Source organism: Necator americanus, chromosome V, assembly GCF_031761385.1.
Source record: "Necator americanus strain Aroian chromosome V, whole genome shotgun sequence".
In the NCBI taxonomy this organism is placed as follows: domain Eukaryota; kingdom Metazoa; phylum Nematoda; class Chromadorea; order Rhabditida; family Ancylostomatidae; genus Necator; species Necator americanus.
This window is the reverse complement of record NC_087375.1, coordinates 13,376,161-13,628,813: the sequence shown is the minus strand read 5'-3', so window position 1 is coordinate 13,628,813 and position 252,653 is coordinate 13,376,161. Positions and strand designations below refer to the sequence as shown.

General features: G+C 39.8%; 18 protein-coding genes across 32 annotated transcripts; 7 read left to right on the top strand and 11 right to left on the bottom strand.

Moving 5' to 3' along the window:
* Nucleotides 1-4,757: 4,757 nt before the first annotated feature.
* RB195_013778 (uncharacterized protein) lies at nt 4,758-5,027 on the top strand (the record flags this gene model as incomplete). Its single annotated transcript, XM_064203764.1, has 1 exon — nt 4,758-5,027. One exon carries the CDS (start codon nt 4,758-4,760, stop codon nt 5,025-5,027), a length of 270 nt encoding a protein of 89 aa, XP_064059645.1.
* Nucleotides 5,028-16,842: 11,815 nt separating this feature from the next.
* On the top strand, nt 16,843-18,044 carry RB195_013777 (uncharacterized protein; the record flags this gene model as incomplete). The annotated part of the gene is made up of 3 exons (XM_064203763.1): nt 16,843-16,963; nt 17,702-17,826; nt 17,925-18,044. The coding sequence occupies 3 exons, from the start codon at nt 16,843-16,845 to the stop codon at nt 18,042-18,044; spliced, it is 366 nt and encodes a 121-aa protein (XP_064059644.1).
* A 1,911-nt stretch (nt 18,045-19,955) lies between these two features.
* Nucleotides 19,956-35,661, bottom strand: RB195_013776 (uncharacterized protein; the record flags this gene model as incomplete). Of its 4 annotated transcripts, none has more annotated exons than XM_064203761.1 (12): nt 19,956-20,102; nt 22,202-22,266; nt 22,369-22,429; nt 23,641-23,682; nt 24,090-24,168; nt 24,234-24,307; nt 29,858-30,024; nt 30,267-30,411; nt 30,470-30,607; nt 30,809-30,946; nt 32,839-32,919; nt 34,031-34,159. In XM_064203761.1, the coding sequence occupies 12 exons, from the start codon at nt 34,157-34,159 to the stop codon at nt 19,956-19,958; spliced, it is 1,266 nt and encodes a 421-aa protein (XP_064059643.1). The 4 variants fall into 4 exon arrangements, with proteins under 4 accessions (XP_064059643.1, XP_064059642.1, XP_013306565.2 ...); XM_064203760.1 differs by lacking the exon at nt 19,956-20,102 and adding an exon at nt 35,509-35,661 and having other exon boundaries at nt 22,076-22,266; nt 34,022-34,159; XM_064203762.1 differs by lacking the exon at nt 23,641-23,682 and having other exon boundaries at nt 34,022-34,159.
* Nucleotides 35,662-75,128: 39,467 nt separating this feature from the next.
* On the top strand, nt 75,129-78,608 carry RB195_013775 (uncharacterized protein; the record flags this gene model as incomplete). Its single annotated transcript, XM_064203759.1, has 3 exons — nt 75,129-75,310; nt 77,297-77,462; nt 78,489-78,608. 3 exons carry the CDS (start codon nt 75,129-75,131, stop codon nt 78,606-78,608), a joined length of 468 nt encoding a protein of 155 aa, XP_064059640.1.
* Nucleotides 78,609-83,962: 5,354 nt separating this feature from the next.
* Nucleotides 83,963-84,169, bottom strand: RB195_013774 (uncharacterized protein; the record flags this gene model as incomplete). Its single annotated transcript, XM_064203758.1, has 1 exon — nt 83,963-84,169. One exon carries the CDS (start codon nt 84,167-84,169, stop codon nt 83,963-83,965), a length of 207 nt encoding a protein of 68 aa, XP_064059639.1.
* Nucleotides 84,170-107,165: 22,996 nt separating this feature from the next.
* RB195_013773 (uncharacterized protein) lies at nt 107,166-151,369 on the bottom strand (the record flags this gene model as incomplete). The annotated part of the gene is made up of 22 exons (XM_013451113.2): nt 107,166-107,220; nt 107,745-107,872; nt 107,966-108,068; nt 108,134-108,247; nt 108,343-108,477; nt 108,559-108,685; nt 109,821-112,291; nt 112,345-112,493; nt 112,642-112,746; nt 113,064-113,226; nt 113,627-113,769; nt 114,626-114,725; nt 114,782-114,975; nt 115,036-115,263; nt 115,634-115,779; nt 115,841-116,000; nt 116,055-116,213; nt 116,272-116,451; nt 116,527-116,625; nt 116,825-116,944; nt 117,051-117,149; nt 151,334-151,369. 22 exons carry the CDS (start codon nt 151,367-151,369, stop codon nt 107,166-107,168), a joined length of 5,214 nt encoding a protein of 1,737 aa, XP_013306567.2.
* An 8,144-nt stretch (nt 151,370-159,513) lies between these two features.
* Nucleotides 159,514-181,948, bottom strand: RB195_013771 (uncharacterized protein; the record flags this gene model as incomplete). 3 transcript variants are annotated; one of them, XM_064203754.1, is made up of 12 exons in its annotated part: nt 159,514-159,625; nt 162,133-162,213; nt 164,915-165,058; nt 165,165-165,275; nt 171,660-171,738; nt 175,357-175,514; nt 178,562-179,314; nt 179,927-180,079; nt 180,797-180,931; nt 181,030-181,172; nt 181,315-181,427; nt 181,882-181,948. In XM_064203754.1, 12 exons carry the CDS (start codon nt 181,946-181,948, stop codon nt 159,514-159,516), a joined length of 2,049 nt encoding a protein of 682 aa, XP_064059635.1. The 3 variants fall into 3 exon arrangements, with proteins under 3 accessions (XP_064059635.1, XP_064059638.1, XP_064059636.1); XM_064203756.1 differs by lacking the exons at nt 162,133-162,213; nt 171,660-171,738; nt 175,357-175,514; ... (4 more) ...; nt 181,315-181,427; nt 181,882-181,948 and adding exons at nt 159,747-159,834; nt 160,016-160,091; nt 161,154-161,244 and having other exon boundaries at nt 159,543-159,615; nt 165,165-165,226; XM_064203755.1 differs by lacking the exons at nt 159,514-159,625; nt 162,133-162,213; nt 164,915-165,058; ... (6 more) ...; nt 181,315-181,427; nt 181,882-181,948 and having other exon boundaries at nt 178,558-179,145.
* On the bottom strand, nt 176,846-177,366 carry RB195_013772 (uncharacterized protein; the record flags this gene model as incomplete). The annotated part of the gene is made up of 2 exons (XM_064203757.1): nt 176,846-177,206; nt 177,272-177,366. 2 exons carry the CDS (start codon nt 177,364-177,366, stop codon nt 176,846-176,848), a joined length of 456 nt encoding a protein of 151 aa, XP_064059637.1.
* A 2,026-nt stretch (nt 181,949-183,974) lies between the features above and the next one.
* On the bottom strand, nt 183,975-189,393 carry RB195_013770 (uncharacterized protein; the record flags this gene model as incomplete). 2 transcript variants are annotated; one of them, XM_064203753.1, is made up of 9 exons in its annotated part: nt 183,975-184,120; nt 184,844-185,001; nt 185,571-185,720; nt 185,858-185,986; nt 186,087-186,229; nt 187,258-187,370; nt 188,781-188,883; nt 188,945-189,095; nt 189,194-189,393. In XM_064203753.1, 9 exons carry the CDS (start codon nt 189,391-189,393, stop codon nt 183,975-183,977), a joined length of 1,293 nt encoding a protein of 430 aa, XP_064059633.1. The 2 variants fall into 2 exon arrangements, with proteins under 2 accessions (XP_064059633.1, XP_064059634.1); XM_064203752.1 differs by having other exon boundaries at nt 185,891-185,986.
* Nucleotides 189,394-189,495: 102 nt separating this feature from the next.
* Nucleotides 189,496-189,999, bottom strand: RB195_013769 (uncharacterized protein; the record flags this gene model as incomplete). Its single annotated transcript, XM_064203751.1, has 1 exon — nt 189,496-189,999. One exon carries the CDS (start codon nt 189,997-189,999, stop codon nt 189,496-189,498), a length of 504 nt encoding a protein of 167 aa, XP_064059632.1.
* Nucleotides 190,000-190,065: 66 nt separating this feature from the next.
* RB195_013768 (uncharacterized protein) lies at nt 190,066-194,068 on the bottom strand (the record flags this gene model as incomplete). Of its 3 annotated transcripts, XM_064203750.1 has the most annotated exons (4): nt 190,066-191,337; nt 191,386-191,947; nt 193,839-193,918; nt 194,009-194,068. In XM_064203750.1, the coding sequence occupies 4 exons, from the start codon at nt 194,066-194,068 to the stop codon at nt 190,066-190,068; spliced, it is 1,974 nt and encodes a 657-aa protein (XP_064059629.1). The 3 variants fall into 3 exon arrangements, with proteins under 3 accessions (XP_064059629.1, XP_064059631.1, XP_064059630.1); XM_064203748.1 differs by lacking the exon at nt 190,066-191,337 and having other exon boundaries at nt 191,341-191,947; XM_064203749.1 differs by lacking the exons at nt 191,386-191,947; nt 193,839-193,918; nt 194,009-194,068 and having other exon boundaries at nt 190,066-191,157.
* Nucleotides 194,069-196,965: 2,897 nt separating this feature from the next.
* RB195_013767 (uncharacterized protein) lies at nt 196,966-197,481 on the top strand (the record flags this gene model as incomplete). Its single annotated transcript, XM_064203747.1, has 2 exons — nt 196,966-197,090; nt 197,160-197,481. 2 exons carry the CDS (start codon nt 196,966-196,968, stop codon nt 197,479-197,481), a joined length of 447 nt encoding a protein of 148 aa, XP_064059628.1.
* Nucleotides 197,482-201,278: 3,797 nt separating this feature from the next.
* On the bottom strand, nt 201,279-201,638 carry RB195_013766 (uncharacterized protein; the record flags this gene model as incomplete). Of its 2 annotated transcripts, none has more annotated exons than XM_064203745.1 (2): nt 201,279-201,444; nt 201,514-201,638. In XM_064203745.1, 2 exons carry the CDS (start codon nt 201,636-201,638, stop codon nt 201,279-201,281), a joined length of 291 nt encoding a protein of 96 aa, XP_064059626.1. The 2 variants fall into 2 exon arrangements, with proteins under 2 accessions (XP_064059626.1, XP_064059627.1); XM_064203746.1 differs by having other exon boundaries at nt 201,514-201,581.
* A 1,889-nt stretch (nt 201,639-203,527) lies between these two features.
* Nucleotides 203,528-226,387, bottom strand: RB195_013764 (uncharacterized protein; the record flags this gene model as incomplete). 4 transcript variants are annotated; one of them, XM_064203743.1, is made up of 43 exons in its annotated part: nt 203,528-203,618; nt 203,674-203,819; nt 204,097-204,184; nt 207,605-207,735; nt 207,905-208,011; nt 208,608-208,726; nt 208,841-208,977; nt 209,078-209,191; nt 209,405-209,500; nt 209,563-209,706; nt 210,394-210,438; nt 211,636-211,704; nt 213,183-213,260; nt 213,320-213,382; nt 214,122-214,147; nt 216,497-216,611; nt 216,666-216,781; nt 216,910-217,086; nt 217,189-217,324; nt 217,382-217,448; nt 217,545-217,734; nt 217,796-217,910; nt 217,972-218,056; nt 218,109-218,278; nt 218,465-218,605; nt 218,859-218,954; nt 219,005-219,154; nt 219,476-219,640; nt 219,718-219,876; nt 219,941-220,031; nt 221,361-221,431; nt 221,942-222,001; nt 222,092-222,222; nt 222,454-222,560; nt 222,686-222,777; nt 223,122-223,190; nt 223,251-223,327; nt 223,681-223,814; nt 224,881-225,003; nt 225,062-225,155; nt 225,320-225,425; nt 225,480-225,539; nt 226,265-226,372. In XM_064203743.1, the coding sequence occupies 43 exons, from the start codon at nt 226,370-226,372 to the stop codon at nt 203,528-203,530; spliced, it is 4,659 nt and encodes a 1,552-aa protein (XP_064059622.1). The 4 variants fall into 4 exon arrangements, with proteins under 4 accessions (XP_064059622.1, XP_064059625.1, XP_064059623.1 ...); XM_064203741.1 differs by lacking the exons at nt 203,528-203,618; nt 203,674-203,819; nt 204,097-204,184; ... (23 more) ...; nt 225,480-225,539; nt 226,265-226,372 and adding exons at nt 220,152-220,258; nt 220,768-220,860 and having other exon boundaries at nt 216,489-216,611; XM_064203740.1 differs by lacking the exons at nt 203,528-203,618; nt 203,674-203,819; nt 204,097-204,184; ... (25 more) ...; nt 219,718-219,876; nt 219,941-220,031 and having other exon boundaries at nt 221,297-221,431; nt 226,265-226,387.
* On the top strand, nt 214,871-215,390 carry RB195_013765 (uncharacterized protein; the record flags this gene model as incomplete). The annotated part of the gene is made up of 2 exons (XM_064203744.1): nt 214,871-215,212; nt 215,343-215,390. The coding sequence occupies 2 exons, from the start codon at nt 214,871-214,873 to the stop codon at nt 215,388-215,390; spliced, it is 390 nt and encodes a 129-aa protein (XP_064059624.1).
* A 304-nt stretch (nt 226,388-226,691) lies between the features above and the next one.
* Nucleotides 226,692-237,804, top strand: RB195_013763 (uncharacterized protein; the record flags this gene model as incomplete). 2 transcript variants are annotated; one of them, XM_064203738.1, is made up of 38 exons in its annotated part: nt 226,692-226,737; nt 227,921-228,000; nt 228,114-228,251; nt 228,493-228,606; nt 228,743-228,877; nt 229,588-229,689; nt 229,865-230,024; nt 230,091-230,169; nt 230,233-230,404; nt 230,466-230,527; nt 230,580-230,663; nt 230,777-230,885; nt 231,048-231,168; nt 231,264-231,356; nt 231,511-231,641; nt 231,797-231,896; nt 232,099-232,199; nt 232,254-232,323; nt 232,553-232,665; nt 232,777-232,946; nt 233,071-233,199; nt 233,263-233,416; nt 233,504-233,708; nt 233,918-234,012; nt 234,093-234,176; nt 234,238-234,351; nt 234,438-234,569; nt 234,618-234,770; nt 234,946-235,133; nt 235,948-236,023; nt 236,189-236,284; nt 236,354-236,455; nt 236,531-236,599; nt 236,670-236,755; nt 236,892-237,003; nt 237,221-237,283; nt 237,348-237,494; nt 237,640-237,804. In XM_064203738.1, 38 exons carry the CDS (start codon nt 226,692-226,694, stop codon nt 237,802-237,804), a joined length of 4,350 nt encoding a protein of 1,449 aa, XP_064059619.1. The 2 variants fall into 2 exon arrangements, with proteins under 2 accessions (XP_064059619.1, XP_064059620.1); XM_064203739.1 differs by lacking the exon at nt 226,692-226,737 and having other exon boundaries at nt 227,923-228,000.
* Nucleotides 237,805-238,560: 756 nt separating this feature from the next.
* Nucleotides 238,561-240,345, bottom strand: RB195_013762 (uncharacterized protein; the record flags this gene model as incomplete). Of its 2 annotated transcripts, XM_064203736.1 has the most annotated exons (7): nt 238,561-238,665; nt 239,165-239,267; nt 239,328-239,485; nt 239,555-239,630; nt 239,760-239,835; nt 240,087-240,163; nt 240,233-240,345. In XM_064203736.1, the coding sequence occupies 7 exons, from the start codon at nt 240,343-240,345 to the stop codon at nt 238,561-238,563; spliced, it is 708 nt and encodes a 235-aa protein (XP_064059617.1). The 2 variants fall into 2 exon arrangements, with proteins under 2 accessions (XP_064059617.1, XP_064059618.1); XM_064203737.1 differs by lacking the exon at nt 239,555-239,630 and having other exon boundaries at nt 239,165-239,261; nt 240,107-240,163.
* A 2,418-nt stretch (nt 240,346-242,763) lies between these two features.
* On the top strand, nt 242,764-246,869 carry RB195_013761 (uncharacterized protein; the record flags this gene model as incomplete). Its single annotated transcript, XM_013451127.2, has 11 exons — nt 242,764-242,823; nt 242,957-243,041; nt 243,184-243,292; nt 243,386-243,545; nt 243,604-243,746; nt 245,075-245,174; nt 245,248-245,355; nt 245,920-246,012; nt 246,122-246,202; nt 246,352-246,492; nt 246,711-246,869. 11 exons carry the CDS (start codon nt 242,764-242,766, stop codon nt 246,867-246,869), a joined length of 1,239 nt encoding a protein of 412 aa, XP_013306581.2.
* Between the last annotated feature and the right edge of the window lie 5,784 nt (nt 246,870-252,653).

The following is a 252,653-nucleotide window of genomic DNA, read 5'->3' as shown; positions in this document are numbered from 1 at the left end:
ATGGATAATGCGAAGAATATATGAAGATACTTATGAGCACGAGACATTCTCGCAGCGCTTTGATATGAGTCTAAAAACGGAACAATCAAAACGATGACATAAACCACTTTATTACAATTAAATTTCTTAAATTTTTTCTCTCAATAGAAGAAAGGTGGTTCTTTCTTACAAACTAATTATTACAAACTAATGAAAGAACCAGGAACAAAAACCGGAAGTTCTCTGTACGAAAGATTTTTGTTCAAGGGAGCTCCCAAATTCTCAGAGGAAAAAAATTCACACCAGCGGAAGCATCACCAGAACTGAATAAAACTTGAAAACTTCATGTTTCGAGAACGGAAGTCAAATTTTTCTCAGCAAATTCTTTCAAACGGTTGGTACAGAAAAGGTGTTGATAGTGGTGTTTTTTTTCCTCTTTTTAATTCTCTGAAAATAGCATGTTTCATTGCAACTCTGTGATTTTTACCTAAAAGAAATTATGATTGAATAAAATTGCATTTGATATCGAAGCCATGAACTAACTGTTCTATCTTCTTTCTCTAATTAAACACCAAAGTTGCCGTGACAAGATTTCACACAGCCCTGTCGCTTCCCCACTTCTGCAACAATTCATCTGAGATATCTACACAAAGTTAGGTAGTAACCAGTCTGCGTGTATACATGTACAGGAATTATCATCTGAACATTCGTTTTCCCTCTTATTTCTTATACTACTGTGCTCATGCAATTTCTATATCTGTGTGCTTCTTTCCAAAGAGCGCCTAGGGAATATTCTAGATTTTCTGCTCTCAACTGGGAGTTCAAATTATTTCAAGTGCAGATAAGCAAACTGACATATTGAGTGGTAAATATCTTACGCCCAGATACATAGCATCGTTATTGTTACTGTTTATACATGCAATGGGATATCCAAACAAACATTTCTTGTTATCACTACGCAGGCAGAACTTCGGTTAGTCTGTATGCGGGAGTCTGAAGTGGTGCACATAACGTCTAATTATTTCTTTGATTCTCCATGAAAATGGAGTTGTGTATGGTGAAGGACTGATAACAGATGGGCGGTTAGAAATTGGTTTGTCAAATTCCGTTTTGGAGGTGGGACCTTGAAATACGAAACGGAAGGGAGGTTCGCCATTCAGACTTCGAAAACGATTTTTTGAATCGATACTGAAACAAAATCCACCTTAAACAACGAGATGGTTACCAGCGAAGCTTTGTACCTCTCAGTCAGCCATTTGCCCTCACCTAAAGAAATTTACTGAAAAAAGCGGAGGTTGTTACTCACTCAACCTAATATGTGGTCTACTGAAAAGTCGTCCATCTTACCCTCATCTGTGTTCCCCGGGAGCCGTATTGTTCCCGAACACCAAATTTAGATCTATTCAACAATTGAAGTAATTTTAATTGTCTTGTAATTCTCTGACTCAGTTCTTGCTCTTCCCTCGTGTACAAAAGAAGCATGTGTTTTTATTACGTGTTCAGAAAATACATTCCGTACGTTTTTACCCTCCAAAGCCATGAGGGAATTCATTTCGTTAGTCGAAATGAAGTGTCGTTGACATACGTTGCTTTTGTGCTATTCACTTGAGGTTAAGAGAAAGCAATCGTAAATTGAGATTATCTCCGTTCACAACACCTTCGTTACCCATCCTTCTATTGAAAGCATTTTATTGCTCGTCTTTTTTTTTTTGTTCCCGATAGATTTCGTTCTCATTTTCCCGCATACACCGCCGTTTTGAACTTACGTCTGTCTGCGTTAGAAAAACGTTGAGCCACGTAGCTGAAGCTCTTCTTTTTTGTTAACCCATTGACGACAGAGCGCTTTTTGGGACACCTGCTGCATGGGTCAAACCATTAGACTTTTACGACCTATATTTGCATCATATCGGAAGATAATGAACCCGTTGGCTGTAAAAACTGTGAAAAATTAGATAATAACACGCGAACAAAAAGAAAAGCGCGGTTAGCCGTTGAACGATGTCGTCAAAGAGTCAAATATTTTTTGGAATACAAAAAATGGCCGAGTAAACGTTCGACTTCGTCAGTCACACACAAAGCGAGCACATAAACAAATATTTCGCAACTTCTATCAAAGAAGCACCCTACGAATCTGAGGTGGTGCAGATTTCAGGTGGAGTATTGTTATAAGGGATAGTAGATTATGGAGAGGAGGGTGATTTTGTCCATTTTTTTGTAATTGCCGTAAAAAACGGTCCGGAAGATTCGGCGCCGCACAATGCTGGCGCGCTCCAGTCGATCTCCTTGTAGAAAATAGTGCGCCAGAACGGGCGGAGGTCCTACCTTCCGGGTCGTTTTTACGGCAATTAAGAAGAAGTCACTCCCCTCTCCATAATCTACGATCCCGTATACGAATACTCCACCTGAAACCCCCACCATCCCAGATCCGTGGAGTGATGCCTTCAAATGAGACTGCGTACGCCACAGATATCCCATTTTTTCATATTTCTTATGAATAAACACTGGAATAGACGCATATTTGTCACCTAATCCCAAAAATGTACTTGAATTTACATGAGCTCAATTGCGACTCACTTTGTGCTTAAATAAGCACCAGATGGCAACGCGCTCTAATAATAAACTTTTTTTGGAAAAAAATTTGAGATAAATATTTTTTGCAGACTTTGTTTTGAAAATTTTACACATCTCGTTCCATGCTCTTTCAGCCTGCATTACATAGGAAAAAAAAGTCCTACTCGTTTTCCTTGTCACAGTATTTTCAAGTAGTTCATTTAGAAAAGATTGATTTTGGTGTGATCAGCAAATACGAATAGCTAAATTTTAATACCAATTAGGAGTTTCTAAAACACAAAATTAAGTAGGAATTAGAAATGAACAAATAAAAGGGATGGGCACTTTACGGCTCCTAGAAAATGGTTTTATTGACGACCTTTGTCTGTTTACGAGCTGAGCTCTTTTCTCGTACTTAAAATAAAGCAAAAAAAATCACGACCACTGACTGTGGTGCAAGGAAAAGAGCGCTTTCCTGCGTGTGTCCTGCAACAACGAACGTATTGTAACGTCGGAGTATAACATTCTGCGTAGCTAACGTGATTGCTTATTTTATGGCATTTTTCACACATTTGAGTACAATTCAGCGCATTGATTTCCTTACTATTCAGATCCTCAAAAGGCTGCTGATTGTTGAATTCTGAGAATGCGCTCACTCCAACCGCCCTTACTTTACATTTACGCTCTAAAGAGGTGCGAAGGATTTCAGAGCTTCAACGCTGGGAAAACGTCCGGTTGTTGCTTCTGATCCATATTCCTGGCCTAATATCTGATTTGATTCTTAATCAGAATTCATCATCCGAGACTTTGCATTCGCTCCTATTATTTCTGATATACAATATTTCTAATTTACTCGTTGTATTTTATTTTTGTTCAATTATTGGTGTTTTGTAATTTATTCCTGTATATGTTAGAATTTCGAGAACTAAACACTAAGTGGGGAGGCTAGGAATTTTCTGTTCATCGAAGTGAAAAGGAAATTGTGCCGCTTGAAGGATTACTGAACAATTCGCAGTGGCCTGTATTTCACTGGATACCCGCGCTGCGCTTTTAAAAGCGTAGAAAGTTCGAGATGAGCTTCAAGATTCCTCTTTCAAAGTTTTTTTTTTCCAAATCAAGTATATATAATACATAATATAATATATATAATATATAATAATCAAGCACGTACATATAATATATACATGTAAATATAAGAAGTATGAAATCTATATAGTAATTTCCGAAGATTTTTTGATCCTCACACTTCGAGATTTTAGTAGAATAACGTTCTCCACAGATTTCATGAGCACCTTTCGGAAGCGATTTCGGTAGTGATCCTCTGGTTGCCAAACCAGCGATTGTTTTGAGTGTAGATGGCAAGTTTTACACAGAAACACATAACTTTTTAGATCAAAAAGTGCTGGTTACTGTATTTAAGTTGAATCAATACGGTAAAGTTACACATGTGCTCACAAGCCTTCACACACAACAGACGAACTTATTCCGCGCACGAGGTCTTCTTCACCTGGACAATGAATGACTCATGATAAATTCGACTCAGTTAAGTAGCTTCCACAAGATTGTTCCCGGGATTCTTCTGCTATCGTTGGCAGCCAGACAACCTATCACTCAGTGGATGTGCGATGGAAAAATAGGTCCCATTTAGACGGGGAGGATGTGTAAAGCACCACGTGTTTCTGACTAGGAATAAACACGTCATGGCAGTTGGCCTCGCGCGAACAACTAGCGCTGAACTTTTGTCTTAGGTGTCAACCTATAAATATCCACAATTAGGTCGCACAACGGTTAAGGTTACTGGATTGTCCGCAAAGTGATGAGACACATTTGTCACTTTCAATTTCGTTTACTTATTTTTTACAGAAGCAAGTTAATTCGACAATTTATTCTCAACATTTACCACTCGCGCATATCGTTTAAGGAGGAAACGGATACCCTTCGCTCAAAAATTAAAGGACAGCTATTCAAGCTAAGATTTGAGTTCATCAAAGTTCTAGTATCATTCTCCTCTTATGAAGTTTTTCAGAGCTCGGAAATATGTAATACGGAAGTATGAAGAAAATGCTGATCAGAGGGGGCTCTATCAGTCGTATAAGGTGGGAGGGATAGAGTCTCCCAGCCATGCGAGTTGTCGTAGCCATGTGAGCACCTTGTCGTGAAGGGTGGCAACTTGAGTCCTTCGCCGCTGATTTTCCTGGATAGAGTCGAGCAGCTTGTGGAGCTGACGCATGAAGATGACGGCCTTGACCCTTGATCTTTTCCTGACAGCAGCTCGTAGTAGAACTCTGCCAAGACGATCGGCAAAGGCGATCCTGAACTTTCAGGATCGTATCTTTCGAGGCGAAGCGAGTGAACCAGCGGGATACAGTGGAATGGCTATTGGTGACCGGATCCAGTGCAGTGGCGTTGTTGGCCACCTCGCATGTGATGAGAGCTTCCAAGTGCTCGTACAAGATGATCTTTCGAATTCCCGTCTTTCGAATTCTCCTCCTTTTTGATCACAGTTTTTTTCTACGCAGAACACGATCTCCCTTTTAAACATTGGTCATGGAAAGTTCCGGCATATTCTCCCAGAATAGTTCAACTCAAAGCTCGCGTATTTTACAGAAAACTGGTGATTTTTGGCAATGTCTCATTACTTTCATTATTTTATTACAACCCAATATATTGTCTTCATACTAGTACATAATACAATAGCACTGGATTTGCGCTGCCATTTCAGTGAAGACAGTTTCTCTCGTTATTTATTTATTCATTCATTCACCTGGTACACCACAAGGTATGCGATTTGCTCTGATAGCTTGAACAGAACTGTGTGTAGAAGGATAAACTCCTATAAAGAAAATTTTGAAATTGTCGATATCTGAAATTTAGTTCGTGTTTAACGTCTATCTACAATTTTTATGTTTTCCTTTTCCAGAGTGTTTCAAACTCTATGTAGAAAAATGATCTCGTAGCGAACGTATTTCAAATAAACGATTTCATAGCCGGACAAACAGGAAAGGTTTGGTTCTCATAATTTGAGTTGCACCTGACTATAAATGAAAATAGTGTGAATACTCCTGCATGTTATCTAGCATGTATCTGAGTTGAAAAAATCGTATACATTAAAAATGCTAAGGTCACTACTACGTAATAATTATGTACAGTGCAACTGCCGATTAACCCTCTGATTTAACAGGCAGCATGAAGCAAACTACCGTCACTTATGAGTCTTGGCAAGGAAATGTGTGATGAAGCATTTGAAATGGAGAAAATTTTCAGTGACTTCGAAGAAGTTCAGTTTTCCGGGATGGTCCCGTAGAAGTTTCGCGGATTATTCTTTGAGATAAAATTTTACAATATTGCGCAGGAAATGGACAACATTTTTACACCAAACTGAGCACAGAATTAGAGGCTCATTTTTCTCAATGATACCACAGTTAATTGTGTGGCAGGGCTTTTTCTCGGGAAGATTCTATTCTTAGGATTTCAAAGAGAACATTTCTCTAGTCTCCTGCATGCTCAAAGCGTTATTTTCTATTATAATTGTCCCATTTTTTCGTTTCTATTCCCGTCGATCAGAAATCGCTGTTCCTTCGTTCCAATCCGTTAGTTCGCTTACGCAATCATCGCCGCCCTTGGAAATCCCTTAACGGCCTCAAAGAAGAGGACGTTCTCGTGATTGAATACAAATTCTATATTTTCCTCGAATAATAATATATAGAGACGTAAAACGAAATTCCTTCGAGAACTGTTGTACTCACGTGGTTATTCATTTACGCGCATACGGAATTCCACGTAAACAGTGATGTTTTCGGGTGCATATGGACTTAAAATCCGCTAAAAGATGAGTTCATATTTTACGATTCATGTCTGTTTCTAAGAACTTTATGCTAAACACCATAAATACTACGCTAGAAAAATACAGAATCCAGAACGGATTATTAATTCTTGAATAGAACTAGATAGAAATTCCTGTAGGAATTGAAACGAGGAAAAAATTAAAAACTGGTTAGCAGCATAGAAAGGTAGCAAAAATTTGTAAAACATGAAAGTAAGAAAAAGAACTTTTTTATAGTTTTTTTCGTGTGGTTTAAGAGTTAAGTTTTGTTCATAACTTTATCGGAAATTACAAAATTAGAACCGATGCCAAAATTTTGAGATTAGAATATTATTGCGAGAAATGATCCCGAGAAGTCCCAGAGCCTGGAATAGCTCGGACTGTCTTGTTGTATGATGTCCGGTTGTGTCTGGTTGTATGATGATTGGGCTCTCAACTGCTCAAAACAATAAGAAAGTAGATATAAAATAGGTTTTTACAAAATGTAAAAAATCTATCCCTTTATTTCCTTTTTGTTTTTGAATATGAAGTAAAATGTCGGTTGCAGGGAAAATACTCCGTACTTTCTTCTAAGAAGTATATGAACTTTCTCCTTGGAGAGAAATAAAAACTGCGGAATAAGAATAGAAATAGAAATAAAAAAGTAGGAAATAGGAAAATAGAAAAGTAGAGAATGTTCAAAAAGTAGGATCATTTCAACAATGTTGTCTGTTCATGAAAAGATTTGTCTAAGAATTAGAGGAGAGAGTAACGCAGTCAGTAGGAGAATCCGCTGCGACTGCACAATCCATCGATGGTTCGAAACCGCCTTCGTGCTAAGCTAAGACGCCATGTGCAGCGCTTTTTTTAACGCTTGACACGCTTACGTAAACTTCACACGATGATTTAAATTAAAATCGAAATTTAAAAAAAGTGCAATAAAGGGACAAAAAATAAATTCGATTTTGAATTGAAGTGAACATGATGGCGAGTCCTGAGCGGATTGATTAACGCGGTGCACTTTATCCTTTATCCATTATTTAGAAAAGAAACATGCTATTTCGCATAGAACTAAAATTTATCGGATTTGTTGAGAGGAAACGTTGTTTTCCATAGGCTTATGATTCGTCACGGAACTCTGGTGTTTGTTCATTTTCCAGAACTTGCTCGAGTAATCGAGTAAGTAAGTAATAATTCTCCGTCTAAAATTGCAATAAAAATTACGCGTTGATCCTTTCGTTTCACTTCAACACGACGTATCAGTTCAAGTGCAGCGTTTCCTCGACAGCTGAACTAATACTCGCGGATAATCCCGCTAGATTAAGGTCTCTCAAACATTTATTACTGTTTGCTCGGTATTTTAAGCTTCTCATTAATTTTCGTGAGCCTTTTAGAGGATGCTACACATTTTTTAAGAAGGCTATATAGCTTATACGGATTATGTAGCTCGTACGTATGCTAATGCGTACACTCGAACGCTGCCTTGCGTACCTGCTGCTATTTTCTCACCTTGTGAAGGACCTAGAACATTCTTTGGTTCCCTAATCCTCTCTAAAAGCATTAGCTAATCTGCACCACTTACCCCCTTTAGCATAATTAGCGTGTTCGCCCTCTAGGTGGGTTTCGCGAGAGGATAGTGCATTTTATTCAGTCAAGAAACGAAAAAGGTGCAGTTGAATCTGAATAAGCTTGAGGATAAATGGGATAGGATTTTTGTGTGTTTGTTCTAGCAAGAAAAATATTTAGCTCGGGTAGTTTCATAGCCTGTGGAATAAAGTTTTACAGTTTTTAGTTTTTAGTCTCTACACTTGAGATTCTAAGAAACGTCTTAAACATCTGCACTTGTATTTCTTAAGGAATTTTCCTAATTTGTTTATCCATAGAATGTAAAGCAATTTTAAGAAGAATACGCTTAGATGTGTTCAGCTCTTTCCACAGTAATCTGAGGACGCACTTCGTCGTAAGTGATTCCCACTTCTAATAATATTTCTTACTGAGACGGATAGAGTCACTGACGTATCAATCCGCCAGGAATGCGCCGACACGTTTCACTGCAAAACCCTCGCATAGCCTATGCTATGACTCGCGGGGATCAGCCGATGTGTCAAGTCAGCGTTTTTTTTTACCTCCCAGACGAGTCTAGTACCAATTCATCGACTCCGTATGAATGAACGGCTCGGTTGGCACTAAGGGCAGTTTCGAAACATCGACCTTGTGGCCACAGCGGACCTCGTACCGAGTGCGCCCCACCCGCCAATTTTTTAAAAATAACTATTCTATTTCACAAATTTGACGTCTCTTTATCTGGTGAGAACTCAAGGTTAAGAATTGGAGTTTCCAAGGGTAGGCTCATACTGAGAATGTAGAGGAAAACGAGACCAGGAGTAACGCGCTACATTTCTGGATTTGTGCTAAATTGTAGTTGTTATGTCAAAAACAACTCATCATTGTGAGCCCTCATGGACTCCTGATCTTTGTTCTCGGAAAGTTTTAGCGGAAGTGGGAGGGAATTTCGCGGTCACAATAACTTACTTGTGAATGAACCAACCCAAGTCTGTGATGCATCCGGATGGTCATGCTAACTTCCGTATACTTAATTTTTCTTCTCGACTTTCTTTTTATAGTTTTTTCCTCAATTTTCTTTTTACTGGTTACTTCCCTTACATCTGCCTCCCCACCCTGCATGTGTGTGTTTTAAACTTTTAATTTCTTCGCCTGTGCTGCATGGATATGTGGTCGTGTTTTCCCTTCTCTTATTTTTTTCATTTTTTAAATTATTTTTGCTTTTTTGACCACATTCCTATGCTTAATCAGTTAGAGCTACTACAGATATTTTCTATTCCCATACGATTGTTCCGTTCTTCTTCCTTTTTACTTTACCTCCTCGCCTTTCTTTTGTGCTTCTTTTCACTTCTTCTCTTTTGTGAATTCTGTTATTTATTCATTTATTCACTACACTCCACGGCTTGCCAAAATAAACCAAAAATGAAAAGAGGATACATAAACAGAAATAAGAAAGGCAGGAAGGCCAGGCGTTGCATTCGTGTTCAACTGACGTATTCATATTCGGATTTTTTCCCTTTTTACCGATAACTCATCTAGGTAATAGTTTTTTTTCCTTCATTCGCATTCATAACTTCAATTCATTTTTTCATTCTACCATGCACACTTTTTTCTTCACTTCTATTCCGTGAAACTATTTCTTTTGCGACAGGACAAGAATAGAACATCTATTCTCTCAAAGTTCAAGTGCTCAGCGCTTTTTCCAGGATTTCACTCTTCCGCTGTTCGCTTCACAGCCAGCTGTTCTCATGCAACAAACCATATGTCCTCGTCTCGTATCGCATCATTTTTCGTTCACGTTCGCATTCGCACGTAGCTGATCCTGAAAACAAACTTTCTCAACCTGAAAATAAGCACGCAATTTTATGGCTGTCACACATCTTCAGTAATTCGTTTTCTCCGCTCACATGTCAATCGTGTCACCGTTATTTGTTTGTCCAACATCGTAAATAGGTTTTTTTTTCTTTTAAAAGAAATCTAGCTGCGGTTGTACAATTTGGATTTGGACATTGAGGATTAGTTATCTATACGTAACGTTATATTCCAGTAACTCTATATTTTCTCACGGTATATTTTTCCCTTTTTTGGGTTCCTTCTTTTTCTACTGTGAAATCTGAACAATGGTGTTCCATTATCTGAGAACTTTCCCATGAGTGCAGCTTAAATGTTCTTACTGACTGATTCTCTTTGTGAATCAAAGTAGTAGAATTTGCCAATCTAGCGGCTTACGATTATTCGAAAACCTTAAGCTGCTTCGTAAGGCACTATTTTCTAACATGTTTTGATATGACTTTTCTTACTAATTTTAGGTAATAAATATTGACCTTACCATGGTGGAAAGTTTTTCTGTTCTTTTCTCTGTTTGTGCGAAAAATGAGTACGCTTATGAAGGGAAGAATGGCGAAAAGTGAACCAATCAGGAAATGCAAAATAATATTAAAAATGAAAATTCCAAAAATGTGAAGCGTTACATACTAGTCATTCAAAATACGGCAAATGATCAGCAAATGTTTGACGGCAAATCTTTTTTTCGTTGTTATTTTATACTGTTTGGAGTAACTTATAGACCTATTTGCATTTAAAAAAAAAGACCACATATGAAAAAAACCCACATAGACTTTTACACAATCCCACCAATTCACAAAAATCACACTAAAAATGATCTATAGATAGTCGTTAAAGCTTAAGTGTTCTCAAACGAATCAAACTAAATCATAGAGTCTTTTCCATGGAACGAACAGAAAACGAACAAACCTCAATTCTTCTCGTCTCGCAGCCGTTCTGCCTCATTTTTCTGGCTTTTGTTAGAAAAGTTTTGATATATTGTGACGCGCTTAGTCTGTGTGAGTGTGTGTGTATGTATGTGTGTGTCACGAAAATACTCCATAATGATGTAAAACTCTGCGCTAGTGAGGCGTCGAACCATCGCCATGCACCTGATAGGCGAGCACTCTACCTTTTCACCATTGCCCGAAGGTTTATAGTATGTATGTTGACCTTGATAAGGCAAGTTAGTTCCCGTCATATCGAGGGTAGATAAACTTTTATGTGAATGTATGCTTCCACATTTGCAAACTAACATTCTATATAATAACAAGCTTATTCTGTCTTGCGTGTGCGCCTGTGTATGTGTGTCTCACTCAGGAAATTCCGAAAAGAGAGGCAGACGGATACCCAGGCGTCCCTTTGGTGCGCAGGAGCCTCAACGAGGTAAAATTGGGTGAGACGGGTCCTACGCCGTCGAATTCGTGCCCCGGAGCCAGACAGTTGTAAAATGGCGTGAGACGGGTCCCACGGGGTCGGAATGGTGCTCCGACGTCGGAAAGCTATAGAGTGGGGAGTGACGGGGGGTTCCACTGCGCCGCATTGGTGCGCGGGAGCCCCAATGCGGTAGAATGAGTTTCTACGGCTCCTTCGCATGTCTATTTCCCAGCATGTCATCTATGATGCTGCTAACATCCTTCAAAAGAGGGGACACACGTGCGAGCGGCTGATCAAATACAATAGTAGCCAACAGTTTACGCGATCTGACGTAGGACGTTATTTTTATCCCTACGATAGTGATATTCACGTCATTTCATGCTAGCACATCAATTCTTTGCTAGTAGTTGAAAACGGAGGAAACTCATACTTTGAATAATGTTTTCAAATTGTAGAGGTTTGAAAGAAACATAGATGTAAAATCAAGTTTGATTGTTCTCCAAATATAGAACTGGCGCGTTTAGGGAAAACCGTAAAATCTTTCATATATGCTTGAATTTTCGGGTAAAAAAATGGAAGAAAGCGTCGATACAAATAAGCAATTCTACAAATAAATATTACAAATAATGTCGCTACTGTTATTTCCTATCTTTTGCATATTTCTGTCATTTTGTTTCTCTGAGTACTACCGTAGCAGTAGGATTTGATTCAGTAGGGGCAGTCGCTCTTGTTTTGTACCATATCTGTACATTTCTCAAAATTGGGGAACTCGGAAGTCAACATTTGCCAAAGTAATTTAAGAATGTGCTAGAAGATTGTACGATGAGCGAGGTGAGAAAAAAATAATAAAATAATAAAAATATCTCATCTCTCTAGAAGACTTTATATTAACGCGAACGATGAAGATTGGTGGTTTTGTCAATGCCAGTGATCATGAATTTTCCGCCATCGGATTTTTTTTTAGATAGAAAAGAAAATTGTTATGTATTCGGCTAGTCACTCGATTTACTGAACGTGGGATCACAGCAAAAATAGGTACGAACGAACATTACAGTACTTTTTGCTGTTGAATTGCACTAATCTTAAGATTTTCCCGCCATAAACTCTCTGAAGTGATCTCTTGTTCGTCTATTTAAAACACTTCTTTCCTCTTTTTTCTATTTGCCATAAATTTTTTTATCACTATTATTTCGTTGCTCTTTTATTTACTTTTTTTTTGTTTTCAAACACATGAATGAGACAAAAACATTCACTTTTTGTATTTTTTATGGTGGATTAAATTTAGACCACAAAGGTGCAAACGAGCGATCAATACATGTTAACCATTTTGAAGGAAGAAATTCTGCTGAAAACTTTATCAGGGAAATTTTCGAATCATAACTTTTTCACATTTCAACAGACACAAAATAAAAAATAAGCATATAGAATTGGTAGGTGAGCGGAAATCACAGAAAAGAACGCTAACGGGCTCAATTCCATACTTTACTTTTGTTGGTGTGCATATTTTAATTAGTTGAAGTTATTATTACAACTTATATTTTGTTTTCGTTATTCCGTTATATCATCGCGTTAATTTTCAAAATTTTGCTTATCAATTTTTAAACAGCTTAAAAGAGTAAATGTAAAAAGTTCAACTTAAAAAAAAGAAGATTCAGACATCTTAATCACAGCATGATGTTTGGAATTGGAACAAAAAACAATTCGCTCGAGCTATTTAAAGTATTACGGCACCATTATAGGATTATACGAGAGATAATGGATTACAGATTTATGTCCACATTCGTTCTAAACTTCCCATAACTCTTAATGCATAAAAATTCTGTTTCTGCACATTAACACCAAGTAGTGAGGACCTAGTTGAAGCGATTATAGTGTAAGTTGGCCTCGTAAGATTATAACGGTACTAACGTGAGGTACACAGACAGTCACAGAATCCCTAGATTCACTTGTACTTACTTTACCGTTTCGCTTACCTACGGAATTTTTACCTTGGATGAGTTTCACTCTATTTTCATTTTTCATTTTTATTCGAAATTTTTCGTCTAGGATTTTTTTTTGAAGAAATAAGCATTGGAGAAGGCACGTTAGAGGTGCTTTTGAAATTCTAGGCTTTCTGAGACAAAAGCAATGATCGATGAGTAGACCGCTGTGAGAGGATCTAAACAATTTGAACCCCTCAGACTTCTTGGGCCACATGATTTAAGGAAATTTTACTCACATTGGTGTTTACCAGCGAGAGATAGATAGCTCAACTCTATGACGTAATTTGTAATAGCACGTGGGCCGACCGTGTTGTAACCGACGACAGCGCTTACGTCATTTTTTTCGTCGCAAAATAAACTCAGACGAGTTTGCGCGAGTTTTCTGTAGGAAGCAGAGGAGTACAAACTTCCTCTCGTGAGATTTTGGACATATGATCCTATGCTCGCGGTATTTAAAGTCTATTGCACTTCCTCGTCTCAGATATCGTCTTTCCTTCATACTTCTCCAGTTCTTTGAACCATTCACGTTATCCTCCAGTCCTTTCAGTTCAGCTGAATTCTGCGAATTCTTACAGTAGTTTCTGGATATATATTTTCAATTATCTTTGTTGGTGCTAATCCACCGTATACTGTGATACTTGTTTTGAAATCGTTCTCGAGGAAATCCCGAAGAAATTAGGGCGCGCTCCTCTACTATGGTTGCGAGAAATGGTCCCAGCAGAAATATGCTGAGTGAATGCTTTGGGTATCTGTCTTGTTCTTACCATACCAAATAGTGCATCATTAGATTCCAAGCGATTCATCGTTTTTCAGGGGTTGATTGAAGCTTTAAGTAAGGAAGTAACATACCAATTCTCTGTCATATCAAGAAGAAATAAAGCTCTAGCGATGTGTTTGACGAATTCTACTGTTTTCTATTCTTCTTGATCACCCGAATCAATCCTAACAACTATCTTTCTTGTTTGAAGAATCCAGAACGACGCACTGTCACACGTGGGAGCAGCTTGTTCTTCATCATACGTTGTTGTTTACGTAGTATTGATATCAGGGATGCTAAACTCGTGACAAATGGCTAGTGGATACAGTAACCAATGTTATATCTACGTATCACATATCGTTGGTTCCTTCTCTGCTATTACATAATGCAGTTGCTTGAAATTTCTGGAAAGAGAGAAGTCACAAGAAACTAACATCATTAATAGCAACGTTTCAAAGGAATGCATGTTTCCGAATAGGTATTTTTTTGGACGGAAACGCTTTTAAACAACATAGAATTTTTTCCTTTGGTACGCTTTCGGTGGAAGGAATCAGTACGGTCCAAGTCCATATTGTTGTAGTCGAAATGTCACGCGCTAAGTATTCGATGTTGTTCTACAGAACTACAGGATATCGTTGTAGGACACTGGTGAAGAAGAAAGAAGAAAGAGAAAGAAAAGTGACCCCTAGAAAAAGTGACCTGAACGCCTGTTTGGTGCACTGAAACGTGCCAATGGGGCAAAAGCCGCTATTCTCATTGGTTTTTTTTTTCTATTTGAATGTTACACGATTACATTTCAAAGACAAATGTCGTGCACGATCTCTTATGACCTACCACTTGTTCCCGCTTCCTTCCTACGACCTCCTGTTTAAGAGAGTCCCAACGCACGCTGGACATTGGCCATAGATCTCCTTAACTTGATGACCAACTAAATTCGACGCATCCGCCTAGAAGATCACATCAGGAGAATCGTGCTGGGATCTCTCTCGAATCACAGAGTTCCTATGCCAGAATATATCCTTGGAAGCAGAAAATGGCGTTCTTTTTTCGCAGCCACCGCAGTCTGTTATTTTAGGGATTACTGACGAATTCCACGTTGGAATTTAAGCCATGCTTTGAGTGATGGACGGAATCGCGTTAAAAACTTCGGACTCATTCTTAGCTCATCTCAAAGCGATTATATACGTATTAGTTGACATCGGAATCTGATTCATCTTCGTTTGCGCAATAGGCGGACTCCATCTATGCAGAATCATAACGAATTGACATTGTTCCTATGAAATATTTACTTCAAGCTATGATATACTGTAAATATATTTACTTTTATCTACTCTTTTATTCTTTGCATATAAATCAGTCACCATTAGTGGAATCTTGAGGCCGAGTTCACGAGGCTAATACTCACCTTTTAAATTCCGATGATCCAAGGAGTTAAAGTATTAGTTTCAAGAATCTTCACAGGATTGATGAAAAATGTGTAATTGCATTGCAAATGTTATTATGTATTATTTATTACAAATTGCATTGCAATTTGCGAATACTGTAGGCTCGCATGATAATTACGCTCGCACCGTGGTATCCTGCATGGATGAATTGCAAGATTTACACAGCCGAAATGTTGCGGAAGTTTAAGGCCCTTGGAAGAACTAGAACAGAGAACGCTTTCCTGTATGAGTGTGTCGTGGACAAATTTCCCAGAGAAGAGATCGATAGTCATTTAAAATGCTAATTGTTTTGAATAGTTTGAAAGCCGACTGAACATAAATCCAGAATTCAAAAAATATCTGTCTGCACTAAATCCACCTTCCATAAATAAATGCTTATTTGCGTAAGCAGCGTTGGAGCAAAGATTGTAGAGGATGGGTTTATTCCGGCGATTATCCCGGGCAATTTCAGGAAGGTTTTCGTTCCGTTCATACATGAAGTTTGGATTGGTTTGCTATTTCTGAACTATAAAGAACCTATTGCATGCAGTCTATTTCAGAAGTATAAATCTTTGAATAAATAATAGTGTTAGCCATCTTCTAATTTTTCACGTCTGCAGTATAATTATTGAAATGAACCCCTTTGGATTTCAACTCTAAGGCTTCTTCGAGTTATTCAGTAAAAATCATCTTCAAACTGGGATTACTATGATTGATTAGGACGATCGCTTTCAAAATGGACGACTAGAAGATCTAGCGTCCGTCATATCTTTCCTCAGCGGTGAGGGAATCTCGGATAACTTTAAGAAACACTTGCGATGAACTTTTCAAAGCTATTTTTCTTAATTGCAGGAGGAAATAAACTTGCATACTTTTTGTATCAACGGCAGATTTAGCCACGAATTCACCACAAAAGAAGCACTTTTTACTTCACCATTGTTAGTTTCTGGAAGCACCGCAACACTTCTAGTTATAAAACTTTTCATCCTTTATTTCATAGCTTTCATTCTTCTTTTTTTTTCCAGAACGAATGCCCTTCTTTCCATTATTGGTGACTGTTATTTCTTTTTGTGAATGAACTTTCTAGCAACGCATTAAGAAAAGTGTACTAATAACTTAAAATGAGAGCTATTTCTTGCTTATTGTGTCTGGATGGGCCCTTAAAGGTCGTTCACGCTTTTCAATTTCTTTTCTCGTCTTCGTAAGACGTAGTACAGTCTTCGATCGAAAAATGAACTTATTTCCACTTTGTGCTACTTTCATAATGAACATTGCTTTCTTGCCAGGACCATCGTTTTTTGTTGTCTCAACATGGCTGTTTATTCGCATTTTCTATATTCTAGAGTAGAATATTAGAATTTTTCCACATCTTTATACTTCTTCGCCTGCATCGAGTAGGGTTCCATACTTAATTTTCTTCGAATCTCGTATCCATCGATTTCTTATTAGCATATTTTATGTACTTTGTTTTTATGACAACCACTTTTCCGCATAGGATTCATCCAGCATTCTCCTGAGTTCTCATATGTAATTTCTTTTTCTGTTCTTCTGAAGAAATCTGCAACTGTGTTGGATTTCAGGTCGATGTCATCGTTATCGTTTCTTTTCGTACTCCTACTAGTGTATACTATATCAGCTGACGCTGTCAACGAAATCCAAGGAACCAATGAAGACGAGAACGCAATAGATATCAACGAGGAAAAACGTAAGGGATTCTGAATTCGTGATGGAAATCCATATAATGACAGAGAATTCCTTTAAAAAGATAAATCCCGGGAAAAAAACAGTTACTTTCAATGTCACGACCTAAAAAGTGGACGCACGAGCAGTTTCGGCGATCATTTTCGGGGGAAACATCCTGCATAGTCCCGTGCGGAAATCTTTGGATGTAGAACTAGACGGTTTTTGGTTCATTCTGTTCATATGTAGATCCACAATCAAAATCAGAATATCTATTGGGAAGTTAGATATATTCAAAGGTTGGGATGAATAATGGGAATATGAATGTTTTCAAGTTCAACTTTCCGGAATAATCGACGTAGTTCAATTTTAATACTAGGAATTAATATTCCTAAAACTACGTTTTACCAGCTACAATTCTAGCAGCTGGCTTTTTTTGTGAGATCCCTATTCTAATTCCGATTAACGTCCTGATTCGTTTCTTTTGCTATTCACAAGTTAATTCTGTAATATTTCTGTGAACTATTATACTTCCAGGGAAAACAATATGAAAGGGAATCAACATCGTTGAATTGCCATATTCTTGGAAGTATTTGCATCTAAACATTAATATTTCATTTCCTTAGATAAAATTTCAAAAATTTTTGAATTAATTTCTTCTTTGTTTCCCAGCTAGAAGACGTACCCATCTTTTAAAATTTCAAAAATTTTTGAATTAATTTCTTCTTTGTTTCCCAGCTAGAAGACGTACCCATCTTTTCAGGAGTGCATTCTAGAAATCCCTACTCATGGATGAGTCAAGAGAAACGTGCACGAAATCCCTACTCCTGGATGGTCAGTGAAGGGAAAAGATCACGAAATCCATACAGTTGGATGGCTATGGAAAAGGTACTGTTGTTATTTTCCGTAACCATTGTTGTTTGTTGTGGGGTATTTTTTTTTTGAAATTAAGGAAAAATACTATCTGAACTATCGACTCCTTTCAGGACAAACGTGCGCTTCATTTTTCCGATGACGTGTATCGTCAACCAAGAAATCCATATTCATGGCTGTACACAATGTTCGACAAACGTGCACGTAATCCATACAGTTGGATGAACGTATGAATGAATGAATAAATGAGCGTTTCTCATACATCTCTTCTTCTTTTCATGTGCTCTCATAACATTGTCCAGTTAAGATCTCATTCTTTTTTTTTTTGTTTTCGATTTTTCGGAAGATCTCATGAGAGTGCTGGAAAATCTCTAACATTTTCACTCTATTAGCGATTTGCTAGTACAATATGTATGAGACGAATTTCAAGCGATGATCTCTATGCTCTGCAAATGTGCAGAGCACTTTTTTCTAGAAGAAGGGAACACATGGTCTCTGATGCGTCAATAAATGTTTCATTGTTGTTTTGTTGTGAATTTTTAGAAAACTAAAGCTTGAAAGGGAGTTTTTCTAATGAATAGTAGTGAGAAAGGATACTTCTTTCTTGCTCCAGGTACTATTCTTAGAAGACTTTTGGTGGTAGTAATTTATTCGAGTGATTAAAAGGAGATTCTTCGGCTAAACATTAATCAGCGTGATAGATGTCCATGATTTACCATGAACGGGGGCGAAGGTATTTAGATTATTTAGAAGAAAAAAATAAAATTTAAAAGGAAAGACTTAAAAGGTACAGGTGAAAGGAGATCCGAACAAAGGAACTAGGTTTTTCCACACAAAACTGAACTGATGGAAATCATTTCGGAAAAACTCAAAAGAAAGCTAACGAAAATGGTCGACTAAAATTTTTGTGTGAATATGTAATGTTATATATATAATATAACATTATATATGTATTATATATGAATATATAATATCAATATTTGTAGTAAAAAGGAACAGGAGATTAGTGTCATGTTTCGGAAACGTCTTAATTTATGAGGTGCGAAAATATTCATGTTGGACTTGTTTTGGGCACAAGCAGGAGACGATCACTACCCAACTTTTCCGAACCTTCGTTTCTGTGAAGGCGCCTAGACTTGACAGACCAAAAAACGCGGACAGAATTGTCGGCCAGCGCTTGACACATTCATTTTACGGAATGAAACTGAGTGACATCCATTGTGATGCGCTACGCGACTCAATGAGTTTAATGTCACGTCATACAAACTTTACGTCAGAATGAAGCAGGGATGTTGTTAGAAGAAATCTTTAAAAATGAGAAGTCGTAGTTGAGAACCCGCTGCCGCTGACCTTAATGATACGAAACTTTTTCTTTGTTGTGGCGTGTTTGTTCACAACTATTCAGAAAACAATTAGGAAATCTTCTTTTTTGGGGTGCTGGCAGTTCCAGGTTTTTAAAACGCATTCTAACTCCTTTAGAGATTTATGTGAAGTAAATAAGATTCGTCGAGCCATTTTGATTAAGTTCTGGCGGTCCGGCTCAGTTTTAGTCGCACCACGTTTTTTTTCCTTTGAGATACTAATTTCTATTTGCTCTTTTCGACTGATTTGGTTTGAATAATGGGAAAAACTAATAAAGTGTTTGTAAAATAGATCAACATTAGGACACCAAAATTGAAGCACAAATTATGGCTCGCTTTCCAATGATTTTGGATGATGGAGAGAAACAGAAGATCACAAGAATTCTTCGAAAAATACAATCAGAAATAGATGATTAACTTCTTTTCATTGTGTAAATATACAACTGCTGTTATGACGTTTTTAGGAGTGAACAGATCTTCGGAGTAGAAGTAAGAGATGAAAGAAATATGTAGAACTGGAAAACTACATTCAGCTTGAGCAAAAACCTTACCATTGTGTCATTTTTAGACGGTGTTTGAAAAAGGAACACATACTTGCAAATCCACAGATCTCTCTTATTAGAGGGATCACAGTCAATTAGCCACCAGGCTACGTTCCATGGCGGCAGATAAGGGCTAATGGCGGAGCAAGGACGTCCTTTTCCCTGCCCTGAGATGTAGAGGACTCAGAGGATGGACTCGTTCTTTCGGCTGTACTAGGACTGACACATGACATTGTATCCCTCACTTCGGTCCGGCCAAAAGCATCCAGTCGAATGAGTTGGAGAAGCAGGGAAGGCGAATGAAGTAATAAGAAGGAATCTTTTGTGGCAGCGCAAGGACAACGTTGCAAGAGTCATCTAGGCTACCGATACGGAAAGGATGACGTACCTAAAACTAGCATAGGCTTGCATCCGAAGCGGCCACTGAAGATCTCATGATGCAAGCTAGGATGATTAAGCAGATCGGACTGACCGAGATGAGACAACGCCACCCACTGAAAGCCGTATATGAAATTGAAGAAGAACTGTTCTTAAAAACATGCGACAGAAGAGGATATGGTGTTTGCGTTAACAGCAATAAACAACGACCCTTTCGAATAATCTTGCGACTAGAATCGAACGTTTACGGATGAGAAAAACGCCAGCTTTGACTCTTTTCGTCTTTAACGCTCCAGAACTATGCTGAGAAGAGGAAGACATCGAAGCTTTCTATATGGACCCAAAGAACTTCTACAGAGGAGAAAATACCTTCTACAAGTTCATAGTTGGCTATTTCCGTGCCAAAATAGGCCACAGAACAACCCCTGAGAACTTCACATCGAAGCTCTCAGCCTTCAATGGAATGAACAGAGAGATGGGCTTTCCGAGTGTATCATGACGATTAAGACCATCCATAGGATTTCGCATTTCCAGGAGCCCTTCTCTCTATGCTGGACGTGGGAGTCACCCCGTGCAGCCTATCATAATGAAGTTGAACAGATCATCGTCAGTAAAAGGTTTTGCCTAACGGATGTCACCGTTATACCAAACGTATGGGATCGGACCATCGCTTTCTTTGACTAAGATTTTCTTTCACACGGAGAGGACAGGAAACCGCGTAAATTGCAAAGCGAACTTCCAGAGTTATCATCTACTGGGAGCTCTTCGCTTCGCTTGTTGGCATTTGGGAAGATACCCTGAAGCCGGGTGTAGAGCAGATAGGTAGAGGTTCCTCTGCCTTGACGATCGACCGGATGTTCGGATCAGCCCTAGTCTTGACCTTTCATCCCTCCGTGGTCAAATTGGCATCAGACTTGTCTGCGAGGATAAAAACAAGTAAAGGGCGATTGCACGTTCGCGAACCTTAAACCATTCTGAATCAAAGTGAACGTGGTGGAGTTTGATTCAATGCGGATTGATTAATGCGAGATACTTTATCTTTTATCCTTTACATAGTCATGGACAACATCGACGAGGAATATGATCGGCTTGTAAAACATCTTCACGACTTATGAGGAAAGCGGAGAGTTTCAAAACCATCAAGGGACCCTTCTTTCTAGAAAGATTACGGCTAATACGTCAGCGTAAAGCTGCACGAGCTGCAGCCAACCACAAACCCGTGTACGAGCGTTGTGGAAAAGCGACAAAAAAAGATCACAAACAGGGAAAAGCAGCAGTATTGATCGGAGCAGCAGAGGCTGCATAGAAAAAGGAGATGCAAGAGGTCATTCACGACTTCTACTCGGGTCTCTTCGACAGTGACGTCCCCTTGCCTCTTCACAACCTGAGGAACGATGGACATGTCATTACAGCGGTTCTCTCTCAGTATGTCCGACATGCCATCATGTCGGTGAAGAATCGTACTTTATTTGGTCCCGACAGAATCAAGTCAGAACATGTGAAGAACCTACCGCAATCTCCTCACTGTCTGTCATCTACAAATCAAATTATCATCTTTTCACAAGAGTAATTCTAAACAAGAAAGAAAGAGCATTAGTTGAAGGACAGCTATGCGACAGCTACACCGTTTCAAAACTCATAGAAGTGTCGCGATAGAACAGAATTCCGCCGTGTCTCACTTTTATAGTACTGAAAGAAGTTTCCGATTCAGTCGAGAATGGAACGGCCAAAGAGGTCTCTATGAATGGAGTAGGGACAACCAAGGCGTCCCTACTCCATTCATAGAGATACTTCGTGAGTCACATAGCAACTTCACGGCAAAAATCTCCCCACCCTACAATAATGCCACAATCGATATGAAGAGAGAGGTTCGTCACTTAACCTTATCTTCAACGTTTCTTGATGAATAGACGATTTGCTACGTTTTCTGATGTAAAGACATCTAATTCTAACCATTTGCATGAAAAATGCATGTGGAATGTTTTACACAAGAATTAAAAAATATAGATTTATGGCACAAGGGCAAAAATCCACAATATAAGATATGAACGAAAGGCGTGAGACATGGTGTGTTGTGTATGTGTGACGTCTCTCCATCTCTCTGAGCACGTTATGTGCAACTGGTCTCGTTCGATCAATATATCGATCTCCGCACAGTCTCGCAACGCTCATCGCTTAAATGTCCGTACAGTTATACTGCACTTGTGTGTTCATTAACGGCTTCGCACTATCGTGTCGCATAAGCGACGGCGAGGATCGTTCGCTCTCTCGAATACCTCGTTGAGTGACGCTCATTCGGCAGCTGCCACGAGTTGTCATTTGATCAGTTAGCAGAACCTGAAATAAAAAAGTTTCTAGAAAATTTTGTTCTATCAATTGGGATACTTTAGAGAGATTTCGTGAGCTAACTCGATTAAAAATGATCAAACACTCATTCCATGGCTAACAGTTCTGGGTTTCTGGACTGTATGAGATTTCGTAAATGTGGTTCCTATCAATACGATGCCAATCACAAGACCGCACTATGTTGAGCACTAGAAATTATTAAATACATAAAATATGAACAGCAAAGTTATAAGCGACAGTGAGCATACCCTTACGTCTACGCGTGACAATTAAACCTCCTAGAAGTTTAGAATCTGTCGACAAATGCATACTTTCAGAAGAAGAAAAATCACATTTCAAAATATGCGCCACCGGTACCACCGGTACCTCTCAAAGGTCAGAAGTTGCTGATGCACATGGGAGCCAATCCGTCATCAAATCAATTTCAAAACAACTACCATTCATCTCATTACTAAGGAACATTTACGATTTAAAATTTTTTTAAAAATTTCAAATTTTAAAATTTTAAAACTAGGAACTTCTACTCCTAGCTTTATGAGCTCAGCATCCGCCGAAAGGATTACAATAACCGCCTCGCTTTCACAACTCTCTTAGAGTAACGTTGAAACATTAAATTCCTACAAACACTCAAGCGGAACCGAAAAAAAATCAATAGTACAAAGATTGTTTTATTTGTTTGTTCATTGCTTCGTTTTTTCCCTAGAAGCATAAAAGATACCACTCCTTCCAAAAGAGCAGCAGTTGTATGCCGTAAAATAGCAGATATGTCGTTGCTACCTTTGATTACATTCATACTTCGTCGCAAAGCGACCACGCGCACCCTGGCGTAGAGTGTCAGGTGATCTCACAACGTGCAAAATGAGTTGTTCGCCGCCGCATAACTTTGAACTAATATTAAAGTAATAGTTCAAAGATTACCATCGCATTTTCAATGCGACTGTCCATTGATAAAAACGGACACCGTCGAGCTCTCTTCTGTGACAGTGAGCGTTTTCTCGTGCAGTGCTGTCGCAACGGAGTATGAACACAACATATGCAAAGTTTTAATTTTTACAGTGAACGGTACAAATATTTCCATCCGCAACTGAGAACTGAACTTAAGTCAGTCATTATAAGCAGGAATGGCAGAATGTAAGGAACATGTAAAGCAACTGAGGAAAACCACTACAAGTCACAAAAGCGTATGGGAAATTTGAACCTACAGGGTGAAATTTGTCGCAAGAGTGAAGACCGTTGATGTGAGGCTGCAGCAAAAGAAAAAATTATTAGGACATCATCATAATGTTCAGAATTAAACCACAGTAGAATTATATGTGATGAGAGTGCATATAAGCGTCGGTACCTATGCCCACTCGTACTACCCCGCTTCGCATTCGATTGCGACAAAACAAACACTTGAGATGGTGTGGGTCAGGCAGGGAGACTGGGCGAGTTACTGCGGACGCAACGCGGTTACGAGAGCAAACATTGGTAGCACGAGTAGGAAACGTTATGAACTATATGTAGCTCTCACATTCCAGTTAATTTGATAGCGTGAAAGCCATTATAACTGAGAGGTTCATAAGAAATCTTTAAGAGCGCTATTAGTGAAACATTGATAAGATATTGCCGAAAGATCCACAAGCGTTCATAATCTAACACAAAAAATCACCTTGTGTTTGCTTTTCTCAGCATATCCGGGGCAAAGTATCCTCTTCCACGCTATGACAGCTGTTTTTCGAAAGTTCGCACTAAAAACACAATCTTTTGCTCATGAACTTTCAGGACTTACTAGTTAATGAAAACTGATGCTTACCTTGAGAAGGCATAAACCACGACATCTATCGCTGTGTTAATATAGTAAAGGTAGTGAGCCGTGTTGTAGAGCAGCTGAAATATTCTGAGATTAGTCACCTATCGTTAACATCTATAGCTTCCATGATATGTTAGATGAATTCTATCTAAATGTAAATTCGGCTTTAAGGGACCCTGTCTTTTGGACCAATGCTAAGGCGCTGCGAAACTCATTTCTCCTGCTATTGACGGTAAAACAAAAGCGAGTGTTCTACTACTGCATCAGAATACGCTTGAAACTGTAGGTATGGTCGGAATAAGATGAGAACGGCAAGGAACATCCAACGGTGTTAAAAAAAAGAGCGCCTTGACACTAGAGGGATCGATTGTTATTGTTGCAGGATCCATGCTGTTGTTGTTGATGTTGTTTTCTATTGTTAATTGTTATTTTAACTGGGATGAAACCCCTCAGGTGCACTGTCCTCCATCATCAATGCAACTGATTCCTTCGTCGCACTCTTTATGGTGGCGTCTAAACGACCTCAAGCTCGTTGTAGTTACCGAAGTGGCTGCAGTCGAAGCAGCGCGATGGAGCAAGCGGCCGGCGTCGGCGTGGAACCATCTTCACTGGAACTGTGGCGACGAGTGGTGTCAACGAGGGTCCCCAGCAGCTACGCTCCACTCTACCGTTTCGAGTGCAGCCACTACAGTATGTAGTCGGGCCAAACATTAATCGCCCATTTGAGGCTCTGAAGAAGGCGATATTTCCGAAACGTTAGCCAATAAATTTATTTAACAACCTCGTGTATAGCTTATAAAGTTCGATACTATTAGGTTGAGTCGAAAGTTCTCGGACAAACTGACACTATTTTTGTTACCTTAGCAATTTTCAAACGATAACTGTAAATCATTTGAAGTATGCCCCATTGGCATCGATTGTCTTCTGCCAACGTCTAGGCAGATCGTAGATGCCTTTGCTCCAGAACGCTGGGGATTCTTCCTTGAAGAACTGCTCGAGTGCCTTTTTGATGTCGTCGCGGGTTTGAAAGTCTTGACCATCCAGATGACGTTGGAGATAGGGAAAAAGGTGGTAATCCGATGGAGGCAGATCTGGGGAATACGGTAGGTGTGGTGAAATGGTCCAGAAGAACTTCTTCAGTTCAACCTTGGTCATTTTTCCAATGTGTGACTGAGTGTTGTTGTGCTGGAAGTAGACTTCGCGCTGCTGCGGGCGTGCATTTTTGAGAATTGTCTTCAAATTCCTCACTTGCTCAACGTAGATGTCACTGTACATCTCTGAACGAGCAGTTCCTAGTATTCGACTCTGTGTACGCTCTACCATATGTTGAGCATAACCTTTTCGCCGTGTACTTGAGTTTAGGAACGTCTTCTGCATCCGCACCTTTGTCAACCCATTGAGCACGAAGGTGTATGTTTGAATAGGGAATCCACTTCTCATCCCCGATGACTAGGTGCTCAAGCCACGTACGGTGCGCTTTGGGAGGGTGCCGTATCAGTGCATCAGTCCATCTCATACTGCGTCAGAGCATGTGGTACCCATCGACCTAGTTTTCGCACTTTGCCGATTGACTTCAATCCGCGATGAGCGACTGCCAGTTCGCGAGTGGTTTGATACGGGTCGGCTTCCTCCTGTCTCCGTAGCAAGTCCAAATTCAACTCCATCGGGCGTCCCGAACGGTCGTCATCTTCGATGGAATAGTCGCCCGACGCGAACTTCGAGTGCCACTTGTAGACTGTACTTCTAGCGGGGGCATGCTCCAACCTAAACTTTGAAGAGAATTTCACGCTCTATCAAACGGTAGCTAACACATCCATTTTTGTCAGCTCTTTGCTGAGTGATGATCTCTAGAAGTCATCACTACCATTGTCGGAGAACTTTCGACTCAACCTAATACATTCAACTGTGCCGAGGTTCATTGAAAGTCGAACTTTTCAAGTCTCGAGTAGGTTATTTCAATATGGCTACGCTCATAGACAGCCTTGGTATTGTATCCCAATAAATGAACTACATGTATCCTGGAAAATTTAGAAGAGAAAAAAATGCAAAGTTATTCGATGTCTGCGTAGCTGATGATATCTATATCTAATCCGTTAATCGGTCTTTTTTCAAAAGAACCCTAGGGTTACTATCTTACCTTAGTGAGATATCTTATCTTAGTGCTGCAAGTACCATTTTCAGGTCGGATTTCTCGCAATTCTCTTAGCAAAACATTCTATCCACTGCATGCGCTAATGTAGCTGCGTCTCTTAGAACAAAGATGAGAATGTAACAAACAACTAAGCTCCTAGAATTACGATGGTCACACTAAATTTCCGTGCTTTAGTGGCTTCCTTCTTGCATTCATCAGTTATTCAGATGTTCTCCTTTTTGGTTCTATGGTCATTCATTCGTGAAAGATCATTCATACAGCACTCATTGTACAGGTTTATAGAAGCCTACTTCTCTGAACCTGCGCAAAAAATGGACAGCAGTGCCATCTTACAGCCAGCATACCAGGAAATCAACGAGGTGTTGGAAGTTCTACGTATAGATCACACTCGGAACTCCATATTGTCAATTTCGTAGTACGCTTCCACTAAAGGCATCACCCCACAAACTTGAGGTGGTCCAGATTTCAGGTGGAGTATTCGTATACGGAATAGATTATTTATTTTTTTTAGATTATGTATAGGAGGGTGATTCCGTTCATTTCTCCCTAATTGCCGTAAAAAACGGCCCGGAAGATACGGCTTCGGGCGTTCCTGCGCGCTATTTTCTACAAGAAGTTCGATTGGAGCGCGCCAGCCTCTTCCGGACCGTTTTTTACGGGAATTAGGAAGGAATGGACGGAATTACCCCCTCTCTACAATCTACTCCCGTATAAGAATACTCCACCTGAAATCTGTACCACATCAGATTCGTGGGGTGATGCCTTTAAAGGCATCACCCCACGAATCTGAGGTGGTGCAGATTTCAGGTGGAGTATTCGTATACAGGATGGGAGACTACGGAGAGGGGGGTGATTAGGTCCATTTTTTCCTAATTGCCGTAAAAAACGGCCCGGAAGATACGGCTTCGGGCGTTCCTGCGCGCTATTTTCTACAAGAAGTTCGATTGGAGCGCGCCAGCCTCTTCCGGACCGTTTTTTACGGGAATTAGGAAGGAATGGACGGAATTACCCCCTCTCTACAATCTACTCCCGTATAAGAATACTCCACCTGAAATCTGTACCACATCAGATTCGTGGGGTGATGCCTTTAAAGGCATCACCCCACGAATCTGAGGTGGTGCAGATTTCAGGTGGAGTATTCGTATACAGGATGGGAGACTACGGAGAGGGGGTGATTAGGTCCATTTTTTCCTAATTGCCGTAAAAAACGGCCCGGAAGATACGGCTTCGGGCGTTCCTGCGCGCTATTTTCTACAAGAAGTTCGATTGGAGCGCGCCAGCCTCTTCCGGACCGTTTTTTACGGGAATTAGGAAGGAATGGACGGAATTACCCCCTCTCTACAATCTACTCCCGTATAAGAATACTCCACCTGAAATCTGTACCACATCAGATTCGTGGGGTGATGCCTTTAAAGGCATCACCCCACGAATCTGAGGTGGTGCAGATTTCAGGTGGAGTATTCGTATACAGGATGGGAGACTACGGAGAGGGGGGTGATTAGGTCCATTTTTTCCTAATTGCCGTAAAAAAACGGCCCGGAAGATACGGCTTCGGGCGTTCCTGCGCGCTATTTTCTACAAGAAGTTCGATTGGAGCGCGCCAGCCTCTTCCGGACCGTTTTTTACGGGAATTAGGAAGGAATGGACGGAATTACCCCCTCTCTACAATCTACTCCCGTATAAGAATACTCCACCTGAAATCTGTACCACATCAGATTCGTGGGGTGATGCCTTTAAAGGCATCACCCCACGAATCTGAGGTGGTGCAGATTTCAGGTGGAGTATTCGTATACAGGATGGGAGACTACGGAGAGGGGGGTGATTAGGTCCATTTTTTCCTAATTGCCGTAAAAAACGGCCCGGAAGATACGGCTTCGGGCGTTCCTGCGCGCTATTTTCTACAAGAAGTTCGATTGGAGCGCGCCAGCCTCTTCCGGACCGTTTTTTACGGGAATTAGGAAGGAATGGACGGAATTACCCCCTCTCTACAATCTACTCCCGTATAAGAATACTCCACCTGAAATCTGTACCACATCAGATTCAGATTCGTGGGGTGATGCCTTTAAAGGCATCACCCCACGAATCTGAGGTGGTGCAGATTTCAGGTGGAGTATTCGTATACAGGATGGGAGACTACGGAGAGGGGGGTGATTAGGTCCATTTTTTCCTAATTGCCGTAAAAAACGGCCCGGAAGATACGGCTTCGGGCGTTCCTGCGCGCTATTTTCTACAAGAAGTTCGATTGGAGCGCGCCAGCCTCTTCCGGACCGTTTTTTACGGGAATTAGGAAGGAATGGACGGAATTACCCCCTCTCTACAATCTACTCCCGTATAAGAATACTCCACCTGAAATCTGTACCACATCAGATTCGTGGGGTGATGCCTTTAAAGGCATCACCCCACGAATCTGAGGTGGTGCAGATTTCAGGTGGAGTATTCGTATACAGGATGGGAGACTACGGAGAGGGGGGTGATTAGGTCCATTTTTTCCTAATTGCCGTAAAAAACGGCCCGGAAGATACGGCTTCGGGCGTTCCTGCGCGCTATTTTCTACAAGAAGTTCGATTGGAGCGCGCCAGCCTCTTCCGGACCGTTTTTTACGGGAATTAGGAAGGAATGGACGGAATTACCCCCTCTCTACAATCTACTCCCGTATAAGAATACTCCACCTGAAATCTGTACCACATCAGATTCGTGGGGTGATGCCTTTAAAGGCATCACCCCACGAATCTGAGGTGGTGCAGATTTCAGGTGGAGTATTCGTATACAGGATGGGAGACTACGGAGAGGGGGGTGATTAGGTCCATTTTTTCCTAATTGCCGTAAAAAACGGCCCGGAAGATACGGCTTCGGGCGTTCCTGCGCGCTATTTTCTACAAGAAGTTCGATTGGAGCGCGCCAGCCTCTTCCGGACCGTTTTTTACGGGAATTAGGAAGGAATGGACGGAATTACCCCCTCTCTACAATCTACTCCCGTATAAGAATACTCCACCTGAAATCTGTACCACATCAGATTCGTGGGGTGATGCCTTTAAAGGCATCACCCCACGAATCTGAGGTGGTGCAGATTTCAGGTGGAGTATTCGTATACAGGATGGGAGACTACGGAGAGGGGGGTGATTAGGTCCATTTTTTCCTAATTGCCGTAAAAAACGGCCCGGAAGATACGGCTTCATTTGTTTTGGCGCACCATTTTGTACAAGAGGTTCGATTGGAGCGCGCCAGTCTTGTGCGGCGCCGCAACTTCCGGGCCGTTTTTTACGGCAATTAGCAAGGAATGGACGGAATCACCTCCCTCTCCGTAGTCTCCCATCCCGTATACGAATACTCCACCTGAAATCTGCACCACCCCAGATTCGTGGGGTGATGCCTTTAAGTATCCCGCTAGCACTGATTAGCACGTTAGTCTAAGGGGTCGCAGCCGACTGCAACTTTAGTCCAACTTGTTCGATGAATAAAGACAGCATGGTCTCACCACGAAAGCCTGAGATCGATGGGTGAATTCAGGTGGAGAATGGTAGACGACTTGCCAGAACACTTCAATCATCATAATTACATAGAATGGTGTATTCAGCACGACGAACACCAACGGCATGACCCATAAAATTCGCGTCCAAGCTCCTGATTGAGCCGCATGACCACCTGTAAATAACGAACACTTGTGCGTTGTTATTGTTGGACTACCGGTACTCTAAATTCTAGTCTCAACCCACAAATAATGCGGTTTTTTCAATTCCACTAAAAGAATATTTTTTCACGGAGAAGAGAATTTTGGGAAAAGGCCGTTGAATATGTGCCGTATTTCTCAATTTTAAAAAATGAAGGAATTACTGAATTATTTATGGGATCCGACATAATGCTGCGTAAGGAACATTACACCTCACCTCCCTGACGTCTTGAAGTTTGTTGCTTGGTGCTATCAAGAAATGCTGATTTTCTAATTTTTAACCCCACCAAAATGTTCAAAATCACAATAGTCAGACAAGGCATGAGGTAACAAAGAACCGTGTCGACTGCTTGAGCAAGAATCTAAAAGTGTGCATTGTCCTAGTGTAGAATTTCATCAAATATCTTCAAAAAAATTTACCTGATAATTTGCTTCCTTCAGTGCACATTTTCTATCGTTACCATCGACTGGTTTTAATGAAATGAACTGGAATAGCTGAAGAACAAATGGTATAGGCACCCAGTAGGCGATCATACGCACGCGATCCACATGTCCGTACTGAATGTGATTAAATTTAGTCATTTAAAAACACCCATTGAAAAATCGAAATTAGAGTCGGACTACGATCGATCCTGGGGCTCATAATCATGAGGAGGGGCAGAACTCCTTTAAGAGTTTTCGTTGCCATGGATTTCAGGGAACTGGAGAGAAAATCATCTCCTACCTCTTCCAGCAACGAAAAAGATTTTATCCACTTACCCTAACATGTCTAAGCGGGTGAGCAATGGCCAGATATCGTTCGATGGTCAGTGCCGCTGTTGACCAACTACTGATATATGACGCGGTCATAAGCACGTACTCCAACCCAACACAGTACTCATACGCAATAAAATCCACCTAAAGGAGGAATTAGAAGAAAAGATTAGCCGCCACCTTGTTAAACAATAATATAATTATTGTTAAATGCAGCGTGTAACGAAGTTGACGTGGTACGGAAAACCCAGAGGAAATATTCTCATAGAAGAGTTCGGGTTTTTAGATTACGGAATCGAGAGTCGAACCGCACAATTTCCTCTAATTGTCCTACAATCCGTTTTCGCCATTCTTCAGTTTTACTAGAGTTGGAGACCACATTGATCTTCGATCGCTAGCACGTGCATGCGGCGCGTGCACGTGCACAAAGGTATCGCGTTGCAACTGGTTTCGTAGGAAAGAACGACGAATTTCACGACGTTTTTTGGGACGACTAGCGGATGTTGTGCGACGGCAAGTTGGTTTCCGTAAACTGCCACCTGAACTCCACGCTCTTCCAGGGGTATCCATATCACCTCAATTTCATTATACGTTGTTTTTAAGTGCAGATATGAATTAGAAGTTACCTAGGAGTTTCTATGTTTGGTATAAAAATTTTGCAAGAAGCCTGAGTTATACTTCGGAGCTGTTCCTTTACTTTTGACTAGAAATCCCTTGCTAACATTTAAAATCAATGGAAAATTCTTCAAAACTCTCCTCCAATCTCGATTGGCAAACACGGTATTGAACTAGTCCTAGTATAATCTTTCTAAGAACGCTGGAAACATTATAAACGAAATCAATAAGCATCAGAGAACAATTATGAGCCACAGCTAAATTCGGAATCGTTTGTACGGCGCCGTCTATGCAAAACCAAACTGCATCGTCTGTTCCATAAGCAAATCAAGAGATTGTTTGTTATTTAAACCAACTGATATCTTACACAAGCTATAGGAAGAATTTGTTGAGAAGAAAGAGAGGTCGTTGTGTGTGAGTGGCAGTGATAAATCTACCCCCGTTAGGACATTGCGATAAGAAAGAAGAAGGCATAGAGGAACAAATTTTAAAATCAGCGCTAAAATCGCAGGAATTGCCGGAAAGTTAGGAAACCTTCAAAATATTTCACATGCGCGCTTAAACGAATTGTTTGCTTGGTAAATCTTTGCTACGAGGGGAATCGCACGCTTTCCGGAATGGCACTTCTGATTTGACCGGTCAATAGTGAAATTACTTCAAATTAAGAAGATTATTTGGTCTGATGGTTGAGTTATCCATCGAAAATGAACTTGAAGCCACGCTTTTTTAGTTGTGGGGAGATTTGGTCGAATAAGTTAGACCTCTCAAAAACTCATACCTCATTTACGGCTTATTAAAAATCAGTAAACTGTGCGACTATGAGGTACTCGACACAGAGCATTCCGTTTGACCAAATTCTTTAGTTAATTTCCATGTACTCTCTTCTTTTCACATTTTCAAAAGCAAAAGTGTTTGAATTTTTCATCTATTTACTAGAGGAGGGTTATTTCAAAGGCATTCTCAATCTCTTGCTTACGGGTCGCGAGTTTGTTTACGCAAAACGTCCGCCGTAAGTCCAGGAATCAGGATCATTAACAGTACGGCAGGAACCTATTCAACCAACGAGGCAACTTGTTACACCTCCATAATTCGATTAGTAGTAGGAAACCATTGAAGATGATGAAGTTATTAGTCAGAGCATGCTCTTACGCTCATCCGAGAATAAAAATTCCATTCAATTTGTTGAAATGTCATTCTATCAGTTCTTTCAGTATAATGATCTTAAAATTCCACGAACAAAATGATCTAATTCCCGAATTCGTTATGGTTTATCGTTGTGTTATTTACAAACTACACTTTGAGTCTCATCTACAGATCACAACATCCCTAATAATAATTTCTCTAAACGCTTGCATGTACACCAAAGCTACGCTGCAGAGTTCATTTGTATGTGAATGTACGAGGCAAACAAAAGGACTCACCTTGAAGCAAACCAGTAGAATCCCGAATAAGAACACACTATCCGCACTAGTGAGCACGATCAAATACACATTGGCGTTCACCTGAGATATTATTTTATTAAACAACACTATTACTATTACTGAACTAGGGAATGCGTGACATCTTCAAAAAAGTTTGAATCGAATTGTGCTTCATTTCTAGGTAGCAAATTTGTTTGTGTGTTCCTTTGAACAAAAGATAATCATTTTTTAGATGAATGCTAAACCATGGATATCATTGCACTAGAGGAACTTGAGTTGCCGCTGTTTCCTTTGTCTTTTTGGGCAAGTGTAGCGCAGTAAGTTAGAGGTTCCGCTGCTTGCACGATCGATCGGAGGTTCGAATCCGCCCTAGTGCTCAGCAAGCCTTTCATCCCTCCAGGGTCGATAAATTGGTACCGGACTTGTCTGGGAGGATAAAAATACTGACTTCACACATCGGCTACCCACCGCAAGTCATTGTATAGGCCAGTTACACGTTCGGAAAGCTCTGAATTGAAGTGAACGTGCGGCCGCATCCCAAGCGGATTGATTAACGCCAGAAACTTTATCCTTTATCCTTTTATTTGTATGTATTCTTCTATTCAGCTTTACTGTAGCGCTCACAAGTGCATCCTTTTGTAGTTGAGGAAATGAGTAAAAATTCGGATAGAATTCTTTCTTTTGTGATAAGAGTATTTTAAAAAACCTAATAATTTCACATTAACATGACTTATGCAAAAGTAAACTTGATATCCATGCTTTCTTAGTCTGAATTCATTAATATCTACCAATTACAGCTTTGAGCGTTTGCATGGCTAGACTTTGAAAAAACCCATAAGACTTCCAAATAACTGAGGGCAATTTCGAGAAATTGCAAAAAAAAACTAACCATGAAGCCCAATTATTAGCTTTCTCAGACATAAATCTAAGAAATAATTGAATGTGGGTTGGTATAAAAAATTCTGCGATGGGTATTTTCTTACGAAATGTAGCGTCCGTCAGGAAGCTCCTGAATTTTGTCGGCTTTCCATTGATTTTGAAATGATGCAGAGTTATTACATGAAGAATGTGAATTTCATTACATGGTGATCGATTTGTAAAGTTTTTTTTCCAGAAAAAGAAATGAAGCTGCACCAAGAAGTAACTCTACTCCTGTGTAGAAGTAAGGAACAACGCAACTTACACTACTTACATGTCTGAGTCTTGAGTGAAAAATTGTGACGAGACTGATAACATTGCCGCTAAGCCCGAGTATGACAATGATCGGGAGAATATAGACATATTCGTCCGGTTGTGACTCTTCAAAGTCAGTAGCGTTCATCTGAAATTGGGGGAATAATTCTCCACATCAACCTACGTACTGCACAAGATACGGTAAACGTATAGACACGGAATTACAAAGGTATAAACCGAAAAAGTCGGTCGTTGAGGACAAATTATTGAGTCAATAGCGTTGCCGAATTATGGATTTATTGCGAGAAGATTCTGAGATGTAAAGATGTGAGATGAGATTCTGAGATGGGTTAGGATTAGGGAAGAAGTCAACCTTAGTTGTCTCAAGATACAAAATGAGTTCAACTCGGGGCTAGCGGACCTAAGGAAATCCGAAATCACAATTTTGGATCTATGTAACAGCGGCGTCCTTATTTATTTTGGAATACGACTATTTATGTGGTGAACCATGGTTGGCTATGGTGTTCATGCGTGACATTCGCCTTTGTGAGACGAAAAATTTGACAGAAGAAAGAAGAACCGAATTTTTGCGAATTTCATCTCATGAGGAGAAATATTTCCTTCTAGATTCTAAAGCCCTCAAGTCTTCAATGAAGTCTTCAAGCATGGAACTTAATTAGTAATGTAACTAGTAGTTTAATAGTAATTTTCAGCCATCTGGGTGAGACGGGATTGTCGAAGAGTGAGGTTATAAATAAAGTTTTGTCCAAATCTCGTTAGCAAAATAAAAAGGCTCAAATTTAGCGTAGAAGTTCTGAAATTTCGACAACAGAGGACTTGGAGTCCGTTGTGTTGCCTACGGTCACTGGAATTTCGTTTCGTTCGCGATGGATGGTCGCATCAGAAGAAGACAGTTTGTTACATCAAAGATTACTGTATACATTGAAAAAGTATGGAGAAGTAAGGTACGTCCATACGATATGATTGGATGATGAGAATCAAAGATGGGAAGAAGGGAAAGTTAAGAGGTAATCAAAAACAACGCTAGCTGCACTTGTTGGTGTAGTGCAACAGTCTCGTACTCGTTACAATTTGCGCTTGGACATACAAAACTCAAAACGCACGACGACGAACATAGAATGACGGCTGAAACAGGTTTTAAACACCTTCAAACGCACAAGTTTAGCAGAAAAATTCGAACATGTGAAATGTGCAAACTTCAAATTTCAATTGGACGTAGATTTGCAATGTGAACTTTGATTTTTATTTATCAGGATCGGTTCTGGTTTTTCTTCCCCAATTCGCAACTGTTACATGGGGATTTAAATACAAATGAGACAGATCATTTAAACGGAAATCAAAAATACATGATGATTACATTGGCCAAGACAAAATCAAAAGCATTCACAGTGAGTTGCTCCTGGGAGGAGCTCGTTGACGGATTCTTCTTTTTAAGGATCAGAAGAGCTTAATGGGATCTACAGGTTAGTTACTTACGTCAAGAATTACTTCAAAACAAGTGTGAGGAATCGTGATGACAGACAGATTTTGCAGTGCAAGATGAAAAATGCGATGAGAACTTGAGATATTCGGAGGTAAAGGATTAAGAGAGGCTGGTTGATGTTTCGAAGCGGCTACCAAGCCTCCCATCCCTTCGACGTCGACAAACCGACACCAGACTTGTTTGCGAGGATAAAAACACTGTTTTGATAGATCACAAAGCCTCATCGCTTCATAGGGCAGACGTCAGTTCTTAAACGTTTAGGGGTTCTGGTTTGAAGTCGAACATGAACGCGTTCATTGACCACAGGCGACCTATGCTTTGTCGTTTATTTAACCGAAGAATTGGAAAATACTGAAGCTTTTAAAAACTTATAGATCTCTCAAACTTACACATGTATGGGGCCAGAAAAACATTTCGATTGTTGACAATTGAGGATTTACGAAGAGGAGGGTGAAGGAGCATGAAGATTTTATGAAATGAATGATAGAAACGAAAAATAAAATCATGAAATATCAGGAATCAAAAGGAATTTCCTTGTCTTAATAGCACTCAAGTTTTTATAAGATTGGATATATAATAAAGGCGAAGTTATATAAGTATTGGACGTCAGTTACGTGAGCACAATCGCAAGAAATTATCACTTTAGAAAACGAAGTGAGGGATTTCAACGCCACAATAAACGCAATACATGCATACTTCTACTTTAATGACTTCCTGAAATTCTTATCTTTTTATAAGAAGTGAAGGTGAATGAAGTTAATAGTACTAGGTACTTATAAAAATTAATAACAACGATTCATGAAGTGTCTGAAAATACTGGAAAGATGGATTATCAAAAATTCAAGGACAGATCTAAATACTGTAATGCTGATGTTGATTCACTGTGAGGGGGAGTGAACAGAAAGATTCTCTTTCGTTAACGAAAAAAAATTATTTGGGATGTAAAGGAACCGTTTTTTTTTCTTTCTTTTCATTTCATTAACGGAACACAACACCTCGAAACACCTCGAAACACCTCGAAAGTGCTCGAAGTCTAAAGTTAGAACTGTTTAAACTGCTAAATATTAGAAGCAAGCAACCACAGAGAATTGATATACATCCATAGAAAATTTCTGGATGCGTGCAGTTTGTCGCTTACAGGATAGAGTACAAAAATTTATTTTGGAATAAGCTAATTAGAAAAAAGCAACGAAATATGAAGGCTTCGCTGCAGGAAGGGCAGAAAGGTCCAAAACAGAAACGAAAAAACAAAAAAAGTCAAGCATGATCCTTTCAAAAACAACCATCCTTCCTTCTCCTCCTATTCTCTTTAGTATAGCACTCATGTAGCAGCTGACAATGAACGATAATGTATAAAATTTTGGAAATTTTTTTTGTAGAATAAATAAATTAATTAAAGCAAATAACACAAAACTAAAATTAAAATAAATATAGGCAAATAAAGATAAATTCACAACATTTATTTGCGATTTTGGAAGTGATTTTAGTTATGAAAATTGGTCATAAAAAATTTAAAAAATTGGAAATAAGTGCAGGCCTGGTGTGGATTTTGGTAGGTTGAATTAAAAATTTATAACTTGGTGGAAAAGAAAACTAGAATGTAAAGCAAATGTGCGTTTAATAGAGAAAGGTTTGCGCTGTAAACTGCTGAACTACTGTTTTTAGAGGGATTTCGGTTTTTTTTGAAAGTTGGTCGAGAAAAAGTTGTGAATTCTAATAAATTTCTTAATATTTCCCAACTAATTTTGAAGAGACGGAAAGAAATGTGAGAAATGTAAAAGAACACTAAACTATAAAAACTCTTCCCTTATAAAAAACATCAAAAATGAGTAAATTTTTATGAGGCATGAGCAGACTCACTGGACTCTATTCGAAATCACACACATTTTGACGCGTAGCCAAATTTTTGCGTTCTTCCTCGATGCGCGACTACGGTAGTTTGATTGTAGCGTCCGCCGCTGTACTTTGATAGGGCATCAAGGAAAGCCTAACCGCAAATTTTTAGCTCTATTGTCATTTTGGTTCTTTCTAAATCTAATTGGGAAAATCCTAGAAAAATATAGGAGAGAAAGTTTACCATTTCTTTTAGCTAGGCTTCAAAAAAGCTAGGAAAGATGGAAACATCAAGTTTTGCAGAAATATGAACATATCTCTACAAAACAAATAATACAAAATAATAATAATACATACAATACAATGCACAACAATAATAATGCAACACAAGGATTAAAATAAATATACAAACAAGCCTGCAAACTCTACAAACCTCAACCTGCAGTCTACAAACCTGCGAAATTGTTCTGCATGGAATTTCATCTGAGCGTTGTTGTTCAGCAACTGCTGCGCTTTACTTTGCAGCAGTTTTTCTCCTATTTCCATTAGTAGATATCATCTTTCGCATATGAACGCCGTGGAAAATCGTGCTTTTCGGTGATAATCAAGCGTCATCCTCGTACGAGAAATATGCTCACTAAAATCTCCTACGCTGAATGCAAAAACCTCGTTTCTTTCAGGGACTGCTTTCTGAGCGTTTCAATAAAAGTGAAACTACACCGCATGAAGTCGTACACATAAACCGGAGGTTCACTTCTAAACAGAGTTCAAAACAGCATAATTTATAGTTTTATCATTTGTTAATGAATAGACGGATCTTCAATACAAGGCGTCCGTAACGTCATGGTGCATTTCTGACCGGTCACAGGAAACGAGCAAAACAAGAAAGAAATGTGGAATCTGCTTCACCAAATAAGAGGAAAACCACCTAAGTTTCGGTAGCGCAAGCGCATGACGATGCAACAACACGAACTGTGCAGTAGCGGATCACCCCACGCCTACGTTGGTCGAGATGTGGACGGTACAGAAGAATGTTCAGTGTTCAGAATGTTTGTTACTTGCTAAGTTCGAATCCGTAGCGGAAGCACAACATGAATATCGTCGTGTACTTAGCGAAGCGTCACCACTTAGGAATAAAATTAATCGTTCTTATGAGCAGTGGAAGGATAATCAAACCAATGGCGCAGCCCGATCCCCGGATCTGACGCCCTTAGATTTTTACTTGGGGGGGGATTATGTGAAGCAATATGAGTACAGTAAAAGTGTCAACAACATTAATAAATTTAAAGAGAGAATGACAGAAGTTATTCACTCTATCACATCAGACTTCCTTAAAGGCATCGCTCCACGAATCTGACGTGGTACGGAATTCAGGTGGAGTATTCGCATATGGCATGGTAGATTATGGGGAGGGGGTGATTCCGTCCATTTCTTCCTAATTGCCGTAAAAAACGGCCCGGAAGATACGGCTTCGTGCGTTCTGGCGCACGTTTTTCTACAAGGAGTTCGACTGGAGCGCGCCAGCACTGTGCGGCGCCGCATCTTCCGGGGCACTTTTTACGGCAATTAGGAAGAAATGGACGGAATCACCCTCTCTCCATAATCCACTATGTCGTATACGAATACTCCACCTGAAATCCGTACCAACTCAGATTCGTGCGTTGATGCCTTTAACCGTGTGCGGGAAGAACATGGTTATCGTTGAGACGTGTGTAGGGCGACAAATGGAAACCACATCGTTGCACTGAGTAGTTATTTATTTATTTATTTATTACGCTCGAAGGCGTGCCAAGAGGAAGAGGCAAGGAATGAATACAAATAAACAATAGTTAATTAGAGTTAGGGCAGTTAAGGAAATAAAAGAAGTTTTCCTTCCGTTCAGTGAAGATTTCACATTTCTGTTCTGCATTATTGCTTTCCTTTCTGAAAAGTGAACTTGCCGTAATGGCGGAGTACGGGAGCAAAGCAAAACTATCAAGAAAATGAGGTTTGTTTACTAAGTCTTTTAGTACTCGCTAAGAAGTTAAATCTTATTAGTTCCATTCTGCTTACGTTGAATGATTGCATAGAAAATTGCAATACTTAGATTTCATAACTGTGGTTGTGAATTAATTTTTTAAAGGATTAAATTTTTTGGTTAGTTACGTTCATTGAACGACTTTAGTTTCGCTTCATTACCTCGACGACTTCAATTAAATGTAATATCGTATTTATTCAAGTAATCGACAGTTTCTCCTCATATTGATAATTGGGTGGAAATACCGTATGCGATTCTGAATTATTTCACACGGCGACGTGTACGCGACGTCATCAAGCATAGTTTACAGCAACAAGAAAACGTCATCTCGCCCATCATCAAGATTGGCTCAGGGAGTGCGCTAGTTCCATTCCCAGAAGTATAAAAATTGAATCTTTTTGTCATCTTCTAGCTTGGTGACGTCATCTTAGGTAAACTATTTTCGTTCCCCAAGTTTCGAGCCTTCCTCAAATATTACACGATTTTACCCCGAAGAAAAATATCAAATGCGATCCTTCCAGCCAGTCACCTGCTGCTCCCACTCTCTTTTACCACCCCCATGTTAGGAAAATCCCAACACAGCCTGGAGTCTGGGTGTCCCTGCCGCTGAAGAGCTGATCCATAAAATTAGAAAAAAACGTTTAGATATGAGTTTCATTGGGACCGACAAAAACAAAAAGTTAAAAATAAGCTAGTCGAACAGGTCATATGTGTGATAGCTGGGATCAAATATATTAGCTTCAAGTAAGGTGGGTGAGTTTACGGTAGGGTCACTTCACCAGTTGCGCCCGCTAATACATACGTAGACAAATATTTTACGCCAATAATCGCTAAGCTGTAGTCCAGCAAACTCAGATATTGAGCTGAGCTCACGTATTTTACTTTGGAAATGCGGAGCTCTACCGACATGCAAATTATGTATGAGAGGTAACTTTACGCCTCGAGGATACAGAACAGTATTGTCCAAATCCGTGATAATCAACTTGAAGACGCTGGTTTTCTATGTCAGCAGAAAAGAAGATGGCGAACATGTCTCAGCGAGAACGTCAGAGGATGACAGCATCCCTCTTCCGTCGGGAGGCTGATTTAAGGCAAAGTTTTGCTTTGAAATGTATCAGCTGATTTGTTTCGTTATTTTAGGGGGGAGGCAGGGGAAAGGTGTAGAGTATCATCGGGTATTTTCCGTGAGTCGTTATATGATCTGTCACATGTTTCTAACTATCAAACGGTTCCGAACTGAAGTCGCGTCGACGCATCATAGGCGGTTTAATTGGCACCAAACACGTTACCCTTTATCCGCTTCACTAGCCGCTCCTAAAAAATATCAGCGGTGCCTGAAGGTTGTGTTTGTCGAACAACCAACCAACGCGAAACTCTCTACCGCTTGTCCACCCCTGATGCATTCGTTACTTTTGCGCCCCCTCCTCCTTCAATTCAAAGTGTGTCGCCGCAGTCCGAGTGGACTTTGACATATAAAATAAATTTATGATCACGGTTTTATCTTGAACCATCTATTGAACTTCCTATTACTGGGGTTTTATCTTGGGCCAAGTTTTTCTTCCTTGTTTCTCTAACAACATCAGATCATATTTACACAGACTTATTTCTAAGCTGAAAAAACTCGCGAGGAAAAAAACATAACAGACATCTTCACCTTTGATCATGTCACGTGAGCGACCGATATATTGATCAGCGCATCGGAAAAAGTTGGGAAGAGAGTTGTGCCGAGACGAGTAGAGTTGTGCTGAGGATTGAGAAACAGAAGTATTCCTGCTACATAACATTTTCTGCTGGACTAATATAGTTACTGCTAAGACATCTGATCGGAATTCGAAGTAATATAAAAAAGGAAAACGACTCACCCATACCATTTACGTAAGTTTATTTATGTTAAGGAAAATATTTGTGGAGCTATTGTGTCCTGTCGTCGGATAAAAGCAATGAGAGAATAAAAAGCGCTAGGAGAATGTCCTACTGCAAGTCCGAATAGGTCGACATTCGAGTTGTCCAGAGCTGGCAAATCCGATCCCGAGAAAAAGGAAAGGCCGGCGGCGAGAGCGGATATATGCGAGTGCATCTCTTAGAAATGTAATGTCATACATCGACAGATACACAATTCAAGTACATTCTAATAATTAGAGTACATTTGTTTTTTTCCAGAATTTTTGTCGAATTCAGTCGAAATTGTCGAAGTTACCACAAGAATTCTACAGAAGCTTACGAAGAACGGAATAGCGGCGGCGCAGTCGGTTAGAGGTCCGTTGTAGCCACACGGTCGAGGGTTCGAAACCGCCCTAGTGCAAACCAAGCCTTTCATCCCTCCGGGGTCGATAAATTGGTACCAGACTTGTCTGGGAGGATAAAAGCACTGACTTGATCATCGGCTGGCCCCCGCAAGTCATTGTATAGGACGGTTACACGTTTGTAAACATCAAACGATTACGAATTCCAGTAAAACGCGTTGGCGCATCCCAAGTGGATTGAGACGCCAGTGACTTTATCCTTATCTTTTATTTTTATCTAACTTTGCAGCTTAGAGCAGATTTTTTCATGAGGTTAGGTTAGCTTGTTATAGGTTTCAAAGGTGATAATATCTTTTTAAATTGCTCTTGAACGAAAAAAATGAAAACTCGATATTTGTAGAGAAAACAAGGATAAAAAATTTTAAAAAAAACTAGAAAAAATCACCAAGATTATGAATAAGAAAGACAGGAAGAAAGGAAAGAAGTAAAAGAAGGGGTAAAAAAGTTGCCCGTGAAAAGGACACCCAAGAAACCTCTAAAAATCAAAGGGAAAGAAATAAAATAAAATGAAAACGAAAATCTTAAATAATTTATCGAAGGAAAGAGGAAGACAGACGTCTGTTGAACTACTGTAGATTTTTTAAAAACATTTCTTGTCAAACTCGATCGATTTCAAAACGACAAAAGTGAAAAATCCGAGGGATTCGTCCAAGATTTCGGTAAAGAGAAGAAAAAAATTTTACTGCTTAAAGACCACAAAAACCGTTATTTTAGTGAAAAAAACCAAATCTTAGATAAATAACACTGACAGTAAGAATGATCCGTGAATTACAGAGTACTCTTTTGATTGTTGTTTTGAACCAATAATAAACAAAAGTAGAATAATTTTTTATAAGAACAACAACAAAGACTGCTAGTGATCTCCGGAAAAATGACCCTTCTAACTGTTAAAGATTTATGGACGACGAAGATTAATGAATTCAGCATCTAACATTAAACACATACTATTAGAGAAAAACTCCAAACCTGGAGTTTATCTCCAAGCGACTATGATGTATAAGAAGTACCGTTTCCCAGGCTTATGAAGCTATAATTTAAAATAAATAAGAGGTAGATGAAAGCATGGTCTATAGAAATGAATGATTTAAGGGCAAAACATCGCCAACACCAGCAATTCACATTAAGTTCAGATGCAATGCGGTAAAAATAAAACGAATTGAAGGATATACTGAGGATACATGAAAAGTACCGTGGAAATTTCACACATAACACATTTTCTTCGAATTTCTAAACGAAAACGTCCAAGTGTAATTAGGCTTTCATAATTCCAGTGAAATTTGGGTGGAATTTTAATTTTGCTTTCAGCCACAGAAAAAAAAACATTGGAAGTGTTGTTATAGTCACAGAAATTAGAAGAAATACAAGAGAGAAAATGAGCAGCGAAGAAAAGAGGAAATGGAAGAAAATGAAAGGCCTAAAATAAAACTGCATACTGTCTTTTCATGCGAGGAAGACGAAGATTATTTGAATTCCGTTTTTCTAAGCGACACAGACGAAATCATAGTAGTAAAACGCGAAGAAAATCTACAAGAGAATTTTTATTTTCTTGTAAAATTTCTCGCAACGAAAACTCACGACTCCTTCAAAACCATATATTTAGCATTTAAATAAAAATTGGAATTTTCTTGAATTATTATTTTAGGCCAGTAACTATTGATCACGTTCGATTATGCATAAAGAGATATTCAGCACCACCCTACAAACATTCGCCGCTGCCCAGGAATAGCATCAATGTCGATCGGAAACGACAGCTATGTGGTTCTGGAAGATTCCATGAAATCATCGGTGCCACTGCTAGAAACGCACGCAATATCAGTCTGGGATTTCAGGGTGGACCCAGTTAGAGTAGCAAACATCGACCACACGAACCCATTAGCGATTTCTAGAATTTTCTAGTCGTTCTCCATGAGAATAGAAATTATGTCGAGACTAACTGATGCCAAAAAGAGACTGTTGATGGTGTAGGTGTGTTGCTCTGACAAGAATACACGACATCTACAGTAAACTTCGCATGATGAATGTCTTTCGTGTTCGTTTCTGAGAACGAATCCCTCTATTTTATGAAAAATATGTTAATTTTAGTAGGTTAGAAGTTTACTCGGGTACAAGTACAAATATCATTATGAATAATTCACCATTCAATTGTATGGGCAAACGCTAACGAAACAAAAAACTTATCGTAAGCTAAAAATGGTGCTTCGAATTTGCTGAATATTTCTTAAGTACACTCTTGAGAGTCGAATTTTCGTACTTAGTGTTCTCAGTGCAGTGGTAGTTAATGCTTAGGAGAAAATTCTGATAAATTAATGCGAGAAAAAAGGAAGAAAGTTCTAGAATTGTGATAAGAACACGATGTGGGCCTTGTACTAATGAAACCAGACTAGACGTACCCGAGCGGATGTTCCACAGTCTTCCATTTGTTTAAAAGAAAATTTCATTACCGCTAATATTGTTTTCTTTCAAAGAACTCTATGACTTCACCGAACATAACGATGAAGCATTTGAGACAGCTTCGAGAAGATTTTAATGACCAGATGTGAGCGGTGTTTTCCGCAACTGAAACCGATTCCGACACGAAATCAATCGCAAAGCGTAATGAATTCAAACTCTTGCTCATCTCGGGGATTAAAATAGGAAGGAAAAATTCTACAGATTCATGGATAACACTAGAGAATAAATGGTTCGATAACAAACTATGTGTAGCGCTCAGAAACATGATAAATCGAAGAGAATTCCCCGTAGGAAAAGAAGGAAATACTCCTACAATTTCATGAAGTTGAGATATAAAGAAAGTGAAGAAAAATAGGTAATAAGTAATGAAGGCAGTAATTGATCACCGTGATTCATACTATTCTTCTTAATCATATAACATATCACCGTATTATTACGATATATACATATATAAATGATGCAAACAATATATATATATATATATATATATTGTTTTCATCATTTGTGTTCACTGTTCATTACAAATTGAAATTAAATTAAAAAACTTCTAACGTCAGCATTTCCGTTACCAGACTAAGCGAAAGAAATGGAATGATACGGTAATACTTCAATGACAGACTGGAATTCGAACTTTGATGGTTTAGCGCTGAATGTTTCGAATAAATCCGCAATTTTCAAACACGAGTTTGGTTAGTAGGTTTTTATTATCTTTTAAAGAAGCAAAATAAAACTAAACAGGAACGATTAGAGCGAATTCAGTGTGGTTCAGCGCTCAAACACACCAATATTCACCACTCGACGAAGTCAGCTGACGCAGAATCCTAACGCTAAGCCAAATCTCATCCGCTAGTCTCCAGCTTTTTTCCCAAGAAACTCATCGACTATCACTAATGAAAGGGCTGTTTTTCTAAGGTTTTATCATCTATCGGACAAAAATCTCCGTGATTCTTTCACGGAAAAATAAGACAGCTCCATTCAGAGATCCGAACTGACAGAGCAGAAGCGAGGGGAGCTCTCCTCGTACATCGTGGATAATTTGAAGTGTAATTGTAATAAAATGATACCTCAATGAATATATTGAATTACAATAGAATTGAATACGTAGCTTTTGATTGATCTGCTTGAGCTGTAGCTGGAATTAGCATTGATCTTCCTTGACTAACTAACAGCGTATATTTCAGCGTTATCGCCTTCGTCAGAGCCACAATACCACGTACCATACGATTTAAGTGTTCAAAAATAATATTCTTTCGTTTTTCATAAGACGCTGGGTTAAAAATTGAGTTGGAAGTCTCCGTGCCCATTATCCTTCTTAACATCAACTCTTTAGAGGGTAGTTATAAGAAAAAAAATGAACATGCTCATGTTCTCTGTAAATTAGGGTGCTTATTTCTGTAAGTCCAAGAAATCGGGCACTTGGTTCCCTACCTTAGAAGCGTTTGAAGATGTAAACCAGTTTAATTCATTAAAGGTCTCATGTAGAACGTTCCATGACATTTAACATCCCTTATGGAAGAGAACATTAAGGCTACCAGAAAAACGGACGAACTCAGCCGAGAAGTAGCAGCAGCGTTGATCACCTGACTTTTTTTGTTCCGGGAAATTTCTGCAAAACTCCACAAAATCAAATTTGAAAATTTGGAGACAACATTAGGTGAATAGTTAAGAGTGTACTGTTTTTGGTTCATCGAAAAGCACATCTAAAAGCCGAAATGCGATCTAATTAAAATTCAGGAGTAAACATTTGCAACAAAATCAGAGGATTAAAAACTTTGTATTTTCGCTCACACCAGTTTTGATGTGTTTCTCATTTTATGTGATCGATGCGGTTCCCAGAAGTTCGTGGAAAAAAGAATCCCGAACGTGATCAGCACTAATTCTTCTCGACATCTTTTTTGTTGATCTCGATTCTTAAAGGCATTATTTGTGCTTCATTAACTTTGAATTACACAAAGCACGAGAAAAAAGCATTTGCAAAAAGCAGAGATCTTAATCTCGCAAATGAATGGAAAATGAGAAAGAATTGATAGACCTAATCTGGCACCATAAATCACCATAAATCGAGTGATCTCTGAGGACAGAGTAAATGGCAGGAGATTCTACTCATCGACAGCATCCATGCTTGTCCGTAAACAATCCCCATTCATGGCACTTTTACACGTGGAATTACAAAATTCTCTATCACTGAGTTAGACGAACGACCAACGAGATATCGTAGAATGTTTAGAAAGTAAATCAAGACCCCTGGTCCCTAAGTAAGGGTCCCGTTGAACGTCGTCATCGCTTGCGTAGCTCATGACCCTATATAGCCAATAAACTCCCTATAAGCCATCTATCGCAACAGAACAGTTTCGTTGTTTGGTTAGTTGATCCCTTCGGGATTTTCAATCCGATAAAAGCTCCAACACTGACGTTCATCTGATGATCGCATTTTCGCGTCGGATGCAAATTGAATCAAAAGAATCCATTTATTTTCAATTACGAAGTTGCACCTCAAATAAGGGTGACGAAAAATTGGATGAAATTTCATTAACGTTATCGAAAAGGATTTTATGGCTTCGGATGCATTCGATATAAATCCGTGCGTTTTGAAGTGACGCAAATCCAGGGAAATGCTCTTAATGTATTGCACCTACTTGTAGGATAAAATGTATTACGTATGAATGAATAATAAAGAGATAAAAGGACTTGTTAGAGAATGTAGGTGAGTAAAAAAATATCTAAATAGTCGACTAATCTATGGTTTCCAAAAAGCGCGAAACATTTTTTGTGGCTTCTAAAACATGACGAAGAAATCCTCTGACAGCATTTGCAGGGTCTTAAACTTCCGCGTTTTTCATCCCTTTTTTAAAGCGTTTTCTACACTTTTTCCCTTTGAAACCCTTACCTATTTTCTTTCTTGGAGTTTTTTTCTTCTTAGCACTGAAATCCTCGTAAGAATCCCTTCTACTGAATACTTTACGAGACTTATGAGCGACTGGCTTTTGTGGATTTTTGGAAAAGGACATATGAAAAAATGCGTGCAAGAACTACATAATCCAAGGAGTTAGACTTTAAAAAATCAGGAAAAAGTATACAAGTACCTTCAGTAACGATGAGTTAGATACTTTAACGCAAGAGACTTGGAAGTCAACTCGAAGAAACCACTGACTTGTGACGAGGTGACGAACCTACTGCTTTGATTTTATTTTTCTCAATATCAGGAGATTTTAAAGAAGGGAGTAAAATCCAAAGACAATTTCAAATTCAAAGAAAAAGTGCCAGATTAGAGATCTTTAGAGATTTCGAATAGAAGAATTGTGCCTGAACTGCTTGATCGAAAAAAGTCATTCGTTAATTAATCGTCACCGCCTGAATCACGTGCATGTTACCGTCTCAACCTAGCACATACCGTATTAAGAATCATCACCTTACGTGATGTCGGAGATGAACTGTACTAGCAAGGTGAACCATTTTCGAGCGTGAATCTTGGATGTTAGCACCTTTTGGCAGATCCAGACAGATGTAAATAGTCGCTTTGTCAGGTTTTACATAATTGCAGACTATATATGCTTTTAGGCGCACATGCTCTTTGTTCAGCAACGGCTCCACGTGATTGCTTCGACATCGTCAACACTTATACCTCATCCATGCAAAACGTATTGGCGGTGAAGCGAAAATCTAAGGCCTTAGAGAAAAAATTCATAGAAAACAAAAATCCAGGTAACCAACCTTCAGGAACATAAGAATCGGCTCGAAAATAAAACTCAATTCCAAACCTTTCGAATGAACATTGAAAATATGTCAACACAGTTACAGGAAAACTTATATTTTTATATTTTACACTACCACAATGGCAATGCTATGTTCATCTCGAAATTTCTCTTTCAAGTAATAAATAAATGATTAAAAATGCGAATAAGCATAAAATGAATTGACGTCTGAGGTATATTTTCCTTGAGAAAAACTTCTACAGCTTCTGATGACATATATTCTCCGGAATTCTCGGTGAACAACGTTTTTCGGTCATCACAAACAAGTAATCGAGCGCGAGCGGATAATACGGTCCTCATCTCCTCATCCAGCAAATTCCTAGTTGTCTCGCTAATTATAAGCAGCTATTGCAACGAGAACATGTATTGATAAAATTTGACATTAAAAAGGTAAAAGTAGGGTGAAATAATTGCAGGAATAGGGGGCCAGTTGAACATCTCCACAACACCCCTTCAAACATCCGTATCTTCTCCAGCACATGGATTTAGAATAGGAGTTATCCGTAGGTGGCTCAAAATCATTCACAATGGATTCAAAACTACTGGTGCGCGAGAAATTGCATAAAAAAGGTGAATAGCGAAGAGAATATTGGATACTACAGCAATTCCCATTTCAGAGATCACATTCGCAAGCAATGCAAAGACAGCAATATTTTAAAAAGTAATATCGAAAAACTTGTCTATGTACTTTATTTACTGACGTCCCCAGCTACGATCAAAACAAGGAGGTTGAACGCTACAACTTACTAGTTTTCCTACTTTGTAGGCAAATGAAAATAATAAACATCGAGAGATACGTAGCGCTATCGGCAAATCAATGGATGAAATCAGGGAAATCCGGGATTATGATCATGATTATTATCGGTTTTGCTTTCACATTCACTTAATGAGTGCGTCCCTCCGTACAGCGGTTGTAAATTTCCGAAAAATTCACTATGCAATTCCATTTTTAAGGGGATTCTCATACTACTCTCCAGATCGGTTTTTTTTTCTGTTTCTGCATCCCTGGAATGAATAATAGCTACGGAAATATTGCCCATGGATTACCATTAAATTTCCAGTTAAGGCCGAATTCGCTCGAATAGTTCTCCTTTAGGTTTACTATTCAAAGAGCTTACTCCAGAAGTCCCTTAAATTCGGAAAGTTACAACAAATAAATCGTAGAATAAATTTCGAAGTAGCCACATTCGTTGTTTTTGAATAAATTATTAGAATTCCTAAATTTCTAGTTATTCCCTATTTGTTTCGCTGGCATTTCCTGGTAGGGTGTATTTTCTATTTTGGAGACGGTAAAAAAGAAGATAGATTTCTGGCGAACTTTCGTGGACGCCACATTTTATTTTTGATCGTCTATTGTTATTCGCTTATTTTATTATTTGTTTTGTTTTGTTTTTTATTATTTTTTTTTCATTAGGGCTGCAACGATCTTCTCGTTCCCTTTTCACAAGTGCCTGACATGTCAGACGATCCCAAGAAATGTAGGTTATAAACACGAGAAAAAAAGAAAAACAAAGAAAAAATTAAAGTTAGCGCGCAAGAGGCCGATAGTGAGAGGGAAACTCGTCGGCAGTGACGCAAAAGTGCACCATTTCATCGGCACCGCCCAAATCCCTATTGTTCAGCTGAAGCCAACTGCTTAGCAGAAAGTTCACCGCTGCAAAGTTATAAACGTTCGACGTCATCACTCAGAAAAAACCTCCAAGAAAAAAAAAAACCACTTCAGAACAAAGGCCTGGGAGGCACGCAATAACAGAAAAATTACCGAAAACGAGGTAAGAATCCGTTATGGAAATTCTTCGAGAAAATTCAGAAATTTTTCTTCTCGTAGAAGAATTAATGATTTAGGACAATCCAGAGGGAACATAATAAATGTTTTGTGGAATAGAAGCGCGCACGTACGGGACTTGAATTATTATTTTGAAAAAAAGTCGAACGTTCTATACGAGTTTGAGATGAACGTAATTTTGGGACTCTATTTGATTTCGGGACAAATTTGTGTCTGTCGCCGGGATTCACGAAAATCTCATTTATGCTGAACAACGTTTAAAAACCATCAGATATTGTTCGCTATAGCAGTATTCAATTTGATTTCGTAGTTAACGCGATTTTTTGTGCTTTCAATCAAATTGTATCCGAACAGAGGTTCAAAAAAGAAGGTAAAATGAACTTTTTGTCATCAATAAAATGAAAACTCCTCAGCTTCTGCCTCTTGTACTGCGAAATTGAATATACATAGGTAATTTCTGGAAGGATACAAAACTTAAATGATCCTCAACGTTCCCTTGACTGAAGGACTTTATCAAAGAGACAAAAAAAACTAGTTTAACGAGCGATTTTGAGGACCAGCTGTCGCTTTGAGGACGAGTTATAGATCAAATAAAAATAATAGACAATAATATTGAAATAAAGCGCTTTCAATTTAGAAAAAGACTCTGCTGAAGCGTCGCTGAAGATGTCGTGATAGAAGACAGATGTATTCGGATCCGGAAAATCCTTTGCCAAAACACGGAAATTCTTCAGAAAATCCTTGAAATATGTGACATCCTCCTGAAAACGGACATGACATGGCAAAATAGGCGAGAAGCGCAGCATGAAAAAACGAACATAAGTATCTGCTGTGAATGTGGTTAAGCATATTCTCACGAGCTTTCACATGACGTTTAATCAAATGCAGCCGAAATAAGCAGACCATGGAATCAAAAGAATATTTTTTCCGGTTCATGGCCACAACAGTATCCGGTCAGTGTTGACGTGATAAACATGCAAGGAAGGAAATATCAAAATTCTCGAAATTCCAAGGGCTTCGTATTCGTGGAAACTCCTTTGAACCACTTCTTTCGCTGCAATTGCTGTCGTTGTTGACGTTGGCGTATGGGAATAGGCAGAAAAAAGAAGAGAAGAAAAATGTTTTAGGAGTTGTGAAGCAAAACCAGGTTGGATTACCATGAAAGGAGAGCAGGATGAATGAAAGAAGTTCGTCTTCGGTGCTCGAGAAAGTTCTCTTCCGTATAGGGATACGCGGAGCAACGTTGCAACACAACAACACCCACGTTCAGAGAGGAAAGTCTGGAGAAAGTGGAATGTCGTTACGTTGTTGTCAGTGATTTGACTTGAGAAGTAATTTATTCTGGGAATTGTCTTCTGGAAGAAATGAACAGAAATGAAAAAAATCGTCTAGAGATGAACAGAGAAGTGTTCACGTTTAGCTTTCACATGGATTTCTTGTATGAAGAATAGTTTAAGATTATCGGTCACTCAAGGATCTGAGTGCTACTTAAGAGTTGTCGCTAGTTACTTGTCATGATATTTAAATGTACAAAAAAATGTGCATAAATGAGAAAAAATGAGATTTAAAAGATTCTGTTGATTCAGAGTTAAGTGGAAACTATGTTGAGTACTTCCATTAGTTGACAAATTTCTAAAATTAAATCAATAACTATTCTAAGTCACAGTAGAGTATGGAAAATGACCACTGTTTAAAAAATTTTTCCATAGAAATGGAATGTCTCCCCTCGATGGAACACCATCGCATCAATTAGCATCGGCTAACTTGGAGATCCTGCGGAATGCAGACGTTCCACACTAATAGCACTTAAAGTACATAAGTACATTGCAAGTAATTGCTGAACGTTTTCTGTATCGGAAATACCTTTATACGGGAAAAAATAATTGGATATTCTGATTAAAAACTAACGGAAGCTGCTAACTATCTAATTAAAGTCAAAAGTAACGAGAAGAGAAATCCCTTGGGGAACAACATACGATCGCCGTACATCTCTCGCCGACGCTCATGACATACCTCATTAAAAGCCATCCATAGGAAATTTAATGACACTTTTTTCATCAACAATGGCACTTTTTCTAAGTCATGCAAACATACGTATCGAACCAAAATATATGACCTAATGAAGCGACATTTTTATTACGTTAAAGATTGCACACGATGATGGGGTGGAGTCTCTCGCGAAAAGGTACGATTTAGGGGTATGGGCGCAGATAGCTCACACCCTTCTTATCCCCTCCGTTCTCAAAAAAAAGGAAAAAAAAACGGCCTTGGCGAAATTTTGCTCGCGTACGTCTGCGCTTCCACATGTGATACGTTGCTAAGTGCATTGTAGGGGAATTTGATCGACATATTTGTTTTGCACTCCCTTTTCAAAAGACTAGGGAGAATTGAGTGTGGTGACGCTCACACTTGCGATCTGCACCTGATTAGTGGAGAAATCCCAAGTTTGTGATAAGAAAAACTTTGACTACAAAGCAGCGAACTTTTTGGCGTCCATTTCTGATTCCATGCACTATTGTTGCTTGTTTTTATGGCTAAAGAGACCCTGAATAAATGTTTCAAAGCACTAACAGTTATTTTTCACGTATGGCTCTTTCAAATCTCGTTAAAACTTTGCTGACATTCCATCTTCAAACAATTACGTCATATGGGACCACTACAATTTTTCGCCAGTTTTTAAAGTCATGCTTCTCAGTATTGATCAACTCTACAATATCTCATGAATTATTATATAAGAGCACGTCAACGACGGCGATAATTTTAAATCCAACTACGATTTTCATCACTGACGTGGAAATAATGAGGTAAATCGCAAATAAATAATGCACTCCTGTCTAGTGAGGAAATCATTATGGGGATATTTTCACGATACCTGTTGGAAATTCCCATTGAATCTGCAACAAATATCCTGAAAAAAGAAAGTGTCGTGTAAAGTGCTCTAATACATTTACACAATAATCGCTGATATACGGTGTAATTAAAAAAGATCACTTATGGTGCAATATCACGTAAACAGTTGCGTCGGAAGTGCGCGGTTGTCAATCGATTGCAGTGGCGCGCAGTGTTTCGATTCAATTCGTGACGTGTGAGGTCCCACCACGCAGACATTCACTCTACATTCTGCAGAGCTATTCTCTTATTCATTTTTAATATTTGAGGAGTAGGGAAGCGGAAATGGAAAGAAAATGCTTCGCTTACATGCCAGCCAAGCGCCATAATTGTCCGTTCAGACAAAGGACATTAAATTTTTCCTAACGCTTGGTTGGATTTGTATGATTAATTCGACCTATGCGGCAATAAACTATTATTCGAAGTCATCGAACAGTATGCTAACATAAAATTTCAACCGCAAAAGCAAAATCGTGATTCTCTGCACGAGTGCACAACGAAATAACAACTTGTTGCTTGACTTGCTTAAGTCTATCATGGGAGAGATTTTTGAGGTACTTTTTTTTGCAAAATGGAAAGAGCTATTGAAGCGAAAATGTAAGGGACTATAAATATATTAAATATCTAGAAAACAGACAAATTTTCTTTAAAAAATAGAACTTTACACAATTGGTGCAACTAGGTAACTGATTAATTAGTCAATTAATTCAATTTCTGTGTACTCATCCAGATTCGAAGACAGTCTTCTCACACTAAAAAAATGTTGTTAAGATCAACTACTAGTTATTGTTTTCAATAAACGAGTAAACAAACAGAAAAAAAAATAGAGAGAAGGTCGAAGGTTAAGAGGTTTTTCTAAACGAGGAGAAAACTTGAGGTTTCAAGGGATTTAAGGGGAGAAAAAGGATATTGAATAGAAATGTCACTGAAAGCTGAATGAAATGCTCACATTCACGAGTACGTATCCAAGCGAAACGTAGAAAATAGGTTTATACTTCAGTGAACCATAGATAGTGCGAGCTTTCGAAGACAAGCGAGTAGAGCTTGACGCTCCGCCACATTCCGCTCCTACATTCATCGACGCTTACGGAAGTTAATAGCGTCTCAGTGAAATTACTGTAGATCAAGAAATTTGCTCATGAAATAGCAATCTATAAGAAAAACGCTATTTAAACGTTTTTCTTTTGTCGCTGGATCAATTTCATTTCCTGGCAGGAATTCAAAGCTTTGAGAGATGAATGGAAAAAATGGTAAGATGAAAAGCAAACATTTTCATTCATTCAAGTCCGGACAGCCAATGTTTATTGAAATAATAGTAGTATGATAATGATTAAATTATAATCATGAAATTATGATAAATTATAGACAAAATAAAATCAGAGCACATTCTCTTCAATTATCAAATAATTAGGAAGGAGAGAGAGTGAGCATTTCTCGAGATTGATCTAATCGAAGTATTCCTCAATGTTACGAAGTTCTGAGTGAACCACGAAATTCTAGATTTTTTCGGAAAATTATAAATAAGTCACATCGTCCCCAAACAAATTACATTTTGTAAAATTATGTGGACGATCCATCTCAAATACATATACTTTATTCCATTATTTGATAATTATTTTGTGTAATCAAGAGAACAATCGAAGTCAGTAAGTGGCAAAGCAAATATGAAACAATGTAAATCTGAAGGAAAATGTATTTATATATTGATATAGCGTAGAAGAGGCTATTCTGTTTGGCCGTGGATCACAACAGAAAATCTCCCCATCGGAAAATGGCAATTATGTCATTTTCCCATTCAGAATAGGTTTTGGATCTGCACCTTCCGTTAGTCGTGGCTCACATTCTCACTTTTGACCATCTAGATTACAAAGAAGTTTTTTGCTTTCATGGATGAACAAAATTCCATATTTGTAAGTTGTAAAGGAGAAAAACAAGAGTTTCTGAGCATTCAAGCATAATGTCTCGTCTAATCGGCGGCGTTCCTGCTGGACAAAGCGCAGTTCCTGGCATGACATTAGTTCTCTACAAAGTAACTATTATTACCAGCTAATTCCCATGCAGCTCTTTGCCGTTTAATCTTTGCTTGAGGCGGTTATGGATGAAAAGAAGAAAACCTTTCAAGTTTTTTCTTCTAAAGATCGTCAATTTAAAAGTTGAAACTTCATGACACGGAAACCCATGCGTCTATTTTATTATTCGCTTCATGCAATAAAACACATAACACATTTATTTATTATTTTAATTCTGTTATTATTCATTTATGTATTTGATTTCTATAATAGTACAATATAACAATATTTTACAAATTTTATGTTCTTAATAAGCAATGAAATATAATAACAAATAAAAATAGGATGGTGTGATCAACATAGCTTTAGCTACCACAACATATGTACCTGTTTGAAGGCAAATTGAAGGATGGTTCAGGAATGAATCGACGACGAACACGCCCCATTCATTTCCCATTTGCTTTTTCTCACTCTGTTCATGAATATTGTATAATTTTCTGTGCAATTAATGGTGTTTCAAAATCATATCCACACATTTCTATCCTTTGTTTTTTTAATAGTCTTGAATTATGAGAATTAGGCCCGCGTGGAGTATTATTTTTAACACTTACTTTGAATTTAAAATCTAGGATAATTAGAGTTACAAAAATTACATGGCAGTTTGGTTGGCGTTCCATATGTCATTTTTTTTCTCTAAAGGCCATGTCAGAGTATGAATTAGTTGCAGAAAATAGTCATAGAAAAACAGGTGCAAAAAAAAAATAATCAGGAAATACCATCTAATAACAATAGAAATGTCAAGATGGCTGTGGCGCGCAAACTGGAAATCCAGGAAAACGTTACCTTTACCAGTCAACTGCTAGACTAGTAAAGGCACTCTTGCTACATATAAACAGACTTATTCTGTTACGTGTGTGTGTTCCAAAAAGAGATGGAGACGAGTCCCACAGTGCCTGTGCCGCAAAGCGGTAAAATGGGTTGGAAGGGTCCAGTGAGTGTGATAGATGTGCCATTGTTCAGTAGTATCACGCAACTATATCATGTGGATTTGGCAAAAGTAAGAGTTTGTGAACCGTTTCATGTCCATGGCCTCTGCACGTGTTGCGTTTCACCTCTGCGGCTCCTTCACATGCCTCTTAGGTTGCTGCAAAAATAATGCGCGTTTTCATGCAAAAGTTTTCATGTTTTCATGCATTCATTGAAATAAGGGCCATTACAATGCACGCAAACTTGCCAACGAGGCACAAGTTTGATCATTTCGCTGCGTAAAAGTCTGAGCTTTTGGAGTCCACGAACTTCCTGAAGTCCTTTTCGGCATCACGTTGGTTATGAATAATCTTACCTCTTAAGCAGTTGTCCCGATGTTTGAAAAAGTGGTAGTCGGTTGGCGAAAGGTCTGGCGGATATGGTAGGTGGGGCAGACTCTCGTAGTCCAACTCGTTCAACTTTAGTAGCGTCATCTTTGAAATATGTGGCTGGACATTTTCGTGTGGGAGAATCGAGCTTTCTGTTCACTAACGGGGGCGAAGGAGTTTGAGTCTCCGGTACATTCCGTCCAGATCTTCGCAGTACTACTCTACGGTAATGGTCTCGCCAGGTTTCATGAAGCTGCAGTGGATCACACCTAGGCACACCACCACACAGTCACTATGGTCTTCTTCGGGTGCATGTTCGGCATCGCAGAGTGCTTAGAAGCTTCATCCTTCTCCATCATTGAGCAGGATGCTCCAGGCTGTCGCAGGCAACAATGCGATTGAGAAATGGATCGTTCTTGTTGGGTAACAGAAGCGTTGAGCAGCTCTCAAAGTGGCTGTTTCGTTGGGACTCGGTCAGTTCATGCGACACCCACTTGTTCAACTTTTTCACTTTTGCAATGTTCTTCCGAATGGCGAACGACTGTTGAATGGTCAGCGCCTATTTATTGAGCAACCTTTCGTGTTGTTTCAAGCGGATCATCTTCGACAATAACCTTCAACAGGTGGTCGTCAACTTTAGAAGGCGGCCGCAACTTCTCTACCTTCGAGGGTCATATCGCCACAACGAAACCTTCGGAACCAACACCTTACTGTGGATTCGGTGGTGCTTCCATCATCCCAAACAGCGTTGGAATTTTGCTGTTGTCACGCTTCAGACCTGTCAAGCTTGAACTCGTAGAAGAAGATGAAGTGGAAATCTTACCTGCACATATTATCTTCTAAGTCTTGATATTAACCAAATACTGATTTTCGTTTCAAAAGCACTTCATCAATAATAACCATAACGAAATGCGGTACAAAGTGCTATACGGCTTCCATTATTAAAGGTGAGTACATCCAGAAAAAATTTGTTGTGAATATAAGGCAACGAAAGACGCGCGTTATTTTTGCACCAACCTAATATCTCCCTTCACATTTCCTTCATGTGGTTGGTAACACCCTTTTTTCAGAATGTGGAAACACGCATGCAAATGCTGCTTAAATAGTAGCCAGCAATTTTCGTGATCTAACGTAGAACGTTATCTTTATCTTTATTAGTACGATGATGTCGTTCACGTCATTTCTTCTTAACAAATCATTCTGTTCTAAGTGTTGGAGAAAACCAGGAGGAAAACCCATACTTTGAGTAATGCTTTCAATTTGCGTCTATATTACATTGGTATCAAAAGAGTCTAGGTAGAAAATCAAGTTTGAGTGTTCTCCAAATGTAGAACTGACGCATTTAGAAAAAAAGCAACCTTTCAGCTAAATTTGTTTTGAAAAAAAAGAAAGCATTGTTAGAAAAATCAAAATTCTACTTCTACAAGTTTTGGCCCCAATTTAAAAAAAGATGACTGCTGCTTTCTTAAAAAGCTTTTTGCCCTCCCTCAGTGTCGTTCACCTTCATAAAAATGCAAAAAATCTTTTGGAAAAGATAACAACAGATGTTTGGCTTGCAAATTCGCATCGGTAGTTCAATAGAAGTCTTCCGCTATTCCTGTGACGATATCAGGGAGAGGGAAAACGCACAAATAACAGTGGAATTGAATGAAATATAGTTCAACGAGAGAAACGGCAACAGAAACTTTAAAAATTGCAAGTTTTGCAATATAAACAGACACTGAAAGAAAGATTGCACCGGAAATAGAAACAAAAAATAAAATTGAAAAAAAAAATTCTGGGTCACCACTCAAAAGCTGTTACTTTAGCTACCTTTTTATTTTTTACGTTTTCGTTACACATTTCTCTGTGTAAAGAAAATAATCCAAAGTTACCGCCTCGAAAAAAGCTAAGCGACACTCCATTTACTTTATTTTAAAAGCTAATATAAACAGATAAGTCACGAAAACCTAATTCGGTCTGATTTTCCGGCAGAAAACGCTCAGAAAGGTCTGCAAATTGCGTAAGATGTATGTGCATACATTGCTGTCACTGCGTCACTGAATAGATTCACCTTTATGTGTTCCGTTCTGCTCATCACGACACTCAATGGAACCTGGTTACGAAGATTCTATTAGTTTTTTTCCGCACTTTTTTTTCTGGAAGCACCACAAAACAGTGTTCCCTTTGCAAAGGCTTGCAGTTCATTTCGTTTTTCAGTTGGAATAGAATGTCTGGATTAAGTTGTGCAGAGTCAGGACTTTGCGGATGGGGAAAAGGGAGGCGGAGAGGAAAAAAAGGAAGAAGAAGACGAAGAAGAAGGGGGTGACGGTGAGGATGAAGAGGCTGAACTAAATGCTCAGCGACGAGAAAATCGTTGTTTGCATTATTAGAAAATTATTTGGAACGAATGGAAAATCGATGGGCAAAAAACATTGAAATCGGGATGATTTGCTGCTTTAATCAGAGCAAATTTTTATTCACCACAACCCCCTAAAGGATTGTCATCGACGAATGACAAATAGATATTTCATCGTCGACTTAATAAATGCGGAAAGAAAATGCGACAAGGACACGGCATGCTGAAGGGGAACATATGCCTTTAAGGAAACCTCAAAGGAGTTGCAGTAGCATTTTCACAAAAATCCTGGTTTGTAGTTGGTTTATGTAATCGTTCAATTCACGACATTCAACAACAGTTAGTTTGTAGGAATAGATATATTTGCATATCTGAGGAAATTGTCATTTTCGAGTTTTCAAGAACCTCAAAACAATGGAGTAACAGTTTATCCCTCTGATTCAAACATACACAACATCGATAACGTTTGAATCCGCGCAATCTTTGGTTTCAGGAAAATCACCGTCATCACAGCCGGTAAAAAATGGAATCGACCATGTTATGTTCAATCAGATGCTCTGCGTGCACTAGAAAAGGGACTCTACATCCATTTTTGAGGCCCCAAAAAATTTTTAATTTTTAGCAACTACGTCCACGACTGCCAAGTACGGGAACTACTACATAAATACGCAAATAATTCCACTGCATAAATAATAGGTTGGTTCTGACACACAGGCAATTTTCTAAGTGCGCAATTGGAACGAGTTGCACTCACCTCGGATCTATAATGGGCCGTTTTGATTCTGCTCTTCTAGAAAAGGTTTTTAAAATTTCTTTCTGAAGTGTTTTTGACTCTTTCCAGCGAACACGAAATTTGCAAAGGTTATAAAAGGTGAAATCAACGCACTTCATGACGGTGGTCTTTGGAATGAAGGCGAAAAATTGCACATGACTTCAGAATGCCGTTGCAAAAAAAAAGAGCTACAAATAGATTAACATTTCCAGGTGAATAACAATCAACCTCGTTACAGAAGAATTTGAAATTATCACTATAGACTACATTTATAAAGTCTCCAAAAAACCATTTTCTCTCGATTTGAAAGAGCGAAAATAGAATCCCCGCAGGAAATATTAAAACAACTGCATAAAGTCGCCGAATTTCTCGGGAAAATTCTCTTGAAGATTCAGACGAACTTCTCCTTTTTCATCAAATCACTATCAATAAAATGTGATCGTAAACTATAGAATGTAGAAAAAAATGTATTTACTAGGAATTCTGTCTTTTTTTACTACAAGAATAATAATGTTGTCTTAGAAGTAGTCAGCAAGTTAGAACGAAAACAACAGAAAAAAAACAGCAACGAATATCGGTATAATTATCAACCATGGCTAGAATAAACTCTTTGCAGAAGTATGCGCCTTATTAAATGTATTTCTCTCATTTAAAATGAAATTTTCCGAGTTGTCAATCGTGCAGGGTCATTCAGGACTCTACAACTACTTCTAGTCCTTACGTTAGCATGAAATTTTTTTTTTTTTTTGAAGAAGAAGAAGAAGATGAAGGCACGCAAATTTGTTTATTTAAAAACTATCAAAGACAAATCACTGGCTACTCATCATCGCTGGGAAGAACAAGATAAAAACCGGAAAAAATATTCTTTTGGTTCCATGGTCTGCTTATTTCGGTTGCATTTGATTAAAAGTCATATAAAAGCCCATGAGAATATGGTTAACCACATTCACAGCAGATACTTATGTTCGTTTTTTTTTTTCATTCGGCGCTTCCTGCCTATTTTGCCATGTCACGCTCTATTTCAGGAGCATGTCACATGTTTCGAGGAGGGATCACAGCCCTTAGTCAGAATTCTTGGAATTCACAATCCAATTTGATTTATAAAGCAACGCAAATTTTCGATGTACAGGCAATCCACGGGTGTTTATGACATCCATTCAAATCAGTCAGCGAAATGTCCTTTTTAAATCGAAGTTTTTGAGAGCAACTTTTCGGGAAACGTGTGTACTATTCTCGTTCAATGGATACGCGGAGCTTGAAGCAGTAACATTTTAGTTTTGCTTGAAGACAAATTAGTAAGAGGCGCCACTTTCGCCAAAGTGTTAGGAAGAAGACCTTGAGATAACAACGCTCTCCGTCGATCAATAAAGGTTCGAAAGTAACTTGTTTGATTTAACCCTTGTTTGATTTGACGACAGTGCACGTTTTTGCATGTCTGGCACGTGGGACAGGCTTGTTTTAGCACACCGTGCAACCACGGCTCAAAGTTGAGCCGCGTTGTCCCACGGTTACCACTTTTTCCTGTGTACAAATGTCTGCATTTTACATAATTTATCTTGTATTTGTTGCTTATCTCGTTGTTATAAGACTTTTTTAGTTCCATTCACTCTGCTTACGTACACCTAATTGAGCTTTGGCACCCAAAGATGGACGAATCTGAGTTCGACGATTTGAAGAGTACTTTTGAAAGACTACCCGATGAATCGAAGAAACTACGGAAAATGGTTCTGCCTTCAATTATGTGTTAATGCTGCTTGCGGATAAGGAGTCTGATTCGAGAAGTATTGAGAAATTGTCGGTGTCAGATAGTGAGAGCGAACAGACGAATCGTTAAAGGCATCACCCCACGAATCTGGGGTGGTACTGGATTTAGGTGGGTTATGCCTGACGGAGTCGTAGATTATGGAGAAGGGGGTGATTCCGTCTATTTCTTCCTAGTTGCCGTAAAAAAACGGCCTTGAAGATACGACGTCGAGCGTGGCGGCGCGCTGTTTTCTACGAGTTCGATTGGAGCGCGCCAGCCCTGTGTAGGCCCCGCATTTTCCAGGGTGTTAGGAATTAAAAAGAAATATACGGAACCACCCTCCGGGAGTCTCCCATCCCGTATACGAATACTCAGCCTGAAATCCGTACCACCTCAGATTCGTGGGGTGATGTCTTTAAGCAACGGAGAAACTCATGATGACTGGAAATTTCCTTAACAATTTGGTCCACATGATCAGTCACGTAGCTGTACACAAACCAATCTATTTTTACAAGCTCTATCTGGACAAGGAAATGTTCTGAGTAATTGTCGAAAAAACGAGTGAGCAGAGCAAGGAAAAGAATCCTAAATTTAATGACAGATATGCCGCTGAGATCAAAAACTTTACTGGATTATTTGTAGTGAATGAAAAAGCCAATTTTGCATTGGATGTTTTTAAAGAATGTACAAAAAGTATGATTTGCAATTAACGCTTGAACTTGTTTCTTATTTTAAAAAGATAGGAACCTTTTTCTATGCCCATGTTGTGTCTGATATTATTCGAAGATAATTAACCAATTGAGCACAAAAAACTTTCAAAGAATTGGGAAGTCACGGAAAGTAGCTGTTTTGAAGCCGTGCGGATCAACGTTGAGCGGCATTGTCCCACACGAACTTGCGTTAGCTAGAAGATGTGTCAAGTCGGTGTTTCTTTTCTATCTTGCGGATGTGTCTGGTACCAATATATCGCCTGTGAAGGGGTGAAAAGGTGGTTGGCTCTAGCCCGGTCTTGAACCATGGAAAGATCGTGCAGACACGGCAGGACTTCTTACCCACTGAGCACCGCGCGCACAAATTTTCTAACACTAATTACTAGTACCAAATTAGTGAAGAGCGAAAACAGCTTAAACCTGTAACGGTTGTCATCAGTTCGTCACAATAATTAAAGTTAAGGTGCATAGAGTTTTGTAGTGCAGAATAGTCCACCGATTCTTGAACGGGGAAAATTACAGAATAAAAGAACTGTCAGGTGCTGTTTAGCCCAAATCCTGACATTTCGCTGAATTATCTGGAAAAAAAAGACAATTGTTCGATAGTCAACGCATTATAAATTGCGACGGAGACATATTGTCAGTTTAACAATTTGCAGTCATGTAAAATAAGCACAGTTCGCGAGAAAAAAGAATTTTATGGCACTTGACAGTAGTTAATGTAATCCCAGCATGGCAATAGGATGGCAGTATGGTTAAGATAACTACAAAACGCCATAACGGGACAAGAAGAACATGCATTTCTCCCAATTACCGGTGTCTGTGAGGTGTAGGTTCTGAAGCTTTACGAATAAGGAAGAAACTCAACTTACCATGGAGGCTGCACGTATTTGTGACAACGCATAACCTATTTTGGGTGCTGCCAATTGTGAAAAGGATGGAACTCCAACGAATTTAATGGATTTTGTAACTAGATTTTCGTAAAGCATCAAAGAACTGTGACGATATCGGAAATTTCAACAATGTTTTGCAAAAATATAATGAAGAGGGGTTTTAGTTTTTGAAGAGGTGTTGGCTTCAACTTGTGTTCGTCAGACATCTTGCCACCTAATGAAATTTCACCTACTGAAAATGAGAAAATTCCTTGAAGAGAATCACAAAAAGTATTGAAGACGACGTGCGAGAAGCTATACAACCTCGTTTACAAGAGAATCCTATAAAACATAGGCATAATTCCTAGAATCATTAAATAGATTCGAAAAGAACACACAACTAATTCAACGAATTTAACGAATAAATTTAACGACCTTTACAGTATCGTGTCTAGATTTAGCGGATGTTTCTAGGCGGTCATAAGTGCTATTGTCCTTGATCTGCATGAAAGGACGTGTTAACGAAGCTAATCTGAATCTGAAGCCGTAACTATTTTTTAGAATTAAGGCCAAATCGTAGAGGAAGAGAAATCAAAATCTCTTCATATATCCAGAAATAGGTATGGGAATGTGTATTCACCCAGTCGTTAGTACTTTAATGGTCCCAGTTGATGATTGAAATGTTCGCCGAGATAAGTAGCTATTCAAATAAACAAGCGAAATCAGAAATGGGACCCTTAAACTCTCAGCGCCAGACGCAACAACATTTTTAATCAAATATTACTTTATAGATGGAACAGCTGTTAACCTAATGAAGCTACGTCAACCACTTGTGACTACAAAAAATCATCGGTCGTGAGAAGGTGTCGAAGATATTTCAGGCGCTACATCTATCCTAGTGGAGTTTCTTCCTTCTTTCGAAGAAAATGCAAACAGGAGTTTGTAGACTTGTGAAGCTCCTCATGCATAAATGGAAAAAAGAGTAGTGAGTGAGTAATCAGTCTAATAATTACTCCAAATCAAATGCGCAATGCTGATGGTTGGAGATAAATGAACAACTGAAGGAGGAGGAAGGCGAATAAGTACAAACTTGATCACTATAAGGGTTTTTGAACTTAGAAAAAAGATAAATTGATTGGAGACTTGATTTCCAGAATATCTGGGAACGTTGGATTGATGTGTTAATATTTGACGAGCTGCACCCGAGGGTGCTAGTTTACTATATTGGATAACGTTTGAGATTTCCACAGATCCAGAAGGGAAAGTGTGCGACGATGATCAACCGCTTTCTAATGTGAGCTGATCCAACGCGTGTTTCCAGTACATCATAGAGGTTCAGGATGCATTTACGGTCTATCTAATGATTCGCAGAGTAAAGCGATGCTTCAGGCAAATGCCTTTATCCTCCCAGACAAGTGTGCCACTAATTTGTCGGTCCCATTACGCTTGGCTTGCGGTTAACGTCGATTTCAAACTGTTGACCACACAGACCTCAAGGTGACGTCCTACAAAAACAGTTAATTCCAACCTTCTTTCGAGGTACTGAGCCGAAATTGGTAGGAGTTCAAACCTCTCTTTACTCTCATCGCTCAATGAGAACGCGGCACGCACGCACCTTCGTTCATTGAATTATCCGTGATTGTAGTGGGAAATATTTTGTAACGGAGCAATTTTTCTCGAACAAACTACAAAAGAACAAATGAATAGAAGTAAGAAGTCCTCAATATATAGGTTGAATCAATTCTCTAGCTGAAATGTCAAGGAAATGCAGCAGTGAGCAGTGCATAGGGCATCAACACCAATACAGGTCATGGAAATAGTACAGGAAATCCACTCATCTAGAACACTGCGGCAAATAATTGCGAGATTACCCACCAAGATCCGGTTGAATGATTAAACGTAAGCGGAACAGCAACTTCTGGTCATGGGACGATGGTTGAGGCTCGGACTCACGATGCCAGAATTAAAAGATGCTCCCAGCACGGTGCTGACAAGGTTGTGCGAACGAACGTGCGCGGATGGGTTTGCGTGTATTGTAGCCATCTTGTCGACACGACAAAAAGCGTACAGTCAAGGAGTAGTGGTGCAAAAAACATGGCTAGCAATAGCAATCAAAGATTCTGATCCCCTTGTTGACTCCGGGAGGGCAAAGACTACTTATTCGTTAGCTTATTTAGTCGCCTTAAGGTCCATTCGTGGGTTCTCTCGCACTATTCACTAAATAAAAGATAAATTCACTGGCGTATCAATCCACTTGGGATGCGCCAACGCATTTTACTGCAATTCGTAATCGTTGAGGGTTTGGAACTCGTGTTGGCCTATACAATGACTTTTGGGCTCCAGCCGATAATTAAATCAGTGTTTTTATCCTCACAGACAAGTCTGGTGTCAATTTATCGGCTCAGGAGGGGTGAGGGGCTTGATTTCCGTAAATTCCGAAGATTGATCGTGCGTCCAAAGTGGACCTCTAACCGACAGCGCCACACCCGCCCCATTCACTAGAAACAGAGAATATTAACCGATTCGATGCGTAAATGTCGTTAAAGGCGAGGTTGCAAGAGTTGTACAGGTTGTCGAGAAAGATGCCGTTAAAACACAATGTATGTGCATGGACGTACGCTGGGATCAGCAGCGATTATCGAAGATTTGACGATGCAAAAGGATCAAGTACAACGTCGTCGGAGTAGACGACAACTTCTCAAAAATATGAATACACTATCATCTTTTCGATAGTATGAAGAGTTCCAAGAAATCGAAAGTCACCAAAAGAGATCTGTGTCCGCAAGCTAAGCTCTCACTACTGATGGATTGACGCCGGCCCTCATAAGCTGGACCTCTTTCCCAGAAATGAGGGTCTGCACAGTGACTGCACGCCCCTGAACAGGACCGAAAGAACAGTTCAGAAAATGAAGGATAAGATATGCTCAAGGTTGATTAGTCCCATTGAGGATGCGCTGACGCGTTCGTCTTCAATTCAGAATCGTAGCAGTTAATGAACGGGGGTGCAGCCCACATAATGACTTGCAGAGGCGAGTCGATGTGTCAAATTTGTGTCTTTATCCTCTTAGAAAAGTCCGCTACCAAACGGTCGACCTAGAGGGGTGAAAGGATTAGTTGGCTGCAGGACGGTTTGGAACCATCGACCCATCGTGATATCACAGCTGAACCTCTTACGACTGTGCTACATCGTTACAAGATGTCGCAGTGCCTCACTTCCAACGATTTAAAGAAAGGTTTAGATATATATATATATATATATATATATATATACTGATACTGATAGATATTCAATATATTGGTATATATTGAAGCTATTAAGTGCAAAGAAGAGTACAGGCGCAAATGATCCGACTAACACTGCGTGTCAATGAAGTAATGATAGAAAGTGTTGACCACTTCCGCTGATAAAAAAAGATAAATCTAGCAGGATGGAAGTGTAGGGAGGCTTCAGCAGCTCAAAAGCTCTTTTAGGTGCAGCTTTCGGCGTCGTATATATGCTATGCATATGTAAAGGCATAAAGCTGGATTAATGGGCGCCAGTAGTGTGCACGCACACTTAACAAATGGAGGGAAAATATTTTAAAAAAAAACGATGGTGAGTGCAAATAAGTCCACAAACGATCTATTAACACGTTCAAATTCACTAAAAAAAGTAATGAGAGCATTTTTGAAGTGTGCATGTTCGAACCAAAATCTAGGATGAAATGGTGTTACATGATTTTTTTTCTTTGCAGAACTTTTTTTCCTCCTTTTTGCCTCTTTCTCACGAAAATAATCTTCTGCTCCCTACGGTCTCACATCTCCACCCTGCTACTCATTCTAAATGTTTAAAAAATGTTTTACGAGTAACAACCTCCGAGGAATAGCAATCACATGACATAAGTAGAAAGAAAAAAAAACTTCACACTAGCTGTTTTCTAGGAAAAACGAGCATGCTTCAGCATCTACGGTAATAAATTTTGTATTTCTTTGGAATGGACAGGTAATGTATGAAACAGGGATTGCTACAAGTAGTAATGTTATTACATATAAATACTATATATATATATATATATATATATATATATATATATACGTATTGCTCTACATATCCACTATTACATATGCATACGCATCAGCAGCATGAAATCAAGTTTCGGAGCTTGTTTAAGGGCATCACCCCACAAATCTGAGGTGGTACGGATTTTAGATGGAGTATTCGTATACGGGATCGTAGATTATGGAGAGAAGGGTGACTCCTTCCATTTCTCCATAGTTGCCGTAAAAACGGCTCGGAAGGTGCGGCGCGTGCGCAGGGCTGGCGCGCTCCAATCGAATTCCTTGCAGAAAATAGCGCACCGGAGCGCTCGAAGCCGTATCTTCCGGACCTTTTTTACGGCAATTAGGAAGAAATGGACGGAATCACCCCCTTCTCCATAATCTACTATCCCGTATAAGAAATAAGAATAGTTCACCTGGAATAAGAAGAAGAATATATATAAGAATAAGAAGAATATATATATATATATATATATATATATATAAAAGAATAGTCCACCTGAAATCCGTACCACCCGAGATTCGTGGAATGATGCCTTTAACCAGCGATGATCACATACCCTATTAGGATCATGTCCCACCTTTTGCAACGTCCAGAGAAACATCATAAAGCGCGGTGACTTTAATGTAATTTTCGTTGAATAGAAATGCCATTTCTCTCTCACTGCGTATTTCTTCCAATTACCTTTTGTACTATACTGTAGCACTTCTTTCTATGCATGCTCCAAGTTATTCATCGAGCTATGTTAACTGGGAGTGACACATCATGCGAACGTTGCTTTCGTGCTTAAGTTTCGCACACCAGTGTGTATAAGGTTTGGCTGACTACTGACTTTAGTACGAAAGCAACAGAAATAGTAGCAGTAGCAATTAGCCGGTCAAATACTACAAGAAACGGTGGGCTGTTAAAATCTCATGTGGTGGTCATTTGAGTGGCGAACACATTTCATGAGTACGCAGGTCCACAGTCACTTACCGACTCATTTATAAGGAACCAGCTGCCAACCTGCAGCTCAATACAACAAAATATCATCATCGAAGCCTGAATGGCGACCTCTCTCTGGCTCGTCTTTCAGAGTTACACTTCCAGAACGGAATTTGACAGCCCAATTTCTAACTCCCCAATCGGTTATCACTCCTCCGCTACATGTACTTTATAACTTTTGAGCCCTGGTCGCAGCACTGTTGCCTTGTTTAAAGGCATCACCCCACGAATCTGAGGTGGTACGGATTTCAGGCGGAGTATTCGTATACGGGATCGTAGATTATGGAGAGAAGGGTGACTCCGTCCATTTCTTCCTAATTTCCGTAAAAAAGCGGCCCGGAAAATACGGCTTCGGGCATTCTGGCACACTATTTCCTACAAGGAGTTCGATTGGAGCGCGCCAGCCTTGTGCACGCGCCGCATTTTCCGGACCGTTTTTTTTACGGCAATTAGAAAGAAATGGACGAAATCACCCTCTCTCCATAATCTCCCATCCCGTATACGAATACTCCACCTGAAATCCTTACCACCTCAGAATCGTGGGGTAATTCTTTTAATTCGCAAAGCATCACATCCCGTAGATGTATTTTGTGATTCTCCATTTTCAAGGTGAAAAAATTAATCGTGACATGTACACTACACACTAAAATGCTGTATAAAGACTAACCGAATTTCTGCCTGCCTCGTGATAACAGGGGTAACCTACTGCGTAAACAATAACAATAAGCAACACGTACCTAGGCGGATTATTTATGGCTCAACTTAATTCAATACTAAATGATTTAGTGCATTGTGGAAATGACGGAAAACACTTTTAAAGAGGATATGGTGCGAGATTAGAGGGTATGCTGCAGTAATGCATTTCTGCTCATTCATTCTGCCAGGAACGTAGGGAGATCTCTCGGCAATACGCGTTTGAAGAACAAAATTTTTCAAAAATTAAAAAAAAACACGAGAAGTGCAGTTTTATAGGCGGTTTTCTTCTGTTGTTAAAGTTGAAAAAAACGTGCAGTTGAAATATTTTCAAACGAACCTAATATTAGCATTTGAAGCCTATAATTATTTGTTCAACCCTTTGTTCGGCATTGCGTAAGGTGGGAGTGGCAGATAGCGGGGAAATGCACAGAGAGAAGCATGCGAGCATCCTTACCTACCAGTAACATCAGAGTCAGTGATTCTCCTGATTTTCCAATAGCAGTGCTTATCATCCCAAAATTTTCCTTCCTGTTCCCGACTCTTCCATCATTGTTGTGAGTTCGAATGTGTATCGAAGCGGCTAGGATACTAATAGGTTTCCAGGGGGTCCCAGGCGCTGAGTGACTGGCGTTCCGCCAAATACACACAAAAACTTCAAAGTTGCAATTGACGGATCGAAAAAAAAGCGCCAACGGTAGTGTTTATCAAGCGAACAGTGGTAGGATGAGACAAGCTTATTTCTTGGAGTGGACCTAAATTCAATTTCGGGGATAGTAGCAGAAAGAGTGGAGGACAAACAAACAGCGGTTCTGCACTAGCACTATCTGAACGCTCATTAGAATAGCAGCGCGGAGGATGACAGTAAGACATGCTCGACAGGAACAGAAAATAGGGAGGAAGTGGGGTAGAGCAGAAATTATGCTACCTTTCATCATATATATATATATATATATATATATATATATATATATATATAGATAGATAAGCTGCAAAGGAAGTCCACTGAGATATAAATTATTCAATTCCATTGAACGGAAAAGTAAAGTAAATTTAAAAAATAAAAAAGTTTCCCTGTGTTTGAACCACGAGAATATTTATCACGAAGAGGAAAACTACATTCAACCCTTTTTGTTATTTAGAAATAAATATACCAATGAATTGAGGAGATGCGGATCTATTATACTTCTGGTTAATAAACTAACATCTGAGGAGCAAAATTTTTGTTTTTTCCGTGTTTTTCGAAACAATTTTTTCACACTTTACAAAGGTACCTACATGTAAAAATTAGATTCCAAAAAACACATGAATTAATTCTTTAAAAGTTCCTATATGAGGTAAGACCTTTCGCAGCCATAAAAACTATTCCAGTAACCTTTGTTTAGTCTTAAAATATCGAGATTAGTTAATAAAGTTTGTAATTTTTAACAATTGTAGCTGGAAAATACACATTAATGGTGAAAAGTGAAAGATTGGTTCCGTGAAATAGGTATAAAGAATTCTACATAGCGAAAAACGTAGTTGAGGGTGCGCAGAACTTAAATTCAGTTTCATTGAACCCGAATAGATGAAAGTCGTCTTTTCAGTCACTATTCGAGTAAAAACTCCCACGAACAATCAGAATTTCTACAGTCCTAAGCTGGGAGACAACTACACATAGCAATTTGTAATCTTTTTAACAGAAAGCCGTGTCAATAACAGATTTTTCTTTGGGTACATATTTTATGCATTCTGTAACGAGGTAATACAATCACATTGGATAAATAAAGATATGAATGGTAAAAAAAGTTCCAGGATAGTGTACATATGGCTCAACAACAGATCAAATAAACGTGATCTACTTCGGAAAAATCTGTCCCAACTTTTCCAACTAACTTTACATGTATTCCGGACACAAAATAGCTGAGGAAATGCCTTCAGCCCTCGACGAGAGCACATTAGTCCTTTTTTTTGAATAAAAATCCTAGAAGTCAACAGGCACTTTTCGGCAAACCTCATCATTCAAACTATTGACTCAATTTTTTATCCCAGAGGAAGAAATCTTACGATGGTGCTATGTTCAGTGAAGGCATTAGCGTAGAAGATTTCTAGGAACACCTTTTCCATTTCTTTGAAATTTTTAGTAATTTATATACATTATCTCTTACAAAATACCAGAATCTCTATTAGGTAACAATACTTATACAGATCTTTTCAAACATAGCGCATAGATGATATATAAAAGATCAGAAAATGTAAAATATAACATATGATAAAAGGGTCCATAAAATTCGGTACATACATAGTTGTGGTGGAAATCCCATATGGTTCGAACCAGGACGCAGTTTGAGGGCAAAAGTAGGAACTACATAGTGGTAAGGGTAGTTGTCCTCGTACAAATTTAGCTTTCAACACTTTTTTCTGATTTTGTCAAGCCCCACAAATAACTAAGCATAGATTTTGGTCTCTTCTGAACGCAACACTCTGCATTTCGAATTGAACCGTGTCCTTTCACATGTCTCTATATGTTTGCAAAGCGAGTATCTATATTAAATGACCTGCTGGGAAAATTATGCAGCAGAAAAAGGTCAGAACAGAAAAACTATAACTTCCACCCTTTGAGCTGTATAGTGAGGATGTGCAGAAGTTTAAAATGGAGAGAAACGAATGCTAAGTTTACATTTTAAAGATATTTTCTTCAAAAAGACGGGATCCATATTACCGCAACAGGAAGGGTATTCAAAAGAGCAGCGAGCGTCTACAGAAAACTCTCAGTTGACTCATGAAAACCGTAGCCAATCATGCTTTCATTAGAAAGACTCTAAGAGAGTTCACAGTGCATAAATAAACAATACAGAGCAACCACACTTCTACTTGTAGCTATGAGGCCCTACATCAGACTTAAAATTTTCTTTGTTGGGTGAATAGGGTGTCTGATCGGATAAATCAGGTTCGGTTGCACCCTTTCGGGCTCTGAGGAAGGCGATTTCGTTGGAATGTTAGCCAGAAATGAAGGATTGTGTCCGGCTCAATTTGAGAAAACAAATACTGCATCACCATTATGCCGATGTTTCTTTTTTAAAGCTATGAAGAATACAAAAACACTTGGAGATGCTTCTTTGTTTATGTTCAACTACGAAGAAAACCACAAAGAGATACAATACAATACTAGGAGATTCATGTGGAAACGATTTGTTTATAGAGTAAACAAGGGGAAATACTCTCGAAATTCAGCACACATTTCCCGGGAACTACGGCCATACGCGGATCACGTAACGTCATGTTGGGAATTCATGTTGAATTTTGGCCTCGAGCAGCCAGAACCAACCATGCATGAACATATGAGCTGTTTGTGGCTGGCACCCATTTCTCTACCACAAAAAATATGTTGGGGAGCTCTACATGGGTCCCGAGGGCAGAGCATGATCGAATACGTACACGATCGGATATTCTCGACCTTATATAATGCGGTGAAGTGCAACTGTCATCGCCATCGCAATTTGTATTCGTCGGGAAAGTGCATAGCAAATGATGAGTCGAGAATAACACCTCAATTTGTGGTCGAGCGTGTGTGTGAGGAATACAAAAAAGTTTCGCATTTATAGCTGAAATCGCTAACGTCATCAATTAAAGTCAGCTACAATGTGAAATTTTCAAAGTACATCTGTGTCAACAACCGTGATATTATTCAACCACTCGGCGGGGAGCTGACAATTTTGCACGAACAATACGCAATTACATAGCGTGACGACAGATAATTTTTTTTAAGAATTTCGATCGCCATCTTTTTGTTCATCATTTGACAGGTTCGAGAAGAAGAGGAGAAGGTGGACAGACAATCCAAGAAAAAAATCGCTCTGCTTATCACAGGCGAAGAGACAAAGACGTAGAAATTCCGAGGTCGTAATCTTTGCAAATCAACGCCAAGCTGGACTTAAATATCTCCGAACTAGTAAATATTCTGCTGCAAAATCTGCTTAAGAAACATTTCTAAAAATCGTTGCTACTAGCTGAAAGGTTCAATGTTGACCCAAAAAGAAAAAATCAAAGAACGTCCACTTACGAAATTGGGTATAGGTATACAGCGACAAAGTCGACGGGGCGTGTGGTCTAAGAAAAAAACAAACCGAGACTGAGTTCACATGTGCCAGTAGATGAACACAAAGATAATGAATAGCAGCTGGTTGTATGCGATGACCATTCAGATAACGCTGGCAAGACTTTAATGCTTTAAAGGCATCGTATTAGGAAACAGACAGTTGGAAAACCTGCGATTAGGTATAGAGTTAGAGGTGTATGTAGTAAGGTCACACTCACTCTTCTTTGATCGTCGTAAAAAACGGCGTCTGATCCTTCGAGGTACGCGAAAATGCGCCACAGTGGTGCACGCGCCGCATCCACGACCGAGCGGTCATAAATCAATGAGGTCTCCTCAACAGCTTGTTCCAGTGAAACCAATGAATAGAGTGCTGAGGGAACCTGAGTGAACAGGGGACACGTTCTACGGTACCTCGTACGAAACAAGGCGGCTCCCACGCCGTTTTTCAGAAAGAGTTGAGTTGAGAGTGAGCGGGACCACTCTTACATTCCTTGTATGCACCTCGAACGCCGTAGGTCCCCACAGGTTTCTGAACGATGTCATTTTCGTGATGCGCTGCCTTCAACGACAGGATGTACGTATTGACGTTCGATATCGTTTGACACTTTCGACTATGTGCAAATTTAATTTTGAGAGTTGATCTATTATTCGATTTCTTATTATTTTATTATTTTGATTTATTAACTTCTTTAATTTTATCCATTTTATTTTGAAGTAAAAATTAGCGACACATCAAATATTTACAGAAAATGCTACTTCTCGAAGCACGACCAACGAATTGGTTATATGGTCATCAAATTTTTGAATCGGATTTTTTTGAGTTAAGTTAAATTTTTGAATTTATGGGCTCACGTTAAAGTTAGAGTTGTTAGAAGTGTGTGATACGACGGTGAGTCACGCAATCGGCATGTTGTGTAGACTCAGATAATGAGTAATGAGAATTATAGAAGAATATGAGAAGTAGAAGTAGAAGAGAGCTTCAGTCTGTAACTCACACAAAAGGTGATATGAAAAATTCAAAAAATAAAAAAGATTTACATTCATATGAAAATTGACTCGTTGATGTCAAGGGCATTGCGCTAAGATCACGTTGGACTCTCGACTTCAATTCGCTAGGCAAACATGAAAACACGGATTCCCATCGTAGAAGACGCCGAGTCGGAAGTTGTACTAAGCTCGATGTTTACACGACGTTTTTGTGTACATTTCGAAAACCTCACATATTTTTCAAATAAAATAATAAAGCTCACAAGATTTAGCAACAGATCTTGCGACTTTAACCCGAAGTCCTTCTCTCGGGTAGCAAAATTTCATTCAAAAAAGATGAGGTCACAGCAGTTAGATCTCAACACTGCAATAACAAAAGACCCTTAAGGAATCTTCCGTACTCTCTGATGCGGAATAGGGAATCGCCAATTTACGAAACGTATTGACGACAGTAGTCCAGAAAAACAATAGAAAAAAATGTCATGAAAAAGATTACGTTGAATAAAAGCAATAAGAGTAGAACCAAAAGGAAAGAAGAGAAAAGAAAAAAAAAGTCGACAATAACTCCGCCTTTCCTGACATTTTCATGGTATTCTGAATTTTGTATTATTAACGGATAAGTGCGGGATTTTTAAGCCGTCAGAGCAAACATAAAAATATTCAAATTATTTTGAAAACAATGATGTGATATTAACGTCATTTTTTGGTTTGAGCTTATTTAGTACATCCTCATGAATGCAAGAGAATGGTTCTGAAACAATGGGCTAAAATGTGGATGTTGAGTGACGCCTCACTCCATCAACTTAGCCGCGTAAGAATGAATTAAACGAGCGAGTGCTTCGTTTAATCCCATTCTCATTTCATCGCAAATAACTGGGTTGTCAGCCTGAAAATAAATACTTTCCATATGGAATGGCGGATAGTTTAATGAGAGGGAGGATGTGCGGCCGAACTGAGGCGATTAATGAGTTCAGATGTCTCAATATACAAACAATAGCTATAAAAGGAATGAAAATAACAGTAAGACTTTCCAAATCACCCCGAAATCTCAGGAAAAAATGTTAGAGTATCCCCCTTGCGGATGAAACTGTTTGAGGCTAGGCTTATGTAAAGCGCCAGTTCTCTTCTTGCTATCTGACGCCTTAATGTGACGCCAAGAAATCCACCTCTTTCACAAAACCCACTGTAGTGAATAATCATGAGTCCAAAGAGGAATCTACGGAGGAAACATGGAAATGTGAAGCAGAAAACTAAGAAATATGAGGCAAGGAAACAAAAAAAAAAGAAAAAATAATGACATCGCCGTTCACATTCAGTTGAACCTTAAAAACAAATCCAAATAGACAGACATATGTAACAACTAAGCTATCATCAAAATTCCTTCTCCATCCCGCATTCCTTAGTAACTGCAGTCTATCCGTACGTAGCGTTACTCTTTCTGCATGAAAGTCAACTTTTTCGAACGCAAAACCTTCACTATAAGGGAAACTGCAACCAAAATTCCGTAAAATTTCATTTTTTTCTTTCCCTTTTTGTTTTTCCTAGGATTTTTTGCCTAAAAAAATTTAAAAAATGTGTTTTTAAAGATACATAGAAAGGAAGGATTATATGTTCTAAGATATAAGAACGAGCTCATGTCATCCTTACTGTCCTTGTTTAAACTTTTAAAAAACGCTTTAAAATATTTCGAATGCCTATCGCATGATGGAAATGGCTGTGAATCAGTAATGAGGAAATTCCTGGAGAAAGTTGCTGGGCCGAACGAAATGATTTGAGACTATGACGTGATGTGATCTACCTGAATTTTCTTTGCGTCATTTCTGTCGACGAATATGCTGGTCAAACTGCCCGAACGCTGTACAAGGATCACGCGAACGTCACGAATATGTCACGCCAGTCACTAACGAACAAATGAAGCATAACGGAGCCAGTCTTGAAATAAGAACAGAAATCTTAGCGCAGTGTCGCCTGAAAAGTGCTGGGTGCACAGAAAACTCCAAGATGAATCGCAAGGAAAAGCGTCCCGCCGATAACGCGGAAAATCGCGCCATGAACACAGATGGCTTTTCTGATCCGGATGAAACATCCGAATCATCCGTCTTCGCGATCGATCAGCCAGCGATCATTAACGTTCAGTCGTTCAGGCTTTTCCGCCAAAGCGAGCAGTCACGGAAAGTGGAAAGGTATATAGGTTTAGAGCCTGCCTAGTTGTGGAGAGATTTGATCATTTAGATTCTGAATTGAACCACCCATGCCAGCCCCTGAAGAAAGCAATTTGTTGAGACGGCAGCCAATAAACACAGCTCATCAAAAATCAATACTGCACTATTTGAGCCTTTAATTTAGGAAACAAATTATTCAGAAAGTAAATCATTTATGCAACAAAATAAATTAAACCATAATAGATTCATCTGTGAGACATTTGTAGTGAGGGAAGAGGTCAGAAAATACCTTCTTACTATCGCACGTATACGAATCTGACTGTTATCTGCTCGCGGTGACCCTACTTATAATAAACGCGTTCAGGCATTTAAGTACACGCCCTGGGCACGGTTGAACCGTATGACTTGCACAGTTATATGGTGAATGTTATCCAGATATTGCAGAAAGGTGCTGTTATTCAGTGTACCGCCGAAACGCAACCCATCTGGGTCAAATACCTACAGGGAGAGTCGAATCTTTACTAACAGCCCTCAGTTTCGTTGAAAGCATCACTCCACGAATCTGAGGAGGTACGGATTTCAGGTGGAGTATTCGTAAACGGGATGGGAGACTATGGAGAGGGAGCGATTCCGTCCATTTCTTCCTAATTGCCGTAAAAAACGGCCCGGAAGAAACGGCTTCAGGCGTTCTGGCGCACTATTTTCTACAAGAGGTTCGATTGGAGCGCGCCAGCCTTCGCGGCGCCGCTTATTCCGGGCTGTTTTTTTACGGCAATTAGGAATAAATGGACGGAACCACCACCCTCTCCATAGTCTCCCATCCCGTATACAAATACTCCACCTGAAATCTGCACCACCTCAGATTCGTGATGTGATGCCTTTAAGCTGAACTGTCGGACAGTGTAGACCTGGTGTACTCGGCTAACTTGCCAATAGACAGTTCACGCGAGACGTCGCTTTTCGCAGGATATAGAACAGTAAGGAATAGTTGGATTCTGTAAGAGCTCATGCGGTAGATCAACAATGTTGGGCGGAAGTACGTCCAAAGACGACGCGCCTCGGTGAACATGAGGGACCGCGTCAGGCGATAATATCAGCCCGCCGAATAACTCAAGTCAAGTAAGTGATCATTGCACGGAATGCGCATCATATGTTCCGCAGTATCCATTACGCTGCCCTATGTTCTTTTGGGGAAAAAAGATGTCATTGGCGTCGCAGCAAACCTCTTGCTACTTTACTTCGTCAAAGGCAACCATTACTGAGTTTATAAAAGTAATATCATTATGATTGTGATAATAGAGCAGGATACACAATATGTGCTAAGTTTCAAATTATCATTATTTATCGCATAGATATAAAAACAAGATCGAGAATAAAAAATGAGTAACTGAAGTGGAATAGAAATATTAAAATTAAAAGTGGGAACACTTTCGTTTTTAATAGCATCTTGAGAAAATAGATAAAATAATAAATAAAACGCATAAATAATCTTATAAATACAACAATTTAGCATAAGCATAATTAGCATAATTACGCATAAATGAATAATCAAAACAAGAGTAGTTAGAAGGTTGGGATCATTCAGTAATGAAATAACCACATATACGTTTCTCTCCTACACAACCTTTCTTGCGTTTTTGCTCTTCTTTCGCGTTTAATTTTTCCTCTCAAAACTCTCTAAGTTTTACACCAACTTGAATACTCGGATAAGTACATAGGTTGAATCAGGTTACTAAGTGCAAATAAATAGATAAGCATAAAAATCGCGAGAGCGCCGATTGAAATGGCGGCAGATGTTGGGCGTTGGCTACGCTTCATTAGGTGTTGTTGTTTAGAGGCAGTGTTGACAAGGGATGCTAAATCCTGTGACAAATGGTCGATTAATGGATACTTTCTCCAGAGCTATAATAACATGAAGTAGACAAGAGTCCTTGTGGGACTGTCAAATCCCTCCAGGATCCTTGAAAGCGTTCGTGAATGCCATGATAGATATGTAGAATGATATAGTGACACGAAGCATGCAAATGCGGCTATCATAGAGGGACCATTTGTTATTTTCATTGTGATCACTGCGAGTTCATCACACCTTGTGCTCAACATGGATAAACAATTCCTTTTATGCACTCGAAAACAGGAAAGGAAGCTGCCACCAAATAATGAGCCTCAAGAGCAGGTTCGTTGCCGTAAACACAGAGGACTCCCAGGATTACTTTCAAAAGAATCATCATCCATTCAACACAACCCATTAACGACCACTACTTTCTGTAGAGATCAAGATCGATGATGCGTGGTTGACGAGTTTTTATCCAACTCTTTAAGTTGTCACAATAATTCTGCCAAATTCGAACTAGCCGGCTTTAACCGATGTATCGAGCCGGCGTTTTTACCCGCAGAAACAATTCTGGTACAAAATCATCGGCCTCAGAGTATAAGCTGTCAAAGTATTTTTTTGTTAGCGGAACTGTCTCGAACCACGTCGTTAGAAAAAAAAAATATCTCGCTGGTTGAGCGTCTTTTCCTTCTTTTCCCAGGTTTCAAACCAGTTGAACGCCTTCTCAAAGTACATGTCAAACAGGCTCGAGTTACGTATGAGAAAGCAAAAACAAAGTTCAAAACAAAACAACAAAAACAAAACAAGAAAATGCTGTTTGGTGACAATTATAAGCAGACCTGGAATCAATGGTTGATTTCCGACAAAATGCACTGTTCGCTTTCTGCAGTATTTTGCTTGTGCACTGTGAAAAACTAGCTTAACTAAACTAGTTTTTCTATTCTTTTCCTGAATGGAATATGGATCAGATCAGAAAAACGTAGTACAAAAAACAAAAATGTATGGTGGACTCGAACTCTTTCTTTTTACAATTCCCACCTGAATAAGTATATGTGTAAGATGTAAATGTAAAATTATAGTATGATTGGAAGACATGGAGCTAATCTCACGATGGGAATTTCATTCAAATCTACGTGCTGCGCTATTACCAGCAGCACATTTATCTAATCTTGTTAACAATAGAACACTCTGCATTGCCATTTTTCCAGAAAAATCTGCTTTCTGGTCTCCTCAATCATCATCGTCACTGTCGTAACTTTAGTTTAAAAATAATTCCAGAACTTTCCCTAAAACATCAAATCTACAAACAAATTACATGTTTCTTCTTGCTTAAAATTGCTCACTTTAAGATTGTCAAAATTGTTTTAGTCCAGCTCATGTGGTGAACCACGTGAAGTTAACTGTGTGGGCTTTGCAAAGCTGATTGATACTTCCACGAAGATCATCAAAGAAAAGACCGCTAGCAGAGGATTTGTCTCCAGTGACTGAGTCCGTTGGCCTACCCACAGATTCTAGTGCAGTTTTTTCCAACGTTAGGAGACACTAACGCTGAAACAGTCAGTAGCAGCGGTTTTTACCGACTCAATTGGGGCTCTGTTGTCATCACCTGACGCGGCTACCCGTCGAGGCCTGTCGTCTAAAAGTATAGTTGCCTTAAGGTACGCCCAACCTTTTCGAACTACAGCTTGCACCGAAATTCATCCACTTGATGCTGCTCCACAACTCGCGAGACATGATGTCTCGGAGAGGACTACACGTATGCCTGTCGACAGCGGGCTATCTGAGCCCTCACAATGTCCGACAGTTCAGCTTCAGTTCACAAACGAAGTATTGTTATCAAAGATTCCAGTCTTCCTCTAGGTATTTGGATTATTTTGGTTGTGCGTTGGCAGAGTGTTGGACGAAAGCGCCTTTTTGCAGTACCTTTTGTAACTCCGCGTATAAGTGTGCAAGTTATATAGCTCCTGACCTTCGTAAAGTTCGTGGCTGCGATTCGTGCCCAGAGCGTGTACTCAAACGTTTGGTGCAAGCGGAGCCACTGCAAGCAGGTAGCAATCAGTGGCCGCGCACAACAGTAGCAAGTACTAGTTACAGTAGTGCCTTGTGGAGTATCAAGGTGTCTCTGCTTCCACTTCATGCTTAGTATCCCCACCGACCACAAAAGCGGCCGAATTCGTACTGGCACGGACTCAAAGTGTCTAGCTATAAGAGAAGAGATAAATGGCCTAAGCGGTCGTCTACTGTCTCTGATTCCTGCCCAGCTTTCTAGATGTTAAGTCGAAGGATTCCAAATAAGAGCGGGTAAATGGCGGAAGTGACTACTAGACTATCTATTGAGGTAGCCGTATAGCTCGTCAGCCAACTACTGACGCACATTAATGGATTAACGAGATTCTCACTCTCCCTGACCACTATCTATCTAAATTAAATTCATCATCTTTCTGACTCGTTTACGTAAATTGGACTCAGCGGAGCGTCGAATCTGCATCGTCCCATTGTCATATGTTGTCAACACATTGCGCATTGTCAAAACGAAGTGCTGACGCTTCCGTGTTACTGTCCTACGCCTGAAACTTCATAAGATATTTTGTAATGTATGTATTTATTTACATACATTACAAAATATCTTATCAAGTATCATTTATCTACATACATTACAAAATAAAATATGGGCGGTGTAGTGTAGCGGTTAGAGGTCCCGGTCAGGTTCTGCCTGATCGATCCTCCCGATCAAGTTTCGAATCCGCCCCAGTGGTCACCAAGACTTTCATCCTTCCGCGTCGATAAATTGGTACCAGACTTGTATGGGAGGATAAGAGCACTGACTTGACACATCGGCTTTTCCCCGCAAGTCACTGTATAGGCCAGTTACACGCTAGTAAACCCCAAACGATTCTGAAATGAAGTGAACGCGGGGGCGCATCCTAAACGGATTGATTAACTCCAGAGACTTCATCTTTTATCCTTTAATGTGATTACTTAGCGCTGCGTAATATTTTGTTCTGGTTATCGTGCTATCCTCCGTTCACTACTGCCCACTGCACACTCCTTTGCGACCCTTTTCCCCTGTAACTCTGCATTTACCACCTCCCGATGGGAAAATATCATCACATCTTTGACACTGACTCTATGAAGACCTTCCAGAGTTTGACACCAGCATGACACTGTGAAGAGTCACGAAAGCCGAACCGTGTGTGGAAGACTCTCCCCAACGAAATACCACTGCTTCGTCGACTTTTCATTTATTCTTGGCTTTTTTTACTTATTCACAAATATTGATTACCTATTTCTACTCTTAAACTGGGCATTGTAACTGGAATTTGGATTTTGTCCGGCTTCCAAACATTCATAGATAAGAGTCTAGATTCGTAGCAAATGCTAACGAGCATTACGCATACATTCATTGGTGCTATAAGCATGTTGGTGGCATATTCATTCATTACTCTCCCCTTTCATTTCCTCTACTCATTTTGCTTTATCTTGAGATTCAACCGTTACTGTTGCATTCGATTGCGTTGAGCATTCGTCTACTTCTTGTCTTATGGAAGATTTTTTCACTTGATTGAAGTGCTTCACCATGTGGTATGAGGTATTTAGTGGATGAACCGGCTTAACTACCAGAATTTACGACCAAAACAGCCGGATGCAAATATTTAATATTTTAACGCCTAACAAATCAAACAGAAAAAAATAATCTTAAGTCAAAGATTCAGAAAATAGTATGAAGTTCGAAGAGACTAATGTTTCTCTATTATCACTTCTATCTTTCTTAGTGTCTGGAGAATTTTCTGCAGCAGACAGAAAGTGCAGCATTCCAAAGATAAAAATGTTGTGTCCCTGAAGGCCGAAACGAAACGCAATAGGTAATGTAATTGTCCAGTAAATAACGAGCACTGTAGGTAGCGAGGGAAATCTCCTCTTTTTGAGCGTGAGTATTGCAAGTTCGCGTTTAAATAGCTCTAAGGAGGCAAGGGAGGATTTTTCTTGCAACTTGGGAGATTGAAGCGGAAATGAGCTGCAGAAGAGCGCTTGAAAAAGAAAAAAATATAAAGTTCCAGTAGTGATATCTGATAAGAAAGTGAGTAAGTTCTGATAAGAAGTTTTTTCATGGTAGCCGACACAGATTAAATAGTGAGTGAAAATAGATTAGGTTTAAGCAAACTACAAACTTGTAAAGAAATATAATTTCAGAAATTAGAAGCCTAGAAGTTTCGAGCTCTCCAAAATTATTTTTCGCCCGCATGAGGAGCATATCCACGAGCAATTGGAGCACAGGTGATACAATATAAATTCATATATATACTGCACATTTCGTTGCGGTAGTCCGCAAATTCAGAAAACAGAACGAACTCATTGACAAAGTGTGAATAGTTAAAAAATAAAGATTCATGCTTTATATCTGAATCCACTGTTGCATGAAAATTTCACATGGAAAAATAAATACACGTTCTACGACGTGGGTGCTGTAGACGCACGTGCATGGCTTATGCACCACGTTACAAGCACCATTCACAATCAGCAACGAATACACGTATTTTCCAGTATGTTTATGTATTTTCCATGCGCTTTGTCGTCTCAAAATCAACAAAGGATTATGCCCAGCGATCCGCTTATATGTATAGATAAAGTCTCGGTTACACACAAAGGACTAGTGATCGTTTAGGATAGTAATACTAACCGACTAGAGATTTGGGTTACAATCCCGTCACCTATCCCACACCCTCTACTCCTTTGTTTATTTTTATTTTTTTTCCTTGATCCATATAACAAGTACAAATTCCCTCCAAGTTACAATTTTTGTAACTTGGGCAATAATTTCGCGTGTTGACCTATGCAATGAGTTGGGAGGGTGAGGGGCAACTGTTGATCAAGTTAGTGTTTTTATCCATCCAGACAAGTCTGGTACCAATTTATCGACCCCTGAGGGATGAAAAGCTTGGTTTGCACTAGAGCGGTCTCGAATAATAGTGCTTCCATTATTTGTTTGAGTCGTAGCCAAGAGTAGTGGTATAACGCTAACGTCTCGGCGTCTCTACCTACGGCGAATTTCCAAAGGCTAGGGATCGTAAAGGATTTATATTCTCCGCCTCGTTACCCTACAGAATGTATTGAGTAGGTTCACACTAATGAACAACACATCAATTGATGCTTACCTCATGCATTAAAAGTGTAGCAGATCACCTTCTAACACAATTATAAATCACAAAGGTTTCACCATCAGGAAACCTCAAGGCACCATTAGTGCCTAATCATGGGTACTGCAAATTCCAACAATTTCTAACTGCGTGGTTTCCCTAGAGATAGAATTACGGGTACCGATTAAAGGCATCACCCCACGAATCTGAGGTGGTACGGATTTCAGGTGGAGTATTCGTATACGGCATAGTAGATTATGGAGGAGGTGATACCGTACCACATCAGATTCGTGGGGTGATGTCTTTAAAGGTATGAGTCTGACCACGCTTCTTCCTGATCGTCCTGAAACGGTGTGGAAAAGACCTGTTTGTACTATTTTTTCCAGGAGTATCTGATGACGTCACCTTTGCATGCGCGCCGATTTCCACAGCAGTATGATCATTGGTTTTAAGTGAATAGACCACAATAGAATAGAATAGAATAGAATAGAATAGAATAGAATAGGGAAATCCTATTGATTGCTCGATTATTTCGTTCGCTCGCTAACTTGCAGACCTGACGGATGTGCAGCGTTAACGCGTCGTAAGGCGCCTCGTTGGAAAATTCGTAAAGAAGGGCCGCTACGTTCATCAAAACGATTGGCGAGAATGGAGCGTAATCACGCTCATGCTCGTAATCTAGACTACTAACCCTACCTTTCCTTGGAGAGATCCCAACGTCATTAATTTCGTAGTATGCTTCTTTCAAATGAGCAGAGTGATTCAAAGTTGAGTTATTGCAGACCGGCTGATTACATCGTTTCACAAGTCGAGCCGTCTTTCCACTGCCCTTGCGGGTTGCAGCAAAATTTGTAAAAGCTCCGAAATAACGGTTGAGGTTACGATCTTGTCCTTCGAGAGTTCAGCATCATAGCACGTAAAATATTAGAGGTTTGAGGGATTGAAGAACTACTCAACGTTGAAAAATGAGTGCATCGCAATCATGAAGGAACAACCCGTAAGAATACTGTTGTGGGTCCCATTTACGAAGCGGTCCGCTAGCCTTCGTTAAAGAAACTTTTGTGATTCGTGTGGTACAAAGTGGTGTGCTACGTTACCAGTTCTATCAAAAAAGTTAAGCGCTAGCTGATATCTTCTCTTTTTATGCGAAGTGTTTGAGTGATTTCTGCAGGGTGATGAGATGTTTAAAGGCATCATCCCACGAATCTGTGGTGCTGCAGATTTCAGGTGGAGTATTCTTATGAGGGATAGTAGATTATGGAGAGGAGGGTGATTCTGTCTATTTCTTGCTAATTGGCGTAAAAAACGGAAGATGCGGCGCGCTCCAATCGAACTCCTTGTAGAAAATATCGCGAAACCGTATCTTCCGGGCCGTTTTTTTACGGCAATTGGGAAGAAATGGACGGAATTACCCATCTCTCCATAATCTACGATCCAGTATACAAATACTCCAATGAAATCCGTACCATCTCAGAGTCGTGCGGTGATGCCTTTAAGAGGAAAAGTCACTTTGCTCTGATTTGTTATGTTCTGTCGAAGGCAAACTTCGAAACGTCTAGCTACTAGTGTATATTAATGCCCATTTTAGCTACAAATAAATTGGAAACTTAGTCAAAACTATGTATTCAATATAAAAGAATTCAAGACTAGATAGAAATGAACACTGTACAATAATAATTTGTTTTGGAACTTTTCACTTACTACTACTTAGATACTTAGATGACCCGCCTTCACAGGACGTAGCACCTCTTCAACTCGTTTCGTTCCCTCGCTATTGTCATCCAAGGTGTTCTCAAGTTTGGTGAGTGATGTTGACGAGGTCCTTGAGCCATATCCAGCTGAGCTCTTAGCTGGTCCATGCAGCGAACATCTCACTCTACCTATTTGACGGTCTCTCTTGATGGCGTCTAGCATCTCTTGAATCTACTCCAGCGATCTTCTATCATCGACTCTTCTCATGTATCCGGCCCATCAGTGCTTTACTTTCGATGTATATTCCGCTGGGTCACGAAGACGGACATTGCTCGTAAGTCGAAGCTGCGAAGAATGGCTACGACGTCTCCGCTGCGTAACAGAACGCTGGAAGAACTGTCAAATCAAACAGAGGGGCATGGAGATCTTGGTCCGTCAGTTGGTTTAAAGCTTCCTTGACGAGAGCGAATGCTGCCCACGCTGCTGTCATCCTTCTATTCAGTTCTTCTTTCTAGTCGTTTTCCATATTCATGAAGCGTCCTAAGTACTGTCCATGTTCGACTGTCTTTGTTAGTCGTTGTTTAATAAAGGCGATCAATAACAATCTTGGCTACAGCTCAGGAAAATCAATTTAAAACTACGTCCTAAGTACGTATGACGAAGCTTTCACGATTTGGGACCCTTCAAGTTGTACTCCCACAGTAGGCGTTCTTTATGGACTGTGTCATCTTTCTGTTTATTCGCAGTTCTATTCTCTTCCCTGCACCGTTCAATTCGTTGAGCATCGTTTCTGCTTCACTGGTACTTCTGTGGACGATGTCGTCTGCAGAACGAAGGTTGGAGAGGGCTCCTCCATCAACACGTATGCCCCTTTCTTCCCAAGAAAGTAATTTAATTATCTATTGCAGTGAACAGCTTCGGCGATATAGTATCGCCTTGTCGTACCCCTTTCCAATGGTGATAGTGAGGGGGGTGGAAAAGCTGTATAATGGTAATGCAATGATCTTAAGTATGAACTACGATCTATGACGGATGCTGCGATCAACTTTTCACTACTGAGAATAAAAAATCAAGAGGCATTCACAACCAGCGGAGTTAAAAAAAAAACCGTAAAATTTAAGGGGAGGAACCGAATGAATGGAAATGAGAGAAGCCAAAAAACACTTTATTTTAGGAAACTCTAGGAAAGGAAAGGTGAAACATTCCAATCAGTTTTGCATAAATTTTACAGATTCATCAAAATTCAAAATGCATCTAAATTCCATTTCGCATGCACAGAATTGATTTTTTTCTGTTCAGTGGAAGAAAAACTGAATAGAGCACATCAGTCTTGCGTCGCATTGCTGCTAAGGCCACCGTCTAGAAAGATGTACAATGAAATAAGCACTATTTTATCTGAATGGGTGATCTGGAAACAGTCGAACAGCAAAGGGAAGTGGACAGTAATTGGAGCCATGGAGAGCACAAGCGCAATGAAAACATACATTTAGTGTATGTATTCTGAGTAGAGAAGTTTTGCGATCAAAACAGGACTGTGCGACGTGTGCCGGTTATCAATGTGAAGCAAGAGGCAAAATTGTTAAGACTCTTTATTACGGCTAACACGTCAAATTTGTCGCCTTGGTCGGAGCCTGGGAAGTCAGAACATTTGTAACAAATTCTCTCAAATGCCTCATTAAGAACTATTCATTATCCCATGAGATATGACACCCGAAACCAAGAACCAAACGAGCCCAAGTTGTTGTGTTTACCTAAGCAGCCGCGTAGCCGCGGTGTCAGCGGACCTTCGCGTGATAGAATCGCTCCGAAAATACTAATTAGGATGCGACCCATATGATCCCGCAGATCAAAACTCGCAAAGGTCTCGATACAGAACCAGCTCGTCTGTCATGGATATGCATCTTTATTACGGCTAACTGCATGCTATGCAAGTAGCGTAAACAGTCACGGCTCTCATTTTACATTGATACTCGACAAGTTGCAGTAATTATGCCAAGGTTCAAGGAAGTTCAAACTTTAACGCTTCTAGTAGCGTTTGTTTCTCAAAGTGTTGAAAAAGCTGATGGCAAAAAGAAAAACTGATGGTATCACATCAACGAAAGACTCCAATACGAGGTCAATGAAGGTGTTACCCCTCCTATCTTCTAGGCAGTTTTGACTATCACAGTATTGGTCTTCCATGCGTAAAGTGCCTCTTTGCTTTTCAGCGCGGGAGCCGACGATGAACATGACATGACGCAGTGTAACTCTTTTGCTCCAACTCTTCAGAATTCTCAGCATCCAGAACTGTTAGAGGATATCAAGCAGCGCCTACAGTCTGCATGTGCCTCATACAGGTTGCGAACTGAAATAGGAAAAACTCGCAGGAATTCTCCATTTTTTGAAATAAGGATGATCTTCCAGGAAAATATTTGAATTTGTCGATAACTCCCATGTTAACCTTCTGCTATTTTAATTACTGTTTTTCTTTTGTCATCTCACGTACGGGTTATGTATCATCGCGTGAATTCTAGCGTCATTTTTGAAATATCTCGTTCCTGATGGAGTTTCAAAGAAAAAGTTCAGCTGCTGTCCTCATGGTAGCTATTGTGACTACTACAAAATTATGAAATACGCAGAATAAAGGCCAGCTTACCAAATTCAAAGGAAGAAACCTCGTCAAGCTTCCAAAACGTCGGGACGACTCTCAAGAGAATTAAGAGTCGGAATAAGGAAAAGGAAATAGGGAGGAAGAAGAAAATTAAGTGCTGCTCTAAGATCTGGCACGATTTGGTTTTTGGTTGCTCCTTTGGGATATGTGAATAAAGAAATGAACGAATTTAGATCCGACCAGTAGTTCCACTTTGGTGTACATGAACGATGAAGTCACATGAGTAAAATCAAGTTCAGATTTCAAGAAAAAAAATTTCGCCTGAGCAGCATCTGAGTGGCAACACAAAGTGCTTTTCAATTCACTTTTTTTAAAGGGTTTTCTCACAAGTATATTTTTCATAAATGTGGATCTGCTTAAATCGAGACGGTTGTGTTATCGAATTCCAGAGCATTGAGAGCTAAGAAAAGGTCAATCGGAAAAAGAAGTCCACTTCTATATGGTATATTTCAGTGGGAAAACGGAATTATATGAAAGAGAATACCAGTAATGGTAAAATAATAAAATCAAGCATAATCTGGAACGACGCCTAAGAAAGATCCAGCTAAAAGAAGAAACTGCGACCTGAATCAGATTTTGAAAACTTTGATTTAGAAAAACATAAATAAGAGATGTTCAAAAGACATATCTGAATGAAGAGAATTTAATACTCTTTCAGTAAAATTAGTGGAAATAAAAATAACGCTGGTTAAACTATTCTAAAAAGGCATGTTACTCTCGTCAGTAGCTTCAAAATTCCAACTTAAAGGCATCACCCCACGATTCTGAGGTGGTACTGATTTCAGGTGGAGTATTCGTATACGGGACAGGAGATTATGGAGAGGGGTGTGATTCCTTCCATTTCTTCCTAATTGCCGTAAAAAACAGTCCGGAAGATGCGGCGTGTGCACACGGCTGGCGCGCTCCAATCAAACTCATTGTAGAAAATAGTGCGCCAGAGCGCCCTTCCGGGCCGTTTTTTACGGCAATTAGGAAGAAATGAACGGAATCATCCTTCTATCAATAATCTACGATCCTGTATACGAATACTCAACCTGAAATCGGCACCACCTCAGATTCGTGGTATGCTGCCTTTAAATCAAATATAGAAAAGAGCACATATGTTAGCCCTACGATCCCAGTAGCTGAGCGATTTCGACCACACCAAAGCACAGGACGGAGGTATTAGGTACAAAACGGGAAAATGGTCGCGTTGCGAAAGACGCGTTGCGGTCATGCTTGGAAGTATAATTATCGGCGACCATATCGCGCCGTTCAGAGAATTAAACCATCTTAGGTGTTCCAAGCAGAAAAAAATACCAATTTTTTTCCTACTTTTGCACGTTTACTTATTGTTTATAATTATATAATTTATAACTATAATATAATTATAAGTATAGCAGTGATATAAACATATGAATAAGAGAAATTTCAGGACCGGACAAAGTACCAATTAATTCGTCGTTCGGGTGTAGCAGAGTCGGTAAGGTTTTCGGTGGCGGATCCACGGTCCACTGTCGGAAACTGTTTCAGAGTCAGACAAAGTTTTCGTAACACCGCCATCGATAAGTTGCTACCGTCCACCTGCTACTTGTCTGAGAGGATAAAAACACTGATCTGACACAAAGGCAGCCCGCCGCTGGTTACTGTAGGTGTGTACACGCATTTATGAACTTAAAACAATTTTGAATAGAAGTCGAATGGGCACGCGGATGCGTCACAAAGGGATTAATCAACGTCGTTCCGTGAATTTTTCATCTTTTTTTTTTGTTCTGAGGCAGATCGTCAAGCACAGTAAATATGTAAGTGTGTAAGTAACTAGATAATGAGCAGCCACGCAGATGGATATTTTCAATAGCAGTAACACCGAGGATTTGCGTCAAAGAGAAAAATGAAAAACTCATCTATAGAGCTGTGATTATCAGGGAATAAATTAAGGACAATGGGAAAAGGACAAATATATAAAAACTTGCAAAAAAATGTGTCTAGATGTCTAGAACGAATACCGTGAATATATCAACGTGAGGTGTGTCAACCCTAATGAGAGCCACACGTAACAACACAAACGCATCATCATCGACAACATCAGAAGCCTTTCGATAGGATTTATTACGAATATTAGAGGATTCAGAACCAGTTCCGAACACAAAATCACACGTTCTGGCAGCACATGCTCTGACAACAGGATGAGAGCGCTTTTGGTCTGATTTAACGAGCACCGATGGCATTGATTGATAGAAGTTTGATTTCACTTCAATTTGACCTGTAGGTCATACTCTGGAGTGGGAAACTGTGCAGCGGTGCAGAACAAGTGCAGCAACTGTACAAATGAGAGCTTGATTAATATTTTTTAATCAATTCTTCAACAACTGTGAGTCACTCCTACTGTTTGTAAGCCGAGAAGAGAGAGTAAAACTCAATAATGCAGCTGACACTAAGATTCTATTCTACCAATTCCAAGCTCTGGTTGTTAACATTACCGTAATCAGTGGAACGAAGTTGATTTGATATTTAAAAGTAAACCGCAACTGGTTAATCCTTAAAAGCATCACCCCACGAATCTGGGGTGATACGGATTTCAGAGTATTCGTATACAGGATAGTAGATTATGGAGAGGAAGGTGATTCCGCCCATTTCTTCCTAATTGCCGTAAAAACGGCCCGGAAGATGCGGCGCATGCACGCGGCTGGCGAGCTCCAATCGAACTCCTTGTAGAAAATAATGTACCGGAACGCCGGAATCCGTATCTTCCGGGCCGCTATTTACGGCAATTGGGAAGAAATGGACGGGATCACCCTCCTCTCCATAATCTACTATCCCGTATACGAGTACTCCACCTGAAATCCGTACCACCTCAGATTCGTGGGGTGATGCCTTTAAGTTCAACTCAGTCAAACTTTCTCCGTCGTGGTCTATGCGCGAATTTGCGAACAACCAATCAGTTGCATTAGATCAACTTGAAAAGGAAACAGAAGAAATTAAATTGAGAGAACGACAACAAGAAAAAATTCTAAGGATGCGTTCATTTTAGGAAAACTTTTTCTCTATGTTTTCAACGAATAAAATGAGCATCACCTATAATCCATCATTCCTCTTCCTTATGTGACACCCGTAACGAAGTCAAAATGTATGAAACCAACATTATTCCGCAATAACACCACAAGTAGAATGTATACTCGTCTTCATTTATGTTTACTCGTTCGACCGCTGCGCATCCGCAGCAACTCACAGATTCTCCCTGCTCAGTGCTCGCTTCCTCTCTGCCTTCTCAACTGCATCTAGTACGCACCGCGTTCAAAGATTAATTAATTTACCACAGGAAAATTCAATACATTCATGGAAATGATGGAAAAGATCAAGTCATCGTTACTATAATTGTGAAGAATTGAAGATTGCAATAAACTTAAATTATAAATGTTAAAGTAGGGGCTAATCTTCAGTCCATGTTTTTCACTTTCCTCAGTATTCTTCGTGTCTACTACATATACAAGAAAACAAATATGTAGAGCCTAAAAAACTATCTTTATGAAATGTAAAAAGAGAACAGCTCAACGAAAAATCGGTCACCCTCACAGGTTTTCATATGAAACAAAATTCTGAGGGCGTTTTCATTTTTACAGTTCCGTTCACAATAGGTAGCGCACAATATTGCATATTGTGATACATTCAGCGTAGATGTATTTTGTCATATTTTGGGGAAATTGAACCATTCAGAACATGAGATCCATAAAAATAAAAACTAGACTACGAACGACAACAAGCGATCGAACATTAGTGAGCAGTGCCATAGAAAATATATTCACAGATCCAGTCGAGCACGATTTTTTTTCTCTCATATGATCAATGATCAACAAATGAACTGATGATTATCTATTGAAGCATCTCCAACCCGAGGCATTTGAAAACTTGTTTGAATCACACGATCGATTACTCGTTTTTTTTTTCTATTTTTCTGTTAACTGACAATTCGAGCAGCAAAAGAATGCAACATTGAAAATTTCATAAAAGAAATCCCTTCAATGATGCTTCCTAAAAAGCAAAAATTAGTCCGGATTTTTCCTGAGATTCAAATGTAAGACAAAACAAGGCAGGTAAGATAGTATAGGCATATCTTCGTTTGTGACCTTGAAGTTTTTTGGAGCAGTGCACAACGAGAGCATGGCGCTGACAGTAAAGCAAAAGTGTTTAGCTTGAAATAAAGGAAACCCTTTTTCTTCTGAAAGAATTAGAAATAAACATTTAACGGAAGGATGAAGCAACTGTGTTATTAAAATAAACAATTAAAACGTATACACGTACACAAATGTTTCAGAAGCATAGGAAAATCCAGGAGAAAATCTTTTGACATTTCTGTGAGCAAATGGACTATTGCTCTCTTTAATTTATCAAATATACTCTAGAGTTCACTTTTTCATTTTCTTGTTGGTATTATTTTGGTATTTTTACTGTCAAACCCCTGCCACTATATACTTTCACAATTTCGATCATTTTACTTATTATTAGCCAGCGTCGTCCGTCTGAACGTCCGGCTAAAGCCCGACATGAGACTTTCTGTGGTGTTCGCTCCCGCTCGACATCACTGATTAATGAACATCATGATATATAATAACGGGCTTATTCTGTCACACGTGTGTGTGTGTGTGTGTGTGTGTGTGTGTGTGTGTGTGTGTGTGTGTGTGTGTGTGTGTGTGTGTGTGTGTGTGTGTGTGTGTGTGTGTGTGTGTGTGTGTGTGTGTGTGTGTGTGTGTGTGTGTGTGTGTGTGTGTGTGTGTGTGTGTGTGTGTGTGTGTGTGTGTGTGTGTGTGTGTGTGTGTGTGTGTGTGTGTGTGTGTGTGTGTGTGTGTGTGTGTGTGTGTGTGTGTGTGTGTGTGTGTGTGTGTGTGTGTGTGTGTGTGTGTGTGTGTGTGTGTGTGTGTGTGTGTGTGTGTGTGTGTGTGTGTGTGTGTGTGTGTGTGTGTGTGTGTGTGTGAGTCACGAAATTCAAAAAGGGGGTGCGACGGGTCCACCGGCGTCGCAATGGTGCTCCGGAGCCAGATACCTATAGAAGGGGTTGCGTCGGGTCCACCGGCGTCGGAATGGTTCTCCGGCGCCGTTTCATAGCCGTGGCCACTAGGCTCTTTGTTTTTCACCTTTATTACTCCTCCTCATGCATGCAAACGGCTGCTTAAATAGTAGCAAGATGTTTATGTGATCTGACGTAGAACGTTGTCTTTATCAGTAGGATGATGTCTTTCACGTCATTTCATGCCAAAACATCATTCTTTGATGACTGTTTATAGAAAACAGCAGGAAAACCCATATTTAGCGTGATACTTTTAAATTTTGTCGGCAATGTATTGATAAGGAGTGTTTGAAGCTGAAGTTCGAATGTTCTCCAAATGTAGAAATGACGCGTTTAGAAAGAACACTATGAAATCTTTTGCTTTTAGTTACAATATAAAAAAGGAAAAAAGACTGTTGGAGATACACAAGTCTGATTTCACAGAAAAAGGCATTAATGTTGATTTTCATTGATCAGTGAAGGCGAGCGAAGCAAACACCACAGAAAGTCTGAAGTCTGGCTTTAGCCGAACGCTCAGACTGGTAAATCAATAATAGTGACATTTTCGGTAAATTGTGATTTTCTAACAACGTTTTCTTCTTTTCCTTAAAGGAAATTTAGGCTAAAGATTCATAGTTTTCCTTGTAAACGCGCCAGTTCTACATTTGGAGAACATACAAACTTCACCTTTAAGCACTCTTTCGATACCAATGTAATATAGACACGACTTGGAATCATTACTCAAAGTATAGGATTCCCCCTTGTTTCCCCAACAGTTATCACAGAATGATGTTTCACATAAAATGAAGTGAAGGACATTATCGCACTGATAAAAATAGCGTTCCACATCAGATGTAAACAGTTGGCTACTATATAAGCAGCAGTTGGCATTCAGATTTCCATTTTCTGAAGAACGGAGGTGTCGTAGAGGTAAAAAGCAACGCGGAAAGTGGATACGACTATGAAACGTTTGCAAACTCCAATTTACCTTTCGCGACATGCGCACGAAGTTACTGTGCGATATTTCAGCACCACGACACAGGAATTCGACGCTGTGCGACCCGTCGTACCCCATTTTATGGATATCCGGGGCCGGGGCACCAATCCGATGCCAGTGAACCCGTCGCACCCCCCTTTTCGAATTTCGTAACACATACACATACACACACATACACACATACACACACACACAAACACATACACATACACACACATACACACATACACACACACACAAACACACACACATACACACACACGTGACAGAATAAGCTATTATATATCATGATCATGATATTGAGCTCATAGCAGATAACGGAATTCCAGCACGTGTTAGCAATTTGATCCCTGGAAAATCCTCGCAGGATCCTATGGAATTTGCTATAATATTGGTCTAAAGATAACAAAAATTAAATCAGCATAAAAATCAAAAGTGTAGAGAAAGAAATGCTCTCTTAAACAGCATATTACATGACGCCAAACTCCCTTTTTTGCGCGCGCGAGTTTAATTTGAAAAAAAAAAAACAGTTTTCGATTCAGAATTAAAAGGTTACTTCCGCATCCACCTAATGGAATATTGAGCAGAAGAAAGAGGGAGCGAGTGAAGCATTGAGCGCTTAGCGTGAGAATATTAGGAGGAAAGTTTTGACACTAATAACGTTTGCACCCCTCAGATTAACCTCAAGGTAAGCCCTTCTCAGACATTCGTGCGGTTACCCTTACGATGAATTCCGGACATGCAACGAGGAATAAAATCTGCCCTCCAAAGTCGGATCCAGAGCCCGTATCCAATGCATTTGTCCTTGGGAGGGTAAGTACGATGGGAACGAAATCGTCAGCACCTTCTTTCTCCAATTACGCTATCCAATTTTGTTTGATTACTGCGCTGGCGCAAGCTTGATGCAACCGTATTTCGCTGTGGGTCCCAGTCGTTAGCTGCTGAAACATTTCCAGTGCTAAAACGAGTGGAAATGTATTTCCGCTGAATGATGCATTTGTCCAAGGAAAACTTGTTACAGGATATCAATGTATCTAACCAAAGCACATTTTTCCACTACAGTGTGTCTATACAATTGGGAAGATTTCATTGGATACAAGCTCAGGAGTCGACCGTGTCAGTGAGTGAGATCGAGAACTTATCGAGTAACCTCTCGAGGAGGTTAACAATTAATAGTAGCCAGAAGTTCTTCGAAAATTTAAGTCCACTTCACTTCCACTATGCTTAATCTTCCGCTCAACAGATCCTATGAAAAAAAAAACTGCTCTGTTTACAAATACGCACAACGAAGAGGTGTAAAGCGGCAGAGCAAAAGGAGGCGGGTGAACTGCGAAGAATGAAAGAGTTCATAGAAGAGGAGGGTTCTGAAAGAGGTGATAGAACTAAGGGCGGGTCACCCTCTCATTTGGCGTGGCTCTTTTCTATTGACATAAACCAGTGGTTAATACAGTAGACAAGGAGCTAGTTCTCATTATTCCCTCTGGACGAGGAAAAATCCGCTCATTTTAAGTTTTCGCAGGAGAGGAGGAGTGAGGCGAAAACTTATACTCGAGTAAACTCTTCGTAACCTATTAATCACTAATTACCAAGATTTCTCCAGAAGTCTAAGTCCCACTCCTCTTCCGCTACAATTAATTTTACTTACACCACTGGTCTCAGTGTTCAGAAAACAATAAAAAACAGAACGTTAATATTTTAGGCCGAAAAGTGAAGTGCTATTCGTCACTTTACATCAATCCATTTCAGCTGTAACATGTTTCTGGGGAAAAGAAATGTTTTCAGTTAATCTTTTCGCATAACAGTGGGGCTCATTTCTTTTTGCACTAGAGCGAGCATTCTTTTTATTGTAAGGAGACCTTCGTTAAACTTGTTCAACTGCCTGCTTTATCAGACGCGTTAATCCTCAACTCTTGAACGACCTTCAAGCGCTTAGCACTTGACCGAACGCACCGGACAGGTGCCTTTTCACTTTGATTTTTCGTTCTGATGATTTCGATAAGATGTAGGATCATTTTTTATTTGAAGAGAAAAGTTGGCACATGCTTCACCTAGAACTCAAGCAAGAAAAAATCCCAGAACCCAAATTCTGAAATTCACAAACCAGTTGGGAATGGACGGAAATTTTGTAGATAGTCTCCTTAATCTTTCTGCCTCTTCAGTAGAGTTAGATTTTCAAAGAGAGAGAAGGAAAAGGAGAATTTTGAATCACAAATTACTGTTTACAAAAAATCACAATGCATGAGTTTTTGCCAATTAAGTGAAACGTTGTTTTTATAAGAGTGGTCGAAAACCTCGGTTCTCGCCAACGGATTCATTCGTTGCAATGAACGCAAATCCTTTACACACAGAGGTTCAGCCACAGTTTAGTTCAGTCACATAATTCCATAGCTCCAGACAATAAATAACGAAGCTCTTCGGCGGCCACAGATTTATTTCTACTCAACATAAACAGAAAAGAGAAAAAAAAAGAGAAAAAGGGAATTTTCCGTGTTCCAAAGAAATTCCCTAGACCAAGGAAGACATTACATATCTTTTAATCAGCGTTAAAATGATTTTCCGCATAAATGATGGAGTCCGTGAAATTTCTTAGCTACGTAGTGCGAAGCTTCAGCAGATCTCTCAAAGAAATTAGATAAAGTTGAGGGATCGGCTTACTAAACAGTTGGATATTAATCCTATCCATAATAGTATAAAGTATTTGTATTTGTGTTGTCACTTATTCATGGAATATAAAATAATTAATTTTCAAAAAATCTGAGCACTTGTTTAGTCGACACTTGTCATACGTTGTTACTCAGAGCTTCAAATGCAAGACTGACTGAGATCGCAGTGTACTGTATGAAATTTTCCGCTGCCTAGAAACATACATTGCCTGTAGATGCAAAATGTTTCAAGATAATCAACTAACACTGGTTGCTTGATGTTCTGCAAGAATTTCACTAAACACTGTTACTTTGGTTTTAGGAAGTTTTTTTTTTGGGGAGGGGGAAGCGAACGCGACAACGAATTCCTCCACACAAATTTCGTTGGGATAAAAAGAAACTAAATTATGACTGAATAAGTTGCATCAAACACAGCCGCAGTCAATAGGAAAACATTCGTCTCGTTTTTCAAACCCCTGAAATCGAGTTTGAATGGGAATGGGCGTGGGACAAGTCGTAAAGTAATGGACCTCAAACTGAGATTGAATAAATCTAGAATTAATTTTTTCCAGACACTCGGCACAATAGAAATTTCTCTTGTGGAGAAAAGATGGATCGTGTTAGAGAGGATGGATCTGCACTCGCAACAATGCAATCAAAACATCTTGTTCCTTGTTTCTGGAATTTTTTTTTTTCAAATCAAAGTTTTGGCAGCGAAGAACGTCCGATTTCAACAAAAAATTCGCATTCAAATACACAATTGTAGGGCGCATTCAATTTATAAGGAACGTTTGAATGTATCAAGAAAAGAAAAGAAGATAAAACTAAGACAACGGGGAAGGAAAACAATGAAAAAGAAAAAAGAGGCATTTGTCAGAAAAGTGCACTTCACCAAAAACACGAAAAAATACGGTAAAGGGCGGGGGAGATGGGATGGGTGAGACTTCGCGGATGTGCGAAGTGTTTGGATGATCCACACTCATGAATAATCACTATTTGCCCAGCGTAATGAATAAAGGAAAAGGATGAATTGAGATTTCTTTCGTTATTTTTCTTCACATTTTCTCATTGTAATATGATCTTCCAAGAAGACAACGTAGCCTCGAAAAGTGTGCAGAGGAGTACAGGATGGGTCTGAAAGATAAAAAAAACGCCCACAACCTGTTGTCTTAAGGGCTTGTGCTTCTTGTAACTATTTCTTTTCAACATCAAACAACTACAAGAAGTTAACGATTACCTTAATTGGTCTCTGATTTGAGGACATTTTAGTCTTTTCTCCTTTTTCCATTATATCGCCCAAATTATCCTAAAAGCAAAGAAACTAGCCCTTATTTTGAGCAAAAAATCAGTAGAGGTAGATTGTCATTTAATTATTTTACAGTCGAAACTAGGAAAGTCTGCACATTCTTGCCGTAAAAAAGTAACCATGAAATGAGGGAAAAGCTCGGATTGGCCTGTAGATTACCTTATAAACCCGAAAGTACATAGCACTGAAAAACTATCAAATTACATGTACATATATCACAAACCGATTTATACAATCTACTCCTAGAAAATTCTCTCAACGCTGCAGTTTTTCATTATGTTCACTCTTTCTACTTTTCTTTTAACGTTAAGAAGTAAAAATTCTCCATTAGGATCTCTCGAAATTGGTAAAGCCCTTCATTTGTGCACAGGATTTTCAGGAATACGAGTGGAATCTTTTTTCCCATAGTTTTTTCTTTGTTTGATGCTCACAAATGCTAACGCAGACAAATTTCAAAAGATGTTCAATGTGATATAAATAAATAATATGAAGTAATAATAACATAATAATATTAACCAGCGGTATGGAGGCTTGACAGCACTTACAGGACACTTCCTGACAATGTATATTTCGAAATAACACCCTGCTCCAGTGGAGATTTTATTCTGATCTGTGATATTCTAGGGTATTTTTCCTCTAGAGGAAGCAGCAATAACATCCACAGAAAAGATTATAATTCCATAAATATAAGCCACTTATCTTTCGAGGTAGGGAGGATAAATAAATGTGACAAATTGGTTAGGAACGCTGTCGAATGTGACAACATGGATACATAGCAGTTGACGGTTGTCGACTACGATCAACAATATGTATATGTAACGCCGCATACGCATGTATACATAAGCAAATAAATAAACCGCTTTGGAATATGAGAAGTCGGTTCTAAAGTGGTTAATTGAGCCGTTAGCTGAGAACAAATAACGTTGAAGCCGTCAGCTTCCATCGAAAAAAGAAACGAGATGTTTGGAATTGCTCGAAAAAAAAAGCCGCCGACTCCTCTAACAAAGATGAACCGAACTTTTCTTAAATTTCCAGTATAGAGCGGAGAAATTTAGGGTAGGATTTCCTAGTTCTAAAAGAGTAATGCGAACACTTATAAATTCCATCATATTTGCGAAGAGACTACTGCAGAATTCCAAGATAACGGGACAACTAAACAAAATTGTGTGTTACCATTTACGACATTATTTTTATTTAATTCAGTTAGTTGAATGGAGTGCATTTCAAAAGTATGTATTCGTCCTGAATTTGACGATTTTACGTTTTTCGCTCACCTCTACTCAACCGAATTAGTCTCGTTAGATCCTCGTGAAAATAGTTAGCTACTTGTTCTCGGAAAAAAGTTTTCTTCTCAGACGAGAGTGGGACTTTTCTTGAAAAAAAAATCTGTTGGTTTCAAAAGTATGTATCCACCAGGAGATTTTGATCAATTCGAAGTCTCTCTCTGGAAGGTGTGCATTTTTGGCGGAAAATCATATATAATCAGCTTACAACCACCATACCGATTTGCGGAACTGTGCTCTCCACCGAGAAGCCAGCTCAAAAAGCTAAAATCCGAGCCCTTAAGGTATGCGGGTGAACAAACCGAGCCACTGCTTGTCAGATCGGTCGTTCGCACGGATACTTCAATCGTTACCTCCAGAATCCTCATGGCTACCGATCTGCATTTGTTTCTGCTCGTACTCATGTTCTTTCGAGTAAGGATCAATGAATGATTGTGCGCATTTCATTGAACGGGAACTGTCTCAAGGACAACAATTTGGCGGCCCATTCGGTCAAACCAGAACATCAACGGACAGGCTATGCCCCACATCTTACCGAATTCCGTAAGCAGGCGAAATTAGAATTTGCGCGCAATATGGAACACAGTGGGACAAGGCGGGTTTCTCTGGTAACATCGACGACGTGGGTTCTAGTAGCTAATATTTTCAGATTATCTTTACAGGCGAGGAAAAGTTCAATCTTGAAGGTCCGGATGGTTATAGACACTATTGGAGAGGTCTGCGTAAAGCGTCCATGGCTTTTTCTTGCGCCGGAAATTCGGAGGCGGTTCATTGATGACATGGGACGGCTTCTGCAGTAGCGGTAAGTTGAAGCTTGCCTTTCCGTCTTACCGTATGGATAGTCTGCAGTGTCAAGGTGCATCCATAGTCCAGTCTTCTTCCCTTTTTGAAAGTTAGAAAACGGCTGGCACACTTTCTGCAGCGAGACAACGTTGCAGTTCATGAGCCTAGGTCCCCCAAGCATTGGTTTCAGCGACTGCACATTCAAGCAATAGACTCTCCGGCGTATTCTCCTGACTGTGACCCTATGGAGAACATGTGGGAGATAGTGGTTCGACTCGTCTACTCGAACAACCGACAGTCCTGTAGAGCCGAAGGCAGCGACACCAAATGCATGGGAAAGCATCTACTACAACGTGATCAAAACCTTGTCGACAGTATGCATAATGACCTGTCTGATCTGATAAGAAATAATTTTAGCACAATTGACTATTAAAGTTCAATAGAAGTTTATTTTCTTCTTACTGAATACATACTTTGAAACAAACAAGTTTTGAGAAATGTGAAATCGTCAGATTCAGGGTGGATACATACTTTTGGAGCGCCTTCTAGTATAATTTTAAAAAGAAACTAAAAATTATTGGTGAGTGTTGCAAATTAAAATTAAAATTGTAAACAATTGTTGGAAAATCACTTTCATTTGAAGGAAAAAGTTTGTAGAGTCACAAGAAAAAAATGAAGTGAGAAGCTGAGCTTGCCCCTGAAAATTAAATCCACGAGCCCACATCCAGTATGTCTGGAGAAGAAGCGAAAAGTTCTCGGAAACGAAGCTATCGGCGATTTCTTTCTCCAACCGCACTATCCAACATTATTTATTGGTTGGTTTGGTCGCTTCGACAGAACTTCGCTGCCGGACTTAATCGTTTGCTGTAGAAATATTTCCAGTGTTAAAACGAATGGAAACAAATTTTCCCCGCATGATGCTTTGCTACGCGAACAGTTTCTGCTAGATAGCAATCTATCCAGCCAAGATGCATTTTTCCGTTCGAGTGTGTTTGTGCAACTGAAGAATTTCATCGGATGGGGGATCAGAAACTTTTAAAAGATTGGAAAAAAAATGTAAGAAAGCAGCGTTAGGTCAGCAGTGAAAAGAACCCGCATAGTTGAAACGTGAGGCACACTGTGGTTACTCTCAACTCGACAAAAATGAGTGAAACGCCGGTGCGTCATGCAGTCATGTGGAAACTTGGTGCTGATTATTTTTGAACGAAGTGAAAGGATAGCATGAATTCGCGAATGTGCTATAGATTCAAAATCTCAAAATCTAGAAGCGGAGCCGATGGGATATTCGAAGCGATGAGGAGCTTCTAAGACCAGCAGAACAGGACCAACCTTGGAAAACAGAAAATGTCGTCAAAGTCTTCTCCACAAACTTTTGGAGAGAAGAGTATCCATTGGCTGCCGCACTGAATCATCCAGAGAATGGATTTCTTTGTAATGCTAATTATGATCACACAGAGACACGCATCGTCAATGATTCACTCAGATGACCAGGGACAAATGAAAAATGGCTGGAATTCAAAGAGTTCAACGCGTGCATCATAGCTGGAAAGAGGAGGAAAGCGGCTTTAGATTCCTCGCGGCCCTTGCGCTCACAAAACTTCTACCCAGAAAATCCCATTCTAATAGAGTTCCGCAGCGGGAAAAACTGCTCGTCCTCGCTGTAAGATCTTCTAAGAGCTTAATGGTAATGCTCGACGGAGATGAAAATAGTTGAATGAAAGAGGATGAAAAGAGCTGCACCACCTTGAGAATGGGGAAACGAAAGCAATGAAAAAAACGAAAGCTGAACATCGCCCATCCGCGATTCCTGCACAGACCCATAGAAGGCACCTCCAGCACTCCTCTTCGCTGTGTTTCTACTGTGACTTTCGTAAAGAATAAGTAACTGTCAACAAATGAATTATTACAATATTTTTAAATTGCACTTGACTAAGGAGAAGGGGAAGGTGATTCCGCCCATTTTTCCTAATTGCCGTGAAAAACGGCCGGAAGATACGGCTTCGAGCATTCCGGCGCGCTATTTTCCACAACGAGTTCGATTGGAGCGCGCCAGCCGTGTGCACGCGCCCTATCTCCCGGGTCATTTTTACGCCAATTAGCAAGAAATGGACGGAATCACCCCACTTTCAATAGTCTCCCACTCCGTATACGAATACTCCACCTGAAATCCGTACCACCTCGGAATCGTGGAGTGATGCCTTTAAGAGAACTTTAAGAGAGAGGAAGTTTCTTCTCAGGAATACAAATAGTTGCTCTCAGCTGGAATCTAAATTTTCAAAATAGAACAAAATCGAGTTTATTCGATTGAAGAAGTAGGTAATTGCCTCCAAAACGTACTATTACAGCTTGAAATAAAAGAAAAATACTTCATTTAGTGGAGTTCTAGCAAATAGATTCCAGCGAGAACGTTTATTTCTGGATAACGACGACATGCTCAGTGCAACAGCTGACCGATCAGGTAAGATTGTGATCATGCGAGATTCCAAGGTACAAAATAGCACTAGTGACGGGAACGAATGAATAATTTCCAAAGTATCTGAGAACACGACAGTTCGTTTACGAGAAAACCGAAAGAATTCTAGAATTATTGATCAATGAACATATCGCTTAAACACAACAGTAAACACTTCAAACGATAGCAGATGTGAATGACATTCTGTTAAAGTTGGCGGCGCAAAATAATTCGAAAAAACGTATCATGTCAAAACAAAAAGTCGGAGCAAAATCACGGAGTAAATTTTACGGGACGAAAAGATTCTGAACGCAAAACCGCTTTCTCACACGCATAGTTCAGAGAAGCGCCGTTTTTTCAGAAAAGAAAAAAGCAGGAAAAAATCGACTGAGAAACAGATTACCTTCAGTCCAATCGATAAGGATGCCCATACTCAACGAGAACGAATATTCCCGTAATAATAGTCCGCAACCGAGTGATCCACCAACGAGTCAGGGATTTCTTGTCCATAGTTGATTCCGTGACTGGCTATCCAAAAGATCATGCTGCAACCTGTGATGTCTTCTCCAGAGAGCATTGCATTTTTCCGTTAAAAATTAAAAGATTAAAAACTAAAACAAAATAAAACAGTACATGCAGAGAGAATGAAGAATGAGCGGAAAAGCAGAGTTGTTGTCTTTAATAACTTTATTCCGCTTAATTTATCCTCGATAGTGTGAAATGCGAATTTAGTATGCGGCGTTAACTGTAAAGTAAGAAAAAATTACCGAGAAAAAATTGTCATTACAGTGCTAGATGCACATACGTATGAAGGATAAAGGATAAAGTTTTTGGCGTTAATCAATCCGCTTGGGATGCGCCCCCACGTTCACTTCAATTCAGAATATACGTATGTATGAATACTTATTTATTGTGTCTCAGCTATGAAAACGCCGAGGCTAAAATCTTTGGATGCCATGAAGCCTGGAGGACGATAAGATTATCACACTTTGATTAATTTATGTGCATACTAATCAGTTTCTGGAACGAGATGGAGAGGTGAAGGCGAAGCTCGTCGCAGAAGGGCTTCGAGGAGCAAATCGACATCAGATTGCTCGGCCGTTCCATAATGACACAATCAAGGCTAGAAATTCAAAGAAATTCATGTTTCACGTGGGACACTCACATTTTTCGGCTACGAAAAAAATTCCGCTCCGCTATTCAGAAGAAATTTGCACACACCTATACAAAAAACGAGCTCCTCTATAATGGATTGTGTCAAAATATATCGTAAAGAGATATTCGGGTAAATTTCTGGATCTAAAAAATCACAAAACTATTAAAGCAGGTGCAAAAAGGAATACAAAAAAAGAGCAAGACTTCTTAAACAGAGAAATCACTTTTCCGTTAATGCACCTGGAAAACTTCTAAAAAATCAACTTCATCTACTCATCTCAATGTATCCTATAGGTTCCTATTTCTAAACAATCCAGAAGATAAGAAAATATTTTTCAACAAATCGTTCTCTTCTCTTTTTACACAATTTAGAAATGTTAGATGAACTTGAACAGTTATCAAATCTGAGTGAGGAGACTTAACTGAGACATCCTAGAACCTTCCTTGAGATTACAGGGAAAAATTCAGCTCATCTTTTCTTGAACTCACTTGAACATAGAATGAAGCGTGTTTGACCGCCCGAGTTCGAATTTCGTCCGTGAACGGAGTCGATTGGGGAGCTGCTGCCAACAAAACGACCGCCTATAATAAATTAACGTCGGCTCAGCCCAATCTTTTCGAGTAATATTTCAAAAATCATAAAAAAAAGGCTTCGATTAGTTTTTGTCACTTCAAAGTTGTGGTGTAATTAGAGGAAAAAAGAACAAAAGAAATAATCAACACACACCGAAAGGTGAGAAAACATTCGTCCAAAATAAGGCTCTAGAACAGACGAAAGTAAAAATTGTTTGTCCTTCGTCAAAAGGAAATTCAAGGTAAATTGAAATGTTTTTGTGAGCTGGGTTGTTCACTTTTTAAAAAGTGAAAAAATACATAAAAATGTGATGAATGTACAAACTTATGACAAACGAAACCTTTTGAGATAATCTCCATTAGGTCGTAGTGAAATGATCACTCATGATCACATTCTTAGAAATCGGCAACTTGAAGAATAATTCAGGAAAAGAGGACCAAGACAGTGAGAAAAGCTAGAGACAAGGATGGCCAAGCTTTTCATTGATCAAAAGAACTGAATCCAACTTTGATACTTTTTGAACGAGGCATAACATCCCCAGGTAAACACACTAGTGTTGAAGTTCTTCAGAACTGCAAAAAAAATTTACAAGCACTCCTTTCTGATTTATGATTTGAAGAAACGAATACTGACTTGCTTGGATACTTAGATAGCTCATCTTCACTGAACACGCGCACTCAGCATCTTCACCACTCGTTCCCTCCTCTCCCCATCGTTATTCAAGATGTCCTCAAGTTTCTCAAGCCTCCTGAGTGACGGTGAAGAGCCTTATTCAGCGAAGCGCTCACCTGGTCCTTTCATTTTTTGCAGCGAACACATCGGTCGATCTCGTCAAAGGTGCTTAATATCTTTTGGAACCTACTCAATGTACGTTAGGCTGGGTGTCGAAGACGGGTATTTTCTCTTAAGTCAGAGCTACGAAGACAGGCTTAGTGTTGTGTGTCCAGGTAAAACATCAGAAAACATCTATCAAGGGCTCTATGAATAGTAAGTAGCCTCCTAGACGCGATAGAGATGCCTGCAAAACAAAGGCTTGAGAGGGATCTTTCATCAACGTGCCCTTTGTTTCTTTCTTTTTTTTTAAGGAACTTCATTATCTGTCGTAATGCAAACAGGTTCGAGGGCACAGTATCGCCGTGTCGTACACCTTTTTCAGTGGGAATGCGAGGGATTGAAAAGCTGCATCAAATTGGTACATTACATCAAATTGGTACATTACATTACCCACAGAAATTGGTTAATACCCTCACATATGCGCTGTCAAAGTCTCACAATTGACGAGAGTTGGGACAAGACAGGGTAGGCGATTTTCCCGACACATTCCCTTCATGACCAAAAAAGTGTTGGTTGGGTCTATTCAACACGATCTGTACGTGATCCACGCAGCTGAGCCCTGGCGGAATCTAGCTCATTCTTGAGGTTTGGCTTTACCCAGCCGTCTAGATACGCGCATGAAGAGGATCTTCGTGAACACGTTGTATAAGACCCTCAGCAGCACGCAGTTCCTAAGGCCCACATTCGGTTTCGGTTACATTTATCTTGGATACGAACAGTTCGTGATGTCTTCACGTGTTCAGAGATCCTTTCTTCCAAAAGATGGGACGATTTCTTGAGGATTCTCGGGATTCGATCGAAGTTTTTGTTGCGGAGTTTAGAAAGTTCAACAGAGGCTCTCTATCCTCTCGTGGTCCGAGGAGACTTCCTTCTTTTTAGCCGACAACAGGTGTGCTTTTCCACGTTGTGCTTGTGTCGTATTTTGCGCACGAATATCGCACGAACATCAGAACCACTACAAAAGGACAACACTACTGAGACTTCAGGTAGACCCACCTCAGGTCAGTGAATTTATGATTAATTTCTGCACGGATCGTGCCATTAAACCCATGATCCCAATGTCCACCGAATATATTCTTTTTTCATGAAATTCCCATTAAAAAAAAGGGCGAGTAGAAGGTAACAGCCTGGCGAGGTGATTGCCGTTTTCATTGCGGTAATCTAGGCCAAATCTTCGGACCCTGCATTCCTCTTCGGTATCCTTTCCCAGTTTTGCGCTGGAGTCTAGAACAACGAATTTGTAGAGAAACACTTCGGTGCTCATCAGTCCCTTCAGCTCCTCATAAAACCCGTCCAGTTCGGATTCATCAGCTACTGATGTTGGTGAGTAGCAGTTGATGATGCTGATGGGTTTTTGGCGCAGAATGCTAATGCGAAGAATGACCAGAGTGACAAGATATCGTAGAATCGACGAGGTAGGTGGGTGCTCTACAAAACAAACACCTTCTACGTGATCTACAAACACTTCCTTTGTAGCCCTGAACAAGTGCACATTAGAGAGGAAAATTACTTTTAAATAATTGACTTCGGTGCTTTGGGATAGGCTCCACAAACTAGCGCTGAATCAAGAGAAAAAAACTCGATTCGGACGACTTATATTTGATATGATATCAGATAACTTTTTTTCTTTTGTGTGATTGTTATAACACTTCTTTTACAATTTTTCTTGGACTATTACCGATGAAAAACTGGAGAAACTCGAAAACACCAAGAAAACTCTTTCGTCCAGCCAGTAAGAAGATCTGCTGAAATTATACGATCGATAGGAAGTTCGAATCCCCCCAGTGCAAACCAACTCCTTCATCTCTTCGTGGTCGATGCATTGGTAACATAATTGTATATTAAGATGAAAACACTGACTTAACACATCGCCTAACAACCGTAGGTCATTGTAAAGCTGCACGAACCTTCAAAAACCTCAAACGAGGTCCTGCTTGAATGCGAACGCGTAGGCCTAGACCCCATAGGGATTGATCAACACTTGTACTTCATCATTTTATTTCGTATTGATCACTCCAATGTTTAGAATGCGACTGTTCGATTTGTTGGTTCTATGACGAATATTGCACATCACTTCGGCAAAGTTTTTATTTTAGTCCGAGTGCTCTCATCATCCCTGTCCGCCACTCCCATCTCCGGTGTGCGTTTGATTGCGTTCTCAAAATCTCTTCACACTCAAAACCCTCTTATGGACAGAATTACGTTTGCCGCGGGTTTTGCTGCACTATTTATTCCATATAGTCGGGTCAAAACGACATGAAGCACGGACAGTTGCGCACCGCGCAGCTTGGAACGCAGCCGCTTACGCAACCGTCCGTGCTTCATGTCGTATTGACCAAACTGTATTTATATAGTTCCCTTTATTACACAAAAACTGTTTAAAAAGGAGGGTAATGCGTCAGCAAGCGCCAGGAGGAAAATCTGATACTCAGCATGGTTACAAATACAGGATTGTACGCCCAATTTAGCCGTGGCTGGGACAACTAGGACAAATCAAACTCGATCAACATTTTACTCTACTTTACTCAACTTAACTTCTAGCTTTAACTTCTAGCTTTAACTATTCAAATTTTTCTCTTTGGTACCTTCAAGTGCGCGATACATGCAGAAGCCTTGGTGCGGCGTCTCAATGTACCTTAAAAACCGTAATGAATTGCGTATGCACATTGGAACAAGCGTTTAAATTTGTTTTATTGTCATAACCCGTAGCATAACAATAACAACCAATCAATTAGACGTATGTACAGAAAATAAAACGAGTTGTGAAAAGGCAACTTGTTTTTAACGATCACAAAATGACTGAAAACTGACTGGCAGTCAACTTGTAGACGTTATGCCAAAGAAATGAGCAATATTCATGCCGCAGTTATCCACAAACACAAAGGATCTTGGACTCTGTAAACAAGCATCCATGCAACAGCTACGGGACAACCGCTCCAGCATGAACGATCCGAACAGCGTCGATCGCGTCGATCGATACATCGATTGAGTGTCGAGTCAATCCATCGACATATAGGTGAGTTTAAGCATTAGTTGTCATGCTTGTGAGTATTAGCCGGTCACTTATATTGGATTAGTATCGATGGAGACCTACGTATGTACATGGTAAATAGTTAAGCGTAGGCACCGATACCTATTTTTGCCTGGGAGGTGCGGATACGCCTTCAATTGAAGCATTAGAGACGGAGAAAACTGCGCAAACGGAGCCGAAAAATCGCATGCGTTGCGTCAACGCGTCGCGATCACACAGGCAAACATAAGTGACGGCGACTAAATATAATGACGATAGTGATGTAGAATAATCACAAATTAACGTATGTATAAGTACCAGATGTAAAGATCATTATAGGAGTTCCTGATACAAATTCAGAGCACTTTCAACACTACGACTGCTTCTCGAAACTTTAAATGCAGTCATTAAACGCCGAGGATAACCATGCCATTGGACGATGGTACATCCACGATGATTCTTGATGTTACGACAAAGTTCAGATCATCTTCGCTAGGTGTTAGGTGTTATCGTTAGATTACCACTGCTTTTCGTGGACTTCGGAATGATCCTCGAGGAATACGAGACCTAAAGTGAAAAAAAATTAGATCATCTTTAAGTTTATACAACGCTCAGGTTCATAGGAGTCCTGAAATGATTGTGCTCGTTGGCAACTCGTTCTATTTTGACGAGTTTTGTTGATGCAGCCGGTGAAATGACAACCTGCTTCTAACAAGCAAATTATAGAACCCTGACAGTTTCTTATTGAAAACAGAGGCGTTCGAACACAGACGTCACGCCTTTTCCCTCTTATAAACGATGAAATTCACCTTATACTATATAGTTGAAGTGTTACCCTATTATCGTACGTTTCTCCCCTCATCTTTATTTCTTTCTTCTTTCTTTATTGGTTCTTTATTGGTTCTTTATTGATTCTTTATTGGTTCTTTATTGGCTCAGTACGTAAAAAAGCTTTCTTTACGGCCTTTTTCAGTTTGATTCCCTCTTTTTCCTGGCTACTATCGTTGCATACAAAGCATTTCCTATAATTTGTTACCCAATCGGTAACTGCAAAGCTCCCAAAAGTGGTGTCTTTTTCTTCAGGAGCATACCTCTGGAATGGACTCGCAGCGAAATGCATTGGCGAACCGATTTCACCTGCCGCTGAGAAGTCCAATGACACCAGTGACGTCTCACTTCCAAAAGAACGGAGGTCGAGATTAGAAAGGGTAGCTTTTACCTAAAATTTGGTCAGAGTGAATGAACAAAACTGAGGATACTCTCATAACAAATAAATAAAGAAAGAAAAACGTCTTGCAAACCCATCTCCTACCTGCATTCTCTTCATAACCAAATCATTTGAGGACGGGATTCTTGTGATTGGGAATTGTGGTCGCGGTCGTGGTGGCTGTGAGGTGAACACACGCTGCCGTAACCTGTAAAAAAAAATCCAAGTTGAATCTACGGACTTCCTCAACCAAAGGGGGCGATCTGGCCTCACCGTGCCAGTTGAATTCTCTCGTCACGGCAGATAATGTAGTCAGTCCTTACGAGACCGTCCTCACTATCCTCAATCTCTTGCTCCAAAAGTTCGAATTCAGCCAGTTCTTCTTGCCTGAATTAGGATACAGCACGGATACACGGTGCAATTACATGAACTGTGGGATAACGGGATGAAAATCCACGAAGCCTGGATCAAATGCAACCCACTCCAGCAATGATGCGTTCAGCTCTTCAACCGTCACATCGCTAACCACTAGATTCTCCAGCTTCTCTTCAATAATATCGAAATGATTGTCCGCAAACAAACTACAATTGTGCACCTCAGGCGATGATCGAGGTGACCTGAAAATGGCGATGCCAGGGCACGGAGCTGATTGAGCGATAGAGATGGGTCATGTGATATGTGATGTCATGTGATGATACCTGGATCGATCCAGCTCCTCACTTGACGATCTGCTAACGTATCCGACATCGGTGTCGGATGATCCTCTCGATTCTTTTCCATACTTTGTCGACTTGAATTGGACTAAACCCTCATACAGAGAACTGCCTGAAAATTAAATCCATTTCCGTATAGATTTATGTGTGATAATAGTTGCATTCAGTGGTTCTAAAATAAGGATTTTTGATTGTTGTTCGATGATGAAATGTGTTGAAAGATAAGATAACAACTAATACAAGTTTTAGTTTAATCGTAAATTTTTTGAAACTCTCCCAGCTTTTCATAAACTGAAAATGTTTTTTTGCTGTGATTAATGGCACTTTTATTATTGTAAGATAAGTGAATTACGTCGTAGACCTCGCTATTTGAGTGAATATAAACAGAAAACATGGGTCCCGGCATGGAGGATGTAGGAACCACTTATTCGATATTAAAAACAACGAAACAGTTCGGGAACTATTTGAAACATGGAGTTCGGAGTATGCACTGCGAGTATGAGCCCCACTCAATTCTATCCAATCGTCTTTGAAAACGCCCTGGGACTCCGTCTGCTCCTGCGAGGAACGTTCAAATACGGGGCACATCGTGCACACTGCGGTCCCCTCACTAGCCCACTCAATGCTTTCACTTGAATAGGCCGATAAGGAGACCTCTTTGATTTTTGAGCGCTCGCCCACGGACGATTTTAATGATGATTGGAGGGGATTGACTGAGGCAACGTCATCTACACCCTAAATTGCATATTCTCCTACAGGTTTCTCAGAAACGTCAAAACTATTTGAAATATGGAGTTCGGAGTATGCACTGCGAGTATGAGCGAGTTACCTTTAAGTTGTCCTACGACCGTTACACTTCCGCTTCAGTAATTCACGCTCTACTTCTGACACGTACTCTCTTAGCCAATGCGTTACCTCAACCGAACGCCCGTTTTGGTTCTCAGGGGAACGTAACGTACCAGCAGTGACAAATGTCTTGATCAATCTGATCCATCATCCCTAGTAATTTAGCAAGGGCTACGACTCCAGGATGCTATGCACCTAACTATCTCATTTCTTGCCTTATAAAATCGAAATGCGAACCTGTATGAAAATTTTTCGCTACCGCACACCACTGAAAATTCGCAAGGAGACAAATCTCAATAAAACTTAAAAGGAAGAATAGCTACAAATAATAAATGTTGGACATAATTAATAGATTCAAGAAAGATATTTTCATGAGAAAGGAAAAAAAACCTTTAACCAACCGTGACTCTTCTTCCTTTTCTTCCCATTCTCATCGCTTTTCTCCGTCGTCGATACGGCGAAGGCGGATCGTCCACTGTAGATCAGCGCCACCAAATCGGCAGTGTTGAACAGGCTAACAGGGCTGCTATCGAATCGTTGAGTCATTTTGCACAACTCCTCGTAGATCACATTCTCCGTATCCAACTCGACCTTAGTTACGTTAAGATCGCTGAGATATTTTAAGCCGACAATCACTTCATCGACATCGATAGTTGGACTACTGAAGCGATCCTTCATCATTGCTGCCGTGTCCTTCCAGTTATTCGATTGAGTAGGCGTTAATTTCGGTCTGTAGACCATTTCTTCGAAGATCAGCCAGAGATAATTAGTGCCCGTTAATTGTAGATCCTGATTTGTACATAAAAATAACGAATTTATCTCCAGTTTATTAGAAGAAAGTGTCGCGGACGATTGTGCTGCAATCACAAATGGTGCAGTAACGCTTAGCACATCCGCACTGACATTACCATTCACTAATGTCACGCCTAGTGTGGTAATTTGCATTCGCGTTACACAGCAAGATCCAGAACAGTGTACGGACCAAGCGGTGAGCTTCACATCAACACAATTCTCGAGGTGCGAGTGGTTATTTATCCACTTCGCATCCACCTCAACATCTCGTACACCTTGGATCGTGCCTCTGAGCACTGCTGCTCGTCTGCAGGCGAAAGCGAGTTTGTTGATATTCTTCACGTCCATGCTTGACTGCAGGGAACTGCAGCAAATCGAGAGCACTCCACTCAAACCCGAACTTGTACACGAGCCCGACAAATTGGCGGCGTCAGCCTTTGCCAAAAATTCGCCGCACGATTCGAGGTCACCGTTCACCACCAGCTCCGAGCAATCAATCGCCACAGTTTTTATGTTCTTCACCTTTGCCATAGAGAAATGCATAGTGTCGCGGGCATAAATTTCCAAAAGTTTCAAATTTGCCACTTGTCCAGAAATGGAAACTCGTGTACTCTCAATGCTTACTTCACTCTCAGGAGCCGTTCCTATAATTGGACCACGAATTTGAAGATCACATGTGTCAGATTTTTTAGAAACCAATAGAAGCTTGTTCTCGACGAAAACTGTTCCCTCGATGAGCATCTTTTCGCAAGAGACCGCAGTGACGTCATGATCTTCGCATGGTTTCAGTCTCAGCAAAGAATCTTTCTCCACAATCACGTTACGACAAAATATCTCATTTGTACGGAAAATTTGGTAGACATTGAAGCAAAGATTTGAGCCGTCCGCTGATATCAGGCGACTGTCCAAGCTGCCTTGTCCTGCTACAGTAACTCGTTTGAATGTTTCGGCGACCCTTATCCGACTACATCTCAGTAGTCCGTCCAAAACGATCAGTAAATGATTGGCAGCTCCGTTTACGACAAGCGTATTTATGTTAATATCGGCCTTATCCGTGACTTTGAACACTACCGTGCCAGGATTGGTGTGATCACCACCGAGTAGAACCTCGAGACGATCTAATTCCATTGCCGCATTGATTGCGACAGAATTCTGAGCAGCACAACCGACGGCAAACTCTTTGACTTCGTCGCAAATGTTAGTGGATATGATGAGATCGCTTCTTGCCGAAAATGAGAGTTTCTTCTCGTTGATGAGCTTATGGACATCGTTCAGAGCCATGTCCAACTTATTCGCATAAAGATCGAATCCTTTCTTTGCTTTGATGGATCCGCTAAGTTTCGTCCATTCCTTCGTGGCCGACAACAGTTTTATGGAATTTTTCGACTCCATAAGTCCATCATCATTATGGAAGTTATCCAAACGTATATCCATCGTGTCTACGGCAAAAATTCTGTTCCTATTTTCCAGCACACCGTCTCCAGTAATGTTCAGCACATTACAGGCTAATGTACCCTCATTCAGGAACACTTCCTCGACGACAATGTGACAATTTTTCACGTGATTCTGTTTATGCTCGCAATTTGTCAGTCTACCCTTATGAACCAGTGCTCCGGCTAAAATATGCACGTCTTCGGCTTGGAATCGGATTTGACCTTGATGGTAGAATGTGGACGCACAGATGATTCCTTCCGCTCTCGGATCGCTGCCCATCGATAGCAACGAGCAGTTCTTTCCTGTTGTCAGTGCGCCAGCCGATACGAGAATATTAAAGTCAACCGCTGGTGTCGCCGAAACTATGCCGCGTAGTCTCACCAAGGAATCCGGTGAGAATTCTACAGCTAGGAATGGTGCGATGATCGCGTGCGCATTTAGGCGCCCGTCGAGTATGAACGCTGGGAATGAATGAGGTGTGGTTGGTGTTGTGTTAAAGAAAGAGCTATTTCCTTTAAGTGTCAACGGTGATACTAGGATATCCATCTGACCAGTGACGATTAGTTGTGATTCATCCATGTATGGCAGATACACTTCAACTTCGTTAGCTTTTAGGTAACCATCGTATTGACAACGTCGAAGGCATCTGAATCGGGTAGCGGAGTGAAATGGCGGGGGTGCTCGCGTAATTTCACGTACCTCATGTCCAGCTTACTGCAAACGATTCGTCCGGCAAAACAACCCACAGAATCACGATGGATATGCATTTCAAGCGTTTGCTTCACGAACAACGTACCATCTTCAGACTGTTCCATGCATCCCACAATGATGTGACAGTCCTTTTCAACCTGAAACGAAAATGCTGCTGGTAAACATTAGATAAAGTTCTATTCCGGCACTTTTATTAGACCTAGAAGAGTATTCGTCCAAGTTTGAGACCCAGAAATTCGTCTATTGTTTATTTTAAAAAGCAACAGAGAAATATTTGCAGCTAACCTGCCACAAGGCATCATTTCGGAAGGAGCCCACCGTTAGGTTGGCGCTAGTGAATACGGCCGCCTTTCCGGTGGAGGTCGTGATGAGGTCGTGACGTACGTAAATCTAAAAATTGCATAGGTTAATCACCTCTCCTTAGTTTAGACAGAATCGAATCGAGTCAGTCCCCTAATAAAGTGAAAATACATTCTAATACCGCATTCTAATACCGCATACTTGAAAAACAAAATCAAAAATCTAAAAAAAAAGGAAATTCCCTGGTCTAAACAGAAATTTCCCTGATCTAAATACTGTTTGTACAGAAAACGCTAATCTGGAGTAGTGAACTTGAGTAAGTTCAAATCTGTATCCGAAAAAACCGAATACTCGTTCGTTCAACTTATCGACTACTCAGAAACTCTTGAACCAAATCCATAACTCACATTCATGCTGTCGGCAATCCAGGTTCCACCTAAGGTGCAATGCAATTCACACGCCAACTTCAGTGTATGGCATTCAAGTTTGGAACAATGAAAGAAATGGGCGGAGTCTTTCAGTTGAAGATCACAGGTCTCGGTGATATTACAGAATCCATGACACATTAGCCTGGAATAGTGATTAAAGGCATCACCCCACGAATCTGAGGTGGTGCAGATTTCAGGTGGAGTATTCGTGTACGGGATGGGAGACTATGGAGAGGGGGGTAATTCCGTCCATATCTTCCTAATTGCCGTAAAAAACGGCCCCGAAGATGCGGCGCCGCGCAAGACTGGCGCGCTCCACTCGAACTCCCTGTGGAAAATAGTGCGCCAAAACACTTGAAGCCGTATCTTCCGGGCCGTTTTTTACAGCAATTAGGATGAAATGGACAGAATCACCCACCTCTCCGTAGTCTCCCATCCCGTATACAAACACTTCACCTTAAATCCGTACCACCTCAGATTCGTGGACTGATGCCTTTAACAGAGCACTGGGGTAATTGGTCCAAAAAAGAATAACGCCTTACCCTAATGCTCCTATTGTAGCCGATTCTTCAATGAAAAGTTTAGCCGTGGCACCTATAGTCAATTTGGATTCGACCAGCGCCCAACAAGTGCCAATCTGCCATGATCCGTCAACTACGCAAGCGCATCCGGATACCATTTCCATCTAGATGATTATTGTTTTGAGAGGCAGAAGGCATGCAGGAGAGAAGTATTTCTGGCGAATCTACACTCCACAGTGTTATGTGGAAAAGATAGGGGTCTCGGCAACCTCCTATTGGGTATAGCTGCATTGGCCCCACCTGACAAACATTACATCCCTTAAAGGCAACGTATCACGGAATAGACGTGGTGAAGGAACCTCAGGGAGAATATAGAGTTCGGGTTGAAGATTGCGGAAACGAGCCTAGGTCCGCTCATCCCCCTACTCCTCGTAAAAAAAAAACAACTTAAAAGACGGGTTCTTTCCTAAGAAATCAGTTCCCACGCGCCACCTTTGTCCAGTCGAGTCAAAACGATATGAATCACGAGCGTAGTTGTAGTGCATTTGCGTACGTGCTCAAAAAGGCGCTACGGGGGTGGCAGTTGGGACCGAGGTGGGACCGTCGGTGGACTGCAGCGATAGGAGGTGCCAGCAAGGGTTTCACCGCGCTTCTAACCGCTACGCCCCACCGAGGGCGTCCACGAGCGAGCGGTCGAGAAGCAATCAGGTCTCCTCAATCGTCTCTTCAAGTAAAACTAAATGAGTAGACTGCTGAGTGGATCGTAGCCTGCGCAAAGTTGCGCCTTCTAACGTACTTCGTAGGAACTAAATGCGGTTTTTAGGATTGCTGTGGGGGTTTAACGGAGCCACGCTCGTTTCCATGATCCACCACATGCACTCTGCGTTTTCCCTGAGGTTCCCGTACCAATTTCGTGGTACGCTGCCTTTAACAGCATGAAAAACCGCTGTGCGCACAAGATGAATAGTCGTTTCCTTGTCCGCACACCGCTTCATACTCGATGCAACCCGTACAGCTCACCTTTTCCGTCTCAACGTACGAATGTGATCCAAACTGGACATCTTCGCGTGCATCCAGCACAAAATTCTCTCCAACTGTCCATATTCCATCGCAAGAATATCTGAGCGGGCAATTGTGACAGTTTTATCCACGATACCACTGGCAACGTGAACTAACCTTCCACAGTTCAGTCGTCCAAACAGCTCTAAAGCTACTATCGCATCCGCCGTGGTAGTCACCGCCATTCCAGCGGTTAGAACTAAGGACGTGAACTTCACCTGACCGCAGATCGTGACCGCGGCCAAAGCGTCCAGCTCCACATACGTGCTACTCCAGATCGAATCTGCTTCCACCGTCGCCGATCCGCCCACCTGTGAAAGAATCGAATTAGGCGGAAAACTCGTCCAAAAGCAACATACTGCATTGTTAACCTTAATGTGCAACTCTCTGGCGTTGAATTGAGCGCAGTCGTCACAGTTCTTGTTGATTATGGCACGGATGGCCTTCGCCTGGATTGATCCACGTCGCCAATCGTGGACAGCGAGTAGAGCGTTAATTAGGGTGATCCTTTCACGAACACGATTCAGGGTAGACTGTTCACGTTTTTCACGGTATTGTTTGATGGCGGCTTGTCGTAGCGTGAGAGTATTTGAGCGGACCTTTAAGAAAGACCTCAACAATATGGATTACATGCAGCAACAGAAAACTGAAATCTTCAAGACGTTCTTGCAAAAGGAAATGACTGCGACGCATTCTTGCAAAAGGAAATTCTGGAATTGTTTACGAGATCAACAATTACTACATTTATCCTTGTGATAGATCAGAAGATCTGTGTGGAATTTAAATTTCTCTCCAATCAATTCCTAATTTAAATGCTAACAGCAAAGAGCTGAATTTTGTGAGTAATTTTCTTCCATGGAGAAGATACCCCAAACCATAAAGGTAATGAGAGGAGAAGAAAGTTATGATTGTTTTTTTTCCTTCCTCTCCTGGAAACAGCTGCACTCGCGGAGCAGAGAACCCACTAACCTTATCATTTACATCGACGCCTTTTTCTATCAGATTGGCGACGGCGTCCGCGTTTTGTGAGCTGATCGCGGAGTGCAGGCTATTTGAGCTCGGTGAGCATTCAACTTGATTTCGGACTCCACGGATCTGTTTTAGTGCATCATATCCTGAAATCCAGGCGATTCTCTGCATCATTATCGATGGATGAACTTGGTGAGGTGAGCTCACCTCTTCCTGCGCTGTCTAAGGTGCCGTCTGAGAGCGAGAGCAGGTGCTCGCCGACAATAAGTTCAATTCTGTCTAAGGCTAAAATCTTGCCATAGTTCGCCAGAGAGCCGGTCACGGTCAGATTAAGGCTCTCAGCCGAGATTTGTGCCTGGGGCACACGCTAAAGAAACGGGTTGGGAATCTCCATGGTTAGGCATATGTCTACTTTCCAAACCTTGGATGTCTTGATTGTGTCCTTATCGTTGGATTCTCCAATACAGCCATCCACGCCAACATGTACCAGGCTACAATCCAATCGAACTGTCATTCTTCGATTTTCCGATGTCTCATTCGGGAAACATCTTCCATCCAGTTGTAGTTTACGGCCAATAACCTATGTACAGCATCGGTACTTTTCATCTTCCCGTCTATTTTTACTTCTTTCAGCTTACCGTAAACCGATCCGTACTGATAAGCGCTTCAGGCGCTACGACAATGTTTTGACCATGTAACGACAGCCGATCTGCCATTATTTTCGCATTCACGTGCATCGTTCCGACTGTGGCCTCCAGAGTTAGTCGAGCTACTCGGAGCGCTCCAAAAACATCCAGATTTGGACCAGCGATTCCAATCTGAACATTTCTTTTCTCAATCCAGAGCTGCTACGATGTACCGTAGACAATTATGTGCAGTTCGAAAAAATTTACCTGATGAATCCTTGTGTTCATTTCTTTCACTTGCGTTTTGATGTCCTTCTCATGGGAGAGTGCAGATGCATAAACCACGAATTCTGGTTTTCGTTCATGCTGAAAAAACTGGAAAAGAATTGAGAGAAATTTGCTTGTACAATTGCTAGATATAGTGAAAAATATTCCTTTTAAAGAAAGATTAAAGCTTGCGATTTTTTACAATCAGCGTAGAAAAATTCTGAAAATAAAGAAAACCCCCAAAAAAAGCAATTTCAAGAAAATGACACTACAGAAGACGCAAAAATGCACAACAAACCCCATGCTGTACGATAATTTTGTATTGTTGCTGTAGACGTTGTAGTACTAGGTAGTACCCGCCGTGAAGTTCGACACGTTGCAACGGATAGTTCACGAATGTGTCAAGCGGTACAGCAACCTGAAATCGATGGTAGCAGAAGAATAATCTTATAGAAATCATGAAAAATCCTCTTTTATTTCCGTTTTTTTCTCTTCTGGAACTACAGATGATGTCCTACACTTACCTGCACATTCCGTTTGTCCTCGCTCAGTTTTAGCCTTGGTTTAGCTCCTTTTTCTATGCGAATGTTTAGTGAATCTTCTTTAGACGATGACCACATCATCTGAAACAACACGAGTGTAGAGACTTTTTAAGTTTCGGTTAACTAGACTAAGACCAAGAGAAAAAAGGATGGAGAAGGAGAGGAAAGAAAGAGGAAATGGGTCGTAAAATTCAGAACCTAATGGTTTATTTCCAAGCATCAAGCAAGTCCTGCTTCAAATAAATAATAAATTGGAAAATTGGAAAATCGGGAAGATATTTTCCCCGTCGATATGCCTTTTTAAACTTCAACTCGGTACAATTGGTCCTTATTCTTTCTTAGTGGTTTTGGTTAGCCGTTCAAGGAAAGCAAAGGATACAGCAGATCCCTTTAACGGGGAGAGGGGACGGAGTTGTCCAGAGTTCAAGACGGACTCGTCCGTTCTGCGCTAAGGTGATCGCCCAAGCCCCGGTAACCGCTGTTCTACTGTAGCGTCCTGGGTTTGGGAAAGGTTTCCGCCTGAGGATCTCTCGCCTCTGCAGCAGAGGAATCACCTGTCAACAAGCAAGACAATTTGCTAAAAGGACCAACATAACTGTATAAAATTTGGGCAAAATTTTAGTGAGCTCTATTTTTTCTGGTTTCTGTTTTATGGAAAACCTACGGTAGTTCTCAAATAAGTAGATGAATAAATGAATATCCTTGTTTTTTGGATACTATCACAGGTCTAGGAGAAGGTTGAAGAAACTGAACATGTGAGATTCAAAATGCAGACTTTTCGATAGCGTCGTGTAATTGTGTTTGTCAACTTCTAAAATTGGATAATTATGGCGCCTGCGAGAACAAGAAAATACATTGAGAAAAAGTAGTGAATATGTTATTGAAAAGTTAAAAATGCCTCGGTTCCTAGTGATGTAAACAGTACTATACCTACATCCAGTTCTTTACGGGTTACAGTCTAAGAGAATAGAGGAAACTTTTTTCCAGCTCAGCTGCAACCGTGCAGAGGACGATTATAGCGGCGATAGAAATATCGTGGATATTGTGAAATTCCAAGCGATTTATTAGGAACACGAACATTAAAAAATCCGATAACCACCGTCTTATAGCATTAGTCACGGTCGTCGGATGAATTTCCTACGACGTCTGGACAATACTCGGAAACGTTCGACCTACTTTTTTTTTACAATACCCACAGATTCAAGAAACACAATGTATGAGAATACATTAGAAATCACATGCCAAAATTCGTTGGAAAGAAAATCTATGCTTTCTGAGCAACTCCTTCTTTGAAACAAGAAGTCAACACGAGGGAAGTTGGTGAATAGCCGACTGTAAAAAGCAGAATTCTCCCAACCGGTTATAGTTGGCAGTTTCTTACAAGTGGTTGCAAAAAAATTACCAGAACAAAATATTAGTTGGATTCCGAGTTATTTGAAGAGGGCACAAAGTCAGAAGAAGCATGTTTCTACTTTTCCTTCTACTTTTCCTTTAGTTCCAGTGCAAAGAAGTTTGCACCACTGATTTAAAAATTCGTCATTTGAAATGAAAACATTTCAAATGACGAATTTTTAAATCACACAATTCCCAAGATTTTTTTTGCGCTTTCAAATGGATCTTTGGACAGTACACAGTTCCCCGGAGAAAATATTGCTTTTTTTGAGTCTCTCTTACAAAAAAAAAATGCGGTGAAAGAATTAGAAAGCAAACAAACGCTTATCTTCTGTAATAATCATGTCGTACGAAACTTCAAGCACGATTTTATGCAAATAAAACACACTGTAGAGCCAGTGTTTTTGATCGAACGAAGATTTTCACTGGATTCCTTTTTAAACTGCTAGATATTATATCCGAGATAAAATACAGTAGCCACGGTAAGAGGAGAGTACAAATGATAGTGTTAATCAAGGAATTAAAGAAGAATGATATAAAAAAAAAGGAGTCATGCACCTAAATTATGAACTGTTCCTTGATTATTTTTTTAAAGAGTTACAGAGGAACGGAGAACCACTATCAACACTAATGAAATGTTTTGAAGAAACTGTGGAAAATGATGGGTGTGACTGAAAAACGAAGAACAGGTGATAGGTAGCGCCAGTGAAAACTTCAAAGCGGAATAAGTGCACTTGAATTGCCATAAATTTTACGCATTCGAAAATTCTCAAATAGAAATTTGCAGAAGAAAAGGGATATAAAAGAGCAGAAAAGAATCTATAAAGCTAAGGAACTGACTAAACTTAAGCAACATTCCTGATGTTTATAAAATTGGAGGAAATGTGGACGTGCTGCGTTGAATTAGAAAAAGGGCGCCTAAGACCTGACAGTTTCTTACGTGGAAGTTTTGCATGAAAAATAAAGCATACAGGTTGTAAATAAAAATGGAGAACACATTATAGATTGACTTGACCTTCATTTTTTACTTGTTTGTGTGAAAATCTAAGCTAAAAAAAACAAAAGAACTTATAGGCTAAGTCATAGAAAAAGAGAAAAGAGAAGAAAGAAAGTGGAGGACAAATTTTAGAAAAGTCTCGCCTAGTAAGTTATAGGCACGATCTATGTATTTTAAAAAGGCATCACCCCACGAATCTGGGGTGGTACGGATTTCAGGTGGAGTATTCGTATACGGGATAGTAGATTATGGATAGAAGGGTGATCCCGTCCATTTCTTCCTAACTGCTGTAAAAAACGGCCCGGAAGATACGGCGCGTGCACAAGGCTGGCGAGCTCCAGTCGAACTTGTAGAAAATAGAGCACCAGAACGCCCGAAGCAGCATCTTCCGGAACGTTTTTTACGGCAGTTAGGAAGAAATGGACCGCATAAACCCCTTTCCATAATCTACGATCCCGTATACGAATACTCCACCTGAAATCCGAAACAATAGGTAGCACTGCTGACATTGAGAGACTCTCATAATTCCATGCGTATAGGACGGTTCACATGAAGTATTACCTCAGACTGGCGAGAGCATAAGCATTTTGATCACATCCGCGTTGCCCATTTTACTGAATATTAGAAGGATAAAAAGTTCCTAGCGTTAATCAATCCGCTTGGGATGCGCCACCTCGTTCACTTCAATTCAGAATCGTTTGAGGTTTACGGACGTGTAACTGGCCTATACAATGACTTGCGGTGGTTAACCGATGTGTCACGTCAGTGTTTTTATCCTCCCAGACAAGCCTGGTACCAATTTATTGACCCCGAAAGGAACAAGGGCTTGGTGAGGACTAGGGCGGATTCGAACCTCCAATCGATACTGAATATTAAGTCCTTCAATATTAATATATCTTAATAATAGTATTAGTATTATCAATATTTTGTCAGTAATAATAGTATTTCATTATCGCTTATACACTGAATTTTAAGCACCCAATATCAAGTAATTAAGAAGAAAGTGTCTCAGTGGGGTCAGAAAAGTATCCAGAATCCATCCAAGCGAAGGAAAAGAAAAGAACCATAAACTCGACTCTGACTCTACGTAGAATATGTAAAGAAAATGTTGAGAAAATTTTCAGTAGTTCCACCATTTTCTGGAATTAGAAACATTCTCAGAAATACATGAAAAAAAAACATACAAAATTAGAGACTCAGTTGAATAATACTTACTATTACTAAAAATATTTAAATGTTAAATGACAGCAAAATTTTTATAATATCAGTTTTTCGCTGGATACCTATAGCGTTGTGGTAAGAGGACAGCACTATGTCTATGCGATCGCTAATTCGACCCCGTCCTCAGTCCATCAGAACATTCGTCCCTCTAGGACCGATAAACTATAATTAGATCCATCTGGTTCGATAAAGAGATTGTTTTGCTACATCGGTCAAATCCCGAAAGTCACTGTACAAGCCCTATAATCCCTGAATGATTCTAAAATGAAATCGGACGTATTAGCCCACCCCAGCCGAAGTGATCGACGCTCATCGCTTTATTCTTTGTTTTTTAGTTTTTTTATCAGACCACTCGACTGGATTCTAGATAGAAAAGGAGGATATTAAGAAGGATATTAATAGTTAATTTGGAATAGTTCAGTTAGAAGATTCAAAACGTTATTCATTCCATTATTTTGTTTTATTTTACCCACATACATCAATGACGCACGGAAAAAATGAAAGAAAAAGAAGAACATACTCTGTCCAAGTCAGAACAGAAGAGAAACACAAAAAATTCTGGATCCAATTTTTTTTAGACAACGGAGCTTGGGGCCGTCCTTCTAGTGGTGTCATCTCAAACATTTAATAAAAGAGTTTAATGAAGCGAAAACAGTGGGGAGAAAAAAGGTGTGAATACCTCAACGAAAAAACACCCACGACCTAAAATAAACAACAGTTGTTGATTGTTTTCATAACATGTGCAGGACCTGCACACACATACACACGCGTACGCCACCCGTACCAAACAACACAACACAATCGGGAGATGAATGAGTCAAAACCAGTCCCCCGGGTGTTGTTTCAGCGGAACACCATGAATGTCCTCACATCTGCACGAGCCACAATTGTTTTTAGTTGCCACTGATAAGTGATGAAAGGAGCGATATGGTCAGCTGGTGAGGTTTTTCAGCCCTTGAAAATTTCACAACGTTGCTTCCAGATCACGACGTGGGAAAATCGATTTTTCTCCACGACAACACCAATTCTTTCAACTGATCCCAAATAAATTTTTTTCTTCTACCGTGGAGAGCAAAATTTCAATTTACGTCGAGAAATCCGCAAATTGATAGTTCCTCAGAACTTAAAATTGAATAGAATTAGAATTAGAGTTTAAATTTGAATTGAATAACAATTACAATCACAATTATTAATTACAAATTAGTTAGAATAATGATAGTAAACATTTATTTTTACTTTTTTACTTTACTCAACAAATACTCTGAATGTGTACCAAAATTAACAACAATCGCTCTGAGACAGTTAAACTTTCTTAATTTGCTCGTTTTGTTTTTCTCGAATTTACGACTACTTTCGGAATTGTACGAGCACATTGTTTTTATAAAATGCAATAAACGAAGTAAAGTGTGAACAAATGGTGAAAACTGCAGAAACGGAGAGGTATGACCGACCCCACGCAAAAAAGTCCGAGACACATTTGACTATGCTACCGAAAAGTAGTATGATCCATTAATTATTCTGACCATATAAGAGAATAGAGGAAATTTTAAGTTATTCAAGGCGTAAAAGATCGAAAAGGTATTATGACTAATTAATTCATTAATAATTTAGCTTTTTAACCTCTTTCCTAATAAGAGTTTTTTTGCTCGACCAGCACTGAGGCTCTTCTTATCTTCTCTTTTTTGAAAATACTGAATCCTTGTGACCAGAAGAGATTTGGTGAAGAAATTATATATTTAAAGGATTCTTTAATTCCTTCCTATATTTTTCGAAAATCGACATGTTACCAAAACATTTTTTTTGCAAAATGTTGTAATTCTAAGTCACCTGTGCTCCTGTTGTTCGACGATTTGGTAAGACGAGCCAATTTCAAAAATTAATATATATTACCACAAATATAGTATGTAATTTACCCCCCCCCCCCCTCCTTTCTCTTTCGCTTACCTTGAAACGCTGTTTATCCACTCGTGAACGAAAGAATTGAAATTTAGCAGGCATAATACAACGTACAGAAGCACCAGTGAGCGTCTAGACCGGGGCGCAGAGAACTCTCCGAAGTCCGCAACTACACAAACCAGCATCATTGCTCTTTTCGATTTGCACGAAATCATCACGAACAGAGCGTGCAAAGAGAGGAATTTTCTTGCGAAACAGGAAAATTGCCCGATAAAACACTGGGATTTTCCCCACGCTAATCGTTCCACGACCAGTTCATTTATCCGTAAAGAAAATACGCAGATCAAGGGAAAAAGTGCAATTAGTCAAACATCACTTGAAGAGCGCAAACTTGTAGAATTGTGATCTTGTTTTATTGATTGATTGGTTGATTGCTGGCTCAGCAGTGCTATTGTGTGCCTCACCGGAACCGATATTCGCATAGTTTTCGTAGTGATTTATATGAATGACCGCTAGTTTTCTCCTCTACATCTCTGACATTTGAGATCTAATTTGACACGTGAGCCACGCATATCTTTCAATTGTAGTGGATATCGTTTGTTTTACAATAAAGCGATGAATATGGAAAATAAATAGGGATAATTTTTTTATAAATCGTAGTAATAGGTAAATGGAAGTATTTAAACACAAATATTACTATAGATACGAACCGTATTTAGATTCAAATGTTAATAAATTACTGTATACTACCATATTTTCCATTTATTCATGCGACATTTTCTTTTTTTGTTCATTATTTATACTAAATGTTCATGCAACACTTCATATTTATACTCCACATATAATTGAGGATCACATCAAAAAATCTTGAATAGCTTATGAAATAGTTTTGTCGGTTTACTGTGCTAGTAATTATTAGTATTTTTATTAATTAGTAGTATGTGCACTACGATACATTATAAATTCGTAAATGAGCTAAATTCATTTCATATTCATATTTCGAAATCGGTTTTAGTCATTTTTTTATTTTTTTTTTGCAGTTCAAATCCATGAGTTCAACCGCAATAAAGGTTACAATAGTTAGTTGCTATGAGAAAAATAAAGTGAAATAAAATAAATCAGTAAAATAAAATAAAGCAGAACTTTTTAATCTCGAGAAATCCTACACGGTCGGGAAAAGAAAATGGACGAAGTCAGGGATCGAGGATCACCGCATTCGTAGTATTCCAATAATTAGGGTAAGTTAACACGAGGCTTTGAAAATACAATTTAGATACACAGTAAAACTGTCTGCTAAATTTCCAAGTACCCAAGGCTGGACGATGGCGAGGCGCCAACAAGAAAGTCACAGACTTCTCAGGAAATTGAGATGTAACCGGTGAGTTCAGGATAACCAAAAAGTTGACAAATAAGTCGACTTAAAATATAATTTAATAATCTAATAAATGTTATAATGAAGCAAATGAAGTTGTTGACAATTGCAAAAATTTCAGGTTAAACAGAATCAAGGGAGCTGAACACGTACCACTAAGCCTGGGATTGCGCCTAGGCTCCCAAGGAGGTTACGTAACTGAGAACCTACCATATGGCGGGCGTGGATTAATAAGCTTAGCGCGCAATAACGGATTCTGATCGAGGAGTTCTTGCTGGATAAGCGTCAAAAAATCCCAGAGCCGACTTTGTCACAAAGAACAGGGGTTGTAAATCATAGGGACAAAGATCAGGGCGAGACAAGAAGTTCGCCGCGCTTAACTACCGTATCAGCTTAACTGATGAAGAGTTGAATCAGTCCCTTGGCTACTCCAAACCACTGTAGTACATACGCTGGCAATATGCCAAGCCTCGAAGATCGCTCTACGTCCCTGATCGTCTTAGTCATCGCAAAACAAAGCGACGAAGTTCGATGGGAAGCGTTGCGGTCAACGAGGAGGCTGTTGGAGCCGACAGGACGGCCGTGAAAGTAATGGATGAGGCGCTGACAACAACATGAAAGGGGAGGGTGGTGTGAGATCATGCGAACGATACGAATGTGCATGAGAATCGGCTGGCAATTTCTTCCCGCAGCAACTCTGGGAAGAATTACTCCTGTCTTCTTGTTTATCCACCTGTTTACCAGTTCATCTTCTAACCTTATCATGCAGAAATTGTCGAACTCTAATTAAGACATTAGACCATTAGACAATGGTGAAATGGATCCAGTTGAAAAAAGATACATGAGGAGAGCAAATAATTCTAAATACAAGTGCAGTCACATAATTACGGCATACCAGCCACTGGTCCCTCGCCGAGCTCTTAATAAGGAAACACAAGCGTTTTTTAGAAGATTTTGGAATTTTGTTGGATTTTTGCTTCTTTTTGTTGAATTACCATTTTTAGGTAGAAGCTATCAAGGAACTTTTGGCTGTATTTTTCCTCTATTTGTGACACGCATTTGAATGGTGCAGTGCAGCACAGTCGGTGAATGATTGGGATGTGACTGCATAATCGGTGGTTCGAAATTCCCCCAGAACCAACCAAGTCTTTCATGCGGCTGCAGGCTTCAATAAATTGGTACCGGATATGTTTAAGAGAATGAGGAATAACGGCTGAATACGAAAAAATAAAATCATTGTTTGGTTGGCGTACACGAGCCATTGTAAGGGCGCACATAAGTTCACAAGTTTTGAAATGAAATCGAGTGTATCCCTATGGGCATTGATCAATGTGAGGCACTTTTTTCTCTACTTTATCATTTATTCACTTGTGTCGTAAAAAATATTTAAGTATAAAATGATAAAGGATAAGGTTTCTGGCGTTAATCAATCCGCTTGGGATGCGCCTCCACGTTCAAATCAGAATAGTTTGGCGTTTACTAACGCTTGTCTTGCCTATACAATGACTTGCGGTGGCTAGCCGATGGGTCAAGCCAGTGTTTTTATCCTCCCAAGGAAGTCTGGTACCAATTTGCCGACTTCGGATGGATCAAAGGCTTGGTGAGCACTAGGGTGGATTCGAACCTCCGATCGATCGTGCAGGAAGCGGAACCTCTAACCGCTACACCACACCCGCCCCTATTTAAATATATTCCATGATAATTGTCGAACTAATTTTAAATACAATAAGTACAGGCAATGAAGAATAGTAACGGGACTAACGAGAAGTTGTTAATAGTTAAGTTATTAGCTGTCAATTATGCATACCGAAAACTGCTTTTAATTTGAAAAATTTTAAAAAATTCCAAAATCATAATATTTGGCTTTTCGAATCCTACTAACTTTATTTTTCTAATAATAGAAATTTCGGGAAAATAATTGAAAACAATACGGGCCTACTAGAATTGAACTCCGCTCAACATTTTATTGTAGATGATTCACGCGAGATTTTTCAATTTTGTATTTTTTTTCGCAACTTCCTGCCGAATGACCTTAGAAATTCCTATTTTTTCCACGCACTAATTAACCGTACACTACAAGGTTAATGTGATTTACGCTGAGCACATTAAGAAAGTTCATTACGATAGGGTGAAGAAAAGACACAAGAAGAACTAGTTTGTACTTGAGGAAAACTAGAAAATTTTGCAGAAACCAAGAGAAAACTACGGATTTTTTTGCTCTGTCAACTCAGAAGAATTCAATTTGTTCAAAAATTCGAATCTGAATAGTACTCTTGATAAAGGGCGAATAACAATGCGTGTGTTTGCATGAAAACTTCCAAATTTTCCTTTAGTTTGAAAGAAAAACGAATTAAACTCGATATTATGTTGCAAAACTTTGATTTCTAGAACTTTTTATATGAGAAGAAAAGCAGTCTTTTCGTAATCTTGAGAAACTAATGACTATGATTTAGGTCAGAGACAGGTAAGATCCAAACCGTTGTGCCTAGCAGTGCTCTTCTTACTTTTAATTGTTCTCTCATAACCAATTAAACTACTACATTTTTCGATGGCATTATTACATGTGACAGGAGTTCAAAAAATCTCTTTTTTCAATGAAAAAAATTCACACCGAGGAAAAAAAAAGAAATTTTCTGAGACAGAAAAACTAATCCAGCAACACAGCACTGGACTTTTCAGGATCGCTGCTGCAGATAGGCTCAAATGAGTGTGGAATAACGGAGCGAATCGACCAACTAATCAGATTTGACTCCAAAGCTGAGTCTAAAGACCGTTTGACGACGTAACGGAAGTTCTACACATAGAACCCAGTAGTCACATATGTTTTATTTGAAAATTCATGTTTGAAACATTCCTGCATCACACAAAAATCAACAAAACGCCAGAGGAATGCTTTGAATCCTCTAAGATTTTTTTTGTTTAAGAAATTAAAATTGAAAAATAAAACAAATAAAAACTTTTTATTCAGAGAAGAACTTTGTGTTGTAAATGAATGGATGTCAAATGCAAATGTTCATTGCTTGAGATTTTCTTTCAAAAAAAGGAATGAGGCCCAGCTGTATGTCAAGAGGTTCGAGAAGCAGACAAATGGAAAAATTTACTTGATTGGCTATATTTGTGAAGAAGAAAAGTAAAATAAAATTTATGATTGTTCGAAGAGGCAGCATATTTCACAAAATTAGTTAAATAATATATAAAAAGTAAATAGTAAGAGTCAATCAGTAAAAAGTATGGGCACCAGTTTTAGCCCTATTTAAGATGTTTTCCAAAAGAACCGAAATACCATGCTGTAATATTCAAATCCGTCACGAAGCTAATAGACTTGACCGTACGCAAAAATGCACAATGTGTCAGAGACATTGTCACTTGGCCACGACCCGCCCCCGTCACGACATCTGGCTTTTCATATTTAGACGCGCGTATTTTTCAAGTGTGGATCGTTTACTACTGCGCAGATGTGTGTCCTTCGTGAGAAAAAACCCACTGGGACGACATTTCTCCGCCAAATGTTGTATACAGAAGAACATAAAAAGTATACAACAAAGGTTTTCCGACCTAGGACCTTTTCTGGCACATATGTTGAGGAAATAATGTAAGGATCGCCGGAAAACAGCAGAAAAACTACAACAAAGTGCAGGATGCAAGGTGGACTGGCGTAGATGGCCGTTGCAAAGTTGTGCGTCTGACGTAATTACGGACGACGCACACCACAGTGTGACAAAGAGGTCTGATAGATGAATCCACGCGCAGATGTATGCGAATCGAAAAAGAAAGCGACAATGTCAAGGACAATGTACACCGATTAGTGAAAGCTATTTTTGACCACACTCATAGAAGGGTATTACACGAAATGCTACAGTAATCAAATTAATTTGCTCTTTAACTACAGTATTCGTCCAAAGTAAAAGGAAGAAAAGCAAAAAGTATTATAGCAAGTTACGTTGGAAATTGAAAAAATAAAGCTAAAATGCAATAATCAACAGAGTATTCGCGGGATAAAAATTTTAGAGAAATTTGTTCTGGAACAATAAACGATGCAGTCATAAGAATATGCAAAAATTCAAGACGCGAACGTCAACGTATCCCATTTTGGCAAAAACTTCACTGAAAAAAAAAAAAACAAAACAGCATTCAGGATATTCAGCACGACTAAAAATATTTCCACCAATAAATTAATTCTTTTTGTTTTACTACGTTTTTCTTCAGTAGGATAATCATACTGTCACTAAATTTACGGCACTGCTGTCGCCGAAGAAAGTTCAAGATTGTTGAAAATTTGAAGGGTACTAGTTATGATATTTCTGTTTCCGCATATTCTGAGAACAGCTGAGGAATTACAAAGGCAAGGCATCTATCCATAATCCAGTAGTCTGCAACGAGTCCCATTAACTATTTACTTACATTTTCGGACCGTTTTATTGCCCTCGTCGGCGCCAACACCGTTCACATTCGTTTCTTCACCTAATAATCGTCATCCAAAAAGTTGTTTTCGGAACATTTCTCATTGTTGACGTCGAGAATCCCATTGCATGGAGAAATTTTATTTTCTAAGTCTTTATAGAGGAGAAATAAATGGAAAAAATAAAAATGAGATATTTGCGCTGTAATAATCGCAATCAACAGAGAAAAATCCTAGTAGTTTCGCTGACGCTCCGCGAAGCTGTAAAGACTATTTCTTAATTTCCAATGAAATTAAATAAATTTTAAGGTGCTACTAGACTAATTACTAATTAATACTAAACTAATTTAGAGCTTTCACTTTGTACCCTTCACTACTATTTATTATTTACAGCTCTACATAATTACTGCTACTAAATATTCTTCTATTCACCATTTATTTATCCGTTTTTGTGAAAAAAATGCAGTCATGAAAAAAGATTCGCAAACGAAACAGATTCGTTTTCTTCAGAGTTTCTTCATCCAGCGAACGTCAACGGAAACAGCCAGAGGGAGACAGCATTGATCATCATCACACATTATTCTTATCAGTTCGGGCCATCACTTCTTTAATCGCGGCTCCTTTGAGCGAACTGACTTAAAGTCGTACGAGTTCTCATGATTTCAGTTCGTATAATATTCGCGGAAGTTCTCCACGTTTTCGAGACGAGACGTTGAGATTTGCGTTGTAACTTTTCGTACATGTCGCTACGCACGTCCATACAACGAACGGCGCTCGTCAATCTGCGGCGCTTTGCAAGCGCGGTCGCCGCCGACGCGGACAGCAGAGAAATGAAGCGAAAAAGCTCGTGGCGTGGACGAGATGGTCAGCGCCGTTTGACATGCGCTGACATCTGAAGCGCTCCGCGTTAGCTAATAAATCCACTAGAACGGGTTCACAACGCGTTCCTCTTCCTGCTTCCGAAGAAACCGTTGGTTTTCCCAGAGGAGACTTCTCCCGTCCCAACTGTCCCGCATGGAGAGAGTAGAGCGTGACTCCCGTGACTAACGTATATTGAACTCTAAGAACAGGAAGAGCGACGTGGTGCGAACGATTCCCGATTTGTTGGCGTATCTCGAAAAATGTGTGGAAGGATCAGTTTGAAACTGAAAGTGAAGAAACGATGTTTATGGAGAAGACATGCGTTCCGAACATCCATCAGTGACCATTAAATGATAGTGAAATCACTGAGATCACAAAATTAAAGTTAGAGAAATAGACTGCTACATCCGAAAAAATAATATTTTAATAATTTGTACGAAAAAAAACAATCTAAGCGTTTCTCGCAGTCTATTCTTCTGATTGTTCTTTTTATAGTTTAGTTTTATTTAGTTCCAATCGCAGCTTTAACACCTCTATCATCTGTTTAGGTTTTTAACGTGACAATGGCGTATATTATAGGCAAATAAAACAAACAATAGAAAAAATGGCGCGATTTCAAATTTTCAAACCATCTCCCTCCCCCCTCCCCCATTGCGAATGCAAAGCTTTCAACCATGAAATTTATAACCGCGCCTGCACGCGATGATAGTTTACGAAACTCGTTTATATATGGGTTTTTACGAGAGAATTCAAAAGAAAAAAGTGAAGCAGCGTAGTCGATACGGTAGTAGTAGACCTTTAATAAAAAGTAGGGAAAAATAAAATAGGAGTGGGTAGAACAAACTCGTCGATTGCGATATAGTGGGATCAACGGATGAAAATCGATTCGTAAGGGAAATCAAAAAAAAACAGCAGTTTTTACAGTGATATATTATTTGAAGAAGAAAAATCAGGGATTCTGACACTTTATGTAAAAATCCCCGTAATTTAGATAGCACAAGCAGAACGATAACGATTTCTCTCTGAAAACGTAATAATAATTTCTCCAAAAGTGGAACTGATAACAAGAAGGCATAAAAACACTCTCATTATGATTCGTTTGCGTTTTCGAAAGAAAAAGGTTGCAGAAGACAGGTGGTGAAAATAGATAAATAGGTGGCGCACATAAAGCGGCCATACGCGGGCAGAAAGCCAAACCGGGAGGGACCTTTAAGGATGGGAAGGGGGTATCCGAAACGGAGCGCAGCTGCGTGAGAATGAGACTAGAAGACCACCTACTTTGATAGATTCCATATAGCACTGCTTCAGGTCCTGTTTTACCCTCCATGGACTCATTTTCTTTGAAATAAATTTGAGAACTTTAAATTTCCCCACCTTTTTAAGAAAATGCGCTTTTTCCAAATATTCTGTTAGCCTATTCTTATAAGTTTTGATGCATAAAAATAGAGGAGAGATGATTATTTTTATAAATAAAGCAGAAAAACGCAACACGAAAGCCAAGACATGGGGATCAAATGGAAGAGGATTGATCCACAAAAGAAACCAAGAAAAAGTTGATCAAAATGAGCAAATCTGAAGAAAATAAGAAAAATAATGCTAGTGAAAACTCTTGCAGCAAACTGAATATAAATAAAATAAATAATTAAACAGAAAAACAACGCAGTTCTCATATCGAAAAAAAAAACTTGTATGGATATTTGGAGAAAAAAAAACAAATACGACTTAATGTGATTCTCAGTAGAGTTAGGAAATTTCTACCAACACAAAAACACCTCCAGAAAACTAGCCTCTTCTGTAAGACTGGTTCTGATTTTATGACTTAATCGTTTGCAGCATCCAGTAATTAGGCAAAAGAACACAAATCAAAGAGTAGGATGACTCATACAGTACAGTATGCAGAGCCGACTTCTGGAACTCTGGAACTAGAAGAAATGGAATGGATTGAAAGATTTAATGGGCGATACGGATCTCCGATTTTTGAACTACTGAAAGAAGACTTAAATACGATCTACATATCTTTTGTAGAATTAAATTATTTTTGTGTAATCATATTTCACGAAGCAACAGCTGATCGCCTACCGATATCACTCTCTTAAAACGACGTATTTATAGTGAAATCCGATCTGGAGTCTTTTAAATATTTTCGTTTTCGTATCTGAATAGCCTTAAAATTTGGGAATCCTTACTTATTCTAGAGTATCCAGTTTCTGCATTCAAATCCTACTCTAGTGCATATCTAATAATTCTAAATAAAATAAAATAAAATAAATAAAATTGAAAACAATAATGATGATATAATAATATTCGTAATAATATTTATTTATTCATTCATCTGAATTATCCCCGTTCTTTTTTTGTACTCTTCATTTACTTACATTTTTAGGCACTCAGACATTTCCCACTCCATCTTCTCGTCACTTCCTTTGATTCATCTTCTGACTTTCATCCTTACATTTATAATAATAATATAATTAATAGGAATGAATGTAAATGAAAATATAAGTAAATGAATGAAAATGAGGAAATCCTTACAACGAGTCGGACATGCAAAATCAAGAAGATGCACGGAGATTGAGAATTCCCTCCATTTCGTTACCCGTTAGATCTTGCGACAAGCCGAGTTTCTAACTAAGCACAGCTGAACATGGTATAAAACCTTCAAAGATTAGTAAATTGCTCGTTCGTTTGATGATTTTCTAAGCTAGATGTTTCTCAGTGATCCACAAATTACATATTTCTAACAAAATCGCTGGAAATTTGCTTTAAAAAAACTTTAAAATCCCTTTCTTTGCATCTTAAGAATCTTCCAGACCTTCGAGAAGCCCTCGAAAAAAGAGATAAACTTAAGCATGGTGGAGTACATCAATCAGAGCGTAATATGTGCGTAAAGAAACTTTTTCTCGTCTAAACCCATGTCAACAATCTCACCTACTTTACAAAGACATTCATCGTCGGAAAAAAAATTGGAGAGGAAGAAAAAAATGAAAAAAACGCTAAACAAAATGGTATTTTGTCTTCTCTTTTCTCTTCTCTTCCCTCCCACTAACAACAGCTGTTCATTCACGGCGAGAAAAAAGGTCGTAAAAAAGGTGCATTCTTCTGCTGGTTTTTCTATTGAACACATTACGGACAACACTAATGAATTCACGACATCGCGAGGAATGCGCAGTTGTCAGTCGAAAAATTGCTGCCGGCCGGGAAGCAACGCATTATTTTATGAATCTTTCTGTTAACAAGTAGTAATTCTCTTCAAAAATGATGTCTGACTGGTTTCAGAGTCATTTATGCCGTGGTGAGTTCAAATGAAGAAGTGAACCGAGGGTGTGGTTCATTCAAATGACATCTCTATTTCAGCCATTGCGAATTTCGACGATTTTTGCTTCGTGTAGAGATTAGCGCTAAATCTACTAAATGGACGAGAAATTGGCGGCAGTGGTAGTTTTTTGCGCTTTTTCCATGTTCTGATGTCAGACTAAATTCAGAAAAAATCTAACACAAACTTACGTGGCTGGATTTAGTAAGGCAATAATGAATGAATAAAGAAAAATCCTAGATGATCTTTTCACTTCCTCTAGAACTTCGAGAAATAAACGGGGATTTTTCGCGGATGGCGGAGCAAATTCAACTACGAATTCCGTTGGTCCTGGAGCGGCCACCAGGAAACACCTCCGTTTGTTTCGCTGGCCTCATACAACATGAGTCACCGATTCCGTGAACAGAATCCGTAAAACACATTAACGATCAACAGGAATGGAAAAAGAACAAAAAATGTCATACGTGAATTTTGGAAAAATTCCAAGAAAAACTTGTGTTCTTTGCTTATCTTCAAAAAGAAAAAAAAACATTCATTGGTTACATAAAGGGCAGACCATCTGTTTAACCACATGTAAATAAAGATATCCGAGCTATTAATTTCGCTCCACAAAAACTTCTGCCCTTTTTGCTTATCGAAAAGAAACAATGCAGGGTTGCTAGCCAGTCCTATCGGCGCTTTTCCTTCGACCGCTGAAAATGGTTGCCCTTTGGAGATGGAAAAAGAACTACATGCTACATTTACGACGCCTTTTTAGCGTAGTCATCTGAGTTTCCGTAATCGTTGCTGATAATCTTTTTGTTCAAAAAACATAACTGATAAGGTCCACTCATATTCTCTGGGAGCTAATTTTGAGGGAAAAAAAACGTCTAGAAAAAACCTTTCAAGCAGGTGTAGACACCTTCACTATGAGGAATTCGTGCGTAAGAGGTCCGGCTGCTTTGAACGAAAGCGACTGAGGCAGAACAACGGTATAAATGTAGTGTTGCTGAGTCATTAGCGAGGAGAAATTGCTCACGATGTGGTGCGAACGGGAAAAAAAGAAGGAAAAAACGAAGACGATGAAAGAGAAGCAGCAATTACCACGAAGGGTAGCGGGGAACAGAACTACGAAAAGTGGTGTAGCTAAAAAGAAACGAAAAACAACTCTGTTTTCAGGATTTTTTAAAAAAACAAATTAAATTCCACAATTAAAATTCCCATAGAATTTGCCTCCAAATATTCTTGGTGGTGGATCCACAAAACAGAAAAATTAAATTAAATTTTCAAGGGCATGCATGCAATTTTGCTCACTTGTATCAGAAAATACCAGAGGTTTGCACGTGAGAACAATGACTGCAAGAAAGGGGAAAAGTGAGGGGAAAATTTAAAACTCTCCACTTTTTTTTTATACCACTAAAGAGCGCCTCGACTTGAAAAAATACGAAAATTTCCAAAAAAAAAATCCCGATTACACTAAGGACAGATGATACTGTCGATAAATTAAAGTAAGAATAAAAGTAAGAGAATCCAGCGATCAAACAGAAAAGGCTTTCCATTACTTTAATATGGGATCATGTGAAACAAAGCGTAGAGACTCCTTTACAAGAGGTGATCAGATAGCTAGCCCCACTATTTTGTTAAATTTGTGGAATTTCTGTAAAGTGAAGTTTTGTAATTTGTAATGCAAGCGCAACATTTAAATTGCAATTCTACTTTGCGAATTTTCGTCAAATTGTGGAAAGATAATAAAAATAACGGAAATAACTAAAGAAAAGCTAATTCGATTAATTGATGTTGTCGAGCTGATAGAAGTAGAAGTAGAAGATAGAAGAAGTAAAAACGCAAATCCTAGAAATTTTACAAAAGAATATTTGAATGTATGACCAAGTACATAAAAAAAAGTGCATTTTTGATTCTCAATCGAGCGAAGCGAAAAGAAATTGAGAGGAAAAAACAACAAAAAACGAGAAGGATTCCCTCTTATTAAATTAGTGTAGAAAAATTAAATTTGGAAATTTTTTCGATTTTGATTCGTTTGATTTTTCCGCGCAATGATGGAGAAAACTTTGAAAATTACGCGAATGAAAATTAAAAACTGGAAACCAGTATTTTTGCGCCTCAATTAAATTCAAAGAGTTTTTTCGAAGCAAAATATTCCCTCAATCTGTTCGAAACGAACTCCAAGCAATCCAAAATACATGCATTTTTTAGTCAAAAGTCATTCGAACACCACAAACTTTAGAGTTTTCAGATTTTTTCCATTTGAAAGCAGAACAACGAAAGTGAAATGCCTTTTCACTCCACCTCGTAAGAAAACCCCACTAATCAAAGAAAACCATCAGAATTAGCATTTGTTTTGCGTGAGAGAGCCGATTTGTACGCTCATGCAAAAATAGATGAGAAAACTTGACCGATTGAATGCGGTTAACGACACACATTATCGTGATTAATGTCGTCGAGCGGTGAACAGTTGATTGTGGTGAGAAAATGCTCGAAAGCGGTCAGCAACTTTCGAGAAAAATCCGGCAGAAGATGAAAAATATTCTTCTAAATTTTAACTCGTATAATAGGATATACAATATTTCGTACTACATACATTAAAATGTCATCCTGATCAGGAAGAAAGTGAAGCAAAAAAGTCGATAGAAGAAAATGTTTGGAAAGAAGTAGTTGATCCGAAAAGACATTCTACGGTGCGGTTTCCTTCTACAAGTTAATTTATGCAAAAAATCAAGTGTTTTCGCAACTTTCCTCACATTATAGGCGTAGAATTATAGTTCCATAGAGATCATGGATAACCTTAACAAATGCTTGATGAAGACCTTGAGGATTTCAACTACATCTCAAAAAAGAAAACACAGCAGCCATTCGTTCGTTCCTACATCGATCCCTACCGTAATGTTCTCGAATTCAAAATACTCCTGAAAAACCGAGTGCTCATTATTCATACATTCATGCACCAGACCTCCTCTCATTACCATAACTCTAGCCACCGCATTTTTGAATCGGACACCGCCCCAGAGACCAGCAATATTTGCCGATAGGGAATCAGAAAAACAAATTGCAAAACAGATTGCATCGAGGCGGAGAAAAGGATGAAAGTCAGAGGAAAAAGAGTCAAAGAAAGTGACAAGATGATGGAGTGGGAATTGATTGAGTGGCCAAAAAATAAGTAAATGAAGTGTTCCAAGAAAGGATGAGTATTTGATGTTAGATGAATGAATGAATGGAACGAATGAATGGACGAATGCATGAGGAGGTGTGTGAAGAAAGAAAGGTAATCTGGGATTAGGATAAGGCAACAAGTGTGGGGAGTGAATGTGGAGGAAAGAGATGAAAGAGGTAAGTAGAAAGAATGAACGAATAATGAAAGAAGAGGAGTCCAGAACGAACAAGAAAGTGGACAAAAAAGTAGATGGAAGCGTAGGAACAGCCGGAAGCTCACGACTAGCGAGTTTGAATGGAGAAGTTTTCAGAAATGTGTCTACAATCAGTAAGTTATAGATAGTAGTAAACAGAGCGTAGGAAGAGTAAAGCGCAAGAATATCTCCAAAAAAGAAACCGTAGAATGACAAGCTGATTGACAGACATACAAGCTGACAATCAAATAGTCGAGTGGAGAGCAGACGGCGAAACGCGAACGATGCAAAAACCCCGTAAGATATGTGTGCATGAACATTACACTGGACCACTTCGATAGCATTCTAAGATGGTCTAAGAAATCGTTCCCCTATCGATTGAATAGTTGCGACCGGACTATTGACTGGAGAGATTTATGTGCATCGTTGAGTCATAAATTATCGAGAATTTTTCGCCGAAAAAATGGTCCCTATGTGGAGAAATTGATAATTCAGTGAGTGCGTCTAAAGTAGAAGTCATGGAAGGGGGACTTCATGAACTTCGAGATCAGCGGGAGAAGTGGGCGAGAAATAAATGGATTTTCTGTATAGTAGTCATCAGTGTAGTTGTTCTACGCGCTGGGTTGCATGTAAACAAGTAAACAACCGTGAACGTGCCGCCCTCGAACCCAATTTGATGCTGGGTGCTGCTTTGTTGTTCAATGCGTGGTAGCACAGTTTCAACGCGGCCGCCGACTGGTCACTCAGGGTCGAGGGAATTCGTAAAATGGCGCGAGTTTTGAACGATTCGAAATGTGACGCGGTCTGGCGCTCGGTTGTAAACGACGGGTCGAAGCAGCGCCTGCACGGCTGCAACAGGTGCAACTATACAAAAACATTCACGAAACAAGCAAGAAATGATTCTCAAAGCATGACCTGCGACCTCCGCTATTTTCAACCTATTCCGATCCACGAATTTCGTGTATATCATCTGTTCGATTGTTTAATGTGCCAACGACAAGGTTAGGTAGCGTTAACTGCGTTTCGCTACGTCACAAAAAAATGTTAGCGCAATTGTACATACGGTCGAAGTAATACGAACGGACAAAGTAGTGCGTAAACGACTGTATTCGAGGAATTAATAGGATTCTGTTCCATTACTGTACAGTAAAATGTGATGATGTGTTCGTGCTTTCGCACGAGCTAATTCGATTAGATAAAACGGAACGACGACGCTGATTCTTAGCACGAAATGCGCATGTGGTGTGCCGTAAAAACACATCGAAAACGGATTAACTCAGATAAAACACCAACCATTCAGATGATCTTAAAATTAGGAATCAAATCTCTTCAGGAAAATTTTAAGAAGACTCTGGGAATGATCATTGGAAGATTAGTCGATGAATCGTTTCCCATTTCTATGAAAAATAAATTTTCTCACAATTAACTGTGATAAAACCATCTCCCTGAAAACCTCGTAGGGTATCTTATAAAATACTAATTTCCAAAAACAATAATAGGTAATCGATTTAGTGTTTACTTTATAATACACACTGCATGAATGCAGAAAAAATCACGATCAATCAAAAAAATCAAAATCAATTTAAGGGGTGACCCACCGGTGAATCACAGAATCCTTTATGGCCAAATATGCATAACCTATCGGTAGATTACGTAGTTATCAACGACATGAAAAATTCTTAAGGTGAAAGAAGAATTTAGGAAATTTTCACCGAAAAATTCTCATACTGTAATTACCAAATTCACCCGTTTAGCACTCGAAAACTATTTAATCCCTCTACACTTTTGCTTTTTCTGAGAATTTTGAGTTTACTTTTCTTGAAGTAAAATAATAAGCGGTTTTTCCTCTTTCTTTGTAGCTTACTGAAATAAAAGGAGAATTCTTCTGGCTACATTTCAATAGTTCTCGAAACTATGGCCAATTTCATCCGGTATTTAAGTATTAGTTAGTAATTAGCCAATATTTGAGTTAATTCTTGTCAATCACTATCATCTCCAATTTATTTTCTTAGCATTATCTGATTTTCTCCCCTTCCCCTTCAAAGATTTATTTTATAGTGCTGGAACCCACCTATAATTGATTTCCATTGGAAGAAGAACGAAATAAACAAACCACTGCAAACCACTGGCTCAGATTTCCGTGATGATAAAGCACTTCAAAGTACAACTCGAGAACATCTATACAATTCAAAAATAAGAAGGTGAGAAAAGTTGGAAATAGTTTAAAACTTTGGCGCAAAGAAAAATGTGACACTATGTACGAGTCATTTCACCCCGTTCTTCATTTTCTTTCTTTTCAAGTTTTAAACATTACAATTTTATAACTAACATCGCTTCAATTTCTACGGGATATACCTTAAGCAGAGATTTATAAAAGAACAACCGATTCTAACCACTTTAGCAAGTCGTTTTTCCCAATCTGCACCATCCAACATCCAGTAATCCCTAGTGCTCAATAACATGATAAAAAGCGATTACAAAACATTAGTTAGAGTCGTTAACGTCGTTAGCGAACTCCAGCATAGGTGTAACTAAATAAAGAACACAATTCTACCGCTACGCACATATTAAATGTGAAAAAATGATCTCCTACATTCGCCACTGCCATGACTGCTTCTTATGTTATTCCTAGCTCCTAACACAAATTCCCGTTGCGATTTTTTTTGCATTATTGAAGACATGGACGAGTCCATGAAAGATTTGGACGAGTTCACCCATAAAACATCCGCATAAGTTCAGTCATGTAAGATTAGGACGAGTTCGCTCTGCTTCGAAATAGACACACTTCTGGACTTTACTTGGGAAAATCGGTGTGTCAGATTTCCGTGCAAGACCTCTATTCCAAAACTATGACTCCGCGACATTTGCGTCCCTGTCGATGGATCGCTAGCCGCATCTTGTCCGCTACGAAAGAACGGTATATATGGGGTTTTATAGTCCCTATTGGTGTCATATCTCGCACCCAGATTTCTTCTCCAAAATGAAATACTTTTACGAGAAAGGAAAGAAGAACGGAAAGAAGTAGCTCACGTTTATAAGGTGACAGGTGTGATGCATGTGAATTAGCAAAGTCGTCCATATTCGTCACCATTTTTCCAGTGCAAAGCAGAGCGATTTTTTTCTCTCGCACAAGGTCAACGCATATCTCCACAAAAGTACACCATTACCCGAGCAGGAATATGCCGTTCTCATTGCGCTTATTTTGCCGACGAAAAAAAAACTGTGCAAAGACTCATCAGCAACGACCTTGCTCTGATCGTCTATGTCTATTTCTGTTACTTCAAACGTTGCATCAAAAAAAAACGATGAAGAGTTTACTCTTCACGTTTCTTTTTTCTCTCGAAAATGGCTACGGTTGCCAAGAAGTTGTGTAAAAGTGCGGGTAGGATCACAGAGAAGTCGGCGAGTTTTGTGCTGATAGTGCAAGATTTACTGCTTTATTTGTACGAATTTACGACTGATTTTGCTGCGCATACGCGGTGTAAAGCGCGCAAAGAAGGCGCTGAAATGAAATTAACAGAAGATCTGAAGACGAGCCAGCATACTCTAGAAACAATGACATATTCCTTTTGGGGAGTAGGTCTTAAGTGTAGGCTTTCCAGGATAAGAGGATTTTTAGGGTAGAGGTTAGGGTTTAGAATAAATTCAAAATCTGAGGATGAATAAGATCCATTGTTATCGGTATAACTTTATAAATCCAACATTTCATTATATACCCGTAGGAACATTTGAAGAATTCTCATTACTTGATGCTGTTAGGATTTTTGTAAAATATTTTTGCTACGCATATAAACGTTTGTCGTTCTCGTGACTCACTTGCCTAAATCTGCAACGTCTTTTAAGAACAAAAAAATAAAAATAAATTAATTAACTAAAAGCAATCTATGCTAATTGAGCTGTGATAAATGGTAACTGCAGTAAAAATAAAAGTTTTAAATCAAATTAATTTTAATTAAATTTTTCCAAACATGCTTTTAAACAATTAAATAAATTATAGTAAATAAATAGACGAAAACTGTCTCAAAAAAACAATAATAACATTTGAATGAACCAACCAAGCACTTTAAAAAATATTCAAATATTTAGATTGAGATATGCCATTGTGAATGTTTCACCCATTAGGATTGTGATTTTCAACTCATCTTTTGTTTTAATGTATGATGCTATAAAAAAGAATGTACTACAAGTTCTCTACGACTTCTTGCACTGCTTCAAAACCAGGAAGAATTGAGCGGAAGATTAGATGAGCCGAACTGATTGGACAGAATCCTGGATTGTTCTATTTGCTAAAATTCCATTCATTAAGCTCCGACATCACAAGTGGCCGCCGCGTTCAAGTGGTCAGACGTGATCAAAGGGTTGAGTGAATCTTATGTGAATGCGTTGCTTTCGATCAATCAAACAATCACCATGATCAACTGGTCCAGATAAGATTTTCACGGAAAAAATAGTTCGGAAAATTCGAAACGCAACTTTTAGTCCAGCTACGTCCGGATAAATGTTCAGCCTAGTCCTAAACACTGATTTTCCGAAAATTGGGCAGTTCCCAGGACCAATTTCAATAATTCAGACCACCAATGAACGCTGGAATTTCGCCAAGTCACACACGTACACACCATGACGGCTAGATTAACAGCTAGATGGGGCTGTGCACGTTTTCGTCTGCAATAAATCTCCAAACGTTGACGAGTATCGAAGTTGAAAAGGTCTCCATCGGGCTCCATACGTTGTAATACGCAGAAAAACTTCGGAGGTACAGATAGGAAAAAGTAAGCCTTGGCACATTTTCAAAACCAGTAATTTGCAACGACGTCGACCTGGCTGGACAGAGGTTTCGGGAACTTGCGGTCGAGATAGGGGAGTAATGGAACAGCGGCAGAGTAAGAAAAACAGAAACAACATGTCCCATCAACGAAAAATGAATGAAGGAAGAGAAGAAAATGCGAGCTGAGAGGATCTAATGCAAAATGCAGTGAGTCTGATTAAAAAAAATGGATCGAAGAACAGGGAAACGGAGAAAAAATCGATTCAAACGATTGAGTGCGAAGGACAAAAATCAAAAGAGGAATGGTCGAGTCGATGAGCTAATGGGTAAACAGATCCGACGGAGAGAAAGTGATTGGCCGAATAAGTGAGTGAATGAATGAATGAATGAATGAATGGATGAATGAATGAATGAATGAATGAATGAATGAATGAATGAATGAATGAATGAATGAATGAATGAATGAATGAATGAATGAATGAATGAATGAATGAATGAATGAATGAATGAATGAATGAATGAATGAATGAATGAATGAATGAATGAATGAATGAATGAATGAATGGATGAATGAATGAATGAATGAATGAATGAATGAATGAATGAATGAATGAATGAATGAATGAATGAATGAATGAATGAATGAATGAATGAATGAATGAATGAATGAATGAATGAATGAATGAATGAATGAATGAATGAATGAATGAATGAATGAATGAATGAATGAATGAATGAATGAATGAATGAATGAATGAATGAATGAATGAATGAATGAATGAATGAATGAATGAATGAATGAATGAATGAATGAATGAATGAATGAATGAATGAATGAATGAATGAATGAATGAATGAATGAATGAATGAATGAATGAATGAATGAATGAATGAATGAATGAATGAATGAATGAATGAATGAATGAATGAATGAATGAATGAATGAATGAATGAATGAATGAATGAATGAATGAATGAATGAATGAATGAATGAATGAATGAATGAGTATCAGTTAGAAGGCCACAGTTAGGAGGAAAAGCTACAGAGGTAAGGAACAGACTGAGGTAGAAAATGAAGGAGAAAAGGCAAAAACGTAAACATGCCTGCGAAATTTAACTGTTCTCAGGATATTGGATTTGCATAGACATGTGATCTCTCCTATTTGTTCATACAGACCGTCAACAAGAATACGTCATGCGAAACCAGAAGTTGAAATTCAAGAAATATGACTACATCCGGAAAAACGGAAGAAAATGCGCAATACCTCTCAATTTCATTAAGTTTCGCTGACGAATTTTAAAGGCACCACCCCACGAATCTGAGGTGGTACGGATTTCAGGTGGAGTATTCGTATACGGGATCGTAGGTTATGGAGAGAATGGTGATTCCGTCCATTTCCTCCTAGTTGCCGTAGAAAACGGCCCGGAAGATACGCTCGTTGTAAAAAAAATAGCGCTCCGGTGCTCTATTTTCTACAACGAGTTCGATTCGAGCGCGCCAGCCTTGTGCACGTGCCGCATCTTCCGGACAGTTTTTTTTAGGAAGAAATGGACGGAATCACTACTCTCTCCATAATCTACGATCCTGTATACGAATTCTCCACCTGAAATCCATACCACCTCAGATTCGTGGGGTGTTGCCTTTAAATTCGGTCCATAAATGCGTGCGCAGAAAATTGGCGGATATGAGACTGACTCTGTCCCCTTAAATTCTTCGAGTATGAAAGAAAAAAAGTAGGAATTACATTAATGGATAGGATGAGTGGATGCGGACAATAATAGTCTTTGGAGAATATCAGAGAGAATTTGAGACATTCCAATAGAAAACAGACGGAAGGCAAAACTAATGGACGATTGAATGGCAGAGCGAATGGAAATGATTGGTTGGAATGAATGGATACGTAGACTAACGAGTGAATGGATGAATGATTGGGTGAATGAACGAGTCTGGGGAGGAATATGCAGATGGAAAAATAAATGGTGGGATAGGAGAATACTGACTGGATGAATGGATAGATGAAAGATGAGTGGAAGAATGAGTAGTTGAAAGGAAGAAAGAAAGAAAGAAAGAAAGAAAGGATGAATGAGTGAATGAATGAATGAATGAATGAATGAATGAATGAGTCAAGGTAGAAGTGACGAATGAAACAATCATTCATGTGTTTGTTGGACTACGTAGACTAACGAGTGAGTGAATGAATGATGCTATACTCTCACAAGCTGTTCCGCCTTTCCTAACCTCCATACCGTATCCTAAAATTAGAGATCTGCGTTTGACAGTGGAGCTAATCTGCCAAAGGAATTTCTGTTCCCTCTCACCTCCCACTCTTACCACGTAGCTGTCCCCGTTTTCTTCCACTTCCTTCGTCATCGCCGCGAACATCTTAAGCACATAGTAAACAGCGTAGAGACTGTTCACGTGGTAGTAACACTCAAAATGTGGACATTTTTAGCTCAGCGGAAATGTGGGGATGCAACGAATACGGTACCTTGTCCACGGAATTGTGCAAATAAAAATCCAGGAAATTTTCTTCTCTAAACAGGGAACACATCAGGTTTGCGAGCAAAGAAGCACGGCTGTAGAATCGCTAGGTGCAATAAAACGGTCGTCTTTATGTCGTCATGTCTCGTAAATGAGCAGGAGACGGTAATTTGATGTTTTATAGAGTGGACCACGTTCGCCGTGCTTCTTAGGAAAATGATGGCAGAAAAAACGAACTAACGAAGTGCAATGAGTGTCGAGGAAGGGAAGGAGGAGGAACGTAAAAATTCCACTGAGGTCTTTAGTCGATTATCCAGGGCGTTTGCTACCGAACAAGCGGCAAAAACAGAACATTCGCGATGGGATCGTGGACGAGTTCACTTTTCTGCGGGGAAAATATGATAGAGAAGGAAATAAGGGAATGTATGGAATTGGCCTCTTTTCCTTTTGATTTCATGCAGGAATCAAAAGAAAATTACATGAAAAGAAGTAATTCCGGTAGAAAAAAATCTACACCTCCCTCCACAACGTGATTGCTTTCTGATCTCATCTTACTCTTGATGATGATGACAATTAGTTTTGTTGCGATTTTTTTGTCACACGAGTTAATATTCACCTACTGACCTACTTCAATGCATAAATTAAGGAAAAACTGCGGATACACTGCATACTTGTAGATAAAATCACATTTCGGAGGTGATTCACCGCTGAGTTTTTGGTAGCCAGAAATGGATGTTCAGCCGGTGCGTCACGCGATCGACCACTCCCAGTCGACTATGAATATGAACTCGAATATGAATATTTCCGGATGTTTAGATATTTTCCCATTTTTTTCCCATCTTTGGATATTTTTCAAACTCAATCAGTCCACATTCTTAAAGGCATCACGAATCTGAGGTGGTACGGATTTCAGGTGGAGTATTCGTATACGGGATCGTAGGTTATGGAGAGGGTGTGATTCCGTCCATTTCTTCCTAATTGCCGTAAAAACTGCCCGGATGACGCGGCGCGTGCGCAAGGCTGGCGCGCTCCAATCGAACTCCTTGTAGAAAAAGTAGCACGTCGGAACGCCCGAAGCCGTATATTCCGGACCGTTTTTCAAAGGCAATTAGGAAGAAATGGACAGAATCACCCTTCTCTTTATAATCTGCGATCCCGTATACGAATACTCCACCTGAAATCCGTACCACCTCAGATTCGTGGGCTGATGCCTTTAACATGCAATCCTATTAAAATTACAAAAAAAAATCATCCCTGGCTGAGCTGTGATACTTCCTTTCAAATCCTCAGGCGTGAAATCTTGCAAATCTACCAAATTCAGCAAACGAAAGTTTTCAATTAATTTTCGCTCCCACAACCTGGATCCTTGTCCTGATAGCATTCATGCAATAGGACAAATGCACTTAGGTTGGGTTTATTGGTTCGTCTTGTCATTTTTTCTTACATTACTATCCAAAATAAATATCAGACGTCACTTAGATGGGGCAGTGGGTAAGAATCCGCTGTGACTGGACGATTGATCAATGGCTCGAAACCGCTCCAGTGGCAACCAAGCTTTTCATTCTCGATGGGTCTGTACCACACTCGTTTCGAGTAATAAAAAAAGCACTAATTTGACGTATTCGGTCAAGTTATTCCAAAGCTGCACACGCGTTTGCAAACATCAGACGGTTCTGAAATGGAGTCGAACGCGGTGGCGCATCCGCGTAGAGATTGACTAACGCCGGTCCCTTTATCCTTTATATTAGAGGAGGGCACAAGAACCAGCTAATTTCGCGGAAAATTAAATTTCCCGCATTCGAACGATTGCCGTACGCATCCAGCACTCAAATCTAGAGCAAAATGATTGCAATGTTACAGTTACACATATGGAATTCCCTCACGAATGTTAGCTATGAGGGAAATGTGATTTCTACAAAACAACAGGCGATAAGACACGACATACTAACGGAAAACCATACGGGTAGTGTGTCCCTTGGTGTAACGTTGCACAGAAACCTAAACACTCAATAATGCTATGCTCGATATTTTACTTAAGAAAAAAATTAGGGAAAAACATCGTCTAACGGTACACATATCCCTGTTTTTAAGCAGAAAACGCGAAAAAAGCATGATTTTGTTTACAAATATGTTGAAAATTGTCTCATTTATCTATTCTCATTTTTGCCATTCCTTATATTATAAAAAATAACAATTTTTTTCTTTTTTGTGTATTTTTTTTTGTGTTCCTAAAATTTACGACACCTATGTGCAATTCGAAAGTCCTTGAAAATTTTGTTAAATTTTATCCAATAATATTGTATTTGGGGTTTCCGTAAATGAAAATCATATGACAAATTAAAAACAGATTCGGCAAAATAAGTAAAGAAAATAAATAAATAATAAGTAAATTTTAGTCTACTAGAAAATCACCGGAAGTACACACAAGGGGGAGGCAAGGAAAAAAAGCTTTGATTTCGCTTAAAAGTTGAAAAATACAGATTTTGTTTTGAGCAAAGTTTTCAAACCTCTTCTCTTACATCCAGAAAAGAGAAGAGATTTTGTCAAGTCACGTTTTGTAGGAGAAAAGCAGTTTGTTTTAACATTTCTTTCGGAACTGTCAATTCTGCGGATAGAAGAGGTAAGAAAATGTGACACATTATTTCTAGAAAAAGAAACAGAAATTTAAAAAAATAGAGTTAGCCATGTTAGGTTAACGTTTGAAATTGTTCTTTCTCATCTTTTTCTGTCTGGATGAGGATTATATCGAATGAACTTGCCAACTATGCACTATCTTAGTTAGGTAAGTTCCTGAAAGAATCTTCAAATCCATACTCTTCTATGAGGAAAATTTAATAAAAATTAAAAAATTCCTAATGTTGTAATATTAAAGAAGTGGGCACGCACATTCTAGGAGAACATGCGATATGAAAGATTTGGGAGAAAGGGAAGCCAGAAACAGATCGGCGAGAGTTGCTGTCAGTTTTCAGTGGACGCTATAAGCGGCTTATTCAAATCAAGCTGAAACTCCGACCAGCTCTTCGAAAAATCGCGTTTCGCACATCACCAAGTGGTTGTATGATCGAAACTGATGCTGGATTCTTGATTTCTATTGGAAGCCTATATTCTGGCGAAAAATAACGAAGAAAGAAACGAATACGAACTATAAACAAGAGATCTATCTGAAAATATATGCATAGAGAATTTGATTAATTGTGGCTATGCGAAGCAGCCACCACCAAGTAGAAGAATTGAGCCTTCATCCAGCAAACCTAATGTTGTAATATTAATCAACATTACACTATCACATGACTGATCTGTAAAAAAAATCCTGGATTCCTATCTCTCACGAAGTCGTTCAAACAGTGGAAAGTAGCGAGATGAGAACTAGTTTTCAACGTGAATTCTCCGATCAACCTTAACGAATAAAAGTGATGTGATATCATTCGCATGTAAATGTTTTAGAAGCAAAACTGGGTGGTGAGTTTATCTTCTCGTGGTGGAAGGAGAGGAAGGGATGTTGTGGGCCGGATGAGTGCTAAGGTGATCCAGCACTATATGCACATAGATGCGAGACACTATGCGCAGGATAATACTACCACCATAGACCCACAAATTCTTTCTTTTCTTCCATTGTCATTATAATTTCTGGAGACAAGTCACCAAGACATTCTTCGAATTCTTTCCTGCTTGCTCCAAAATCGTTTTCACATTCGCTTCCTCAAAAAAAATTATGGAAAACTAGGAACAGTAGTGATTTCCTGGCTTTTCTCATACGAATCTGCTGCTAATCAAAAAGAATGACATTCTTTTTCGAGCAAAGTTACATTAGCACAAAATTCCGCTGCAATAACTACTTCAAGTCAATCTTCATCTCTCAGCTTGTTTTTATTTATAATTATTATTTATTTCTTTACTTATTGAATTACTTATTAAAAGTCAATGAGGCTGTTTGGTATGAGACGTTAGAGTGGACTGTAACTCAAATCTATAAAAGTACAAATTCGACTCACTCTTAAACAACTTTAACTTAAACTTAAACTTATACCAATACAAAAATTAAAACTAAAATTAGAATTAGCTGACAGCAAGAATAAAAATTCATCCATTTGTTGTGTTTTCAGCTGTTTTAGAGGTTTAATGTCCTTGTATGTATACCTCATCGTATTATTTCTAAGTAGTAGTATTAGTAGTAGAGCTTTTGTGTGTTGTACACGAGTGTTCATATAAAATGCATGCCAGTGTTACGTACCAAGTGAATACACGGTCCTTGGAACCAATCTTCGTAGAAAGAAAAAAAAATTTAAAAAAACCTTCTGCCAATCCTGGAACGACTGCACAGCGATGCAAATTCGTACCGCTGTGAGGCCAATAGCAAGCCTCATATGACCGCCAAACAATTTCAATGGGATTTTTTTGCTGGAAACGAATCGACGCGAATCAGCAAAAAAAATCCTTTCTTTTCTGTAAGATCGCGATTCTTTACGTTTCGCTCTTTATAGCTGAAAAACAAGCGAAAGAAGCGCCAAGCGTGATACGTAGCGCCTTAATATGAAGAAAGTATGAGGAAGTGTGAACGTGGGTAACGGTAGCTGAACGCCGCCTCGCATAATCTATTGAGTAAACGTGGCGGGATCTAAACCCGTGCATCAATAGCAGCCAAAAAATCTGAGCAGAATTTGCGTCATCATCTGAAAAGAGAATATGCTAACTTAATTCATCGCAGCATTTGAAAACTAGGGCGGACCAGTTTTTGTGCAGGGAATTTTCATGCTTCAATTTTTAGCTTTAGAAAAGCTCTTCGACAGTTTTTCGTCGCATTCCCGCCAATTATTATAAACCAAGTTTTATAAACCAAGGTTGACAAGATGGTACAGTAACCGTAACAGAAGAAAAATCCTTCCAATTTGTCGGCAATGAGAATGAACCCGATAATGAATTAAAGGCATCACTGCATGACTCTGAGGTGGTAAGAATTTCAGGTGGAGTATTCGTATACGGGATCGTAGATTGTGGAAAGAAGGGTGATCCGGTCCATCTCTTCGTAATTGCTGTAAAAAACGGTCCGGAAGATACGGCTTCGGGCATTCCGGCGCGCTATTTTCAACAAGAAGTTCGATAGGAGCGCGCCAGACTTGTGCACGAGCCGCATCTTGCAGCCGTTTTTTACGGCAATTAAAAACAAATGGACGGAACCGCCCCCTTTCCATAATCTACGATCCCGTGTACGAATACTCCACCTGAAATCCGTACCACCTCAGATTCGTGCGGTGATGCCTTTAAATAAGAGACCACCGTGTTTTCCTTCCGTAGTTGCATCCGTAACCCAGATGAGAAATGAATTACGTATGACCTATTTCTTTGATAAATGTATCGCATTAACAAAATGAAACCGTTAACGAGAAACGTAGTAAAATTTAGGAAGTAGGAGAACCACTAAGAAGGGAAAAAGAACGAAAGAAAAATTGCCCGAGTTTTTCGCTCCACGATTAGTGAGCGTCAGAATCGAAAATAGAAGCGGAAAAAATAGGACAGAAAAAAGACCTCAATTAAAAGAAAAAGGTTAGCATAGCCGACGTGGATCCTACAAAGGCAGAATTTCCACACATAAAGGTCAGTGCTTGGTCTAGTTTGGTTACAATTATCACATTTCTCGGGATTTCCTACACTCATTTTGTTAGAATGGTCATGTAGAGAAGTAGCTGTTGCTCGTCGACTGCACTGACATGGTTGTAGCGAAAATATTCAGAATGCCTTAAAAAATCCCCCAAAAATTCCACAGACATACGACCTCTAGATGGTAATAGATAAGTAAGAATAGACAAATAAGGAATTATGTTTCATACAGCGAAATATTCACCAAATAAAATAAATCAAGATGTAGAAAGAAATAATAAGAAAGACAATAAATAGTAATAAAATAAGAGGAAATTAACTGGGTTTTCCTCCCCAGTTTTTTTTGTTATTTTCACTTCTTATTTAATGAAACTGTCAATTCAATCAACGATCCAGTCACCAAAATCGCCAATGTCTTTGTCGATCGATCGGGTACATTACTCACTCCTTTGGTAAGGAACTCAGACGTCCATGGATTTTAGAAAATCGTTGAGCGTGAAAAACTTCATACGGCAACGCAATATGCAAAAAAAATAATAGTAATGTTATTATTATAATAATATAATATATCGAACTGGATAATCTTCGCAGTGCAGTGAAGCAACCCATAAAAAAAACAATTCGGTTAATGGCGTACTATATGTCTTGTACCGCTCTTTTAGTGGCACTTGACCCCACTCGACTGCTGCAAACCACAGCAGCGAAACGAACGCTACGAGAGCGACTCTTTGCTGCAAATGAGCGAAAAAGCACCGATAAACGAACTCGAACAACGGAGGTTACGACGAAACTGTTTCGTACAGCGTGAACTCGTCCGCCAAACGATTTGACCACCAATTAATGGCATGTTTTCGACGCCGAATATGCAAATAATGTTTTGTCGACGACGATGCCGCCATCGCCGCCGCCGCCGTCCAGGAACGGTTGTTTTGCCTTCTGCTGCAGTAGTTGCTGCAAACATCGTGCGACCAGTTTATTTCGAACACAGTGTCATTGGTTAGGAAATGTCAGCAATCTTGTAGTTGTTCATCGTCGATAAGCAGTAAAAGTTGCCGTTCACAAAATTACAGTAACAAAGCTAATACGGAGGCAGAGATAGTTCAAGAACCATTATAGACATTCTGTATATCCCAACCTAATATAAATATAAATGTGTAATAATAAAATCCCGTAGAAAAATTAAGGAGAATTCGTGTCCCTCACTAGTTTTCATCATCTTTACGCGCATTTTAGAAATATTCCTGTTTCATTTGATGCAATTATGTTCGTGGGTGGGGTCCCCGCGCTCCCGTTCTGCTCAGGACCCAGTGCTGGATGGCTGCGATAGCACGAGGCTCCCTGGGTCCTCGCTTCCAAGACCTGATATCCCCTATGATCCGTTCCACTTACTAGTGCAAATTCAGCACAAAGATTCGCTATGGGACCCAACGTCTAATTCTATGAACGCACTTAGCAGCTGGACAACTGGACATGAATGTTCGCTGAGGCATTTATCAACGGGTGATTTGTTGTTCGATAGCAGTTATCCGGGCCCACGCCCACATATCCCACGGCCACATGCTACCACTAGTCTGGCAGATATGTGGCCGTGGCCTGGAATTATACGATCTCCACCGAATGTGTTGTTATTGATCATCTTCTAGTCTTTCCTAACTAACAATCAATTTTGGATGTTATATTTCACTCGCATCGAAGGGCAAAAAATCCCAGAGCTTGGGCCTTTCTAAGTGACTCGAGATGACCTGTATGGAAAAAATAGACTGACTTTTAACTCAAATCTGATTTGTCTAGAATCGGAAAAAATCGAAAAAAACAGTGACTGACTTCTATGTTGTTAAACATGTCATTCCTATTTTATTTAAAATGTTAAGGAACTTTTACACCTATAAAAACCCATGGAGGAAATAAGTATGTGTCGATTCCGGCGTAGTTTTTCTTTTCGTAAACAGTTTAGTAGCGGCAGTTTGCTCTCCAACCTCAGAAGACTGCTTTTTTTTAATAAGAGAAAAATGTAGGAGATACAGTTTTTCGTGATGGAATTGTGAAATTGTGAAGTTCAGAAAATTCTGCTCACTCATGTTGACCGCACTCACCTTTTCTCTCAGCGCGTGTTCCAAACTTATCAGCAGTCCTTATGCTGAGCCAGTTAACGGGATCTGATAGCGAGCAGGTTCAGCACAAAGACCAGCAACTGATATGAAACGCAGCATCCGGAATTCAAAAATATTGATGAAAAAACAACTTTCTCAAATCAAAAACATGAATAAAAAAACGTGAAAAAATTGGAAAATAGCAAAAAATTTCTAAGATTTGAAATTTTGTGCGATTTCTCTTCTTCTCTGATGATTTTACTTTTTACTTTCATTTCGGTTAGAGGTTGTTCATAATTGTTCATGGCCATATTTTAGTTTAAATTTCTGAAAAATTGTATAAGAAATATATTGACACCAGGAAAATACAAGCTTAGACAGGGAAGCCGATGCCACAACTGTCTTTTCTAATTTCTCTTAACTTTTTCTTTCTCTATAGCAGTGTTCGCAATACAAGAAATCACCAGAAGAGAAAATTCAGAAAAAAAAAATCAGGTGAAACAATGGTGATGTGTAGATAAAAGTAGCAAAAAAGACGTACCGTGATATGGCAGATTGGCAGTTGAAATGTCGTCATTATTCGAGTCGAATAATTGACTGGTTGTTACTGGAAAAAGCTGTTTTTAAACGAATTTTCACTATCAAATTCTCAAACGAGTTCAAGAAACCCGAAGACGGTATATAACAGAAAGTTCAAAAATTTTCGCGTAGAAAATTCGAGGAATGGTACGAGCTGGAATTTGTAAGATGGATAGAGGTGTCGAAGTGGAATGTAAAGAAATGAACGAAAAACGAAACGCCACGAAAGCAAGAAAAGAAAGCTGGGTGCAGATTGATGGACGGCCAACAAGTGACATATGATACTGCCATCGCTCTGTTTTTCTTTCGCCAAGAATTTTCTGAGTTTCACGAATTTCTCGGTGACGTTGCAAAACAAGCGAGAAGCAGACTTGAGGTTATGTGGGAAACCGAACGAATGAATAAGTAACGAATAAAATTGGGGTGAGATCGAATGCGAAGGCAAAAAAATGAATGGACGAATAAAAGAGTGAATAAATGAATGAATGAATGACTGGGGTAATTAAATCATAAGAGTAAAGAATATGAAGAGACGACTGGATTCAAGTGCTATACATTCATCTGTCCGGAATTCCCAATAGCCTAATGCCAGATGTGCCTATTTCTTTCCACAGCAATAAACGAGAAAAATTACCAAGCAAAAGCGAACAAAATGTGAATAGTGCAGTAATAATGGGAGATGTATTGTAAAACCGCAGAAAATCACTTGAACAGACCGTTCCTGGAATCAAGAAATCGATAAATTTTAGATTCATTAATTTGAATGCTGTCTAGTGGCGCCGCCACTAAGCTGGCGGCTAGGTCCGACAATGGCGCCAAGGAATTTGCGGCAGGTGAATGACAGCAGCAGCAGCAGCTATGATAGCACTGATGACTTCTATCAGTTGTTTTGATCACAGAACATTGCATCCGGAGCCGTAGCCTAACCGCAGTCATCGCTCGTACGATTTCCTAGACGTTATCTGCATGGTTAGGGGCTCTGTCGATTTTTTCTCAGAACATGCTTACTCTACATTTATATTATATACTTATATTGCATTAGGATAGACGGGTGTAGCGCAACCTTTGCGGGGTTCCGCTGTGACTGCACCATAAATTGTTCTCTGGTTCGAGACCGCCCTAGTGCCAACAAATCCTTTCATCTGTTTTGGGTCAATTCCATGCTGCTAGAACCATCCTCTACTATCGTCCAACCGTCTGATGATCCTCGATTTGCCCTACCAAACGTCAGCGAAGATTCCATTTTTTGTTGATTAATTGGAACCAGACTTCTAGGAGGATAAAAACACCGACTTGATACATTGGCTGACCTCCGCAAAACATTGTGTTGGGTGGAAACGCGTTAGTCAACCTTAAAGGGCCCTGAATTGAAGTAACTGGTTGGAGCATTGATTAATGGCGGATTGATTAACGCTAGACACTTCTATCTGCCTGGTTATTCCTGGAATAAAAGCAAAAAAAAACTACGGCTCCACTCCAGAAATTCCTCGAAGATAATGCACTGCAAAAAAAAGGAGGACAAAATCGAAAAGAAGTGCATCTTTTGCAAAACCCATAAATAAATTCTAAAAGAGAAGAACTTAAATAATTGCAACCAAGTATTTCATAAAATATTTACAAATGGATGCAATAAAGGCGGAGATTTTCAAACAGCTGGATCTCTCAAAATTCCCGCTAAAAAAATTTCGGGGGAATCGGACTATACCATGCAGAAATCAATAGCGTTAAGCAGACAACACTGAGTTAAAGTATATAGATAGCGTTGCTGCTGCTTCTCATGTGGTCGTAATGCGGCGAGCCACGGAACAAAAAGTTTGGAGTGAGATAACGAAGATGCGTGACTTTTTTCAAACCAGCCGAGATTTATCTCCCTTTAATAATAATCATTAGGGTAGGTGTGGCACAGTCGGTTAGAGGTCCGTTGTAACCACACGGTCCAGGGTTCGAAACCGCCCTAGTGCAGACGAAGCCCTTCATCCCACCGGTGGCGACAAATTGGTACCAGACTTGCCTTGGAGGATAAAACATTGACATCATCCCCTGTAAGTCATTGCATAGGCTAACACGCGTTCCAAAACCTCCACGTTTACGAATTCCAGTAAAACGCGTTGACGCATCCCAACTGGGTTGATACGCCAGTGACTTCTGACTTTACTTTTAATAATAAGCATTAGAAGGAGTACATTTTTTCTTACAATATAAAAAGATCCCGTTCAGCATCAACAAAAAAACAGTTAAATTTATAATTTAATTAATTTCGTGGTTACGTTGCAAGTAACACATTAGTAGCTGTCATATTCGATGAAATTAAGAAATATTCTTAATTTCATCGAATATGACAGCTGTAAACTAGGTAGTTATTGAAAAAAATCATACCTAATGGGTTGATTCAGCAACCTAAATGCATAGTTCATACTACAGTTACGTTCAAGCCCTACGAAACTATTATGGAAATAAAAATCCGCAGAAACTAGCACAGAATATAAAACAGCTACATCAATGAAACAGCTGCGCCTTCATCGTAACACTATTTCCATACGTCGTACATTTCACAGTAAATGCTAGGAATTTATGCATCTATGGCAAATTTACGAAGGAAGCAGTATGAGAACGACAGCACATGGTTTCGGGAGGAAAGGGACCAGTTCGCGCTCAATCGCTTTATCTTTAGTTCACCTTCAAGACACCAGTTTCCTACGTAAAAATAAAGGATTCGTAGATTGTTGGGCTGGATCTATTTTTCAACGGTGACTTTCACTGCTTCCTTGTTTTGTGCGTTGAACTGACGTATCACTTACATTTTCTCTATTCTCAAAGCCGTAGCTATTCAAAGACTGGTTTTCATTTCTTTTTTACGGGAAGCGGCTACTATTTTGAGGATTCTCCGTGACGATGTGAAAAAATAGGTCTTGTTTGCGACGAATATATACCACTGATAAAAATTCTTGCAGCAAGACATTTGGGCGTATCGTTTAGGTCAAAAACGTAATTGAAAAAATTTGGCTTGCCCTGAAAGTGACAAAAACGAACCCATCCGAATATCCAAAACATGCACATGTATAAGTTTAAAAGTAAAAAAATCTATAAGGAAGTTGTACTTGAATAGGTCAGTATTTAGTAAAATTTATTCAAAAGTGCCGTTAATGAATAACCCTAGGTATAGTTATTACACCAATTTCAATCCTCAAGTCCTGGAAACGTTTAGAAAAAGAAAATGTCTTTGATGCAATGTAACAGCAGAGTTTCCTTCCAATCACTAACTATACATCATTTTAGGAATGTAAACAAAATAAAACGCATTTGAAGTCGTTAACGAAGTAGGAGGAGGTGGCGAAGGCGTCGGTGGAGGTTGCAGAAGTCTTCTCGCATCGCCACCTCCCGTGCAGTTGCGAGATCATATCAACAAAAAAAAATATACTTGTGTCAATAGCGCACTTTTCAGCAAATATGTCATTCTCTTGCAAGCGTTTTTATTTCGCGGTTATCGTTGACAGTCCCATTAGCGTTGAACAAATGAAATACTTTCCTGAATTCATCTCATTCTCAAGGAAAAAACAAAGCTAACGTCAAACTCACCAACTCTTGATTTAGCATTTCTAAAAATGTTTATGAGCTCCTCTGCAAAGGGACCTTTTTTTTGCCATGCCCTTAAGAAAATCTGGACGGTGAAGTCTTGCGAAACCTTTGCACAATTTGTGTGGGAGGTGTTCATGACGAAGAAAACTCGCAAAAAGCGGCAGAAAGTGAGGAATGAAAATTCTCTCGAGGTAAACGTGAGATGAAAGATTGAGCTTATTTGAAGCTTAAAAAGAATTAGGATTGTTTCTTGTGCGAGCTACAGCTTAAATCCTTGCACAGTCATTTTCAAAGAAAAGAAAGTAATTTTCTGGAAATAAATCTCAAAAAACAGTTGGATCACTAGCAGATACTTCCATAGCTTGAATCTACTTCAGTATCTTGCTATATTCCTGCATTTGAGAAAGAAATTGTTTGTAGTGATAAGACATCCGGTAGAATTAAGGATAAAAAAATAATGCATTAAACGAAACAATACATTGTGCATTTTTCCTTTAAAAAAAATTACTCAACCATAAACACATGCGAATTTAAGGAAAATCTGCCCCAATCAAACTTTAAAAGAAGCAAATTAAGCAGGCGGCGAACGAGAAAATTCCAGAAACTTCACATCTACACACCATGTCTGTACATGCGATGGAGTGCACTGCACTTCAGCGCATTCTGTGTCGTGACCAATTAACTGGACCCACCTCTACCTATGGAAATGAGAACGAGAGTGAACGAGTCGAGTTGTCTTCCTCCGACCGAGTGATTTCCTTTCAAGGAGGAAAATAGGACAAAAGATCCTCCCTTCGATCTTACAGCCTCCCCTGGCGTACATATTCATCGTTAGGTGCTACCTATCACAAGGACCCAGTGATTAAGGTGAAAATTTGCAAAATCCATTCAGCCAAGGTGCGATGCGTGTCACCGGAAAAATCCTTTCTTCCGTGAAGAAATTGGCGAAACTTCCATTCCTCTTCTTCCAAAACGCTCTCAGGAACCAAGAGTCAGGAAATCATATGCAGTGACAATTTACGGCAAGAAGGAGTTGTTGTTTTTCCGTAAGGATACGGATTTATGGAACCCGCAAGATTTGGGCCGATGTTACTGTCGTATCAATCTCATTATCGGTTGAATCTGAAAATCTCTGACTTTATTGTTTTAGAATTATCTTCACATAAACAACGTAACTGATAAGTGGAGGAAAATGAAATACGAGATGTTTTAACAGAAATCTCAAGATTACAGTGGAATATACCTCTAACAGCGATCTCTGCGTGCAAAGGAGGAAAGGCGCCAGCATAGAGACTCGACATTGACACTTCGGAGTTTCTTATCTCTGTCACGAAGAAATTTACGTCATCGTTAATTGCTACCGCACATAATTCCCGAAAACACTAACTCCTAACAAGTTTTCTAGGCTACGAGGCCATGTATGATTCCCTGCGATCAATGCCGAATACGATATCCATAACTATTCAAGGAATTCTTAAAGATGACTATTTGAAGGACACATTTCCAAAAGTCACCGAAAGGAGAGGGATTTTTTCGAGGAGCTGGAAATTTCAAGCAGATCAGAACTATGAAAGTCAATTCCATAAAAGATTCAAAGGGTGCTTCAGAAACAGCGTGTCTGTAGCTCTCGATCTTTCCATGCAGAGGTCAGCGTAAAATATCTTCGTTCAATACTACCGGCAACTTCCGAAGAATTCGGAAAAACGATGAAGGAGCGTTTTTGTGAGCTTCTATTAGAATTGAGCAACTCGTGAAGAAATCACAACTCCAATTTATATATAACTGTTTATGTTGTTTTTTTTTTCTGAATTCTAGGATTTTATTCGCTAGGTCCCTTCATTTTTCTAATATTAACGATTGGTTATGTAGGAATGATAGAGAAAAAGGAAATGGAACACGAACACGCAAATATACGTTCAGTCGTAGGAATTTTATAAGTGAAGTTTTCTCAAAAAAATTACGTAAGCCAGGGGATACCAATTATAAAAACACGAAGAAAAAAACACCAAAAAAAGATGAAAGCAAAAAAAGCAGATAAGGGAATTCGACGGGATGTTGGCTTACCTCTCAACTTCATATTCTCGGAGGACTTGTCCCCGATAGGATCCCAGATTTTCGATGAACAGAAAAAATCGGATTTCTGATATCAATCGGAAGACCAATTATTTTTCCTTCTTACCGATTTGATCACTTAAACGATTCCAATCGTAATTCGCTGTCTGCGAGTTATAAGGAGGAAAAAAAGAAAGGAAAGAAAAAGAAAACAAAATAGAGGCTACTACTACTTGAATATAGCAGCTAAGAAATGAAATTTGTGCTGCCACCGCCGCTTCAGACGGAATGATTTGGATACGCGGATTCGTGGACTACAAAAAGAATACCGGACTCTTATGCTGAGATTACTCATGCGGAAACTGCACATTATAGAACAAAAACTTGCAAAGCGTAAAATATGTCACATAAATGATGCGTAAGGTCAGGATATTCTGGATTTTATCCAGAAAGAAGTGAATTTAATGCGATATTTTTATCTTTGTGAGAAAAACACACGATAAGAAGGAAATCGACAGCAAGCAGCAAGCCTCAGACCAATACCGTAACCCGCAGCAAGGTCTGCTAACCAGCACTTTTAGGCGGTCTACAGTGCTGCTCAAAGGCGTGACCTCATCAACCGCTAAGTTGTCCTGGATTACATCGCAATTGCAGGAGAAAGCAGCTGGTAAAGAACCGCGCGTTCCGAACAATGACCTGACTAATCCGGTTTGTTTCAATGAACAACAAATGAACGAAGAACGGAGAGTAGACGGACGTCAGTCAGGTGCTCGACGACAAACAGCAAGGTACAGACCGCTAGGATACTCGACCTTACTGTAGACAAACTCAGCTGTTGAGGACATCACGAAAGCAACCTCTGTGGGGAAAAACTAGGAAAGTGAAAAATTACTGGGGGTAGGAGGATAGCAAAGAGCATGTTGTTGGGCTACAAAAATTGAGCTTACGTAGCTAACATATCCTACTTACCATTTCTTAGCAAACATTTCTTGGATTTGAACAAATAAGATTATTTGGAAATATGGTGAATTCCGCAGCCATAACGAAATAAAAGGAAACGAATTCTGGGAAAAGGAATCCAGAAGTTCTTGGAAAAAATCCTGTAGGATTGGTCATGAGCTTAAGTGACGAGCCAAGAGAAAATTAAGGAAAGAAAGAAATGTGACGAGATTGAAGAGAGAAAAATAAAAATCACTGAAGAAAAAATCTCGCTTAATTAATAAGTTCCTTCAAAAATACTCACAATTCTTCTCTTTCTTTTCTAGCACCAACTACTACAATGGATTGAACAAAGGATTATCTTATTCTCATTGATAAAGTTAATATTTGTTTACCTATAGTGATTCATTTTTGTGAATCACTTTGCTGAGAACACAATGTACATCTTTTTAGAATTCTGCTATGAAACACTTCTTTTCACGTGAACATCTCCGGATCAGCATTTTTGGCGCGGCAAACTTATCCTCCTAACCAGAACGCTACAATGCCCACCTGCAAGAATAGCTATTTCCTCCGAATGAAGCACCAATCCAAATACTCGGAAAAATCAAATTTACAGTGTAGCCAATTTTTTCTTGATCTAAAAAATCTCCATTCTCCATAAAATTTCCACTCCAATTTCGTGATGTTGCTGAAATCTCCAGTTTTTTTTTTCGTATAGATGGTGTTGTTAGCCGGGCACCTTACCGCAAATCCTGCAATCCTGTACTTTTTGTAAAGAATTATAACCGAATAAAGACAGAGAAACCGTCTTCGCAGACTTTATCTGAATTTCTCGGCTCGCGACTATTTTTAGGACTTATTTAAACTTTGACTAAAATATCATTTCATGTATAGACCAGTAATTCGCCCTGATTTTTTACCAAGAATTTGAATTTTTCAAGTAAATTTTAACGTCGGCTCTGCATCCCTGGGTGTTTCTCGTTCGATTAGAATAACAAATTTAAGAAAATGTTCAATGGAAATAACATCGCATGGAATTCTGACGTGAAGGAGATTAATTCAAGTGTAGAAATCAATAAGTTCGCAATAAGGGATGAATGCAAAAATCCCAAAAAAATAGATAAGAAGAATGAACTCGCTTTAAACCAAAGAAATTTGAGTACTCACCCGTATTTGCACGTTGGTCGTTTTTGAAAGTACTGTGATCGGGTAATCCTACTGTAAACACGGAGGCGATCTTTTTTTTCTCCCCGTTGAGTTGAGGGACTCAAAACACTAGCGCAGATATGCTCTGACTCAGCTGATGTAGATATGTACACGCTAAAAGATTGAGAATTTTCTCAACGATGTCAACATTACAACACACCTTCTCGTATTCTGACACCGTTCACCTTCTCCACAACCGTGAATAAATTTCAGGAACGAGGGGACGTATTACTGTTCAATTATCAATTTGTCATTTCCCAATATAGTTGTGATTCGTCGAATGATTCGAAAAAATAAAGAGTGTATCGGAGCAATTTATTTCGTCCGAGGTCACAAACTATGCAAAACTCATTTTCTCCTAGGTTTTCATGGATTCTGACGCATTGCTTCTTCCGTCAAGCAGAACTCTCTCTCTCTCGACTCGAAGTTCCCAGCAATGATGACGCAATTGTTCTCAAGTGAGGCTTCCTGAAGAGTTCTAAAGAAAATAAAAAACTCATTTCAGTATGGATACGTGGAGACGGTTTGCCACCATTACTTGATTTTCCACATTTTTTCTCACCCATACAGAAAAATGCAGACGGAGAATATCACCTTACCTTACAGCTCCGCAATCGATACTTCTATTGATTAGTAAAGCACAAGGCACAATTTGAAGAAATTTCCGAAGAACGCCCACTCCTTTCGCTTCAAATATCTTATTTAATCTGGGATACGGACACAGATTCTCTTAAGCAACAACTAGAAGTTCAAATAAGTTAATCTATGTGTTTAAGTATATTAATCCTTTATGTCATCCAGTGATGTAGCTTTATCATTAGAAAAACTTAATTAAAACAAAAACCTGGAAATTTAGGAACAGCTCAACTGAAGTTTATGGAGGAGGACAACCGAAATCCTCGCAGATTCTCACAGCGCCAATGTTTCTCTGATCCCGGAGTTTCCTTTCATCCACGTTACATAATCGACGCAGTTAGAATTTTCAAGCACCTCTTTCGTTTTTCGCAGCAAACAGTAATTGCATCGACCACTCGATGAAAGTCCTTTCGCAAAAAAAAATAGCAAGAGCTCATAACACTTTACTTTTAAGACAAATTACCTCAGTTTAGAAAAAAAAAAGGAAAGAAAAAAACGTGATGAGCCAATGAAAAGCGTGAAATCCATCGAAATCGCGAAGTCTTGGTCAATTCAGCGCAAGAATTGCTTTAATTCGAGATTGTTTGAAGCTCACATAAAAGCCAAATGCTTAGTAAAGATATGAAAAGTTGAACGGATTAAATCGGAGAGGACCTACAGAAAGACCATAGGCAGAAAATCTTCAGGACACGTCACGAGAAATTTATGTCATCAAAAACGGAGTTTCTACAATAACAGAGACTGACTCATTGTTTCGTTGGCTGAATCCAGAAAAAAAGAAGCAACGAAAGTATTCACAAGCCGAATCAATAAGCGCGGCGAATGCATGAGTTCCCAGAAGACCACATACATAGAGAAATCTTCATGTGTAATGAAATTGAATTTTGATGGACTTTGCTGGGAAGTGGAAAGGACAAACGAAAGAACCTGCAACGAGGCCACCGTGGCAGAAACGCGAAGCATGTCTCCACCTACCTCTGCTTGGATGCTCCAACTGCGTCAGAAATTATGGAGAGAAGAGCAAAAAGTTGCTGAAAAGCACATCTCGCGCCCTACATAGTTGGCATACATGTGTAGGAATTCGCAGAAAAAAACCTTCACAAGAGACTGTAGCTTGTCCAAGACAAAAGAAGAATGACAAGTGGTCAAGTTCTTCTTCTGACGAACCACCCTACCTTAATGACATCACCAAATCCTTGCCGCTTTTTCATCCGTTGTCCATTTGCGTTGTGAGCAGTGCGGACAGAAAACTATTCGCGGCCTTGATTGGTTCGTTAGAAAAAAGATCGGCAAACAAAATGTGTAACAGAGGAGAGAGCGGAAGCGGATAGGATAACGGATGTTTCTTTTGTAGAAATCTCGGATTTCACCGTGTACAATGCACCGCTATAGATCCCCCAGAGAGGCAGTTCTAGTTCCCGTCGGAACATATCTGCGGCTTCCTGAGGTTTGCAGAACTTTCTAGAAACAGACGGGTATCGGAATCTCAGAAAGTTATTCAAATTCCTCTTGTTTTGATCACAGCTCAGAAAAGCCCAGTTCACCAATCCAACGTTTCAAACACCAACACAAACAAACAACAACAAAAAAGCTGAACTCTCAAAACCACTCACAGATAATCATGCAAAATTTTGCAAGGTTTCCAGAAGGAAAAAAATATGTACTTTGGACCCACGAGATGTAAAATCTGAAACAAACCCAATTACATTCTTCTGGAAACATCCTATATTGTCGTCCAATCGCCTGCAGATTTTCGGTTTTCGGCTCTACCGGGCGCCAGTAAAGTTTCCATTCTTTGTTGCCGCGTGCAAGCTTCTCCAGTGGTTTCTGAGCACTCGGAGGACACAACCAGCGACATATTTCCGTTGAAGAAATTCTTTTTTCCTGCTGTGTCTGTCCACATCTCGTAGATGCCAGTCGTCTACAGTTCTTGTTGCTGGAGCGTGTGAACTGTCTGTTTCACATCCATTTACCTCCTTTGATAAACATCTCAACGTGTTTGATATTCGACCGACAGCGTTGGGCAAAACACGTATTTTATTTTTCACTAACGTGAAACGGAGTATTTCCAGCACCTCCGTTTCAGGAGACCGTTTGCGTTGACTGCAATTTCCTAGTACATGCCTTTGAAGCAGACAAATTTCTAAAGCGTAAGTCAGAGTGCTGTCGAAGAGAACGCATGAACGAATCATGCGGGGAACTCTCCTCTTAGACTTTTTGACTACTGGCTTTATGCTCTCGCACGCTCCAATTTTTGATGATTTGATTTGATTTAATGAAAAACCTCTCGCTTGGCTCTCTTTTTATCATCCTTTTCATCATATCATCTTCTTTTTATCATTTCCAAACCTAGGTGCAACACAAATGATCCCTAACTGATCCGTTTGAATATAATCCGTACGTTTGGTTGGGATATCGATCCCTATGATCCTGAAGAACATTATATTCTCATGTTCAGCTGTAGACCAATATTCTCACATGTTACTCTGAACGGCCAGCATTTGTTCCTTCAGCCAGACGTCTGACACCGTAAGAATGATGTCATAGGAAAGACGAAATTGGTGTGTTCACCATGTTGTTCTCTCGTAACTCAACATTCACATTATGCTATCGAGAGTGGTACTAAATGTTTTGAAAGAGATTGTATCACCGTGCCGAACCTCTCCTTTCATTTTGATAATCATCTTCTCGTAATAGAATACAATAAAGTTTTGGCTGTTGGTTGTTGTGGAGCTCACGAAGAATCTTTACTTATTGAATATGTAGTGTAGAGACGCCCTGGTTGTTCTAGGATCTTATGGTCGCTTCAGTCTCAGACCATGTTCCCACCATTATAAGAAGCATACAAATGAAGTGCTAGGATGTAACGTAGTCCCGCGGAGTTTCGAGACTATGTGGATCCTTCTTGAAACCCCCTTTTGTTCGTATAGTTATACTTTATCTTAGTTCTTCCAGTTCTAGTTTAGGACCGGTCGTGCGAAGAGCCACCGCATGATAACAGGTGCATTGGGCGAGACGAGATCCTCAGTGTTGGGGCAGAATACGGCCTCGCTGGTTTTGCAGCAGTTAAAAATGTCTCCGATTCCAAAGAGTATCATGCGAAGAGTCCTCTTAGAAGATCGATGAGAGCTGACGGCTAGTTCGCCAAATATTAGCATCTTTCTGACCTTTTCGAGACCGGACAGTCGATTCCAGGCAGTGAAATGATGATACAACGTATTCCAGAGGGGACGTCCTGCGGTGTGACATGTCCACATCCTCCAGTATCGTAAATTCCATCCAGTTAGCGGCATCTTCTTGTTCCAGTCAACCTAATGATGTAATTCCTGATCCGGTTACTTTCTATCATGAGGTCTTCAGCCGCAGCTGAACAGAACGCCATCGTTCTCGTCCTCGCGTATGGAAGCCTTGGTGTTCCTTGCAATCCTAAATTTCCCGACGCTACCGCATCAGATGCTATATTAGGACCAGAGGAATACTTCCTGTTTCTTTGTATCGAACGAGAACCCTGTGGATAATTAGCCGAGATGTTGTTGAAGAGGAGCCTGATGAAAACACTCTTTGCGTGCTTCGCGAGTTCCTTTCAGTGCGTACGAAATGGAGCTTATTTGTTGGAAATAACTCCATGCCGCTTTCCTTGCACCTTCTATTCTCATGATTGCGGCGTTTTGACCGGAGGATACAATCTCTGCACGTGCAAATAAACTCCCCCAAGGGTCCTGACAGAAAGTCACAACTCAAGCACTCCAGAGTCAGTCCTCTCTCCCTTGAATGCACCGCAAGGGAAAACATAAAGGCAGATCTCGTCTCCATGCAACTTTTACCCGCCACCGATCAACGATCGGCCTCCAGTTTTCCGGCTGGGACCCCCCAAATGAGGAAATTCTGTGGTTGGACCCTCTAATGTAGGAGGAAATCACAGCAAGACGAACAGAAGATAAGGATTTGAGTTATATAGCTGTTTTGACTAGTCGTTACCAATGTTCGAGCATCAGAAATCGTCCAGATGGTCTGAATGTCATCGAGCTAGCATTGTGCTCAAAGAAAACAAATTCGGGAAAGTCACTGATTAAAAAGCTTAATTTTTTCGCATTTTTCCTAAACAATTCAAAAACTATTCAAACAGTTCTTAGGACTGTTCCGGATTCAAACAACTCTTTAGTTTTGTTCCAAATTTTCCTCTGGGAAAACTGCAAGGTTTAGTGTTTATTGTTTCATGTCGAATCTTTCTTGGAAAGAAACAGTTAGCTGTGTTCTCGAGAAGAAAAAGTGGAGTTGTTAATTGTATTAACATAAAAATGTCAAACATTTAGACACTTCAAAAATTCACCGGTGTGGAAGCAATAGAGAATTGAAGAAGAAATTACAAAAGAGAAGCAACGACAGAGAAAGAATGTTAAGATTTTACGAAGTAAATTAATGAGGTCAACGGTGTAACCTGATTGTGTAGTTACTTTGTAAAGCGAAGGAAAACAACAAAAGGTTAGAGGAAATTTTTATGAACGGTTAATCTTAAGGACGAAAGACTTCAACTCAAAAAAGTGGAGTTATTAATTTTATCTACACAAAAATGTCAAACATCTAGACGTTTCCAAAATTCACTAGTGTAGAAGCAATAAGAGGAGTGAAGAAGACCTCTTAAGGCGTTTATCAGAGTCGTTATAGCGCATCTAAGATGCTTAAACATTGATGAGAGCTCATTAAACCCCGCTAAATGTGAAAAGAACACTGCATGATACACTATCCAAACATAAGAGAGTCGGAAAGAAATGGAAAACGAGAAATTTCATTCGATCAAACACATAAGCAAGAAGTGCGCACTGCCAATGTGGTGCATATCCATAGTAACGAAAGGGTAAGGAAAAAAACTAGCATGTCCACTTCAGATGAAAAATTACGAGAGAAAATCTCCTTCGTTTCCTTGCAAACAGGTATAGATTAGCAATACTGCAATATTTTCCTGGATAAATAATCAGATAAAGAAACATAACTGAATAGATAGAGTTCATTAAATAACTGTAATATATTCAAGAACGATGGTTTCTATTCTGACTGAAAGGAGCTAAGCTAATAAAAATTACCAAAATATATACGTAAAACACGCGTAATATCCACGTATAGATCTTCGCACCGAAGTAAAGTTTCACGATTAACGGATTGAAGTGCTATCGACTCCAGTTTCACAGATAAAAAGTAAACCAGACCAGTTGTCGTATGCATAATTGAATTCGGCAATACTTTTTCCCTTACCGATTCTAGATCTTGACGCTGAATTCTGAAGTGGGAAAATAACTGTGTGACGTTCATTTCATTCTTCATATGCTTCCTTTACAATTCCCCAAATCTTGAATTCCTTTCTCTTTCCTTTCCCCTGCACTGACCGAGCAGATTTCGAAGAGCCATCAAAGCGATATCGGCCACATCTAGGATGGTTTATCCGCATCCGAAAGGCCAATACAGCGGAGCATGCGCGCATCGTTAGTTCGTCGTATCTACAAGTGCAAACGCAGTCAATTCCATTACCGAATTACATAAGGAAGTTCTTATACCGCTCTATCGTTCAACCGGCCACATCGGCAGAAATCGCAGACTCTTTTCCCGAAAAAGCTCTCGTCTCCTCGGCGTCTTTCATTGATTCCTTCTTCTCCGGACGCAGCACAAATGTCGCGAGTTACATCAGCAGAATTTTAGCTCCCATCGAAGACGAAAGGAGAGGAAGCGTTAGAAGAACGATTTCCTCTAGAATCTGGCATTCCCTTATGTTGATGTAAACCCTGGATGGAATTAAGATCCACGAAAACAACGAACATAACCACGTACAGAACTGAAAGCGCATTCAACTAGCATTTCAAGCACTTCGACTGAAGTAAGCAAACCGACAGAATGAAATGCACCTTGGAAAAAGGACAGCACTTATTCTTCGGCCTAATACGATTGGTGTTTTTCAGCCATCTCAGCGATTCTCATGATTAAATTATGCCGTTTGCGCTTTTACCCTTCTTTAGATTTCAAATTATTTTCGTATTGATTTAAAGTATAGAAGAGCCAAAAGGAAAAATAGCTGTTTTTTCTCTGAAGGCTTTTTCTTAACTAACAACTTTTTTCTAAACAAATAAATGGCTGGATAAATGAACGAGGTCTACTCAATTAAATTAGAATTTAAGTGACTAAACATAATTAGTCATATTCAATAAAATCTCAACAATCAGGAGAGCTGACACTACTTTTCTGCCATCTACCTCCTTTCCCAAAAAAGCTGAGCGAACGACCTTCATTCGTATTTCTAGAGTTTCTTCAACATTACTGAACATGGCATTCATCTCCAGGGAGCAATCAGAATCGAGGGAAGACGAGAGCATTTCGGGATCAGATTCTGCTATTCCTGTCGAAGAGTTTTCCTGTGTCTCTATATATCCTCCAACAGCTCAAATTTCCTCATCAAAAAAAAACTTAATTGAGACCCAAAAAATCGTAGTTGGTTAGATTAGGAATTGAAAATAGTGAATAAACATTGGCAAAATGCCACTTAGAAGAAAAACGTGACAGAAGGCAAGAAAAATATTTTCAAACTGAAAAAGGTTACGTTTTCTGAAGACGTCTATGCTATGACGCGTCATCGAGACGTTGGAGAGGCCGACAATAACGTTGCTCTCTCATCGCTGATTATTCACAACGCATGGCTACGTTTATAGTAGCGAATTTGCCGCTTGTGTCTACAAATCATCATAATGTAGACAAACAAGGCTGCAGAGGCTCCACAGCTTCCGGCTGAGGAAAAAAAACGCTGTCGGAAAGAGTGTTGGCGAGTGATAGATGTGGACACAGAGCCGTCGTTACTAATGAACACGTGAATGAATGGAATTCGGGGTAATGCTCGACAAAAACCCGCAGTCGTTCACTCTTGGGACGTTCGTCACGATCATACGAATGTAGGTAATTGCGCTGATAACTGTAGCAATGACAGCAGTTTTTCGACGCCTTATTATTCACAGAAAGATGTCAAGTGTTGAAAAGATTTCATTGAATGGACTCTTTCGACCCCATGGGATTAGTCAGCTGATAACTTACTTTCATGTGACTCCTTCAACTGTCTTACGATTGAAAACCGTCGATGGCGCCAGAGGTTATCAGCTGACATGTTTCTCGGAAATAATCACTTTTTCCCGGGTACAGCAATGTCAAGAACGCTGTCCGACAATCCACTCAATGTCGATTTGTTTGCAAGCACTCAACGATGAGATGATCTGAGAATTTTTAAACGGTTACAGCCAATGTTAGCATCGAAGACATCAGACGATTCCAATCGAAATCCGCTAAGTTACCAAGAAAGCCCATCATTTCGTTGATTTCCTCTTCAAGTTCTTCCTACCACAGGAAGGAAATCTTTTCACACAAAGAAAGGTACTTGAGAATCGAAGAAAGCTTACAATATATGTATGTCCTTCTCTATTTTATTTATAAATGTACCAAAGGTGCTCGCAGGTAGAAAAAAACTTGACTTTTTTCTCGAACACAGTACAATAAAAAAAGAAAACAATGGGAACATACGGTTCAGCAGAATTTCTGCCCGAATTTTTCTTTTTCTATCCATAAGTTATATTGCTACGTGTTTTCGACAAATTTATCGAAGAAAGACTGCACATAGCCGAGCTTTCGCCATTAATATTGCGTTCTTCTGCGATCGATTGCGATGATCTGTGTTCGATCGAGGTCCCAAACTAATTTATTACTCTTTTCTTTTTTGTTATTGTGAACGATTTTCTTTATCGTTACCATTCTTCTTCTACTTGTTAGTACTCTGCAGACTTTGCAGATCAAGCCTCTAGAAATGTTTTTCTCTTCCTCACCACAAACAATTTTTATTTCATCCCAATTTTTTCTGAAGTGATCACGGTCAATCGATCAATATGCTAAATACGCAATTACGCACTACTATTGCAGAATTTTATGGTGGAAACCGTTACTTAACAGTGAACCTATAAAAAGGCAATAATTAGCAACCACGTCAAGAATCATAATCAAATGAAAGGCTAGAATAAAATGAATGACAATGATGTCGAAAAAAAATCGATGTCTGTCCCAACCGGGAAAGGCTAAGCTGGTACAAAATTCAAAAAAAAAAACACTCGAGCAACTTTCTCGTCAACCAAAAAAAAATACTTGTTTACGTCTGGGAATCGCTCTAATCCCATCTTCCGCAACAAATCCAAAACGTTCGCATGATATTTCGTAAAACGAGTACCTAAACTACATCCACGCGATAAATGAGTGAGAGATGGACAGAGCATGCAGGAGCGTTCGAGGCCACAACCGATGTTTAGAGTTGTTTTCTTGAATACTACGTAGACCTAATTTTAAAAAAGTATCTATTTCCACTTTGTATGGATGTTTACGCCACATTTTCTCGTCTGATATTCCCGTTAGTCTTGCAGTTCCTCTAAATCCCTCTAAATCTCCTTAAAAGTCCTCACGTGACAGCGAGAACGAAGTACCAGAAAAATCGTACTTCATATTCCATATTTTTCATTCTCGTTCGACAATCACACGTGTAGCTTAGCGGCAATCCAGCCATTGGAACAAATGAAATTTTTTATTGTTGAAATTTTGAACCACTCTAAGGCGAACAAAGCAGCGTGAACATGCTACGAACAGGTTGTGCAACTCCATATAAAACTGGTTTTTAAGAGTCATAGATTGTCAGTTCTTGAATTTTTTTATATATCGATGGTCTTTTTTGTCAAGAAACGTTTTATAGAAGACTTATGTTGTTAAATATTTACACAATGACAGAAACTTTCTCTAAGCATAGCTCTATCCCGACAAAAATAGACTTGTAACCGGGATTTTGAAAAAAAAATCTCAGCCATCACCTAGAAGCGATCACAGCTCCCGAAGGTTTAATTACTAGTTCCCCATGACCGAAGGGAATTTATGAACTGCAATAAATCCTCAATCATGGCTGCACTTTATAAACAAAAAATTATTTATTTGATTTTTATTTGAATTCTTTTGCTCGACTTTATCGCTAAATACAGTTCAGTAGCACTGAGCATTGCTGACACTTCTTGCTTCGGCGAACTCGCACGTACATCCGGAAAAATTTCATCAAAACTCACCAATCTTTTCCTTAAAATTGTTCTATGATTGCGAAAACAACAGGAAACTCGTCCGAGTCAATTATAAATGATGTATTGAGTAATTCAAAAGGCTCCCATAAATTTTGTATGGTTACAGAATCCAGTGGTTGAAATGTGCTGACCATACGCTCACTTTCTCGAATTTTCTGCCCTCTATTTCCTGGAAACTAAGCACCACCTGTGAAGGAATCGTTCTAGTGAAAATCAACGTTTGTGACATCGACCGCACTTCTCAAAAAGCTGTTCGTTCGAAAGCGATTAACATTGAATGCTCTATTAATTGCGACGTGATCAAAGCTCCAGAAAGAAAAACAAATAGAGAGATACGGTGTGACAAGTGGACGAGTTCACCTTTCACCTGAAGTAGATAAATGATGACAACGTAGAGAATATCAAAAAGACAGCTGACATACATAATTGTTCAGCGTTTCATATGAATTCATCTCTTGGACACAAAGAGAAAAGCGAACACATTGAAATCGGGAAGACAGGGAATTGATACCAAGTGAAAATATTCGCAACGGTGTTGCTGTTCTCTTAGTTCCAATAGAAGAGCTTAATGAGAGAACGTTACGGATGAAGGCAGATCAGCAGAGGAAAATAAGGTTTCTATGGATTTTTAAGCACAAAAACAGGTTTCGCGGCATTAAACCTCTGGTTCTCGGTGGTGGATTCCCGCGGTAAAAAGAGAACGTAAAAAAAGAGATTTCGATTTTTTCTCCGAATTAGAAAAAATATCTAGTTTTTTCGTTCTTTTCATGTGTACATCGGAGGACAAGAGCCAAATATTTCGTTGTTGATGAGGGCAGCTTCCAATCAGATTTGCTCCATAGACAGATTTAGCATCTCCACAAATTTTAGCGAATATTAATAATATTGAATGATGTCATTGTAGAAACACTAATAAATAAAAAATATTGGAAAACAATTAAATTAATTAATAAAAAAATAAAAATAATATTGGAAAAAATGAAACGACGTGATGAAAATTTAAGCAATACGAAGGAAAAAGGTGCACACAGCGTCGTGGTAACTTTCTTAAAGGAGTGAGCAAATAATGCTTTGGAATCCACAATATCGTATTCTCACTGGCGCTGCTAAAACTTCAAATTTTACCAGGTTTCATAATATATTTCTAAACGTATATAGTTTTCGGATATTTAACAAAATTCTTAGCAGTTATGCGTACTAACTAAGGAAGAAGAAAAAATAAGACCTCAAAATCAATGGAGGAAGCGAGAGCCGGTGGCACTATATTAGGCGTAGGAGTACTGGCCCTGAATCAGGAAAATTCTAGCAGAATTTCGCTGCAGTGCAGTTGACCCGAGTATGTGACATCAGTAAACATCGGAATCTTTGGCGTCAAGTTTTTGCTTCGGAAACGACAACTGTTTTCTCATTAAGCAACAAAATTCGTGCAGGCGACGAGGAACGCGGTGGAAAAATTTATAAATTGAATATTGGAGGGAAGAGAGAAATTGGTTTTATTCTGAATGGTAATGTTTGGAAAGACCATCTCAACAAAATTCAGAAAACGTTCTAATGGATGAAAACCTGTTCGAAGTAGCTGTGGAGCAAGTGGAGTCCAAAAAAAAAATCGGGAAATATGGCATGCATACACATACAAGTACTTCTCTATTTGTTAGCATAGAATATTCTGGAAGAATAATCCTTTAGAAAATAAGTGATGACTCTCTGAAGAACGCTCAGATGCATTAACAACGTTTCTAACAACACTAAAAATGCAGGCACGATGAAATCGTCCACATTTGGCGAACGTTTCGGGGGAAAATGATGAAGAAACGATGGGACAAGCACGTGTGCACGTGTGTTCCATAAATTAGTCATCAGCTAACCGAGAAATCTGGTACTTTTCACAAGGATTCTCCATGAGTAGCAGCTGACAAAAGGACAGAATATTCATTTCTTCTAAAAATAAACCACCAACAAGCAAGCCAGAAACCGGAATGAAGGGGGATTTTTGATGAAAAAAACTTCGTGTCGTCGAGTCTAGGCGTGTTGGACGCAACTATGCAAGCCATTCGTCAAGAGATTTATTGGCAAATGAAGCTGTACGTCATCCACAGAAATGCTACCCAAGAAGAGGTGTCGAAGATTATCACACATCGGACCCGACGACGCGACGACAACGACGACGTGCGCAAACCGTGGACCGGTCGTACAACCACAACGCGTAATGTGTCATATAACGTATTCGTCAATCCGAGTAGGCGTCAGCACACTTCCTGTACGCCTACGCTCTACATGATTATGAAATTTTTCGTAACTCCTCGACAACTACCAAGTCCTTTAATATGTGTGCATGCTACGACTAAAATTACTAACAATTGAAATATCCCGACTAATTTCATCTACTAAACCGAGAATGCTTCAAATCTCACCTAGCAATGAATATCCAGTATTTTCTCGGACGAAACTGTTATTTGGGCCCAACACTGTGAAAGCACTTATTTTTTGCGTAGAAGAATCCTGCCACAAAATTCAAAGGATAAAGGATAAAGTGTCTGGCGTTAGTCAATCCGCTTGGGATGCGCCCCCACGTTCACTTCAATTCTGAATCTTTTGAGGTTTTAAGAACATGCAGCTGGCCTATACAATGACTTGCGGTGGCTAGCCGATGTGTCAAGTCAAAGTTTTTATCCTCCCAGACAAGTCTGGTACCAATCTATCGACCCCGGAGGAATGAAGGATTTGGTGAGCACAAGGGCGGATTCAAACCTCGGATCGATCGCGCAGGAAGCGGAACTTCTAACCGCTGCACAACACCCGCCCTGCACAAATGCACAACACAAGTGACCTTAAATAAAAAGGATTTTAGTTGAAAAAAAACTAAAAATTAAAAAGGGGTATGAAAAATTAAGGAATCAAGTCAAAAATTCAAAAATTAAACCGAGGATCAGAAATCAGCAACTGGCTTAAACGGAATGATTCCTGTCGACTATGCGCAATATCTGAAATTTTTCGTAATTTCTGCATTCTACCACTTAAAAGGACACTGCGCATGCAGATAATAGGCATCAGAGTTCAGGAATTGGTAAAAAAAAATCAGAACCAGACCCCCTGTAATCGTCTTGAGATGGCGATAGTATAATGTGGCACATTAGGTTAGAAATTAACGCACATAATTAAATAAGGCTCAAACTCACGAAAAAAGAAGTATTTATTATGTGTGCGTTCTAAACCAAGTACGATAATTCTTCTGAAAAAAACATCTGTTCATATCCGCAGTAATCATCCGCAAAAAAGCTGAAAATCTCTATCCCAAAAAGATACTTTTGGTTCTGCATAAAAAATGCTCTTGATTTAAAAAAAAGACCATGACGTTTACGATTGCCGGTTATTGATAAATGCGACCACTCGACGACCAGCTGACGATCAACGCAGCGGCATTTATCACACACGGATTTGAACCACTTCATGAAAATTTCTCTAGGAATTTTGTGGTTTTCAAGCGTAGCAAATGACTGTTGTTCTACTTTATTACCAGTTTTCCTTACTCTATAACTAATTTCGCCAAAATTTATGAAAGAGCCGAAATTCTCCCATAAAATGGAGTCATATTCATAATTCAATAGATCAATATTTGAAGCAAGGATTAAAGCGATAAAAAGAAAGAAAAAATAAGCAAATAGGGGCAAGAAAAACGGAGTAGGCTGGCTACAGAGTATATCTCTCTAGCGGACAGAACGTTAAGAACGGGAATATCGCAAGGGAGATGAATCTGGGAAAAAAAGAAGTATTCTGAGAGTAGAATCGTCGTGGACACAAACAATGAGTGGACGAGAACGTCACTCATCCGTTCATCTATGGATTTGTGTTTAAGATCAAAAAATGGCGGGTAAACGAAGAAGAATTAGGTTTCACCGAGCAAAGCTGTCAACGTTGCCACCACGAGATGGTAGGTGGAAACAACCTTGTGAATTGAAAACTTATTTTCACAATGAGTACTTTCTTCTCCTTTCTTACGGTTAGTATCCTAAGATGATTTGAAATGAAAACTAATTTCAGGAATAAAGAAACAACAAACAACCATTGCACATATGCGGATCAAATCCTTTTCCAAACCCAGAGATGAACTCTTTAACTTTCTCTCTCTGGGTATTTCTATTCTGTGTCAACAATATTCCCTAGCATTTATGGTCTACGTGCTCTCGGTTTATATTTAGTTTTTTTTTTGTTCTTTGAATACACTTTTTGAGATTAGGAAAGAAGATAGACATGAGAGAAATCGAATATGGATGAACACACCGTCGAGAGAGCAAGAGGAGATTATAGATTGGTATTAGGTTGATCCCAAACAGAACAACAATTTTGCAACTATTACTTTTTTTGCTCCAATGATCACAGCTGCAAAGCGAACTAGTCAGAGCCATGTTTTCACTTTCCATACGTACTGTATGTGCTATCTATTATATTCACGGAAAGAAAAGAGTTGAAAATACAGGTCCTGAAAACAGAGTAGATGAACAACTTAGGCCTAGTTAAGGAGAAAAATCATCAAACAATTTTGATGAGCTCCTGATTTTTTAAATGGACGAAAACATACACAGAAAATATTTTTTTTCATTCTTTATTCAAAACATAAACCACATTCACAACATGGACATAAAGTTCCCTTTTGAATGATCAACAAAAATACCACGGGTGATCACAAAGAGATTAGAAAATATCCTAGAAATGTTAAGAAAATAAATAAAATAAAAATTTACAGGGAGTTTCCTTACTTCGCAATCACCTCTCTCGCTTTCCATTGTCCTTAAACCAACTCTAGTTCATTTGGAATTAATAAACTTAGTAATTTCCGTGAGTTATCCACATGCACTGCAGAGGATAACACTATAAACGAAAAGAAAAAAGTTATATTAGTTTATAAGAAAATTCCAGCACTACTTCAACGAGATCCCGCTTGGCCTCGGAGACAAGACGGGCTTATTAACTTTTGATCAACAAAGTGAAGATGATGAAAACAAAGATCAGAGGGATCGATAGAGTCCTGTGGTGGGGCAGACATTTGTGATATTGGCTTATGCCCTCTAATATTATTATATTTCGATATTTCTATACATATTTTCCATACATATAAAAAATCCAAACCAGAATCAAGTACGATATTGAATTAGGAAATCAATTTAAATTTAGGTAGTTATTAGATAGTTTCACTCATCCCGCCTTCCTTGATCTATTTCTTCTCTGAAAATTATTTTAGAGATATACCACTCTAACAATGCTTGTTAGGGTTTTGTACGATCATGTACGATTTTGTGCATAGTGAGGCTCCCACTACTCGTCTCTCTTTTCCTATCCACGTATTTTCCTACAAACCAAAATTAGATATAACTCAATATCTCTAATATCTCTATATCTCAATAAAGAAGAAAATGTCAATTAAAATAGTTTTAGTTATGTAGATTGTGTAGATTCCAGAAGGAAAAATTCATAATTCTGCAAGAAATCATTGCTAAAGATTTCAAATCTGGCGGATGAGTTTCGTGACTAGATTTGAATCCTATTCGGATCTGCGCTTCCAACGCTTCTAAAATATTCTCTGTGACCACCACTGATTCGAACCTTTCTAAAATCTCGGTTATTAAAAAGAAAAAATCAGACATTTGCACATCTGACTAATTACATGTAATTAAGAGACGTTTTCCGTTACATCGACTACAATCAATTATGAACGCTGATAACACTTTTTATTATATTTGAGATTATTTTCATTTCCTTCTTCCTCTTTTTCTACGTACAAGTTTTCTTTTTTTTCCCATGTAGAGGCTAGAGAACCGTTAGGCATTTTACAGCGAAGTTCACCCAACAAGGTAATCTAAGTTAAAAACACCAAATATGCTTTAAAAAATAAAAACTCTCTCCGTTCTGTTCAAGTTAGTACTTTTTGGAATTAAAAAAAAATTTCTGTAGACGTCGTGAACCTCAGAACCTATATAGACTTACCCAAAAATTCTTCATGAGTAAAATTCATATGATATGAGGGATATATGTTAGTGCTATTATCAGTAAATGTCTCTCTTCATGTGCTGCATGGATCACACTATCTACTGTAGATTTCTATAAACCATGTTTAAAAAAAAACACGAAAACAAAAAACACTCACATACAAGCACTGCAAGGTATAAATCGACCGAGTTTTCAAAAATGTGATAATTCTTCTAGAAACATCTAATTAAAGCTACTATACTTCCGCGTTATATCGGTAAGATTAGGAAACTTAAAGCCGAATACTATAAAGTCATAGTAATAAAGCTGTGTAACCAGTCGTAGCAGTGTCCGATTCGAGTACAGTAACTTCTCTACGTTTCGTCTTAGAACCGTACCAGATGTCGAATGAATGGTTTTCCCCACTATAAGAAAATCTTTTTTCGAGGACGTCGTCGTGTTTCTCAAAACCTAACGGACTTACCCAACATTTCTTTGTGAATAACATTCCTATGGTATGAGTGGACTCCGGCTATCCGGAAAATATCGTCAAATTGCGCTGCAATGTTACGAATACCACGTCGTCCGCTTTCGTATTTGATAATAATGAAGTCATGTAGAGTTTCTTTGAAATTACAGTACCTAAAAGAACATTAATAACTTTTTGTAGGCACTGGTAGTAACATTGAAAATGCATCCTTTCCTAGAGATCTAAGTTCAAGAGCAGAACAGTGTATGCCAGTTTTTTCATGTAAGATTGTTTGCTACTACTGCTACTCGAATTTGTTTCTTTTCTTATTGTATTTTTTTTTACTTACTTCAAAATGAACAAAAATCCACGTGTGGTCACTTGTACATTTTTTCGTTTGTTTTGTATTCTTTAAAAGTTAATTTCTTTTAAGATTTAAGCACAATTTTTGTTTGTTCATTTATTTACAGTTATGTGTTTATTAAGGGCGGGTGTGGCGCAGTCGGTTAGAGGTCCGTTGTAGCCACACGGTCGAGGGTTCGAATCCGCCCTAGTGCTCACCAAGCCTTTCATCCCTCCGGGGTCGATAAATTGGTACCAGACTTGTCTGGTAGGATAAAAATGCTGTCCTGACACATCGGCTAGCCCTCACAAGTCATTGTATGGGCCAATTAAGCGTTCGTAAACCTCAAACGATTCTGAACTGAAGTGAACGTGGGGGCGCATCCCAAGCGGATTGATTAACGCCAGAAAGTTTAAAGTTTAAGTTTATGTGTTTATTTTCATTTATGTACAGTTCAGCCCGCTGCGGTGCGGCGCGTTCTCCATAGGCACAGAGCAAAGAGAAGTCAAAAAGTGAAAAGAACAGTGTGAAAAGAAGAGTTTGCGTTGCAGCAGGGACTTACATGACTTAGTAATTGGCGGGCTGATGTCAATGCCTGGCGCGATTACCCACATCTTCGCAGAGATGTGCCGTCATTGAACCTAGCTCTGCCTAATATTTCTATCTTCTTCTATCTTTTGCGAGAGTTTGCACGAAATCAATCCATTCGCCGCTACTCCGCTATCTTGCGAAGTCGTACGTCTCGCCAGAACTGTCTGTACACGCTAAGTGTCTTCAGCTCTTCTTTCATCACCTCAGTTCAAAACTTCCGTTTTCGGCCTTTTCGGTCTTTCAGCTTGAACCCGACAAACTCTTCAAAACTCGTTGATTGAGGCGATCTGCTGATCCCTTTAATATATGTCCAAAAAAGTGAAGACGATTTCCTTTTAAAGGCTCCGCAAGATGTGGATATCTTCCACGTGTCTTCCGCCAGTACACCATATCCGCGCAAAGCTCTTCATTGTGGATACCCTAGGCCAAAAGTAGCCAAGCAGCCGTCTAAACAGCTTCCTTTTCGTGCAGTCGAGCCTCTCCATCACCGTAGACGGTGTTGCCCACGTCTCTGATCCGTACATCATGAAAGGGCCAATGGCGGATAGGTAGACTCGCAGCTTGAATTCGTTAGTGATGGAGCTCGACCAAAAGTATTTCGTTAAGGATTTGAATGCAGAAATATTCTTGGCGCATCTCTGCGTTGTTCTTCAGCATACAGTATTTAGCATTCTGCTTGCATTTGTCAGGGCGTAAACGTAGTTCGTAGGCTGCAGCCAACTTCGATACAATGTTGACAACATGTTGAAGTTTCGTAATGCTTTCTGCAAATATAACAACATAGTTGGCATACTCGAGATCAGTCAAGGGGCACTTTGACAGTGCTAAGCCGATGTTGTTAGGACACTGATCAACTCTTCTTCGCATGATGTCGCCGACAGCGAAGTTGAACAGGAAGCCTGCCCTGCCCCTCGTCTCACTCCAGTTATCGCTTCAAATTTTGTTGTATATCTGGTTGGTGTTCGTTGATTCATGTCATAAAACAAGCGAACGGACTTTCCTCGTACTCCATCGGCGCGGAGCGCTTTGAGAAGACGGTCTCGGTGAAGAGAGTCGAACGCGGCTTCAAAATCCAGGAACGCTAATTGCATTGACTTCGAATACCGCTGCCAGATTTCTATCACTCTCCTAACGATGAACACCTGGTCAATCTTAGGTCACTCAGGACGAAAGCCAGCTTGCTCGCTGCGTGTAGTTTCTTCGCAATGCTTAATAAGTCTGTCCAGGATAATCCGCTCCAATACTTTGTCCATAACATGCAACAAGGAGATTCCTCGATAATTCCTAAGGTCAGTGACGGATAAGCTCTTGTGGAGAGGAATTATGATAGCGTGTCTCCACCAGTCACGTATCCTTTCGTCTATCCATACTGAACGGATGATCTTTGTCATCTCACGAATCCCAGACGGAAAAAGATATTTGAGCATTTCTGCGCTAATCCCGTTGTTTCTACCAGATTTTCCATTTTCATCTTTTGGATACAGACCAGAACCCCCGACTCGGTCGCTGGTTTCTCGTTAATCGCATATGTCGGCCCATGAACGTACTTGAGTCCAGGAGCTGACGGCGCTTGGGGGTTCAACAGTGTCTTGAAGTGATCATTCCAAATTGGAAGGGTTACTTTGCCGACAGCTTTTCTACTGGTAGTGTTGAGGACTGATGAACATCTTTTCTTGCCGCTGCACTGCTTTAATAAAGCATAGACTTCTTGCGGGTTGTCCTCCCACGCCCTCTCAAACTTTTTTGCTCTCGATGTCCACTCGTTATCGCGGTCTTATTGCGGTTGGCGACGCGACTCTTTCTAAGACGTATTTTCTGGTTGAAATTGCCAGTACTGCACGCGACACATACAGAATTGTATGTGGATCCTGTCCCCGCAGATATAGAGCCAAACTTCTTCCGCGGCATTTGAACCGGGGACGTTTCCCTTGCAGCGTCCTAGGTGCACTTTCTAATGGAATCTGCATCCCAAAGCTTCCTCCTGGTCCATACTCCAACATGAATAGACACACGTTGGCTTAAATTCATTCTGCACTCTTCGTCTTTCAGACCTGCAATGTCAATTTTCGGTTGAAGAGGTACTTCTCGGTTTCATCTGTGGAACCGTATCTTAATGCTGAGAAGAACACGACGGTAGTCGGATTCGAAAGCAACGTCCCAAACAGCTCTGGCTTTTCGGATATCCGACTGAAGGATGTTCCTCGTCAGAAAGTCGTGCTGAGGTTTGAGAGTCCTCACCCTCCATTTGCGCTGCTCTCCAAAAGTTAAAATGGTTGAACGGTTTACCACGTGAGCTGATGGTGTCGATGATTCCTCTTGAATGTAGAAGCGATGATGAGCCCCGTCTGTTCGCACAGGTCGACCAGACAGTCACCGTTGTCCGACGTGCGCTCCGCTGCATAGTACCATTTTCCTAGCACATCGGATTGCTGTTCGAGTCCCATCTTCGCATTCGCGTCGATTCCGACAATGGCCACCTGCTGGTTTGGTATTTTAGACATCAACGCATTGAGTTCATCATAGAAGGCGTGTTTATTGTTGTCCTCAGCGGTTTCCGCAGGTGCGTGAGCACTTACGATCCAGAGTTTACGTCCTCTACGATCCCGCAGTCGTAGAAAGGCGCATCTAGACGACATTGAGCCAAATTCCTTCACCAGGTTCTTGTAATCGTTCCTCACAGCTATCGCGCAGCCACCTACTTTGTTCTCATCAGCATCACCGCAGTGTATGGTGTAATTTTCGATGCTGATGACGGCCCGATTTCTTATGCGTGTTTCCTGCAGTGCAGCAAAAGGCACACAGAGATATCTCAGAAGTCTGGATAGAGCGGCTTGTTGGAGTTCACTCGATAGTGTTCGGCAGTTCAGCATGACGAAACGAATGGTTGTTGCCAAAGATTCAATGCTCCTTTCATTCAGTTGACCTTTCAGGTTCTCGGCTCTGGCAATGTGCTGAGCGACAGCACCTTTTTGCAATATATAGAATTCTTTTGCCACATGACAGTACAGCTCGTAGTTCCCAATGCGTACACTCAAACTCCTGATTGCGTTTAGTTGAAGCAGGGCCACAACAAGCAGGTGCCAGTCAGACTTGTATACGCGGCCCTAGCAGATGCGTCGCGCTACTGCAGTTGAACATATTTAGGCGCTAACCAAACGCATTTTGACAAAAATTCAAGTAACAATTGTACTTTTACATTCTTTCATGTTTACCAATCGTATTCGCAAAAAGATTGCGTGAGCATTCATAATAAAAGTTAAAGGCACATACTATGAGAAAATATTCAAGCCTTAAGAGGTCTGAGCGATGGTTTAGTTATTTCAAAACGCAGAGCAAATAATTGAAGAGATTTGGAATCTCCCAGATGATGAAAAAAGAAGAATGATGATAAAATACAGAAAAATCACCTAAAGCTCAAAAAAAAATGTAGAAAATACAATTTCCGTAGTGTTTACTGTTGATGGTTGGTTCTTAAGCTTGTTTCAGAATGTGCACACTGTCTTCTCATAGTACTAAGGAAAAGAGTGAAAAAACTGGAGCGGTTCTCTACTGCATCTTTTTCTTGCTTTTTTTAAGTTCGCTGGAAAGTTACGAATGAAAATTGTTTTTGTGTTCCGTTCAAAATTCAATATCCAACATCTTCTGCCTTACCATGTTTGCGGTGCAAAATGCGATGTTTCCATATAATCCATTGCATTTGAATTCCGCAGGAGATCACGTAATTTGCTCAATAGTGTCTCCACAAAACAATTTATGTTTTGTTCACATCCAAAGCATCTTTCTGGAGGTAAAGGTAGTTGTTTCCTGCAGTAAGCACTTTGAGTAATACCAAATCAAAGTTTCTTCGAACACAGCATATCACGAAATTTACGTAGTAGGGAAACGTCTGGGAAAATATATTGCTCGGGTTGTAGATTACGGAAATGAACATGGCGCCGCTCATCCTCCCCCAATGGTCGCAAAAAAAAAGCCGCGGGAAACTGCATTTGTTCCTACGAGGTACGTGAATACACCCACTTCGTGTGTGCACAGTGACTGCAGTATTGAGCGAGCGGTCGAAGATTAATGAGGTCTTCTCACCAGCCCATTCAAATAAAATCAGTGAATAGGTTGCTGACGTGACCGGAGCGTGTAGAAGGGAACGCGTTCTAACGAACCTCGTAGGGACTAAAGCGGTTCCCACGCGGTTTTTTAGGACGACTAAGAGGGAATTGAGCGGGGCCACACTCGTTTCCGTAATCTAACACACGAACTCTATGTTTTCTGTGAAGTTACCACGTCAATTTAGTGATATGCTGCCTTTAAGAGTATATATATATATATATATATATATATATATATCGTAGCAGAACGAACATTGGGCACACCATTTGAGATAGAGCGACTTGTTTCACGTAGTGGGCGCTGCAACTGCCTAGAACTGCCACAAGTGGCAAAATCATAGTGGTGAAGGTTGCACACTACGGTATTCAAGTGTATGACTGCTGTATTTGCATGATGTATACGTTATAACAGCCTTACGGGTAACATTTGTCCGCGTAACCACTGAGGAATCTGTCGATAGGATCTCGCACAACAGCAAATTTCAAACGTCTTGAACTTTTCTCGGTTGTATAAGAACACATCTTCCGGTCAACAGCAGCAGGAGAACAGAATCTAAGTTGATGTTAATATGGTGTTTACGTCATTCGTTTTCGCAACAAAAATTAAAAATGACGAAAGAAAACTGCTTTTTTATTCACTTCTAACTACACCTGTTCACGTAATTCTCAGTACTTATCCTCCGATTCTGAACGACAAACTCGATGGGATCTCTCAAATAACAAAATATACCGTCACGTATAGTTGACATTACTTTCTCGATGAAACATGTGCACAATCGGTACTCGGGAATGTCCTGTAATGTGAACCAATTCGATTGACTTTTTTTCCCAAACATCTTAGTTAATCTTGTGAAGCACTGTCGGAAAAGATTTAGTAGTGAACCTCCCGGAATAAGATTTCTGCTTAACAGTCAATGCAGAAATTAATTCTCTAACCTGAAAGTATTCGCGATATCGAATAAAAGGTGGAAACACATTGCTTTCATCAAAGAAAGAACGATCCAATGATGGATCATCCAGATTCCATCTGTATCGTCCAAATCGAACACCTAAAACATTGTTCCTGTTGAGAAAGCAGTACATTTCTCGGTTTGGTGGGAATTGTCTACCGCTCACTCCTTTCTCCGTTAAAAACCGGTTCGGGGTCGCCATGTTCGATGTCAAACAGGTACCATTTGTACAAGAACATATATATTGAGGAAAGCAGGAAAAATAGTAGAGCAAAAAATAACCTCCTCAACCGTCGCGTTCGCATAACGAAAGCAGCCTGAAATATGCAATGGAAATTTCAAACAAAGACAGACGAAAAATAACCGATAGCAGGCTCCGTTATGCTCAAACTTTCTTTCGAGTTCGCCAGATCGATGATGAGTTTTCAAACTCTTTCGAGTAATACTACGTACTATCGGACCGGAGATGGAGCTTTTTGGTTACCCGTTCACAAGAGTTGCGATAAGAAGGGAAATAAGTTAGAATACAAACCGTTTGGAATTACAGGCCAACCTATCTGATGCTTAGTTATGGAATTCAGGCTGGTTCCAGCAGCAAAAATGTGCGCACATCTGAACATCTGAGCTGAAAGATGAATATCTAGCCGCTACATGATGTTTCGGGAAATCGAAAAGAAAAAGAAAAATCGTTGGGACATGATCGCACAGTCAGCCCGTCGAGAAGGTCTTTGATGTGCTCGAGTTCCAAAATGCAGTGATGCTCTGGACGTATGTAGACTATGTAGACTATCTATGTAGACTTCAGGTTAGACCCTCTACTAGAACTGATACTAATTAATAATGATACTACTAATGGAACTTTTTATCAGAAGGTAATATCGACTTGCAGGCAAATCACGGTTTCTCATGGTCCAACACTAATCGCTGCCGTCGTATCAACAGTGAATATTCCCGTTTTTATTTCTCTCATTCTAATATTTTACGCCAGCTTATTGGTTATTTTTTTTAGTTATTTTTGAAGCACCATCTCTTCGGCTATACTAATAGGGTTTCTTTTCCTTGTAGAAAAAAGAAATCTCCTTTTTATAACAGCCTGCACGACGGAGTTCACCTTAGACGAAAGGTGCTTCGCTCGAAAGTAGTACAGTAGAACAGCTCAACGGATTTGCATAATCCTAGTCCAGGATCTTTTCCCACTCTAAGCTTGTCTTTCTGCACTAGGATTGCTTACCTCAAAGTTCTTCCTTGATGTTCTTCTGGTCATGATGTTGTTTTTGTACAGATATAGTCGTATTCGATGTGCATATAGGTGAAAAGCGGTTTGGTCCTCAAAAAGAGGAATTTTTAAGAGGAACTCCAAGAATCCACTTTGAGAAAAATAATGAATTGATTATAAAATTGAAATCAACATTGACAGCTTTACCAACAGAGTCAATAACATCATTTATACTAATGTTGAAACTATGTAGAAAAAGAATGTTCTTCAGGTTTCCTTAACATGCGATAACATCAATTCAACCTACATGGCTTACATGGGTTTACGTGAAAATGTAAAAACAGAAATATTGTGCAACACAGATGCATATGAATATGAATATGAATTTGGTAATCCATCTATCTAATCAATCAATATAATAATAAACCGTTCGTGAACTCTCCAAATCCCCTCTCTTCTTGAGACCTCATTCTTGTGAATAAGTGCAGCCTGTAAGATGTTCAGCTGTAGCTGTACGATCGATCGAAGGTTCAGATCCGCTCTGGTCCTAACTAAGACTTTCATCCCTTAGGGTCGAAAAATTGGTGCAACACTTGTCTAGGAGGATAAAAAGATCAGCTTGGCAGATCGGGTGCCCCCCGCAAATCACCGTAAGGCTGCACGCGTTCAGAAACCTTAAACGAAGTTTAGGTGAGATCGAACACGTAGGCGTATCCTTATAGTTATTGATCAGGGATTGATGGTCATTGACTGTGCACCTTATCTCCTATCCTTTATCCCACCGAACTCCTCCTCTTTCCTTGCCATGCCTCGATATCGTTCTAAGCACCGGAAGACCGCAGAAGACATTAATATCTATTGATTGTTGATCCAATAAGCGTTCACAAATATGATGATATGGCAGGTCTATAATGAGGACGAAGTTGTCGAAACGTCAGACCAAAAATGAACTTTCACTAAAGCCTCGTTGGGATAAGAAAAATCCTCAGTGAACTCATTCCACGCAGATCATTGCGCTTCAACGAAAAGACCCTCTTTTAACGGTCACCGCTCTTGGTTATCGACTAACATTTTTCTCTTAGGCCTTGGGTTCCGCTGCTCTTCACGTACGTCGGCGCAGGCAAAAGTGCAAAATAAGCAGTTTTATTTCTTATCTTAGGGTGTATTTTAGCCCTGGAAGTTGAAGACTCTCAATAGTTACTCAGTATTTCGCACAAACAGAAACGAATCAATAACGGAATTAAAATAATCTTTTGATGTATGATTAACTGACGTATGTACAAGCTCATAAATCAATAGTCCAGACCTTTTTTCGATATTTATACTGTTTAGTTAATGACTTGAAACTGTATGTACTACAAACCTCTTCTGGACAATAGTGCACATAGAGTAAACATTTTTCTATAAAATATTTACAGAATTATGGTCAATCAATCAGGGAGAGAAAATCCGAACACTTTGTAATCATAAAAGTATATCTTCAACACTATGTCCAATAACGTTCGATTGTTGAACAATTCGCGCTCAGCAGCGTGGCGTGGACCGCTGTCACGAGTGGTGTGCGGCGTTCGTCCAACTGCAAGAAGAAATGTCTTCGTTTTCTGTCACTGTAATCTTTGAGTGCAACGAAATCGAATTGAAACTGGTGGAAAAAGGTAATATTAATTTGTCGACAAGTGTCGTCTTGGATACCCTGTTCCTTTCTTTGGTCCCATTGTTTAATACTAGTGTACTTTTCCGTCTTACCTTAGCTTTAGACTCTAAAGGCAGTATACCACAAAATTGTCGATGACGAAATCTCTTCACGAAAAGCCAAGTTCAGAGGTTTAGATCACGGGTACTGAAAAGCGGCGCAAGAGACGGCTCGGTCGAGTTTTCCTACGAGACACCTAACGACGTGTCACGTATGCGGGTGCACAAGGAGCAGCGTCAGCAGCCCATTGCTTGTCTGCTGACTCGCATACCTTTGCGCACGAGTAACGTTTTTAGGTGCTTCGTAGGGGGAATGAAAAGAATCTCCAACGTCGTCAATTTAGTGATTATCCTTTCCTTAATGTCACTGTTAGTGATGTCCAATTTTCTCTTCTTGCTCATAACCTATTTCTTAAGACATGTATGTTAAGTGTCCATAAGTCTGTGGGCAATGTTATCCAGTCCCCCTTCATTTCCATGTGGGTTTGATTCTTTTAGAATTATGAACTTAATCAGTTGCAAAGCTGACCTCGAGTAAAAAAAATATATGCAAAAATGAAAAATGAAGAAATTGTCGGCTCATTATATTGCTGCGTATTATCATTACCAAGAATTTCATTGTAGATCTCTCTGCGCAGCTCTTCGGGAACACGAGCCATCTTAAATATCTTATCCAGCTCCCGAGCATATGCTGAAATCCGGCTCGGACACTTCTGATAGCGAATAAAAATGAAGTCATCCAAATGCTCTTTGAAATTGCAATACCTGCAACATATTTTCCAATTAAAGCCTATCAATTGAATATTGATCAGGACGTAAAAATTTAAGGACAGTACATTAGGAAATTGACGATGTTGGGACCTCTTAACGAAAAGATAGGGATTGGAGTGTAGAATACGAGTATGAGAGTGATCACGCTTAATTTCACTTCCACTAATTACATTGAAAAAACAGTGTTGGAAGAGAATTAGCGGTCCAATTTTCCTACGAGACACCTAACAACGTGTTACGTATGCGGGCGCATGCTTACTTGCTGTATCTGCCGGTAAGCGAGAGTGACAGCGTCAGCGACCCATTCAGTACGTTCGCGAGCAGACACGGGACGTACTAGTGTGCTCGCAAATGTGACCCGTTGTTAGATGCCTCCCAAGAAAATTCGATTTCCATGGTCATCCCCGAAGCCATTCTTCAAGGCAATTAGGAAGAATTAAGCAGTGATCGCGCTCATACTCGTGATCCACCCTTATAGCCTTCATTTCTTCCTGGAGAGATCCTAATGTCATCAATTTCGTGGTTTGTTGCTTTTAAATAGTGGAATGCTTGCAAACACGGACCATGTCTGCGGCGCCAAGTGGGCGACCTCGAAATTGTAGGTGTTATTTTTGGTGGCGTACACTTCTTGCAACTTCTTATAGAAAGCCTCCACGAAGCACGTTAGATCACCTCGGCATGCAAAACAGCGGGTGTCTACGTCCTTGGGCCTCCTTAACAACTTGACAGAACGAATACCACTTTCTTCTTACAAACCAACATTGAAGCACATCGCATCTTTTGAAATAAAACTATCATATATGTGAAAATTATATATCTATTTTAAAAAGACCCTGAGAATAAAACGAACATAATGCATATGTGCACAAATCCACTCAGGAACCTGTCGATAGGATCTCGTAATACAGCAAACTTTATTCGCCCAAGAGATTTTCCAACGATGGAGTAATTCTTTGCAAGGTACTCGTCTTTGCATTGGCTGAAAAAAGTGAAGAGTGGGTAAAAAGTTCAAATCCCGTGTATATATCCCGTGTGCAACGCTTGGTGGAAGTTGGTTGCACAACTCAATCTATTCTTACCGAGTAAAATACTGTTCAGTGCTGATTCGTCGACCATTCGCTCGAAATTTCCATGGATTTTTCAAAAAACAAAATATAGCGTCTTTCAGTAGAGATGTTGTTTTTTCGATTTGACATGTGGTGACTGAGTATTTTGGCGACACCTTAAAGAGTTCCTAAATACACTTTCGTTTCCTAAATAACGTGGTAATAATGTACAATAATGCACAGCGACCTTGTAAAGATGACGTCATGTCAAGAGGTGCCAGACTAAACGATTTTTTAGTTAGTTTAAAAAAAACAAAAGTGACGACGAGATATACGTACTAGCCCCATAACTAGAATTTGTGTGGGAATTCACATTCTGTCATGGTTCTTTCTACAAAAATTCCCTTCGTTTTGGCACACTCTAGTAAACACCCGCCCACAAAGAAAAAAACAGACTGTTCATACTCGGGTCGAAACAACCTGAGGCTCGGCGCGGTTACGTAAGCGGCTGCGCTCCAAGTGGAGCGGTAAAGCTAGCTTATCATATCGAGGCGAGGTCATTTCTAGAAGCAATGAGTGGTGCTAGAGAGAAATTCTTCCTCCCTCCCATCTCAGTGCCCATAGCTAGCTCCACCGCGTACCTCTGAGCGCAGCATATTGCGCTACAGCACAGCGCTTCATGTCGTTTTGATCCTGTTGAAAATTACACTTGTTGGATTCTGCTGGCCGCTATGCGGCAACGTTAAGACGTATCACAGAATGCGTAAACGTCGCAGGCTGTGTAAGGAGAGATTTGTTTGTTAGTTTACAGAGCCGTTGCCCTACAGAATTTCTCGTAATGTCTAACGGGTAATGATGCAATATGAACCTCTATGCGTGAAGAGGCACAAAGGATATAATTAACATTGACCAAACACAGAAGTTATTTTCTTAAGAAGCATTTTTGGAAGCGAATTACAGGTTACCGTAATTCGCTTCCAAAAATAAACAAAAATAAAAAATAATAAAATAAACAATATGCAAAAAAATGCACAAACATTAAGATATTTAGATTCTATGTTGAGATCTCCTTTTGATGACGGTTCTGTCGATTATTCTTCTAACATTCAACTGAATTTGTTGTTACTGGCGACTTTACTCGATTCTTTATGGACACTACTTTTAGTGTTACAGTTTTTTTTTTAATTTTAGACTTGTCACCCACCTTGTACAGTTCTTTGTATCGAAAGAATGGTTGAATGAGCGTATTTGGAAGAAACGGATATGTATCATATGTGCCTTCTTTCACTTGTTTCCTGAGCTCTTCGACACCATCGTCTTAAAAGAATATTAACATCTCAGAAGGTACGTAACGCTTATTCAAATTATAGGACTCAATATATTTATATATCACTGTGTAATTCTTCTGTAACATTTACGTTACTATAACAGTACAAAGTTTCAAGGTTCCACAGAGTTGACCAAAACTGAATTCAACCGCTTGCAAATTTTGCACTACTCACGTAACCTGAAGGAAAAAGTGAAATCCTCTTCTTCGACAGGAGTCTCAAGTAAGACATCCCGTAGGTACAGCACGATTAAATAAAGTAGAACCACCAGAACTGTTCTCCAAACTCTAATTCGCATATTTCCGTAGTTTCAGCTTCTGAAACATTCCATTAGAATGGTTTCATGAACTTGATCCTACATTTCTGTGTTGAAAAACGTCAACTGTTCCTACAAACGATATTTTCGTCGAATATCCTCGCTGAGATTTGTAATCTACTCGCAGTTTCACGCGCTCTGAACGATATATTTTGCAGTGGTTCCACAGTCTCGCAACCCCAAACATATTCCGGAATATCTCCATCTCATGATGCTCCCAAGAATTTGATTCGGAATCGATAATGCATCGAATTTACATTCAACATAATAGAGCATGCACGTTACGCGTTGCTGTACGGACGCCATTTCTCCTCATTTCAGTTTAGTTCCTATCACATAGATTCAGTAAAGCCAAAACAACGCGCAGCTCGCTGCAGTTGGGTAAGCGGCTGCGCTCGAAGCGGTGCGGTGGAGCGTAGCGGTTACTCCTGAAGGTGTATCGTTGCCTGCACCATACATCGCTGCACTTTCCGATAGTTCGATCCAAACCAATACGCTCCGCCGCGTCGCTTCGAGCGCAACCGCTTACGCAACTGCACTGAGCTTCATGTCGTTTCGATCCTACTATATATCTTCGTTCAAAATTCGTAGCTATTCGTAGATTTTTATCCAATAGAATTACTGTAGATTATTACAAAAGTATGTGGTCACGCTCCAATCATAGTCGACTTCTTGAAGAACAGGACTTGAGCAAATTTTTGTACATTAGTTAGATTTTAGTTTCAAATGACAATCTTAGATTTTTTTCCCTTTCTGGAGCCTTTTTTATAGCTGAAAGTATCCTTTAAGAACATATTTCTTTCGTCTTACAGAGACACACCGCAAAATAACCATTTTTGGAGTTTGTAAATGTTTTTTAAGATTCACATAACTTTATTTGGAAATAAAAAGGTTTCATGAATAGCACGTCAAGGGACTACACAGGTATGAACCCATTTTTCTAACCCATTTTTTAAATTTGTTCGCTAGAAATTGTGGCTGAATAAAACAACTTTTACCAAAAAACAGCGATGAGAACGGATAATCGCTTAGTGAATGTGAACGAAATTTATTTGCCTTGAAATTATAGTACGACTGACTTACTTGACTTAATCGGCGGACTGATGTCATCGCCTGACGCGATTATCCGCATCTTCGCCGAGGTGTGCCGTCCTTGAACACAGCTCTGCCCAACCTTCTCGATCTTCTGCGAGAGCTTGCACAGAATCAATCCATTCATCGCTATTCCATATTCTGCGAAACCTTACGTCTCGCTTGAGCTGCCTATCCACGCCGAGTGTCCTCAGGTCCTCTTTCACCAGTTCAGTCCAGAACTTCCGTTTTCGGCCTGGTGGCTTCTTCCAGCTTGAACAAGGCAAACTCCTCAGAACTCGTTGAACAAGGCGATTTGCCGGTCTCCTTAATATATGACCAAAGAAGCGCAGACGATTTACTTTAGCCACTTTCGATGGCGGTGCAAGATGTTAATGTCATCCACGTGTCATCCGCCAGTATACCACATCAATTTCTGCGTAGAGATCTTCATTGTGACAGGCCAAAAGTAGCCAAGTAACCGTCTAAGCAGCTTTCGTCCCGTACAGTCAAGCCTCTCCATAACCGCTGATGGTGCTCCGATCCGTACATCATGATAGGGCGAATTGTGGATAAGTAGACTCGCAGCTTGACTTCGTTGGTGATGGAGGTCGACCACAGGCATTTTGTCAAGGAGTTAAATGCAGAATTGGCCTCAGCGCATCTTTGCTGAACATCTCCCTCGTAGCTACCATTGTTCTTCAGCGTACAGCCCAGATAACAAAACTTATCGACGAGTTCCATCGGTTGTCCATTCACCATGATTTCGAGGTCTCGAAGAGATCCACATCTGCTTGCATTTATCAGGGCGTAGACGTAGTCCATAGGCTGCAGCCAGCTTCGATACAAGGTTGACAACATGTTGAAGTTTCGTACTGCCTTCCGCGAATATAACAACATCGTCGGCGTAGTCAAGGTCAGTCAAGGGGCACCCCGATGGTATTAGGACAATGTCGGCAGGACACTGGTCGACTGTTCTTCGCATAATGTCGTCGATGGCGAAATTGAAGAGAAAGGGTCCTGCCACTGCCCTTTGTCTTACTCCAGTTACTACTTCAAACGGTGTTGTACATCCGGCTGGTGTTCGAATTGCAGCAGTTGTTTGTTGATTCTTGTCATCAAGCAAGCGAACGAACTTTCCTGGTACTCCATCGGCGCGGAGCGCGTTGAGAAGACGGCCTCGGTGAGGAGAGTCGAACGCGGCTTCAAAGTCCAGGAACGCTAATTGCATTGGCTTCGAATACCGCTGCCAGATTTCTATCACTCTCCTAACGATGAATACCTGGTCAATCTTAGGTCACTCAGGACGAAGGCCAGCTTGCTCGCTGCGTGTAGTTTCTTCGCAATGCTTAATAAGTCTGTCCAGGATAATCCGCTCCAGTACTTTGTCCATAACATGCAACAAGGAGATTCCTCGATAATTCCTAAGTTCAGTGGCGGATAAGCTCTTGTGGAAAGGAATTATGATAGCGTGTCTCCACGAATCAGGTATAATTTCGTCTGTCCATATTGAACGGATGATCTTTGTCATTCCACGAATCCCAGACGGAAAAAGATATTTTAGCATTTCTGCGTTAATCCCGTCGTCTCCACAAGATTTTCCATTCTTCATTTTTTGAGTACAGACCAAGAACTCCGACTCGGTCGGCGGCTCCTCGTTAACCGCATATGTCGGTCTATGAACGTGTTCGAGTTCAGGAGCTGACGGTGCAAGTTGGTTCAGCAAGGTATTGAAGTGTTCCCTCAAAATTGGAAGGGTTGCTTCACCGACAGCTACTCCATTGCCAGTATTGAGGACAGGAGAACATCTTTTCATTTTGCCGCTATACTGTTTTAGTAGAGCATAGGCTTTCCGCGGGTTCCTCTCCTCCCACGCCTTCTCAAACTCCATCGCTCTTGACGTCCACTCGTTATCGCGATCTTGTTGCAGTTGACTACGCAGCTTCCTTCTAAGACGCTTTTCCTGGTTGAAATCACCAGCGCTGCACGCGACACATACAGAATTGTATGTGGATTTTGTTTCCGCAGATGCAAAGGCAAACTTCTTCTGCGGCAATAGAACCGGGAGCGTTTCCCTTGCAGCGTCCTGAATGCACATTGTGAAGGAATCCGCATCGCTAAGCTTCTTCCTGGTCCGTACTCCAACATGAATAGACACACGTTGGCGGAATTTTGTTCTGCATTCATCGTCTTTCAGACCTGCCATGTCGATTTTTGGTTGAACAGGAACTCCTCGGTTTCTCTTGTGGAATCGTATCTTAAAGCTGAGAAGAACTGGGTGGTGGTCAGAGTCGAACGCGACGTCCCAAACAGCTCTAGATTTTCGGATATCTGACTGAGGAATGTTCCTCTCCAGAACGTAGTCGAGCTGAAGCCTAAGAGTCCTCATCTTTCGCTTGCTTGCGCTGCTCTCCAGGCGTGAAAAGGGTTGACCCCTGCCACGTGAGCTGATGGCGTCGATGATTCCTCTTAAACGTGGAGACGATGATGAGGCTCGTCTGTTCGCACGGTCACCGTTGTCCGACGTGCGCTCCGCTGGATAATACCATTTTCCAAGCACATCGGATTGCTGTTAGAGTCCCATCTCCGCATTTGCGTCGATTCCGACAATGACCACCTGCTGGTTTGGTATTTTAGACATCAACGCATTGAGTTCATCATAGAAGGCGTGTTTACTGTTGTCCTCAGCGATTTCCGTAGGTGCGTGAGCACTTACGATCCAGAGTTTACGTCCTCTACGATCCCGCAGTCGTAGAAAGGCGCATCTAGACGACGTTGAGCCAAATTCCTCCACCAGGTTTTTGTAATCGTTCCTCACAGCTATCGCGCAGCCACCTACTTTGTTCTCATCAGCATCACCGCAGTGTATGGTGTAATTTTCGATGCTGATGACGGCCCGATTTCTTATGCGTGTTTCCTGCAGTGCAGCAAAAGGCACACAGAGATATCTCAGAAGTCTGGATAGAGCGGCTTGTTGGAGTTCACTCGATAGTGTTCGGCAGTTCAGCATGACGAAACGAATGGTTGTTGCCAAAGATTCAATGCTCCTTTCAATCAGTTGACCTTTCAGGTTCTCGGCTCTGGCAATGTGCTGAGCGACAGCACCTTTTTGCAATGTATAGAATTCCTTTGCCACATGACAGTACAGCTCGTAGTTCCCAACGCGTACACTCAAACGCCTGATTGCGTTTAGTTGAAGCAGGGCCACAACAAGCAGGTGCCAGTCAGACTTGTATACGCGGCCCTAGTAGATGCGTCGCGCTACTGCAGTTGAACATATTTAGGCGCTAACCAAACGCATTTTGACAAAAATTCAAGTAACAATTGTACTTTTACATTTTTTCCATGTTGTTTAGTCTCACTTTCATGTTTACCAGTCGTATTCGCAAAAAGCAGCAGTTCAGCATGACGAAACGAATAGTTGTTGCCAAAGATTCCGTGCTTCCTTCAGGCAATTGACCTTTCAGGTTATGGGCTTTGGCGGTGTGCTAGACGACAGCACCTTTTTGCAATTTATGGGAATCTTTCGCCGTATAACAGTGCAGGTTATATAGCTCGTACGTTCCCACTGCGTACACTCGAACGCCTGATTGCGTTTAGTTAAAACAGGGCCACCACGTGCAGGTAGCAATCAGAGTCATATACGCTGCCCCATAGTACGACATTTTAGTGAAAAAACCTAATCAAAACAAAATGAGACGGAAAAAGAGGAAAAGAAAACTGAAAACTCAGAACTAAAAATTTTCAATTGTGAAGAAATTGGGATGATTGTGAGGGGAATTCGGTCGCCATAGCAAGTTTTTCAAAGTTGAAAGTTTATGTGAGAGACACCCAATCTAGCCAATTTTCAATACAGTCCGCTCAAGAAGAGATCGTTATCCGCTGTCCTTTATTCACGATATCGATCTTCTTCATCATTTCAGTCAATTTACCTTCTAAGCGGACTCCTTTTGAGCAATGTTGTATTAGAAACAATGGAGCGTTCATATCCATGAACATGATGCATCATTTACGAGGATTACATGTATGCAGCCTACCTACTCTTCCAACTTGCTTCTTCGACGTCCAACGACTGGTAATTCAACTTTGAAGATAGAGAGAAGTTATTCTATCATTAAAAAAGTACTGCAGTTCTTACGTTCAGAAAACGTCTTTTCCTCTTTACTCTGAAAGCGATTGCTGCACTGAGTGCGCATAAGGGCGGGTTTAAAAATAAGGTTCAGAAGTTTGAAGGTACTGTGATGGAATCTACGAAAAGATGGAGGGCTCGGAGTGTAAATGTAAATAAATCACCAGTATAAGCGATAACGATCAGGCTCAATTTTTCCTAACTGGCCTAAAAAAGGCGTGGAAGAGGACCTTGTCGATCGAATTCTCCCTACGACGCATCCAACAACGTGTCACTTATGCGGCGCAGGAGTATGCGTACAGGTGACGGCGCAACACCGTGACCTGCGCGGCAGCGCATCAGCACTCGTCCTCGTTGGTCGAGGTATGGAAGGTAAAGAGGGAAGGGGAGTGTTTTTTGGCTTGCTAAGTTCGAATCCGCGAGAAAAGTGCACGTGTTTTTGGATAAAACGTTCCCCAGTGGATGGACAAGAGTTCGAAGTTGAAGCCGTGACCACCGTTATCGTCGGATCTAGCGCCATTGTACTTGTGGGTGATGTCAAGTAACATGTGTGCAGTGAACGTATCAACGAAATCGATCATTTGATATCATTCATAATCACTTAAAACCAGGAATCAGAGGCGTTAATCACTCTGTCACATCAGACATCCTTAACCGTGTGAGAGAAGAACCGTTTAGATGTGTGTAGGGCAACAAATAGAAACTACACCGAACTGCACTCAATAGTTAAGAAACTTGAATGGCTCTCCTTTTATAAGATAGAGATTTCACACTCCTATCTTGTTTTGTTACTTTCCTATCAAAAGTGCACCATGAATTCATGGACACCGTCAAAAATACGACGACGACAGAACGAAAGTGTCATGAGTTAAGGCACGAGGCTCACCCAAGGAATGAAAGGTCATCTGAGTGTGTTGTTTTACAAAGATGCGCTCACTCACATATCTGAACTTCCTCGCAAACCGATGACGGAAAATGTGCTATCCAGTTTACATCCTTCTCTAAGCAAAAGTGTGTTTTGCTTAACGCAAAGTAGTAAAGCAGCATAGTAAACAAACTACACCTTTTCGCTATTTTTCTGTCAGCTTCAACCAGATGTCCTAATTCTCACCGAAACATGGCTAGGCCGAACCAAATCTGATTCCGAACCGATTGCCGACTTACCATACATCGTGTTTCGTCGTCAAATGGCCACTGATATTTATTTATTTATTTATTACGCTCAATGGCGTGCCACAGTAAGAGGCAAGGAACGAATGCAAATAAACAATAGAAAATCTAGCAACGAGAAGAGTAGAATGAGAATAAGCAGGGATAAGCCACGCGAACAGTAAAGCAGGGGACAGTTTAGTAATTTCAAAAAGCACATAAACTCGACAGGGCGGGGATTAAGACTATTGGGAAATAAGAAAGTACAGATAGGCTATAGAAATTAGTAGCTTCCAATCACATCAGCCAGCAAGATGCCCTCATAAAATTAATAGGTACTACACCGGAAGTTTGGCAAGCGGGTATACTGGCTCACCCCGCTCAACCGGTGAGTAGAAAAGGAAGCACTAATATTATAGGCTAGATAAAGAAGTAAAGGGGAATAACAACAGTGCAGAGAAGGTTCAAACTGAATATCAAAGGAACTGCGCATAGGAACTGCGCACAGAACGCATTAGACTGATCCTTGCTAGGAAAGTAGAAGCAAATAGGAGAAAGCTAAAAGTTCAAAAGAAGAATCAGTCAAGCTACTAGTTACGTAAATAATAAAGCAAAATACAACACCGAAGACGAAACAAAGGCACCGAAAGGACAAATATAGACGAAATCGAAGGAAAGACAAGAAAATCGAGAGCAGGGAGTAGGCGGTCTTGCTTAGGATGTAATAGGAACTGACATTGTTGCTGAGAAAGTTGAGGAGATGAACTTTCCATCGGAAGAAGGTGAAAAAGGAAGCGAGAATCTAGTGAATTTTGAGGTTAAAAAGTCGAACTAAATTAACTTGACTCAGCCTTCGTTTAAAAATCCTGGTGCTTTCGGCCATGAGCACATGAGCACATGTAGGAGAAGAAGACGGAGCCATTTGGCGGTACGAACGAAGAACGAATGTGAGAGGTGTGGAAATTTTCTGCCAAGGTCTCTGTTATAGATTCCAAACCCCCCCCCATTCTGGTACTGCTAGGTCTAAACACCCAGCATTCGCTGGGAGACAGTTTAGTTTCGTTTCGGAGGATTCGAAAGGAAAATACTAAATCAGAGATTATTCTTCTGTAAAACATGGGGTTTTAATGCTAATGTATTCAATCGATCTGCGTATTTGGGTATGTTTTGGTACTCATAACTAAAACATACCCAACTAAATGATATGTTGCAGATTGAATCCTTTTTTCCTCTTACACCTCGTTGTTTCAAGCTTGTAGGTATACATCGACTCGAAATTCTGCTAGGTATAATTAAGATACATAGTTCAATACTATTTTTCAACTTTGGTTTTCTTTACCTAAAGTCTAAAGAGCTTTGAGCGACTTTAATGTCGACATGAACAAACATAGCAACTCAAATTTTCAAATTCCTTTATCTGCCTTTGCGAGATTTGAATCGTATAAACCATTCCGAGTCACTTAAAAATCTCGCTAATGTGGACTGGCAGAAAGTTCTCTACAACCGTCAGTCGGTTGCAAAGACGTGTCGCCATCTTGGCTTAGTGACGTGCGACATTTTCGCCAAATTTCTTCCGTTGAAGCTTAAGAATTGTCTACAGTGTATCTCCGCACGTACGAAATCTACTTGACCAGAAGAATCAACTCTTTTATCACCTTGGTAGAAGAGTTGACAGCTCTTAGAACAATATCTTCTAACACACACGCTTGCTAAAAGAATCAAACATGCACAGAAATTGTTCTGAGGACCGATAATGGAGATTTGATCAAATCAGATCTCCAAAAAGTCAATGCACCTGCTGAATTTTTCGCTCCCAATTACTCATTAAATAAATATGAACTATAATTGAAATAGAAATATAATTGGTGTCGCACACACAAAAATTAGCTTCATCATCGTCAGCTTTTCAAGAAGTTCGTCCATCAGAAAAGCGCAGCACTAAGTGAATATACATAATGCAAGTTATCAGGTTAACTAGAGTTATTAACGGATGAGGTTTTCTTTTTGCCAGTGCAACATTGCACAGAACGGTACACGACCTCTGATTCAAATTTTTAGTCGTCTAACAAATAATCTGGTTTTTTTTCGTGATTTATTGGACATTTGTTAAGTATCATGTAGACAAGTTGTTTTAGAAGGGAGAAACCTGTTGGATGATGTTTGCTTCGTAGAAGAATGTTTTATCAGTGTCTGCAGAAGACAACTGCGTCTAGACACTCCCGCCCGTCCGATCCAGGCCACGTGCCGTAGTGCCGAGTTGCTTTCTGAATTTGAAGGGGAGTACAGATACGAAGAAAATGCAGTGTTTGTGAAGCATGGTTCCCCAAGATCGTCAATTTATTCCTTGGAAACTGCTATCCGCGATCTTGCGAAAAGATCCAGACTATGAATATGGAGCCGTTCTTACTCATATAGCTACAAGCACTTGGTGACATTCTAATCCTTCAGAGAGCCACCACTACTATGGCTGTAAACACCGGGAAAGGGGGTTCCAGACAGGAAAGCGCATGGTGTGCTTGATAGCTATCGTGGATCTTTGTCCACAGGCTACTGCGGAACGTAGCGGTATGTCCTGCACAGGAAAATCTCTAGAATTCCTCTGGATTTGAGCGTTAGAAAACGAAATCTCCACTGTGCAATCTTATTTATGAAACATAAAGAAGAGATTGTCGAAGTAGATTCGAAGCTCTGATGTGCAGCGAAGAATAAGGAATGAAGCTCAACCATGATCAGCACACATTGTGAATTTTTGACGCTTAGAACTTTGATATGAATTCCGATCAATTCGCATTGACTCGACACGCAGGAGACAGCATAAATAGTCATCCATTTCCCCAGCCAGCACACGTCCCTATGTTTGTTCTCCTCTTTTCTTTAAAACCTCAGAATTTTTAAGCTAATCAAACCTACTAGTCGCAGATGAACCGGCGATGTCGCTTCCATTTTCATTTGATTCTGAATTCCATATTGCAGAAGATGAAGCTGTTCGTCTTTCTTGTCTGCACCGCCGTGTTCTGCGTGAGAGTCTTGGAGGCGCAGCCACTGTAAGAAATTCGACAGTTGCGTTCTTCACTCGTGAATCTGCCCTAAAACGGAGTTTGTTGAAAATTTAGACATCGATCTGACGACTCCCATCTGATGGTGAAAAGACCTGAGAGAGATGGTAGCCGCTACGGACGTCTAGTCGACGACTCCCCTCTGATGGTGAAAAGACCTGAGAGAGATGGTAGCCGCTACGGACGTCTAGTCGACGACTCCCCTCTGATGGTGAAAAGACCTGAGAGAGATGGTAGCCGCTACGGACGTCTAGTCGACGACTCCCCTCTGATGGTGAGAAGACCTGAGAGATATGACGGCAGCTACGGACGTCTAGTCGACGACTCCCATATGATGGTGAGAAAACCTAGGAGAGGTCATGTCAGGAACTACTATTAAGAACAGCGGCAGTAATACAAAGCTTCAACATTAATGAGCACAATAAACTTTCATAATGTACACGCATCATATCGCGATCCAAGCGAGCGACTTACGGAACTGGCCATAGCCTACACATTGTTCACTGAGCATAGTGCTACGATGCGAAATTGAAGTATCCACAACGCTGCTGGTTTTTTTTTCTGGAATGAGCTGTAAGTACGTCGTCTTTAGTCTGACTACAAGTAGCAGGTTGCACGATTACAGCTGCCAAAGCTTCGCTTTTACTTAGTGTTGTGTGTAATTGTTTTCGTGCTAGACGTTATCGATCAAAAACGAACGAAGAATGCTCGGTTGTTCTTCGAGAAAGCGTTTCCCAGGACGGAATTTTTGTTTGTGAACGGAAATTCATTTCTGTAACATTTTAGCTGTTTTGCGAACAGATCTGAGATCTACCTGTTTGTCTACCGTACGTCACGCTGCTTATAGAGTCAGGAATGACAAGCGATAATAAATATTTGAGAGTAGAAAACAAAATAAAACACTGTCCGTGAGCAGCCGAGGATGGGATTTGATCTACAACATCATATCTATACATATTTCATGGATTCTTCATTATTATTCTCCATCTTTCGTTTGGTCCACTAAGGGTATAAAAAAACTTGTTTAAAAAGGATATGCCCGGTATGCCAAGTCAGCGTATTTATCCTCCCAGACTAATCTGGTACCAATTTATCGACCCCGGAGGGATGAAAGGCTTGGTGAGCACTAGGGCAGATTCGAACATCCGATCGATCGTGCAGGAAGCGGAACCTCTAACCGCTACACCACACCCACTACGATTTCTAAAATTAACAACAGATCCGATGAAATTAAGGCACCTATACGGCCTTGAAAGGTGTACTCGAAACCTGGAAGTCGTTGCAAATCTTCTGCTTTTACTCAAATAAATTATGACGAAACATTCAAGAAAAGAAAAGTGTAGGCTGAAGTGAAAAATATCACAGAGCTTCAAAGCCACATTCCAATTTGAACTGATCATTTACAAATTTTGAGCAGGCCCAACGTTGGAAAAGATAGGAGAGTACATTTATTTTAACGGGTTACTTGTTATCTTGCTCACGCATTACCAGACCTTTTTTGAGTTCGAAGGTCGGACGGTTCTCTGCTTGGTTTTGTATTTGATCATAGTTTAAAGGTACACAGTGTCTCAAAGAGAGCAGAGCTCGAAAAACTTTACTAATCTTTCCCACGAGAAGTCGCCCCAAGGTCCTCAAAATATCATAGGGAAATAGAAGACGATTAGATGGAGAATAGAAGCTCTTCACAGTCCTATGGAATGTCATTCGACTCTGCAGGGAACGGAAACGGTTCAAAATCCCTAACACAATCGATTGAATGTGAATATTGGTGTTGCACACACTAAAATGAACTTCATCGTTGTTGTGAGCGAAATGTACAGCTTCTGAAGAAGTTTGCTCCTCAGACAAAACACAGCATCAAGTGAATATAAGGAATGAGAGTTATCAAATCAATTTAGATCACATAATGTGTTGCTCGTCGGCGAACGTGCCGATGTTCCCAGCGGTCGTTCTAAAAATGCATTACATATGAGCAAAGGCCGTTACCTAAGCAGTCGATTTGTGAGCGCAAGATTCCTCGTCTGAATTCAACTAAACCTCCTAGAACATACAGCTGAAATACGTCTTCAAAAAAACTACTTGTGGACCCCATATTTACAAAGCAGAGTTCCATTACATTACATTACATGATCTCTGAAGTGAATAGATTGTTTGAAGGGTGAAACGATAGTCATATGTTTTTAGGGTACTAATTGTTGTGAACATTTGGGTTCCGCTCGGATTAACAGTTCCAAAGCCAACCGGATGTTGGAAATTAAAGTGTTATGTTCGAACTTCAGAAACGAGCGACATTGATGACTAAAAAAATTGTTTTCTTATAAATTAAGCAGGAAAACAATACGTTATAGGATGGTATGCTTCTCTCCCTTCTGGCTCAACAAAACTTACTGCTTTTCGCTGCTAGAACAACAAACTCGTGTTTCCCATTATTGTGGGTAATTTTTGAATCTTTGTAAGTTGCAAACAAATGAATTTTTCTTTCTGTCTGCGCAACACTTTCTAGAACACCTTTGAATTGGTAAATATTTTCGTAACATATCCCAATTGCTGCCACTTTTAAACATGTAAAGATTCAAACATTTTATTTGGCATTTCGAAGAGCCCACTTTATGCAATTTATCGAAGATTACTTCATGTAAGAAATAGATGGGCTTTTTTTAGTAGGAGTTCTGGTGAAATGAGTAAGTGCAGAGGAAAGCGCGGCGCTTGAAAAACAAGGTTCCTCAAGTTTGTCATTTCAACAATTGAAAACTGGAGCCCACATTCTTAAACTAAAGATTCAGATCATGAGAGTTGGATACTGCCTACTTATATTGGCACAGATCCTTGGCGAGATTCCAGTACCACCGTTCGTGTGCTTTTATCCATATCTGCTTGCGTCTCACTTAAAGGCATCACCCCACAGATATGAGATGGTACGGATTTCAGGTGGAGTATTCGTATATAGGATCGTAGACTATGGAGATATGGGTGATTCCGTCCATTTCTTCCTAATCGCCGTAAAAAATGGCTTGGGAGATGCGTCGCCGCACAAGGATAGCGCGTTCCAGTCGAACTCCTTGTGGAAAATAGTGCGCCAGAACGCCCAAAGCTGAATCTTCCGGGCCGCTTTTTACGGAAATTAGGAGGAAATGGACGGAACCACTCTCTCTCCATAATCTACTATCTCGTATACGAATACTCCACCTGAAATTCGTACCACCTCAGATTCGTGAACTGATGCCTTTAACTTAAGAATCGATGTTTTGACTCCATTTTTCATCCCCTTCCTCATCCGAAATTAAAATGAACTCAAAATTCATACATCTAAACAACTTTGTTTACAATTTGATGTAGTGGACCAAACAAACGACGGAGAATAATAATGAAGAATCCATGAAATATGTATAGATATGATGTTGTAGATCAAATCCCATCCTCGGCTGCTCACGGACAGTGTTTTATTTTGTTTTCTACTCTCAAATATTTATTATCGCTTGTCATTCCTGACTCTATAAGCAGCGTGACGTACGGTAGACAAACAGGTAGATCTCAGATCTGTTCGCAAAACAGCTAAAATGTTACAGAAATGAATTTCCGTTCACAAACAAAAATTCCGTCCTGGGAAACGCTTTCTCGAAGAACAACCGAGCATTCTTCGTTCGTTTTTGATCGATAACGTCTAGCACGAAAACAATTACACACAACACTAAGTAAAAGCGAAGCTTTGGCAGCTGTAATCGTGCAACCTGCTACTTGTAGTCAGACTAAAGACGACGTACTTACAGCTCATTCCAGAAAAAAAAACCAGCAGCGTTGTGGATACTTCAATTTCGCATCGTAGCACTATGCTCAGTGAACAATGTGTAGGCTATGGCCAGTTCCGTAAGTCGCTCGCTTGGATCGCGATATGATGCGTGTACATTATGAAAGTTTATTGTGCTCATTAATGTTGAAGCTTTGTATTACTGCCGCTGTTCTTAATAGTAGTTCCTGACATGACCTCTCCTAGGTTTTCTCACCATCATATGGGAGTCGTCGACTAGACGTCCGTAGCTGCCGTCATATCTCTCAGGTCTTCTCACCATCAGAGGGGAGTCGTCGACTAGACGTCCGTAGCGGCTACCATCTCTCTCAGGTCTTTTCACCATCAGAGGGGAGTCGTCGACTAGACGTCCGTAGCGGCTACCATCTCTCTCAGGTCTTTTCACCATCAGAGGAGTCGTCGACTAGACGTCCGTAGCGGCTACCATCTCTCTCAGGTCTTTTCACCATCAGAGGGGAGTCGTCGACTAGACGTCCGTAGCGGCTACCATCTCTCTCAGGTCTTTTCACCATCAGATGGGAGTCGTCAGATCGATGTCTAAATTTTCAACAAACTCCGTTTTAGGGCAGATTCACGAGTGAAGAACGCAACTGTCGAATTTCTTACAGTGGCTGCGCCTCCAAGACTCTCACGCAGAACACGGCGGTGCAGACAAGAAAGACGAACAGCTTCATCTTCTGCAATATGGAATTCAGAATCAAATGAAAATGGAAGCGACATCGCCGGTTCATCTGCGACTAGTAGGTTTGATTAGCTTAAAAATTCTGAGGTTTTAAAGAAAAGAGGAGAACAAACATAGGGACGTGTGCTGGCTGGGGAAATGGATGACTATTTATGCTGTCTCCTGCGTGTCGAGTCAATGCGAATTGATCGGAATTCATATCAAAGTTCTAAGCGTCAAAAATTCACAATGTGTGCTGATCATGGTTGAGCTTCATTCCTTATTCTTCGCTGCACATCAGAGCTTCGAATCTACTTCGACAATCTCTTCTTTATGTTTCATAAATAAGATTGCACAGTGGAGATTTCGTTTTCTAACGCTCAAATCCAGAGGAATTCTAGAGATTTTCCTGTGCAGGACATACCGCTACGTTCCGCAGTAGCCTGTGGACAAAGATCCACGATAGCTATCAAGCACACCATGCGCTTTCCTGTCTGGAACCCCCTTTCCCGGTGTTTACAGCCATAGTAGTGGTGGCTCTCTGAAGGATTAGAATGTCACCAAGTGCTTGTAGCTATATGAGTAAGAACGGCTCCATATTCATAGTCTGGATCTTTTCGCAAGATCGCGGATAGCAGTTTCCAAGGAATAAATTGACGATCTTGGGGAACCATGCTTCACAAACACTGCATTTTCTTCGTATCTGTACTCCCCTTCAAATTCAGAAAGCAACTCGGCACTACGGCACGTGGCCTGGATCGGACGGGCGGGAGTGTCTAGACGCAGTTGTCTTCTGCAGACACTGATAAAACATTCTTCTACGAAGCAAACATCATCCAACAGGTTTCTCCCTTCTAAAACAACTTGTCTACATGATACTTAACAAATGTCCAATAAATCACGAAAAAAAACCACAAAAATTTACAAAAAAATACTCATGTTAACGGTTATCTTGCTCACGTGTGAGGTTTCCAGATTTGTTTTTTGAGTTCGAAGGTCTGAACGATTCTTTACTTGTTTTCATATCTGATCAAAGTTTATAGGGACACAATGTCTGAGAGAGGAAAGAGCTATAACAATTTTACGAAAACTCCCGAAAAGGTCCCACTAGTATCATAAGAAAATGGAGAACGATCACATCGAGAATGGATACTATTCGCAGTGGGTGTCACTCCACCACTGGAACACCCAGTCACAACAACAATGACAACTTTTTCTACCCAAGTGCTAATAACACTGAACCACACAGAAGTATATCCATGAAAAGAGAGGAAATTTTTAGTGAAACAGCGAATGCGCTTCTTTGAAAACGTTACCGCTCGGAAGTTAGAGTTCCACCCGTCAAAGGCGGCACATCACGAAACTTACGATACTCTGGTCTGTGGGGAAATATAAAGTCCGGGGTGTAGAGTACGACCACGGGTGCGAGCCCGCTCAGTTCCCCCTAGTCATCCTGAAAAATGGGGTGGGATACGATCTTGAAAGCACACTATCCTTATGCATCCTATTTGAACTGACGAGCGAGCGGCCGAAATTTGATGAGGTCGCCACATCAGCCTATCCGAGTAAAATAAATGAGTAGAGGAAACCGGGGGAGGGAACCGGAGCGTGTAAAACGAACTGGCGAACTCCGACTCATGGGACCAAAAGTTCCCTTCGCCATTTTTCAAGAAGACTAAGGGGAATTGACACTCGCTATCTACAAACTCTGTATTTGCCCACAGAGACCGTCAGTTTCGTGATTCGCTGCCTTCAAATAACATTTCATGGGATTCTCGATGAATAGAGTCCATTTTCCACATTATCGCCTTCTAATGATGTTCGGAGCATTTTCGTGAGAAGCAACAAAGTTTCGATGTGGAAACAACCATTACCACCAAATATTTATGCACAGAAACTCCATAGCATGGATTCTAGCTAGCATATAAATTTAAACGCGATAATAACATCGTTTCTTCTTTATGTATTGACAGTTGTCTCCTCTGCCTTCTCCGATTTGAACAAATCAGCGATTTTCGTTAGGAAGTTAGATGAGCAAGCTGATTTATAACTACAAAAACTGCGCTTTCAATCAACTTTACTAGAAAAATTGCGTTTGGAAATACCTTGATCTAAGCTGAGCAAACGACATCCTAACATCCGGATCCGTTTCGAAGCACTGCAGCATTATGGCTGCGTCATCTGCGGGCATATCAGGTGGTGGCTTCAGTCGAAGTCCACGCATCACTGCTATTCGTACATCGCGTAGAACCTGTAATGCGTTGTCTTGGTTGAATTACACATTTTTCAATATATAGTATGGTCAAAACGGCATGAAGCACGGTGCATTTGCGTACGCGCTCGAAACGGCACTGTGGAGGCAGTAGTTGGAACCAAGGTGGGACCACCGCAAACTGCAGCGTTGGGTGGTGCCAGCAAGGACTCCAGTGCGGTCCTAACCGCTACGCTCGACCGCACCGCCTTGAGTGAAGCCGCGTACGCAATTGCACCGTGCTTCGTGTCGTTTTGACGCTTAGTTGTAGCCTCACTTGAATTTCTTTGTAGGGTACTTCACCATCTGTGAACACTTCAAACATTAACACTCCGCAGCTCCACACATCCGACTTATTCGAGTATCTAGCGTGACGCAGTGTCTCCGGAGCCAACCATCGGAAAGGGAGAAGATTAACATTGATCCGCTCTCGCTACTTACTAGTAGTCAAAACCATCATCGTCGAAAGTTCTCATTTAATAAAAGTTTCGAGAAAAGCGCTGGGCTCACAGTGCAGGGGAATACAGTGGAAAATGCAGCAAAAAAAGTTCTCTTAAAGTTCTATCCACTTGTCTGCTTATATTTTTAGAGGCGCAGTTTCCGTTGTTTCAAATTTTGCCTGCCAAATATGGAGGAAATGTTCAGAAAATTCAGTTTAAGATCCCGCATCCTTCAGAGATTGAAAGGTAACTTAGACCCTCAAAGGACTATCATCTATACAATACGTTGGTGATCGCCCGCGTATCGTATAGGCGTGAAACGGTTCAGGTGAATTTTACAGCGTGGCGGAACTAAGTAAATGTCTCTATGCGCAGACGAGTACGGTATTCCTTCAAAAGAAAACACGCGGCTATATAAGCACGAAAATGACTGCTTTTCTTTTCATGGTGCACTTAAACAAATTATTGCAATTATAATTACAACCTAATTATAACATTCGCATTATTTCCTCAAATCATCAAGTTTATGCGATTTTATCGGGATGGTGATTTAATTTTACTGAGTTAATGAGATCCACCAGTGACGTGGAAGCGATTGTGCGCGTCGAACTGCGATGCACAGCGAACGTACCGCCTTTGGCAGGTTTTCCAAGAAGTTCTACACCTCCAACATTCCGAATTCCCACAATCGGAAGTCTAGCTAAGAAAGAACCACTGCTAAGATCTATCACCTTAGCAAAGTGTCGCAAGGTGCTCCCTAAGCCAAATATGTTCTTGCTACTCCATTATGCACACTGCCACACTACCCTGCACACAGAGCTATCTCACGTGTCGGACGGTGTGGCGGCCGGTGAGTGGTGATAAAATTTCAGATTGCTCAGGACGTCTTTGATTCTGGACCAAGGCGACACATGCATGACTCATCGACTGTATCATATTTTGTGATTACAACACGAGAACATTGAGCTGCAGATCGCATCAAATTTTTCGTTGTTGTTCCGCAAGATAACAAGAGCAACATTCTTTTATACCGGAGTCTGATCACCGTATCCTCTGAGCAAAAATACTACTTAACCACACAATGAAAAAGAACATCTGCTATCTGGGTCGAAGGAGGAAAGAAATCATGTACAACGATTGCATACTGATCGTCCCAAGATCACCTGCACATCGAAAACGATCCAAACGTGAACTACGATCTGTTGCTTAGAGGACTACAAGCCGTAGTTGAATATGCCTCAAAGCTGCGCACCACAAACTTGGTTTGAATTTTGAAGGCCACCAAGAAATTTTTGGGAAGCTGAAGGACTATGGTTGGTCCGAAAGAGTCGCGCCTTGAGCAGTTAGTAGCAAACATAGCTGCAAAAAAGTTTTCACAGGGAAATCTATTGAAATACAGAAAGAACGAGATTCTCGAAGCAGCACAAAGCAGCACAAGTCTAAAGAAGTGCCGCATAGAGCGCCGCAAATACAATACTCCTCTGAAAGTCTTGCTGAGCAAAGGTAGGTTTCACATCTCTTTCCGCCTTGAGATGCAAATCATTACGGAGAGGTTCTTCTTGAACCCTTTACGTTCGTCACCTCTTGTGACAAGCTTGATTATCCTCACTAGTGAAGTTGCGCCACGAATTCTACCTTTGAAAGTGTGAGTCGCATAAAGCCTGGCACAGATAACAGACCTGAATTTATATCTGCAGATATTTCGAATAATCGAGTTTCAATGGAAGTCGGCGTAGGAAGACTCGTACTATTCGTACTCATTCTTAATGAGCTGTATACAGGGTTGTTAATCAGCTTTATTGACAATGTCTTCGAGAGATCTCTTTTTCGGAGCTCGAAATGGGCAAACTTCAAGCCTACTTTTTCAACCACTGACGTTGTGACTGCACTCATCTTGGATGGGAGAACCCCAGTGGGAAGTAATGACTGGATCGGTCACGAAGGCTTATGATTGATTTGAGTGTCTCGTTATGATAAGATGTGTAATCTGAGATATGGCGTGAGTTCCGTGTTATCGAGAAACATTCACCTTTGCGATTTATTTTAGGGTTTTTGGCGAGGATCCAAAGTGCCTCTAGTGACTTTCGAGTCAACGTTTTGAATTCGTGCGCCAAGAATTGAACACTGATTTCAAAGTAGACTCCGATGTGTTTTTGTGATCTAAAATGTTCTGTTGGGCACCTAAAGTTGTTCTTTCTGTAACCTATTTTTTCCATTCACGTGCTCTTTGACGCATGTTTTTAGCGGTCGCGCTATCTTGTACAATGTATTCACCAAGATCATCCTCCCGCGCGTATCTAGGACGCTGGATGGATCCTAACCTCAAAAACAAGTTGGATTCCTCCAAGCTTCCGGCTGCATGGACCATGGCTATCAGAAAGCCTTCGACAGCGTACAAATGAAAGCAACATTATCATCGCTTGTCGGTGTAATATTGGCTTGTAGAGGTACGGATGCGTCACAAATGACGTCACAAATTAGCCAATTGCTACGATCAATGCACTACTAGGATACCACTTTTTCACCGCTCCCTTACCATACCCATTAGAAAGAGGTACAACACAGCGATACCAAATCGCCGAAGCTCTTCACAGCTGCATTACAATGGATAATGAAATCACTTTCTTCGGAAGAAAGAGGCATACGAATTAATGGAAGATTCCTCTTCAACCTTCGTTTTGGACGACATCATTCCCTTTCGAGATGTGCCAATGAAGCGGAAACAATGCTCAAGGAATTGAACAAAGCAGGGGAGAGAATAGGACTGTGTTCAAACAGAAAGAAGGCATAGTCTATGAAAAACATCTACTGCAAGAATGGAGTAGTACAGCTTGGAAGCTCGCAAGACCTCGTCATATGTGTACCTCGGACGTTCTATGAATATAGAGAAGGAAGAACTGGATAGAACGATGAGAGCAGTGTCGGAAGCATTCGCAGCCATCAGGGAGCCCACGGACCAACTGGCCGACCACGATCTCTGTGGACATCTCCAGAACTCGACAGTTCCTATCGGTCTGTTACGCAACTGAGTTACCATTGTCGTGGCCAAGAGGCTACTCACTACCCACAGAGTCTTCGAGAGCTCTCTGCTGAAATTTGGGTTTGAAGAATGGGAACATCTTGGGTGACGACGGCAAAGGAACAAAATGATTGGAAAAGATGCTGAGGCGCGTACGTTTAGTGAAAATGAGTAATTATCTAAGTCCATGAGATTTTATGTATTCTAATCGGCATGACTTTTCACTGCAGTGAATCCATAACATAATATTATTAGCATATAACATATTACATAAAATTAACTAATATTTCGAGCAGACTCTACTTCAATATTATCTATATACAAACCTTACTGGAACCCTAGTCATATGTTTCTCCTTGTGATGCCGACCTAGAAGGGAAAGCCCGAAGTCGCTAATCTTGCATGTATCAGAGGAGCCAATCAAGCAGTTTCTCGCAGCAAGATCGCGATGAATGACCTTAAAAAGTAGGAGAGTGAAACAGTTTCAAAAAAAACAATGATCTTTCTAATCAATGTTACATGAGGTGAATAAGTTACGTCGACTCTCCACCAGGTTTCAAGAGATTTGTCAAAACGTTTCCTTTGTTGTTGCTTGTTCTTCTTCATACCAAGAATAAAAAACGAACTTGTTGCGATTCAAGATACTCCATTCCGCAAAATGCATGATAACAGTATTTTCTTTTCCGAGTTACGTCTACTTTCGTTTTCCTTACTTTGTCAAGAAGAGAACCACCTGAAATTGAAATGAAGATTTTTAAAGTGCTTTTGTGACTTTTTTCTGACATCTATGATGAATTCTTCCTCTGATTCTAAATGTTCCTCAGGCAGTAGGTACTGTAGTTATTTGATAATGTTATTATTATCTATGTGTTATTATTATTCGCAATCTGAACGTCCGGGTAACGCCGAACATCAGACTTCTTTGTGGTGGTCGCTTCGCTCCGCTCCACTGATCAATGGGAATTAAAATCACTGACATTTTCTGGAAGGTGAGATTAGTATTTTTTCTATTGACGCGTTCTTTGTTCCTTTCTCATGAATTTAAGCATTAATAAATTGATGATGACATGAAATTTCATAGTCTCCTTCCTAACTGTGTCCGTACTACATTTCGAGAGTGCTCTAAACTCAATTTTACATCTTTATTTTTTTGATACCTCAATAATTTTGAAACATTCGAATTATGGGAAAATGCACCGGGTCACCGTGTTCATGTCGCTTTGATCCGACTATAGTTACGAAAGTCGCATTGAACCAGTACAATAACTGTATTCGGTCTCGCTTTCTGTTTTGTACTGGAAATACTATGAATGTAACTAGTATTCTTACCTGCAGCAAGTTCCATGACAATCATTATTGGCTCCTTCTGTGTTGCTACCCCATATAACCGAACCACATGTTTATGTTGAAGTTTCAGCATCACATTCGCTTCGCGAAGGAAAGTAATCCTCAAGTTGCAGCATATCTCATCAAACATTGAAAAAAATGCGAACCCAAGTTTTAGAAATAGGACAGCTTGTAAGTGTAATTCTTCTGTTTGGAGTCTTATAACTAGAGCGAACCTGTCGTCACTACTTAATGAACCTTCTTTCAGAGTTTTCACTGCGACTTTAATTGGTTTAGTGAAGAGACCAACAGTGAGTGACCCCAAAAAAACGTCTCCAAACTCGCCCTGTCCAAGACGACTGCCCAAAGCCACCTTAAACGTTAATCCGCGATAAATTCGCTTTCGTAGAACAACTTTTGAGCGACATAAATGGGGTCGAAAAATATTTCTCAAAAAATAGCTTCTGGAACACCTGTTCATGGTATAGCTGCCATTGCTCGCGTTGGACAAATGACTGCAATATGATGTCATTTCCATAAATCGGAACTTTCTGAGCCTGATGATACCGAATAAGATCCGATATAGACTAAACAATGGAGGTTAGGCGAAATACATTCAAACATCGCTAGCACTTATGCTGGCCCAGGTGACCGCAACGCATCATCGTTGTCTAGCAGACCTATCATCCTTGCGTCCTAGTCGAGCACTAACCGCAACTTTCTGGGCAAACATAATGACCAGCGCGTTTGCAAAATCAAACATAGAAGATCGTGCTGCAATGAATTAAAAATAATCTTACTGTGAAACAATACGTTTGTAACCAGTATAAGTTTTGTAGTTCTTGAATATGTAAATGCAGCACTTGATCCTTTGTACGTATGGATACAATGTAACCCTAATAAGCAGTTCTACTCATTGCACTTCCGAATAGTCGAAATTCCCATGGCATTTACAAACCTCATTTTTCCTTATCATTGCTTTGCGTACTATAAACTCTCCGACTTTTGTGAGAGATCGTTCTGCTTCTTTTCTTTCCATGTAACCGTGGTAAAATGGTTCATCTTCGATAGGAGTACCACTAGAGCCGAACCATTCAGTTACCTGACACAGAAAATTTTCAGAATCCTTTGGTTCATGTCGCAGCTAATTCGTATGAAGATAATTTTTAGACAAGATGACAAGGAAGTTAGTACATAACAGTCTAGATATGCATATGTATAGGTATGGTGAGGGGTGACACGTGTAACTGTACTCCGCCATCGAAATATGTCCACATACAGTAATTAGTGCAAGTAGGCCGCGGAAAATCTTCAAATTCAAATCTGAGAAGAAGAAATTCGACAGGTAAAAAAAGCGTTATCTCAGCAAAATTTGTGATTTATCAAAGTTTTTCTTTGAAATATTTGTTTGACTTTCGTGGTCTATCTTATATATGTAGAAAGACAAATCTTTTTATGACTCCGCAGTGCAGAATTAGATGCCTTGACTGGTCGGATGGAACCTCCAGACTGGGAACTCTCAATTTTCAGAAGAACATTACATCAGTAAGTCCGAGAGGGCATGAAAATCGATAATCCCCAACCACTTGAATGAATGTATCAGAAGATGGTACAAAAATCTAACTATGTTGGATTATGAAAGGAAAGACAAAAAGAGGGACACAAGGGGAGAAAAACGAATGAACGTCTAGAATGAACTTAGGACCGACTAAAATTTGACAACAACAACAACCACATGGAGAGAATCAGGGTTTGAGAGATGATGTATTTGACACTATTAAAAACTAACCTTTTTTAGGACGCGAGGAAGAGTAGTCGCAATTTCTCGATTTTCCTACAATGTTGATTTTGATTTTTGTGTCATTCCAGGATATTTTCAACGCAGTGAACATAGATGACTATGTACATCTGTTTTTTGCCGCACAATTCAAGTCCCAAATGCTACAAATTTCACTTCTTTCAAAGGTATTGTTGTGGTCTAATGAAGGTTCTATCCTTTAGAAGCGCATAAAGAGGGTCCTGTCGGATTTTCGAGCATGCTCCGATAATGCCTTGGCAGAGCTATTCGCGATTAGGCATATCCTGTAGAGATTCATAGTAGTTGCCACCTAAATAACTGGCTCTGCCTACCTACCGCTGATCGTACGGTTCAATACCGGCTATTATATATAATTCACGAGCCATCAAACTGTTTTGGAAGATCATACACATCCATTAGAATTTTCTGATGAAAATTGTGAGGAGAAATGTTGTAAGGTGATCTCATGTTTCTAACCGTGTCAGAAGCAAGAGAAACCCTCGCCTGAAATATCAGGGAAAGGGATATCTAATAACTTGAAATTACGTATACGGAAATTTTTCTTGAAAACGGAACATTCCAGCTTTCAAAAGTACCAGAAGTGAGGATTATCGAACTTGTATAAGTTCCAAGCTTTTAGTGGCGTATTTTGTTTTCATATGAAACTTTCGAATGATGCTCTAGTTGTGAAACAGATGAATTAATGATAAAGAAAGTGTTAAAAAGCTGGTAGTGTGGATAATAAATAGGTTCTTACGAGAGCGATCTTTTGTTTTTTAGATCTATTGGATGAAAAGAGTTCATACGATAAGATTTCTTATCAAATGTATTCTTATTCTTCTTAATTTCTTTCTTTCTTCTTAATTTCCTCAAGGTGACGCCTGTACAAAATCCGCTCCTTCTCTCGTTTAGTACAGCCACACAAAATATCATGTGTTATTAACACTGTTTTTTTCATGTTGATCCCGTAATCTGAACAACTCTCACCATTCTTCTTTTCATTTTTTCCGATAACTGTGTGGCTCTGTGCGTGTTTGAGGTCAAAAGAGCATCCAAGACGGCCGTCCGCATCTCCAGGAACAACGGGAGCGTAGCTTTGTCGAGGCACCTGTGCGACTCCCCCGCTATACCCGTTTGCGAAGAATCCCGCAGAACCATCTTTACCGTTACCTCTATCTTTTCCTGGCTGTTTCATGACTACGCTACCACAATGAAAAGAAGGTTAATACTCACAACACCTTTCCCACCGGATCCAGCTGTACCGGTCGTTTCACAAAGTGGATGGGTAAACATCTCCTGATACTGAAATATTGTTTTTTTACCAATGCAAATATAAAGGATAAAAGATAAAGTTTCTAGGGTTAGTCAATCCGCTTGGGATGCGCCCCCACGTTCACTTCAATTCAGAATCGTATGAGATATACGTACGTGTAACTAGGCCGTACAATGACTTGCAGTGGCTAGCCGATGGGTCAAGTCAGTGTTTTTATCTTCACAGACAAGACTGGTACCAATTTATCGACTCCGGAGGGATGAAGGGCTTGGTGAACACTAGGGCGGATTCGAACCTCCGATCGATCGTGCAGGAAGCGGAACCTCTAACCGCTACACTACACCAACCAGATAGTGAGCGGGTGTAGCGCAGTCGGTTAGAGAGAGGTCCGCTGTAGCCACAGGGTCGAGGGCTCGAAACTGCCCTGGTACAAACCAAGCCCTTCATCCCTCCGGGGTCAATAAACTGGTACCAGGCTTCTCTGGGAGGATAAAACCCTGATTTCTGATACACCCTACTCGAACTTATCCACAACCAACGTATTTATATTCGCCGAAATCCCTATCGTCGTGCTATTTTTCCTTAAACCAATCCCACTACTTTGTGTAGTCGATGTCAAATCTGTGTCAGCCGAATAAACGCAACGCACGCACCCTTACTCACCCACTTTTTCTAACACAAATCTCAGTTGCCCTCTTGCTATCGGGGGCGCATCGCGCACAACCGGATGAACACTCTCCGATCAACTGTATAAAGTTACCGTTACTTCGAGTTTTGACTTAAAGGCATCACTCCACGAATCTGGGGTGGTACGGGTTTCAGCCGGGTAATGCGTAAAGGGGTCGTAGATTGTGGGGAAGAGGGTGATTCCGTTCATCTCTCCCTGTATCAGTTTAAACTAACGACCGGAACGTTGCTTTCTACGACGTCCTCTGCTGCAGCCACCTTTGCGCCCTCCCGCCTGCGGTTCGTCGAAAACCTATTCGGACGGATCGCAGGAGGGGCGGGGCGCAAGGATTGCTCATTGCAACAGAAGTCGTCGTAAGAAACAGTTTCGAGGTCGTCCGTTTGCACTGATACAGGGAGAGATGAACGGAATCGCCCTCTTCCCCAGAATCTACGACCCCATGTAGGCATTACTCGCCTGAAACCAGAACCACCCCAGTTTCGGGGGTAGTTCGGCTTTCGGGGTGACGCATAATTTTTTTTTTTTTAAAGCTGATGCTTCTAAGTGTTTTCCCTATAGTGAGCCCGCTCTTGTCAATGTATACATAATGCATTTGTGTGTAGATTTTCATATCCACTGCTCTTCAGCAACGGATATGAAAGTTCGAGTAGTACACCATTATCGCATAATTTATAACCCGAAAACCAGAGGCGCCGCAGTTTAGAGCCGCACATGAGGGTCTCCACACACGTGCGTGCACGACCAAGCCTTGTTCGACGGAACGACCTGTCACTTCTCTACGTATATTTCGCAAGTGATTTTGAAAATTAAAAAAGTCACCTTCTCATCGCTCTCTTTTACAACCGTGTCAATCTTAATTGGACCCGAGCTTGAGCGAATTCTCCTCCGAGATTTCGTCTGTGAGGTGATGTTAAGTATAGGATCAACAAACAGCTAAATTCTGAAATGCCGCTAACCTTGGTTTCCTTAGTAGCCATGTACGCGGAGCAGAGGAAATTTGAACAGGTTCCGCCTGTTTCCTGAAAAATGCGTATCAGTGGTATTGTCGCCGTGGATCAGGATTTCTGGAATCTTCGAAGAAACAATCTGTTTTGGTCGCATCTTTAATCTTGGCTTGTTCAATGGTATCGTCTTCGAATATATCCAAGACAGAAAATGCGTTAGTGCGCGGCCATGCGCAAGTCGATGCCTCAGGATCGAGGGAGGATCCTCGCTGACAGTACTCATCGGTGCAGTGGTACCACATCGATCCCAATGGTTCAAGGTTCAAGGATTAATGGTTCAATTCCGGCATAGTGACACCCAAGTACTTCTTCTTTTCGGGGTCGATAAATCGGTAGAAGACTTGTGTTCGAAAATAAAAGACGTAATACATCTTTTCGCTCCCACAAATCATTGTGAAGGCCAACACCCAACGATTTATAAAATCCCAGCGATTCCGAATTGCAGTAGAACCCTTTATCCACTTTATCCTTTCCTTACAGTTCAAAATCAGCATCAAATGCCATACGAGGAATCCAACAATTTTGCCAAAAAAAACTGCAACTTCACTGCAAGCCTTTTCCATTCCCTTATTTAAAATTTTCGTTTTATATTACTGAATCATTGATAATCAAACAAGACGACGAAAATCCCAAACAGTTTTTCTCCAATTCCAATTGACCGCTCCTTCTTCCGCGCATCCTTACTGGTTGGGCGAATTTGCGCAGATTCCATCTCTTGTTTTTACATAGCTCCACAGAATCTTCGAGGACATACCAAAGAATAGCTCCTCCTCCGCCGTCCTTCGTAGATCCCGCCGACAAAATGAATGGGGTTGTTTCGCTAGCGATCTGTCGTGTTCTTTTTTCCACAAGTTTATCTTAACATTTTGATTATCCAAGTATGTTTGCAACGCGGATCCATGCCCGTCCTAGAGAAATACGCTTGCTGTTCTCCCCGACGCACCATATCAGGGCGAAAAAGTAGTTGGAGAGAAGCCACTCTACGCTTGTCTAATCCAAGTGTACTTTAGGGCGCAAAAATTGTTCTTAGAGCACAGGAATTGTTCCTAACTGTAACGTTTATTGCAGAGAAGCGATCTCTCAGGTCTCATTTTCGGTTCTTTCCCGTTCGTTGGAAGTACTACATGATACGAATGAGCCATTCACTTTCAATAAGCATGTTTAGAAATAGAAAGTTTAATAAAGTTAAGTCATTATTAGCTCTAGTTCTATATTCCTTTTTTCACTAGTGGCTTCAGCCCATATCTCTTAGATTCTCCAGGACTAATGGCTGGCTCATGTTTTAAGGTCTTGAGTTACTCAGCTATTCATTTCCAGTGACGAACGATGAATTATCACTTTCTCAAATGGGAATGCCATTTGAACCATAAGATAAGTTCTTGTCCCGGGGTTGATTATAACATTTGATCTTCTTGCTGGGTTCGTCGGACATTATTCATCTTCTTCAAGTAGAGGTGCTGCATTACTTCCTCCACTGCTATGATTTGGATTTCACTCAGAAGAATGGTAGGACTGCAGAATGAAGCCAGGCGGAACGGGGATGGGAATAAAGGGAATGCCCCAGTCACAGAGCCGCCTCGGAACACACCGTCCCACCTGGTCCCCATTCGTGCTGTTAGCGTTACGAAAACACGATCCGCCTATTCACAGTGTGAACACATTCTTCTTCGGTGCTGTAAGCAATGCTCCTACTCTCTTTACAATTCACATCTTATCATGTTTACTATCTCATTCGATAGAAAAGGAATATGGCATCATTTCTACATTCTTGCTCCATTAGCCTCCCCCAAATCCGATTTTGATCGAACGGAATCACCAATCTTGTATTCCTTCAGCTCAAATAAAGTGAGATTACCGTTTTGGTTCTGTTCTTCTTGTTCCACTTGAACAAAACTAAAAAAAAACATTCATTCATGTTATCTTGTCTTGCAATGAAGTTTTGCTCAAACTTATTTGTGAACTGACGTTTCGACAGACTGGTCAGCTTGTTTTCTTGTCTGGAGTTCTTACGTGGTGTGCTTAGAACAATGTCGAGGCTTTTCAAGGAGAGAGAAGTTTGATGAGATATGCATAGCATCAAAAACCTCGAAGCAATTTCATGCTTTTGCTAAAGACGAAGTTGTCGAAATGTCAACAAATAAATAAAACTCTGCCAAAACCTTTTTGACGGAATAATAAAACATAAACCGACTTCACTATGCCGATGTTTCAAGAAGAGGAGACTTGAAGATCGCTAGAAAGCTACTCCTCTATTTGATCTTCTATTCCATATATATATATATATATATATATATATATATATATATATATATATATATATATATATATATATATATATATATATATATATATATATATAGATATATAAAAATATATATATATATATATATATATATATATATATATATATATATATATATATATATATATATATATATATATATATAGGAATTTCTTCAGAATAAAATGAAATCCAGTATTGAAGGTGTCTTCCGTGTTATCTCTGAGCTGGCTCTCACTAAAATTTCCGCAACCTTCTCTGCCTGCTTGCCTAGCGACACATCAGGAATATTTTGATAAATTTTGTAGTTCTTGCTGTTACACATCATTTTTACACCTAACTCCCTGCGATTTTTCAAATAATCACCTTCTTTGTAAACTGTGGAAAACGCCGTTCAAAGCAATAGCCTTATACGGTTTATTTCTCCAAGTAATAATACTCTCATATTTGCTCGATGAAACTTGGGGAAAAAGTGTTTACTAAAATTATATACTTAATACACTTTATAAAGATCCCACAACTAAATAAAAATAAACCATACTAGTATACATCGAGAGAGTGAAATCTCCTCTTCTTAAGATATGCTTGGTGTATACACAATAAAAGTACCACATTCAAACTCAAGTAACTTTTGAAGTAATCTTTCACAACGACAAGAAATCAATAAAATGACTCACGATATAAACTACTTGCTTAAGCATGCAGAAGCAATAGTAGGATAACCATGGCTTTTTTAAAAGTGCAGTGCATGTATAAACTGTACATTCTTTGAGCACTTTCCAAGAAAATGTTGCAGATAAGGATAAAGATTTGCAGATAGATAAGTGTTGAGACACTTTCTCATGAACCTTGAGAGGATTTGCATGAAAGATCATTCTCTTTCTCTTCTGGAACGTCTTCTAACGAGGTCTTATTGAAATCACCGACATCTGTCAAAGAACGTTTTTTAAACGAGAAGTTCATCTGAAACTACTCAATCATTCACGATAAAACGGGCACTGATTGTTATTCAAGTACCTCAAATTCGTCATCATTTCCTGTTATTTCTGACAGGAACCGGACTTCTTCAAGTTTCTGCTGACTTTCTTTATGTGAAAGCTTAGATGCCAAGGTTTGGTCGAATTTATTCTCATCTGTAATATCATTAAAATCTTGAAAGTTGAACTAACTGAGCTATTTTCCCAGCTTCTTAATTTCCATTCAAAGATCCACATAACTTTTCAGAATAAGAAGATACGCATCCACATAAGTGCTTGCCTACCGTAGGTTTCAGAAGTAGTATTGCAGTCCATCAAGGAACCTTCGCCTTCAAATTGCGATCCTTTTCCTTTTGTGGAACACGACAGCCCGACAGCCTCCAAAGATTTTTGTGGACTTTTCTCCCTCTCTTGCTTCCCAGATACGGCACTTGGGTTTATAATCTTTGCGGCAACTTTAACTGAAAGTAGTAGATTGGAAAATCAAATCTTATAAATGACATGTGAATTAAAACAATATAAGTTATAGCACAATTTTTTCCAGAAACTTTGAGATAATTTACATATTGGTTCTCCTATCGGAAGCACTTTAGAGTGTGCCCGACGGGCTTGCTTTCGAGCGATTCTTCGAAGTTCACTGGCACTTATTGACTCTCTTCTTTGCGCTTCTTCCTTCTCATTTTGATCGGTATCAGCAAACTTAATATTTATAGACGTACGTTATAAATTGGTATTACAAAGAAAAACAAAACTAACCCTCAATTTCTTCAGCCGAACTTCGGTTGGTAATCTTTCGCTAATGTCGAACGTGCTATTGAATGAGCTGAATGTGGTCAACATATGAAAAAACTTTAACAAATATCAATTATAGGGAAAAAAGAAAGCAATAAGTAAAACGTAGAACTGTAACAATGATAACCAATGTTGTTCAGTAGGAACCAGTGGTGTACTAGGTGGAATCTGGATGCTTTGTAAATCTTCCTGTCTGCACGACAATTCAGCAGGAACGACTGGTTCGCAACGAGACGCAGGAGTAGATTTCGCTGCGGAGAGTATTGTTGATAGCCGGAGCAATTCATTCTCACTTCCACCATTCATCATTTCCGCAACTAAGACATTTAAATAATCAGGCATCTAACAAAACTAAAGAAAAGGTGTTGGGGTATAAACCTTTCGTAGCGTCTTTCTTCTGATCACGTTCTTTCACCATAGCTAACTGCAACTTTAGGCTTTCCACGTCATCATTCGCATAATCCAGTGATTTTTCAGCATTGGCAACTCGCACCTGAAAGGTAGCTAAAATGTGATAAAGTCTGTCAAACAATCATCATAGCTCAGAAGCTTGCCATGAGTGTAGCCTTCTCGTCTACAAGTTTATCTCGTTCCTCTCGATATTTGTCGCGTTCTTGACGAAGAGATTCCATCTCTATCCTTGAATATTGAAAACGATCCATATAGAATGATTGTTGCTTTGGAAACATACTTCAACGATCTATAGAAACTCTTCAACCGTGGATCAATCCCCTTCGTTACTCTTGCCATATCAACAAGCTCATTTCTTGCTTTTGCCAGACGATCTTCTAACGTTTGGGTTCTCAGTCTTAAATGAATCAACTCTGGCGAGAGTTCATGGCATCGACAACGAGCAGTTCCCTAAAAGAGTTAGCGGCTAGCACAAACGATAAATGACATGAACAATAAAGAATGAGTCACAAACAGCTAGTATTTTGTGTTTTGAAAAAAAAAACATTAGAAACGCAGCAGCAAGTCAAATACGTATACATTTGTAGAAATTCTTTTGAAACTAGAAAAACATTTATCCCAAAGAGATCAGCTTACTTCGTTTCTTGTCCTTCGCAGAGCTAACAACCGAGCTTCGTCCAGCTCATTTGAAAGCTGGTAGTTTTGCATTCTAACTGCTTCATACTTCGAGAACAAAGATTTCATATCCGCCTCCAGTCTGACACGTTCTTCAGCAAACTTTACAAAAAGAACTATAGGAAGCTCATATACAACATCAAGACAAATTTTATACTCGAACTTGTCCAGCTCGCCATTTATCACCTCTAAATTTAGGAATATATTCAAGAGCAGGAACAATAGTAGCACTTATGACCATGCCTATGCCGAGACCAAGGAAATATTCGTGGAAAACTGACCACAGAAGGAAGAATTTTTCGAGCGGACAAATTCGGACGTAACACACACATCAGATGGAACTTGGTGGACTGACCTCAGCAAACATAGAATTTCCGCGATTAGCAATGCTAACACTGTTACGAGAAGCGGCGAGTTCAGCCTCCATTCCGTGTAACTGTTCGCGGAGCTCCTTAATAACAAATTAATGAAATTACGAATTCAGGAATTCAGTTAGCGTACTTTAAGATGCCTAGTCATGTCTCGTATTTCGGCGTTGGCAGCGTCAGCACGATCACCGAGATCGTCTCGTTCCTGTTCCAGGGCATTAATTCGATATTTTGCTTTCTCTAGCTCAAAGAGAGCATCGTCTCTCTCTTCTTGCACACGCATCTGGAAACCAATTTCCCCATTCTTGTTCAGTGTTTCAAGAACATTATAGTTTATTGACATTCTTGCAACAAAACCAAAAATACCTTAGCTAGTTCATTCAGTTTACTAACGTCACTAAATCCTGTCAGAAATTTGTCAAAGTTCGAAAAATGTATGGTTTGTGCGAATCATATGTTACCGAAATGTAACGAAACCGCTGTAGAAACGATCAACTGAATTCTGGATTATTTTTTTCAACAGTTCCAAAGATTGAAAGTATCTAGAAAGCTCAGCATTATAATATGCATTTATCTGTATAAGCATAGTAATGCAATATTGTACCATCTCATCATTGTTTGCTGGCTCACTGATTGTGCTCTGTTCCGGAGATAAGGGCGTGCGAGCTCTTCGAAGCTCATCAATTTCATCTTGTGAAGAGGTTAACGAGGTCGTCAGAACTTCTATTCGTTCCTCCATTTTACAACATTCTCGATTCTTCTCATCTAGCTGAACACTGATTGCATAGAAAAATTCGAATCGATTATTATAAAAGAAGGCTTAATTAATAATTGTAGAGAACTTACTACTAAATTCAGATTAGTAACAGTTAATTCCAAATTTGCACACTTAGAGCATCCTGATGTTTCATTCTGTTTCGCTTCGCGTAACTGAACATTCTCCTCTTCTAATTCATTCAAAATTGCATCCTTGTTGGTTATTGTGGCGCGAAGTCTGCACACTTCCTAGAGTAAGGAGCGGTAGCTAAGTAATGAGGTTTGACACAACCCCTAGATATCAAAAATTAACCGCTCGTAGTTGTTTGTTCTCGTCGTCCAACTCTATTAATTTTTCCTTAACTACATCTGGTAACTCCATGACATTTGCAACAGAACACACTCTAGAAAACGCTAATCTGGTGTACAATCAAAAAAGTCTCAAGTAAACAAAGACGATGAAGGTAAATATTCACAACATATAAGGAGGGAGAACTCTGCAATACGAGAAAACGAATTATTACTTCAGCCAGTTGAGACCAAGAGGAAGTAACATTGGTCTCAACTGGCTGAAGTAATAATTAGGAGACGACCACACATCAGAAGGATCAATACAAAACTCTGCCCTCTGCTTAAAAAAAAGTGAACGTAATAGTAATAGTAATAACAACCTGAAGAAAAGCTTCGGGGTGTTTGAATTTACCGCCGCGACCGGTCAGCCCGACAGTGGGCGGGCCGCCGCCCATTGCTGGTGGCCCGCGACTGACTGATGAATTGACCTAGCGGGCTCTGATGCAGTAAATCTCATGGTGTTATTTGTCATCTGCAATGCGCAGAAATCGTCAATCTGAAGACTTCCTAGAAGACATCAGTTGTTTCAAAATAATGTAGTGTTTTTGTTCCAACCTGCATTATAGCTCTGAGAAGGAAGTTCTCGTCAAGACATATCAGTATGAACATCGAAAAATCGGGAAGGTTACATCAAGCTGAATAAAGGATGTGCGAAATGATGTTGGTGCGATTTCGTCAAGATGTCTCAGAACTTCATTGATATGCAACCGGAGAATATTCTACCAATTTGAACTTAAAGAGACTGTATCCAAAACGGCAAATGTGGCGAACCAAACAAAGGGAACAGACCTTGTATGCCACTACTTTGTGTTCGCTGCTGTGGTTCTTCACACGATATTGTTGTAGCATAGCAACAACCAATAGACCAAGATATTCAGACATTAGCTTCATACACCAACATTAAGCTCATCACCGTGCAGAGCAGAAAAGGTAATACATTCATTATCAAAACCTTTCTCTGCTAGACAGCATACAGACTCCGAGCTGATTGTTCAGTTAACAGCATCCAAGTGGGAGTAGATATTCGTGCAACAATGTGAGCTAGAAGTATTCATGTACTTCGTTCAAAGAGAGCTGTTATCAAATCACTACCACACTGAAGAACTACCTTAGGAAATAGCAAATGGGAAATTATGAACACTACACTTCTACATTTCTAACAACGACTTCATTTCAAAATATCAGGAAACAACACACTCATTCCAAAAAGCTATTGAATACAGTTTCACCAAGTCAGAACGATTAGTTTATAAAGATCACATCCAAAGCATGGTAACGCCATATGTCGAAAAAGAAAACAATAAGTAATGAGTACGTTCTAGCTTTGTGCACATTGCACCTGAGGCCCGTGATGACCATGTCCACCCATCTCTTCGTCTGACCCATCTTCTTCGTAAGCTTGTCCTCCTTTTCCACCACGATATCGCTTCTCGTCGTATTCCATTAAAGAAACCTATAAGTTAACATCTTGTTATAGAAATAGAAACAAGTAAAGATATTTTGTTATAAAGAAATTCTGCTTGTAGTACTGAACGAAACGTACAGATCTCTGAGATGCTCAAAGCCAATTATTCTTAAACGCATCACTCCACGAATCTGAGGTGGTACGGATTTCAGGTGAAATATTCGTATACGGCTATATGATAGCCGTATCAGGCGGCTTCAGGCGTATCTTCCGGACCGTTTTTTACGGCAATTAAGAAGAAATGGGAGGAACCACCCCCCTCTCCATAGTCTCCCACCCCGTATACGAATACTCCACCTGAAATCTGCACCACCTCAGATTTGTTGGGTGATGCCTTTAATAAATAAGTCGCGGAGTTTTTCGAAGAGTATGCAGAGCTAGTTACAGTGCGAATCTCCAATACTCTGTTGAGGGGAGATGAAGATTTCTTAGAGATATAGAAAGATAAGAGTTAAAGAAGAATCAATCGGGATGAAAGTATAGGAAACCGGATAATACCTCTTCGCCATTTGGAGGTTGTGGGACCTTCCGAACTGGTGGGAAAGCAGATTCAATCACCTGAAATTGTTACATTTTTCCACCCAAAAATTCCCCCACTTTTGAAACACATTCTTTTTTCTCTGAGTCAAGAATAGCACCAGAACTTGCCTTATATTTTTCTTCATCCTCAAGAAAATGATCACTTGGGAAAGTGACATCAAATTTCACGTAAAGATTTCCACGAATATCATGGTGGCGCCTTTGCGGCATACCTTCACCAACAATACCACGAATGCAATCTGAGAATTCAGCGAATGAATGACAAAAAAAGATCTTTGCGATAAAACGTGGAACATTACAGTAGACTCACGACCTAGAATTTTAAGCTAATGGAATATCTTTCTACAGAAACGAGTTGGTTTCAAAAACAGCTCAAAAAAGAGGATAGTTGGTACTCATGCTGATAAAGTCTACTTGAGAAACTTTCGAGAAGAAGTTGGTTCAGGGAAATAGTGCTTTTCACAACACACCTGGCGTTATTATGTCTCCCGGCTTGTTCTTCAGAATTAGAGTACGACCGTCAAGGTGTTTTAATGGAATTTCATACCCGCACAAAGCCTCGTTCAGTGAAATAGTTCTTAAAATAAGTTCCATTTAATAATTTAATTAATTTAATAAAAACAATAGAACAAATGAGCATTAATTAAAAGACAGCGCGTAATAAACGTTAAAATGCTATGAAACGAGACACAAGTAACTCACTTTTTCGCAATGAGATCATCGCCTTCTCTCTCGAATACATCATGCTGTTTCACTTGAATAACTATTACAACATCACCTGGTTCAACATCTGGCTAGAAACAATTCTTTGAAGTAAGGTACAAAAAATTCTTCACTTAGTGGAATTAGTTGGATCTAATGCAATAAACTAATTGTTTTGCAGCGTAGAGGCACTGATTTACAGCAACACATTATAGGAGCAATTTGCGCAAGGTCAAATGCTTGGGAATAAGGTACAGGTCCAGAATCTAAGCATGTATAACCAAGCTTAGTGTATACATAGATTCTGATTTATATCCAGAACATGTATGTGAGACTGTAAAACGCAAGCAACCCCACGGTTCTAATTTGGGATGGAAGCTGTGCTATTGCGTGGTTGCTTGTTTGTTTTGTCAAGAAAGCAAAAGAAAAAACACACGTCGGACTGATCTCCTTCACGAGGAAATGTTATCTTGTCGTTATGCCTCATCCCTGGTTCAACATGTACCTACAATATAAAAGGTAAGTAATTAAAGATAATGAATATCATCTAAAAAAGCATAGCAACCTCCAGAATTTTCTTCACTTCCTCACTTCTCTCCCCTTTGCAGTTAGAACACTTATCTGCTTCAGGAATTCTGGACCCTAAAAAGTGGCCGTCAGAAAATGGAAGATTTCTCTCCGTCCTGAGTAAGGCGAGGAATAATTCGACTACACAAAAAGAGCACTTTTCATTTGAGACCTTCTATTTAAAAAAAAAGTATACCAAAATTCCCGCTAGAACTAAAACTCTTTTCACGCAAGGCAAGAACTGTGAATTTTCAGCTATTCAATTCTCTGAGAAGATTCTTCTGAAAAAGGACTGCCAGAGGAAGGAACCATGTGCATCCGACATGGATATAGTTCTCTTCTTTTCAAGACGTAAAGAAGGAAAAGAAAAGCTAGCTATGCTACGTTCGCCATTCTCTACCAAGAGAACAAAATAAACAGAACTGTACCTTCTCCGCGGCAATCCGGACACCTAACTTGCATTTGCTGAATCATTCCTGGACCAATCTGCTGCACGACATTCTTAACTCCTCGACCACGACATGAATGGCATTCATAGGTCTGACCGGTCTTCCCACCAGTTCTGTACAACATCTATGCGTTTAAAATACAATAGATTAGAACAGACTAAAAAGAAAACAGTAGGAAGTAATTCTATCGAAGCATGATTATCTAATGCATTTCATGTTTTTCTACATTTGTTCGGCAATGTCTGAGGTGTGGTCGTTTTCAATCGATACAAACATGCTCACGTAACAGAAGACCCGCGTCAATCTGACTATGCCATGGACCGAACTTTTTAAATTTTCGACGCGACTGTACAACTAAATAAGCGTGATTTATCAGGCAGCAAAATCTGGCGAAAACACAGGGGAGTTTTAAAGTACCACCATCAATAATCTGTCTACAAATTTTCAAACTGCACTGCATTCATGTTTGATACAACCGAAAACTGTAAAGCTGTCCTAAATTAAAATTCTTGCGATCTTACACTATCTGTTTATATAGTTCATACAATACTTCAATCGCATCTAATTTTGAAAAGACAAAAGTAATTATTCAAAAAAGTGATGACAAAACGTACAGTAGAGCCAAAACGATATGAACCGCGGCGCAGCAAGGGTAGCATAGCTCTTTGTTAGGATCGAAGGAGGATCCTTGCTCTAGCATCGCTTCAGGCGCAACTGCAGTGTGCTTCGTGTCGTTTTGACTCTGCTGCATTTTGCTTTGTTACTGTTGACCGCTAGCATGCTTTACTGCTGGTATTCCGTCACCAAATTGTAGGATCTGTCTTACGGTCACACAAAAAAGCTCTTTTTGTCTTAACTGGAGGTTTTTTTCATGAACAGATAGAATCGACTACGTATCCATGATTGATTCGACGTTCCTTACCTGCGTATATCTCATTGCAAACAACATTCCATTGCTCTATGTATCATTACTATTAGCCCAGACACTACTTCAAAAGATCCTTGTTCTCTATCCGAGACCACTGGGGAAAAGGATCTTCCTTGCAATAAACCTACGAGGCAAGGTGCATTGCTTCAAAAAATTACGACAATCGCTAGAATGACTTTCGTTCCACCTCATCTGCAGAGCGGTTCTCAATTGAACTCTCCTTCACTGCAAACATTCTTGGTAAAACTTACCCCTTACACTTTGTACAAAGAGCCTTCTTCGATAGACGTAGTTTGGCTGTTTTTCCATTATAAACCTCTTCAAGCGTCACATTCAGCGGATAAACTGTATCTTGGAATTTCCGGCGAGCCCGACTAGAAACAAAAACCAATCCAGGATTGAGCTATGCTAGAGATCAATATGGTTACGCACCGTCTTCCGCCACCGCCCATTCCAAAGAAACTGCCGAACGGTGAATCATCGTCATCTCCAAAAATATGTGAGAAGAGGTCGGCACCAAAACCGCCTAAAGGAAGATCTAATTGTGATATATGTTACCAGTAATCTGGTGTAGTAATCTGGTTTCTATATCCTCTATATCTTACTGATACTAACAAAACGGAGAAAAGTAAGAAATGCTGAAAAAAAAAACACTAAAATCATAGCAAAACGACTAAATTTTAGCTTCACCTCCATTTCCACCTCCCTCTTTGATTCCATCCATACCACGTGCGTCGTAAAGGCGGCGCCGCTCAGGATTTGACAGGATCTCGTAGGCAAAACTTATCTCTTTGAACTGAAATAAGAGGACGAATAAGAAGATGGGAAAATATCCAGCCACAGAAAATACCTTGTCGCCATGTTCAGGATTCTTGTCAGGATGAAACTCTTTCGCAAGCTTCCGGTATGACTGAAACAACGAGAGTTGCAGTACAAATATGGCAAGGATACTGGAAGTTCGAGTCTGGAACTCATGGAACACAAGGAATTGCTAAATCCTCGTTCTTCAACAAATTAACAGGTAATCAGTAAACAACGTCCCATGATACGAAGGGATGTAAAACAGCCAACATGGTCCATGGAGCGAAAAGGTGCAAATCAATTTCCTAGAAGCATCGATCTGATAATAACCTCATCGTCGCATAAACAATGCATTTAAGCTGTGCCGCTACATGAAGGTTCAACTGGATCGCAAAAGAAGTCGTTTGCGCCTGTTCGCAATGAAAATTAGGTAAAAAAAAATTCAAAAAGTAGACATGGTACATTAGTTCCCGCTCGGATTTCCGTAAATTGATGAGGAAATAATCACTGCTTCTTGTCATTCATGAGGAAGCACAATAAAGAATACATTATTTATTGTTCGATTTTTACGAATAAAATAGGATCAGGAACAACCCGGAACCAGCATTAAATAATTGCATCAGCAATGATGCTTTGAATAGGATTCCTTCAACGGAATACTGGCTATACGGGGAATGTCGCAACCTATGCAAAAGCTCGATTTCACAGTTACTTTGTCGACCTTGCCAAGAACCAGAAAATTTGAGAAGTGAAATAAATCGGTCAGGTCTCCTCTCGACAAAATTGAAGGGATTGCAAAGGAACTACACAACGCTAAGTGGAAACAAATCGAACCTTCTTAATGTCATCCTCACTAGCATCAGGCCTTACTTTCAGGATATCATAAAGACGGGTGTCGACGGGCCCATCCTGCCCTCTGCCCATACCACCCATGCCGCCCATGCTGTGAAAGAACATGGTTGCCCCTGGAATTCAAATTGCAGAAATCAAATAGACAACGAACAGAAATAAGAATCTCAGCATGAAAATGAAGAAAAATGACGCGACCACCTGACTGAGTCAGAGGGAAAACAACGAAGTGCAAAAATCTGCAACACGACTGGCGACAGTTCTCGAATCTTCATGCACAAATTACACGTCAACCTCAGATCGCGCTAGTCTGCATACTTGGCACGTTTACGGGTGGGGATTTCATCATCTCGTGCATGGGCATCTTAGGCATTTGGCGGTGTTTGTATGGCATGAGGTGACGGAAGTGGATATGTCGCAGTCGTTAAGGGGAACGCTGTCTGCAAGATCGATCGGAGGTTCGATTCCGGCCTGGTGCATTGTTTAGTCCAGTTACACGTTCTTAAACCTCAAACGATTCTGAATTAAAGTGGTGGTGCATCCCAAGCGGATTGATTAGCAGTAGATAGTTATCCACTAAGTCAAACAACCATGTCTAGGCGCTCGGAGCTCAGTAAAACTACTTGGAGATCGGAGCACTTTTTGGTACTCCATCCCTCCCCCAACTTCACTTTTGCCCTAGCCAAATTAGATCATGGTTTATTTGCTGTTTTAGTGATAACGACGTCGTTTAGAACTGATTTCAAAATGAATAGAAGTAAACTACTTGCTTTAAACACTGTGACACTGTTGGGACCCTTCAGGATCTATCAAGATTTTATGTCGCAGTTTCTTCCGCCTTTTTCCTCAACTTCGCCCCTGTGTGAGAGCACTCCATCAGCTTAACAGGATCTTTTTAATAATAGACATTCTGGAGCACACAAAAGAACTTTCAGTACTTTTGCATCCATTCCGAGTTGGATTCTATCACGCTCACGGCTTTTCCCCGTACACATCCGCTATCTTTCTCGGTCTTCCTACTTTTTGTCTCTCTTCCTTCCTTCTTTTTCTCCTGTATTTTTTCTCTCTATAACACAATGTGGGGAAAATGTAGTTGGGGGAGGGGGCGCTCAGTGGCGCCCTTACTTTTCGACGCTCTAACTTACTTTTTCTCTTAGTAACTTTAGCTTTCATGTCAAAGATCCTCTAATACTAATGCTTAGGCCTTAGGGGCCCGACTGATTTAATTATCAACTTCGAGAAATAAGCGCGCCACTGAGTGCCTCTCCCCCACCACATTTTACCCCACATTGTTTCCTTCTGGTGACAATGAGGACCATTCGATGGAGAAGCCGCTCCAGCCCTCCGCTAATTAACTTAGGTGTGCTCCGTCCGAACGACTTGCTGGTGACACGCCCACCTTAGCAGCTGTCCGAGTTCCCTGCAGACCAATACGAAAATTCCGCACTTGTGCAGCTTTATTTTTGCCTTGTTTGTTTGGAATGATTAAAGTGATACCCACATTCCGAAAGTTTTAATCTCCTATTGTCATCTCCACTTAACTCCTACTGTAATCTTAGAAGTTGAGAGAGATAATTTCTTCATTCCCTCGCATGTGTAGATTTTTTGTTACTCTTAAAATTGAAGTCTTTTGTATTGAAGAAATGGTAGCGAAGACGACAACAAAAGGAACGTCCTCCATTGTCACCGTTGACGCTCTCCAGAAAGAAACTATTACTGAGGTGAGAGTAAAATTGTTTCGTTACACATAAATAACGAGTGTATTTTTCCTAATGTATATTGTGTATGTATACAACACAAGATGTAAATCTTATTTATAGTGTTTTCTTTCCAGGTTGCTTGCAAATTCTGGGCACCTTTTTCAAAAACTCATGCTGCGTATTCTGCTCCCTTAGTCGACACGATTTATCAACACGAAATGATTGCAACACACTTTAATCCGAGGAAAATTATCATGTTGGAGTTTAGGCAAGTGATTTGAATAAGTTTTGCCTCTACATTCTCACGTTTTTTGAGTTACCTTTGGAGAGATTATGTAGTAAATTTGAATGTCACTCTTTATTTAGAAAGTTCCCATTTTCTAACATGTAGGATTCATGAGGCTCTAGGAGTTTGGTTCCAGTTTCTCAGGAATTTGGCTCTTTAACTTTCTCACATAGTTGCAGTCCTAAGTCCGGTACTTCCTATTTCTCATTGTCCGCTCATTTAGCCAGTATCTCGAGTGCTACCTTTGGCCAAATTACACTGAGGAGGCAAGCACAGCGCATGTTATGTCAATAATCATTATGCTCAACGAGAAATTCAGGGAACGCATAGATGCTTGGCAGGTAAGATTTTAACCATTTTCTTATCGAATTGCTGCTTACTTTTTATTTCAAATTTCTTTCTTCTATATTTTTGTCCCGATTTGTTTCCTCACAGTAAGATGGCGAACACTATCCTTACTTGAAAGTGGTATTTTAGTGTTTTGTAAAGAAGCCAGAACACTTCTCATCGTTCACTTACCGTGTCCTCAAATTGTCTTTGGACGAAACTTCTCGAAGCAACGCTGAACAATGTGCGATCATCACCTTCCTTGTGAACAGTTTCAATTCTGTTGTCAGTTCTTTTTTCCGAAGAAGTCCTATTCTTTTCGCGATTTAATAGTACAGTGATGGGGGCTAAGGTGGTTAGGCGGGAACACTTTGTGCTAGAATCGAACTGTGCAGAAACGAGTATAGAGCACAAAAAGCGTTCTCGTTGTTAAAACGTGTTATTCGCATAATGGCTGCTGCTGATAATTCGGTGACTGTTTGCGAATTCTTTCGATTTTCGCGATTATTACGTTGCCGGAGCCTGCATCGAAGTCCAAGAATGGATTTGAAACGGCTCGCATCTCGTGGATTTTTGTGAAGGAGGCGACTTTGCTCCACTTGTGGAAACCGCTTTCAAAAAGCGAAGTAGGCGAATAGGAATAATTTTCATAAAACCAACCAAAAAGCCCTATCGGTTTGGTAAAGTCAATGCAGTACTAGCTCCAGCTGCGTCTTCCTTTTTCTTAGTAACTTTAGCCAACATGTCATGAGTCCTCTAAGATTGACGCTTAGGCTTTAAGGCCCCGACTGACTCGGCTACTCAATTCCAGTAATGACCCGTCGATTTATGAACTATCAGCTATCTCATATTCTTCTGTGCTTTTCAAATGGGAAAGCGATTTGTCACTTGAGAACAACTTTTCTGCGCTCTGTGGACGTTTTTGCACAGTTCGATTTTACTGCGACACAGTGGCCCCGCCCACCTACCTTAGCACCCAGTAATATTTTCTTCAGGAAGTTGATATAGTTCGTGAACAAATGAACAAGTTAACACACATGTCGATCTGGACTAATTTGTTGCCGAGTCAAAGAGAGGACATATTTGGAGGTAGCAAGGTAAATAGCACGCACACCATTGGCATTTGTGGTTCAATTTATTTTGCCCTTGCTTAATTTCATTCTCATGTGCAGTTTTGAGATGATACCAAGTTTAAGTTCTAACTTTTAGGTTGCGTAAGTGAACAGTTAAAAACGTCTACATTGTTACACAGCTTACTTTTATCCTCTTTAGAAACTGCGAAAGTACTGGGCAAACCTGTCACAAAAACTTGCTGCTCAAGACGCTGAAGACAGTGAAGAGTCCCGAAGGGCACAGTTCGAAAGAAATTATTTATGGAATCTTATAGCTCGCTTTAAGCGCACATTAGATCGTGTAGACGACGAATCGAAAGGTTTTCTTGGTTTTCCTTTCAACAGCAGTGCGTTCCAGTCACTCATTACACAGTTCTCCAATTTAGAAGTCGATTTGGAAGATATCCGTTATTGTGAGAGGTTTATTGAGCTTTTAATTGACCTTGAAGCGCTTCTTCCTACGAGGTTCGGTTAAAGTGTTTTAATTTCCCGTATATATTGATCCATGTCTTTATCTCTGATATTTAGGAGGTTCTTCAATGCTTTGTTGCATTCTTCGAAGCTTATTACCCACTGTGTGCTCTCGAAGCTGATATCGTCTGAGGCAGGATCGTTATTCTGCCAACTTGTTGAGATGCTGAAATTTTATGCAAGATTCGAGATTAATGATATTACAGGGCAGCAACTCACACATAAGGAGGTAGGAATTTGTGATGATTGCTCTTGAAAGCCATTCAAAAACTAGCATCCTTCCTATTCAGGTCTCTAACAAACATTACGAGCATGTGGTAAAACTGCAGAAGGCGGCGTTTAAATATTTCAGGTGCGAGATATCGTATGTTTGCATCTCCTTACTTTCAATTTTCTATTTGTAGGGAGAGTATGCCTGATTTCTATCTATTGAGCGTTGGAAGTGTAGACACTCGCAAAGCTTTGTTGAAACAATTCGGCTCAATGAAGTGCGTTTTCTCTTTGAAATTTCCTCGTCATGACTTTTTTCTGTCGTTTCAAATAAACATATATATAAATGTATAAATTGTAGTTTCTGTTTCCTACACTATAGTTTTCCCAGGAAATCCGAAATATATCGTTTTGCGGAGTATCTCCATTTGGTTCCTCCTATGGATAGCGAGAATTCACAGTTGGAGACGTACAGCAAAGAATTTTTGACAGAAACCATAGTAAGTGGTTGAAGAAGATAGATCCGCCCGATTAGAATATCTTTTAGGATGCCAAGGACGAAGGGTTTTGTGTAGCTCTTTTCTTTGTGTGGGAACTAAAAATGATTTACGAACTCATACACAGTGCGGAAGTTTCACGTGATGAAAAATGGGATACTTCAGACACTTCACTGTGAACGACGGGTGAACCAACTGCAACAGCTCAACGAACAGCCACTGTACCCAACTGAACAGGTCATTTGGGACGAAAACGTCGTACCATATGAAAACTACTCCGGCGAAGGTTATGTAAAACTCCGTTCTGCTAGTTTTCCACTTTGATATCATATTCTTGCTGTTCTATTTTCTTTAGCAGCTCGTTGAACTCCAAGGTTTTAGGTGTCCTGGCATTGAATAAGCTGAACCTGCAATTTTTGACGTTGCACGATTATCTTCTGAGGAATTTCAACTTGTTTCAGTTGGAATCAACCTGTAAGTTGCGATTCTTCGTAAAGCAAACACATTTTACATTGTACTAGCCGATATTACTGCGGTTCCTCTACTTTGCACACATCTTCTTTCTTTCTTAATTACTGCCATTGTTATTTATATTGTTTGAGCTCCCATTTCCTTATTTCTTCTTTAGATGAAATTCGACAAGATTTGGAGGATGTACTTTTCCGTATGAAGCCATGGCGCCATGAAAATAGAAACGAAACTGTGTGGGGCGGATGGGCTCGAATGGCGCTGCTTCTCGATTCATTCCAGATCACTGAGGTAGGATTGTCTCTTTCTCATCACCCCGCATTATTACAGTCAATACCGTTCTATGCGTTTGCATCTCTCAGTTCTTCGCTACGGTATAAGTTCATCATTCCTCTAAGCATAGTTTAGGCATTGAATTCTTGGATTTACTAGCTTTAATGTTTAAGGTAGGAAAGCCTTTCGTAGGCGACAAAAGTCCGTCAGTAGTCAGAGGAGAATTCTCAGTAAACGTTGGCAGACGCGTGGATATCAAACAAGAGTGGGAAAGTGAGTGACTCAGTTCCTTTCTTGCACACGTTTTCATGACGTTGCGAGCTCCCCTAGTTTAAATTCTTTTTTTCCGTCACCCTCAGTTTTTGCACCTTTTTCGTGTTGATTGGTCGTCATTTTCCATCAAACTGTCTGCAATATTTTTCATATATCGAATATTCATGACTTCTTACTAACTAATACCCTTAAGTCTTTTAAGGTCTCCGTAAACACGATGTTTGTTTCCTTATCACTTGTCGGTCAACTCAACCTGTTGGTACAAAGTATGACATTAGGAAACCATTCAAGGATCAGATTCAGGTAGCTGGGAAGTTTTTGGAAAATTACCTTTGATTTTACAGTGAAATCTTGTAGGTTACTTATGTTCGCGGTTGCGAGATAGAAGGGATGATTGGCCAAGATGGCCAGGTCATTGAAGAATTTGGTAAGTTCGCAATTTCAAAAAAGTCAAAAAAAGAAAGAACGAGAGAGTAAACATCTCTTTATCCAAATATTTGCACACAAAACTTTTTCTTTAACAAGTTCTTATCAATTTTTCTTTAACAAGTTCTTATGAAATTTACGAGTTTATCTTTAAAAATGGTACCTAGGGAGAATTATTTTAATTTCATAGATGATTATTTTCAGCATGAACTTGAAAAACCCTTTTTTAGAGTCTTACGAGAAGAAACCTCAGATACAGGGCGACATTAGGAGATTTCGGGTATTTTTGGATCCGAACCAGTATAGAATCGACATGGAAAACAGAGTAGAAAAAGGAGTAGAGGTACAATAATGATCCAACGTCTTGTTTCGTTTAATCCATTACAGAATTCGCCGTTGAAATAGTAGCCTACGTTTGATCTCTCAAATAGACGTTTCATTGTTTCTAGTTTAGGATGTATACTACACCTTCAATCTGGTTGTACGGCGCGATCCAAAGACAAATAATTTTAAAGCTGTACTAGCTACTATGCGACAACTGCTCAATACAGAGTGTGTGGTACCAGACTGGTTGACAGATATTGTGCTGGGATATGGTGAGCCGGATTCTGCTCACTATTCGAAGTTAGTTTTCCTTGACTCTCTAGTCATAAACAGTAATTGTTATCTTCTGGAAATGTATCTGGTTTTTCTCTTTTTTAGCATCGACATAGTGAGATCGTGAGCATTCTAAGCTTCCTTATTTTAGGATGAATAATGTGGTACCGACCTTGGATTTCAACGATACATTTTTATCATATGAACACCTGAAAGAGTCATTTCCTGGTTATCGCGTTGAAGCTACAACTGAAGAAGAAAAAATGATACCACCGTTCCAGTTCGTTCGCGCATACCGTTATTACTATTGTATTGTCTCAGTTATGATGTTTCGATGTTTCAGACTGAAGTTCAAAGATCTTATTCGGGGAGGTGAATCAGAAGGTGAAAAAGTGATCGAAGTGATTCCTTTGGTCCGAGATGCTCGTACACCTTATCCTGTTTTTCCTAACAAGAACAGAGTGAAGTTTACGTCGGCGCAGATAGAGGCAATTAAGGTCAAACAAATTTCATATTTTTTGTACGTATATTTGATGGAATTTGAGGAAAGTTTCCAAATTTTTCTACCTACTTTTTTTCTTCAGGCTGGCATGCAACCTGGATTAACTATGGTGGTGGGGCCACCAGGTACCGGTAAAACTGATGTGGCTGTGCAAATCATCGCGAATATCTATCACAATTGGCCTCAACAACGCACTTTGATAGTCACCCATTCTAACCAGGCACTGAATCAACTGTTCGAGAAGATTATTGCTCTAGACGTTGACGAGAGACATTTACTGCGGATGGGTAAGTGTTTTGTGGTACGCATCAGTGCAGCAGTACACCTTTGTGAATGCTCTAGTGCCCCTTCATTGAAACTGCGTGATCCTCGCTTTAGAATTCTTCGTTTTTGTTGTTTTTTAGGCTAATTCATTTCACTACTTGGGTCACAACAAGTAAATCATGGAAATTTTTACATCAATTTTAATTACATATCAGTCAAATTCTTCTTGAAGGTCACGGCGAAGAAGGACTCGAAACGGAGAAGGACTTCTCTCGTTATGGTCGTGTAAACCATGTGCTCAAGGAGAGGTTGAGATTACTTTCTGAGGTGGCACTTAATATTTGTGTTTCGTTTTGAGTGGTTTTTATTGTGCTTCAATTCATTCGTCCATGAACAATAATTTTAAGGTGGAACGGCTACAAAAGGCGATGAACGTGATTGGAGATGTATCCTATACTTGCGAGAATGCTGGACACTTCTTCCGGTTTACGGTATTTTCTTGAAATGATTCTAAAATACAAACTTATAGAATTTGAGTTTACCAGTATTTAGGTTTGTCGCGCATGGGACGAATTTCTAGAACAATGTGCTAGCGAGAAGGATGGTGGTGTAGGGGAAATTTTCCCCTTTACCGGCTTCTTCTCCGATATTGATCCTTTGTTTACTGTAAGCTATGTCATTACTTTTATTTAGATTTGCGTTCCCCTTTAGCATAGGTTTTTTTTCTTTCTTAAAACGTCCTTAAAATGTAGGGTTCTTATGCTGCTGATATGGAAACGGCTCGATGCTGCTGGCGGCACATCAACCATATTTTCCAGCAGCTGGAGGAGTTCCGCGCTTTTGAGCTGCTTCGAAATGGAAGAGATCGAACTGAGTACCTTTTGGTAAGATTATTTTTGTGTTTTGACACCTTGTAACTATTTCTTATTCAGGTCAAAGAGGCAAAAATTATTGCTATGACCTGTACGCACGCAGCTTTGAGAAGGAATGAACTGGTACAGCTTGGATTCCGCTACGATAATATTCTTATGGAAGAAGCAGCTCAAATTTTGGAAGTGGAGACGTTTATTCCCCTTTTGCTCCAGGTATCTCTTTTGATATTGACTGTCGCGCACATATTTTATTTTGGTACTTCCAATTTCCTGTTTTTGAGATTCGATTGTCAAGTATGCAGTTCTTCATTTGCTTGTTTGTGACCACTGCATCTTTCTGGCCATTCTTGCTCTTTCTCTGCTCACGATATCGCTCTCTTTATTTTAGAATCCACAAGATGGCAGAAACCGACTGAAGAGGTGGTGTATGATCGGAGATCACCATCAGCTTCCTCCTGTTGTTCAGAACCAGGCTTTCCAGAAATATTCGAACATGGAACAGTCACTGTTTGCTAGATTTGTACGGCTCGGTGTACCAAATATTCAACTTGATAAACAAGGAAGAGCTCGATCAGAGTTGGTTATCTGTTTGACATTTGGCATGAAAATTGGTTCGTGAAGGTGCATACCAAAGCAGTAGTTATTAGGAAATAAGCAGAACTACAATATATGAATGCTGCAGAGAGCGAACTCGACTGAAAGGACCAGGCAGTTGAGTCTTGTGATCAATGTCGGCAGTCTTTTAGTATTTTAGAGAACTTACATTTTGTTTTCACTCATAGTGGTTAGGAACTGATAGTTTGGTGGGAGGACTGCACATGAAGCATGGTCAAAACGACGTAAAGCTCAGTACAGTTACGTATGCGGCTGCTCTCAAAGCGGTTCAGTGGGGCTTAGTGATTAAGACCGAGAGAGTACCCTGGCTAGCACTATTCTTCGCTGCTATTCGCGACCGTCCCAACTCGACCCCTAGCTTACGCAGTTGCGCCGTGCTTCGTGTCATTTTGACCCTATTGAACGTCTGCTAGAGATTAGCGCGATTATCCACACATACACCTGAATAAAAATAGGCTCGAAGTCGTGGAATCCGTCGTTTTGAAACTTCTCCTGTACCCTGAGCTACTTCCACTACTACTACCTTTGCATTATTTTTGTGGCTTTAGTCGCTAAATTTGTGATTGAAAGTAGGCGTGGAGTCTATCAGTTTAGTTGTGGAGAGGTTGGTCGTTTGAATTGTGGATTGAATATCGCCCCTTTCAGGCTCTGAAGAAGGCGATATAGCCGAAACGTTAGCCAATAAATTTGTTTAACAACCTCGTGTACAGCTTATCAAACTCGATAATACCTCTGCATTATTTTTGCTCAATGCTATCTTGTTGAATTTTTTCAGGATAGCTGCTTTGTATAGCTGGCGTTACAAGAATCTTGGTAATCTTCCCCACGTTGAGGCTTTGCCACAGTTCCAGGTCAGTTGCTTGTACTATTATCCCAGAAATTGTATAACATGAAATGTCTTGTTTGCAATTAATATCAGTTATTTCGATGCAATTAATATCAGTTATTTCGACGCTTTATCTTTTCGCTGCAGCTGTTTCAACAGTGTTCTTTTCTTAATTACTTGAGGTTTCTAGACTGCTAATGCTGGTTTTGCGTTCAACTACCAACTCATTGATGTACCGGATTTCAATGGACAAGGAGAATCACAGCCAAGTCCATTTTACTATCAGGTATCCTTCTTCATCAAGTTAACCCACGCTAAATTTTGAGAAATTAGTTTGATCTGTTTTTTTTTTCAGAACTTGGGAGAGGCAGAATATGCAGTTGCATTGTTTACGTATATGCGCATTATTGGATATCCAGCTGAAAAGATCTCCATAATCACAACCTATAATGGACAAGTGTGTTTTCGTTTTTTCTTTGCCTCGGCTCTTTTTTTCTCTTGTGCTGTTTCTTGTTAATGTTGTTGTTTCTAGGCACAACTTATCCGTGATGTTGTGGCAAGAAGATGTGCGAATAATCCGCTTATTGGAGTTCCTGCACAGGTAGTTCATGTCCTATTATCTTCTCGGATGGTTAGCTATCGATTGTTATCGAGTGATTGCTGTTGTGCAGGTGTCAACTGTGGACAAATACCAGGGTCAACAGAATGACTATATAATTCTTTCTCTTGTTCGTACTTACAATATTGGACATATAAGGTCAGTTTCACTTGTTACTCTTCTATGTTTTTTCCCCCGAACCGGGTGTTTTTTTATAACTTCGTTTCAGTTTTTTTTTTCGCGTGTCCCATTTGTAACTGATTTTCGGTCCGTGATTATACACAGAATATTTTAGAGATGTTCGTCGTCTCGTGGTAGCATTGTCTCGAGCACGTCTAGGTCTTTATGTGCTTTGCCGAGCCAGCCTTTTTCGCAACTGTTTTGAACTTACACCTGCTTTCAATATTGTGAGTGATCTTGTCTGAACATTACTTCTAGTCAAACAATTTGATTATGGTTTGATTATGATTATGCGTGGTAAAGTTGACATCGTACTTCCGAAACGACTCCAAATTGCAAAACAAAAGTAGAAAACCCAAAGGATTTGTCTTTGGTTCTGCTATTGGTGAAATATTGATCTTGTTAGCTTTCAGCTGCCCTATAAAAGTGATGCTTTTTGTTTAGCTGTGTCAGCGGCCTTCTCGCCTAGTTATCATTCCGAGCGAAGCGTATCCGACGCAAAGAAAGGTAATTTCATGCTTTTGTTTCTACTTACTCGACTCATTGTGTTATTGAACTTTCATTTATTCAGGTAGGGGAACGTGCTGAAGGTGAACCGATTTCAATCGATAACACAGTTCATATATCGACATTTGTACATGACTTCTACATGAGTAACATGGAGTCGATGCGTGCTAACTATGAGCGAGCGATGGAACACTACCGGAAGAAAGTGCAGGTTTGCAGTAAAGTTCATGCTTCCTCTAGTCATTTTTTATGTAAAATAATATTACAGTAGATTTTCTGAGTCTTCGCACTGTTTCTTACTTTGCATGAAATCTTCTTCTTTAAGATCTTTTAACGGTAATACTTATTTCGTTAAGCTACTCCTCCCACCTGCGGAGATAGAAGAACCTGAGATTTCTGAAGCCGAACGAAAGAGGGAGGAAGCCAAAGCAAAAGCTGAAAAAGCTCAACAACAACAAGAAAGCGAGATCGTCTTCGAAAGCATGGATTTCGAGAAACTCGAGGAGGTGCCGAAGTATTGAAAATACTCATTCTGGATCTGATTGTCGTAGATTGTTGATCTCTTGTACTTTGCCTTTTTCTTGGAAATTTCTTCTTGAAATGCATATGTTGTTGAAATTTTTTTCGACCTCGAAGTGTGAAAGGAAGTGGACACTTTGGAGGGCTCATTCATACGGTGAAACAAGATTTCTTCCCAGAACAACACGTAAATTTCCCAAAAAAAAGTCATGTAGACTCTTTTCTATGTTCTTTCGTTCGTAGTTCTCTCACTTCTTTCATGGTCTCGTTGCAAATTAAAAGCGGTAGCTACACGGTAATAAAAATTGTGAACGGCAGATATTTTAAATATTGACCGAGTGTCAATTTTTTTATATGGAGGACGTTGTTTGTATTTATTTATACTGGTGATTGTTATTGTTGTATGCAAAAGTTTTGCATAAAGTTACTTCGCTGCTACGTTTTCCTCATGAAATACGTTTATCGCTGTGATACTTAGTAAGTTTGTATTTTCATCGCTGGTGGTATTGTGATGTAATTCGCAGGTGCGTTAAATTCTCTTGTGTGGTGCATTTGGGAACACTCATTTGCTTTTGCGTCTTCTTTGCGTTTTCTGTGGTGCTTCCACAAGTAATTTTAAAAGAAAAATTCTTCTGTATAGATTATAATCGATACGCTTCATTGGACTCACAAGCCAGAGTATAAAAATATCTGATGAATGAATATATATGTACAGTCCGAAGGAAGAAGTTCTGAGATTTTTAAGATGTTAGGAAGTTTCACATATCCAAGTCGTCTTCGGAGCATGTCGAAAGTGAAAGTTTCTCCTCAGGACTAGTGTTGAATCCTTGAGCGCTGAAGTTGAGAGGTGGGTAGTAGGCTGCCTGAAGTAACGGTTTGATAATAAGTAAGGATGCAAGAAATTCTTCCTGCTTATGGCTTCAAAACGTTTCTTCCCAAGGCAGCGGTTAGATGCTAGATATGGTTTTGAGATGAAAAGCGCAGATACTTTTTGCTGTACATTCAGCTATGTTTGTTTTCTATCTTGTAGATTCTTGCATAGCAGAAGTTCATTTCTTTGTTAGCATGCTTCCAGTCTCAAAATTTAATTTTTGGAGCTATCTTTTTGAAAGATGTGTTACGGTGTCAAGAAACGATTTTAGAGAGTAAATATGTGTTACGAACACCCCAGACTTTCATATCGCAAGGCATCTATCTATACTATGCTAGAGTTCCCTCCGGTACTGTTAGTGACAGTTTTGTGCTCATTTCCGAAATTTGATTAGTCGTTTTCGAAATAAAAAAATGATTTTTTGGCTCACTTAGCAAATTTGGTATCTGCAGTTCTGTGTTTAGTCAATAACTTCTAAAATTCGAGCCTACCTGTTGACTCCAATACAACTGCGAGTAGTTGCTTTGTTCAAACGTGATTTCGGAACAAGGAATATTATTTGTGGTCTGTTGTGCGGCAGGAACTTCTCTAAAACTGGAAATAAAACAGTTTAGGAGATGTATTGATCCAATTTTTAAAGGTATATAAGAGTACTTTGTAGGTAGTTTTGCGTCAGGCAATTCATCTGGTGAAGGTGAAGACAATGATGAGACACTGGTGTTAGCCCCAGAAGAACTTGTGGTACCTGCATCTCTGGTACCGTACTCTCGATGCTTACGTTTGTACCGTTGATTTTGAAACCATATCTTGACCTACGAAATATTCATTTTTCATGGGAATTAGGAGTAGTAGATAAGGCGAACAAAAGTTGAAAGCTTCACTTGTTCTCCTGTTAGACCAATCATGTGGGCGAAACTGTCTCGCTCTGGTTGTCTTATGTGTTCTTTCTCAGCGAACCTGCAAAAATCGGTCATCCTTGAAGTGGAATTTGTAATTATACATTTTGAGCTAGGATTTGAAATAATGCCCTCCATTTTTGATTTCCAGAAAAGCATAATTCTTACATGACGATGTTTAGCCACTTACCTTCTCTGAAGCATATTCAGTTGTAGTTTCGTGAATAAGTTCCGCTTTTTCTTGTACTTGCCACCAACTTGTGCGCCTGCAAAGAATCGAAATTTGTTCCTTTGTTGCTCCATTCCGAACGCTTACGAATTAGTCTTTTTTTTTTTTGCTGTAGGACAATTTAATAATGTTTGTAGTCCTTATGATTTTCGCCGTTATTACAAATACCCAGCTTCTTTTAGTATATTAAAATGTTCAAGTATTCTCTGCATTATTTTAGATTGATTTTCTCAAATACGAAAACACATCTTGCATTTGCTCAGTATTTGGAACGAAAGGTAGTCTTGCCTGGAGTTGCGTAGTTGTACCAATTTGCCATACTTGGATAAGCTATTGAATGAGGCATAGTCATCGGTACTGAATACCTGAAAACGAAGTTTTGATATTTCCATTAGAGCTTCGGAAGTGGAATGAGTGAAGTGAATGGAACCAACCCTGGTTGTCCAGTAGCAGAAATAGGATAAGCGTAGTACGGGGGTGGCATAGACATCCAAGGAATCTCATCAAAAATACCAGTAACAGGATAAGAGCAACTGCTGGTTTCCATCTGAAATTATTTTTTTTATCACAGGTAATCCGTAAATACTGCGGGGAGCTTTCTTATGAAAGTTCGGTAGGAAATCCATAAATAAAGTTGGAAGTGAAACCTGATGACAACTAGCAACTAAATGGAACTAAATGAGGTCTCTAAGCAGTACTTGTGTCACCGTCGATGATATTCTGATACTCCGCCCATTCGAAACTAGCCTTTGGTGTGCTGATGTCGTCTGGTCGCTGTGCGTGTTGCCGTTGGCTATTACGCCCACCTGCAAGATCCCAATAGGACCTAGAGGCATTTTTCAAGGGCTATTCATTTTTGAGAGTCATCCTTAACATCAAGTGCATCGTTCACGGTGATATCTGCAAGCGGTAGTCTCTTTTGAGTTCTGCGTACAGAAAGTTATTGCTCAAAAAATGTGTACATTGTTGTTGGAACAAATTCTGAGCATTTCCGGTCTTCAAAATTCTGAGGAAGTGATAGAGGGAGAATAAGAAATGAAGTATTTACTTGGACTATTTGAATTAAGAAAGATAAGTTTTCTTTTCCCTTGCATTTCGTTTGCACTTTACTCATACTAATCTTTAACCATGAAAATATTTCATCTTCCTATCTCTACATCTTTTACTTCAGACTTCCACATATTTTAAACCTTAAGACCGTCGCAACCCGACCTGTACACTCGACGAAGTGAAGATAACCCCCTACGGTTTTTGTGAAATCTTTGGGATTTCTATGCACCAGTGGGAAATGTATTAGTGCGACATCATTTTTATTGCATAGGATTACGATCTACGAATTGCGCTGAATAATTATAACAGAAATTAGTTTTGGAAGTTCACAAGTTTGGATGTTTCGTTCCGGCATTCCCGATTGCTGATCCGTCAGTGATGTTGTACTATAATTAAGAAGTTAACAAGTGACGATTGTAATGAATTAATGATTGGTTCCTCACCTATACCCCCGTTTTACTAGTTAATAGCATCGTTTGAAGAGGTTTAGTTGTTTCAAGTGCCTACACTTAGTACTTCTACTACGGCTGGCAAGAATGGCGTGAATGAGAGTGCCGTAATAATTGATGCAGGACTATTTTAATCTATTTGGAACACAAATTTCCACAGTTGCTCTACTTCTTTCTTTAATTCGAAAACAAGCTGTCAGCAGCTTATCTCTCATGACATGATCTGTATTAGGTGTCTAGTAGGTGTGAATTTTATGGACTGTAGTGGTTAATCCCAGTATCCCGTACATGGTTTCCGGATACTACACTTATTTAACCTTTGATAAGAAATTTGTGCAGGTAGGAAATGTTAACTGAAATGCTCGGAAGCGATGGGGGAAGTTGAAAACAGTAAATACTACATGACGTTGATCAGTGTTTCCTTTTTTTGAATTGGCGTTCGTTTTAGTTGCCTAAAAATGTGGTGTTCAACCAAATTCAAAATTTGAGGGATTAGTTCTTAATTTTGGAGGAATGATTCAAGGTAAAGTTGAGTATTCAATCTGCACGAATTCGTAAGTGTCATAGTCAGTTATATTTGCTTTAATGTAGAAAAGTAAAATTTAATTCTAGACTTCCAGGAACGTGTTCCTAATTTGGTCAATCAGTAGTCACGAAATTTGAGGAATTCTGTCTCTCCTCAATTTCGCTTACAATTTGTGCAAAGCTGAGTGAGTTCAACGTAATTGTGTAGATAACGGTCATGTTCTGTACTTTTAAATCTTTGCTGCACAGTGGTGTGTTTAAGTGGACGAGCTGTTCCAGTTTTCTTATCAATGGGTTTACGATCTATTAAATGTTACCCCGAAAGGTGTTGTCGCTGAGGGCTACAGAGTGCTATGCTCAATTTACCTGCAGTATAATCACTGCCAGGAAGAATTAAGTCTTTTTCTGAATTCCAAAGAACTTACTAGATTCATGATGTTTTGGCAATATTGTTTATCTCACAAACCAAATTCGCTCTTAACTAAAGTTGTTTCCAAGACTTTTTAATTTTTAAAATTTATGAAGCTCTATGGTGCAGATCCTTATTGCCTTTGACTCCTATGTTGTTCGCATTTTAAACTTGGGCGTTCTTACAGCTCATTTGAAAAATCACTCCAAACTTGTTTTGCATTTTGTTTTTGTTGTGTTTTGCATCTTGTTCTCATTTTTCGCATTTCGCTGACGACTACAACCCACGATTTCCAACAAAATTTGATGAATAGCATTGCGTTATGCTCATTGAAAGCCACATGAGACACCCATAAATGTGGACATTTAAAGAGCGGGCAGAATATGTATGTAGGAAGGTCTTACGCAAAGGGTTTTTCATTATAATGTTTCTCTCTTCTTTTGTAGCTTTTGGCGGTAATGTTCTTTATCTTATGTGATGTAATCAAGAACATCGTTGCATTTTTCAAAGACCTTTATTCAAGAGTTCAGCAATGTCTGGTGAAGCGGGCGTTAACGAGAAACTGGAAACAATGCAGGTCAACGGTGATAATGTTCGTATTATTTGCTTCATTTGAGATCTACGTCTTTCAATTTGTGATGTAACTGTTAACAGGGCTTTATTTTACAAGCTCCATTCAAAATGAAAGAGGTAATGAGGAATCATTTGTGATTGTTCTACTTCAGAAAGAAGAAAAAAATGAGGATTTGGTGACGCCATGGAATGTGTCGGCAAGTAGTGCCACCGGGGTGGATTACGATAAATTGATAGGTATGGTGGCAATTTGAACAACCCATTTAATCCTTTTCTCATACATAGGTGTACCGTACTTTCTTCCTGCTCTTTTGGAAGATTTTTTTTTCGAAATTTTTTGTTCATTTTGCATTTGTGTGACTGTAGTTAATGTTTTCAGTAAAGTTTGGCTGTCGCAAGCTGGGCCCAGACCTCGTTGAACGATTCAAGAAAGTGACGGGTCAGGAACCTCATCCAATGTTGCGTCGTGGCATGTTCTTTGCTCACAGGTAGAGTCCTTGGTTCCTCAAGCTAGGTGATAGTACTATCATGTGTCTAAATAACGAAGATCTCTTCAAATAAGACATTTGTGATTATTGCAGGGATTTCGCCTCAATCCTAGATAGAAAGGAACAGGGGAAACCATTTTATCTATACACTGGACGGGGGCCTTCGTCTGGAAGTCTTCACTTAGGACATTTAATTCCGTTCATTTTTACTAAGTGGCTCCAAGATGTGTTCGACGTCCCGCTTATCATCCAGGTATTAGTTTTGCATTTTTGAATAGTTGGTAATTGCCTATGTATAAGGTCAACTCTAGATTACGGATGATGAGAAATTCCTATGGAAGGATATGAAAGTCGATGAGGCAAAGAAAATGGCTCGTGAGAATATGAAGGACATAATAGCTGTGGGATTCGATCCAGCAAAAACATTTATGTTTAATGACTTTGACTACATGTGGTAAGCATACAGCATTCGTACTTTTATAGTTGGATACCAATAGCAGGCAGTCATATTGTGTGAAAGCACCTTTAATGTCATTTTGTTTCTATATGGAAAGTCGAAAATTGAAGGTAATGATGATATATTGTATATTTTTTATTACAAAATTTCTATATTACGGTGTCTTTCAGTACACCTAGTCATGTTTATTGGTCTATTTCCCACACCTAAGGAAATTAAGCTTTTTTATTTCCTTTTATTAGATTGTTTATTGTTCCAAAAAATAAAAAAGAACTTTATACAAACACTACGTATTTTCGGGTCAAAACGACATGAAGCACAGTGTGATTGCACGAGCGGTCGCATTGGAGCAACACGGTTTTTGAGTGTTCGCAGATGATCTGCGAGCGGTATGTTCGACAATTTCCCAAATTTTCCCAAGTGGCGTTATCCGAATCGATTGATTTTTTCGATTTATGTTTCCTTTTTCGTATTTTTGTTGTGCTTACTGTATTTGCGTTTGTTGTAGAGATTTATACTTCACTATACCAGCCGATAATCTATGGAACGGGTGTGGCGCATTCGGTAAGAGATCCGTTGTAGCCGCATGGTCAATGGTTCGAAACCGCCCTAATGCCAACTAAGCCTTTCATCCCTCCGGGTCGGAAAATTAGTGGCAGACCTGTATGGGCAGATAGAACATTAACTTGGTCATTGGCTGGCTCCCGCAAGTCGTTATATAGACCAGTTCAGTACAGTGCCGAACATACATCACGGAATACAGTAAAACGGGGCGCATCCCAGGTGGATTGATACGGCAGAGACTTTATCCTTTACTTTTATCGTTTTTATAGAGAGCTATACTGTATCTGTTTTGTTCTCAAGTCATTGTATTGCTTTCGAAGTTTGGTTCAAAATTGCCTTTATTTTAATGTTAATGTTCTTCTTTTTTTCGCCCCCGCTCCCCCTTCCTTACAAACAAAAAAAAAACGACATTCACATGAAAAATAAATAATAAAAAGAATACAATAACCTAAGAACAATACAAATACGACATAAATCTCTAATAACGAAACCAAATACAGCAACCATAACAAAAATGCGAGAAAAGAAGCATTAAAAAATCATGATGAAAAGCGAAAAAAATGAAAACAAGCGTAAAATTGTGGCCAATAGTGATAGGGGTGACGTCTCTTGGCAAAATTTGGCAAATTGCCAAGCAGGCCGTATGCGAGCGGTCAAAAACCGTGTTGTTCCACCTCGACCGCCCAGGCATTTACACCGCACTCCATGTCGTTTTGATCCGACTAGATCAGGGCGCCCAAGCATTGTGATCTGTTTTTTAGTCCACCCTTCTATGAGAACATCGTAAAAATCTGGAAAGTGGTAACAGGAAATCAAAGTAGAGCGATATTTGGTTTCACACCTGAAGATAGTATGGGAAAGGTATGTTTTTGTAAACTTGTTTTTTTTCGGTACATGACTGACTACGAAACCTTTCTCGAATTTTTATTCTCAGGCAGCTTTCCCGGCCATAGAAGCAGCGCCATGTTTTGCTTCATCGTTTCCACATATCTTCGGTAAGAAGACAGATATTCCATGTCTCATTCCGTGTGCGATAGATCAGGTGAGAACCAACTGATTTTTGAAGTAATAACAATTCAGCGGGGCGGGTCTGGCGCAGACGGTTAGAGTCCGTTGAATTCACACGGTCGATGGTTCGAAACCTGGCTGGTGCAAACCAAGCCCTTCATCCTCCGGGTTCGATAAATTGGTACCAGACTTCTCTGGGAGGATAAAAACACTGACTTGATCATCGGCTGGCCCCTGCAAGTCATTGTATAGACCAGTTAAACGTTCGTAAACCTGAAACGATTCTGAATTGAAGTGAACGTGGTGGCACATCCCAAGTGGGTTGATACGCCAGTGACTTTATCCTTTATCCTTTTATCAATTCAGCTGGAACAATCATCACTGAGAGAATTGTAGTACTGTTTAGGATATATGTGAAAATGTTTCCATAATCTAAATATTGGGATCTCTTCCAAATCTCAAATCAGTAGAAATCTGTTTTCTTTTCCTAAAGTTTTGAAAGCACACCATCAGGTTAAGTAAATTATCATCAATGTTTATAGCTAGATCTCTATACTTCTCTTTTGAGCTGGAGCAACCACAATAAATAATTACTTAGGATCCATATTTCCGAATGACGAGGGACGTTGCTCCACGGCTTAAATTCCCGAAACCATCGTTAATATTTTCGACATTCCTTCCTGCGCTTCAGGTTAGTAGTAGTAGTTTTCTCTCATCGTTATCCTTTTCTTGTTTACTTCTAAACATATTTTTTCTTCTTCAGAACTTCATTGTTTTTTTTTTATGTTTCTCGCGTTTAGGGTGCTCAAACGAAAATGGCGGCTAGCGATGCGTCATCTTGCATCTATTTATCCGATTCCCCTAAACAGATAAAAAACAAGGTATAGCAATCCTTTTTGCTTTTAGTACTTCAATAGTAATTCCGTTCAGTCTTCAATTTTGTTGCTCCGTTGAAAAAAGAAACCGCTACATATTCACATTTTCACGTAGTGGTCGGAATAAGCTTTCCGTATTTTTGTTTTTATTCCAGATAAACAAGTACGCTTTTTCTGGCGGTCAAGCTTCAGTAGAAGAGCATCGTGCGCTTGGAGGTAACTGCGATGTCGATGTTAGTTATCAGTTACTGCGGTATTTTCTTGACAGCGATGAGAAACTTGAAGAAATCCGGAAGGTTTGTGTGTTCTTTTTTCCGTAAAGGCTCTTTTTATGTTACTATACTATGTGCAGTAATGATCTGATGGTTTCCAGCATCTCAGTTTGTTAGTGTATTCCTGGTTTCATGCTTGTTTCTTTAGTTCATTCTCTCTTACATTCTTTTCTGTTTTTATTTCTTGAAATTATACTTGAATTTTAAGTTATGTTATGAAACATCTTATGCCTCTTTTATAGCAGTACACATCTGGTGAATTGCTGACCGGCGAGCTAAAAAAGTTGGCCATTGATGAAGTAACAAAGGTGATTGCTGAGATGCAAGAACGACGCAAGCACGTGACCGATGCTACCCTAGACGAGTTTTTGGAAATTCGCCCTTTGCAGTACAAGTTTTAGCAATGATACTAGCTACCAGCTTTTTTTTCTGGCATGTTGTTATATTTATGAAATGTCTAAACTCTGCTCGCATAACAAAATGGGAAAATTTGTATAAGGTTTTATGTTTGCTATCCCAGTCTACACATCTCAGCCATTCCCTGCTGCAGTGCAGCTATCCTTGTTCTTATTCTCTTATTATTGCCGGGATTGCTTGTTGTTCTTGTTGATTTTAAATCTTTCAACTCTTTACTTCTATCTTATTCTCATAACCGTCATTTTGGTGATATTTACCTATCTATTAGTCGGTTTCCTCAACGTGGTGTCGAAAGTAGGTGTAGAAGATAAATGTGGCGTAGTAAAGCCTTAATGTGATTGAGCCCAGCTGCTAGATGCATTGTAAGGTTCTTTGTGATGTCGTAGTTAGTCGATCCTCGCAGTTTTCGAGTCGTGTTTTGAAATCTTCTCTGAATTTTCATTTCTTTTTCAGAAGTTTTTGTTGCTTGTTACAGTATTTTAGTACGTCTTTGGTCAATGCATTAGACGAATGGGAATTAGTGGAACTCTTCCATGCTCTTCTCTATATTAAATCAAAGAAACCTTATTCCGAAGACCCTCAATTGTGGCTTCGCTAACTCTGAAAATTAAATATTTCTTGGCATACAAAACGTATTGATGATTTCCTTTGAGCGATTTTTGTCTACAGCTTTTACTGTGAAGTTTTTTTAAATAAATTTTTCATCGAATCGATTTTTCGAGAATCGATAGAAATCGATTTTTTTAAGTGCTAACATAGAATTTTTTAAGATCTGTGGTATATGGAGGGTAGAAGTGCGCGTTCTGATTGGATTTTCTGAGTGATGCAATGTGTGTAATCAGCTGGTATAACCTACGAGGTTTTTCTCGTTTTCTGTTCATCACTGTTGCAGTCCTGCTTAACACTTACTCATTTTATTGAAGTTTATTGAAGTTGACGTATTTTATGGTGCTGCAGTGACAATTATCGCTGCACTACATCCGCGGGGGCTTTAAATGAAATATGATAGGCGAGGAATGAACTTCAGTTCTCTACCGTCTTCCAATGGCTCTGTTTGTTAGATTTATCTGTGAAGAGGTTTTACTGGAAGGAACTATTATATCTTACTCTCCACCCAGTTACTTCTCTCAGGATTTGCCCGTTTAGAATAATTCATTCTGAGTACTGTTCAAGGACACTAGTTCTTGCCCTTAAGAGCATAATCTTATTTTAAAAAGCCATCTTTTTGATTGGTTTCGTTGTAACGAAGGCAATAAACAAGCTGTCTAAGTGGATTTGAAAAAAAATCCTATCCGTTCATGTCCATTCTAGCTCTCGAACATCATTAGAAAAGTTATTTTGCCGTATTCTATATTGGTTAAAATTTAGGAGAAAAAAGTAAAGCTGCTGCTGCAAAGCTTATTTAGTAACCTGCCATCACCTAGGTCATGCGTCGACTAACTTGATCACGGTACATGGTACGAGATCGCCACCGATTGCAAAATTTACCAGACAGGGGAGTGGTGTCAAAAGGACATGAAGCACGGACAGTTGCGTAAGCGGCTGCGCGCTCGAAGCGATGCGGTGGGGACAGCGGTTGGAATCGAGGTGGGACCATGGCGAACTGCAGAGATGGGTGGCGGTAGCGAGGATCCTTACACGATCCCAACAGCTACGCTCCACCGCAAGCGCAGTCGCGTCTGCGTAACTGTCCATGCTTCACGTCGTCTTCGCCCAACTATACACCAGACTGCTGTGTTCTCATATTCAGAGTGTAAGCAGTTTGTGAGGGGCACGAGAAATGAAATCATTGTTACCATCAAAATGCAAATTCATCATAGAGCAGATGAATATTATTATGAACATTCGAAATGATACATTTCAGAAAAACTAACAGAAACATCGTTGAAATGCTTCTTAAGTACAGCTCTTGCACGAGAGTTGACGTGTATTTAAGCATGGCTCCTTCATACATGAAAGAAATTTATCTTGTACTCGATGCCTCCTATTTTTCCATCTCCACTTGTTTCCTATTTCTGAACGTTACCATAAATCGGTCAGAAATCTCCGTCATTCGATAGAATTTGTTCTCTTATTTACCAAAATGATCAAAAAACAATGTTTGCATTTAAGTGCCATGAAAAGTACTAGCGGAATTGATGTGAGTAATTCTTGGGACGAATTTAATGTATTTGTACTAATTTTTGTGCATGCTCAAATGCATCTTCATTTATTCCACCACGAATGAGTTAGAGAGTTTCGATAGGAGGAGCTTGTACTTGTGTATGGCCGGTCTAAAAACAGAACGTCCCTCTCGAGTGCCAGTTCATTTCTAATTTCTATGATAATGGGTCCTCTTTTCCTTCTCGTATGCGCCCATCCCTTGACAAGGACATAGTTGCTGACACGAACTGACTGAGAGAGTAGATTACAATAATAATTTCGCCGAAATATAGGATAGTCCCTGCACATGGAATTTCTCTGAACAGTTTTTGCCGTGAAATCCTTCCAATCTTCAAAAAAAGTAAGCCTACACTTAGCAAGATACAAAAAACCCGACAACAGGTTGCAGCAAACGAATGAAAGGCAAAAATTCTGGCAGGGAGGGCAGTGAGTTCATGTACATTTAGCAGAAAGACGCATAGAAAAAACAAATGAATGAATGAATTTATCGAACAGCCCATAAAAGTCAGTAGTGCTATTTCTTCTCATTTCCAGTTCTATTGCGTTCTGTCATTGCCGTCATTTCTCATTCCTTAATCCTTCAGGAAAAAAATCTGAACTAATACGTTCCAACTATAAACATAACCAACTATTAAATTCTTTGGCGAAAGAAGCGTAAGCACATCAACGATAAAAACTGTCTTTCGCAATCTTTCGCTTTATGCCTCAAAGTTCTCATTTCTCCAATTATTCTCCTTAGCTGGAAGACTCATTAATCAATTTGTTCACTAATTCATCTATCCACTCATTTATTCATTCGTTCGTTTGTTCATTCGTTCATTCGTCCGTTCATTCATTTTTATTCATTCATTCATTCACTCATTCATTCGCCCATTCGCTCGTTCATTCTCATTCACTGATCCACTCATTTCTTTATTTGTCTAGTTGTTTATTTATTTATTCGTCCACTCGTTCATTCATTTATCCATCCGTTCATTTACAACGTTAACAAGAATAGCTTTTAGATTGCTTTTAGAAAGATAGCTTACTGCTTGATTACGTATTCTCACACTTATCCAAATTTTGTATTGATTACTTCAAAAAAATCAGTTTACAAATCCATCTAGAGAACACGTAGACAGCTAAAAAGACTGCTTTCCACCGAAATACCGGAAACCAGGCTGCTCCGCCCTGTTTTTGATGAAGGTGAACTCTGTTAATTAATTCCTTTGGGATCCATAGCTGGCGGCGATTATCGGTGAACAGTTTTTACACAAGCTCCCATGTACGTGATGTATAAGAAATCGTCGAGCAACTGACCTGTGCACAATAACGCGGATTTGCTGTCCTTCATCAATAGAATATTAATTTCACAGTCATATAATAATATCAAAGAATATTCCAACTGCAACAGCCATAAATGGTGTGCTGTTAAAAGAGAGCAAATTTGTTTTTTTCAAACATAATATAGAAAATAAAAATAGAAGCTCACAAGGGAATCTGATATTTTCCTGAAAGCCCTCTCGCAGTAGCATCAATATCGAGTCTGACAAGAGTAGGCCTAATGCTTTCATGGAATGAATAATTCGGTTTGATTAGTTCGAAACGTCCCTTTTGAGAACTGGAACTGTACACTCGGAAACTAACGGTGAGAAATTTATAATTCGCTCTTATTAACCTTTCACCGATTAACTTAAGGAAAAGGAGAAAGCTGTACGTGTGATTTAGAAGGCCCATCTCATTAACATATAGGAAGCACATGTGTACTTGAACCATTCTTTCACTGGCAGATGCACGGACAGGACGGATTTATGTGTTGATGCGCTTGAATTCCACGATGAGTGGAGAAACAAAAATAAGTAGTTTTTCTCCCGATCATCATCAGAGTAGATGTGGGCGAAACCGAACTGGTAGTGAAACATCACAGTTTTTTCTTTGAGCACCACCTACTCGAATAAGAGTCCAGCTTCTTGCAGATTTTTCTCCACGAAAGGGTGGTGTACGAAATGAAAAATGCGCACGAAATATGAAATATGAACGACGAAAGCTTGAAAAAAACCGTAATCTCCTACTTGTTTATTCCGTTCGTGGTCCTCTTCGAAAATAAATGGATGTTGCACGTTACGGCTGCCCTGCGTTTATGAGAGGATTTTCTTCTAATGGAGAGTTTTCGTAAAAAGCTATAGACTTGCTGTGCTCGATTTGGTCCACTGAAAAATATTTCAAGCTGTTCTCAGACCGGTTTCCGTGACATGAGCTCCACGCGTTAATGCACGAGCCATCATTAGAGGAGCATTTGTTTGGATTGCGGCTATAGTGTATTTTTGCTAAGTGACTCTTGATTTATAGCGACTTTTAGGGCTACTAGATTGCAAACGGTAAATTAGCAGCCGTAAAACAGCACGGCATCAGTGTGGTTGTGTTCACTTCCTCCTTCAATATCCAACGTTATTAAGAGGAAGAAGACGAGCACCATGCTTTGGAAAATTCTCTGGAAATTTGAACAACTTCTATGGACTCTAACAAACGGGTGACGGAATAGGTGTATCAGCAAACGAGACAGAGCGCATTGATTCCAACTGGATCAAAATGTTCAGCGAATAGGATCTAGATCAAATACGATCACATAACTAACTATTGGCAACGTATTGTGCAGCATTACTGTAATCCGAGGGAATTCTTTAATTGGTTGACAAACTGAACGCTAATACATAATTTCATTTCAATTATTCAGCGTTTGAACCTCATCTCATCAGTCTCATCGGACACGTCACAGCGATTTCCGGAATTGGTGAATGATAATGGTAAAATTCTAGTTTTTCTAGTATTGGATAAGCTGCACATAATCTCAATCAGACTTTTTCCACATCTGCTTAAGGATTTAACAAGCTGTCGGCGTCTGGAAGCACCTGCTTTTTTTCTATATTTTTTCACCAGTGCTCCAATCGTTAAAGAACTAACCATGTTAATTTTAATAGAGTAACCCTTGGGGCAAGGACGTTCAGATGGAGCCTTGGAACAACGTCATAAGATGTTGTACTTATGTTCTATGCGGATGTTCTAGGCTGTGTTAGCAATTTTCTTAATTGCTCATCCCGATGAAGAAAGGCGGTGTCAACAAATTATACTTGCAATTAAAATGGCGACATTTCTTGGTCACAATTAACAGCAATTCCACTAATTGTTCAGGAAGGCTCATTAAAAACTGGGAGCGTCGGTTATTCTTGTCATACTACACGTATAAGAATCCCTCTGCTAGAATTCCCTGCATTGTTTGGCCTTTTCTGCAAAATATACGTTTGCTCTCTCAACGTCACGCTGAACAACACCTTGAGTTCTTCGCATGTGGCATTCGGTGCAATTGCAGAAGAAAATCTCAAAAAACTTTGAACACGAGCATCCTGACTAGGTGGTCATATGAGTGTTAAGTTCTATTCTCCTGGGATCTATCTTCTTTCTTATCTTATGGGAATTGCAGCTGCTAAAATTTCAAACTCCCCTATCAACCTGGCCAGCATCCAGACACACAGGTACGCGGCTCATCTCTTGCCCAGTAGTGTCGCACTCGGCTACAGTAGCGAATTGTGAGAAGAAATGGAGAAAACTACGTTATCTCCACAATAGGC